The following is a 288,358-nucleotide window of genomic DNA, read 5'->3' as shown; positions in this document are numbered from 1 at the left end:
TCTGGTGACAGGGCTCTGAACTGACCCTTCTGCAGTAGTAGGAGGTGGTCCAACTCTATGAGTACTAGTGCAGTCCTTGGCAAAGTGTCTTGTACGTCCATAGTTATAACAGGCTCCAATAGCCTTGTAGCAGATCCCACCATGATTTCTTCCACATGTTTCACATTGGCGGGGAGGGTAGGAACCTCTGGTACTCTGCTGACCAGATAAGGGAGGCTTCTGCCCTGAATATCTTCCTTTACCAGATTTCTTGCCACCTCTGCTGTGTCCCCCATAGTTCTTCCTCTTTCCAGTAGGACCACTGAAACTCTATTCTACAGATTTTCCCTCTTTCTCTGTCTTCTCTGATCTCTTTTTCTCAGGAGCAGCTTCAGACTCAATTCTTTCTAACTCTAGAGCTTGAGAAATAAGTTCAGAGAAGTTAGTGTGTTTGAAGCCGACTACTTGTAATCTGATACTGGGCTTCAAGCCGGTTTCAAACCTCTTGTATCTCTCCCTGCTGGTAGAAATTAAACTCACTGCATAATGGCTCAGGCAGGAAAATTCTCTTTCATACTCAGCCACTGATCTGTTCCCCTGTTTCAGACTTAGGAATTCTTGTAACTTCTGGTCTACATAAGCATCAGGGACATATTTCTGTCTGAATTCCCTGAGAAAGTCATTCCATGTTAGCACTGCAGTTCTACTGCATCGTGGGGAATGGTTTTCCACCAGTCATAAGCATCCCCCTGTAGCAAAGATACAGAGTATTTGAATCTGAGCTCCTCTGTGCAATGCAGTTTCTTGAATACCCTATCCATCCTTTCTAACCACTGTTCAGCCTCTAGAGGATCTACTGTCCCCTTGAACTCTGTAGCCCCATACTTCATCAATTTATCATACTGCCTAGTAGGAGATTGTGGTTGTACCACTGGTGTCTGTATTGGGACTTGAGTAGGCACATTACCAGCCATTTGTTGGAACATTGCAGCCATCTCTTTGAGCGAGCGAGCAGAAAGCTGCAGATGCAGGGTAGTCTTCTTGAACCACTGACATTGTGTAGGCCTGGGGCATCCCCTTGTACCTCAGCCTCAATGGATTGATCGACTGAACGATCACCCTCTTCCATAGTCAATACGAGGATTTTAGATCTCCTGAACCAATCACACAAGGAGATTTCCTCCCGTTAGTGCATATTTATAATGTAATGTACTGTATGTATCAAACAATGATATTGAACAGTTGTACTATGAAGAAAGAATATTCAAATAACAGGTGAAAACGGAATTTAAAAACTTTGCTCTGATACCACTAAAACATGTCACACCCTACCCGTCTGTAAGGCATAACATGATCCCGTAGTATATCTAATGAATTACCAACTCCGTCTACTGATAACCCATTAAATACACTACAAGGGATTTTAAAAACTTTTCTTACTTCTTTTACAGTGGTGAGCACTATTTACAGGCGTTAAAAATTTTTGTGAACTGAAGTGATAGAACTAACACATTTGAATTATTTGGAATTTCTGTAAAAATTTTGGCAGAGTGCCATCTGTATTTTGGATAAAACAGTTCTTTAGAAAACCTGTAAAAAGCACTTCAATATTTTTCCAAATCTCAACTTCAACATATTTCTCAACATAACATATTTATCAACTCAAATCCACAGTGATTTTTCAAAGACTGAGATAAAAGAAATATAATATAATTTTTACAAGTCAAAATAACTCATAATTATTTTACAACTTCAATGTACAATTTTAATTTACAACTGCTCAAAACCAAAAACAATATGTACATACAGTGGTCATACATTACAGTACAAAATGCAAAATGTTAGTATACTCATTATACCCGATAATCTCTCGATGGAGGTACTAGCAGCCTAGTCTGCTGCTCTGTCTGTCTGTCTACCTGCGACAGCAATAAAAAGCTATCGCTGAGACAATGTCTCAGTGGTGCACAACATTAACCAAATACAATTTAAATCACAATTCATAAATCATATAAATAGTGGATACTTAAAACCATAGTTAATTTCAAGACAATAATTGTCAACAAGAATTTAAACTCCATTTCTCAATATTACAATAATTTCAATAAGTCAGATCATGGTTGAATTCAAAAGACAATATATGTCGATAAGAGTTTAAATTCATTTCACAATCTCATAATACAAATCAATAAATCACACACAGCTTAATCATGTTCCAAAGTTCAATTCGTCCCAAAAGCCGATGGCTAATGAGGTATTCAATTCGTCCCAAAAGTCAATGACTAATGAGGAATAACATAGCTAGCTAGCAAAAATATGAGTACTCATTCTATTCGTCCTCAACAGGCACATACCTCAACACTTCAGCCAGAGAGGGAATTCAATTCGTCCCACTAGACAAGCTAGTGAGGAATACAATCAATATACATGATAGCTGTGGTTTCAAACCATTTCCAATGCTTTTCAATCAATAAGTATCCATCAATATCATTCAAACAATTTTTCATAGTTTCAAACCATTTACAATGCTTTTCAAGCAATAAATATTCATTCAAACACATTTCCACAATTTAAAACAATAAAATACAAATAGTCATAATTCATTTCAATTGAAAAATTCAAAAGAAATAGCTGTTGTGCACAAACCTCTGATAATTGTCTCCTGGTCTGGACTCAGTGTTTCCTTCTCTTTTCTTGAGTCTTTGGTAACAGAGAAACACAATTTGAAGTGTTTCAGTACTAAATTAAATTGTCTCTAACAATAATGTTCGATAAGTAATTCACTGGAAGCTATTATTTGCTTAATCACCTAATATACCGACCCTCGATGCGTTCTAGGTAAATTAGGTTTTAGTGTCACTAATATGTCACATTCGATAGTGTTTTAGGGTTGGTACACGTTACCAATTTCATTTCCTTGTTTGGTGCATTTTATTGCAACCTGCTGGATTCCGGTATACTAGTTTGACCTAGCCGGACGACCTAGTTCCCTCAGTTTTCGAGTTTCGGTCAAAACTACAAACTTGTAGATCTATGTCTTATTGCATGCGGGGCAAAATTTCAGGTCATTCTGAGTTATGTAGACAAAGTTATGGTCATTTTACTATTGCTGGTCAAATGGCATCAAATTAGGTCATTTTAGGTCAACTTTGGTCAACTTTGGTTCGGCCAGTTTTTGGATCCGAAATTGTGCAAGTTGTTTGACTTGCTTATGGTCATTTCTGGGCTTTTGTGTCTTCATGAGACTTGTAGGTATGGGTCTTAACTATTCATGGTTAATATTTCAGGTCAATTGGACCTGTTTTGAGTGAGTTATGGCCTAAACACTAACTGCTGCCCAATTGGTCAATTTTCAGGTCTCAATTGTACTTAATCCGAATTGGTCATTTTTCATGCTACCTTGCAAGCAGAATTTTGGTATGCTTTCTCAATGAAAGTTGGCACATTTTGTGCCTAGTCTCACCTCCAATTGGTCTCATACCAATTGGGGTTACACATTTAAAGTTATGGGCTAAAATGTAGGATGTCCTTAATTACATTGCTTATACATGTATCAATTACACATTTGCCTTGCTACAAGTCCACCTCTCAACCCCATTCTGTTTTGGTACATTACCAAAACCATATACCACTTCACTTTAAAGTCACTTTGGGCAGATTACAAACATCCTCAATACACCAAATAAAACTCCAATTCATAAAGTCCAAATAAAACAATACATACACATGGACATTTCTAATTCTTACACATACTTTACACAACCAATTTACATACACACTCATCAATCCTCAATGTCACAATTCTGCCCATATCTTCATGAACACATACATTTATCAAAGAAGCCTCAAGGCTGCCGAATTGTTCCACAATGCCAAAGTTTCATATACTTCCCTGAACTTCAATTTCAAATGCATAATCACCATTACATATGGAAATAACTTATTAGGACATCAATTCACCCTATTCAACATGAATTCTCATCAAACATATGTAAGAATATTTCATTAACCATACAACTCCATGGCTGTCCAAAAATTGATATATCAAGAACTCCTCAAAACTTAAAATTTCCTTCACAAAGCAAACACCCATATAATGTATACAAACTTTAATAAAGCAATATTCAAAAATACAAACTTACCTTTGGTTGGGACTTGTTAAACCTTGATTAAACTTCTTGATTTTAGTATCAAACTCTTCCTTGTGATGTGGGGATAAAACTTAATGAAGAAACCTAAGTGATTGGAGGTGAAATGAGGAGGTTAAGGGAGCTTCATGCAAAACGGCAATGGAGGATGTCACCTCTCCCATTTCAGCATGGATGAAGAACTTGTAGGAACGGAAGCGTGAAAAACACAAGTTTATACCATTGAATTCAAAAATTTTCACCTAGGGTCACATGCACCATGCAAGATTTATTTTTATCTATTTGATTTCAATGATAAACAACATATTAAAACTCTTTTAATATGTTTTTGGATCTGTATTTGCCATTTAAGATTTTAAAATTAATCAGATTAATTTTAGAACCCTAGATTAAATCAAGAACGATTACACTAACCCCTTGATGTGCTGCAGCGAGTCTGCGCCTTTGAGATTCGTCTTCAGGACACCAGATGTTGTCCCTCTAGTTTGTCCACACCAAGAACACCTATGGCAGCCCTTGAACAGCTTCTAAAGCCTTTTCTATTAATTAGAAATTCAAGTTCTGCCTTTTAAGAGATTAGAGATGTAAACAGGACACTAGAAACAATTTCTAGTGTTCTTAATTCAAGAGATTGATGGCTAATCTCTTTGAATTGATGAGAGATGAAGAGAAATAGCTGGAGAGGCTCAAAGTGGCGTGACATATGAGAGGAGAGGCTGCTGGTTATGTTTTCTTTTCATAACCACACTTAAATAGCTAGGTTAACACATTAAACCCTAGCCACATGTCACCTTTTGATTAGCTCTAGGTTTAAGTGACCCAATCACATTGTGCCAAGTGTCAAACCTATATTTAATCTTGATTTTAATCATCTTACATGATTTAAAAATATTTGGCAAGCTTATGTGTTATGCCATGTGTCACCATCTCATGGTGCCACGTGTCACACTGTGAAATGACCAAAATGCCCCTGTGTCTTAATTTTGAGTTCTTAACCCAAAATAATTATTTTCTTCTTCTAATTAATTTATATCAAATATAAATTAATTAATTAATCTCTATTAATTAATTTCTCATCAATTAAATTCATATTTAAACACTTTAAATATAAATTTAATTTATACTACACATCCAATAATCTAGATTTGGTTTCAAGTCATGCTAGGGACTTTGCAATTTAATTGCAAACCAAATCTATTTAATTAATCAATTAAACTCTTTAATTAATTAATTAAATCATATTTAAATAGGTGATAACTTGTGTATGTGTGTGACTTACTAGGCTCATCACTAATTGGCAATGAGACATGATATCAACTCTTAATATCATCGAACTCTTTCTTACCATAAATGATTTCTCTAAATCATTTTATGAACCTCATAGACCATGGTTAACACCTAGCATAGCATGCCATGGCCACCCAATTAGTAATAAGGTTTACCTTAAATGAACCTATAATCATATGTTACCATGCACTAGAATCTCTCATTACAAAATCCCAACTCAATTGGAGTCATGGTTTATGTCAAACTCTATTTGCTATGAATATTATGTTCTCTTTTAATTCCAGTTCTTGATTAAAAGATTTTCTCATCGAAACTCTTTTACGAATAAATCTATCTGTCTGGCAGAACTTGAAACATCAAGAACAATTAAATGAACATAGGATTTTATCTCTATTTACTTAGAGAGCAGATTCCATCTTGATCAACACCTACCTCCATATATAACTAGCAGGAGCCAACACATGCCCATATACCCATACATAGTACAAGTATGAAAGCGATATCAAACTCAAACTACCTATATACAAGATAAGCTGTGCTATCTCGTGTCTAAAGATTATATGCATCGATATGATTTATGACAAAACATTGACAAGAGTAAACTCCATGTGCTTGTCATAAGTGTCACCGGTTGACCTACTTATCATTTATAAGTGCCTATCATGTTTGTTATATGGCATGAGACTCACCATTCCATCTTATTTATATCTCATATAAATAACTTGGGAACAAACATGAATACAATCTTTCTGGATAAGTCATGTCCTTATTATGAAGTATCCTCGATTGTGAACCTATTTATGATACTTTGTGCTAGAAATATTGTCACTCATATTCTTAACAACTTAAGAATAATATTTCTAACAAAATATCAATGGACCTTTTCTATTACACATAAATATATTATGTAAACGGAAAAGTGGAAATGCCTTATTAATAAAAATATGTACAAGATACATACTAAATGATATGCTCTAGGGCATACTACTAACAATCTCCCACTAGCACTAGAGCCATTCATTACAATATCTTAGACCCATCTTCTCAAGATGTCGATCTAACTGAACTTGTGACAAAAGCTTAGTGAATGGATCAGCAGGATTTTTCAGCTGATGTTATTTTTCTGCATGGCTATATTGCCTTGCCCAACTATATCTCACGATAATATGGTAGTGCCTTTCTATGTGTTTGGATTTTGGTTGAGACCTTGGTTCCTTAGCTTTGTATGATGCTCCATTATTGTCACGATGTAGTGGAGCTGGCGACTCAATGGAAGGAACTCTGTAAGTTCATCACGAACTTCTTTATCCAAAGCGACTTCCTTTGCGACATCGATGCGACAATATACTCGACCTCTGTAGTGGAATCTGCGATCGTGCTCTGTTGGAACTCTTCCAACCGATCGCACCTCCATTACAAATGAACACATATCCAGAGGTAGACTTTCTATCATCGATATCGATTGGAAATCGAATCGTATAACCATCCAATTGCAAGTCTCCACCTCCATAAATCAAGAATAAATCCTTAGTTCTTCTCAAGTACTTAAGGATATTCTTGTGACTATCGATGTTCCAAACTGGATTGGATTGATACCGCTAGTCAAACTAACGACATATGCGATATCCGGCCTAGTACACAATATTGCATACATTAAACTTCCAATAGCCAGCATATGGAATCTGGCCATCTTATCTCTTTCTTGGTGTCTTTGGAGACATCTCTTTAGAAAGATGGATACCATGTCTCACTTGGTAACAATCCTCTCTTGGAATCAAGCATGTTAAACCTCTTTAACACCTTTTCCAAGTATAGACTTTGGGATAAACCAATTATTCTTTCGCTCTATCTCTATAGATGCGAATCCCAAGAATATAGGTTGCCTCCCTAAGTCTTTCATGGAGAATGTATTTGACAACCATACCTTTATAGTCGTCAACATACCGTGTCATTACCTATCAACGATGTCATCCACATATAAGACAAGGAAAGTGATAGCTTGTCACTAACCTTCTTATATACACATGGCTCATCCTCATTTTTGATAAAACCAAAGGATTTAATGGCTTCATCAAAACGGATGTTCCAACTCCTCGAAGCTTGTTTCAACCCATAAATGGATCGCTTTAGCTTGCATACCTTGGAACCATCTTGGGATTCAAATCCCCTAGGTTGTTCCATGAAAATGTTTTCTTCAATGTATCCATTGAGAAAAGCTGTTTTAACATCCATCTGCCAAATCTTATAATCATAGTATGCAGCTATTGCTAATAAAATCCTAATTGATTTAAGCATGGCAACAGGCGAGAAAGTCTCCTCATAGTCTATTCCTTGCCTTTGGCGAAACCCTTTCGCTACTAGCCTTGCCTTATAGGTCTCTACCTTTCCATCAGAACCAATTTTCTTCTTGAAAACCCATTTGTTCCCTATAGGTACAATACCTTCAGGTGGGTCAACAAGATCCCAAACTTGATTCTTATACATGGAATCAATCTCGGATTTCATAGCATCAATCCATTTTGAAGAGTCTATATCTGATATAGCTTCTTCATAGGTAAGTAGATCATCTCCATGATCTACTTCTTCATGAGTAGACAACTCTTGTTCTTCTTCATGAAGAAAACCATATCTCACCGTGGGTGAGATACCTGGTTGTTATAAGAGGAAGAGCTGTATATGTTTCATCATTGGGTATAGGTTGACTAGATGGATCTATATCCATCTGATCTGTTGGTTGGTCAGAATTCTCCAATTCTAACTCTATTTGCCTTCCTTTGCCTCCTTCTTGAACAAACTTTTGTTCAAGAAATGTGGCATCTCTACTTATCACAACCTTTTGTGAAGTAGGCAAATAAAAATAATATCCAAAACTATCTTTTGGATATCCAACAAATCGACCTTTTACGATCCGTCTCCAATTTATCGGTGTTCACTTTTGATATAAGTCGGACAACCCCAAATCTTAACATGCTTAAGACTTGGTTTTCTTCCATGCCAAATCTCATAAGGTGTGGAAGAAACTGATTTTGATGGAATCCTATTCAGAATATACAAAGCTGATTCTAATGCAAATCCCCAAAAGGAGATTGGCATATCAGTATAGCTCATCATACTACGTACCATATCCAATAGGGTACGATTTCTCCTTTCAGATACACCATTCAACTATGGCGTTCCTGGAGGAGTCAGCTGAGAAACAATGCCATGCTCTCTCAAGTATTCATCAAATTCAGTACTCAAATATTCACCTCCACGATCTGATCGAAGAGCTTTAATACTCTTTCCTGTTTGATTTTCTACTTCAGATTTAAATTCTTTGAACTTTTCAAAGGATTCATGTTTGTATTTCATCAAATACAAATACCCAAATCTTGATTTATCATCAGTAAAGGTAATAAAATAATGAAAGCCCCCTCTAACCATTTCTTTAAACGGACCACATACATCACTATGTATTAGCTCCAAAATATTTTCAGCTCTTAGCCCTTGTCCAACAAAGGGTGTTCTAGTCATTTTGCCTTGAAGGCAAGATTCACAAGTTGGAGTAGGCTCAGAGCCCAATGAGGATAGAATCCCCATTTTCTCCAATTTTGCAATCCTATCTTCTGCAACATGAGATAACCTTAAGTGCCAAATATATTTTGAACTTGAGTTGGTTTTCACCATGGCATTGCATTCATTTAGATTACTATACTCTGGCCAGTGGAAACACTTTCTTACTGATAATGGAAACACTTTCCTGTTGGCAATGGAAACACTTTCCTGTTGGCAGTGGAGACACTTTCCTTTGCCTTTATCAGCTTTAATCTTCCTTTTCTGTTTAGCTATTTTCTTGGAAGGACCAGGAATCTGAGATTTCTTTTTCTTATTGCACTTCTTCTTGTTGGACTTTCCAGTAGAAGAAGATGCAATCAAAGCTACCTCTTTTCCTTTATTGCCCGGCATATTCTTTTGGGCAATAACCAGCATGTTGAGTAATTCAGCTAAGGTGCATTCCTGTTTAGTCATATGGAAATTTGTCACAAAATTCCCAAAAGACTCAGGAAGGGATTGAAGGATCAAATCCGTTTGTAGTTGGAAATCCATGTTGAAGTCAAGATGTTCCAACTGCTCAATCAGCCGAATCATCTTGTGGACATGATCCCCAACATTCTGTCCCTCAGACATCCTCATACGGAATAGCTGTCTAGATATCTCATACCTAGCATTCCTGCTGTGCTCACCATACAACTCTGGTAGGTGAAGGAGGATCTCACTCGCACTCTGCATGTTCTCATGTTGCTTCTGTAACTCATTACTAATGGAAGCAAGCATGTAACACTTAGCTCACATATCATGCTCCTTCCACTTGTCCAAAGTTTCATGTTCCTCTTGTGTGGCCTCTGGAGGTAAGGGACCAGGAACATTTGAATCTAGAACATATCCTATATGTTCAAGGTTCAGGACAAGTTTCAAATTTCTTAGCCAATCAGACAGATTAGGTCCTGTCAACCTGTTGTGATCAAGTATGCTTGCAAGGATATTGGATGGTGGTGGTTGTTTTTGTGCTCATTTTTATCAGAAAATTAACTGCAGAAAATAACCAGATTAATTAGTAAATGTATCATGTAATTAACCAAAATGATTATAGTCTTTTAATCAAATTGGTCCTCCCACTAACTTAGCGAATCCTACACTTCCAAAGTAGAAAACGGAAATCCTAGTTGGATGGATTTCTAGTGGGTGATTGAATTCTTATAATTCTATTGATCATCCTCAGGTACATCCATTATTGGAATTACAATAAACTATAAGTGAGCAACTCCTTGCCCATCACATCTCATGTGAGGTTCAATCCTTTACCTAGCCCCTAATGCTCAAAATCTCAGGTACATCCATTATTGACTTATCTTGCATTAGTTAAGTTGATCCCATTGAGCCAGTAATTATGCAAATAATTTTAATGTCCTCAGGTACATCCAATATTGGCCACTAAACCATTTACATATTTACAACATCTCATGCTTAACAATTATTCTTAAGAAAATCTCTTAAATAAATTGCATCTTATGCAACTATTTAAAATTTCTTAAAATAATTGCCCCAATGGAGGGCTTATGTTATAATTACTTTAATTATACCATTTCCAACTTAATCATTTGTTTGGAAGATTTTATGGTCATTCTAATTACTATTAAGGTCTCACTTTGCACATTATCCATTTAGCATGCATATATCATATAATTGCATACATTCCCATACATCTCATGCATTCATGGATAAGCAGTAAATATGGTATGATCATGGACTTTCTAAGGGATTCAATTCTGAGCCACCAAGAATTGAATCAGGGCATTCCTAGGTACATTTCATTCATTCATGTTACAAGAGTTGCTGAAGGAGTACATAATCAACACTTGATATTGAATTCCTCCCACTGGTCCCACCAATGCTCTTGACCTCCTTGAACTTCTTGCAATCCAATATTACATAGTAATCCTTGGCATACCAAGGCGAATTTACAAGAACTTAAATAAATGAAATTACAACCCAAAAATATTACAAACTTAATAATACATGCCCAAAATAAATTAAAATAAATTAATTAATTTACATTCCCAAAGAAACATAAAAGAAATAAATCCAATCACATTGGTCTTTTATAGTCCATGATCATCCATCATGCATATCACTATTTAACAATTAAATAAAACATACATACTTAAATTAAATTGAATATCTCATATTCAACTTAAAAATCCAGATTTGAATATGATTCAAATAAATTTAAAAATTCAGATTTGAATCTCATTCAAACAAATTTAAAAATTCAGATTTGAATCACATTCAAACAACTTCAAAAATTCAGATTTGAATCTCATTGAAACATTTTTTAAAAAATCAGATTTGAATCACATTCAAATATTTTTTAAAAAATCAGATCTGAATTTTATTGAATCAATTTTAAAAAATCAGATTTAAATATGATTCAAACAACTTTAAAAATTCAGATTTGAATCACATTCAAACAACTTTAAAAATTCAGATTTGAATCACATTCAAACAACTTTTAAAATTCAGATTTGAATCACATTCAAACAATTTTTAAAATTCTGATTTGAATCATAATTTAATTGTGTGATTAAAACAACTAATTAAACACTTTAATTAGTCAAAGAATAGGCCTTAGATCATACAACAATTGCAGAATTAAAAGCCAAACCTTGAACCACCCATGGAACCATTGTTGCCGCCACCAATGGTGGCTTCACCATGTGTGCCGCCACACCTCTTGATCCAACCAGCAATGGATCACTTGATCTCATGATCAAACACACAATTAAATTATATAATCAACAATCTAAATGGCAAATATAGTGGCTCTGATACCAATTGTAGGAACGGAAGCGTGAAAAACACAAGTTTATACCATTGAATTCAAAAATTTTCACCTAGGGTCACATGCACCATGCAAGATTTATTTTTATCTATTTGATTTCAATGATAAACAACATATTAAAACTCTTTTAATATGTTTTTGGATCTGTATTTGCCATTTAAGATTTTAAAATTAATCAGATTAATTTTAGAACCCTAGATTAAATCAAGAACGATTACACTAACCCCTTGATGTGCTGCAGCGAGTCTGCGCCTTTGAGATTCGTCTTCAGGACACCAGATGTTGTCCCTCTAGTTTGTCCACACCAAGAACACCTATGGCAGCCCTTGAACAGCTTCTAAAGCCTTTTCTATTAATTAGAAATTCAAGTTCTGCCTTTTAAGAGATTAGAGATGTAAACAGGACACTAGAAACAATTTCTAGTGTTCTTAATTCAAGAGATTGATGGCTAATCTCTTTGAATTGATGAGAGATGAAGAGAAATAGCTGGAGAGGCTCAAAGTGGCGTGACATATGAGAGGAGAGGCTGCTGGTTATGTTTTTCTTTTCATAACCACACTTAAATAGCTAGGTTAACACATTAAACCCTAGCCACATGTCACCTTTTGATTAGCTCTAGGTTTAAGTGACCCAATCACATTGTGCCAAGTGTCAAACCTATATTTAATCTTGATTTTAATCATCTTACATGATTTAAAAATATTTGGCAAGCTTATGTGTTATGCCATGTGTCACCATCTCATGGTGCCACGTGTCACACTGTGAAATGACCAAAATGCCCCTGTGTCTTAATTTTGAGTTCTTAACCCAAAATAATTATTTTCTTCTTCTAATTAATTTATATCAAATATAAATTAATTAATTAATCTCTATTAATTAATTTCTCATCAATTAAATTCATATTTAAACACTTTAAATATAAATTTAATTTATACTACACATCCAATAATCTAGATTTGGTTTCAAGTCATGCTAGGGACTTTGCAATTTAATTGCAACCAAATCTATTTAATTAATCAATTAAACTCTTTAATTAATTAATTAAATCATATTTAAATAGGTGATAACTTGTGTATGTGTGTGACTTACTAGGCTCATCACTAATTGGCAATGAGACATGATATCAACTCTTAATATCATCAGAACTCTTTCTTACCATAAATGATTTCTCTAAATCATTTTATGAACCTCATAGACCATGGTTAACACCTAGCATAGCATGCCATGGCCACCCAATTAGTAATAAGGTTTACCTTAAATGAACCTATAATCATATGTTACCATGCACTAGAATCTCTGTTACAAAAATCCCAACTCAAGCCGGAGTCATGGTTTATGTCAAACTCTATTTGCTATGAATATTATGTTCTCTTTTAATTCCAGTTCTTGATTAAAAGATTTTTCTCATCGAAACTCTTTTCGAATAAATCTATCTGTCTCTGCCAGAACTTGAAACATCAAGAACAATTAAATGAACATAGGATTTTATCTCTATTTACTTAGAGGAACAGATTCCATCTTGATCAACACCTACCTCCATATATAACTAGCAGGAGCCAATACATGCCCATATACCCATACATAGTACAAGTATGAAAGCAGTATCAAACTCAAACTACCTATATACAAGATAAGCTGTGCTATCTCAGTCTAAAGATTATATGCATCGATATGATTTATGACAAAACATTGACAAGAGTAAACTCCATGTGCTTGTCATAAGTGTCACTGATTCGGCCTACTTATCATTTATAAGTGCCTATCATGTTTGTTATATGGCATGAGACTCACCATTCCATCTTATTTATATCTCATATAAATAACTTGGGAACAAACATGAATACAATCTTTCTGGATAAGTCATGTCCTTATTATGAAGTATCCTCGATTGTGAACCTATTTATGATACTTTGTGCTAGAAATATTGTCACTCATATTCTTAACAACTTAAGAATAATATTTCTAACAAAATATCAATGGACCTTTTCTATTACACATAAATATATTATGTAAACGGAAAAGTGGAAATGCCTTTATTAATAAAAATATGTACAAGATACATACTAAATGATATGCTCTAGGGCATACTACTAACAGAACTTAGAGAAAATGAATTTTCAGATTGTATATTAGGTTTACACCTGCCCCTTTTTGTTCTTAATTTATTCAATAGTGGCCCACTCACTGAATTTAATCATATAATATGTTAAATGTGTTATTTACACAATTTTCACTCCACTTTTGGCTATTTACATTAGGTACCACCAAATTAATTTTTCATTTTATTTTCTAAGTGTAATATTATTTATTTTTAATGGAAATTTAGGTCAAAAGACAACTCGGGATGTCAAATGACCATAATGCCCCTATTCGGGTTGCATTCCCGATTTTTCGGTAACACCGGGTTTTGTCTGTTTTTCGATTTCTCACTTTTCTTTGTACTAATTATTTAATTTTTCTTTGACATTTCTAATGATATTTATACTTCAATAGGGGTCTCTTTAAGTCCTAAAAATATTTTCCAGGGTTGCCCGCAGTCCAGGGCTAGTCAACGGTCCACGCCGTGACTTCCCGGTGCGATCACCCATCGCAAGGGTTCTCGGCTAGCTTAACTTGGTTACATTTCTTTGCTACTATTTTTCCTTTCTTTTTCTTGTATTTTCTTTTCTTGTATTTCATTAGTTTATGTCTCCTCACTCATATCGAAGTGTAGTTCTAGGCATCCTAGCTGTCCGGACAACACTGGTCACCGGAACAGTAGAACGCACTATCGAACTTAGGGGTGTTACAGTATGTATGAATTTAGCTTTGTAAAATGGCATTTCCACAAGTATTAAGCATTGTTATGGATTGAATAAATTATGTTTTAGAAAATTGTGATAGAACATGTTTTGAATTGTGATGGTAATTTTCATGGAAAAATAGAAATTTATGATTTGAATTGTGATGAGCATAAAAAAATTATTGGATATTGGAATTGACTTTGAATCGAATTATAGTGAGATAAGAATGATTTTTGCCGTAAGAATGATTTTTGAGATACAACATGGTTTTTGAGACACAGAATGTTTTTGAATGGTAAAGAATTGTGATTTCAATTATGATTTATGTATAATTGATTTTGTTGGAATTACCTAAATGGTTAGTTATGATTTGATAAATTGAATTTCATGATCGAAGTCATTTTGTACAAATGATTCACATTATTGGCAATGAATATTTTGAGTTTTGGAATTTGATGAGTATTCAGATTTCCAAATTATTTACTGTAAATTTTGTCAATATATATTGTACTATGTTTTAAATTATAGTTGTGCACCACTGAGTTCACCACTCAGCGATAGCTTTGTAGGCTATCGCAGGTAAGAAGAGCATAGAGCAGTGAGTAAGTTTCTTTGAAGACACTTTCAGATCAGCTCCAGGTATATTATAGGTATACCCATGTACATAGGTTTTGATGTATGCATGTAATAATATGTATGTAAATTATTTGAGCAGTTATATAAAAACTCTTGTAAAATATTTTGGTATGTAATTAAATGTAAATTATTGTAAATGTAAGTTTGAGATTTCATTTATCTGAATAGTTTTGTAATATTAATTTTGAGTCTTGTAATCAATGAAATGTTTCTTTTATGAGGAGATTGATTTGATTATTGAGATTTGAATTATGAGTGCAAATGAGGTTATTGAAGTTGTATTTGAGAAAACATATTGGGAGCATTTTCTTTTGCAGGATTGAAGAACTGTTTTCTCAAAATACAGCCGGCACTTTGCCGAAATTTTGAAAAAATTTTATAACACCAGATTTTAATCGATGATTTAAATTTCACAAAAATTGTTTTTAAAATCCCTTGCAATATATCTAATGGGTTATCGGTAGACGAAGTATGGTAATTCATTAGGTGTACTATGGGATCATGTTACATCTTACGGGGGAGTAGGGCATGACATTTTCTACTTCAGATTTAAATTCTTTGAACTTTTCAAAGGATTCATGTTTGTATTTCATCAAATACAACTACCCAAACCTTGATTTATCATCAGTAAAAGTGATAAAGTAATGAAAACCAGCTCTAGCCATTTTCTTAAATGGACCATATACATCACTATGTATTAGCTCCAAAATATTTTCAGCTCTTAGTCCTTGTCTAATAAAGGGTGACCTAGTCATTTTGCCTTGAAGGCAAGATTCACAAGTTGGAGTAGGTTCAGAACCCAATGAGGATAAAATCCCCATTTTCTCCAGTTTTGCAATCCTATCTTCTGCAACATGACCTAATCTTAAGTGCCAAAGATATTTTGAACTTGAGTTGATTTTCATCATGGCATTGCATTCTTTTAGATTGCTTGCATTAGATTTGTATTTAACATTATTATCTAAATAATAAAGTACATCAAGTACATAACCTGAACTAACATATTTATTTTCAAAATAAATATTGCAAACATCATTTGTGAACTGAAATTCATAACCATCTCTAGTCAAACTAGATATAGAAATGATGTTCTTAAAAGCATCAGGTACATGCAAAACCTTATTTAAATACAAACATGTCCACACATGTATAAAGATTTAGATCATATGGCTAAAGCTTTAATAATTGAGCCATTGCCAACCCGGAGTCTAATATCTCGTTACTGCAAGCTACTACTACTTACTATACTCTGGGCAGTTCCTATTCTAGTGCCCATCCTTTTGGTAGTGGAAACGCTTTCCCTTACCTTTGTCAGCTTTGATCTTTGTTTTTCTATTTGGCTATCTTCTTGGAAGATCCTGGAACTTGAGGTTTCTTTTTCTTGTTACCCTTTTTCTTGTTGGACTTTCCAGTAGAAGAAAATGCAATCAAAGCTACCTCTTTTCCTTTATTGCCCGACATATTCTTTTGGGCAATAACCAGTATGTTAAGTAAACCAGCCAAGGTGTATTCCTGCTTAGTCATATGAAAATTTATCACAAAATTCCCAAATGACACACGCAGGGACTGAAGGATCAAATATGTCTACAGTTGGAAATCCATGTTAAAGTTAAGATGTTCTAGCTGCTATTATAAACCAAATCATCTTGTGGACATGATCCCCAACATTCTGTCTCTCAGACATCCTCATTCGAAATAGTTGCCTAGATATCTCATACCTAGCATTCCTGCTATGCTCACCATACAACTCTTGTAGGTGAAGGAGGATCTCACTAGCACTTTGCACATTTTCATGCTATTTCTATAACTCATTACTCATAGAAGCAAGCATGTAACACTTGGCTCTCATATCATGCTCCTTCCACTTGTCCAAAGTGTCATGTTCCTCTTGAGTAGCCTCTAGAGGTAAGGGACCAGGAACATTTGAGTCTAGAACATATCCAATACGTTCTAGGTTCAGGATAAGTTTTAAATTTCTTAGTCAATCAAAAAGATTAGGTCCTGTCAACCTATTGTGATCAAGTATGCTCGCAAGAATATTGGATGGTGGTGGTTGTTGTGTGCTCATTATTATCAGAAGAATAACTGCAGAAAATGACTAGATTAATTAGTAAATGTATTATGTAATTAACCAAAATGATTATTGTCTTTTAATCAAATTGGTCCTCACACTAACTTGGCGAATCCTACACTTCCAAAGTAGGAAATGAAAATCCTAGTTGGATGGATTTCTAGTGGGTGATTGAATTCTTATAGTCTTATTGATCATCCTTAGGCACATCCATTATTGGAATTACAATAAACTATAAGTGAGCAGCTCCTTGCCCATCACATCTCATGTGAGGTTCAATCCTTTACCTAGCCCCTAATGCTCAAAATGTTAGGCACATCCATTATTGACTTATCTTGCATTAGTTAAGTTGATCCCATTGAGCCAGTAAACATGCAAATAATTTTAATGTCCTCAGGCACATCCATTATTTGCCACCAAACCATTTACATATTTACAACATCTCATGCTTAATAATTATTCTTAAGAAAATCTCTTAAATTAATTGCATCATATGCAAGTATTTAAAATTTCTTAAAATAATTACCTCAATTTCCAATTAGCATGCAGATATCATATACTTGCAAACATTCTCATACATCTCATGCATACATGGATAAACATATAATATGGTATGATCATGGAATTTCTAAGGGATTCAATTCTGAGCCACCAAGAATTGAATCAGGGCATTCCTATGTAACACCCCTATGTTCGGTAGTGCGTTCTACTGTTCCAGTGACCAGTGTTATCCGGATAGCTAGGATGCCTAGAACTACACTTCAATATGAGTGAGGAGACATAAAATAATGAAATACAAGAAAAGAAAATATAAGAAAAACAAAGGAAAAATAATAGCAAAGAAATGCAATCAAGTTAAGCGAGCCGAGAACCCTAGCGATGGGTGACCGCACCGGGAAGTCACGGCGTGGACCATTGACTAGCCCTGGACCGCGGGGAACCCTGGAAAATATTTTTAGGACTTAAATATACCCCTATGGAAGTATAAATATCATTAGAAATATCAAAGAAAAAAAAATAAATAATTAGTACAAAGAAAAGTGAAAAATCGAAAAACGGACAAAACCCGGTGTTACCGAAAAATCGGGAATGCCACCCGAACAGGGGCATTGTGGTCATTTGACACCCTTAGTTGTCTTTTGACCTAAATGTCCATTAAAAATAAATAATATTACACTTGAAAAATAAAATGAAAAATTAATTTAGGGGTACCTAATGTAAATAGCCAAAAGTGGAGTGTAAATGGAGTAATTATCAATTAAAACATATAATATAGTTTAATTAAGGTGAGTGGACCACTATGGACTAAAATATTCACTAAGTGGGCAGATGTAAACCCACTAAACACTTCATCATCTTCATTTCTTCTCCCATGCCGAAGTGAACTCCATTAAAGCCTCCATAGCCAAAACTTGAGAGAGCTCCTAATCTCCTCCATTCTCACCTCCAACCATCAAAGTTTCTTCACTAATCTTGGTCCCCACCTCACAAGGAAGAAGTAGATACCAGAATCAAGGGAGATTAGTGAAGATTTAATAAGTCCCAACAATAGGTAAGTTTGTATTTTTTATTATTGTTTCATTAAAGTTTGTAAGGATGTTATGGGTGTTTGATTTGTGGAGAGATTTTTGAGGTTTGATGTTTAAATGGGAATGTGTACTTTTGGCAGCCATGGAAACACCTTGAAGACAGTTTATTTTTGCTTGTAAATGGTGAATTAAATGATTGATTAAATGTATATTGTGTAGGAAATTGTTTGGGTGATGTATACTTAGTATATGTAAATGTGAATTGAAATTTGAAGCTTGGAAATTAATGGAATGTAAAGGTACCATTGCGGCAGGTTGTTAACTCTTGAAGAATGCTGGAATTCATGCTTGGTTTATGGTATATTAATGTTGAATTGTGTTGGATGTTAGGGCAGTTTGAGTGTATATATGATGGTGTGAAGTTGGACATGAAAAAAGTGTTTTGGTTAGGTGATTGAATTGTTGTAAATTGAGTTGAAAAATTCTGCACTTTATGGTGTATGTTGAATGTAATTGTAAGCTGCCAAAATGACCTATAATGTATTGTGAATTATGTTTAGGTCATGATACAACCAGAATTGACTTAAATATTGAGTTTGGTAAGTGTTAGGAGTGATCCTTGATGTGTATGAAGGAAATGCAATAAGACAGTTTGTGATTTGGGCCTAGAACTTTAAGTGTGTGGCTCCAATTGGTATGAGACCAATTGGAGGTGAGACTAGACACAAAATGTGCCAACTTTCATGAAGGAAGCATACCAAAATTCTGTTTGCAAGGTAGCTTGAAAAATGACCAAATCCGGATTAAGTATAAATAAGGCCTGAAAATTGACCATTTGGGCAGCAGTTACTGTTTGGCCATAACTCACTCAAAACGGGTCCAATTGACCTGAAATTTTAACCATGAATAGTTAAGACCCATATCTACAAGTCTTATGAAGACACCAAAGCCCAGAAATGACCATAAGCAAGTCAAACAGCTTGCACAAGTTCGGGTCCAAAAACTGGCCGAACCTAAGATGACCTAAAGTGATCAATTTTGGTGCAATTTGACCAGCAATAGTAAAACGACTATAACTTGGTCTACATAACTCAGAATGACCTGAAAGTTTGCCCTGCGTTCCATAAGACATAGATCTACAAGTTTGTAGTTTTGACCGAAACCCGAAATGTAACACCCTAGGCAAATCCCACATCGGCAAAACACAGGAGAGATGCTGGGTTTATAAGTTGGCGGTTCATAATCCCTAGTGACGCGTTTTAAAACCGTGAGGGCTTCAGCTCAGAGCGGACAATATCACTAGTGGGCCGGGCCGTTACATTTGTGGTATCAGAGCTGCTCTGCGTGCAACCTTGAACGATGGTGGGACAAACCTCAGCGAGAACGCTGAATCCCATAAGGGGGGTGAATTGTAACACCCTAGGCAAATCCCACATCGGCAAAACACGGGAAAGATGCTGGGTTTATAAGTTGGCAGTTCGTAATCCCTAGTAACACATTTTAAAACCGTGAGGGCTTCGGCCCAGAGCGGACAATATCACTAGTGGGCCGGGCCATTACATTTGTTTTGTGGTATCAGAGCCGCTCCGCGTGCAACCTTGAGCGATGGTGGGGCAAACCTCAGCGAGGACGCTGAGTCCCATAAGGGGGGTGGATTGTAACACCCTAGGCAAATCCCACATCGGCAAAACAAAGGAGAGATGCTAGGTTTATAAGTTGGTAGTTCGTAATCCCTAGTGACGCGTTTTAAAACCGTTAGGGCTTCAGCCCAGAGCGGACAATATCACTAGTGGGCCGGGCCGTTACATTTGTGGTATCAGAGCTGCTCTGCGTGCAACCTTGAACGATGGTGGGGCAAACCTCAGCGAGGACGCTGAGTCCCATAAGGGGGGTGAATTGTAACACCCTAGGCAAATCCCACATCGGCAAAATAAGGGAGAGATGCTGGGTTTATAAGTTAGTGGTTCGTAACCCCTCTTGACGCTTTTTAAAACCGTGAGGGCTTCGGCCCAGAGCGGACAATATCACTAGTGGGCCGGGCCGTTACTTTTGTTTTGGTTACAAATGTAACGGCTCGGCCCACTAGTGATATTGTTCGCTCTGAGCCGAAGCCCTCACGGTTTTAAAACGCGTCAATAGGGATTACGAACCGCCAACTTATAAACCCAGCATCTCTCCTGTGTTTTGCCGATGTGGGATTTGTCTAGGGTGTTACACGAAAATCGAGGGAACTAGGTCGTCCAGCTAGGTTAAACTAGTATCCCGGAATCCAACAAATTGCAAGAAAATGCAAGATACATGAAAATGAACTTGGTAACATGTACCAACCCTAAAAGACTATCGAATGTGACATATTAGCAACATTAAAACCTAAATTACCTAGAATGCACCGAGGGTCGACGTATTAGGTTGACTAAGCAAATAATAGAATTCAGTGAATTAATTATCAAGTATTATCGTTAGAGACAGTTTAAATGAGTACTGAAACACTTCAAATTGTGTTTCTCAGTTAGGAAAGACTCAGGGAAGGGGAAGGAAACACTGAGTCAGAGCCAAGAGACAGTTATAAGAGGTTTGTGCACAACTAGTTTTTAACTGATTTTGTTTGAATATTACATATGATTAAATGACATATTTTTCTTATGTATTATGTTTAACAAGCATCGGATTTAATTCAATGATTATTGAAAATTGTTATAGTATGTATGAATTTAGCGTTGTGAAATGGTATTTCCACAAGTATTAAGCATTGTTATGGATTGAATAAATTATGTTTTGGAAAATTGTGATAGAACATGTTTTGAATTGTGATAGTAATTTCCATGGAAAATGCAAATTTATGATTTAAATTGTGATGAGCATAAAAATTATTGGATATTGAAATTGAATTTGAATCGAATTATATTGTGATTTATGCTCACTAAAAGGATTGTGATATTGTTTTATATCTCACTATAGATGCTTGACTAGATTATTACCCGTCTCTCTCATTTGTTGAGAAGACAATGGAGTTAGTTGTGTTTTGATTACCATGGTACGTGCAGAGGCTTAGATTTTCCTCTGATTTGAGGTTAGATCTAAGTTTATTTTATCGTTATGGCCCTTGCAGAAGATTCATTATTGTGATGGTACTGTGCACGATGATTCGACCTCCCCGACCATAGGGAGTTAGAATCTGATTCGACCTCCCCGACCATAGGGAGTTAGAATCACATCGAATATGGCCCTTTCGGATTAGTCTTGCATAGTTAGTGAGATAAAGAATGATTTTTGAGATAAAGAATGATTTTTGAGATACAACATGGTTTTTGAGACACTGAATGTTTTTGAATGGTAAAGAATTGTGATTTCAATTATGATTTATGTATAATTGATTTTGTTGGAATTACCTAAATGGTTAGTTATGATTTGATAAATTGAATTTCATGATCAAAGTCATTTTATACAAATGATTCACATTATTGGCAATGAATATTTTTAGTTTTAGAATTTGATGAGTATTCAGATTCCTAAATTATTTACTGTAAATTTTGTCAATGTATATTGTACTATGTTTTAAATTATAGTTGTGCACCACTGAGTTCACCACTCAGCGATAGCTTTGTATGCTGTCGCAAGTAAAAAGAGCATAGAGCAGTGAGTAAGTTTCTTTGAAGACACTTTCAGATCAGCTTCAGGTATATTATAGGTATACCCATGTACATAGGTTTTGATGTATGCATGTAATAATATGTATGTAAATTATTTGAGCAGTTGTATGAAAACTCTTGTAAAATATTTTGGTATGTAATTAAATGTAAATTATTGTAAATGTAAATTTGAGATTTCATTTACTTGAATAGTTTTGTAATATAAATTTTGAGTCTTATAATCAATGAAATATTTCTTCATGATGAGATTGGTTTGAAAATGAATTGATTGTTTATTGAGAATTGAATTGTGAATTGAAATAAAGTTTATTGGAGTTGTATTTGAGAAAACATATTGGGAGCATTTTCTTTTGCAGAATTGAAGAACTGTTTTCTCAAAATACAAACGGCACTTTGCTGAAATTTTGAAAAAATTTTATAACACCAGATTTTAATCGATGATTTAAATTTCAGGAAAATTATTTTAAAATCCCTTGTAGTATATTTAACGGATTATCGGTAGGCGAAGTACGGTAATTCATTAGGTGTAGTACGGGATCATGTTACATCTTACAGGGGAGTAGGGTGTGACATGTTTTGTGGTATTAGAGCAATGCTTTTAAAGTAAATTTTGAACTGTGAATTTGAAATCTTTTTGTCGATAACTACAACTGCTCAAATGTTTAATACATATAGTACATTTACATCATAAATATGAACTAATGGAGAGGAATCTCCTTATGTTGGTTGTATAGGAATAGAAAATCTTGTGAAAAGATATGGAAGAGAAGAATGAGACAATAGAACAATCCGTGATGGCAGAAGTACAAGTTGAGGCCCCAACTCCACAAAGTGTCGAAGGCCCGATTGTACCAATTTTGCCGGTACAAATTACTGCACAAATGGCCCAGTAAATGGCCACTTTCTTCCAACAAATGGCTGATAATCTGTCAGCCCAAGCCCAAGTACAGACCCAACCCCCACAAGGGCAGTGTGAAATAGAGAAGAGGGAGAAATTTACGGGTCAGAGCTCAAGCAGTTATTTGAGGAAGAGAAAAGAATTTGTGGAACCCCGAGCTCAAGGATACGATAGAGGCGGATTATCAGGGCAGAGAACACCAAGATCTAGCCGTCGAACAACCAGAAGTTCCTATTCTGCCCGTTTCTGCCATGTTTGTGGTAAACTACATGGAGGTATTTGTCGAAGGGCCTCTGGAGCCTGCTACAATTGTGGAAAACTTGGACACTTTGCTAAAGACTGTACTAGAGCACCTCGATCTGCTTTCCGAAGTTCATAGACCGTCAGTCAGAGTTGAGATAGAAATAGAGTTGGTACTCCTCACCACTATAACACAGTGAATCAACCCGAATATAGTAGCGCACCAGTCATAGCGTCCACTATGCGCCAAGGGGAAAGAGCAGAAACTTCGGATGTAGCTGCTGGTAAGTTCTTAATTTTTGAAAGAAACAATGAGTTATTATTTGATCCCAGCACTACTTATTTATATGTTAGTGTTAGAATTCTATGTTTTGTTGCTATTCCTTTACAGGGGAATAAATTTTAATACGTTAGTGACTAGTCTTTTACGATCAAAACTACAATAACAAGTATGATTGACATTAATTTTGGAAGAATTGTTAGCTAAAAGTATTTTCTAACATACCATAAATTATAAAGCTAATTAGCAAGCCTACTTAATGTAAGGCAAGAGGACCTAAAAGTAAGTTACAGTAATAGAATTGCTCTAGATGAGGGCAAAGATGACTGTTAGTAATTATTAATGGATATTGTAATCAGAATTGGTTTAGGATATTAGTGGATTCGAGAAAGATAAGATGTTAGAAAACCTAGTCCATGAGGTTATAACGTAGTGACCATGTAATGTTCTCGATGTTTGTATTGTAAGCTGCAAATTATAGTACTGACAAGGGATTATTGTGTAGAGCTACGTGCTTCCTCGTGGTACAATAAATTAAGAATATTTGTAAGTAATCTATAAATTGATACAGTTGCGCCTGAATAGAGTACTATTAAGGGAAATAAATGTGAAAAATTCTAGTAAGAAATTTAAAACTTCAGAACTAGCCTATCAAACGACTACGCTTGTGAGGTAGCTAGAGTCGGTGGCTTAGTTACATTAATGTGAATTACTTGTACCACAGTAATTGCTATAAGCTTAGAGATATCAGTACGACTTATCATCCTCAGACGGATGGACAGTCGAAACAAGTGATTCAGGTAAATTTTGAAACTTATTGAGTTTCTATAAATAATGAAATGAAATGATAATAATAACCTGTAATATGTGATAAGCCCTCAAGAATATACTGAGAACTTGTGTCATTGAATCCGAGGGAGATGGGACAGATACATCCCACTAACAGAATTTATATACATTAATAAGTGTCAAGCTAGCATACAAGTGGCACCCTATGAAACATTGTAAGGGAACAGATAACTATGGATTTTGTGATGAGATTTTCGAGGACACAGAATAGTCATGATGCAGTATAGGTTATAGTTGATAGACTAACCAAGTCTGCTCACTTTTTGCCAGTCCGGATGGACTATAGCCTAGAAAGATTGGCCAGATTGTAAATATATGAAATTATAAAATTGCATGGACTGCCAGTATCGATTGTATCTGACAGAGATCCTAGGTTCACTTCTAGATTCGGGGGTAGTCTTCAGAGAGCCCTAAGAACTAGATTGAACTTCACCACAACATTCCACCCACAGACAGATGGCCAACCTGAAAGGGTTATTCAGATATTGGAGGATATGCTACGAGCTTGTGTGATTGAGTTTGAAGGTAGTTGGGATACACACTTGCCTTTGATTGAGTTTGCTTATAACAGCAGCTACCAATCAAGCATTGGGATGCCTCCATATGAAGCTTTGTATGGCAGAAAGTGCAGAACTCCCTTATGTTGGGATGAAGTAGGTGAAAGGAAGATGATTGGGCCAGAAATTGTTCAGCAGACAGAGGAAAAGATCAGATTGATCAGAGATAGACTCAAGGCTGCATTAGACCGTCAGAAGTCCTATGTTGATCTGAAGAGAAGAGATATTGAATATGTAGTGGGTGATAAAGTATTCCTCAAAGTTTCTCCTTGGAAGAGGATTATGAGATTTGGTAGAAAGGGGAAACTGAGTCCTCGTTTCATCAGACCATATGAGGTTCTGGAAAGAGTGGGTCCCTTGGCATATCGATTGGCATTACCTCCAGAGTTAGCAAGGATACACAATGTCTTCCATGTGTCCATGTTAAGGAGGTATAGATCAGACCCATCTCATGTACTATCAGTTGAAGAGATTGAAGTAAATCCAGACCTCTCATATGAGGAAGAACCCATAGAAATTCTAGCTTATGAGGTGAAGCAGCTGAGGAATAAACAGATACAATTGGTTAAAGTGCTGTGGAACCATCATTCAGGCCAGGAAGCTACTTGGGAACGTGATGAGGATATGAGGAGATAACACCCACAGCTGTTCAGAGACTAATGCCAGGTAAAATTTCGAGATGAAATTTATTTTAGGGGGGGGGGGGGGGAGAATTGTAACACCCCTATGTTCGGTAGTGCGTTCTACTGTTCCAGTGACCAGTGTTTTCCGGACAGCTAGGATGCCTAGAACTACACTTCAATATGAGTGAGGGGACATAAAATAATGAAATACAAGAAAAGAAAATACAAGAAAAACAAAGGAAAAATAATAGCAAAGAAATGCAATCAAGTTAAGCGAGCCGAGAACCCTAGCGATGGGTGACCGCACCGGGAAGTCATGGCGTGGACCGTTGACTAGCTCTGGACCACGGGGAACCCTGGAAAATATTTTTAGGACTTAAATATACCCCTATGGAAGTATAAATATCATTAGAAATATCAAAGAAAAAAAAATTAAATAATTAGTACAAAGAAAAGTGAGAAATCGAAAAACGGACAAAACCGGTGTTACCGAAAAATCGGGAATGCCACCCGAACAGGGGCATTGTGGTCATTTGACACCCCGAGTTGTCTTTTGACCTAAATGTCCATAAAAAATAAATAATATTACACTTGGAAAATAAAATGAAAAATTAATTTAGGGGTACCTAATGTAAATAGCCAAAAGTGGAGTGTAAATGGAGTAATTATCAATTAAAAAATATAATATAGTTTAATTAAGGTGAGTGGACCACTATGGACTAAAATATTCACTAAGTGGGCAGATGTAAACCCCCTAAACACTTCATCATCTTCATTTCTTCTCCCATGCCGAAGTGAACTCCATTAAAGCCTCTATAGCCAAAACTTGAGAGAGCTCCTAATCTCCTCCATTCTCACCTCCAACCATCAAAGTTTCTTCACTAATCTTGGTCCCCACCTCACAAGGAAGAAGTAGATACCAGAATCAAGGGAGATTAGTAAAGATTTAATAAGTCCCAACAATAAGTAAGTTTGTATTTTTTATTATTGTTTCATTAAAGTTTGTAAGGATGTTATGGGTGTTTGATTTGTGGAGAGATTTTTGAGGTTTGATGTTTAAATGGGAATGTGTACTTTTGGCAGCCATGGAAACACCTTGAATACAGTTTATTTTTGCTTGTAAATGGTGAATTAAATGATTGATTAAATGTATATTGTGTAGGAAACTGTTTGGGTGATGTATACTTAGTATATGTAAATGTGAATTGAAATTTGAAGCTTGGAAATTAATGGAATGTAAAGGTACCATTGCGGCAGGTTGTTAACTCTTGAAGAATGCTGGAATTCATGCTTGGTTTATGGTATATTAATGTTGAATTGTGTTGAATGTTAGGGCAGTTTGAGTGTATATATGATGGTGTGAAGTTGGACATGAAAAAAGTGTTTTGGTTAGGTGATTGAATTGTTGTAAATTGAGTTGAAAAATTCTGCACTTTATGGTGTATGTTGAATGTAATTGTAAGCTGCCAAAATGACCTATAATGTATTGTGAATTATGTTTAGGTCATGATACAACCAGAATTGACTTGAATATTGAGTTTGGTAAGTGTTAGGAGTGATCCTTGATGTGTATGAAGGAAATGCAATAAGGCAGTTTGTGATTTGGGCCTAGAACTTTAAGTGTGTGGCTCCAATTGGTATGAGACCAATTGGAGGTGAGACTAGACACAAAATGTGCCAACTTTCATGAAGGAAGCATACCAAAATTCTGTTTGCAAGGTAGCTTGAAAAATGACCAAATCCGGATTAAGTACAAATAAGGCCTGAAAATTGACCATTTGGGCAACAGTTAGTGTTTGGGCCATAACTCACTCAAAAAAGGTCCAATTGACCTGAACTTTTAACCATGAATAGTTAAGACCCATATCTACAAGTCTTATGAAGACATCAAAGCCCAAAAATGACCATAAGCAAGTCAAACAGCTTGCACAAGTTCGGGTCCAAAAACTGGCCAAACCTAAAATGACCTAAAGTGATCAATTTTGGTGCAATTTGACCAGCAATAGTAAAATGACCATAATTGGTCTACATAACTCAGAATGACCTGAAAGTTTGCCCCGCGTTCCATAAGACATAGATCTACAAGTTTGTAGTTTTGACCGAAACCCGAAAACTGAGGGAACTAGGTCGTCCGGCTAGGTCAAACTAGTATCCCGGAATCTAGCAAATTGCAAGAAAATGCAAGATACATGGAAATGAACTTGGTAACATGTACCAACCCTAAAAGACTATCGAATGTGACATATTAGCAACATTAAAACCTAAATTACCTAGAATGCACCGAGGGTCGACGTATTAGGTTGACTGAGCAAATAATAGAATTCAGTGAATTAATTATCAAGTATTATCGTTAGAGACTGTTTAAATGAGTACTGAAACACTTCAAATTGTGTTTCTCAGTTAGGAAAGACTCAGGGAAGGGGAAAGAAACACTGAGTCAGAGCTAAGAGATAGTTATTAGAGGTTTGTGCACAACTAGTTTTTAACTGATTTTGTTTGAATATTACATATGATTAAATGACATATTTTTCTTATGTATTATGTTTAACAAGCATCGGATTTAATTCAATTATTATTGAAAATTGTTATAGTATGTATGAATTTAGCGTTGTGAAATGGTATATCCACAAGTATTAAGCATTGTTATGGATTGAATAAATTATGTTTTGGAAAATTGTGATAGAACATGTTTTGAATTGTGATGGCAATTTTCATGGAAAATGCAAATTTATGATTTAAATTGTGATGAGCATAAAAATTATTGGATATTGGAATTGAATTTGAATCGAATTATGTTGTGATTTATGCTCACTAAAAGGATTGTGATATTGTTTTATATCTCACTATAGATGCTTGACTAGGTTATTATCCGTCTCTCTCATTTGTTGAGAAGACAATGGAGTTAGTTGTGTTTTGATTACCATGGTACGTGCATAGGCTTAGATTTTCCTCTGATTTGAGGTTAGATCTAAGTTTATTTTATCATTATGGCCCTTGCGGAAGATTCATTAATGTGATGGTACTGTGCACGATGATTCGACCTCCCCGACCATAGGGAGTTAGAATCTGATTCGACCTTCCTGACCATAGGGAGTTAAAATCACATCGAATATGGCCCTTTCAGATTAGTCTTGCATAGTTAGTGAGATAAAGAATGATTTTTGAGATAAAGAATGATTTTTGAGATACAACATGGTTTTTGAGACACAGAATGTTTTTGAATGGTAAAGAATTGTGATTTCAATTATGATTTATGTATAATTGATTTTGTTGGAATTACCTAAATGGTTAGTTATGATTTGATAAAATGAATTTCGTGATCAAAGTCATTTTATACAAATGATTCACATTATTGGCAATGAATATTTTTAGTTTTAGAATTTGATGAGTATTCAGATTCCTAAATTATTTACTGTAAATTTTGTCAATGTATATTGTACTATGTTTTAAATTATAGTTGTGCACCACTGAGTTCACCACTCAGCGATAGCTTTGTATGCTGTCGCAGGTAAAAAGAGCATAGAGCAGTGAGTAAGTTTCTTTGAAGATACTTTCAGATCAGCTCAGGTATATTATAGGTATACCCATGTACATAGGTTTTGATGTATGCATGTAATAATATGTATGTAAATTATTTGAGCAGTTATATGAAAACTCTTGTAAAATATTTTGGTATGTAATTAAATGTAAATTATTGTAAATGTAAATTTGAGATTTCATTTACTTGAATAGTTTTGTAATATAAATTTTGAGTCTTATAATCAATGAAATATTTCTTCATGATGAGATTGGTTTGAAAATTAATTGATTGTTTATTGAGAATTGAATTGTGAATTGAAATAAAGTTTATTGGAGTTGTATTTGAGAAAACATATTGGGAGCATTTTCTTTTGCAGGATTGAAGAACTATTTTCTCAAAATACAAACGGCACTTTGCCGAAATTTTTAAAAAATTTTATAACACCAGATTTTAATCGATGATTTAAATTTCAGGAAAATTGTTTTAAAATCCCTTGTAGTATATTTAACGGATTATCGGTAGGCGAAGTATGGTAATTCATTAGGTGTACTACGGGATCATGTTACATCTTACAGGGGAGTAGGGTGTGACATCCTAGGTGCATTTCATTCATTCATATTACAAGAGTTGCTGAAGGAGTACATAATCAACACTTGATCTTGAATTCCTCCCACTGGTCCCACCAATGCTCTTGACCTCCTTTATCTTCTTGCAATCTAATTACATTATAATCCTTGGCATACCAAGGCGAATTTACGAGAACATGGACTTTAAAGTCCTCAAATAAATGAAATTACAACCCAAAATTATTACAACACTTATAATACATGCCACCAAAATAAATTAATTAATTTACAACCCAAAGAAAAATTAAAGAAATAAATCCAATCACATTGGTCTTTTATTGTCCATGATCATCCATCCTGCATATTAAAATTTAACAACAAAATAAAATATACATCCTAAGAAATTAAATTGAATATCTCATATTCAACTAAAAAATTTGGATTTGAATCTCATTCAACCAAATTTAAAAATTTATATTTGAATCTCATTCAAATAAATTTAAAAATTCATATTTGAATCTCATTCAAATAAATTTAAAAATTCATATTTGAATCTCATTCAAAAAAATTTAAAAATTTAAATTTGAATCTCATTCAACCAAATTTAAAAATTCAGATTTGAATGTCATTCAAACAAATTAAATTTAGAAACTTTTTCAAAATTTAATACCTTGAAAACAATTTTCAAAATTTAATTGTGTGATTATAATTCTAATTAAACAATTTAATTAGTTATGGACCTTAAAAATATATAACAATTGTACATTTGAAGTCCAATACCATTCGCACCGTGGAGGCGCTCAGACCATGCACACCATATGAGCACATAATGTAACACCCCTATTTGCATAGCTTGGTACTTTTTACTATTTCGGTGACTGATGTCGGTCCGAATAATTAAGGGGATTAGAACCACATCTAAGACACCTAGATAAGCTATGAATGCAAATAATTATTAATTGCCAAATAGTTAAGTATAAAGAAGAAAAACAAAGCATAAAAAGTTAAATGAGCCGAGAGTCACAGTGATGGGTGACCTTCTCGGGAAGTGACTACGAGGTTAGTCTTAACTCAAATTTCGAATTGAAAAATGTGACACCGTAGTCCTTAGGACTATTGCGAACACAGTGAAAAAGAGAAAATCACATAAAAGAGTTGTTAAGCAGGTCAAATAATTAGGTCAGGGATCCAGAAGAAATATCGAATAACTTGCAAACTGGATTGAACTAGTGAGGGGCAATTTGGTAAATTCACCCCTAGAGCTGACCCCTAATCTAACTGTCCAATAAAATTGGAGAAAAGAAAATTTTGGGATCAAGAATTAAATTAAAGAACTAGTGAAAAAATAAATGCAAAAGAAAAAAAAGAAAAGAAAAAGTTTAGTTACATCATGCTTACATCATTATTGTGACATAAGCATGACACAATAACTATAATTTTTAATTATGGGAATTATGGATAAATATACACAAATTAAAAGCCAAATAAATGGAATTAAAAATAAAAAAAAAATTTAGTCATCTTCAACCTCTTTTAGCCATCCCTCTCTTCTCTCCTTAATTTCCTCCATAGCCATGAAAATTTAAGCTTTCAAAGCTTGAAGCAACCCCATAAATCCCACAATTTTCTTGTATAAATCTTATTGTTGGATCTTGGCAAGCTTATTGAGAACCAAAAAGAAAAAGAATTTAGAAGAATTGGAGCTTTTGGAAAAACTTCAATTGAGGTAAGTTGATCCAACCTTTTCTATAAGTAGAAATGTTTGAATTAGAGTAGAAATGGATGGAATTACATGAAGAAATTTGAAAAATTGAATGAAGTGAACCCATAGAGAAATTTTGGCCAGCCTTAGGTTAGGGTTGAAATGAATGATTTTGATATGTTTGATTGGTTGTTTAGGTTGAATGAAGTATGTAGACATTAGATGTACACTTTGATTGCATTGAATTACACAAATGTGTAACTAGGGTTTTGAGCATGTGAAAAACTTGAAAAAAAATTTGAGAATTGGTCAAATGATGTAGTTGACCTTACTTGAGTTGAGAAATGGTCAATTGTGACCATTTGTGGTATGTATGAATTGTTGGAACCAAGTTTCAATTCGGATAGGTTAGGGTCAGTATATAGGCAGCTTGACCTAGGTCCCTTTCAGGGACCAAAAATGAAAATTTATCAACTCAATTGGTGTGAAGCCAATTGGGAATGAAACTAGACAAAAAATGGACCATTGTTCATTTAGGAATCATGCCCAGAAAGTGACCATAACTTAGTGAACAATTAGGCCAAATCCGGAATTAGGCACACTGACCTGTACAAAAATGACCAAATGAATAATAGTTATTTAAATGACCATAACTTGGTCTAAGAGGTCCAAATAATCTGAATTTTATACCGATAGAAAGTTGAGACATAGCCCTACAACTTTCATGAAGAAAACAAGCTCAAATTTTGACCATAACCTATCTGAAAAACCACCTGTAGTCAACACACCAAAAATTGCCAATGTCCAGTAAATGCCCAGAATTTTGGATAACACCAAATCTAGCCAACCATGTTCAAATGGCCATAACTTGGGCTACAAAACTCCAAATGGAGTGATTCAAAAAGGGAAATAAAGTTAAGACAATAAGGAACAACTTCTATGAAGAAAACTTAGCCAAATTTTAACAGCAACTTGACTAATGGAACAGTACAAAATAGGGCACTAAATCTGAAATTTGGAAATTTCACCTAAGAGACTTAAAATTTGAGGAAACAACCAAAACTAATAAATTAGGTAACCAAAATGTGGTATGTGAGTGAAATTAAAATTTCCATACCTATTAAGCATGAGAAAGTCAACAATTTGACTTGAATAGTGTCATGAATAGTAACATCGAAATAAAAATTTTAAAGAACGTTAGGTTAAGCACATTAAAGCTAGATATAAATAGATTTGAATTTATTTTTAGACTTATGATAAATTATGATACTGAAACACTGTAAAATTGTGTGTTTCAGTTGAAAAGAATATCGGGAAAGAAGTCGAGGCATCGAGTCAAGGCCAAGAGGAGACTCGCATAAGGTTTGTGCACAACATAAATATTCTTTAAAATTCCTTTGAAAAGTGTGTGAAATGAATTGTGAATTACTTATAATGCAAAATGGTGATTGAAATGTATATTGTGCTTTTGACTTAAATTGTTGAAAGTTTAATTGTATGTATTTGAATTTGGCAATAAATGTTTAGTAAATTGCTAAGATAGTTTTGAAACCATAGTGTTATGACCATATATCTGAATGCCTCACTAGCATGACTAGTGGGAGGAATTAGTTTTGAATTTTGATTCCCTCTCTGGCTGAAGTGTTGAGGTGTGTGCCAGTAGAGGAAGAAATTGAATGGGTTCCCATAGTTTGAGCTAGCTAGCCTTGTGATTTCTCATAAGCCTTCGGCTATTGAGATGAGTATTGTTCTAAATGGCATGATATGATTGTGTGTTTTTATGAAATTTGTTTTGAGACTCCCTAAACGAGATTGTTTGGATTAAAAATTTATAAATCATGTTTTGTATCTGTTTTTCATGTTCAGTACCATATTTAAACAAATGTGATTTGAATTATGCATAAACTGTTATTTTAGTATGTTGTGCACCACTGAGTCATAGTACTCAGCGATGGCTATTATTGCTGTTGCAGATAGAGAGACTAGAGGAGCAATAGAGTGAGCTGTTGAGGATCTTGGAGCTACATCCCTGAGATTTGGTCGGGTATAATTTTATACCCTGAATGTAATGTTAATATTTGTGTATGTAATAGTATGTACATGTATAAACTGGTCTTGAGCAGTTGCATAAAGTTTGTAATAATATTATTTTGGATTTTCTAATGTAAATTTTGGGTTAATAAATGTAAATTGATTTTTCTTTAATGAAATATGAATGAAGTTATTTAGTATTATTTTTTATGACAATTGAATTGAAAATTGTTTTGAATTATGGAGTTGGGAGAAATGATGTTGAGTTTGTGGTAGTGGTTGATTTTGATGAAATGAGTTATTGAAAGTGTTTTTACAGGTGTTTGAAGAACTGTTTTTCCCAAATATAGACGGCACTCTGCCAAAATTTTTTCAAAATTTATGTAAAAATAAAAATGGATAAAAATTTTAACTAGTCTTTAAACTTCAAGTAAATGTTTTTAACACCTGCTATAAAAGCTCATCACTTAAAAAAAGTAAGAAAATTGTTTTAAAATTCTTTATAGTGTATTTAATGGGTTATAGGTAGATGGAGCTGGAAATTCATTAGGTATACTACGGGATCATGTTATGCCTTACAGAGGGGTAAGCTGTCACACCCTACTCCTCATAAGATGTAACATGTTCCCGTAGTACACCTAATGAATTACCGTACTTCACCTACCGGTAACCCATTAAATATACTACAAGGGATTTTAAAATAATTTTCTTACTTTTGGAATTGGTGGGTAAAAATTTTTCAAATTTAAAAAAAAAACTTTATTTAAAGTCCAAACATAAATTAAATTCTTAGATATTCAAAATCTCCACAATTTTTACAAAAATTTCAGCAGAGTGCCGTCTATATTTTGAGAAAATAGTTCTTCAAAACCTGAAAATAGAAACACTCCCAATATATTTCTCAATCACAACTCCATTTACAACCACCAAACTTCAACTCAACAGCAATAACAACACTTCAATTTAAAATCCAAATTTCAAATCAAGAATTAATATCTCAAAACATTTCATAATTCATGCACATTACATTTTAAATCATTAATTTATAATCATAAGTTAATTTACAGATGCAAAATCTAAAAAATAATATTATTACAATTTTACCTGTACAACTGCTCAAATTACAGAGATACATATGCATATTATCATATTTACATCAAACTAAACTACCAGGGTATAGACAAATACCCGTACAAAAATTCTTCAATTGTGATCCACTCTAACTGTAGCAGCTCGCTCTGCTCCTATGTCCTTTTCTCTATCTGTGGCAGTAAGTTAAAGCTATCGCTGAGTATATAAATACTCAGTGGTGCACAATAAAGCATAAAATGCATAATATAAAATATTTATGAACAAATCATCATTCAAAAATCTCATAATCGCATTTCACAATTTTTTTCTCAAATCACATTTATAACAAATCATAATTTTTAAAGCTTAATATAGCACAACTTGATCAAACAATTTAACAAACATAGTGTTGCCAAACAATAACACAACTTAGGCCATGACACAAAATTTTTGAACATCTCGTGCGTACATCACGACAAGGCAAACTTACCCCACTAATCGAAATCAATGAGGGAGGTGGCTAGCTAGCTAATGAGTACTCATCCAAACTCACCCCTCAGACTGGAAAGCGAGAGAAGGAGGAAAGTGATCAAATATCAAACTCACCCCACAAGTGGAGGAGGAACATATTAATATTGTCATGCCAAGTGTGAATTAAAAACAATTTAAATCAAGTTATTCAAATATTTTATACAATTCACAAATCATATTTCATTCTAAAATTTCATGTCATTTAGACTTGCCTAGCTCAAGTTATGGCCAAATGAAAAAAATACTGTTCATTTGGTTAGTTTGTACAGGTCAGACTGCAAAAATCCGGATTTGGTCAATTTGTTCACTAGGTTTTGGTCACTTTTTGGGCATGATTCCTAAATGAAAATTGTGTCATTTTGTGTCTATTTTCATTCCCAATTGGTCTCATACCAATTGGACTTGTAAATTTTTAGTTTTGGTCCTTCAAAGGGACCTTGGTCCTCCTGCCTGTAGGTTGCCTATAACCAATCCGAATTCAAGCCTAATTCTAACACTTCCAATATACCTCAATTGGTCACAAATGACCATTTTTCATCACCAACAAAGTCAAACACATCATTTAACAAATTTTCATACTTTTGTCTTCCAAACCCTAGGTGCCCAAAACCCTAATTTGTCTAATAATCACAATTCAAGCAATCTAAATATACAAATCACATATGCAACATCAATTCACCAAGATTTCATGTTTAACCTAACTAAACACCATCAAAACCCTAGGGCTCCATGGCTGCCACATTCTCTCTTCCCTTATTCAAGCATGATTTCCTTTATTTCTAATGCAATTTTATCACATTTAAACTTAAATTCATGAATTCAATAAGAATCTAAACTTGAAGTTGCACTTACCTCAATTTGTAGATTCCCTAGTTCTTCAATTCTCCAAGTTTTCTCTACCTTGTTGCTCCCAAAATGTTTATCTAGGTCTAAGGGTAAGATTTAATGATGAGAATCAAGCGATATCCACGCCAAAGGATTTCATCCAAGGTCCAATTACTAGAGCTAGAGCTAAATCACTTCAGAATTTAATTTGTGAAATCATAAGGAGCAAGGATTATAAGCTGGAATGGCATGAAGAAAATTATAAAGGATTAAATTTGGTGAAAAGTAAGCTTGGAAGTGACCAGGTGTCATATGGAGCATTAGGTTACATGGAATAACCTGTGGACATGCATGCACCAGATCTAACCCATGCACATGCATATGCTGGCACCTTTTTCATGGAATATTCCTTGCTATTATAACCACCTCTCTTTTGGACTTAAATGCCCTTACTTGCTGCTGTATTAAATTTACTTTTTATAAGGAGTTTTTAGTCTTTTGATAGATTAATTTTTGTTTGGACTTAAAGCTCCTTACAGCTGTTACTAAAGTAGGGATATTTTTGTCTTTAGCTTTGAAGCCAAGAGGCTATAAATACAAGTGTAATGAGAGAGTGGAGGACACACTTTGAATATTAATGAAAGATTGTTTCTACTCCATTAGTGAGTGAATTGGCTGTTGCCTTTGTTCTTGTGAAGCTCATTAACTTGCTGAGATTTCTATCTTGCAAGGTTTAATATGCATAATATTCTTGGTTTATTCATTCTCCATATGAATTAGGTCAAGAATCCCATTTCTGATATTTTCTTTAAATTACACAGCAATCTGATTGTGCTAGTTCAAAGAATAAAATTCATACATCTTGATTTGGTGCTTTCCATATTGTTCCTTAATTCTTGAATGTGGGTTTTCAAGTTACCAATTACTTGAAGGTTCACATCATTTAATGTTGGGATTTAGGGGATTTGTGGAAAGGAACCAAAGAGTTCAAGCTTTTGTTCCTTAAAAATGGTGGAAGAAAAATGAGAAAGAGAGAAGAGAGAATTGGGGCGGCACTTAGGAAGAAGAAGACCAAAACAATTTTCTTTTATTTTTTATTTTAATTATTACTTAATACACAATTATCCTCTAATTTTCAATTTGTTTAATTATTAGGTTTATTGCATCATGCATGATGTCATGCATGATGTAATAAGCTTTTTCACTTTTTCTTTTTTTTTTCTTTTCTTTTATTAATTTTTATCTTATGGAAGACCAAAATATCTAATTAATTAAATATATTAACTATTACATTTATGGCACCATGCATGATGTCATGCATGATGTCATCTCCCTTCACTTTTTTATTTTCTCTTTTTTTTTTCATTTATTTTTCTATTAGTTCTCTAATTTAATTCCTGACTTTGAAATTTTCTTTTCTCTGATTTTATTTGACAGTTAGGTCAGGAGTCAGCTCTCGGGGTCAATTGATCAAATTGTCCCTTGCCGGTTCAACCCGGTTTGTAAATAATTTAATATTTCTTCCGGCCCCCCTGACCTAATTATTTGACTGGCTTAACAGTTCTTTTTCATGATTTTCTCTTTTCCACTGTGTTCATAATGGTCCTAAGGACCGCGGCATCACATTTTACTATTTAAAATTTGAGTTTAAATAGACTTCGAAGTCGTTCCTGAGAAGGTCACCTATCGCTGTGACTCTCGGCTCGTTTAACTTCTTATGTTCTGTTCTTCTTATTTATACTTAACTAATTGAAAATTACTAATCATTTGTGTTTATGGCTTATCTAGTTGCCTTAAGTGTGGTTCTAATCCCCTTAATTGTCTGGACCGACTCCGGTCACCAGAACAGTGAAATATACCAGGCTATACAAATAGGGGTGTTACAATTCTCCCCCCTTAAAATAATTTTGTCCTCGAAATTGTGTCCACTATCTGTCCTCAAATAGTCATACGTGTTATTTTCTCATGTTTTTCTCATATTTCTACATAGCTTTATAATCGGAATAATGGTCCCTAGCACTTTAACCAACGCTATTTACTCATCGATTGCTTACCTCGTGTGTCATGTTCCTTATGAGCTTTTGTCATAAGTTAGATTCAAATTCATTTCAATTTTAAAGGTAAGCAAATCTGTGTGCTAGTGTATCCACTCTTTCTAGGACCTCGTGTTATCCTGTGGGTGAGAACTTAGTTTTACTCTTTTCTTATCAAATCTCTTAATCATTTGATGTAACCTTCAGTTTAGTTTAGAATATTTTAGTCTTTTCTTGCTGTTGTTTTAGCAATTATTTTCTTTTGTAGTCTTTTCTTTCTTGGCCATAGGTCCATAACCATTATCTTACCATCTCCATTTATGACCAAGGCCTATGTGCCATTTTGCTCTATCGTGTTTGTTTTGGTTTAACTTATTTATTTCTTGATAAAATAGTTCGGAATATCGTTACGCATCTTAAGTAAATTGCTTGCCTTGGTGGCAATTCTTCATCTAGTAGTTTTCTCATTTCTTACTGTTCTATTTATTTTTATCTATCGATATTCTATAGCTTATTTTGCATTGATGTGTAGTCATTATTTTCTTTTGTACTGAACTATAACCTTTCAATATTCTAACTTTAGAGTTTTAAATCCCAGGTTAAGATTTTCAAACTCCTTTCCAATAAGAAAACTTTATCTTATCATAACTGTACTAAAACAGATACTGTTTGCAACTATTCTTATTCTTGTGTACTATTGGGTAGTACGTAGCTGTACACAATAAATCCCAAGTCGATCTTGTGTCTATGACTTACGGACAAACATAAAAAATATTGCATAGTTACTACGATACATCCCAATAGGACAAACTTCCCTATATCTTATTTCTTTTAAATTCACTAATATCTTGAACTTATTTTGATTATGGTACCCACTGACATCTATCAGCAGTAATACCTTTACCCGCATCTAAGGTAGCTATATTACTATAACTTACTTTTAGGTTCTTTTTCCTTACATAATTAGGCTTACTAATTAACTTTACAAATTCTTGTGTGCTAGCAAATACTTTTCACTAAAAAACTCTTCCAAAATTAATTTTAAAAAGACTAGTCACTAACATATCAAATTTGACTTTTTTTTCTTTATACATATACATATCTCAGTTAAGAATTGAGAAAATACCAGCAACCATACCAGAAGTCTCATCCTTGTCCCTCTGTCGCATAGTGTATACTCTCACTGGAGCATCACCTTGTCCTGGTTGATTCATAGTACTCTGACTTCCAGGTGTACTACCCCTACCTCTGCCTCTGCCTCTACCAACTGTTGGTAAACTCTTTAGGGTGGAAACTTGGGTTGATCCTTCTGCCATGGTAAATGATCCATAACGGCGTGGACTTATGCAATCCTTAGCAAAATGACCAGTCCCTCCACAATTGAAACATGCTCCTATAGCTCTATAACATACTCCACTATGTGGTTTACCACAAGTTTCACAAAGTCGATCCGACAGCGTATTTCTGCGTCTCTGTTGAGTTTGCTGATTGGATTGGGATGATTTCTGTCTAGAAGATATACCTCGACCCGATTCGCGTGAGCTAGATCCTCCAAAATGTTTTCTTTTCCTAGAGTCACTCTCAGTAGCTTGACCAGTAACCTTTTCAGTTTTCTCTTTATCTTGTGTACTCTTTTTCACTGCCCATTCTGATTCTATCCTTTCCAGTTCCAGGGCTTGTGAAATCAATTCAGAAAAATTCTGGTGTCGGAACCCTACCAATTGCATTCTCAAGCTAGGCCTCAACCCAGCCTCAAACCTTTTACACCGTTCTCTAGGGATGGAGACCAAGCTTCCAGCATAATGGCTTAGCCTTGAAAAGTCCCGCTCATACTCTGCTACAGTTCTATCCCCTTGCTTCAAACTTAAAAACTCTTGCAGCTTCATGTCTACATAAGTATCAGGGACCCACTTTTGCCGAAATTCCCTTAAAAAGTCTGCCCATGTGAGGACTGGTGGCTCTACCAGACTGTAGGGGATGGTCTTCCACTACTCATATGCATCCCCTTGTAGAAGTGATACTGAATATTCAAACTTTAACTCTTCAGCACACTATAGTTTTCTGAAAACCCGTTCCATCCTCTCTAACCACTATTCTGCTTCCAGTGGATCCACAGTACCCTTAAACTTGGTGGCCCCAAATTTCATTAATTTCTCATATTATCGAGTCGGAGGCTGTGGTTGTGCTGCAGGTGCTTGTGTCTGTGCTTGAGGTGGCACATTTCCCGCCATTTGTTTAAAGAACGCAGCCATCTGCTGTGCAAACTGAGTAGGAAACTGCGGTGCTTGAGGAGGAGCTGGAGTGGCTGACCCACTCACATTCTAGAGTGCTGGGGGTTCTCCTCGGGCCTCAGCCTCGACAGATTGCTCTACAGAATGATCTCCCTCTTCCATTCCATTTTTCAGAAATTTTCTACTCTCTGATAACAAACACAAGGAGGTTGACCTCCGTTAGTGCATATTTATGATGTAAATATGTCATATATATTAAACATTTGAGCAGTTGTATTTACCGAAAAAATATTTCAAATTCACAATTCAAAATTTATTTTAAAACCTTGCTCTAATACCACTAAACATGTCACACCCTACTCCTCATAAGATGTAATATGTTCCCGTAGTACACCTAATGAATTACCGTACTTCACCTACCGGTAACCCATTAAATATACTACAAGGGATTTTAAAACAATTTTCTTACTTTTGGAATTGGTGGGTAAAATTTTTTCAAATTAAAAAAAAAAACTTTATTTAAAGTCCAAACATAAATTAAATTCTTAGATATTCAAAATCTCTGCAATTTTTACAAAAATTTCGGCAAAGTGCCATCTATATTTTGAGAAAACAGTTCTTCAAAACCTGAAAATAGAAACACTCCCAATATATATCTCAATCACAACTCCATTTGCAATCACCAAACTTCAACTCAATAGCAATAGCAACACTTCAATTTAAAATCCAAATTTCAAATCAAGAATTAATATCTCAAAACATTTCATAATTCATGCACATTACATTTTAAATCATTAATTTACAATCATAAGTTAATTTACAGATGCAAAATCTCAAAAATAATATTATTACAATTTTATCTGTACAACTGCTCAAATTATAGAGATACATATGCATATTATCATATTTACATCAAACTAAACTACCAAGGAATAGACAAATACCCGTACAAAAATTCTTCAATTGTGCTCCTCTCCAACTGTAGCAGCTCGCTCTGCTGCTATGTCCTTTTCTCTATCTGCGACAGTAAGTTAAAGTTATCACTGAGTATATAAATACTCAGTGGTGCACAATAAAGCATAAAATGTATAATATAAAATATTTATGAACAAATCATCATTAAAAAATCTCATAATCGCATTTCATAATTTTTTTCTGAAATCACATTTATAACAAATCATAATTTTCAAAGCTTAATATAGCACAACTTGATCAAACAATTTAATAAAAATAGTGTTGCCAAACAATAACACAACTTAGGCCATTACACAAAATTTTCGAACATGTTATGTGTACATCACGACAAGGCAAACTCACCCCTCAGACTGGAAAGCCAGAGAGGGAGGAAAGTGATCAAATATCAAACTCACCCCACAAGTGGAGGAGGAACATATTAATATTGTCATGCCAAGTGTGAATTAAAAACAATTTAAATCAAGTTATTCAAATATTTTATACAATTCACAAATCATATTTCATTCTAAACTTTTCATTTACAAAGTAGGCAACACAATATTTTTCAAATAATATTTTCAAAGCCATAACAATCAAAATTATTCACAACATTTATTTCAAGAATTGTCAAGTAGAAACAAAGAGTTTTAAGTTTATTGTGCACAAACCTAACGTGAGTCGCCTCTAGGCCTTGACTCAGTCCCTTATACCTTTCGGGTCTTTTTCAGCTGAAACACAAAATTTATAGTGTTTCAGTATCTTATTTCATAATAAATCCAATAATTAATTCATAAATACTTAATTCTAGCCCAAATATGCTTAAACTAATATTCTTGGAAATTTTCATTTTGAAGTTACTATTCATGGTACTATTCAAGTCAATTTGTTGACTTTCTAAGGCTTAATAGGTATGGGAACTTCAACTTCACCCACATACCACATTTTGGTCACTAAATTTGTTGGTTTTAGTTGTTTACTCAAATTCTAAGTCTTTTAGGCAAATTTGCAAATTTTCAGTTTTGGTGTCTTGAGTTGCATTGTTCCATTAGTCATTTTACTGTTAGAATTTGGCAAACCTTCCTTCATAGAAAATGTTCCCTATTGTCTTAAGTTTATTCTCCTTTTTGAATCACTCTAATTAGAGTTTTGTAGCTCAAGTTATAGCCATTTGAACCATGGCTGCCGGATTGGACTTAACCCAGATTTCTAGGCAAATTTTGGTTCTGGCAGTTTTAGGTTACCAACTTTGGGTGGCCAAATAACTTGGTTAATGGCATAATTTGGGTTTGTGTTCTTCATGAAAGTTTTAGGTCTATATCTCATCTGTCCACTGGTAACATTTCAGGTCATTTAGATTTGCCTAGCTCAAGTTATGGCTAGATGAACAAGTACTGGTCATTTCGTCAGTTTGTACAGGTCAGACTACAAAAATCTGGATTTGGTCAATTTGTTCACTAGGTTTTGGTCACTTTTTGGGCATGATTCCTAAATGAAAATTGTGTCATTTTGTGTCTATTTTCATTACCAAATGGTCTCATACCAATTGGACTTGTAAATTTTCAGTTTTGGTCCTTCAAAGCGACCTTGGTCCTACTTCCTGTAGGTTGCCTATAACCAATCCAAATTCAAGCCTAATTCTAAAACTTCCAATATACCTCAATTGGTCACAAATGACCATTTCTCATCACCAACAAAGTCAAACACATCATTTAACAAATTTTCATACTTTTGTCTTCCAAACCCTAGGTGCCCAAAACCATAATTTTTCTAATAATCATAATTCATGCAATCTAAATATGCAAATCACATATACAACATCAATTCACCAAGATTTCATGTTTAACCTAACTAAACACTATCAAAACCCTAGGGCTCCATGGCTGCCACATTCTCTCTTCCCTTATTCAAGCATGATTTCCTTTATTTCTAATGCAATTTTATCACATTTAAACTTAAATTCATGAATTCAATAAGAATCTAAACTTGAAGTTGCACTTACTTCAATTTGTAGATTCCCTAGTTCTTCAATTCTCTAAGTTTTCTCTCCCTTCTTGCTCCCAAAGTGTTTATCTAGGTCTAAGGGTAAGATTTAATGTTGGAATTTAGGGGATTTATGGAAATGAACCAAAGAGTTCAAGCTTTTGTTCCTTAAAAATGGTGGAAGAAAAATAAGAAAGAGAGAAGAGAGAATTGGGGCGGCACTTAGGAAGAAGAAGACTAAAACAATTTTCTTTTATTTGTTATTTTAATTATTAATTAATACACAATTATCCTCTAATTTTCAATTTGTACAATTATTAGGTTTATTGCATCATGCATGATGTCATGCATGATGTAATAAGCTTTTTCACTTTTTCTTTTTTTTTCTTTTCTTTTATGAATTTTTATCTTATGGAAGACCAAAATATCTAATTAATTAAATATATTAACTATTATATTTATGGCATCATGCATGATGTCATCTCTCTTCACTTTTTTATTTTCTCTTTTTTTTTTTCATTTATTTTCCTATTAGTTCTCTAATTTAATTCCTAACTCCAAAATTTTCTTTTCTCTAATTTTATTTGATAGTTAGGTCAGGAGTCAGCTCTCGAGGTCAATTGACCAAATTGCCCTCACCGGTTCAACCCGGTTTGCAAATAATTCAATATTTCTTCTGGCCCCCCTGACCTAATTATTTGACTGGCTTAACAGTTTTTTTTCGTGATTTTCTCTTTTCCACTATGTTCGTAATGGTCCTAAGGAACACGGCGTCATATTTTATGGTTCGAAATTTGAGTTTAAATCGACTTCCCAGTCATTCCTGAGAAGGTCACCCACGTCATCCAAACACAATGGGGTTCTACATTTTCTGCCATACAAAGCTTCATATGGAGGCATCCCAATGCTTGATTGGTAGCTGTTGTTGTAAGCAAACTCAATCAAAGGCAAGTGTGTATCCCAACTACCCTCAAACTCAATCACACAAGCCCGTAGCATGTCCTCCAAGATCTGAATTACCCTCCTCCAAGATCTGAATTACCCTCTCAGACTGGCCATCTGTCTGTGGGTGGAATGCAGTACTGAAGTTCAATCTAGTTCCTAGGGCTCTCTGAAGACTACCCCAGAATCCAGAAGTGAACCTAAGATCTCTGTCTGATACAATGGATACTGGCACTCCATGAAGTCTCACAATCTCATCAATGTACAACCTAGCCAATCTGTCTAAACTGTAGTCCATTCGGACTGGCAGAAAATGAGCAGACTTAGTCAGTCTGTTGACAATGACCCACACTGCATCATGACTCTTCTGTGTCCTCGGAAGTCCCATTACAAAATCCATTGTTATTCTTTCCCATTTCCATTCTGGCACTGGTAGTGGATGTAACAACCCAGTTGGTACTTGATGCTCTGCCTTTACTTGCTGACAAGTTAGGCATTTGGATACAAACTCTGCCACATCTCTTTTTAAACCCATCCACTAGTAATGCTCCTTTAGCCCTCTATACACTTTTGTACCACCAGGGTGCATAGCAAAAGGAGACTCATGTGCTTCCTTCAAAATAATCTGCCTCAAATCAACATCATTAGGAACACACATTCTGCCTTGGTGTAGCAGTAAACCATCATCTCTGATTGAGAACTCTGGTTTCTTGCCCTGCCGGACTTCTTCCCACAGTTTATGATACCTTTCATCATTCTGAGTAGCCATTCTGATCTGATCAATTAACACTGGCTGTACATGCCATGCAACTGCTGTCTGCCCCTCATCATTAATCTCTAAACTGGCATGTAATGATCTCAACTCATGTACCAAAGACAAAGGGGTAACCTGTAGACTTGCCATAGTTTTGCGACTTAGGGCGTCAGCCACAACATTAGCTTTCCCTAGCTGATAGTCTATTAGACAATCATAGTCTTTTATCAACTCTAACCATCTCCTCTGTCTCAAATTCAGCTCTTTCTGGGTACCCAAATACTTCAAACTCTTATGATTTGTATAAATGTAACATTTCTCCCCATACAAATAGTGCCTCTAGATCTTAAGAGCAAACACAATGGTTGCAAGCTCCAAGTCATGTGTCGGATAATTTCTCTCATGCGGTTTTAGCTGGCGTGATGCATAGGCAATAACATTTTGATCTTGCATCAACACACAACCTAACCCATTGTGAGAAGCATCGCTGTAAATTGTATATTCTTTACTCAGTATAGGTAAAGTCAGGATTGGAGCCTCAGTCAAACATCTTTTCAATTCATCAAAACTTTGCTGGCATTTGTCCGTCCACTGAAATTTCACATCCTTTCTAAGTAGCTTGGTCAATGGAGATGCCAACATAGAGAATCCCTTCACAAATCGACGGTAGTATCCAGCTAACCCCAGAAAACTGCGAATCTCTGTGACATTTCTGGGTGGCTTCCAATTAAGGATGACTTCAATCTTGCTAGGATCTACCTTAATACCCTATGCTAATACTATGTGCCCCAAAAAGGATATCTCCTTCAGCTAAAATTCACATTTCGACAATTTGGCGTATAGCTATTTCTCCCTCAAAGTTTGTAGTACAATCCGCAGATGTTTGTCATGCTCTTCTGCATTCCTCGAATAGACCAATATATCATCAATAAATACCACAACAAACTGGTCGAGGTATGGTTTGAAGATAGTGTTCATCAGATCAATAAAAGCAGCCGGAGCATTAGTTAACCCGAATGGCATGACCAAGAACTCATAATGGCCATAGCGGGTTCTGAAGGCAGTTTTAGGTATACTCTGCTCTTGTACTTTTAGCTGATAATAGCCTGATCTCAGGTCAATTTTGGAGAATACAGCTGCACCTCTCAACTGATCAAATAAGTCATCAATGCGGGGCAATGGGTATCTGTTCTTTATTGTCACCTTATTCAACTGCCGATAATCAATGCATAACCGGAGAGTGCCATCCTTCTTCTTAAAAAACAATACTGGCGCTCCCCAAGGTGACACACTAGGGTGGATAAAGCCCTTATCAAGCAGCTCTTGCAACTGCACTTTCAATTCTTTTAGTTCTGCAGGTGCCATTCTGTATGGTGTTATGGAGATTGGGTCCACACCAGGCGTAACATCAATTTCAAACTGCACTTCTCTTTCTGGAGGTAATCCTGGCAATTCTTCAGGAAATACATCCGAAAAGTCACATACAGTAGGAATGTCCCTCAGTGCTAGACTCCCCACTTGGGTGTCTATCACATGTGCCAAGTACTTTTCTAATCATTTTTCTGGCCAGTGCAGTTGAAATGATGTTTGAAGGTAATAACTGTCTCTCCCCATGTATTACTACATCACCATACTGAGGAAGACCAAAAGTGACATCTTCGCCTACCAATCATGGTGTGATGCCTGGCTAACCAATCCATGCCCAAGATAATGTCATAATCTCTGAAGGGCATTTCAATTAAATTAGACAGAAAAGTGTGTCCTTGGATCACCAAAGGACAATCCCTATATAACCTATTTACCCTGACCTCCTGGCCTAATGGACTAGTTACTAGCACATCATAGTCCATTGGTACACACTGAATAGCAGTAGAACACATCACACTAGCACTAACATACGAATGTGTGGAGCCAGGATCAAATAACACATGTACATCTTGGTCAAGGATGGAAAAATTACCAGCTACAACGTCTGATGTTTCAGCTTCTTCCCTCTGACGCATGGTATACACTCTGACTGGTGCGCCACTGGGTACTGGCTGGTTAACAGTGCTTTGACTTCCAGGAGTGTTACCAGGACCCCTACCTCTGCCTCTACCTCTAGCAGCTGGTTGTGATCCTCTAGGTGCAGAAACTTGGGCTGATCCTTCAAATGTAGCAAAAGATCCAGACCGGCATGGACTAGTGCAATCCTTAGTGAAATGTCCGCTCCCTCCACAGTTAAAACATGCACCGGTGGCCTTGAAACAAACCCCACCATGAGTTCTCCCACAAGTTTCACACTGTTGTACTGATAGAGATCCTCAAGAAGCTTGTTGGGTCGGCTGACCAGATCGGGGTGGTCTTTGACCAGAAAATCTACCTTTGCCAGATCTACGGGAGCTGGATCCACCAAACTGTTTCCTCTTTCTAGAGCCACTCTCAGATGCTTGTCCCATAGTCTTTTCAGTGTTCTCTTTTTCTTGTGTACCCTTCTTCACTGCCCCTTCTGATTCTATCCTTTCCAGTTCCAGGGCCTGTGAGATTAATTCAGCAAAATTCTGATGTCGAAAACCCACGACTTGCATTCTCAAATTCGGCCTTAATCCGGACTCAAACCTCTTACATCTGTCTCTGGGGGTGGAGACTAAGCTTCCAGCATAGTGGCTTAGCCTTGAGAAGTCTCTCTCATATTCTGCTATGGTTCTGTCCCCTTGTTTCAAACTCAAGAATTCTTGTAACTTCATATCCATATATGCATCGGGAACCCATTTCTGCCTGAATTCCCTCAGGAAGTCTGTCCATGTCAGCACAGGTGGCTCAACCAGGCTGTGGGGGATGGTCTTCCACCATTCATATGCATCCCCTTGTAACAAGGAAACAGAATACTCGAACTTCATCTCTTCCGTACGCTGCAGTTTTCTGAAAACTCATTCCATTCTTTCCAACCATTGTTCTGCCTCCAGTGGATCCACAGTGCCTTTAAACTCGGTGGCCCCAAATTTCATCAACTTTTCATATTGCCGAGCTGAGGGCTGTGGTTGTGCTACAGGTACTGGCATTTGAGCTTGGGGTGGCACATTACCCACCATTTGCTGGAAGAACACAGCCATCTGCTGTACAAATTGAGTAGGGAACTGCGGTGCTGGAGCAGGAGCTGGAGTGGCTGACCCACTCACGTTCTGGAGTGCTGGGGCTTCCCCTTGAACCTCAGCCTCAACAGATTGTTCTTTGGAATGATCTCCTCCTTCCATTCCGTTTTCCCAAATTTTCTACTTCCTGAGATCAAACACAAGGAGGTTGACCTCCGTTAGTGCATATTCATGATGTAAATACGTCATATGTATCAATTAAAGACACTTGAGCAGTTGTACTTATCAATAAAATATTCATACACATAGTAAAAATTTATTGAAAAACCATGCTCTGATACCACTAAAACATGTCACACCTTATCCCTCTGTAAGGCATAACATGATCCCGTAGAACACTTAATGAACTACCGAACTTCACCTACCGATAACTCATTAAGTACCCTACAAGGGATTTTAAAACAATTTTCTTACATTTTGGAAGTGGTGAGCATTTTAGTGAGAATTAAAAACCATTTATTCAAAGCTTAAAGACTAGTAAAAATTTTTGTCCATTTTAATTTTGCCGCAAATTTTATAAAAATTTTGACAAAGTTCCGTTTGTAATTGGAGAAAACAGTTCTTCAAATACCTGAGAAAAACACTTCCAAAAGTTTTTCACAACTCCCAACCTCCAATAAACTTCAATTCAACTCAATTCAATTCACTTCAAAATAAATCCACAATTAAATCAAAATTTATCATCACAAAATATTTAACAACTCCATTCACAAGGCATAAAATATGAAATTCACATGTAAAATTATTAATTTACAGAAGGAAATCTAAAAATAATATAATTACAATTTATTTACAACTGCTCAACTTACATTGATACATACAACATTACTATATTTACATCAAAATTAACTACAAGGGTATAAAATAATACCCGTACAAAAAGATTGGTGGAGGCCTCAATTCAATAGCAGCTCACTCTGCTGCTTTCTCCTTGCTCTTATCTGCGATAACAAAATAAGCTATCGCTGAGTATAAAATACTCAGTGGTGCACAATAAAAATTTAAAATGCAATACATAAATCGTTCATTAATGAAATACAATTTGAATACTTCTCAATCACATTTCACAAATATCAAAGCTCATAATAACACCATTTAGTCAAATAATCTATTAAACACAGTGTTGCCGAAGTCATATACACTTAAGCCATGACACAAAATTTCCGATCAATGCCGTGTTGTACACCACGACAAAGAAATCTACAACCCCATTAATCGAAATCAATGAGGGAGGTGGCTAGCTAGCTAATGAGTACTCATCTGATCTCAACCTCAACTGGCAAGCCAGAGTGGGAGGAAAATAAACGATCTCAACCCCATAAATGGAGGAGGAATAATATGATACTGTCATGCTAAGTGTGAATACAAAATCAATTCAAAACAATTTATTCAAATAATTTATGAAAAATCTGGTCAATTTTCAAAGTCATATTCACAGTCATAAATGACAACACAATTCATAATTAACTTAAAAAAAATCAAAATTTCAAGAATCATATATTTAAACAAAAATTATTGTGCACAGACCTTATGTGAGTCGCCTTTAAGCCTTGACTCAGTCTCTTCGAGTTTCCAAGTCTTTTTCAGCTGAAACACACAGTTTCATAGTGTTTCAGTACCATAACTTAGCATAAATCCAAAAATAAATTTCACTTCATTTTTACCTAGCTTTAATGTGCTAATTTCGACGTTTTCGAAGTTTTTGTATTTCAGGTTACTATTCACTATACTATTCAAGTCAAATTGTTGACTTTCTAAGGCTTAATAGGTATGGGAACTCCAACTTCACCCACATATCACATTTTGGTCATTAAATTTGTTAGTTTTGGTCATTTTCTCAAAGCTTAAGTCCTTTTGGCAAAATTGTCAAATTTTCAGTTTTGGTGCTCCTAGTTGTACTGTTCTATTGATAATTTTACTGTTGGAATTTGACAAAACTTCCTTCATAGAAAATGTTCCTTAGTATCTTAAGTTTATTATCATTTTTGGATCACCCCAATTGGAGTTTTGTAGCTCAAGTTATGGCCATTTGAACCATAGCTGCCGGATTGGAAACAACCCAGATTTTCTGGGCAAATTTGGTGCTGGCAGTTTTGGGTCACCAACTTGGGGTGGCCAAATGACTTGGTTTCTGGCAGAATTTGGGTTTGTGTTCTTCATGAAAGTTTTAGGGCTATCTCTCATCTAACCACTGGTAAAATTTCAGGTCATTTGGACCTTCCTAGCTCGAGTTATGACCAAATGAACAAATACTGTTCATTTGGTCAGTTTGTACAGTGGCAGACTGCACTTATCCAACTTTGGTCAATTTGTTCACTAGGTTTTGGTAACTCTTTGGGCATGGTTCCTAAATGAAAATTGTGTCATTTTATGTCTATTTTCATCCCCAATTGGTGTCATATGAATTGGACTCGTAAAATTTCATTTCTGGTCCTTCAAAGTTGACTTGGTCATGCTGCCAGCAGCATGACTATACACCCTCCGAATTTAACTTAATTTCCAACCATTCCCACACAACTCATTTGGTCACAATTGACTATTTTTCACTTCACAATAGGTCAAACACATCATTTACTCATTTCTCCAAATTTTTGCCTCAAAACCCTAGGCCTCCAAACCCTAATCACACTTAATTGTTGTATTTAATCACATTTAAGCATTTCAATCTTACTACCATTCTCATACAAGTTTACTAACATATTTAATTCATTCAAAACACATCATACCCTCATACATCCATGGCTGGCCAAAATTTCAGTTTGGTCCTCCTCACATATTTTTATTTCATTTCATTAATTTCTAAGTTCATCTAAGTAACTAATTATGCATTTAAAGAAAAAAAAAAAGAAAGTTAGCATACTAACCTTTCTTAAAACTTCAAATCTCTATCTTTTGTTCTTCTTTCTTCTTTCAATCTTCTTCTTCAGTTGAGATTACAAGCTCTAGTAAGGTTTTTAGGGGAGTTATGAAGGTTGAGTGAAGAAATTTAAGCTTAAGTATAGGCTTAAATGAAGAAACTTTCATGGAGGAATTAGGGAGAGAGTGAGACGGCAAAGGGAGAAAGAAGATGACTATTTGATTTTTTTTCTTTTCTTTTCTTTTATCTATTTTGGCTTATGGAAGACCATAAAAAAAAATCTAATTAATTAATTTATTAATTATACACTTATGGCATCATGCATGATGTCATGCATGATGTCATCACCTTTACTTTTTCATTTCCCCCTTTTTTTTTCTTTTTATTTTTCTATTAGCTCTTTAATTTAATTCTCGATTCCGAAATTTTTTTTTCTCCGATTTTATTTGACGGTTAGGTCAGGAGTCAGCTCTCGGGGTCAATTGACCAAATTGCCCCTCGCTTGTTCATCCCGGTTTGCAAATAATTCCATATTTCTTCCGGCTCCCTGACCTAATTATTTGACTGGCTTAACAGTTCTTTTTCATGATTTTCTCTTTTCCACTGTGTTCATAAGGGTCCTAAGGACCGCGGCGTCATATTTTACGGTTCGAAATTTGAGTTTAAAATGACTTCGCAGTCGTTCCCGAGGAGGTCACCCATCGCTGTGACTCTCGGCTCGTTTAACTTCTTATGTTATGTTTTTCTTATTTATACTTAACTAATTGAACATTACTAATTATTTGTGTTTATGGTTTCTCTAGCTGTCTTAAATATGGTTCTAATCGCCTTAATTGTCTGGACAGACACCGGTAACCGGAACAGTGAAATATACCAAGCTATACAAATAGGGGTGTTACAACTAATTGGCAATGAGATATGATATTAACTCTTAATATCATCAGAACTCTTTCTTACCATAAATGATTTCTCTAAATAATTTAGGCACCTCATAGACCATGGTTAACATCTAGCAGCATAACATGCCATGGACACCCAATCAGTAATAAGGAATACCTTTAAATGAACCTTTAATCATATGTTACCCTGCGCTAGAATCTCTCTGTTACAAAATCCCAATTCAAGCTGGAATCATGATTTATGTCAAACCCCATTTACTATGAATGTTATGTTCTCTTTTAATTCTAGTTCTTGATTAATTAGATTTTTCTTGTCAGAAACTCTTTTCTGACTAAATCTGTCTGTCCTGGCCAGGAACTTAAAACATCAAGAATAATTAAATGAACATAGGAATTTATCCCTATTTACTTATGTCGACACCATATTTTGGCGGGTCACCGAAGTCAATGGGCTATGAAAATGGACCCCCAGCCAACATTCTTTGGTTACAAGTGACTCGATCATGAAATAAACCGATCCCACATCTAGTCGATTGCTTTCCGATCTCTCGTCAAAGGAGATCAAACCAATATCAGGTCTCCATGCCATCCAGTCTCATTTTCGATCTTTTCTTTACAAATATAGTTGAAAGTCATTTAACTAACACTAAGATTGAAGGAACGGAAGCGTGAAAAACACAAGATTATACCATTGAATTCAAAAATTTTCACCTAGGGTCACATGCACCATGCAAGATTTATTTTTATCTATTTGATTTCAATGATAAACAACATATTAAAACTCTTTTAATATGTTTTTGGATCTGTATTTGCCATTTAAGATTTTAAAATTAATCAGTTTAATTTTAGAACCCTAGATTAAATCAAGAACGATTACACTAACCTCTTGATGTGCTGCAGCGTGTCTGCGCCTTTGAGATTCGTCTTCAGGACACCAAATGTTGTCCCTCTAGCTTGTCCACACCAAGAACACCTATGGCAGCCCTTGAACAGCTTCTAAAGCCTTTTCTATTAATTAGAAATTCAAGTTCTGCCTTTTAAGAGATTAGAGATGTAAACAGGACACTAGAAACAATTTCTAGCGTTCTTAATTCAAGAGATTGATGACTAATCTCTTTGAATTGATGAGAGATGAAGAGAAATAGCTGGAGAGGCTCAAAGTGGCGTGACAATTGAGAGGAGAGGCTGCTGGTTGTGTTTTCTTTTCATAACCCCACTTAAATAGCTAGGTTAACACATTAAACCCTAGCCACATGTCACCTTTTGATTAGCTCTAGGTTTAAGTGACCCAATCACATTGTGCCAAGTGTCAAACCTATATTTAATCTTGATTTTAATCATCTTACATGATTAAAAATATTTGGCAAGCTTATGTGTTATGCCATGTGTCACCATCTCATGGTGCCACGTGTCACACTACAAAATGACCAAAATGCCCATGTGTCTTAATTTTGAGTTCTTAACCCAAAATAATTATTTTCTTCTTCTAATTAATTTATATCAAATATAAATTAATTAATTAATCTCTATTAATTAATTTCTCATCAATTAAATTCATATTTAAACACTTTAAATACAAATTTAATTTATACTACACATCCAATAATCTAGATTTGGTTTCAAGTCATGCTAGGGACTTTGCAATTTAATTGCAAACCAAATCTATTTAATTAATTAATTAAACTCTTTAATTAATTAATTAAATCATATTTAAATAGGTGATAACTTGTGTATGTGTGTGACTTACTAGGCTCATCACTAATTGGCAATGAGAAATGATATCAACTCTTAATATCATCAGAACTCTTTCTTACCATAAATGATTTCTCTAAATCATTTTATGAACCTCATAGACCATGGTTAACACCTAGCATAGCATGCCATGGCCACCCAATTAGTAATAAGGTTACCTTAAATGAACCTATAATCATATGTTACCATGCACTGGAATCTCTCTGTTACAAAATCCCAACTCAAGCTGGAGTCATGGTTTATGTCAAACTCCATTTGCTATGAATATTATGTTCTCTTTTAATTCCAGTTCTTGATTAAAAGATTTTTCATCGTAAACTCTTTTACGAATAAATCTATCTGTCTGCCAGAACTTGAAACATCAAGAACAATTAAATGAACATAGGATTTTAACTCTATTTACTTAGAGGAACAGATTCCATCTTGATCAACACCTACCTCCATATATAACTAGGTGAGCCAACACATGCCCATATACCCATACATAGTACAAGTATGAAAGCAGTATCAAACTCAAACTACCTATATACAAGATAACTGTGCTATCTCAGGTCTAAAGATTATATGCACTGATATGATTTATGACAAAACATTGACAAGAGTAAACTCCATGTGCTTGTCATAAGTGTCACTGGTTCGGCCTACTTATCATTTATAAGTGCCTATCATGTTTGTTATATGGCATGAGACTCACCATTCCATCTTATTTATATCTCATATAAATAACTTGGGAACAAACATGAATACAATCTTTCTGGATAAGTCATGTCCTTATTATGAAGTATCCTCGATTGTGAACCTATTTATGATACTTTGTGCTAGAAATATTGTCACTCATATTCTTAACAACTTAAGAATAATATTCTAACAAAATATCAATGGACCTTTTCTATAACACATAAATATATTATGTAAACGGAAAAGTGGAAATGCCTTTTATTAATAAAATTATGTACAAGATACATACTAAATGATATGCTCTAGGGCATATTACTAACAAAGATCGGGTTCCTCACTTATATGTCTTAGACATTCCTTAAAACAAAGTTAAGGTTTCAGTCCGACTTAATGGTGACCCGGTGTTTGGTCCTGGCTTAGGCCGATCTCATGCTTACAATATTTTTTCGACCTCTTATACTTAGATTAATAATCGCTTTTAAGTTTGATGTTCTAATATGTTCAAACAATCAAGCACTCATACAATTTGGATACTTTCTAATCTCATCAAGAGATTGAACAAAAGGGATTTCATTTCATAAAAGTTACAAGTCATTCGGCTGGAGGGTCACCCCCAGCTTGTTCTCCAGGTACATTGTCATTTCGCTCATTCTCTCTCTCTCTCTCTCGGGCTCCTCGTTGCTCTCGTCTTCGGCCTCTGGGGTGAGCTCGTTCATCAGGAGAAGTCATCTTCAGGATACTGTTTCTTCAGCTCGGCCATAAGGTCATTATGGGCATTCACATAAGCCCCGGCTTCCTTCGTAGTGCTCTCTTCTTCCTTGGCTTGAAGCTCTTCATCTTTGGCTTGGAGCTCTTCCTCCTTTGCCCGAAGGTCTTCAGCATAACGACCAAGATTGGCAGACCAACCGGCTCGAGAGTCTTCAAGTTCTCATTCCACTTCAACAATCCTCTCCTCATAACGCTTCATTTGATCCTCCATTCTGGTGATGTACTCGTTAGTAGAGGAGAGCTGAGCTTGTGCAGTAGAGGCGTTTTGGACTGCCTTGAGAATCTCTTTCTTCAAGCCGTGGGCTTTCTCTCTGAGTATATGTTGGTTTGCAATGGCCTCTAAGCCTAAGCTTATTGTCTGAGCTAAGATGTCATCCATGCTCTCCTTTGCCAACCAGTTCTGATCTTCTTGGAAGCAGATGGAAGCTCCCATGACTTTGGCCAAGTTGGGATTCCCCCTTGTAGAGCGATTCCTTTCCAATGACTGGATCAGAAGTTGTGCGCCCCGAGAAAGTGTCCTGACCGTGGGACCAAAAGACTCCCCTTCCACATTGGAAGAGGTCAAAGGAGGAGGGGGAGGTGGAAGCTCGATTTGTTGAGGAGTCGGGGTGATGACCTCTACCTCAGGGATTGGTTGCTCCTGAGATCGGGGAGGAGAGCTCGGCACCTCTACTAATTCACGATGAGGCGTCTGAGCATCGACAGTGGTGGCCCCCTTCATTGCTAAGATTCAAAGACCAGAGATATGGGTAGTACCAGGGCCGAGGTCAGAGAGTTGAAGCTCATATTCTTCATCAGTGATCAGTCGCATCATCCAATACTTCAGTTCGGCCATCACCGCGTCTACGCAAGAGAATTTCTGAGTGGATGCCTGAGACTTTAACTCTTTTACCACGGCGTCTTCGTCCTTTTTTAAGGTGATCTTTTTTGGGATAGGAGCGACCAGGTGTTGCCAACTCCATGGGATGCCCTCAAAGCTGTTCCGAATCTTACTCCTTAAAATGAAGAACTGGTTCTTCCAATTCTTCAATGAAGAAGGGAGATCGGTAAAGAGAGAATAATGGGGCTTAGCTTGGAAGAACCAGAACTCATCATCCTTCCTTCGGGCGAGCCTATGCAGCTTGGCAAAGACTTTGGCCGTGGGTTTTAGTCCCTTAGCTCGGTAGAGGCCCTAGAAGGCTATTAGAGTTTGCCAGGAGTTCGGATGCACTTGGGCTACTGAGACATGGTGGAATTTCAGGACGGCCTTGTAAAATTCGTCCAAGGGAAAGCGGAGCCCGGCCTTCTGTTGCTCTTCATACACCATGATGAGATCGCCCTCATCAAAGAAGTGGTCGGCCCAATGATCGCCATGACATTTGATTAGTTCAAAGGAGTCGATACGCAGGTTGTACTCTTGGTTTATAGATTAGAGGTCGGTTTCTCTCAAGATTGAAGGCAACTCATCAACCGGTAAGTTGTCTCCCCTCAAAGGTGCCCCTCGCCTCAGTCTGGCAGCTAAACCAGTTACTAGAATGAGGGCTGTGCTAGTTGGACCACCCAATCTAATCACGTCACCCTCTTTTAAAGTCCACGAAACGTGGATAGAAGACGGACTCGTAGCTCTCTGACCCTCGGCGCCGCTCATTTTCAAAGAAACCAAAGAAGTTTAACTAAGAAAAGGATCAAAACCCTCACCGAAATGTGATCGGTGCCGGAAGTACTTGAAGAAACGAAAGAATTTTGAAATTACTAGCAAAGTGCTGAAAGTGACATAAGGAAGCAACTGGTTGACCCTCCCCCTATTTATACCCATCTGAGCATTTAATGCTCACGAAGTCCCAAGCGGTGCTTCGGTTAGTGGAATCGACCCGCTTTCCTGACACTCGTGGGAAGGTTCCAGAAACACTATAATAAAATTGAATAAAATGAGATCGGCTAGCTAGGGTTATCGGATTGTGTAAATTTTCAGAGCCGCAGATTGGCTAATGATGATTTAGTTGGAGATCAAATTGGATATGCACATAAGATATCGGAAAAACAACTAATGCAATAATTAAATAATAACCTTCAAATAAAATTTCATTTCATTTCTAAAAGGTTAGATTACATCAGTTGGGCGATCTCAAGAGATCGGAATACATCATTAAGAGAACCTTTAAAGGTCAGATTACATCATTTGGGCGATCTCTAAAGATTGGCACTACATCCTACCTAGTAGTGACCTATGTCAAAGCCTAGTCTTGTGGCTGAATCAAAAGATGTGTTTGATCAGAAAGCCAGCCATAGGCATCGGATAAATGTGCAGCTCAGATAGGGTGACTATGACTCTCATGATGGTGAGTAGAGTCATCGTTGATGTCATCGACTATAACCGAGCTACAGTTGGGATGCCCGATGTGGTGAGGAGCCAAATGAACTTCAAGAGGCGGTCACGGACATTAAGATTGAAATTAGCAGTACTCTTACCCGAGATCAGCCTACCAATTATACTGGTCGACCGATTTGAGATCGGAACGATTGACATTTTTGATCTTGATCGGTAAATTAGTCTGGTTCCTTCACTATCATCAGATATTGTTCTCATGATTCTCCGATCACCGGGATCATAAATTTTCAGTCGAGGAGCAAAGAAAACAATCAGAAAAAGATCAAAAGTAGTCACCATAATCGGAATTATCACCAGAGAAGCTAGAACAGGAGAAAAGAAGAAATGGAAGGAGGAGAAGTGAAGTGTGGAGAAGTTTTCTCACTGGAACATATATATAGGGGCCTGAGCATTTATTGCATACAGAAACTGAAGCGGATGCATCGGTAACTGAAGAATTAATTACTTTGACTAAGGCAGGTCGGATAAAGAGGAAAGTTCTAGAATGGGAGAGATCGGGAAGCAATGAGGGACCCAATATGAGAGAGATCAGAAAAGAAGAGGGTCATAACAAAGAGATCAGAAGGAATAGAGATCGGAAAGCATGAAGAAGATGAGGTAGCTTCCAATAACCCTCTACATAATCAGAGCCAAGGTAGTTAAGACGTTGCAGGTGTGATCAAATCTTCACCGCACGCCTCATTTGCAGAATCGCCTACATTGCTGACAGATGCCAAAAACAGTTATGGCAGTTCTGTACATCACAATCTCCACCGTTGATCATACTTGCAAGGACGAACCCGGAGCCCTTGGATCAAAAGTAGATGACAGGTTCAGCGCCTTTCATTCTCAGCCTTCAGATCCATTTTGTAAGGCAAAATCCTGAGCCGTTGGATTAAGAAGGGAAAGGACGGATATTCTGAATAGCATCCCAGCCATCCATTTTGATTCTCTTTCATTCCCAGACATTGGATCATGTCCTTTGAAATCCAAACCTTCCGTCTCCCCCAGGAGAGATCCTGACCCTTCATTAGAAGCACCCATCCCTCGATAAATACCTGCATGTAATACTGTAGAGGGAGGACACAAAAAAGGTGGTGGTGATTATAGTGGAAAGGCTCTGAAATTTAATTCAGTCTTGCTGTTTTGCTATTCTAAGCTTGCATAAAAATTGAGAAACTTCAGAAACTAGTTTTCTCGAGTATCTCCATTAATAGAGTTTTCGAACCCTAAAATACTTCATTTTCAGTTTGTTCACCACTCTACCATACCATTTCCGTTCAGTCTCATCTTCACCACCCCAACATCAACATATTATTCTCTCAGCTTGATCTCATTCTGACCCGGTTTCCGTTGTTTCGACTCAACTGCATTTTAACCTGGTTTTTGCAATCTCGAAGTAAGCATTGGTCCTTGTATCACTAGCTTTCAACTCTATAATATTTGTGATCTCCGGAGTCAGTTTGATAGCCTCAACCTCACACAGGTAAGTGACTAGACTGTCATTTTGCCGAACGCTCGCGTTTTACTTTCTCTGCTTTTATTCTCTAAATTTTCGTGAAATCCAATTATACTAAAGATCCCACGTAGATCTTTCAGGCCGATAGTTATTCTCTTGAGTTTACTTTTTTCCATTCATCAATTCACGTTATTTATTTGTTCTTAATTTTCATTTCCTTTGAATATAGGTGTTCCGGTTGAGGGTAACTTGTAGGTAATTTAGTAAAATGTTGATAGCGATATCATAACGTGACAGTTTCTTTTGAATAAGTAAAAATAATCAAAGAATGAATAGGGAATCAAGAGAAAAGTTATGAGGTCAGGCTATTACGCGAGTCTAGGAAATAGCATAATAGAGCAGAAATCGAGATAAGACCCTAGACTAGTAACCGAGAGAGATCAGATGTAGCCAGCCAAAGAGTCCGAACAAGGTAGTCATATACGAAATCGGTGAAAAGTTTGGTCTTATATCACGAACACTTTAAGAGGTCGGGGGAGAGTTCTTACCCAATCCTCATTCAAACAAAAATACGGAGATCGGAGGAGAGTTCTTATCCGAGATCCTCCATTTAAAATTTTGAACCGAAGAGGTCAGGGGGAGAGTTCTTACTTGATCTTCATTCAAATAAAAACACGGAGATCGGAAGAGAGTTCTTATACGAGATCCTCCATTTAAAATTTTGAACCGAAGAGGTCAGGGGGAGAGTTCTTACCTGATCCTCATTCAAATAAAAAACGTAGAGATCGGAGGAGAGTTCTTATCCGAGATCCTTTATTAAAACTTTAAGCTGAATACTTTAAGAGGTCGAAGGAGAATTCTTACCCGATCCTCATTCAAAAAAAAAACACGGAGATCGGAGAAGAGTTCTTATCCGAGATCCTTCATTAAAATCTTAAATTGAATACTTTAAGAGGTCAGGGGAGAGTTCTTACCTGATCCTCATTCAAATAAAAACACGGAGATCGGAGGAGAGTTCTTATTCGAGATCCTCTATTTAAAATTTTGAACCGAAGAGGTCGAGGGGAGAGTTCTTACCTGATCCTCATTCAAATAAAAACACGGAGATCGGAGGAGAGTTCTTATCCGTGATCCTCCATTTAAAATTTTGAACCGAAGAGGTCGGGGGGAGAGTTCTTACCTGATCCTCATTCAAATAAAAAATGCAGAGATCGAAGGAGAGTTCTTATCCAAGATCCTTCATCAAATTTTAAACCGAACACCCTAAGAGATCGGGGGAGAGTTCTTACCTGATTCTCGCTTAAATTAAAACAGGGAGATCAAAGTTGAGTTCCTATCCGAAATCTCCCGTTCACAACTCTTAATAAAATATATCTAGAGTTAGGGAGAAGTTCCCCGCCCGAGCTCTCTTAACAAAATTCAAACTAAATGACATGACCCCAATACACAAGACAACCTCACTCAAACGCTTATTCACTAAAGGGCCATCTCACAAACTTGTGTTCCTGGGTAACCAAAAATAAGTGAAATATCAAACATTCCTTTATTTTGCACAAAGGATTAACATCATGTTAGTAGTATGCCCTAGAGCATATCATTTAGTATGTATCTTGTACATATTTTAAATAATAAAAGGCATTTCCACTTTTCCGTTTACATAATATATTTATGTGTAATAGAAAAGGTCCATTGATATTTTGTTAGAAATATTATTCTTAAGTTGTTAAGAATATGAGTGACAATATTTCTAGCACGAAGTATCATAAATAGGTTCACAATCGAGGATACTTCATAATAAGGACATGACTTATCCAGAAAGATTGTATTCATGTTTGTTCCCAAGTTATTTATATGAGATATAAATAAGATGGAATGGTGAGTCTCATGCCATATAACAAACATGATAGGCACTTATAAATGATAAGTAGGCCGAACCAGTGACACTTATGACAAGCACATGGAGTTTACTCTTGTCAATGTTTTGTCATGAATCATATCAGTGCATATAATCTTTAGACCTGAGATAGCACAGTTATCTTGTATATAGGTAGTTTGAGTTTGATACTACTTTCATACTTGTACTATGTATGGGTATATGGGCATGTGTTGGCTCCTACTAGTTATATATGGAGGTAGGTGTTGATCAAGATGGAATCTGTTCCTCTAAGTAAATAGAGATAAAATCCTATGTTCATTTAATTGTTCTTGATGTTTCAAGTTCTGGCAGAGACAGATAGATTTATTGAGAAAGAGTTTACGATGAGAAAAATCTTTTAATCAAGAACTGGAATTAAAAGAGAACATAATATTCATAGCAAATGGAGTTTGACATAAACCATGACTCCAGCTTGAGTTGGGATTTTGTAACAGAGAGATTCTAGTGCATGGTAACATATGATTATAGGTTCATTTAAGGTAAATCTTATTCCTAATTGGGTGGCTATGGCATGCTATGCTAGGTGTTAACCATGGTCTATGAGGTTCATAAAATGATTTAGAGAAATCATTTATGGTAAGAAAGAGTTCTGATGATATTAAGAGTTGATATCATGTCTCATTGCCAATTAGTGATGAGCCTAGTAAGTCACACACATACACAAGTTATCACCTATTTAAATATGATTTAATTAATTAATTAAAGAGTTTAATTGATTAATTAAATAGATTTGGTTTGCAATAAAATTGCAAAGTCCCTAGCATGACTTGAAACCAAATCTAGATTATTGGATGTGTAGTATAAATTAAATTTATATTTAAAGTGTTTAAATATTAATTTAATTGATGAGAAATTAATTAATAGAGATTAATTAATTAATTTATATTTGATATAAATTAATTAGAAGAAGAAAATAATTATTTTGGGTTAAGAACTCAAAATTAAGACACAGGGGCATTTTGGTCATTTCACGATTGTGACACGTGGCACCATGAGATGGTGACACATGGCATAACACATAAGCTTGCCAAATATTTTTAATCATGTAAGATGATTAAAATCAAGATTAAATATAGGTTTGACACTTGGCACAATGTGATTGGGTCACTTAAACCTAGAGCTAATCAAAAGGTGACATGTGGCTAGGGTTTAATGTGTTAACCTAGCTATTTAAGTGGGGTTATGAAAGAAAACACAACCAGCAGCCTCTCCTCTCATATGTCACGCCACTTTGAGCCTCTCCAGCTATTTCTCTTCATCTCTCATCAATTCAAAGAGATTAGCCATCAATCTCTTGAATTAAGAACACTAGAAATTGTTTCTAGTGTCCTGTTTACATCTCTAATCTCTTAAAAGGCAGAACTTGAATTTCTAATTAATAGAAAAGGCTTTAGAAGCTGTTCAAGGGCTGCCATAGGTGTTCTTGGTGTGGACAAGCTAGAGGGACAACATCCGGTGTCACAAGACGAATCTCAAAGCGCAGACACATTGACACATCAAGAGGTTAGTGTAATCGTTCTTGATTTAATCTAGGGTTCTAAAATTAATCTGATTAATTTTAAAATCTTAAATGGCAAATACAGATCCAAAAACATATTAAAAGAGTTTTAATATGTTGTTTATTATTGAAATCAAATAGATAAAAATAAATCTTGCATGGTGCATGTGACCCTAGGTGAAAATTTTTGAATTCAATGGTATAATCTTGTGTTTTTCACGCTTCCGTTCCTTCAATTGGTATCAGAGCCACTATATTTGCCATTTAGATTGTTGATTATATAATTTAATTGTGTGTTTGATCATGAGATCAAGAGATTCATTGCTGGTTGGATCATGAGATGTGGCGTCACACATGGAGAAGCCACCATTGGTGGCGGCAACAATGGTTCCATGGGTGATTCAAGGTTTGGCTTTTAATTCTGCAATTGTTGTATGATCTAAGGCCTATTCTTTGACTAATTAAAGTGTTTAATTAGTTGTTTTAATCACACAATTAAATTATGATTCAAATCAGAATTTTAAAAATGTTTGAATGTGATTCAAATCTGAATTTTAAAAGTTGTTTGAATGAGATTCAAATCTGAATTTTTAAAGTTGTTTGAATCATATTTAAATCTGATTTTTAAAATTGATTCAATAAAATTCAGATCTGATTTTTAAAAAATATTTGAATGTGATTCAAATCTGATTTTTTAAAAAATGTTTGAATGTGATTCAAATCTGAATTTTGAAGTTGTTTGAATGTGATTCAAATCTGAATTTTTAAATTTGTTTGAATGAGATTCAAATCTGAATTTTTAAATTTATTTGAATCATATTCAAATCTGGATTTTTAAGTTGAATATGAGATATTCAATTTAATTTAAGTATGTATGTTTTATTTAATTGTTAAATAGTGATATGCATGATGGATGATCATGGACTATAAAAGACCAATGTGATTGGATTTATTTCTTTTATGTTTCTTTGGGATTGTAAATTAATTAATTTATTTTAATTTATTTTGGGCATGTATTATTAAGTTTGTAATATTTTTGGGTTGTAATTTCATTTATTTAAGTTCTTGTAAATTCGCCTTGGTATGCCAAGGATTACTATGTAATATTGGATTGCAAGAAGTTCAAGGAGGTTAAGAGCATTGGTGGGACCAGTGGGAGAATTCAAGATCAAGTGTTGATTAAGTAATCCTTAAGAAACTCTTGTAAAATGAATGAATGAAATTCAACTAGGAATGCCCTGATTCAATTCTTGGTGGCTCAGAATTGAATCCCTTAGAAAGTCCATAATCATACCATATTTACTGCTTATCCATGAATGCATGAGATGTATGGGAATGTATGCAATTATATGATATATGCATGCTAAATGGATAATGTGCAAAGTGAGACCTTAATAGTAATTAGGATGGCTATAAAATCTTCCAAACAAATGATTAAGTTGGAAATGCTATAATTAAAGTAATTATAACATAAGCCCTCCATTGGGGCAATTATTTTAAGAAATTTTAAATAGTTGCATGAGATGCAATTAATTTAAGAGATTTTCTTAAGAATAATTGTTAAGCATGAGATGTTGTAAATATGTAAATGGTTTGGTGGCAAATATTGGATGTACCTGAGGACATTAAAATTATTTGCATAATTACTGGCTCAATGGGATCAACTTAACTAATGCAAGATAAGTCAATATTGGAAGTACAAGAGATTTTGAGCATTAGGTGCTAGTAAAAGGATTGAACCTCACATGAGATGTGATGGGCAAGGAGTTGCTCACTTATAGTTTATTGTAATTCCAATAATGGATGTACCTGAGGATGATCAATAGAATTATAAGAATTCAATCACCCACTAGAAATCCATCCAACTAGGATTTCCGTTTTCTACTTTGGAAGTGTAGGATTCGCTAAGTTAGTGGGAGGACCAATTTGATTAAAAGACCATAATCATTTTGGTTAATTACATGATACATTTACTAATTAATCTGGTTATTTTCTGCAGTTAATTTTCTGATAAAAATGAGCACAAAACAACCTCCACCATCCAATATCCTTGCAAGCATACTTGATCACAACAGGTTGACAGGACCTAATCTGTCTGATTGGCTAAGAAATTTGAAACTTGTCCTGAACCTTGAACATATAGGATATGTTCTATATTCAAATGTTCTGGTCCCTTACCTCCAGAGGCCACACAAGAGGAACATGATACTTTGGACAAGTGGAAGGAGCATGATATGAGAGCTAAGTGTTACATGCTTGCTTCCATGAGTAATGAGTTCTGATAGCAACATGAGAACATGCAGTGCGAGTGAGATCCTCCTTCACCTACAAGAGTTGTATGGTGAGCACAGCGAGAATGCTAGGTATGAGATATCTAGACAGCTATTCCGTATGAGGATGTATGAGGGCGAGAATGTTGGGGATCATGTCCACAAGATGATTCGGTGATTGAGCGGTTGGAACATCTTGACTTCAACATGGATTTCCAACTACAAACGGATTTGATCCTTGATCCCTTCACGAGTCTTTTGGGAATTTTGTGACAAATTTCCATATGACTAAACAGAATGCACCTTAGTGAATTACTCAACATCTTGGTTATTGCCCAAAAGAATATGCGAGCAATAAAGAAAAAGAGGTAGCTTTGGTTGCATCTTCTTCTGCTGGAAAGTCCAACAAGAAGAAAGGCAATAAGAAAAAGAAACCTCAGATTCCTGGTCCTTCCAAGAAAATAGCTAAACAGAAAAGGAAGACTAAAGCTGATGAAGGCAAAGGAAAGCGTTTCCACTGCCAACAGGAAAGTGTTTCCATTGCCAGTAAGAAAGTGTTTCCACTAGCCAGAGTATAGCAATCTAAATGAATGCAATGCCATGGTGAAAACCAACTCAGGTTCAAAATATATTTGGCACTTAAGTTTATGTCATGTTGCAGAAGATAGGATTGCAAAATTGGAGAAAATGGGGATTCTATCCTCATTGGGCTCTGAGCCTACTCCAACTTGTGAATCTTGCCTTCAGGGCAAAATGACTAGATCACCCTTTGTTGGACAAGGGCTAAGAGCTGAAAATATTTTGGAGCTAATACATAGTGATGTAAGTGGTCCATTTAAAGAAATGGCTAGAGGGGGCTTTCATTATTTTATTACCTTTACTGATGATAAATCAAGGTTTGGGTATTTGTATTTGATGAAATACAAACATGAATCCTTTGAAAAGTTTAAGGAATTTAAATCTGAAGTAGAAAATCAAACAGGAAAAAATATTAAAGCTCTTCGATCAGATCGTGGAGGTGAATATTTGAGTACTGAATTTGATGAATACTTGAGAGAGCATGGCATTGTTTCTCGGTGACTCCTCCAGAACGCCACAACCGAATGGTGTATCACGAAGGAGAAATCGTACCCTATTGGATATGGTGCGTAGTATGATGAGCTATCTTGATATGCCAATCTCCTTTTGAGGATTTGCATTAGAATCGACTTTATATATTACGAATAGGATTCCATCAAAATCGGTTTCTTCCACACCTTATGAGATATGGCATGGAAGAAAACCAAGTCTTAAGCATGTTAAGATTTGGGGTTGTCCACTTATATCAAAAGTGAACACTGATAAATTGGAGACCAGATCAGAAAAAGGTCGATTTGTTGGAAAGATAGTTTTGGATATTATTTTTATTTGCCTACTTCACAAAAGGTTGTGATAAGTAGAGATGCCACATTCTTTAACAACAGTTTGTTCAAGAAGGAGGCAAAGGAAGGCAAATAGAGTTAGAAATGGAGAATTCTGACCAACCAGCATCGAGATGGATATAGATCCATCTAGTCAACCTATACCCATTGATGAAACATCTACTTTGTTCCTCGTAGAACAACCAGGGTATCTCACCCACGGTGAGATATGGTTTTCTTCATGAAGAAGAACAAGAGTTGTCTACTCATGAAGAAGTAGATCATGGAGATGATCCACTTACCTATGAAGAAGCTATATCAGATATAGACTCTTCAAAATGGATTGATGCTATGAAATCTGAGATTGATTCCATGTATAAGAATCAAGTTTGGGATCTTGTTGACCCACCTGAAGGTATTGTACCTATAGGGAACAAATGGGTTTTCAAGAAGAAAATTGGTTCTGATGGAAAGGTAGAGACCTATAAGGCAAGGCTAGTAGCGAAAGGGTTTCGCCAAAGGCAAGGAATAGACTATGAGGAGACTTTCTGCTTTGTTGCCATGCTTAAATCAATTAGGATTTTATTAGCAATATTTGCATACTATGATTATGAGATTTGGCGATGGATGTCAAAACACTTTTCTTAATGGATACATTGAAGAAAACATTTTCATGGAACAACCTAGGGGATTTGAATCCCAAGATGGTTCCAAGGTATGCAAGCTAAAGCGATCCATTTATGGGTTGAAACAAGCTTCGAGGAGTTGGAACATCCGTTTTGATGAAGCCATTAAATCCTTTAGTTTTATCAAAAATGAGGATGAGCCATGTGTATATAAGAAGGTTAGTGACAGTGCTATCACTTTCCTTGTCTTATATGTGGATGACATACTGTTGATGGGTAATGATACAGGTATGTTGATGACTATAAAGGTATGGTTGTCAAATACATTCTCCATGAAAGACTTAGGGGAGGCAACCTATATTCTTGGGATTCGCATCTATAGAGATAGAGCGAAAAGAATAATTGGTTTATCCCAAAGTCTATACTTGGAAAAGGTGTTAAAGAGGTTTAACATGCTTGATTCCAAGAGAGGATTGTTACCAGTGAGACATGGTATCCACCTTTCTAAAGAGATGTCTCCAAAGACACCTGAAGAAAGAGATAAGATGGCCAGGATTCCATATGCTTCGGCTATTGGAAGTTTAATGTATGCAATGTTGTGTACTAGGCCGGATATCGCATATCTCGTTAGTTTGACTAGCGGTATCAATCCAATCCAGTTTGGAACCTTTGGATAGTCACAAGAATATTCTTAAGTACTTAAGAAGAACTAAGGATTTATTCTTGATTTATGGAGGTGGAGACTTGCAATTGGATGGTTATCGATTCGATTTCCAATCGATATCGATGATAGAAAGTCTACCTCTGGATATGTGTTCATTTGTAATGGAGGTGCGATCGGTTGGAAGAGTTCCAAGCAGAGCACGCATTGCAGATTCCACTCACGAGGTTTGAGTATATTGTTGCATCGAATCTTTGCAAAAGAAGTTGTTTGGATAAAGAAGTTCGTGACAGAACTTACAGTAGTTCCTTCCATTGAGTCAGTAGTTCCACTACACTGTGACAACAATGGAGCAGTCATGCAGGCTAAGGAACTAAGGTCTCACCCAAAATCCAAACACATAGAAAGGCACTACCATATTATCAGGGATATAGTTGGGCAAGGCGATATAGCCATGCAGAAAATATAACATCGACTAAAAATCCGGTGATCCATTCACTAAGCCTATGTCACGGACTTCGATTAGACCGACATCTTGAGAAGATAGGTCTAAGATATTGTAATGAATGGCTCTAGTGCTAGTGGGAGATTGTTAGTAGTATGCCCTAGAGCATATCATTTAGTATGTATCTTGTACATATTTTAAATAATAAAAGGCATTTCCACTTTTCCGTTTACATAATATATTTATGTGTAATAGAAAAGGTCCATTGATATTTTGTTAGAAATATTATTCTTAAGTTGTTAAGAATATGAGTGACAATATTTCTAGCACGAAGTATCATAAATAGGTTCACAATCGAGGATACTTCATAATAAGGACATGACTTATCCAGAAAGATTGTATTCATGTTTGTTCCCAAGTTATTTATATGAGATATAAATAAGATGGAATGGTGAGTCTCATGCCATATAACAAACATGATAGGCACTTATAAATGATAAGTAGGCCGAACCAGTGACACTTATGACAAGCACATGGAGTTTACTCTTGTCAATGTTTTGTCATAAATCATATCGATGCATATAATCTTTAGACTGAGATAGCACAGTTATCTTGTATATAGGTAGTTTGAGTTTGATCTCGCTTTCATACTTGTACTATGTATGGGTATATGGGCATGTGTTGGCTCCTACTAGTTATATATGGAGGTAGGTGTTGATCAAGATGGAATCATTCCTCTAAGTAAATAGAGATAAAATCCTATGTTCATTTAATTGTTCTTGATGTTTCAAGTTCTGGCCAGACAGATAGATTTATTGAGAAAGAGTTTCGATGAGAAAATCTTTTAATCAAGAACTGGAATTAAAAGAGAACATAATATTCATAGCAAATGGAGTTTGACATAAACCATGACTCCTTGAGTTGGGATTTTGTAATGTAGAGATTCTAGTGCATGGTAACATATGATTATAGGTTCATTTAAGGTAAATCTTATTCCTAATTGGGTGGCTATGGCATGCTATGCTAGGTGTTAACCATGGTCTATGAGGTTCATAAAATGATTTAGAGAAATCATTTATGGTAAGAAAGAGTTCTGATGATATTAAGAGTTGATATCATGTCTCATTGCCAATTAGTGATGAGCCTAGTAAGTCACACACATACACAAGTTATCACCTATTTAAATATGATTTAATTAATTAATTAAAGAGTTTAATTGATTAATTAAATAGATTTGGTTTGCAATAAAATTGCAAAGTCCCTAGCATGACTTGAAACCAAATCTAGATTATTGGATGTGTAGTATAAATTAAATTTATATTTAAAGTGTTTAAATATTAATTTAATTGATGAGAAATTAATTAATAGAGATTAATTAATTAATTTATATTTGATATAAATTAATTAGAAGAAGAAAATAATTATTTTGGGTTAAGAACTCAAAATTAAGACAAAAGGGAATTTAGGTCATTTCATTGTGACACGTGGCACCATGAGATGGTGACACATGGCATAACACATAAGCTTGCCAAATATTTTTAATCATGTAAGATGATTAAAATCAAGATTAAATATAGGTTTGACACTTGGCACAATGTGATTGGGTCACTTAAACCTAGAGCTAATCAAAAGGTGACATGTGGCTAGGGTTTAATGTGTTAACCTAGCTATTTAAGTGGGGTTATGAAAAGAAAACACAACCAGCAGCCTCTCCTCTCATATGTCACGCCACTTTGAGCCTCTCCAGCTATTTCTCTTCATCTCTCATCAATTCAAAGAGATTAGCCATCAATCTCTTGAATTAAGAACACTAGAAATTGTTTCTAGTGTCCTGTTTACATCTCTAATCTCTTAAAAGGCAGAACTTGAATTTCTAATTAATAGAAAAGGCTTTAGAAGCTGTTCAAGGGCTGCCATAGGTGTTCTTGGTGTGGACAAGCTAGAGGGACAACATCTGGTGTCCTGAAGACGAATCTCAAAGGCGCAGACACGCTGCAGCACATCAAGAGGTTAGTGTAATCGTTCTTGATTTAATCTAGGGTTCTAAAATTAATCTGATTAATTTTAAAATCTTAAATGGCAAATACAGATCCAAAAACATATTAAAAGAGTTTTAATATGTTGTTTATTATTGAAATCAAATAGATAAAAATAAATCTTGCATGGTGCATGTGACCCTAGGTGAAAATTTTTGAATTCAATGGTATAATCTTGTGTTTTTCACGCTTCCGTTCCTTCACATCATCACTATCCTAACCCCCTAATTATCCTTTTAATTTATGAAAGAGCATAACATTAAATCTGTTTACCTTCATTGAGGGACAAGGCGGGGTGCCTAACACCTTCCCCGCCCGTATGCGGACCCCAAACCTAGAATCTCTGTTTTCGAAGTGGTTTCTTTTAAATTTATTTTCACAAATGGTTCTCTTTAATTTCCCTCAAAATTAGAGTGGCGACTCCTCACTTTTCCCACTTCAGTAAAGAGCTTTCATCCAGGCGATTGCAAAATACCTTGCGACAGCTTGGCAACTCCACTGGGGAACTTTGGTTTTTACCATCATTTAGAGGTCCAAGAATAGATTTAGTTTTATGCTCATATAAATTGAAATCATAATTAGGGAGGGATTTTAATTTGCAAAATTCAAAAATCTTGATATATTGATTTGTTATTGTCTTGACCATTTTTGCTTGTCTTATTCTCCCACAGGAACTTTCATCAAAAGAATGTAAAAAAAAAAAAAAAAAAAGAAAAACTCCCCCATGAAGGGAAGAGGTAAATGTGTCCCTTCACACACTGAGTACTTACACAATGTCCTCACACACTTCAGCCCCATACCCGAGCTTTCTTACCCTTTAGGGTCATAGGAGGGAGTCATGTAGCGGTACCCGTGGGTTTTACCTTGTTAGTATCCATGAAGGCTTTTGCTCAGATTAAAACTCGTTCCATCTACTATGATACCCATGGAATTCTCCCGTTAGTATCATGGTGATGGAGTGAGGCTTTACTGTTTACAGTAGGGGCAATTTGGGAACTTGTGGCTTTTAGAAAATTAGACGTTGAGCTAAACTATCACAGTAGCTGGAAGCCGTAGCAAACTACCTCATAAGATATAACTATTCAACTAGATAGCACTTACCCGGTACTAGGATTCTCCCTATTTTAGGACAAAAGGGATATACTTGCTCTCACCCTACTCTGTTTGTGTTTTCTTATATTTTTATTTTTGAGGGTAATCTTGGATCATACCGTTGGGAGGATCTACACATTTTCCTACTTTGATAAATGTGTAGGTATCACCCCACCAATAGTATAATTCAAAATTACCTGAATTTATCCTGCTAACAAGTTTTCTCCACAGGCATCACTGAATTAGGATCTGCCAAAGAATAAACATCAATTTTAACATGGCATCCTCGAGTCAGTTGGCGGAAGAAGTTCCTAGACCAGAATAGAATGCTAGACCATGGTCCGGACCGCTTCATAGTTCAATGTCCCCACAAGGTGATATCACTAGGGTAGATGTTGGCATGTTACCTACATTAGAACCAAGCAAGGTCGAGGTCAGAATGACCGGTCTCGAGGGTCTATCTAGTAGTTGGAAGTTACTTCCTGATCACGTCAAGGCAAGGTTCGAGGAAAAATATGGAAAGATTATGACCTTGATGCGGGTCAAAGTCCAAATTCCGGCACTAAAGGCCATGCTGTCAATATGGAATCTCAAGTATGGGGTGTTCTCCTTCAGCGACATTGATTTGATCCCCACTATGGATGAATATCAGGCGCTGCTGGAGATTCCTTACGTGGCATAGAATCAGATCTATCTACACCTTGAGCATAGGCAGACTTGGAAACGGTTCACACATATGTTGGGAATTCCCCCAGAGGAAGCAAAGGTAAGAGAAACTATCAAAGGGAACACACATGTGTGGTATTGGACCTACCTCAAGAAGCAGTTAGACCTGTACATCCGAGATGAACAATGGGAGTAAGCTTTATTAGCACTAGCTTTGGGGATCTATGGCCTGATCTTATTCCCTGGACCTTTGGGAATTATAACCTGCAGTGTCACGAAGATGTTCTGGGCAGTAGAAAAGCAGAAGGCCAACCCAATACCAGCGATCCTTGCAGAAACTCTATTAACTCTTACTTATTATCGACAATAAGGCAGGGGATCTATTAAGTGCTGTTCTCAATTATTATACCTCAGGACCCTCAGTCACATTTTTCCTCTGGAGATAAAGGGGTTAACTTGGTACCCCGACCACCCTCTTATTGAGAAAATGGCCAGATTAGTAATCGGTCCAAAGAATGAGCTGTAGTGGCGAGAGCGAATTCTAAGTTTCAATAGTCACAACTACTGCTGGAGGAAATTATGGACATTAGGTCTGCCAATTTTGTTCAGTATAGGGAGTAGTCATTTGGTGTCTTTGATCGAAAGTGACCGGATACACAAATTACACCCTGGCTTTGGTAATGAGGCAGTTCGGTTCAACCCAATCAGCGCTCAGTGTTGAGAAATACCATCAAGTTCATTTCTATCATGAACTCGGTAGCGAGGAAGAATTGAAAGTATTCTGTAAATCCTGGGAGAACGTCACTATGATGGAAAGATTGCCCAAAGGTCCGAGTGCCACGGAAGATTATCTTAAATGGAGGGCCAGCAGGGATTAAGGACACCTAACTGCCCAGCCAACAGAACTTGAAGGTAGCATCCCTCATTGGAACATTCTTTCAGAAGAAGCTAATGCTCATTTGGTCTGCTCCATGCAAAAATCGGATACTAAGAACCAGTAATTACAAGGACGAATAAGGCAGTTGGAGGACCAATAGCAGATCCTTAAAAGAGATGTAAAAAGGCTCAGGGAAGAGTTAATGATTGAAAAAGCAGAGCTTGAGGAACAAGAAACGCGGTGGGAAAGGGAAAAGATCTCCCTCCAAGCTGCAATAAAAGAGGCAGGAGTTCGGAATGGCAAGCTACAAGAGAAAATGGAATACCAGAAGATACTCATGGAAGAGTATAAACAAGAGGGAAAAAAGAAGAAGCTTGAACTGAAAGAGCAAGCACAGCTTATCAATGATATTTTAAAGGAGTGTGCTAAAGAAAGAAGGGAAAAAGAAAGACAAGCTACTCTCCATCAAGAGATGAGAGAAAATGTTGACCAGTTGGAGAGAATAATAGCACAAGGAAAATAAGAGCTTTTGCCAGAATCTAAATATGCCTTGAAAACATTCAACCCCGCTAGACAAGAAGAAAGACTCTATGAGTATCTCAAAAGATCATTGCATTATAAAAAGTCTCCCTGAGCCTAGGCCAATGTAAAGAATGCTATGTATGAATTATTCGATTAATAAAATCACTTTAGGCCATTGTTTAGCAAAATTGTGAAAGAATAGTATGACTCCCGTAGGAACTATCCTCGCTAGGATTATGCGAAAAGACAAATGGGCCATATGGACAAGTATCATAGACACGCATTCGATCCGGTCATTCACCGTCAGACTATCGAATGATGCCATGATAAAATTGATGCAATTATCCTTCTGCAGATGCCACCGTATCCTTTGTCCAAATTAGGACCTTTTAATTTTTGACGAAATTTGAAATTCATTTAATGATTTTTTTTTTCACACAGGAAATCAACATTGCTTCAAGCAAAGCAAGCCTGACTGAACAAGCAGTTTGACCGAGACGAGTGTACTTAACAAGGTCACGAACAAAGAAGATAATGGAAGATCAGGAGCAAGTCCAAAATCTACAAGGACAAGTTTTCGAGTTAAAAGACCAAGTCTCAGAGCTCATGAAACTAATGAGAGAGATGTCCCAAAATGAGCTTGCGTCAGAACCGAACTTGCCACTACCTCCCCCACCTCCTATAACGGTTGATTCTCACCAAGCTTCAACCTCTTTTACTTTTTAGCCACCTATTCCGGATTCGACAATCACTATCAATCTGACCCCCCTAAATAATGACCTGCCTTTCCCCTATTACCCTGCTGTCTCAAATGCCGAGCCACACCCTTCAATCCCGATCCCTCCAACTCACCCTGCCCCTTATTTCCCAACTGGGGGAATAGCTCATGCAGTAGGAGGAGAGAGCAAAGCAAGAGAAAATGAAAAGCTTTCTGCCCTTGAAGAAAGATTAAGGGCAATAGAGGGCCTGAACATGTATGGTTCAGTTGACGTGTTGTCACTAAGATTGGTGCCAGATGTGGTGGTGCCACCCAAACTCAAAGTCCCAGACTTCGACAAATACCAGAAATTCAGACCCTCGCATCCACCTGGCAACTTACATCGCTAAGATGTCTGCCCTGACAGAAGATGATAGACTCTTGGTCCACTTCTTCCATGAAAGTCTCTCCAGGGCTGTCACACCTTGCCCCTCTGTAAGGCATAACATAATCCCGTAGAATACCTAATGAACTACCGCACTTTACCTACCGATAACTCATTAAGTACCCTACAAGGGATTTTAAAACAATTTTTTTACTTTTTATTTGTGGTGAGCATTTCTAAATAGATATTAAAACATTTAATTAAAGTTGGAAACTAGTTAAAATTTTTGGCCCATTTTATTTTTTCGTAAATTTTATAAAAATTTTGGTAGAGTGCCGTCCGTATTTTGAGAAAATAGTTCTTCAAATACCTGAAAAAAAGCACTTCCAATAATTTTTCTCAACATCTTCTTCAAATTCACAGTCATCTCAATCAATTTCAACACAATTATCCACTTCCAAAATTCAAATCCACCATTTCCAATATCCAACAATCATCAAATACCATTAATGAATTTCATTCAATTCAGAATAAAATACTATCATTCATATTTTATTAATGACAAAGTAATTTATATACATCATTGCAAAAATTTACATTAAAAGAAATTCAAACTAAATTTTATTACAAACTTTATATAAACTTTGTACAAGCTGCTCAAGACCCATTTTTTTTACATATCCATACATTTACGTACATTACATACATCAAAATAAATTTCTACAATCAGGGTATAAAATATACCTGATATAGCTTCAAGCGGATAGCTCCTCTGTCCTCAGCAGCTCAATCTGCTGCTCCTCTAGTCTCTAAATCTGCGACAGCAATAACAGCCATCACTGAGTACTAGGACTCAGTGGTGCACAACATACTAAAATAATCCTTATGCAGAATTTAAATCACATTTATTCAAAAATTGGATCGAACATGAGAATTAAATACAAAATATGAATTATGAGATTTTAATCCAAACAAGTTCATTTCGAAGTGCCAAAACACATTTCATAAAACCCACAGTTATATCATGCCATTCGAAACAAATATAATCTCAATAGCCAGAGGCTAAGGAGAAGTCCCATCACAAGGCTAGCTAGCTCAAATATATGGATATCCATTCAATTTCTTCTTCTACTGGCACACACCTCAACACTTCAGCCAGAGAAGGAATCAAAATGCGAAACTCATTAGCCCCACTAGTCATGCTAGTGAGGTGTTCAAATATGTGGTCATGACACTGTGGTTTCAAAACTTATCTTAACAATTTACTAAACATTGTCATTTCAAATATACACAATAACTTTCAACAATTTAAATCAAAGCATCATAAATAATGTCACAATTCACTATTTCAAATTATTCAAAACAATATGCAGAAAATAATTTATAGAAATTATACGTTGTGCACAAACCTTAAGCGAGTCGCCTCTTAGCCTTGACTCGATTCTTCGGGTTCTCTCCCGGTATTCTTTTTCACTGAAACACACAGTTTCACAGTGTTTCAGTATCATAACTCATCATTAGTCCAAAAATAAATTTACATTCACTTATACCTAGCTCTAATGTGCTATTCTTGACGTTCTTTAATTTTTGTGTTTTGGGTTACTATTCACTACGCTATTCAATTTGTTGACTTTCTAAGGCTTAATAGGTATGGGAATTCCAACTTCACCCACATACCACATTTTGGTCACTAAATTTGTTGGTTTTGGTTGTTTACTCAAATTCTAAGTCTTTTAGGCAAATTTGCAAATTTTCAGTTTTGGTGTCTTAAGTTGCACTATTCCATTGGTCATTTTACTGTTAGAATTTGGCAAAACTTTCTTCATAGAAAATGTTCCCTATTGTCTTAAGTTTATTCTTCTTTTTGAATCACTCTAATTGGAGTTTTTTAGCTCAATTTATAGCCATTTAAACCATGGCTGCCGGATTGGACTTAACCCATGTTTTCTGGGCAAATTTTGGTTCTAGCAGTTTTAGGTCACCAAATTTGGGTAGCCAAATGACTTTGTTAATGTCATAATTTGGGTTTGTGTTCTTCATGAAAGTTTTAGGTCTATATCTCATCTATTTATTTTTCTATTAGTTCTTTAATTTAATTCCCGACTCCGAAATTTTCTTTTCTTCAATTTTATTCGACAGTTAGGTCAGAAGTCATCTCTCGGGATCAATTGACCAGATTGCCCCTTGCCGGTTCAACCCGGTTTGCAAATAATTTAATATTTCTTTTGGCTCCCTAACCTAATTATTTGACTGGCTTAACAATTCTTTTTCGTGGTTTTCTCTTTTCCACTGTGTTCGCAATAGTCCTAAGGACCGCAGCGTCACATTTTACAGTTCGAAATTTGAGTTTAAATTGACTTCGCAATCCTTCCTGTGAAGGTTACCCATCGCTGTGACTCTCGGCTTATTTAACTTCTTATGTTTTGTTTTTCTTATTCATACTTAACTAATTGGCAATTACTAATTATTTGTGTTTATGGCTTCTCTAGTCATCTTACATGTGGTTCTAATCCCCTTAATTGTCTTGACCGGCTCCGATCATCGGAATAGTGAAATATACCAGGCTATGCAAATAGGGGTGTTACAGGGGCAGCCCTGAGATGGTGCATTCAGTGAGATAGGAGTAAGCTGCGCTCCTGAAAAGATTTGGCTGATGCCTTTTTAAAACAGTACAAATTCAACTGTGGCGTCACCCCCACCAGGAGAGACCTCCAAAATCTGGTACAGAGAGAAAGGGAAAAGCTTGAAGGAGTATGCCCTGAGGTGGAGAGAGAAAGCAGCGGAAGTGTGTCCTCCAGTTATTGACAATGAACTCTGCTCTTTGTTTATTGAGACATTAAAGGCTCCATATTTCAATCTGATGATTGGAAACACCTCCAACAGCTTCTCAGACATCATTCAAGCTGGTGAGAGAATTAAAGCTAACCTTAGGTTAGGACGATTGCAGGAGTTGACTGAGAATCCTGCAAAGAAGATTACTAGTTTTGGCAAAAAGAAAGAAGGTGATGTGCACTCCATCACCCAACAAACCCATTCTTTATTCCCTCAAAATAATTTTTGGCCATATTCTCCTGCTCATGGCCCGACAATTGCAAACATTCCACCCCCTTTTCCAAATTATCCTCATCCACGCCCACAGTATCCACCACAAACAGCTTACCAACCCTGACCACCTCCTCAACCTATTCAATCAAGACCACCCCAAAATAATCCTAGACCATAGAGAAATCCTGATCCACCTCTTTCCCTCTCACTCAGCGAAATATACCGATACCTCCCTAGTATAAATCAAATAGTGCCAATCCCCCTTGATCCAATTCAGCCACCATACCCCAGGTGGTATGATGCCAATGCCCGATGCGAGTATCATGGAGGGGCACTCGGGCACTCAACTGACAACTGTGGAGCCCTTCGGGGAAGAGTACAGGCCCTGATTAGAAATGGTTGGCTGAAGATTGAGGGAAACAGTTCTCTCCCCAATGTCACTTCGAACTCCCTGCCCAATCATGATACGGGCAGTGGTGTGAACATGATAGAGCCCGAGAATGGAAAGTCAACTGCAGAGGTAGACCGACTGATTCCTCACTTTGAGGAAATTTTTTTAATGGCAGTAAGGGAAGGCTACCTTTTCCCTCAGATATCAGGGTCACAAAGTGATATGGGATGCCCCTACTATGGAGGAGCAACTGATCATGAGCTGCAAGATTGTGAGGGATTACGGTAAGAGGTCTAGAACTTGCTGGCCCTCAAAATTTTAAGATGCCAAAAAAGGTCGAAGGTAGAGGGCGAAGTGAACACAAACAAATTTGGCCAGAATGCCTCCACCCCTAATCCCATATTAACCTTTTCTGCCCCCAGAACACCAACACCACCACCACCAATAACAATCATCCGAACCCCGCCTCAGCTCCTAGTCACAAACACTCATGCAGTGCCTTGGAACTACAATCTCTAAGTCTTCACTCAGAAAGCATCTAGTAGTACATCAGCTCCTAACCTTGCCTATACTCCACCCATGACACCTCCTAAATTATGCTTCGCTCCCCACGAGCACTTCAGAATGACTTACACCGGACCTTTCGGCAATGCTACTCCCCAACCAAAACCCAAACCTATCACAACCAGCAACTCCTCCCCACTTGAGCAAGAGGTAGAATTTATAACCTGAAGTGAGAGATGTTACGGGAATGACGAGAAGGAAAAGAAAAAGAGGAAAGTAAAAATGGGAAAGCCACAAGAGATCACGGAAGAGGAGGTTGAGAAAGTTGAGAAAGGAGAACCTACTGGATCGAGTGGAGAAGAGGAGCTGTTGCTTCAAATAATGAAGCAAAGTGAATATGATGTTGTCGAGCGAGTGAGGAAGATACCTGCCCGGATTTTGTTGTTGTCATTGATCTTAAGCTCGAAAGTGCATCGCCAAGCCCTATAAAAAATTTTGGATCAGGCATTTGTAAACCCCGATATCACACCTGGGCAATTCGAGAAGATAGTGGGACAAATTCAGGCATCCAGTTTCGTCACTTTCTCAGAAGAGGAGATAGACCTGGCTGGCTTGAAGCACACCAAGGCTTTACACGTGACAGCTAAGTGTAAAGGTTGCATAGTTGCCAAGGTTCTGATCGACAACGGATCTGCCCTTAACATTTTGCCTAATACCACCTTGGTGAGGTTACCTATCGACCGATCAAACATACGCCAAAGTGCCATGGTGGTAAGAGGCTTTGATGGCACAAGGAGGGAGGTACTGGGAGACATCGATTTGCCGCTCCAAATCAGGGCATGCACTTTCGACGTCACATTCCAAGTGATGGACATCGAACTTGCATACACCATGCTGCTAGAGAGACCTTGGATCCATTCAGCAAATGCCGTACCTTCAACCCTGCACCAAAGAATTAAATACATCATAGACGACAGGATCATCACTGTAAAGGGGGAAGAAGCCATGCTAGTCACCAAGTGGCAATCACTTCCTTATGTGGAAACAACTGAAAAGTCCTTAGAAAGTTCTTTCTAGGCTCTAAAATTGCAAGAAACTACCCTGAGGGATGAAGGGGCTATAGCCATGGTGGCAAAGGTAATGTTTAAGAGTGGATACGAGGTAGGCAAGGGATTGGGTGCCACATTATAAGGAATTGTTGAACCCATACCAGCTATTCAGAAGATCGGCCATTTCGGCCTAGGATTTGAGGAAGATGCTCTTATGGATGGGCAATTTTGGAGGAGGAACATGCTTCGGGATCAGAGATTTGACCAAAGAGTCGGGAAAATGAAAGTTGTCCCGAAAATCACAGATGTCTTCACTAAACCAACCATTGAGAATCAGGAGGAAGGTGAAGAATTTCTCGAAGAATCATCTGTTGATGTCATACAACTAGACTCCCTATATAAAGCCCTGATCTCGCTAATTGCTGAGGGACAAGAGCTAAATAATTGGGAAGCAGAAGACCTTCCTGTGCTTAATCCTGAGTAAAGTACATTTTGTTATCTACACTTGATCATTTCGTCCATGGTAATAAGTGTAATGCTGTAAATGGACCCTTTTCTTATGATTTGAATGTTAATGAATTAATAGCGCATTTTGCATCCAATTCTCTTTTTCTTGAAATCTATTCTTTTAATATACTCCACTTTCATTTCTTCAGGACCATTTATCAATTAACACCTAATAATCCAATAGACTCAGCAATTCCTCATGTTAATTTTGAAACTCCCATAACTGCCGTTACTTCAAGTGATTCTGAAGAAGAACTTGCAAAAGAAAGAGGTGAGAGAGATGAACCTTCCCTGGTGCCTTGTGGGGATGAAACGCACACCATAAATATAGGCACAGAAGAAATAAGGGGGGAACTTAAGGTTGTGGGAAGTGGAGAATTAGAAGATATTATCAGTTTGCTCAAAGAATTCTTGGATGTATTTTTATGGAGCTATGATGATATGACCGGTTTAAACCCTCAGATAGTGACACACAAGATTCTCCTAATTTTAGGGACAATTCCCATAAAGCAGAAGTTAAGAAGAATGAGTCCCGACATCCTGCTCAAGGTTAGGGATGAAGTCAAAAAGCAGTATGATGCTGGATTTTTGGAAGTGGTCAAGTACCCTCAGTGGGTAGCTAATGTTGTCCCAGTAATGAAGAAGGACGGGAGAGTCAGGGTGTGTGTTGATTACAGGGATCTCAATAAAGCAAGCTTAAAGGATGATTTCCCTCTTCCACACATAGACGTGCTAGTAGACAATGCTGCAGGATTGGGTAGATGTTCGTGTATTGATGGGGCATCCGGGTACAACCAAATCCCTATGGATGAAGAAGACAAAGAGAAAATCGCTTTTATCACTTAGTGGGGGGGTATTCTGTCATCGGGTCATGCCATTTGGGTTAAAGAATGCTAGGGCTACTTAACAACGCACTATGGTCACGTTATTCCACGATATGATGCACAAAGAAGTGGAGGCGTATGTGGATGATATGATCATCAAATCCAGGGAGGGAGAAAGTCATGTACAAGTGCTGAGGAAAGTATTCGAAAGGCTCAGAAAGTATCAGCTGAAGTTGAACCTAGCCAAATGTGTGTTCAGAGCTAGATCTAGAAAGTTGTTGGGATTCATAGTGAGTGAGAAAGGAATAGAAGTGGATCCAGACAAAGTTCGAGCCATTCAAGAAATGCCATCCCTAAAAACAGAGAGGGAGGTGCGCAGTTTCCTGGGGAAGCTGAACTACATTTCGAGATTTATTTCCAACCTCACTGCTAAAGCTGAGCCCATCTTTAGACTACTCAGAAAGAACAACACCACTCAATGGGATTCAATTTATCAAGTGGCTTTCGAGAAAATTAAGCAGTACCTATCAAACCCATCGATATTGGTTCCTACGGTGGCAGGAAGGCCGTTGATTCTATACATGGCAGTCCAACAGAGTTCGATGGGATGTGTTTTGGGATAGCATGATGATACAGGCTGAAAGGAGAGGGCCATTTATTACCTGAGCAAGAAATTTTATGATTGCGAGTCAAGGTACTCTTTCCTAGAGAAAACTTGTTGTGCGTTGGCCTGGGCGGCGAATCGGCTTAAACACTACATGTTGAATCATAAGACATGGCTCATCTCCCGGATGGATCCCATCAAGTATGTATTTGAAAGCCTATTCATGCCAGGGAGGATAGCCAAATGGTAGGTCATACTCTCTCAATATGATATTGTCTATATGACCAGAAAGGCGATAAAAGGAAGCGTAATTGCTGATCTCCTAGCAGAAAACCCTATCCAAGATTACGAAGCCTTGGATTTTGAATTCCCTGATGAGCATGTTAACGAAGTCGACAGCGAGGAAAAGGAGCCAGCTGATGTATAGGAAATATATTTTGACGGAGCTGTCAATTTGTTTGGTAATGGGATCGGAGCTGTGTTGGTATCTCCTGATGGAAAACACTTTCCGATAGCTATCAAGTTAAGATTTGACTGCACCAACAATGTCATGGAATACGAAGCCTGTGTGATGGGTTTACAGGCTGCCATCGAAATGAAAGTAAGGAAGTTAGAGGTGTATGGAGATTTGGCCTTGATCATTTATCAAGTCAAGGGAGAATGGCAAACTAAGGATCCGGAGCTGATCCCATATCAAAAGTACCTACTAGAATTGATCAAAGGATTCAAAGAAATTTCTTTCACTCACCTTAGTTGGGACAAGAATCAATTCGCAAATGCCTTAGCCACCCTAGCTGTCATGGCTCAAATGGAAGAGGGGCAGACGACTCAGGTATTGCGGATCAAAGCAAGGGGGGAGCCAGCTTATTGTTTCATGACCGAAGAAGAAATTGATGGCAAACCTTGGTACCATGATATTCAGGTCTACGTCAAAACTAAGGAATACCCTCCAGGGGCAAGCAGAAATAAAAGGAGAATGATCAGGAGATTAGCTTTGGGATACTTCCCAGTGGTGAAATTCTATACAAAAGGAGCTCCAATGGCGAATTGTTGAGATGCGTAGATGCAAAAGAAGCAAGGAAGATCCTCTTCGAGACTCATGAGGGGAATTGTGCAACCCATGCTAATGGACATATGATGGCCAAGCAAATCATGAGACGGGGATACTTCTGGACTACTATGGAGAAAGATTGCATCGAGTACTTTCGAAAATGTCATAAATGTCAAATCTATGTGGATCCGATAAACGTTTCGCCTCATCAATTGTTCAATCTTGTCTCACCTTAGCCTTTTGTAATGTGGGGCATCAATGTAATTGGTCCCATTAATCCCAAGGCATCCAATGGGCATAGGTTCATCATGATAGCTATTGACTATTTTTCTAAATGGGTCGAAGCAACATCATATGCCCACATCATGCAGAACACATTCCTCAAATTTCTCTTAAACAACATCATCTGCTGACACGACCTCCTCAACGAAATTGTTACTGACAACGCTAAGAATTCGAATGGTCTGAAGGTCCGAAGTTTATGTGACCAATACAAAATCTGACATCTCAATTCTTCACCATATCGTCCTCAGATGAATGGAGCGGTAGAAGACGTTATCAAAAATCTCAAGAGAATCATTCGGAAAATAACCATCACCTATAGAGATTGGCATGATATGCTTCCATACGCCCTTCATGCATACCGGACCTCCATAAGAACATCAACTGGGGCAACTCCATATTCACTGGTTTATGGAATGGAAACTGTTTTGCCTATTGAAGTAGAAATTCCTTCCCTGAGGATTCTGAAAGAATCAAGAATTGATGAGTCAAAATGGATCCAATCGAGATTGGACCAATTGAATTTGCTGGATGAGAAAAGGCTAGCAGCAGTGTGTCATGGGCAATTATACCAAAGAAGAATGGCTAGGGCATTTAACAAAGGCGTTCACCCGTACGAATTCCAATAAAGAGATCTAGTTCTAAAAAAGATTCTTTCGAGTCAAAATGATGCCCGGGGCAAATGGTCACCAACTTATGAAGGACCCTATGTAGTTAAGAAGGCATTTTCTAGTGGAGCCTTGATTTTGACCAACATGGACGGCGAAGAGTTTCCAAGACTCGTGAATGCCGACGCCGTCAAAAGGTATTATGCCTAAAAAAAAGGTAAGGGTGATAACCCGAAAAGACACCCTGAAAAAAAAAAAAAATCCAGGGGCGAAAACCTGAAATGGCGCCCTTAGAATCAGAAGATGGAGAAATAAGGAAGGGAATATGGGACCAGGAAAGGAAATAAACCACTACGGCATGAATGTTCATCAATAGAGTACTTGAAATAATGGCAGTTAATGGACTTCAAAGTCAACTACAAGGAATCTGTGAGATCCATTCTTGAACCATTTTTCTTTGAAATTGTACCTTTTTCTCTCAAGCCATAATAAAATCATCCTTTCACTTTAATCTATCTTCTTTACACATTCACATTTTAATGCTTACACTCAGATTTATCTTTCTCGTATACTCACATTTTAATACTATCTTTTTTCTACATCTTTATTTTTTGCGCTATTAATCTATTAAAATTTTGTCATAAGATTAGGATTTGGATATTGATAACCTCATGTACTTTGCTATGAGATTTGCAGGAAATGATCAAAGCTCAAAAAAAAAAAAAAAAAAACTAGAGGTAAAAACTTGGAAGGGCACTTCTAGTCAAATATGAAGAGGGGAAGTGAGAACCCGGAAGGGCGCTTTTCGCAAAATAAGAAGAAAGTCAAGAACTGAAAGGGCATCCTGGGAAGTGAGTAAGAAATGGAAAGTGGTAGGTTAAGTCTTGAGACTCATCCTCCATTAATCGTTTATCTTCAGGATCATGTTAAGTACACTTCGACGCGGAAGAACTTCTCGTGTTAGGTTAGGCTTGCTTTTTCAGCATTTTTAATTTTCAAAATTTGAATTTCTGTCATTAACCTCTGGTTCCTTGATCCAAGTTGATTTTAATTTCTTGCATTTAATTCTTGCTATCAACCTTTGGTTCCTTGATCCAAGTTGATTTTAATTTTTAGCATTTTTAATTCTTGCTATCAACCTCTGGTTCCTTGATCCAAGTTGATTTTAATTTTTAGCATTTAAATTTCTTTGCTATCAACCTCTGGTTCCTTGATCCAAGTTGATTTTAATTTTCAGCATTTTTAATTCCTGTCATAAACCTCTGGTTCCTTGATCCAAGTTGATTTTAATTTTCAGCATTTTAAATTTCTGTCATCAACCTCTGGTTCCTTGATCCAAGTTGATTTTAAATTCTTGCATTTAATTCTTGCTATCAACCTCTTGTTCCTTGATCCAAGTTGATTTTAATTTTTAGCATTTTAAATTCCTGTCATCAACCTCTGGTTCCTTGATCCAAGTTGATTTTAATTTTCAGCATTTTAAATTCCTGCTATCAACCTCTGGTTCCTTGATCCAAGTTGATTTTAATTTCTTGCATTTAATTCTTGCTATCAACCTCTGGTTCCTTGATCCAAGTTGATTTTAATTTTCCGCATTTTAAATTTCTGTCATCAACCTCTGGTTCCTTGATCCAAGTTGATTTTAATTTCTTACATTTAATTCTTGCTATTAACCTCTGGTTCCTTGATACAAGTTGATTTTAATTTTCAGCATTTTAAATTCCTGTCATCAACCTCTGATTCCTTGATCCAAGTTGATTTTAATTTTTAGCATTTTAAATTCCTGTCATCAACCTGTGGTTCCTTGATCTAAGTTGATTTTAATTTTCAGCATTTTAAATTCCTGTCATCAACCTCTGGTTCCTTGATCCAAGTTGATTTTAATTTTCAGCATTTTAAATTCCTGGTATCAACCTCTGGTTCCTTGATCCAAGTTGATTTTAATTTTAAATTCCTGTCATCAACCTCTAGTTCCTTGATCCCAGTTGATTTTAATTTTCAGCATTTTAAATTTTTATCATCAACCTTTAGTTCCTTGATCTAAGTTAATTTTAGTTTCCAATTTTAACTTCCGAGAAAAATTTTGATTCTCGACATTTTAATTTTTGATATGCCAATCGCCCAAAATATGGGTCTAAGTCTTTACATAATTCCTATACGGAAAAATTTTATTCCCTTCAATAGAAATTATGTAAAGAGGGGCAGCTATCAACACCATATTTTGGCTGATCACCGAAGTCAATGGGCTTTGAAAATGGACCCCCAGCCGACATTCTTCGGTCACAAGTGACTCGATCATGAAATAAACCGATCCCACATCTAGTCGATTGCTTTTCGATCTCTCGTCAAAGGAGATCAAACCAATATCAGGTCTCCATGCCATCTAGTCTCATTTTCGATCTCTTCTTTACAAATATAGTTGGAAGTCGTTTAACTAACACTAAGATAGGGTTCCTCACTTATATGTCTTAGACATTCCTTAAAACAAAGTTAAGGTTTCAGTCTGACATAATGGTGATTTCGATCTTAAGAATTCAAATGAAGCCTTTCCAATTTTAATGATTTAAAGTTCTACCCGGTGTTTGGTCTCGGCTTAGGCCAATCTCATACTTACAATATTTTTTCGACCTCTTATACTTACATTAATAATTGCTTTTAAGTTTGATATTCTAATATGTTCAAACAGTCAAGCACTCATACAATTTGGATACTTTCCGATCTCATCAAGAGATTGAACAAAAGGGATTTCATTTCATAAAAGTTATAAGTCATTCGGCTGGAGAGTCACCCCCAGCCTGTTCTCTAGGTACATCGTCATTTCGCTCATTCTCTCTCTCTCTTTCTCTCTCTCTCAGGCTCCTCGTCGCTCTCGTCTTTGGCCTCTAGGGCGAGCTCGTTCATCTAGGAGAAGTCCTCTTCAGGATACCATTTCTTCAGTTCAGCCATAAGGTCATTATGGGCATTCACATAAGCCCCGGCTTCCTTCGTAGTGCTCTCCTCTTCCTTAGCTTGAAGCTCTTCAGCCTTGGCTCGGAGCTCTTCCTCCTTCGCTCGAAGGTTTTCAGCATAACGAGCAAGATCGGCAGACCAACCAACTCGAGAGTCTTCAAGTTCTCGTTCCACTTCAACAATCCTCTCCTCAGAATGCTTCATCTGATCCTCCATTCTGGCGATGTACTCGTCAGCAGAAGAGAGCTGAGCTTATGCAGTAGAGGCATTTTGGACCGCCTTGAGAATCTCTTTCTTCAAGCCATGGGCTTTCTCTCTGAGTATATGCTGGTTTGCAATGGCCTCTAAGCCTAAGCTCATTGTCTGAGCTAAGATGTCATCCTTGCTCTCCTCTGCCAACCAGTTCCGATCTTTTTGGAAGCAGATGGAAGCTCCCATAACTTTGGCCAGGTTGGGATTCCCCTTTGTAGATCGATTCCTTTCCAATGACTGGATCAGAAGTTGTGCGCCCCGAGAAAGTGTCCTGACCGTGGGACCGAAAGACTCCCCTTCCACATTGGAAGAGGTCAGAGGAGGAGGGGGAGGTGGAGGATAGATTTATTGAGGAGCCGGGGCGATGATCTCTACCACATGGATCGGTTGCTCCTGAGATCGGGGAGAAGAGCTCGGCACCTTTACTGATTCACGACGAGGTGTCTGAGCATCGGCAGTGGTGTCCCCCTTCATCGCCCTCACTTTTCTGGAGACCTCCTTCTTTCGTTTGCGGCTCTCCTTGGAAGCATCGCTGCCCACCATACCTGCTCAAAGAAGAAGTCAGTGAGTTTGCTAAGATTCAGACACCAGAGATATGGGTAGTACCAAGGCTGAGGTCAGAGAGCTAAAGCTCGTATTCTTCGTCAGTAATTAGCCGTATCATCTAATACTTTAGTTCGACCATCACCGCATCTAAGCAAGAGAATTTCTGAGTGGATGCCTGAGACTTTAACTCTTTTACCAAGGCATTTTTGTCCTTATTTAAGGTGATCTTTTTTGGGATCGGAGTGTAACACCCTCCCCGTAGCAACTCTGTACATTCTACTGTTCCGGTGACCGGTGTCGGTCTGGACAGCTAGAACGTCCGGAAAAATATTTAAACTAAAGTCATGAACCATAATTAACTCAAATATTAGTAAGAAAAATTTAGTAAAAATTTTAGAAATAAAATACAACCAAGTTAAACGAGCCGGTGCCCTAGTGAGGGGTAACTCATAGGGAAGTTGCGGTTCTCGCAACGAGGAGCCCTAGACCCGGGGGAAAAATTATAAAATAATTTTTGGGACTCCAGAGAAGGGTTATTGAGGTTCTCATGGCATTAGAATGCCAAGAAAATACGTAGAAAAATTTTTCAATCGGTACAGACAATTTTGACCCGTTAAGCCAAACGGAGGGCATTTTGGTCATTTCGCCTTCAGAGACGATTTTTGGCCGACTTGTCCAGTTAAGTAAATAATTATTATGGTCTAAAATATGAATAAATATTACTAAAAATTAAAATGAAAATGGGTAGAGAAGAAGAGGAAAGAAAAATGACAATAAATGTCAATTTTGACATCATATGATGTCATCTAAGAGTTTCCCCCCAATCACATTTAACCAACCATTTACTTAACCAATAAAAGAGACAAATGGACCTAAAAATTCTACTTTTCTTCTTCTTCTTCTTCCTCCAAAACGTGACCTCTTCCATAGCTAAGCATATTCAAGCTTTTCAAAGCTTGATTCACCCATTTCTACCCAACAAAATCATAACCTAGCTTCACAAAAAATTAACCTAGCAACTTGAGCAACCTCTAGGCAGCCAAAAGAGGAAGAAAGAAAGGAGTTTGGGTGGCTGGAAATGAAGGAACGGAAGCATGAAAAACACAATATTATACCATTGAATTCAAAAATTTTCACCTAGGGTCACATGCACCATGCAAGATTTATTTTTATCTATTTGATTTCAATGATAAACAACATATTAAAACTCTTTTAATATGTTTTTGGATCTGTATTTGCCATTTAAGATTTTAAAATTAATCAGATTAATTTTAGAACCCTAGATTAAATCAAGAACGATTACACTAACCTCTTGATGTGCTGCAGTGTATGCGCTTTGAGATTCGTCTTGAGGACACGGATGTTGTCCCTCTAGCTTGTCCACACCAAGAACACCTATGGCAGCCCTTGAACAGCTTCTAAAGCCTTTTCTATTAATTAGAAATTCAAGTTCTGCCTTTTAAGAGATTAGAGATGCAAACAGGACACTAGAAACAATTTCTAGTGTTCTTAATTCAAGAGATTGATGGCTAATCTCTTTGAATTGATGAGAGATGAAGAGAAATAGCTGGAGAGGCTCAAAGTGGCGTGACATATGAGAGGAGAGGCTGCTGGTTGTGTTTTCTTTTCATAACCCCACTTAAATAGCTAGGTTAACACATTAAACCCTAGCCACATGTCACCTTTTGATTAGCTCTAGGTTTAAGTGACCCAATCACATTGTGCCAAGTGTCAAACCTATATTTAATCATGATTTTAATCATCTTACATGATTAAAAATATTTGGCAAGCTTATGTGTTATGCCATGTGTCACCATCTCATGGTGCCACGTGTCACACTGCAAAATGACCAAAATGCCTCGTGTCTTAATTTTGAGTTCATAACCCAAAATAATTATTTTCTTCTTCTAATTAATTTATATCAAATATAAATTAATTAATTAATCTCTATTAATTAATTTCTCATTAATTAAATTCATATTTAAACACTTTAAATATAAATTTAATTTATACTACACATCCAATAATCTAGATTTGGTTTCAAGTCATGCTAGGGACTTTGCAATTTTATTGCAAACCAAATCTATTTAATTAATCAATTAAACTCTTTAATTAATTAATTAAATCATATTTAAATAGGTGATAACTTGTGTATGTGTGTGACTTACTAGGCTCATCACTAATTGGCAATGAGACATGATATCAACTCTTAATATCATCGAACTCTTTCTTACCATAAATGATTTCTCTAAATCATTTTATGAACCTCATAGACCATGGTTAACACCTAGCATAGCATGCCATGGCCACCCAATTAGTAATAAGGTTTACCTTAAATGAACCTATAATCATATGTTACCATGCACTAGAATCTCTCTGTTACAAAATCCCAACTCAAGCTGGAGTCATGGTTTATGTCAAACTCCATTTGCTATGAATATTATGTTCTCTTTTAATTCCAGTTCTTGATTAAAAGATTTTTCTCATCGTAAACTCTTTTCGAATAAATCTATCTGTCTGGCCAGAACTTGAAATATCAAGAACAATTAAATGAACATAGGATTTTATCTCTATTTACTTAGAGGAACAGATTCCTTCTTGATCAACACCTACCTCCATATATAACTAGCAGAGCCAACACATGCCCATATACCCATACATAGTACAAGTATGAAAGCAGATCAAACTCAAACTACCTATATACAAGATAACTGTGCTATCTCGTGTCTAAAGATTATATGCATCGATATGATTTATGACAAAACATTGACAAGAGTAAACTCCATGTGCTTGTCATAAGTGTCACCGTTCGGCCTACTTATCATTTATAAGTGCCTATCATGTTTGTTATATGGCATGAGACTCACCATTCAATCTTATTTATATCTCATATAAATAACTTGGGAACAAACATGAATACAATCTTTATTGATAAGTCATGTCATTATTATGAATTATCCTCGATTGTGTACCTATTTATGATACTATGTACTAGAAATATTGTAACTCATATACTTAAAAACTTAAGAATAATATTTCTAACAAAATATCAATGGACCTTTTCTATTACACATAAATATATTATTTAAACGGAAAAGTGGAAATGACTTTATTAATAAAATTATGTACAAGATACATACTAAATGATATGCTCTAGGCATACTACTAACAATCTCCCACTAGCACTAGAGCCATTCATTACAATACCTTAGACCCATCTTCTCAAGATATCGTCTAATCGAGTGCGTGACATAGGCTTAGTGAATGGATCACCGGATTTTCACCGATGCTATTTTCTGCATGGCTACATCGCCGCCCAACTATTTCTCCGATAATGTGGTAGCGCTTTCTATGTGTTTGGATTTCTTGTGAGAACTTGGTTCCTTAGCTCAGTATGATCGCTCCATTGTTGTCACAGTGTAATGGAACTGGCGACTCAATGGAAGGAACTCTTGTAAGTTCTCACGAACTTCTTTATCCAAGCGACTTCCTTTGCAAAGATTCGATGCAAAGAATATACTCACCTCGATAGTGGAATCTGCGATGCGTGCTCGCTTTGGAACTCTTCCAACCGATCGCACCTCCATTACAAATGAACACATATCGGTAGACTTTCTATCATCGATATCCGATTGGAAATCGAATCGATAACCATCCAATTGCAAGTCTCCACCTCCATAAATCAAGAATAAATCCTTAGTTCTTCTCAAGTACTTAAGGATATTCTTGACACTATCGATGTTCCAAACTGGATTGGATTGATACCGCTAGTCAAACTAACAAAGATATGCGATATCCGCCTAGTACACAACATTGCATACATTAAACTTCCAATAGCCAAGCATATGGAATCCTGCCATCTTATCTCTTTCTTGGTGTCTTTGGAGACATCTCTTTAGAAAGGTGGATACCATGTCTCACTGGTAACAATCCTCTCTTGGAATCTAGCATGTTAAACCTCTTTAACACCATTTCAAAGTATAGACTTTGGGATAAACCACATATACTATTCGCTCTATCTCTATAGATGAGAATCACAAGACTATAGGTTGCCTCCCTAAGTCTTTCATGGAGAATGTATTTGACAACCATACCTTTATAGTCGTCAACATACTGTATCATTACCCATCAACAGATGTCATCCACATATAAGACAAGGAAAGTGATAGCACTGTCACTAACCTTCTTATATACACATGGCTCATCCTCATTTTTGATAAAACCAAAAGATTTAATGGCTTCATCAAAACGGATGTTCCAACTCCTCGAAGCTTGTTTCAACCCATAAATGGATCGCTTTAGCTTGCATACCTTGGAACCATCTTGGGATTCAAATCCCTTAGGTTGTTCCATGAAAATGTTTTCTTCAATGTATCCATTAAGAAAAGCTATTTTGACATCCATCTGCCAAATCTCATAATCATAGTATGCAGCTATTGCTAATAAAATCCTAATTGATTTAAGCATGGCAACAAAGTAGAAAGTCTCCTCATAGTCTATTCCTTGCCTTTGGCGAAACCCTTTCGCTACTAGCCTTGCCTTATAGGTCTCTACCTTTCCATCAAAACCAATTTTCTTCTTGAAAACCCATTTGTTCCCTATAGGTACAATACCTTTAGGTGGGTCAACAAGATCCCAAACTTGATTCTTATACATGGAATCAATCTCGAATTTCATAGCATCAATCCATTTTGAAGAGTCTATATCTAATATAGCTTCTTCATAGGTAAGTGGATCATCTCCATGATCTACTTCTTCATGAGTAGACAACTCTTGTTCTTCTTCATGAAGAAAACCATATCTCACTGGCGGGTGAGATACCCAGTTGTTCTACGAGGAACAGCTGTAGATGTTTCATCAATGGGTATAGGTTGACTAGATGGATCTATATCCATCTGATCTGTTGGTTGGTCAGAATTCTCCAATTCTAACTCTATTTGCCTTCCTTTGCCTCCTTCTTGAACAAACTGTTGTTCAAGAAATGTGGCATCTCTACTTATCACAACCTTTTGTGAAGTAGGCACATAAAAATAATATCCAACACTATCTTTTGGATATCCAACAAATCGACCCTTTACGATCCGGTCTCCAATTTATCGGTGTTCACTTTTGATATAAGTGGACAACCCCAAATCTTAACATGCTTAAGACTTGGTTTTCTTCCATGCCATATCTCATAAGGTGTGGAAGAAACTGATTTTGATGGAATCCTATTCAGAATATACAAAGCTGATTCTAATGCAAATCCCCAAAAGGAGATTGGCATATCAAGATAGCTCATCATACTTCGTACCATATCCAATAGGGTACGATTTCTCCTTTAGATACACCATTCAGTTGTGGCGTTCCTGGAGGAGTCAGCTGAGAAGCAATGCCATGCTCTCTCAAGTATTCATCAAATTCAGTACTCAAATATTCACCTCCATGATCTGATCGAAGAGCTTTAATATTTTTTCCTGTTTGATTTACTACTTCAGATTTAAATTCCTTAAACTTTTCAAAGGATTCATGTTTGTATTTCATCAAATACAAATACCCAAACCTTGATTTATCATCAAGAAAGGTAATAAAATAATGAAAGCCCTCTAGCCATTTCTTTAAATGGACCACATACATCACTATGTATTAGCTCCAAAATATTTTCACTTAGCCCTTGTCCAACAAAGGGTGATCTAGTCATTTTGCTCGAAGGCAAGATTCACAAGTTGGAGTAGGCTCAGAGCCCAATGAGGATAGAATCCCCATTTTCTCCAATTTTGCAATCCTATCTTACGCAACATGACCTAACCTTAAGTGCCAAGTATATTTTGAACTTGAGTTGGTTTTCACCATGGCATTGCTTTCAATTAGATTGCTACACTGCCGGTGGAAACACTTTCATCGGGCAATGGAAACACTTTCCTGGCGGTGGAAACACTTTCCTTTGCCTCCATCGACTTTAGTCTTACTTTTCTGTTTAGCTATTTTCTTGAAGGACCAGAATCTGAGGTTTCTTTTCTTATTGCCTTTCTTCTTGTTGGACTTTCCACAGTAAGAAGATGCAACCAAAGCTACCTCTTTTTCTTTATTGCCCGGCATATTCTTTTGGGCAATAACCAAAGATGTTGAGTAATTCAGCTAAGGTGCATTCTGTTTAGTCATATGGAAATTTGTCACAAAATTCCCAAAAGACTCAGAAGGGATGAAGGATCAAATCCGTTTGTAGTTGGAAATCCATGTTGAAGTCAAGATGTTCCAACCGCTCAATCAGCCGAATCATCTTGTGGACATGATCCCCAACATTCTGTCCCTCGACATCCTCATACGGAATAGCCGTCTAGATATCTCATACCTAGCATTCTGTGTGCTCACCATACAACTCTTGTAGGTGAAGGAGGATCTCACTCGCACTCTGCATGTTCTCATGTTGCTTCAGAACTCATTACTCATAGAAGCAAGCATGTAACACTTAGCTCTCATATCATGCTCCTTCCACTTGTCCAAAGTTTCATGTTCCTCTTAAGTGGCCTCTGGAGGTAAGGGACAGAACATTTGAATCTAGAACATATCCTATATGTTCAAGGTTCAAGATAAGTTTCAAATTTCTTAGCCAATCGCATGATTAGGTCCTGTCAACTGTTGTGATCAAGTATGCTTGCAAGGATATTGGATGGTGGTGGTTGTTTTGTGCTCATTTTTATCGAAAATTAATCGCAGAAATGGCCGATTAATTAGTAAATGTATCATGTAATTAACCAAAATGATTATGGTCTTTTAATCAAATTGGTCCTCCCACTAACTTGGCGAATCCTACACTTCCAAAGTAGAAAACGGAAATCCTAGTTGGATGGATTTCTAGTGGGTGATTGAATTCTTATAATTCTATTGATCATCCTCAGGTACATCCATTATTAGAATTACAATAAACTATAAGTGAGCAACTCCTTGCCCATCACATCTCATGTGAGGTTCAATCCTTTACCTAGCCCCTAATGCTCAAAATCTCGTACATCCATTATTGACTTATCTTGCATTAGTTAAGTTGATCCCATTGAGCGATAATTATGCAAATAATTTTAATGTCCTCAGTACATCCAATATTGGCCACCAAACCATTTACATATTTACAACATCTCATGCTTAACAATTATTCTTAAGAAAATCTCTTAAATTAATTGCATCTCATGCAACTATTTAAAATTTCTTAAAATAATTGCCCCAATGGAGGGCTTATGTTATAATTACTTTAATTATAGCATTTCCAACTTAATCATTTGTTTGGAAGATTTTATAGCCATCCTAATTACTATTAAGGTCTCACTTTGCACATTATCCATTTAGCATGCATATATCATATAATTGCATACATTCCCATACATCTCATGCATTCATGGATAAGCGATAAATATGGTATGATCATGGACTTTCTAAGGGATTCAATTCGAGCCACCAAGAATTGAATCGGGCATTCCTAGGTGCATTTCATTCATTCATTTTACAAGAGTTGCTGAAGGAGTACATAATTAACACTTGATATTGAATTCCTCCCACCGGTCCCACCAATGCTCTTGACCTCCTTGAACTTCTTGCAATCCAATATTACATAGTAATCCTTGGCATACCAAGGCGAATTTACAAGAACTTAAATAAATGAAATTACAACCCAAAAATATTACAAACTTAATAATACATGCCCAAAATAAATTAAAATAAATTAATTAATTTACAATCCCAAAGAAACATAAAAGAAATAAATCCAATCACATTGGTCTTTTATAGTCCATGATCATCCATCATGCATATCACTATTTAACAATTAAATAAAACATACATTCTTAAATTAAATTGAATATCTCATATTCAACTTAAAATTCCAGATTTGAATATGATTCAAATAAATTTAAAAATTCAGATTTGAATCTCATTCAAACAAATTTAAAAATTCAGATTTAAATCACATTCAAACAACTTCAAAAATTCAGATTTGAATCACATTCAAACATTTTTTAAAAAATCAGATTTGAATCACATTCAAATATTTTTTAAAAAATCAGATCTGAATTTTATTGAATCAATTTTAAAAAATCAGATTTAAATATGATTCAAACAACTTTAAAAATTCAGATTTGAATCTCATTCAAACAACTTTTAAAATTCAGATTTGAATCACATTCAAACATTTTTTTAAATTCTGATTTGAATCATAATTTAATTGTGTGATTAAAACAACTAATTAAACACTTTAATTAGTCAAAGAATAGGCCTTAGATCATACAACAATTGCAGAATTAAAAGCCAAACCTTGAATTACCCATGGAACCATTGTTGCCGCCACCATTGGTGGCTTCACCATGTGTGACGCCACACCTCTTAATCCAACCAGCAATGAATCAATCATCTTATGATCAAATCACACAATTAAATCATATAATCAACAATCTAAATGGCAAATATAGTGGCTCTGATACAAATTGAAGGAACGGAAGCGTGAAAAACACAATATTATACCATTGAATTCAAAAATTTTCACCTAGGGTCACATGCACCATGCAAGATTTATTTTTATCTATTTGATTTCAATGATAAACAACATATTAAAACTCTTTTAATATGTTTTTGGATCTGTATTTTCCATTTAAGATTTTAAAATTAATCAGATTAATTTTAGAACCCTAGATTAAATCAAGAACGATTACACTAACCTCTTGATGTGCTGCAGCGTGTCTGCGACTTGGAGATTCGTCTTGAGGACACGGATGTTGTCCCTCTAGCTTGTCCACACCAAGAACACCTATGGCAGCCCTTGAACAGCTTCTAAAGCCTTTTCTATTAATTAGAAATTCAAGTTCTGCCTTTTAAGAGATTAGAGATGCAAACAGGACACTAGAAACAATTTCTAGTGTTCTTAATTCAAGAGATTGATGGCTAATCTCTTTGAATTGATGAGAGATGAAGAGAAATAGCTGGAGAGGCTCAAAGTAGCGTGACATATGAGAGGAGAGGCTGCTGGTTGTGTTTTCTTTTCATAACCCCACTTAAATAGCTAGGTTAACACATTAAACCCTAGCCACATGTCACCTTTTGATTAGCTCTAGGTTTAAGTGACCCAATCACATTGTGCCAAGTGTCAAACCTATATTTAATCATGATTTTAATCATCTTACATGATTAAAAATATTTGGCAAGCTTATGTGTTATGCCATGTGTCACCATCTCATGGTGCCACGTGTCACACTGCAAAATGACCAAAATGCCCCTGTGTCTTAATTTTGAGTTCTTAACCCAAAATAATTATTTTCTTCTTCTAATTAATTTATATCAAATATAAATTAATTAATTAATCTCTATTAATTAATTTCTCATTAATTAAATTCATATTTAAACACTTTAAATATAAATTTAATTTATACTACACATCCAATAATCTAGATTTGGTTTCAAGTCATGCTAGGGACTTTGCAATTTTATTGAAAACAAAATCTATTTAATTAATCAATTAAACTCTTTAATTAATTAATTAAATCATATTTAAATAGGTGATAACTTGTGTATGTGTGTGACTTACTAGGCTCATCACTAATTGGCAATGAGACATGATATCAACTCTTAATATCATCAGAACTCTTTCTTACCATAAATGATTTCTCTAAATCATTTTATGAACCTCATAGACCATGGTTAACACCTAGCATAGCATGCCATGGCCACCCAATTAGTAATAAGGTTTACCTTAAATGAACCTATAATCATATGTTACCATGCACTAGAATCTCTCTGTTACAAAATCCCAACTCAAGCCGAGTCATGGTTTATGTCAAACTCCATTTGCTATGAATATTATGTTCTCTTTTAATTCCAGTTCTTGATTAAAAGATTTTTCTCATTAGGAACTCTTTTATGAATAAATCTATCTGTCCTGGCCAGGAACTTGAAACATCAAGAACAATTAAATGAACATAGGATTTTATCTCTATTTACTTAGAGGAACAGATTCCTTCTTGATCAACACCTACCTCCATATATAACTAGCATGAGCCAACACATGCCCATATACCCATACATAGTACAAGTATGAAAGCGATCAAACTCAAACTACCTATATACAAGATAAGCTGCTATCTCGTGTCTAAAGATTATATGCCTTGATATGATTTATGACAAAACATTGACAAGAGTAAACTCCATGTGCTTGTCATAAGTGTCACCGTTCGACCTACTTATCATTTATAAGTGCCTATCATGTTTGTTATATGGCATGAGACTCACCATTCCATCTTATTTATATCTCATATAAATAACTTGGGAACAAACATGAATACAATCTTTCTGGATAAGTCATGTCCTTATTATGAAGTATCCTCGATTGTGAACCTATTTATGATACTTTGTGCTAGAAATATTGTCACTCATATTCTTAACAACTTAAGAATAATATTTCTAACAAAATATCAATGGACCTTTTCTATTACACATAAATATATTATGTAAACGGAAAAGTGGAAATGCCTTTTATTAATAAAATTATGTACAAGATACATACTAAATGATATGCTCTAGGGCATACTACTAACAGGAAATTCTGCCCCATTCAAGGTTAGTGCACTATATACCTAAAACTCTTTAATTTCATGAAATGGAACTTGAATTTAGTAAGAAAATGCAATTTAAATGAACAAAATTCATGTGTATGTGTACATGAGTTTTGGCTGCCCTAAGTAAGGAACAAGATTTAGTGCTTTAATAGACTTGGAGTGCACTAGGGATTATGTTTAAAGTATATAAATATAAGTAAAATGGATTAGTTAGTAAATTCAAGCATGTGGTGAAATGGAGATAGGAATTAGGGTTTTGAGAAGTGACAAATTGGACTTGGCATTTGAATAGATTAAAGAACATTATAATGGTCAATTAGTGACCATTTTAGGTAAGTTAAGCACAATTTGGACTGAAAAATAGAATTGCAAAGTGAAGAGGTAGGCTGCCCTAGGACAGCAGCAGAGGGACTGAAAATTCAGTCCACTTACACTGCCATAACTTGGGCTGTGTTGGTCCAATTGGTGTTTGGCCATTTGGAAATGAAACTAGGCTTGTAATGGCACATTTTTGCTGAAGAAACCATGTCCAAAAGACCAAAGCAAGAGGACCAAAACTTGGCCCCAATCCGGATACCCTGCAAACAGCCCCTGCAGAATGACCAAATGAACAGTAACTGTTCATTTGGCCATAACTCACTGTAGATTTGGTCAATTGACCTGAAATTTTACAGAAACAAGTTAAGACATAGACAAACAACTTTCATGATGAAACCTACCCCAAATTATGACCAGAACCTAACCCAAATGGCAGTCACAGTCACTGTTCAAACCTGCAACTCTGCAGATTTTGATTTGAGCAGCAATGTTTGGATGGCTATAACTCTCTATAGAAAACTCGGATTTAGGCGATTCTTGAACCGATGGAAACCTAAGGCATAGTAGAACATTTCATATGAAGAAAGTTAGACCAAATTATGAACTTAACTTGGTCAAATTACTGACCAAAGTTGGACCAAAATCGCTAAAACCCAAAAGTGCGGCATGAGCGATTGCACGTGAGCAAGAAACTTATTTTGGCCATAACTTGAGCTAAAAAACTCCAAATGGAGTGATTCAAAAAAAGAAATTCAACTAGACAAAATAAGGAACATTTTCTACGAAGGAAGTTTTGTCAAATTCCAAAAGTAGATCGATCAATAGAATAAAGGCAACTTGAGCACCGAACCGAAAATTGGCAATTTTGCCAAAATGACCTAAGCTTTGAGAAAGTGACCAAAACCAACAAGTTTTAAATGCAAAATGTGGTACATTGGGAGTGTTAAAACCAATGCACCTATGTTCTATGCAAAAGTCAACTTTTTGTTGACTATTGAAGTGAATAGTGACATAAAAACTTGAAATTCAAAAATTGAAGAATTCAAAAGTATCAAATGCCCTAGTAGGCCTAATGTGATTGGTTTGGATAGGTTGGCATGCCAATAGGGTTACGATAGCGATCTGCGTATGATGTATGGCTTCATTGCCATTACGTGATGTGATAGCCTATGGCTATACTTGATTATGATGTTTTACTTGGCTTTATGCCTTATTGCTTATATGGCTTATTAGCCATTCTGTTTACACCGGAGACACATTGTGACCGATGGTGTGACGGCGAGTACACGGTACCCGGTGCTAGTTACGTTTATCGATCCGGTCAATTTGTATAGGTTACTTGGGCATGGAAAAGTATAAGCGTAATTGAACGATTGTTAAAGAAAATACGAAAATTAAATATCAGAAATGATTACGATAGAATACAAAGAAACTCAAGATCATGAAGAAAATAAATAAACAAAATGCATGAAGAAGTTAATATCATAAAACGTAATTAGCCCTCGACTAAACATTAAGTTGGTAATTATTCAGTTCTTATGAACACAATGGCTAAGAAATTATGATTTTTATTTGCATATTATTTCTTTCTATTTTATTATTTGCACCACTAAGCTTTATGCTTAGCGCGTCACTTTTGCAACGCGTGAGTGCGAAGATCTTGATCGAGATCCAGTAGACCACAGATTGGATAAGTCCATCCTGCAGTTCTGCATAGTGTCCGTGTCACCTCACAGGCTACAGTGCATTGGTAGGACACTAGGTATCATTTTGGTATTTTGTAATTGATCTTATTTTCTCATGTGTAAATGAACTTATGAAATGTAATTTGATGCTCATGTAAATAATGAGAATTGTGTTTGTAAATGAAAAAGTGAATGTTTATCTGTGATATATATATGATTATCACATGAAATGAATGATTGAGAAATGAATGTGAACTGAAAAATATTGAGATTTTGATAAATGGAGTTGAGATGAATGAATAAGAATATAGGAAGTGTTTTTCACAGGTTCCGAAGAACAATTTTCTCCATTTTTAGCCGATACTCTGCCGGATTTTCTTTAAAATTTTCGGAACCTCAAATAAATTACAATTTCAATAAATGAATTATATTTCACAAATTATTTTCAAAACTATGATAAAAATGAATTAAGATAAAATAGAGTGCTCCGGCACACTGAGTGGCATAACTTGCTCGGCTACACTGTAGTCGGGTAAGGGGTGTCACAATTAGAACTAGCATACCTATTATTTATGAAAAGTCAACATTTTTGCTTGAATAGTATGGTGAATAGTAACTACCAAACATCAACTACAAAGAATTAAACAATTAACTTTGTTAACATACCCTAGTATGCCTCGTATGATTGGTTTGGATAGGTTAGCATGCCAATAGGGTTCCAATAGCAGTACTACATATGGTTTCATGCCATTCTATGATTTATGGCTCTTGTAGCCATTTTGTGATATTATGGCTTTTGGCCATTTTGATACTCTTGATATACTTGGCCTTGTGCCTGGTGATTATTATGGCTTGTTAGCCATTCTGTTGCACACCTGGAAGCACTCTGTGACCGATGGTGTGACGGCCCGAGGTACTTAGTACTCAGTGCCTGTTTACCCATTTATCCAGTCTGGTCAACTAGTATAGGTTACTTGAGCAACTAAAGTAAGTCTAAATAAATTATCATCAAATAATGAGCATAAAAGTACTAAATTAATAATAATATTAATAATTATAAAAAATTTCAGTTTACATGAAATAACAACATAAATTCTGCATATTTATTTATTTTGTTTGTTTCCATTTTATATTGGCACCACTAAACTATATTGCTTAGTGCATCACTGTTTGTCACGCATAGGTACTAGAGACACTGATAGAGAGCCCAGCAGAACTCAGACTGGGTGAGAGTCTAATCTGCCTTGAGTCCCGTGTCACCTCCACTACAGTACATTTTTTGTAGGACCACTAGGCTTCCTTTTATTTTTTGTATTTTGCATTTTGTAATAGATATTAATTTCTGTCTTGTAAACTATAAACTCATGTATTTATAAACTGATGTATTTAGCTATAAATTTTGCTAATAAATAAACTTTGAGAATTTTTTATGAAATTGAGCTTAATTATGATATGAATAAATGTATGAAATTGAGTTTGAAATATTGAGAAATTGTGAACTTGTGTTGATGGTTGTTGGAGTTGATGACATGAATAATATATTAGGAGTGCTTTTAGCAGGTTCCGAAGAACTGTTTTCCTAATTTTTAGTTGGCACTCTGCCGAATTTTCTGTAAAATTTTTGAAATTTCAAATTAATCAAAATTTCAATAAAGGGTATAAATGGCATAACTTCACTCAAAAGCTTTAAAAAAAATTAAAATAGAATTGGAAATTGAAATAAGATAAGATAAGGTGCTCGGGCACACTGTGTGACATGTCTTACTCGACTATACTGTAGACGGGTGAGGGGTGTCACAGTCCAAGTAAGCTATGACCGGCTGGCTAAACTAGATAAGCAGGTAAATTAGCACTGGACACACTTGTGCCGTGGGCTATTATACCATGGGACGCATAATGTCAACCACATATGCAATCAATATAGCTAGCACTGGACACCGTGGTGTCTCGAGCCGTCATACCATGGGACACAAAACGTCAACCACGTATGCAATCAATATGGCTAAAAAGCCATGGTAACACATAATCGGGCATATAAGCCATAAATGTGGGCATAAAGCCATAATAACAGGCATAAAGTCTTATGCAGTACTGCTAAATCAATCCCCTATTGGCATGCCAATCTATCCAATCTGACACACGTGTCTAGGCAATACATGGGCACATTAGTACAATTAAGTGTTAATATGTTTTATTTTTTCATTATATTTTCTATTTATAATTTGCAACATTTTAATTCTATTCTTAGTGGAAACACAACGCCTAATTTCATTTTCACATGATACCTGTACTCATAGATTTCATTTATTTTGAAGTAGTATAACTCTAGTTATAATCAATTGATTAATAACTGTCCAGGGTGCTGAACCCCGTAAGTCTACTAGTTTCAGGATTTTCTATCTTATTTGCCATACAATTCTAAGCACTTAGGCTTAGAATTGATTCTAGGTCCCCAAACTAAAGTTTTAGGCCTTCATATTAGCTTTTCAAATTATTTTGAATCATGTCAATTGAAGTTTTAGAACTCAATTTATGTTCAAATAACCAAAACTAGTTCATTATCTCTATCTAATTCCAAAACCAAACAGATTCTGGAATCCCAACTTTATCCAACCATTTGGACATGTTACAGTCATATTTTAGCCTAAGGTCCTTCATACGAGTTATTCTCTTATGTCTTAGGGTCACTCAGGTTCAAGAATCACAATTTACTAACTACATCTTATATTTAACAATTGCAATGCCTTCTCTAATTTATTATATCATTTCACATATCATTGTGGTTACTATTCACATTACTATTCATGCAAATTTTGACTATTTCACAAATAATAGAAATACAAATTCTAAACACATAATCATACCACGTTTTGGGTTATAAATTTGTTGGCATTAGTTGCCAATTATAATTCAAGTCTTTCTAGAAGTATTTCCAAAATTTCAGTTTTTGTCACCTAAATTTATTATTCTATTGGACCAATCTATAGTGAAATTTTGTCTAACTTTCCTTCATCAAAGTTTTTACTTAATGTCTCTACTTTAATTCCATTTTTGAATCACTCCATTTTGAGTTTTGTACCTCAAGTTATGGCATTTTTACCAAAACTAGCCGAATTAGTCAGTGTCCAGAATTTTTGGGCAATTTTTGTTTTTGGCAGTTTTGATGAGCTAATTTTAGTTAGCAATTTGATTAGGTTATTGTCAGAATTTGGGTTTCTATTATTCATGAAACTTGTTCTATTATGTCTAAGCTTTCCATGGGTTCAAGAATCAGGTCATTTGGACCTATCTATACAAAGTTATGCCTATTGTTCAAATGGTCATTTTTCCAAGTCCAGATTTTAGTTACCCAGATTAAAGTCAATTTTAGGTTACTTTGTGTTAGTTTTCTAGGTAGGCTCTTCATGAAAAATGCATAAAATTATCCTAGGTTTCATCTCCAATTGGCCTCATACCAATTGGAGCAACACAACTCTCTCTATGACTTGAAAACCACACTGGACTCATAGGTCCAAAATTCAGCATGAAAATTCAGCACTCCTAATTTCAATTCCACCCAACTCCCAAGCTTCAATTCACATTCATGGCACTTCTAATAGTCAACAATTGATCTCAACATCATCAATTTTAAGCCATACACAAACTTCTCAAAGTTAGGTCAAAACCCTAACTTCAATTTTTACAATTCATGCATAACACATGCAAATCCATATATAGCTCACATCTACTTGTTAATCAGCACCACTAATCATAATTATATTCATGAATTCATCAAACCCCTATATTTCCCAAGGCTGCCAAATTTTAGGGTTCCCATTTGTTCATGGTTTTCTTTTGATTTCATGAAATTTTTACTTAATTTAGCATGCTTATCATAATTAAAGAAGAAAAGGGTTTGTATAGTGCACTAACCTCACTTGTGCCCAACTTGACCTTGCCTAAACTTCAATTTTTCTTCACTTCTTGGCTACTACTATCTTCCTCTAGGTGTGAGATCAAGTTTTAGTGAAGGTAACTATGGGTTTTAGTGTGAGAAGCTTGGGGAAATCAAGCTTGCTAGATCAAACAATGGTGGAAGCTCTCTCTTCCATGGGTTCAGCCAAAAGAGTGGAGAAGAAGAAGAAGACCTCTTTTATCTTTTAATTATCTTTTTGGTTTCTTATATAAGTGTTTGTCTAATTATTATTGGTTAAAAATTTTAATTATGTCACTTTTACATCATGCTTATGTCATAAAGATTTATTTAACTTACATTTTCTTTATTTTCTTTTCTTTTATCATTTTTAATTAAATTTTTAGTAATATTTATTTATATTTTAGGACATAGATCTCACTTAAATGAATAAGTTGGTCAAAAATCATCTCTGAAGGTGAAATGATCAAAATGCCCTTCGTTATGCTCACCGAATTGAAATTGTCTATATCGATTGACATAAATTTTTCTTGTATTTTTTTGGCATTCTATTGTCATCTAAACCTCAGTAATCCTTCACTTAAGTCCTAATAATTATTTCACAAGGTTCCCTACTGGTCTAGGGTTGCCAATTGTCTTCATAGTCGCTTCCCGTTAGGGTTACCCATCGTCGTAGCTCTAGCTCATTTAACCTCTTTGCATTTCATTTCTTAAATTTTTCCTTAATTTTTCTTGTCATTATTTAGGTTATTTATGACTCCGCACTCTAGTTTAAATATAGTTCCACATATTCTGACCATCCGGACAAACATTAGTCACCGAAACAGTAGAATATACGGATTTCCTAAAATGAGGATGTCAAACTGTGGTTTGAGTAGCTACGAGTATATTATAGATATACCTTTGATAATTTCTTTTTGATGTATTTTGTAACTATATGTATTGTCGACACCATATTTTGGCTGATCCCCAGAATTAATAAACTTTGAAACCGATCCCCAGTACTAAGTCTCCCTTTGACAGCTAACCACATTTTCGATCTCTCTTTGCTAGATAACCACATTTCCGATCTCTCCTCACAAGGAATTGAATCAATACTAAGTCCTCACATCAGTCAAAGCCTTAACGGTCTATTAAATCACTCACCGATCTCTCAAACCCATTGTCGAATCTCCTGACCAGTCAAGTATATTCCTGATCTCTGTTGACAAACGAAATTGAACTGACACTAGATCTTTGTTACCATTTTTGTTGCCGATCTCCCTTTCAAAAGTTTAAGAATAATCAAAGGTTCCGCTCTGGTTTAATGATGATCCCGATCTTAAATGTTCAAGCCAAATTTCTAATTTCAATCAAGTCCCATTTAGCGTTGGTTCCCTACCGATCTCATCCTCATTGTGTTTTCTGATCTCTCACACTTAGGTTAATAATCACTTTCAGTTATTTCAACATACTCAGACAATCAAGTGTTTAAATAATTTAGAAATTTTCCGATCATAACCATTCATCGAATAAAAGAGGTATTCCATTTCATTTCATTTCAAAAATTTGTACAAGTTATTCAGCTGGAGGATCACCCCCAGCCTGATCTACATTTTGTCCGTCTCCCCCCTCACCCTTAGCCTCCTCACTCTCCTCGCCTTCATCCTCGGGAGCCAGGTTGGCCATCCAGGAGAAGTCCTCCTCAGGGTAACGCTTCTTGAGCTCAGCCAGGAGATCTCTGTGGGCATTTACATAAGCGCCGGCCACTCCAGTCACCATCTCTTCCTCTTTCGCCTTGAGCTCCTCAGCAAGGTGAGCAAGTTGAGCAGCTTCATCAGCCCGGAGCACTTGCACATCCTCAAGAGCATGATCCCGCTTAGCCAGAACATGAGCTTGCTCGGCTAGCTTGTCCTCGTAATACTTCGATCACCCCTCAAGTTGAGATATGTAGTCCCGAGCGAATGATAGTTGGGATTGGAGGGAAGCTACTTCATGACCTATCCTCTCGACCTCTTTACCCAGCCGATGCGCCTTCTCCCGGATCATGTGCTGATTCACCAAACACTCAACATTCAAGCTCATAGATCTGGTCAAGATATCATCAAGGCTATCCGAAGACAGCCTATCCCGATCTTCTCGAAGGCAGATAGAGGATGCTAGCACCTTGGCGAAACCAGGATTCTCCCAAACCGTGTGATTTTTCTCCAGTGAATGGACCAAGACCTGGGCACCGCGAGAAAGGGGCCTCACCTGTTGTTGGGAAGGACCCCCTTCGGCGCCCAGAACAACTGGAGGAGGCGGAGGCGGCTCTTCCCTCCGAGGAGGAGATCAGATCACTTCCACCTCGGAGATCGGCGGTCCCGAAGGTTAAGACGAGCCTTCTCGTATTTCCCTGGGCTCGTGACAAGGTGTCTGCATCTCCTCGGCTCGCTTCATCTCCTGTACCTTCCGGGAGATCTCCCTCTTTCGCTTCCGGCTCTCCTTGGAGGCTTCGCCGCTTGCCATACCTGCATAAAGAAGAGGTAAGTGAGATCGCTAAGGTCCTGAGATCTGAGATGTAGAAAATACCGATGCCGAGGTCAGAGAGCTGAAGCCCGCGATCTTTGCCGGTGATCAATTCCATAGTCCAATGGTGCAGCTCGGCAGCCACCGCATCCAGGAAAGAGAACTTCTCTCTGCTCGCCTTCTCTTTCAAATCCATCACCATTGCGCCCTCTTCCCTATTCAGGGCAAGGTGCCTCAGAATTAATGGACCCTGGTGCAGCCAACTGCATGGGAAACCCTCAAAACCGTTTGGGATTTTGCTTCTCAGGATAAAAAAATGGTTCTTCCAATTCTTAAGGGAGGACGGCAGATCGGTAAAAAGCCCGCAGTGGGGTTTCACCTAGAAAAACCAATACTCGTCGTCCTTTCGACGAGTTAACCTATGAAGGTCGGTGAACACCTTGGCAGTAGGACTAATTCCCTTAGCTCGGCACAGGCCACGGAAGCCCACAAGGATCCACCACGAGTTCGGGTGAACTTGGGCGATGCATACTTGGTGAAATTTCAAAACTTCTTTGAAGAAGTCGTCTAAAGGGAATCGCAGCCCAGCTTTTAACTGCTCTTTGTACACCATGATCATGTCATTCCCCTCAAAGAAGTGATCGGCTCGAAGATCGCCGTGACACTTAATGAGTTCAAATAAGTCAGGGTGAATGTTGTATTCTTAGCTGAACGACTGTAGGTCGGTTTCTTTAAAAATGGACGGTAGCTTGTCCATGGGGAGGTTTTCTCTCCCTGAAGAATGTGTTCGTTTCGAAGATGTCGCCTGCCCCTGAATTGGGGCAGAGGCCCTAACAGGTTCAGTCCGAACGCTCGGTCCGACCACCTCTACCTCATCGGATGACCACGAGACCTGAACGGAAGGGGGGCTTGCTGCTCTCTGACCCTCGGCACCGCTCATTTTCAAAGGAAATAAAGAATTTAAACTAAAAGAAAGATCAAAGCCCTTACCGGAGTCTGATCGGCATCGGAAGAACTTGAGAAAACAAGAGAATTTTGAAGTTGTGAGCGAGAGACTGAAAATGACATACGGGAGCAATTGGCTAACCCCACCCCTATTTATACTCGTCCGAGCATTTAATGCTCACGATGTTCCAGGCACTGCATCGGTTAGCGGGACTCGCCAGCTGTTCTGACACATCTCACGAATATTCCAAAATTCCATAAGGAGAGACTGGATAGTTAGGGATCGGCTAATTAAAAACGATGTTTGGAAGTATGGATCGGATAAAGACTATTCAATTGGGAACCAGATCGGACAAACACTTCAGAGATCGGAAGAGGGAAGACCGGTATGAAAGATCAGAGAAAGATCATGTTAAGAAGATAGGAAAGGAAGAGAGAGCAGAAAACAAAAAGAATAAGGTGCCTACCGCCGTCGCCATGATCAGAGCCGAGGTAGTTAAAGCGTTGCAGGTAAAATCTCAACTGCACGCCCCAGAATCGCCCGCATTACTAACAGGTGCCAGAATATGTCATGATAGCGCTGTACCTCCCAATCTCCACCATTGATCCAACTTGTAAGGACGAGCCCAGGGCCCTTGGATCAAAGAAGAAGATGACAAAACCAGCGCCTTTCACTCCTAGCCCTTGGATCGCCCCGGACAAGAGAATTTGGGACCGTCAGATTAGAGGAGGAAAAAGACAAATATTCTGAAGTGGATCTCGGCTGTCTATTCTAATTCTCTTTAATTCTTGAGCTTAGGATTATGTCCTTTGAAATCTTGACCCTCCATCTCTCTCAAGATAGATCCTGACCCTTTAAGGGGAACACCCGGTCCCTATAAATACCTGCATGAAAAACTGTTTAAAGGACGGACAAAAAAGGAGGAAGTTACTATAGCGGAAGAACTCTGAAATTTAATTCAGATCGTTACTCTGCTTTCATAAGAAGAACTTTTGGAACTAGTTTTCTGAAGTGTTTCCTTAAAAGATTTTGAACACTGAAACTCTCCATTTTCAGCTCGTTCATTATCCCGTAGCGTTCACATTTTTCAGTTCCTTGTTATCTTTATTTTCACTTCCATCGCCCATGCTCAATCTCATTTAAACTCGGGTATAATTCTGACTCGTTTGCATTTAGTGAAGCACTCTTTGTTCCAAGGTGAACCTTAGTCTCCCGACTATCAACTTGCAATCTTATTGCGTTTTGTGATTCTCGGTTAGTTCACTAGAATCGACTCCTTACAGGTCAGTATTCATGTTGCCATTTTATTAAGTTTAGTTCTTGTTTTACGCATTTCCATTCTTCTTTCTTTACTTATGTTATTTTCTTTAAGTTCATATCACGCTAGAAAGATACAGAGAAAGGTTGTGCTCTAGTTTATTTCCGTGTCGATACCTTTGTTAATCTTTATTATTTCTGAGCGTAAGTCATCTAGTTCCAAGCAATACATAAGTGGTTGGATGAGATGTGGGTAACGGCAACTTAAGAGTCCTTTTGAAATAATGAAAGGTCTGAATAATAAGCCTGGAAAATGGTAAAGCTGAGTCACTAGAATGACTCAGTAGGTCATAGGGCAAGACGTCATAAGACAGAGTAAAACCAAACCCTGGATAACTAAATGGAATAGATCGACTACCAAAAAATGCTGGTGAGGCGACCGCAAAACACCTTGCGACAGCTTGGCGACTCCACTGGGGATATTTTTCAACTCAACCCCGGTCTAGAGGTCCAAAAGTAGATTTAATTTTTCAATCAAATTATAGTTAGGTGGGCTCACCCGGTAATATTTTATGTGTTAATTTTTGTTTATTCCTACTAACTGTTCCGCTTGTTTTGCTTGTTTTACTCCTCACAGTGCTCTTCGTTTGAAAAAAAAAAAGAAAAAAAAGAAAAATGGGAAAAATAAAATCCCCCTGAATTGGGAAGAGGTAAAGATGTCCCTTCACACACTGAACACTCACACGATGTCCTCACACACTTCAGCCCTATACCCGGGCTTTTTTACCCTTTTAGGAAAGTAGGAGGGGGTCATGTAGCGGTACCCGTGGGTTCTACCCCATTAGTATCCATGAAAGCTTCTGCTCAAATTGAAACTCGTTCTATTCACTGTGATATCCGTGGAATTTTCCCGACAATATCATGGGGATATAATGAGGCTCTACTGTTTACAGTAGGGGCAATTTGGGAACCTGTGGCTCTTAGAAAACTAGATCCTGAGCTAAACTATCACGATAGCTGGAAGCCGTAGTAAGCTACCTTATAAGATAGAACTATCCAATTAGGTAGCACTCATCCGGTATCAGGAGTCTCCCTATCCTAGGATAAAAGGGGCATACTTACTCTTACCCTATTCTGTTTATTCTATTTTGTTCTTATTTTTAAGGGTAATCTTGAATCATATTGTTAAGAAAACCTACACATTTTCCTACTTTGATAAATGTGTAGGTACCACTCTGCCAACAATATAATACAAGATTACCTGAATTTATCCTGCTAACGCGTTTTTCCGCAGGCATCACCAAACCAAAAGTCTATAAAAAAGGATAGGCATCATTTTTATCATGGCATCCTCGAGTCAGTCGGCAGAAGAAGTTCAGAATGCTAAACTTTGGTCCAAATCAGCTCATACTCTAGTACCCCCGCAAAATGATGTTTCCAAGGCACATACTAGCTTACTACCTTCATTGGATCTGAATAAAATTGAGGTCAGAATGAACAGCCTTAAGGGTCTGTCTAATGGTTGGAGGTCGCTTCTCGATCAGGTCAAGGCACGATTTGAGAAGAAGTACGGGAGGATTGCAACCCTAATGCGAGTCAAGGTCCAAATCTCGGCATTAAAGGCCATGTCGCTTGGCCCGAGTCCTAAGTACGGAGTATTCTCTTTCAATGATATTGATACAGTTCCCACTATGGAAGAATATCAGACATTATTAGAGATTCCTTACCTGACGCAAAATTGGATCTACCTTCATCTAGAGCATAGGCAGGCTTGGAAACGATTGGCACATATGATGGGTACTTCCCCAGAAGAAGTAAAGTCAAAAGAAACTGTCAAAGGAAACATGCATGGTTGGTATTGGACACATCTCAAGAAGTGGTTAGATCAATACATCCAAGAGAAACAGTGGGATCGAGCTTGGTGACACTCGCCTTGGGAATCTATGGCACGATTTTATTCCGGGACCATCGGAATCATAACCTACAAAGACGGTGGAAGTATTCAGGCGAGAAAGCGGAGGTCAATCCGACATCGCAATTCTTGCGGAGACCTTATTAACCCTTACCTCATGAGACAACAGGCAAAGGGTCCATTAAGTGTTGTTCTCAATTGTTGTACCTCTGGATTATCGGTCATATGTGTCTGTGGAGACAAAAGGATTGACTTGGTACCTTGACCAGCCTCCCATCGAGAAGATGACCGGTTGGTAATCATCCAAGAATGAATCGCGATGGCGGAACGGATTTTGAGTTTCAAAAGCCATGATTCTCGTTAGAGGAAATCAGGGCGTCGTGCCAATCCGCTTTGATCAAAGACGGAGGTAATCAGTCGGTATCCCTAATCGGAGTGACTGGATACACAAGTACACTCCGGCATTGGTAATGAGGCAGTTTGGCTCAACACAGTCCAGAATTAACATTGGAAAATACCACCAAGGTCATTTCTACCATGAGCTCAAAGATGAGGAAGGGTTGAAAATGGCTCGCAGATCTTGGGAAAACATCTCTCTGATGGAAAGGTCGCCTAAAGGTCCAAGTGCCACACATGATTATCTTGAATGGAGGGCTGACAGGGATCGAGAACACTCAACTGTAGAATTCGAAGACAGCGACCCTCGCCAAAACGTCCTATTAGAAGAAGCTGATAATCGTCTGGCTGACTCAATACAAAAGGCAAATACATAGAACTCACAATTGCAAGAACAAATAAAACAGTTGGAGGACCAACAGCAGAACCTTAAAAGAAAGGTTAGAAGACTCAGGGAAGAGGCAAGGGCCGAAAAGATAGGGTTCGAAGAGCAAGAGGAACGATGGGAAAAGGAAAAAGACTCTCTCCAAGCTGCGGTAAAAGAAGTAGAAATACAAAATAGTAAGCTTCAGGAAAAAATGAAATACCAAGAAATACTCGTTGAAGAGTATGAACAAGAAAACAAAAAGAAGAAGCTCGAATTGAAAGAACAGGCACTACTCATCAACGATATCTTGAAAGAATGTGCTAAGGAAAGGAAGGAGAAAGAAAGACAAGCTGCTCTTTATCAAGAGCTGAAAGAGAATGTTGACCAGCTGGAGAGAACGATAGCACAGGGAAAACAAGAACTATTACCTGAATTCGAGTATGCTCTGAAATCATTCAACCCCGCCAAACAAGAAGAAAGGTTATATGAGTATTTCATAAAATGTCATCTCATTATAAAGAACCTCCCAGTGCCTAGGCTGATGTAAAGAATATGGTGTACAAATTATTCAGTTAATAAAATGATTTTTGGACCATTGTTTAGCAAAATTGTGAATGAATAGTATGACTCCCGTAGGAACTCCCTCCCTAGGGTTATGTGAAAAAATTGAATGCGCTATATGGACAGGTATCATAAATGCGCATTCAATCCAGTCATTCATAGTCAGACTATCGAACGATGCCATGATAAAGTTGATGCAATCATCCTTTCGCAAATTTCATTCGGGCTCACAAATGCCACCGTATCCTTCGTCCGGACAAGGACTTTTAGTTTTTTTTACAAAATTCGAAATTCATTAAAAACCTTTTTTTGACTCCTTACAGAAAATCAACATTGCTTTAAACAAGGCAAGTCTGACCAAGCACACGGTTCAACCCAAGCGAGTGTACTTAACAAGATCTCGAACAAAGAAGATAATGGAAGATCAGGAACAAGTACAGAACTTACAAGGGCAGGTTTCCGAATTGAAGGATCAGGTCTCAGAACTTATGAGACTAATGAGGGAAATGTCCCAGAATAAACCTACTTCAGAACCTAACTTACCACTACCTCCTCCACCTCCTACAACAATGGATCCTCACCAAGCTTCAACTTCTTTTACCTTTCAGTCGCCTATTCCGGACCCGACAATCACTGTCAATCCGGATACCATGAATAATGACCTACCTTACTCTCATTACTCAGTCGTTTCAAACACCGACCCATACCCTTCAATTCTAATCCCTCCAGTTCACTCTACCCCTCATCTCCCAACTGGAGGAGCATTTCATGCAGTGGGAAGAGAAAATAAGACGAGAGAAAATGAGAAACTATTTGCTCTAGAAGAGAGATTGAGAGCGATCGAAGGACTGAATATGTATGGTTCAGTCGACGTGGCATTGCTCAGATTGGTTCCTGATGTGGTGGTGCCGCCCAAGTTCAAAGTCCCTGATTTCGACAAATACACTGGGAATTCAGACCCTCGCATTCACTTGGCCACCTATATCGCCAAGATGTCCGCTTTGACAGATGATGACAGACTGCTAGTCCACTTCTTTCATGAGAGCCTCTCCGGCACCGAGGTGGTGCATTCGGTTGACAGAGCAAAGCGCTCTCTGGAAGGATTTAGCTGATGCCTTCTTAAGACAGTACAAATTTAATTGCGATGTGGCCCCTACAAGGAGGGACCTCCAGAACCTGGTGCAGAAAGACATGGAAAGCTTCAAGGAGTATGCCCAGAGATGGAGAGAAAATGCGGCATAAGTACACCCCCCGGTGACTGACAATGAGCTATGCTCTCTATTCATCGAGACTTTGAAAGCTCCTTACTTCAACTTGATGATTGGAAACACTTCCAACAGCTTCTCCGACATCATTTAGGCCGGTGAAAGAATAGAGGCCAACTTAAGAATGGGACGACTGCAGGAGTTGGCTGAGAACCCTGCAAAGAAGACTGCCAATTTTGGCAAGAAAAAGGAGGGTGATGTGTATTCCATCACCCGGCAGAATAATTACTCCCCACTTCCCCAAAATAACTACCGACCATATCCTTCCCCTCATGGCCAAACCATCGCAAACATTCCGTCTCCTTTCCTAAATTATCCACACTCGCGCCCACAGTATCCCCCACCTACAAATTACCAACCTAGACCACCTCCTTCTCCTGCTCAACCGAGACCACCACAAAACAACCCAAGACCCCCAAGAAACCCTGATCCACCTCTTCCCCTCCCGCTCAGTGAAATATACCGATACCTTGTCAGTATAAACCAGATTGTACCAGTTCCCCTAGATCCAATTCAGCCTCCATATCCCAGGTGGTATGATGTCACTGCCCATTATGAGTATCATGGAGGGGCACAAGGGCATTCAACTGACAACAGCGGAGCACTCAGGGGGAGAGTGCACGCTCTAATCTGGAACGGGTGGCTGAAAATTGAGGGAAATGGTTCCCTTCCCAATGTTACATCAAACCCATTGCCCAACCATAATGCGGGCAATGGTGTAAATATGATAGAGCCTGACGGAGAAAGGTTGACACCGAGGTAGGCAGTGATTCCTCACTTTGAGGAAATTTTTGCCGTAGCAATGAAGGAAGGCTACCTTTGCCCTCGTGTATCGTGGTCGAAAGGATACGGATGTCCTTACCATGGAGGGGTGATCATGAGTCATGGGCCGTGGAGGGATTCAAGCAAGAGGTTGAACTTACTATCCTCAAAGTTACGAGATGCGGACAAGGTCGAAGACGGAAGGGGAGTGAACACAACTAGATACAAAGGAATGCTTCTACCCCTAAACCCAGAATCACCTTCTCACCCCCAGTAGCCTCACTGCCAGTAACCGTTATCCGAACTCCACCTCAGCTCCCTGTCACCAATACTCACGCTGTGCCTTGGAACTATAATTTCCAAGTTTTCACTCAAGGAGCGTCAAGCAGTACATCAGCTCCTAATCTTGCCTTGCCTTCGGCACCACCAAAACCATGTTTTACTCCTCATGAGCATTTTAAAATGACTTATGCCGGACCTACCACAAGATTACTCCCTGTGTTAATCTTGACCCATTGTCGCCACAAAATCCTCCTCGCTTGAGAAAGAGGTCGAGTTCATAACTCAAAGTGGGAGGTGTTACGGGAACGAAGAGAAAGAAAAGAGAAAAGGGAAAGTAAAAATGGGAGAGTCACTGAAGAATACAGAAGAGGAGGTTGAGAAAACGGAGGAAGTAGAACCTGCCGGACATAAAGAAGAGGAAGAACTGCTGCTCCAAATAATGAAACAGAGTGAATACGATGTGGTGGAGCAGTTGAGAAAGACACCTGCCCGAATTTCACTGTTATCGCTGATCCTGAGCTTAGAAGTGCACCGACAAGCCTTGCAGAGAATCCTGGATCAGGCCTTTGTAAACCCCGACATCACTCCGGGGCAGTTTGAGAAGATAATGGGACAAATCCAGACATCCAATTTTGTTACTTTCTCGGAAGACGAGATAGACCTAGCGGGTTTAAGGCACACTAAAGCTCTGCATGTAACAGTGAAATGTAAGGGTTGTATAGTAGCCAAGGTACTTATTAATAATGGATCAGCTCTCAATGTACTGCCTAGTGCTACCTTGGCTAGATTGCCAGTTGACCAATCAGATATACGTCTAAGTGCTATGGTGGTAAGAGCCTTTGACGGTACCAGAAGAGAAGTGTTTAGAGATATTGATTTACTACTCCAAATTGGTGCATGTACCTTCAACGTCACATTCCAGGTGATGAATATTGAACTGGCCTACACTATGTTGCTGGGGAGGCTGTGGATCCATTCTGCGAACGCCGTTCTCTCAACTCTGCACCAGAAGATAAAATACATTATGGACGGCAAAATCATCACTGTAAGAGGAGAAGAAGCCATTTTGGTCACCAAGCCACAATCACTCCCTTATGTGGAAGCGGCTAAGGAGTCGTTGGAAAGCTCCTTCCAGGCCCTTGAGTTACAAGAAACCAGAAATGAAGGGGCTATGGCTATGGTACCCAAGATAATGTCGAGGAGTGGGTACGAAGAAGGCAAAGGCCTAGGCGCCACATTACAGGGAATCGTGGAACCCATACCGGCTATCCAGAAGGTAGGCCGTTGTGGTTTGGGATATGAGGAAGATGCCCTTATGGATGGGCGATTATGGATGAGGAAAATGTTTCGGGATCAAAGATTTAACCAGAAAATGGGAAAAAGGAAGGTAGTCCCGAGAATCGCAGAGATATTCACTAAACCGATCATTGAAAATCCGGCAGATGTGGAAGAATCACCTGATGAACCATCCATTGATGTCGTCCACCTGGATTCCTTGTATGAGGCTCTGGTCTCGCCAATAGCTGAGGGGCAAGAGCTAGACAACTGGACAGCAGAGGACATCCCTGTACTCAATCTCGAGTAAAGTACCTTTGGTTATCTACACTTGATCATTTTGTCCATGGTGGCAAGTGTAACTCTGTAAATGGACCTTTTTCTTATGGCATAAATATTAATGAATTAATAGCGCATTTTAAATCCAATTCTCTCTTTCTTTCCTTTTGAATTCCATCCTTATAATATGTTCTATTTTCATTCATTCAGGACCATTCATCAATTAACACCTAATAATTCAATAGACTCAGAAATTCCTCTGATTAATTTTGAAATCCCCATGACTGCCATTGCTTCAAGTGAATCTGAGGAAGATCTTACAGAAGAAAGAGGTGAAAAGGATGAACCTTCCCTAGTGCCTTGTGGAGACAAAACACGCACCATAAACTTAGGCACTGAAGAGGTAAAAAGGGAACTTAAGATAGTGGAGAGTGAAGAATCGGGAGACATGATCAGTTTGCTTAGAGAATTCCTGGACGTATTTTCCTGGAGCTATGATGATATGGTTGGTTTAGACCCCCAGATAGTGACGCACAAAATTCCCCTTATTCCGGGGACAATCCCTGTGAAGCAGAAACTAAGAAGAATGAATCCTGACACACTGCTCAAAGTTCGGGATGAAGTCAAGAAACAGTATGATCTTTGGGTTCTGGAAGTAGTCAAATATCCCCAATGGATAGCTAACGTTGTCCCGGTAATGAAGAAGGACGGGAGAGTTAGGGTGTGCATTGATTACAGGGATCTTAATAGAGCAAGCTTGAAGGATGATTTCCCTCTCCCCCACGTTGATGTGTTAGTAGACAATGCTGCGGGATTGGGCAGGTGTTCATGCATTGATGGGGCATCTAGGTATAATCAAATCCCAATGGATGAGGAAGACAAAGAGAAAACTATTTTTATCACTCAATGGGGAGTATTTTGCTATCGGGTCATGCCTTTCGGGTTGAAGAATGCCGGTGCTACCTATCAACGCGCTATGGTCACATTATTCCACGATATGATGCATAAAGAAGTAGAGGTGTACGTGGATGATATGATCATCAAATCTAGGGGAGAAGAGAGCCACGTGCAGGTGATGAGGAAAGTATTTGAGAGACTCAAGAAATATCAGTTGAAACTGAACCCTGCCAAATGCATATTCAGAGCTAGGTCAGGGAAATTATTGGGATTCATAGTGAGCGAGAAGGGAATAGAGGTAGATCCAGACAAGGTTCGAGCTATTCAAGAAATGCCATCCCCAAGAACAGAAAGGGAGGTGCGCAGTTTCCTGGGAAAATTGAACTGCATATCAAGGTTTATTTCCGATCTCACTGCTAAGGCTGAGCCTATTTTTAGACTGCTCCGAAAGAACAACACCACTCAATGGGATTCAGTTTATCAAGAGGCTTTTGAGACAATCAAGCAGTATCTGTCAAGCCCACCCCTATTGGTTCCACCTGTGGTGGGGAGGCCTCTGATCCTATATATGGCAGTCCAACAGAACTCGATGGGATGTGTTTTGGGACAACATGATGATACTGGCCGAAAAGAGAGGGCTATTTATTATCTGAGCAAAAAGTTCAATGATTGCGAGTCGAGGTACTCTTTCCTAGAGAAAACTTGCTGCGTTAGCACAGACTGACAAATCGCCTCAAACACTACATGTTGAATCACAAGACATGGCTCATCTCCAGGATGGATCCTATCAAATATGTATTCGAAAGCTCATTCATGCCAGGCAGGATAGCCAAGTGGCAGGTCATACTCTCCCAATATGACATAGTTTATATGACCCGAAAGGCGGTGAAAGGTAGCGTGATCGCCGACCTCCTAGCAGAAAATCCTATCCAGGATTATGAAGCTCTGGATTTGGAGTTCCCTGATGAGCATATTAATGAAGTAGACTGCGAAGAAGAGGGGCCAGCCGATGTATGGGAAATGTATTTCGACGGAGCTGTCAATTTGTCCGGCAATGGAGTTGGAGCCGTATTGATATCCCTAGATGGAAAACACTTTCCGATAGCTGTCAAGTTGAGATTTGACTGCACCAACAACATCGCGGAATACGAAGCTTGTGTGATAGGTCTACAGGCTGCCATCGAAATGAAAATTAGGAAGTTGGAAGTATACGGAGACTCAGCCCTGATTATTTATCAGGTCAAGGGAGAATGGCAAACTAAGGATTTGAAGCTGAGCCCTTATCAGAAATACTTACTGGAGCTGATTAAGAAATTTGAAGAAATCTCTTTCACTCATCTCAGCAGAGACAAGAATCAATTTGCTAATGCCTTAGCTACTCTAGCTGTTATGGCTCAAATCGAAGAAGGGCAGATGACTCAGATATTAAAGATTAAGACAAGGAATGAGCCAGCTTATTGCTTCATGATTGAAGAAGAACCTGATGGTAAACCCTGGTATCATGACATCCTGTTTTACTGCAAAACCAGAGGATTCCCTTCGGGGGCGAGCAAAAACAAAAGGAGGATGATTCGGAGATTAGCATTGGAATACTTCCCCAGTGGAGAAACCCTATACAAGAGGAGCCCCAACGGCGAATTGTTGAGATGTGTGGATGCAAAAGAGGCGAAAAAGATCCTTTTTGAGACTCATGAGGGAAATTGTGCAACCCATGCCAATGGGCACATGATGGCTAAGCAAATCATGCGACGTGGGTATTTTTGGACTACAATGGAAAATGATTGCATCGAGTATTTTCGAAAGTGCCATAAGTGTCAGATTTATGCAGATCCGATAAATGTGCCACCTCACAAGTTGTTCAACCTTGTCTCACCATGGCCCTTTGCAATGTGGGGCATCGATGTGATTGGTCCCATCAACCCTAAGGCATCCAATGGGCACAGGTTTATCCTGGTAGCAATCGACTATTTTTCTAAATGGGTCGAAGCCACGTCATACGCCCATATTACACAGAACACGTTTCTCAAATTCCTCAGAAACAATATCATCTGCCGGCATGGTCTCCCCAATGAAATCGTCACTGACAATGCCAAGAATCTCAATAGTCCAAAGATTCAGAGATTGTGTGGTCAATACAAAATCCGACATCTCAATTCCTCCCTATACCGTCCCCAGATGAATGGAGCGGTGGAAGACACAAACAAAAATCTCAAGAGGATAATCCGGAAAATGACGGTCACATATAGGGATTGGCATGATATGCTTCCCTACGCTCTTCACGCATACCGGACTTCTATAAGAACCTCAACTGGGGCAACTCTATACTCACTGGTTTACGAGATGGAAGCAGTATTACCTATTGAAGTTGAAATTCCTTCCCTAAGGATTCTGAAGGAATCAGGGATTGATGAGTCAGAATGGATCCAGTCAAGGTTGGATCAGTTAAACTTGCTGGATGAGAAAAGATTAACAGCAGCATGTCATGGGCAATTATACCAGAGGAGAATGGCTAGGGCATTTGACAAAAGCGTTCGCCCATGCGAATTTCAACCCGGGGACCTGATTCTGTAGAAAGTGCTGTCGAATCAAAATGATCCCCGGAGCAAATGGTCACCAACCTACGAGGGACCCTATGTGGTTAAAAAGGCATTTTCTGGAGGAGCCTTGATCTTGACCCATATGGATGGTGAAGAATTGCCAAGACCTGTGAATGCTGACACCGTCAAGAGATACTATGCCTAAAAAAAAAAAAAAAAAAAAAAAAAAAAAAACGGTGGGAGTGAAAACCCGAAAGGGCGCTCCTAGCAAAATGTGTGAAAGAAGGCGAAAACCCCAAAGGGGCGCTTTCTGTAAAATGAGTGAAGGATGAAAACCCGAAAGGGCGTCCTGAAAGAGCGACCCTAAAAAAAAAAAAAAAAAAAAAGGGGGCTAGAGGTGAAAACCCGAAAGGGAGTCCCAAGAACTAAAATGGAGAAATAAGGAATGGGGCATGAAACCGAGGATGGAGAAGAAACCGTCACGACATGAGGCTTCAGAGAACTTGAAATAATGGCAGTTAAGGGATTTCAAAGCCAGCCACAAGGAATATGTGAGATCTATCCTTGTACCCTTTTCCTTTGAAACTCTATCTTTGTTTTTATTAAAGCTATAATAAAGTCATACTTCGTTCCCTATGCTTTTATCTTCCCTTTATACTCACTCTTTAACATTATCTTTTTGCAATCTCATTATTTAATACGCTATTAATCTGTTAAAATTTTTTGCCATAAGATTAAGATTTAACAATTGATAACCTCACGTACTTTACTATGAAATTTGCAGGAAATGACCTGGAAGAAAAAAGGGGGGGTAGGAGTGAAAACCCGAAAGGGCGCTCCTAGCAAAATGTGTGAAAGAAGGCGAAAACCCCAAAGGGGCGCTTTCTGTAAAATGAGTGAAGGTTGAAAACCTGAAAGGGCGTATTGAAAGAGCGAGCAAAAAAAAAAAAAAAAAAGGAGAAAACTAGAGGTGAAAACCCGGAAGGGTGCTTCTAGTCATATAGACGAAGGGGAAGTGAAAACCCGCAAGGGCACTTTTCGGGAGAAAGTAAAAAAAAAAAAACAGAAATGGGGCATTTGAAGTAATGAGGCCATAGGTCAAGTCTTACAACTCGTCCTCCATTCATCATTGGCCTTCGGGATTCTGTTAAGTACACTTCATTGGGAAAGAACTTCTTGTGTCCGGATTAGGCTTGCTTTGTAAGTGCAATTTACATTTCCTGTTATCAACCTCTGGTTCCTTGATCTAAGTTGATTTTAACTTCCTGCAATTTACATTTCCTGTTATCAATCTCTTGCTCCTTGATCTAAGTTGATTTTAATTTCCTGCAATTTACATTTCCTGTTATCAACCACTGGTTCCTTGATCTAAGTTGATTTTAATTTCCTGCAATCTACATTTTTTGTTATCAACCTCTGGTTCCTTGATCTAAGTTGATTTTAATTTCCTGCAATTTAAATTTTCTGTTATCAACCTCTGGTTCCTTGATCTAAGTTGATTTTAATTTCCTGCAATTTAAATTTTCTGTTATCAACCTTTGGTTCCTTGATCTAAGTTGATTTTAATTTCCTGCCATTTACATTTCCTGTTATCAACCTCTGGTTCCTTGATCTAAGTTGATTTTAATTTCCTGCAATTTACATTTCCTGTTATCAACCTCTGGTTCCTTGATCTAAGTTGATTTTAATTTCCTGCAATTTACATTTCCTGTTATCAACCTCTGGTTCCTTGATCTAAGTTGATTTTAATTTCCTGCAATTTTAATTTCCTGTTATCAACCTCTGGTTCCTTGATCTAAGTTGATTTTAATTTCCTGCAATTTACATTTCCTGTTATCAACCTCTGGTTCCTTGATCTAAGTTGATTTTAATTTCCTGCAATTTACATTTCTGGTTATCAACCTCTGGTTCCTTGATCTAAGTTGATTTTAATTTCCTGCAATTTACATTTCCTGTTATCAACCTCTGGTTCCTTGATCTAAGTTGATTTTAATTTCCTGCAATTTAAATTTCCTGTTATCAACCTCTGGTTCCTTGATCTAAGTTGATTTTAATTTCCTACAATTTAAATTTCCTGTTATCAACCTCTGGTTCTTTGATCTAAGTTGATTTTAATTTCCTGCAATTTACATTTCCTGTTATCAACCTCTGGTTCCTTGATATAAGTTGATTTTAATTTCCTGCAATTTAAATTTGATTTTAATTTCATGCATTTACATTTCCTGTTATCAACCTCTGGTTCCTTGATCTAAGTTGATTTTAATTTCATGCAATTTACATTTCCTGTTATCAACCTCTGGTTCCTTGATCTAAGTTGATTTTAATTTCCTGCAATTTACATTTCCTGTCATCAACCTCTGGTTCCTTGATCTAAGTTGATTTTAATTTCCTGCAATTTACATTTTCTGTTTTCAACCTCTAGTTCCTTGATCTAAGTTGATTTTAATTTCCTGCAATTTACATTTCCTGTTATCAACCTCTGGTTCCTTGATCTAAGTTGATTTTAATTTCCTGCATTTACATTTCCTGTTATCAACCTCTGGTTCCTTGATCTAAGTTGATTTGAATTTCATGCATTTACATTTCCTGTTATCAACCTCTGGTTCCTTGATCCAAGTTGATTTTAATTTAACTTATGTTGCCGATCTCTAGGTCACTAACTTAGGTATGCTTTAGTTCCCTAACTTCGAACACCTAATCGTCCAAAATATGGGTCTAAATCTTTACATAATTCCTACACAGGAAAATTTTTGCATTTAATAGAAATTATGTAAAGAGGGGCAGCTGTCGACACCATATTTTGGCTGATCCCCAGAATTAATAAACTTTGAAACCGATCCCCAGTACTAAGTCTCCCTTTGACAGCTAACCACATTTTCGATCTCTCTTTGCTAGATAACCACATTTCTGATCTCTCCTCACAAGGAATTGAATCAATACTAAGTCCTCACAACAGTCAAAGCCTTACCGGTCTATTAAATCACTCACCGATCTCTCAAACCCATTGTCGAATCTCCTGACCAGTCAAGTATATTCCTGATCTCTGTTGATAAATGAAATTGAACTGACACTAGATCTTTGTTACAATTTTTGTTGCCGATCTCCCTTTCAAAAGTTTAAGAATAATCAAAGGTTCCGTTCCGGTTTAATGATGATCCCGATCTTAAATGTTCAAGCCAAATTTCTAATTTTAATCAAGTCCTGTTTAGCGTTGGTTCCCTACCGATCTCATGCTCATTGTGTTTTCCGATCTCTCACACTTAGGTTAATAATCACTTTCAGTTATTTCAACATACTCAGACAATCAAGTGTTTAAATAATTTAGAAATTTTCCGATCACAACCATTCATCGAATAAAAGAGGTATTCCATTTCATTTCATTTCAAAAATTTGTACAAGTTATTCAGCTGGAGGATCACCCCCAGCCTGATCTACATTTTGTCCGTCTCCCCCCTCACCCTCAGCCTCCTCACTCTCCTCGCCTTCATCCTCGGGAGCCAAGTTGGCCATCCAGGAGAAGTCCTCCTTAGGGTAACGCTTCTTGAGCTCAGCCAGGAGATCTCTGTGGGCATTTACATAAGCGTCGGCCACTCCAGTCACCATCTCTTCCTCTTTCGCCTTGAGCTCCTCAGCAAGGTGAGCAAGTTGAGCAACTTCATCGGCCCGGAGCGCTTGCACTTCCTCAAGAGTATGATCCCACTCAGCCAGAACATGAGCTTGCTCGGCCAGCTTGTCCTCGTAATACTTCGATCGCCCCTCAAGTTGAGATATGTAGTCCCGAGTGGATGATAGTTGGGATTGGAAGGAAGCTGCTTCATGACCTATCCTCTCGACCTCTTTACCCAGCCGATGCGCCTTCTCCCGGATCATGTGCTAATTCACCAAACACTCAACATTCAAGCTCATAGATCTGGTCAAGATATCATTAAGGCTATCCGGAGACAGCCTATCCCGATCTTTTCGAAGGCAGATAGAGGACGCCAGCACCTTGGCGAAACCAGGATTCTCCCGAACCGTGCGATTTTTCTCCAGTGAATGGACCAAGACCTGGGCACCGCGAGAAAGGGGCCTCACTTGTTGTTGGGAAGGACCCCCTTCCGCGCCCGGAACAACTGGAGGAGGCGGAGGCGGCTCTTCCCTCCGAGGAGGAGATCGGATCACTTCCACCTCGGAGATCGGCGGTCCTGAAGGTTGAGACGAGCCTTCTCGTATTTCCCTGGGCTCGTGACGAGGTGTCTGCATCTCCTCGGCCCGCTTCATCTCCCGTACCTTCCGGGAGATCTCCCTCTTTCGCTTCCGGCTCTCCTTGGAGGCTTTGTCGCTTGCCATACCTACACAAAGAAGAGGTCAGTGAGATTGCTAAGGTCCTGAGATCTGAGATGTAGAAAATACTGATGCCGAGGTCAGAGAGCTAAAGCCCGCGATCTTTGCTGGTGATCAATTCCATAGTCTAATGGTGCAGCTCGGCAGCCACCGCATCTAGGCAAGAGAACTTTTCTCTGCTCGCCTGCTCTTTCAAATCCATCACCATTGTGCACTCTTCCCTCTTCAGGGCAAGGTGCCTCGGAATTAATGGACCCTAGTGCAGCCAACTGCGTGGGAAACCCTCAAAACCGTTTGGGATTTTGCTTCTCAGGATAAAAAAGCGGTTCTTCCAATTCTTAAGGGAGAATGGCAGATCGGTAAAAAGCCCGCAGTGGGGTTTCGCCTGGAAAACCAATACTCGTCGTCCTTTCGACGAGTTAACCTATGAAGGTCGGCGAACACCTTGGTAGTAGGACTAATTCCCTTAGCTCGGCATAGGCCACGGAAGCCCACAAGGATCCGCCACGAGTTCGGGTGAACTTGGGCGATGCATACTTGGTGAAATTTCAAAACTTCTTTGAAGAAGTCGTCTAAAGGGAACCGCAGCCCGGCTTTTAACTGCTCTTCGTACACCATGATCATGTCATTCCCCTCAAAGAAGTGATCGGCTCGAAGATCGCCGTGACACTTAATGAGTTCGAATAAGTCAGGGTGAATGTTGTATTCTTGGCTGAACGACTGTATGTCGGTTTCTTTAAGAATGGACGGTAGCTCGTCCATGGGGAGGTTTTCTCTCCCTGAAGAATGTGTTCGTTTCGAAGATGTCGCCTGCCCTTGAATTGGGGCGGAGGCCCTAACAGGTTCAGTCCGAACGCTCGGTCTGACCACATCTACCTCATCGGATGACCACGAGACCTGAACGGAAGGGGGGCTTGCCGCTCTCTGACCCTCGGCACCGCTCATTTTCAAAGGCAATAAAGAATTTAAACTAAAAGAAAGATCAAAGCCCTTACCGGAGTCTGATCGGCGTCAGAAGAACTTGAGAATTTTAAAGTTGTGAGCGAGAGACTGAAAATGACATATGGGAGCAACTGGCTAACCCCACCCCTATTTATACTCGTCCGAGCATTTAATGCTCACGATGTTCAAGGCACTGCATCGGTTAGCGGGACTCGCCAGCTGTTCTGACACATCTCACGAATATTCCAAAATTCCATAAGGAGGGACCGGATAGTTAGGGATCGGCTAATTAAAAATGATGTTTGGAAGTATGGATCGGATAAAGACTGTTCAGTTGGGAACCAGATCGGACAAACACTTCAGAGATCGGAAGAGGGGAGACCGGTATGAAAGATCGGAGAAGGATCATGTTAAGAAGATCGAAAAGGAAGAGAGAACAGAAAACAAAAAGAATAAGGAGCCTACCGCCGTCGCCATGATCAGAGCCGAGGTAGTTAAAGCGTTGCAGGTAAAATCTCAACCACACGCACCAGAATCGCCGCATTCGACAGTGCGAGAATATGTCATGACAGTGTACCTCCCAATCTCCACCGTTGATCCAACTTGGGGCAGGCCAGGGCCCTTGGATCAAAGAAGAAGACGAAAAAACCAGCGCCTTTCACTCCTAGCCCTTGGATCGCCCCGGACAAGAGAATTTGGGACCGTCAGATTAGAGGAGGAAAAAGACAAATATTCTGAAGTGGATCTCGGCCGTCTATTCTAATTCTCTTTAATTCTTGAGCTTAGGATTATGTCCTTTGAAATCTTGACCCTCCATCTCCCTCAAGATAGATCCTGACCCTTCAAGGGGAACACCCGGTCCCTATAAATACCTGCATGAAAAACTATTTAAAGGACGGACAAAAAAGGAGGAAGTTACTATAGCGGAAGAACTCTGAAATTTAATTCAGATCGTTACTCTGCTTTCATAAGAAGAACTTTTGGAACCAGTTTTCTGAAGTGTTTCCTTAAAAGATTTTGAACACTGAAACTCTCCATTTTCAGCTCGTTCATTATCCCGTAGCGTTCACATTTTTCAGTTCCTTGTTATCTTTATTTTCACTTCCATCACCCATGCTCAATCTCATTTAAACTCGGGTATAATTCTGACTCGATTGCATTTAGTGAAGCACTCTTTGTTCCAAGGCGAACCTTAGTCTCCCGGCTATCAACTTGCAATCTTATTGCGTTTTGTGATTCTCGGTTAGTTCACTAGAATCGACTCCTTACAGGTCAGTATTCATGTTGCCATTTTATGAAGTTTAGTTCTTGTTTTACGCATTTCCATTCTTCTTTCTTTACGTATGTTATTTTCTTTAAGTTCATATCACGCTAGAAAGATACAGAGAAAGGTTGTGCTCTAGTTTATTTCCGTATCGATACCTTTGTTAATCTTTATTATTTCTGAGCGTAAGTCATCTAGTTCCAAGCGATACATAAGTGGTTGGATGAGATGTGGGTAACGGCAACTTAAGAGTCCTTTTGAAATAATGAAAGGTCTGAATAATAAGCCTGGAAAATGGTAAAGCTGAGTCACTAGAATGACTCAGTAGGTCATAGGGCAAGACGTCATAAGACAGAGTAAAACCAAACCCTGGATAACTAAATGGAATAGATCGGCTACCAAAAAATGCTGGTGAGGCGACCGCAAAACACCTTGCGACATGTATGTTTGTACAAATATTAAGCAGTTGTATAAAAAGCTCTGTAATAAAATTTTGAGATTTTGATTATTGTAATATTATTTTGAGATTTTATTTACATATAAATTTTTGTAATATTAATTTTGTTACCTCAATGAATGTAAATATTTAAATTTCTTTCTGAGTCTTGTAAATAATGAAATGAGACGATTTGAGTTGATTGAGTTCCAGTTGAGTATGATATATTTTTGTAAATTGTTTTTCAACAGGTTTGAAGAACTATTTTTACCTAGTTTTAGCCGTAACTACACAGATTTTCTGTAAAATTTTAAAAATGCCTAATTATTTTTAAATAAGTTTATGACACATACTTGAATTGAAAACACTTAAATTAAGTTTTTATCACCACGCCAAACTCTAAAGTGAAATTGTTTTGCCAAAATCCCTTATAGTATATTTAATAGATTATCGATAGGTGAAGTTTGGTAATTTATTAGGTATACTACAGAATCATGCCACATCTTACGGAGGGGTAAGGTATGACATGATTACTTAAAAAAGTATAAGGAGAAGAATGTTCACAATGGAATTGATATTTAGTTTTCTATAGATTATTTTTCATGGCCATGTGTACATCATTCTATTACAATGAAATTGTGAGTTCTTAGAGCAAGTATATGTGCATGGATGTAATTTTCTAATAGTCTCACTAGTCCTAAAATAGGTCTTTTAAACCTATTCAGGCAAAGTCCCAGCATAAACTTAATAAAGAGATGATTTAGGCATTATTTGATTTTAGCCCTATTATAGCCTTAGCCACCCTTGATTAAAATATATATTTTGTAGCCACTTTAAGCCTATATTTTTAATCCTTTAATCCATTCTTTGTTAACCTACATTATTACCTAGCCCTTAGCCCAAACATTTAACTAAGCTTTATGAAAGGGGTTATCTATTAAAGTGAAAGGTACAATAAATTAAAAAAAAATGAGAGGACAAAAAATGGATGAAGAAATAAAATAAAAGTACTAGTTATGGAAATAAATTATGAAAAATTAATCCACCAAAGTGTTCAACGAACGAGTATGGGGGTGGAACCAAAGAGATACAAGTGTAGTAAATCCAAAATTATAAATAAAGTCCCTATTCAATTATCAAGAAGTATGTTAGCACTAGAGTCAATTTGTAAATTTCTTCTCTCCATGAAAAAAAAAATTGATATGCCATGATCATTAATAGCTCCCATACTCTCATACTTTGATAACATTTTATCCTTTTCTTTGATTGTCACATTATTGCCCTTTAACCCCATTACAACCTTATGAAAAAGACATTTTGATCTTTTGAATGTGTGTGCCTCATTAATGGAGATAGGGATAGGAGGTTTGCCCATGGGACTTGGGAAACTAAATTCAATACATTCATATAGAGGTACACTTATTTAAATAAAGCAATTTCCTATAACTAGTGTGCGAACATATGGTTTGGGTTGGTGATTTGCATTTTGCTAAATATTGGGACATATAATGGATGTTTGACTTCTTAGCATTTTAATGAGTTGTTAATATATTAATCTTTTTGAAAATTATCTTTAAAAAGACCAAAATTTCAATTCTTGTTATACCAAAAGGAAAATACCTCTCATATGCATTTAGTTTTTCTTTACTTGAAGGCAATTAAAGGTTTGAGTTTGGGGTTATTTGATATAATCATATCATGTAGGTATTTAGGAAGCATATTTATTGCATTTCATTAGTATTTTATTACTTTTATGTTTATTTTTAGGCATTTTTAGTTATCTTTTAAATTATGTTTTAATTTTATATGATCCTATGGTTTTTAGTTTTATTAGGTGCTTATCAATAGTTCGAGGAGGTATGGAGTTAATTGGAGAAGTGTCAGACAAGAAAATGCATCGTAGAAGGTACTAAAAGACAATGCGGCCCGTGTAAGTGAAGCCAAAAAAAACACGGCCCGTTTTATTGAAGGAGCAGAAGCATAGTGTTTGTTTATTAGAGCATTGAATTTCAAAAATTTTTCTTCTAGGGTTACTGTAACACCCCTATATTCAATAGTGCGTTCTATTATTTCGGTGACCAGTGTCTGTCCGGACAGCTAGAATGCCTAGAACTACATTTAAATGTTAGTGAGGAGACATAAAATAATGAAATACAATAGAGGAAAATACAAGAAAAACAAAGGAAAAATAAGAGCAAAGAAATATGATTAAGTTAAATGAGCTAAAAACCGTAGTGATGGGTGACCGCATCGGGAAGTTGCGGCAAGGACCGTTGACTAGCCCTGGACTGCGGGGAACCCTGGAAAATATTTTTAAGACTTAAATAAACATCTATTGAGGTATAATTTACTTAGAAAATATCAAAGAAAAATTAATTAATTGGTACAAAGAAAAACGAAAAATCCAGAAATTGATAAAAATTGGTGTTACCGAAAAATCGGGAATACAAACCGAATAGGGGCATTTTGATCAATTAACACCCCGAGTTGCCTTTTGACCTAAATTTCAATTAAAAATAAGTGATATTAAACTTTGAAAATGACATGAAAATTAAAAACGTGGTACATAATATAAGTGATGGAAGATTGAGGTATAAAAATGTAAATTGAGAAAGTTTGAATAATAAATATTAAAACTCATTTAGTGCTCAACTAAAGCAGATTTGGGACACCTAGTTAAGCTAAATGGGACAGCAAAAACTCATCTTCAACCTCTAGCCATTAACCAGCCGAATTACTCTCCCAACAAACTCCATTGCTGTCCAAGCTTCAAGCTCCATGCATCCATGATCCAACCATAAAAACCTCAAGTCTTCTTCATTAAAGTTGGAGTATACACCTTGGGCAGCATTTTGGGAGCAAAAAGAAGGAGTTTTGGTGAGGTTTAGCAAGCTTCAAAAAATAGGTAAGTTTCCATTTTCTTCCCTTGCTTAATTAAAACTTGTGTTGAGGTTGTGGGTAGTATTTTGGTTGAAAATTTGAAAGAATTACTTGAGTAATTGTTAGGTGTAACTTTTGGCAGCCATGGAAAGGAAAGGTAAGCATTTTATTCTCACTTGTAATTGATGTTAATTGATGAGAATTAGTGGGGATGAAAGTAAATTGTAAGGTTAGGAATTCAATTTCATGTGTAAGTTGTGAATTAAGCATTAGAATTGGGGTTTGATGAATTATTGAAGGCATTGGTAAACTGCCATTTTTGGGTAGCCTTTAAACTCATGAATTAATGTAAGATATCATGAAACTTATTGATGAATTATGGTGGTGATGATGTAGGGGCAGTATGTATAATTGATGATGGAAGTTATATGTAATGGTTAGGAGTGTTATGTGTATATATTATTTAGAATTGGATATTATGAATTGGAAGTGTAATTGGTGCATTGTCAATTGGTTATATTCTGCCCAAAGTAACAATAATGTAAAGTGATTGATGAATGTGGTAATGTACCAAATCAGAATCGGGTAGAGAAGTGGACTTATAGCAAGGTAAGTGTGCAATTGATAGATGTTTAAGCAATGTATTTAAGGACAGTATGCAAATGAGCTTATAACCCTAGATGTGTGACTCTAATTGGTATGAGGCCAATTGGAGGTGAAACTAGGCATAAAATGTGCCAACTTTCATGTTGGAAGCATACCAAAATTCTATCTGGAAAGTGACACTAAAACTGACCTAATTCGAAACGGCAAACTTGGTAACCCAGAAATTGACCATTTGAACAGTAATCAGTCTTTTGGCCATAACTCACTCAAAACAGGTCCAAATGACCTGAAATTTATATCGTTAGAAAGCTTGGACATGGGGCTACATCTTTGGTGAAGATCACAAGCCCAAAAATGCCAATTACCAAGTCAAAATGATCACCAAATTTGAGTTACAAAAATTAGCAGAATTGACTTTGACCTAAAAATGACCTAAACTTTGCAATGTAATTGCAACTTGACCAACAATAGTAAAATGACAATAACTTGGTCCATAGAACTCCAAATGACATGAAATTAGTCCCAAAATTTCAATAAGACATAGATCTACAATATTGGCAATTTGACCAAAACCCAAAAATTAGAGAAACTAGGTCAATTAACTTGATTAATTTGGCACACTAAATCTAGAATTAGCACATTTGACCATAAAATCCAAAAAATTCAAATAAACATATCTCCCACTAGAAATGTGCAATTTAAATGAGCTTTACCAATCTAGAAAGCTAAGAAAGAGACCTAAAACATTATTTTAGACAACTTCCTCAAATTATAAATGTATAAGGTCAGAATTTAAGGTAAAAACCATTGAACTAATTGAGGACCATGCCAATATAGGACCTTTGAGTCTAAGTTAACAATTTATCTATAAAGAATTCTATAAGACTTGAAAAATGGTAAGAAAAATTTTTCGTTATCCCTAAGACATAGGGCAACAATACTTATGAAGAATGCTAAACCTCAATATGATTACAAATAGTCCAAATAAATTAGTAAAGTCAGAACCGAAAATACCTAAAAGGAAACTAAAATTTAAATTTGACCTAGTTATGGTTAATTGACCATAACTTGAGCTATATACCTCCAAATGGAGTGATTTAAAAAGGAAATTCAAGAAGACACAATGAGAAATAATTTAATGAAGAGAAATCTGTTAAATTTACACTGTAGCTTGGTCCAATAGACAGTAAACATTGGCTATGAAATGTGAAAAATGGCAATAAAATGCAATAAGCTTTAAAATGAAATTGGCAACATACACCAACACTTAGAGACTATAAAATGTGATAAATTGGGAACATTAAAATTCATTCACCTAGTGTGTATTAATGGTCAACATTATAGGTTGACTAATGAAATGAATTGAAGGGAATAGTGCCAAGAAAATTTAGATAATAGATTTTATTGTTAGAAACATTTTAACTGAGTAATGAAACACTTTAAATTGTGTGTTTCAGTTGAAAAGGATATTAAAAAGCATAAGGAACATTGAATCAAGGCCTAGAGCGACTCAAATCAGGTCTGTGCACAATACTTTTTATATTCACTGCTTTTACTAGAAAATTTATTTGGAGAAATGAGTTATGAATAATTTTTTATTGTTTTGGCTTTGGGAATTTTATTTGAAAATTATTGTGTTGCCTACTTTGTAAATGGAAATTTTGAGATAAAATGCGATTTGTGGTTTGTATGAAATATTTAAATATTATGATTCGAAATTGTTTTTGATTCACACTTGGCATGGCAATATCACTATGTTCCTCCTCCATTTATGGGATGAGTATGACTATATTCCTCCCTCTCTTACTTGCCAGTCTAAGATGAGTATGGATGAGTACTCATTATCTAGCTAGCCACCTCCCTCATTGATTTCGATTAGTGGGGTGAGTATGCCTTGTCGTGGTGTACAACACGGCATGTTCGGAAAATTTGTGTCATGACCTAAGTTGTGTTATTGAATGGCAACACTGTATTATTTAATTGTTTGATCAAATTTGTGTTATATAAGCTTTGAAAATTATGACACGAAATTGTGAATTATTTGAATTGTAAATTGTTAATAAAAGTTTTATATACCGCATTTTTAATTGTTATTGTGCACCACTAAGTAAATTTTACTCAGCGATAGCTTTTTCATTACTGTCACAGGTAGACAGACAGATAAAGCAGCAGAGTAGGCTGCTTGTGACTTCGCATTGGGATTTTGTCAGGTATATTGAGTATGCCACTTCCTTGTAATTTTTGTTGTAATATATGTGAACTGTTTGTATATATTGTACTTGGTCTTGAGCAGTTGTAAAATGAAGTTATAAATTATTTTGGCCTGTCAAAATGTTGTATTACAGTTATCTTATTTCAGCTTTCGAAATACTCATTTATTTTGCATTTTATCTTTGGAATTGCTGAAAATGATATTGAATTGAGTTTGAACTGTGTTGAGGATACTGATTTGAGTTGAGCCATATTAGAGTTTGGGATTGAACAAATATATTGGAACTGCTTTTTACAGGTTTTTGAAGAATTATTTTGCTCCAAATACAAACGGCACTCTGCTGAAATTTTTATAGAAATTATTGATACTTCAGATTTGTTATTTAATTTCACTTCAGTTAAAAAAAAAATTTAACACCTGTCAAAAGTGATCACCTTTGTAAAAAGAAATAAGAAAAGGTTTAAAATCCCTTATAGTGCATTTAATGGGTTATCAGTAGACGAAGTTTGGTAATTCATTAGGTATACTATGGGATCATGTTATGCCTTACGGAGGGGTAAGGTGTGACATGTTTTAGTGGTATCATAGCAAGTTTTTAAATTCTGTTTTGACCTGTAATTTGAATATTTTTTCTTCATAGTACAACTGCTCAATGTCATGGTTTGATACATACAGTACATTACATTATAAATATGCACTAATGAGAGGAAATCTCCTTATGCTATTTGTTCAGTAAATATAATACCCTCTAATTGACTATGGAAGAAGGGGATCGTTCAGTCGATCAATCAGTAGAGGCTGAGGTACAAGGAGAAGCCCCAGCCCTTCAAAATGTGAGTGGATCAGCTGCACCAACCCCTATCAATGTCGCAGTTTCCTACTCAATTTGCTCAGCAGATGGGTGCGATGTTCCAACAGATAGCTGGTAACATACCCACTCAAGCCCCATTGCAAACACTAGTAGTATAACCATAGCCTTTAGCTAGGCAGTATGACAAGCTGATTAAGTATGGGGCTATTGAGTTCAAGGGGATAGTGGATCCGCTAAAGGCAGAATAATGGTTGGAAAGGATGGAAAGAGTTTTTAAGAAGCTACACTGCACTGATGAGCTGAAGTTTGAATATTCAGTCTCACTTCTGTAAGAGGATGCATATGATTGGTGAAAAACCATTCCCCATAGTTTGGTGAAACCCCCAATGCTGACATGGGATGACTTTCTTAGAGAGTTCAGACAAAAATATGTCCTAGATGCTTATGTGGACCAGAAGCTACAGGAGTTCTTAAGCTTGAAGCAAGGGGACAGAACAGTGGCAGAATATGAGAGAAACTTCTCTCGATTGAGTCATTATGTAGGAAGCCTGCTTACCACTCCTAGAGACAGATGTAAACGTTTTGAGGCCGGATTAAGGCCTAGTCTAAGAATGCAAGTTGTGGGGTTCTGACACTAGAATTTCTTAGAGCTAATATCGCAAGCCCTGGAACTAGAAAGAATTGAAAATAAAGAAACAGTTAAAAAGGGTACAGAAGAAAAAGAGAAAATTAGAAAGACTACTGATCAAGTTCCTGATAGTGGGTTAGGAAAGAGAGAGCACTTTGGAGGATCTAGCTCACGCGAATAGGGTAGAGATAGATCTTTTGGATAGAAAGCACCCAGATCGGATTAGCAAACTCAGTAAAAACCCAGAAATACGCTATCAGATCGACTTTATGAAACTTGTGGTAAACCACATAGTGGGGTATGTTATAGAGCCATAGGAGCATGTTTTAATTCTAGAGAGATTGGTTATTTTGCTAAAGATTATATAAATCCATGCCGTTCTAGAACATTTACTACACCAGAGGGATCAGCCCAAGTTTCTAGCCCAAAGAGTTCACCATCAGTTAGTAGAGGCAGAGGTAGAGGTAGGGGTAGTACACCTGGAAGTCAGAGTACTGTGAATCAGCCAGAACAAGGTGATGCTCTAGCTAGAGTATACACTATGTGGCAGAGGAAAGAGGCTGAGACTTCTGACATTGTTGCTGGTACTTTCTCAATTTTAACTAAGATATATATATGTATTGTTTGACCCGGGGTCTGCATACTTTTATGTTAGTGCCACCATTGTTTGCCTTCCTGTTGTCCCTCGTATAAAAATAAATTTTGATATGTTAGTGACTAGTCTTTTTGGAATTAGTTTTGGAAGAGTTTGTTAGCGAAAGACATTTCCTAGAATACGATAAATTATTGAAAATCAATAGATAAAGGAGTTGTGGAAGTAAAAATTTGAACAGTTGGTTCGGATATAACAAAGAAATGTTATGAACATGAGTAAGATTGTTGCCTAGAATGGTCAGAGGACCAATGATTAGATAAATAATTCTAGCATGACCTCAATGGTCATTGAATAAGGAAACATGAACCGAAATATTAGGCAGAATGATAGTAAGAAAATATTGGTATTATACAAATAAATTAAATGTTGTATTAGATTGTTAAAAGTCTTATACAAATTCAAATGAAAGAAGATTATACGATCATATAGAAAGGAGAAAATAAACGTATGACTATTGTAAGACAACTATTGGGTAAAATTTCGCAGATGAAATTTATTTAAGGGGGGGAGAATTGTAACACCTCTATATTTGGTAGTGCGTTCTGTCGTTCCGATGACCAGTGTCTGTCCAGACAGCTAGAATGCCTGGAACTATACTTAAATATTAGTGAGGAGACATAAAACAATGAAATACAATAGAGAAAAATATAAGAAAAATAAAGAAAAAAATAAGAGCAATGAAATGTGATTAAGTTAAATGTAACATCCTCATTTTCGTAGTCCGTACATTCTACTGTTCCAATGGCTAATGTCTGCCCCGGAAAGTCGAAATGTCTAGAACTACACTTCGGTGATAATGAAGAAACATATAATGATGAAATAAATAAGAAGAAAATGCAAGAAAAATCAAAGACAAATGAAAGAGAAAAAATGAAGCTAAGTTAAACGAGCCGACACCGCAGTGATGGGTGACCGCACTGGGAAGGCCGTTGCCGACACCAGGACCACGGGGAACCCTCTGAATTTAATTCTGGGATGCAAGTAAAGGTCTATTGAAATATAATTGACATTAGAATTATTAAAGAAAAATTAATAAATTAGTACAAAGAAAAATGAAAAATCGAGAAACAGACAAAAATCAGTGTTACTGAAAAATCAGGAATATAACCCGAAGTGGGGTATTTTGGTCATTTGACACCTAGAGTTGCCTTTTGACCTAAATTTCCATTAAAAATAAATGATATTGCACTTAGGAAATGTCATGAAAAATTAAATTATGATACATTATAAGAATAGTGAAAGAAATGGGGGATAAAATCTAATTTATGAAACATTGAATAATTAACATTAAAATCCAAGTTAGTGCTCCACTAACTCTTAATTTGGGACACTTAAATATTCCTTTGGGACAGCAGATCCATCATCTTCCACCTTGAGAAATAACCAGCAAAGAGAAATGAAGTTCACCATGGAAATCACCATGGATGCCCCACATGCAACCTCCATGGGTGCATGATCAAGCCATCATTTCTACTTAGTTCCTCTATTAAAGCTTGCATACACACCTTGGGCAGTATGTTGGAAGCAAAAAGAAGAGGATTTGATGAAGTTTTGGTGAAGCTCAAAAAAGGTTAGTGCTAGTTTTTCATCCCTTGTTTCATTAAAGTTTGTATTAAGGTTGAGATGAGTTGGATGGTGAAGAAATTTGAAGGATTCGATGAGTTATTGATATATTCAATTTTGGACAGCCATGAAAGTTTATTGTAGTTGAGTTTTTCTTACCTCTAATGGATGGAAATTAAGGTTGATTAACTTAAATGAAAGTGGAAGTAAGTTAATATCCAATGATGTGCATGTTAGTGCTTGAATTAAGGGTTTGAATATGGGTATTGATGCTTTGGCAAACTGCCATGTTTGGTAGCCTATTAAATCATGAATTTGAGTGTGAATATGTAGTTTATTAATGAAATATGCTAGTATTAAATTGTGGGTAGTATGTGTAAGTGATATTGAAGTATGATTATGTTGAAGTGTATGTGTAATATTAACATTGAGATATGTTGAATTTTGGTGGAAGTGAATGTTGAACTTAATGGTGAATTGTGTGCATTGAGCACTTGAATATCCTGCCTAAAATTGTTGCTGGAATTGTGTACAATATATATATGGAAGTGTTATTGATTGAATATTGAAGTAATGAGGAGGAGAAGGAATATCAAATTGGAAGTGTATGTGCTTTGTGCAGGTTGTATATTGAAGGCAGTACTTAAATTAAGCCATAAGTGCCAAATTGTGAACCCAATTGGTATGAGGCCAATGGAGGGTGAAACTAGACACCAAATAGGCCAACTTTCATGTAGAAATATTGCCAAAATTCTGCCTAAAAACTAACCTTAAAAATGACTAAATCCGGAATAGAAACCTTGCAACCCAGATTTTTGACCATATGAACAGTAATCCTTTGGATGACCATAACTCACTCAAAACAGGTCCAATTGACCTGAAATTTTTACCATGGTTATTTTAGACATAGATCTACAATTCTTATGAAGACACCAAAGCCCAGAAATTGCCAGAACCAAGTCAAATGGCTTACACAAGTTCGCGTACAAAAACTGCCAAACCAAAAGTGACCTAAAATTGACCAAATTTTGCACTAAAGGTGCAATCTATCTAACATTGGTAAATTGACCATATCTTGGTCTACACAACTCAGAATAACCTAAAATTTTGCCTGTGTGCAATAAGACATAGACCTACAAGTTTGTAGTTTGGACTGAAACCCAAAAACTAAGGGAACTAGGTCGTCCGGCTAGGTCAAAATAGTACACCGAAATCTGGTAAATTGCAATAAAATGCAATATACTTGGAAATGAAATTGGTAACATATACCAACACTAAAGGGCTATAAAATGTGACATATTGGTAACATTACAATTGACTCACGTAGAGTGCATCAAGGGTCAACATTATAGGTTGACTAATGAAATGAATTAAAGGGAATAGTACCAAGAGAAATAGGACTTTAAGCTAGACAAATCTAGCACACAAAAAAATTGAGAAAGTGACCAAATTTTGCAGCAAAGGTACAATCTGTCCAGCTTTAGTAAATTGACCATAACTTGGTCTATACAACTCGGAATAACTTGAAATTTTACCCCGACTGCAATAAGACATAGAGCTACAATTTTGCTTCTTTGACCAGAAGCTAAAAACCAAGGGAAATAGGACTTTAAGCTAGACCAATCTAGCACACTAAAATTGCAAATTGGTAATTACATAAAATGATGCTTGAAGTGATTTGTCAATGAATGCCAACTTGTGAAAATGGTAAATTGCATTATATTGACAACATATTGAATTGTAAATTGTGACGTGTTGATGCTAGAATCAACCTATCCATGATGCATAAAAAGGTCAATAATTTTATTGACCAGTGAAAGGCATAAAGATGTATAAATCCTATGAATAAAAAAAAAATTAAATATGTAACATTGTAATATGCCCTAATTTGCCTAGTTGACTAGTTTGGATAGGTTGGCATGCCAATAGGATTCTGACAGCTGTTCTATAAATGACTTTATTTCATACTGTGTTTTATGGCTTTTTATGCCATACTATGATTTTAATAGCCTATGGCTATACAGATTGTGTTACTATACTCGGCTTCATGCCTGATTGATTATATGGCTTTTTAGCCACACTGTTTGCACACTGGGAGATACTTTGTGACCGATGGTGTGACGGCCCGAGGTACTAGGTACCCAGTGCTAGTATATCCGTTTATCCAGTCTGGTCAGTGTATAGGCTACATGGGCAATCAATTAAAACATTATTCAATTCAGGAAGCTAAGTTAAGTTAAGTATAATGAAATTTCAGTGCAATTAAATTAATTATTGAATAAATGAGTAAAAGAGATTAGCAAAAGAAACATAACAAAAATATAAATTACAGAACAGTAGAGACTTGAAATACAATACAGTTAGAATAATTTGTATACTAGATAGTATTATAGAAAAGTTATAAACTAAGCACTTCCAAAGAGGAACAAACTAGTACATAAGGTCATTGATACTAGAAGTACCATACCAAATTAAATTGATTCTTGAGTATTCGAATTATGATTTATTTCTTTTTTTATTTGTATATATTATTTCTTGTTATACTATTGCACCACTAAGCAGAGATGCTTAGCGCGATGGAATTGCTTCCTCGCGCAAGTACTGAAGGTAAAACCAGTAGACTGTCGACTAAGATTTTTAGAGTCCAGATCTGCAGAAGTGTCAGAAGAGTTCAAAATTGTCACCTCCTCAGCAATGCATGTAGATAGGGCTCATAATTATACATTTTATGTATTTTGTTCATTCTAAGTATATTGTAATTTCATTTGTATATCCTGTACTTGACAAATTTATGTACTTAATTGAAAAATTATATAAGTTAATAAAATGTAAGAATTCTGATGTCTGAATTGATTGTCTAATCATAATGATTCTGAATGAGATTGAGTTTAAGAAATTTTGAGAAACTGATGAGATATTATTGAGATAAATTGAGCTATGAATTTGAATATGTTGTGAATTGTCTTTGGTAAGTTCAGAAGAACTGTTAGTCCAAACTATAGTTGGCACTCTGCTGGATTATCATTAAAATTTTTTTGAAATTTCCAAATTAGTTAGATTTTGATAAAGTAAAAATAGCCTAAACCTTAAATAAAGTTTTTGAATAAATAAATCAAGAACTGTAATGAAATCAGATAAGATCAGGTGCTCCGGCACTCTGTGTAACACGCCTTGCTCGGCTACACTGTAGACGGGTGAGGGGTGTTGCATTAAACGAGCTAAAACCAGTAGCAATGGGTGACCACATCGGGAAGTTGCGGCGAGGACCGTTGACTAGCCCTGGACCATGGGGAACCCTGAAAAATATTTTTAAGACTTAAATAAACATCTATTGAGGTATAATTGACTTAAAAAATGTCAAAGAAAAATTAATTAATTAGTACAAAGAAAAATAAAAAATAGAGAAATCGATAAAAATCGATATTACCGAAAAACTAGGAATAAAAGCCAAATAGGGGCATTTTGGTCAATTGATACCCTGAGTTGCCTTTTGACCTAAATGTGCATTAAAAATAAGTGATATTAAATGTTGAAAATGACACGAAAATTAAAAATGTGGTACATAATATAACTGATGGAAGATTGAGGTATAAAAATATAAATTGAGAAAGTTTGAATAATAAATATTAAAACTTATTTAGTGCTCCACTAAGGCAGATTTGGGACACCTAGTTAAGCTAAATGGGACAACAAAAACTCATCTTCAACCCCTAGCCATTAACCAGCCGAATTACTCTCCCAAAGAACTCCATTGCCATCCAAGCTTCAAGCTCCATGCATCCATGATCCAACCATAAAAACCTCAAGTCTTTTTAATTAAAGTTGGAGTATACACCTTAGGCAGCATTTTGGGAGCAAAAAGAAGGAGCTTTGGTGAGGTTTAGCAAGTTTCAAAAAGTAGGTAAGTGTCCATTTTCTTCCCTTGCTTAATTAAAACTTGTGTTGAGGTTGTGGATAGTATTTTGGTTGAAAATTTGAAAGAATTACTTGAGTGTAACTTTCGGCAGCCATGGAAAGGAAAGGTGAGCAGATTATTCTCACTTGTAATTGATGAGAATTAGTGGGGATTAAAGCAAATTGTAAGGTTAGGAATTCAATTTCATGTGTAAGTTATGAATTAAGCTTTAGAATTGGGGTTTGAAGAATTATTGAAGGCATTGGTAAACTGCCATTTTTGGACAGCCTTTAAACTCATAAATTTATGTAAGATATCATGAAACTTATTGATGTATTCTGGTGGTTATAATGTAGGGGCAGTATGTATAATTGATAATGGAAGTTATATGTAATGGTTAGGAGTGTTATGTGTATATATTGTTTAGAATTAGATATTATGAATTTGAAGTGCCATTAGTACATTGTCAATTGGTTATATTCTGCCCAAAGTGACTATAATGTAAAGTGATTAATGAATGCGGTAATGTACCAAATCAGAATTGGGTAGAGAAGTGGACTTATAGCAAGATAAATGTGCAATTGATAGATGTTTAAGTAATGTATTTAAGGACAGTATGCAAATGAGCCTATAACCCTAAATGTATGATTCCAATTGGTATGAGGCCAACTGAAGGTGAAACTAGGCACAAAATGTGCCAACTTTCATGTTGGAAGTATACCAAAATTCAGTTCGAAAAGTGACACTAAAACTGACCTAATCTGGAATTGCAAACTTGGTAACCCAGAATTGACCATTTGAATAATAGTCAGTCTTTTGGCCATAACTCACTCAAAAATAGGTCCAAATGACCTGAAATTTATACCGTTGGAAAGCTTAGACATAGGGCTACAACTTTGGTGAAGACCACCAAGCCCAGAAATGCCAATTACCAAGTCAAAATGATCGCCAAATTTGGGTTACAAAAATTGGCCGAATTGACATTGACCTAAAAATGACCTAAACTTTACAATATAAATGCAACTTGACCAGTAATAGTAAAATTGTCACACCCTACCCCTCTGTAAGGCATAACATGATCCCGTAGTATACCTAATGAATTATCAACTCCGTCTACTGATAATCCATTAAATACACTACAAGGGATTTTAAAAACTTTTCTTACTTCTTTTACAGTGGTGAGCACTATTTACAGGTGTTAAAAACTTTTGTGAACTGAAGTGAACCAGCTAACTCATTTGGAGTATTTGGAATTTCTGTAAAAATTTTGGCGGAGTGCCATCTGTATTTTGGATAAAACAGTTCTTCAGAAAACCTGTGAAAATCACTTCAATAAATTTCCAAATGTCAACTTCAACATTTTTCTCAACCCAACACAGTTCTCAAGTCAAATTCACAGTAATTTTTCAAGGACTGAGATAGAGAAAATATAATACAATTTTTACAAGTCAAAATATCTCATAATTTGCTTTACAACTCCAATGTACAATTTTAATTTACAACTGCTCAAAACCAACAACAATATGTACATACAGTGAACATACATTACATTACAAAATACAAAATATTGGTATACTCATTATACCCGGTAGTCTCTGGCTGGAGATACTAGCAGCCTAATCTGCTGTCCTGTCGGTCTATCTACCTGCGACAGCAATAAAAAGCTATCGCTGAGACAATGTCTCAGTGGTGCACAACATTAACCAAATACAATTTAAATCACAATTCATAAATCATATAAATAGTGGATACTTAAAACCATAGTTAATTTCAAGACAATAATTGTCAACTAGAATTTAAACTCCATTTCTCAATATTACAATAAATTTCAGTAAGTCAGATCATGGTTGAATTCAAAAGACAGTATATGTCCATAAGAGTTTAAATTCATTTCACAATCTCACAATAAATCTCAATAATCAGAACACAGTTAAATTCGAAAGACAGTAAATGTCAATAAGAATTTAACTTCATTTCACAAATTATCAAATCGCATAACAACACAATTTAGTCGAATAAGTTAAGAATACAGTGTTGCCAATTCATTCACAACTTAAGCCATGACACAAATTTCCGATCAATGCCGCGTTGTACACCACGACAAAGCAATCACAACCCTACTAATCGAAATCAATGAGGAAGGGAACTAGCTATATAATGAGTACTCATCCGATCACCTCAACTGGTAAACCAGAGAGGGAAAAATAAACGATCACGACTCCATAAATGGAGAAGGAAATAAACGATCACAACTCCATAAATGGAGAAGGAATGATATGATACTGTCATGCTAAGTGTGAACACAAAATCAATTCCAAACATTTTATTCAAATGATTCGTGAGAATCCAATAAATTTCTCAAGTCATAATTTCATTCACAAAATGGCAACACAATTCATAATTAACTTCAATTTTCACAAATCACACTAAACCAATTTTTCCACAATTTCAAACCATTTACAATGCTTTTTAAGCAATGAGTATCCATCAATATCATTCAAACAATTTCTCACAGTTTCAAATCATTTACAATGCTTTTCAAGCAATAAATATCTATTCAAACACATTTCCACAATTTAAAACAATAATGTACAAATAGTCAATATTTATTTCAATTGAAAAATTCAAAAGAAATAGTTGTTGTGCACAAACCTCTGATAATTGTCTCCTGGTCTAGACTCAGTGTTTCCTTCCCTTTTCCTGAGTCTTTGGTAACTGAGAAATACAATTTGAAGTATTTCAGTACTAAATTAAACTGTCTCTAACGATAATGTTCGATAAGTAATTCACTGAAGGCTATTATTTGCTCAACTACCTAATATACCGACCCTCGATGCGTTTTAGGTCAATTAGGTTTTAGTGTCAATAATATGTCACATTCGATAGGATTTTAGGGTTGGTACGTTTTACCAAACTCATTTCCTTGTTTAGTGCATTTTCTTGCAATTTGCTGGGTTCCAGGATACTAGTTTGACCTAACCGGACGACCTAGTTCCCTCAGTTTTCGGGTTTCGGTCAAAACTACAAACTTGTAGATCTATGTCTTATTGCACGCGGGGCAAAATTTTAGGTCAATCCGAGTTAAGTAGACCAAGTTATGGTCATTATACTATTGCTGGTCAAATGGTATCAAATTAGGTCAATTCTAGGTCAATTTGGTCAACTCTGGTTCGGCCAGTTTTTGGACCCGAACTTGTGCAAGTTGTTTGACTTGCTTATGGTAATTTCTGGGCTTTTCTGTCTTCATAAGACTTGTAGGTATGGGTCTTAACTATTCATGGTTAAAATTTCAGGTCAATTGGACCTGTTTTGAGTGAGTTATGGCCTAAACACTCACTGCTGCCCAATTGGTCATTTTTCAGGTCCTAATTGTACCTAATCCGAATTGGTCATTTTCTTAGGTCACCTTGCAAGTAGAATTTTGGTATCTTTTCTCAATGAAAGTTGGCACATTTTGTGCCTAGTTCCACCTCCAATTGGTCTCATACCAATTGAGGTTACACATTTAAACTTATTGGCTAAAATGTACACTGCCCTTAGTTATCTTGCTTAAACACACATCAATCACACACTTACCTTGCAAATATGTTTACTTCCCTACCAAATCTGTTTTGGTACATTACCAAAAACATATTCTACTTTACATTAACATTACTTTGGGCAGCTTACAATTATCCTCAACACACCAAATATAATTCTAATTTCCAAAGTCCAAATACAATTACACATACACATAAACATTACTAGTTTTTACATACACTTTACACAACAATTTCATATACATATCCATCTATCCTTAATGCCACAATTCTGCCCATATCTTCATGAACACATACACTTATCCAAGAGTTCCAAGGCTGCTGGAAATCTTCCTCAATACCCAAGTGTCCTACAATTCATCAATTTCCATTCCAAGTGCAAAATTACCATATACATGTGAAATAATTCACTAGGATATTAAATCACCATGATCAACATCATTTCTCATCAAATATATGTATAAAAAATTATTAAATACATGACTCCATGGCTGTCAAAAATGGACATTTCAATAACTCTTCAAACTTGCAAATTTTCTTCATAAATCCAACACCCATAACATGTACACAAGGTTTAACAAAGCAAAGTTCAAAAATGTAAACTTACCTTATGGTTGGAACTTGCCAAACCTTGATTAAACTTCTCAAATTTGGTATCAAACTCTTCCTTGTGATGTGTAGACCATTTTTCATGAAGGAACCTAAGTGAATGGAGTTGAAATGAAGGGGTTGATGGAGCTTGCATGAAAATGGAAATGGAGGTTTTCTCTCCTCCTTCAATTCGGCTTGGATGATAAATGAAGAAGATGAAGTTGCTGCTGGATATAGTGGACTTACATCAGCCTTGTTTTGTGTTTAATTTATTCCATTAGTGGCCCACTCACTCCATTTAATCATATAAAAAGCCTAAATGTGTTATTTACACATTTTTCACTCCATTTTTGGTTATTTGTATTAGGTACCCCCAATTTAATTTTTAATTTTATTTTCTAAGTGTAATATTATTTATTTTTAATGGACATTTAGGTCAAAAGACAATTCGGGATGTCAAATGACCATACTGCCCCTGTTCGGGTTGCATTCCCGATTTTTCGGTAATACCGAGTTTTGTCTATTTTTCGATTTCTCACTTTTCTTTGTACTAATTATTTAATTTTTCTTTGATCTTCCTAATGATATTTATTCTTCAATAAGGGTCTATTTAGGTCCAAAAAATGTTTTCCAGGTTTCCCCACAGTCTAGGGCTAGTCAACAGTCCACGCCGTGACTTCCCGGTGCGGTCACCCATCGCTAGGATTCCCGGCTCGCTTAACTTGATCACATTTCTTTGCTTTATTTTTCCTTTGTTTTTCTTGTATTTTCTTTTCTTGTATTTCATTATTTTATGTCTTCTCACTCATATCGAAGTGTAGTTCTAGGCATCCTAGCTGTCCGGACAACACTGGTCACCGATGATGAGAACGCACTCTAGAACTTAGGGGTGTTACAATTCTCCCCCCCTTAAATAAATTTCGTCCACGAAATTTTACCCAATAGCCATCTTACAATAGTCATACGTTTATTTTCTCCTTTCTATATGATCGTATAATCTTTTTTTTCCTTCGAATTTGAACAAGACTTTTAATAATCTAATACAATGTTTAATTTGTTTGGATAACACCAATCTCCTCTTACTATTATGCTGTCTAATATTTTGGTTCACGTTGCTTCTTGAATGACCCTTGAGGTCATGTTAGAATCATTCATCAGTCATTTGTCCTTTGACCATTCTAATCCATAGTCTTCTTCACATTCGTAATATTTCTTTGTTATATATGAATCAACTGTTCAAATTTCTACTTCCATAACTCTTTTTATCTGTCAATATTTTATAACTTACTTTCTTTTGTACCGAACTATAACCTTTCGATATTCTAACTTTTGAGTTTTAGATCCCTAAGTAGGATTTTCAAACTTATTTCTAACAATTAAATTCTATCATGGTATAACTTTACAAAAACAGATGCCGTTGGCAACTATCCTCATCTAGGTGTACTATCAGATAGTACGTAGCTCTACACAATAATCTCAAGTTAGTACTGTAATTCGCAGTTTTTGTAATTCATTTTATTTTCTAAGTGTAATATTATTTATTTTTAATGGAAATTTAGGTCAAAAGACAATTCGGGATGTCAAATGACCATAATGCCCCTGTTCGGGTTGCATTCCCGATTTTTCGGTAATACCGAGTTTTGTCTGTTTTTCGATTTCTCACTTTTCTTTGTACTAATTATTTAATTTTTCTTTGATCTTCCTAATGATATTTATTCTCCAATAAGGGTCTATTTAGGTCCAAAAAATGTTTTCCAGGGTTCCCCGCAGTCCAGGGCTAGTCAACGGTCCATGTAACACCCCTCACCCGACTACAGTGTAGCCGAGTAAAGTGTGCTACATTCGGTGCCGGAGCACCCTATCTTATCTTACTTTATTCCTTTCATAATTTGATCTCATTATATTTTAATATTAATTTTTTTTTTACGGAGAAACCAGCGGAGTTTCCCCTATTTTATTACCAGTTGACGTGTTTTACTATTTACCTGTTTGAAAGTTTCAACAATATTTTCAGAATAAAGTCTTATCCATGCTAATCATAATTATCTCATCAATCATTCTCATAATTTTCTCATATTTCAAATCTCATTCATACATTTCAATTTCATAATCATTTCCATGCATACTCAATTCGTATGTAAATATTCTCAAATTACATAAGCAAAATTTTCAAATTTCCTTAATTTACTTAATTTACAAAATAATTACAAAATTTCATAATTTACATGATATACAAATTAATTACAATTTGCTAATTTATATTACAATATAAGAAATAATTAACATACACAAAATACATGATATGCTTAATGTGAGCCATATCTACATGCATTGCTGAGGAGGTGACAACCTTTGACACTCTGCAGATCTGAACTCTTAAAATTTCCAGTCAAACGTCCAGTGGGTTCTAGCTTCAGTACCTGCGCGAGGAAACAATTCCATCGCGCTAAGCATTGCTGCTTAGTGGTGCAATAATATAACAAGGAAATAATATACAAATAAAGATAGACATAAAACATAATTCAAATAATCAAGATTTATTTATACTTCACATGCGGTTTCTAAAATTTAATGTGTTATATCCTAATTTAGTCTTCTTTGAAAGTGTTTATTTACCAATGTACAGTAATAATGTACAAAGAAAAATGATTTGAAAATAATAAATTTATGCTTATATTGTTATATAAGCACATTTGCAATATTTATTTATGTTATAATTTTCTTTGCTAATCTTTTAGCATTTTCTCTATACTTGCTAGGTTGTTTTAGATTATCTCATAATAAGTAAATTTTAATAACGGTCCAGTTCATTTTGATTCTTTCTAATAAATAACTATTCTAATTTATTTTAGGTCATCTCACTCATTTATTTTATTTGATTTCTAATATTTTAAATTGCTAATATTCTTAACTTATCTCAATAAATACACTGCCCAAGTAACCTACGACAGGCTGACTAAACTGGATAACGGGTCGTTGGCACTGGACACCGCGGTGCCTCGGGCCGTCATACCATGGGACGCAGAACGTCAACCACGTATGCAGTCAGTATGGCTAAAAAGCCATGATAACACATAATCGGGCATAAAAGCCATGAATACAGGCATAAAGCCATGAATGTGGGCATAAAGCCATGAATACGGGCATAAAGCCATGAATACAGGCATAAAGCCTTTCGCAGTACTGCTAAAACAATACCCTATTGGCATGCCAAACTATCCAATCTGACACACATGTCTAGGCAATACAAGGGCACATAATATCATTAAATATTAATATATTGTGTTTTATGAGTTTATTATTTCATGATAAATTTCAATTATAATTCATACATTCATTTGATCATTTATATGATCACAATTCACATCAATTATCCTTTTATACCATTGTACTCAAAATGCTTCTCCTCTTTACAATAATGAGAACTAATGTCTCATTCATGCATTAATATAATTCCTTTATTCATTCATTATGTTATTCATATTAATCACAATTCTAAACAATGGTTTACATGTGCCATTGTATTCAAAACATTTTTGCTTTTCTCATTTATACATTCAAGAATCTACTTATGTAATTTCAAATTTTATATTTCCAGTTGAGTTATTAATATTTTATGAATTCCATTTGTGATGGGTATATAAGCCATAACTATCTATTCACATCAGTTAGGTGACTATTTTTTCATGTTTCAAGTAATCCATAAACATTTCATGGATTTTAAATTTATGGCCTTAATTTCTTTTTAACAATTTTGACTAGGATGCATAGTCTACATTTGTCATACAATTTTAAGCATTTAAGCTTAGAATTGGTTCTAGGTCTTCATCTTAATTTACTAATCATTTTGATTACTATTCCCTTACTAGTCAACCAAAATGTTGACTTTTTCATACTTAATGGATATATTAATTCTAATTACACCAAGATCCCACATTTTGAGTTTTATCTTCGCTAGTACTAATTGTCAATTGCAATTTAAAGTTCCCTAGATGCATTTCTAAATTTTCATACCTTAATTTGTTCTACCAATCTAGTTATTGTACTTTGTGTCTTTGTATTACTATTCATATTACTATTCACTCAAATTGTTGACTTTTTAATACATAATAAATTTATTGAATCTAAGTTCTCAAAGATACCACATTTTGCATTTCAAATTTGTTGGTATTGGTTGCCAATACCATTTCCAAGCTTATTGGATACTTTTGAATTCTTCAAGTTTTGGTATCACTATTCACCTCATTGGTCAACAAAAATGTTGACTTTTGGATAGAAAATAGGTACATGGGTTTTGGCACTCCCAATATGCCACATTTTTCATTTAAAACTTGTTAGAATTGATCACCAAATCCATTTCCAAACTTAGCACTAAAGGGCAGAATTTTCAATTTTTGTACCATAAGTTTACTGTTCTATTAGGGACTGTTACAGTGGAAATTTGAGGAAATGGTAAACATGAAAGTTGTTCCTTATTTTGTCTAGTTGAATTTCCTTTTTTGAATCACTCCATTTGGAGTTTTTTAGCTCCAGATATGGTCCGAAAACCACAGCTGGCCGGATTTCCAAAACTGCAGAGTTACCATATCTACAGTAACATGAATAGTGACTGTGATTGCATTTTTGAATTGGTTCTGGCCATAAGTTAGGGTAGGTTTCTTCATGAAAGTTGTTTGTCTATGTCTTAACTTATTGCTGTAAAAATTTCAGGTCAATTTACCATTTCTACAGTGAGTTATGGCTTACTGTTCATTTGGTCATTTCTGCAGGTGCTGTTGCAGGGTATCCGGATTGGAGCCAACTTTTGGTCCACTTGCTTTGGTCTTTTGGGCATGGTTTCTTCAGAAAAAATGTGCCATTATAAGTCTAGTTTCATGTCCAATTGGCCAAACTCCAATTGGACCAACACAGCCAATGATATGGCAGTCCAAACAGGCTGGACTCACAGCCTCATTTCTGCTGTCTTTGGGCAGCCTTCCCATTTCACTTTGCCATGCATTAGCTCACTTCAAATTATGATTAAATTGCCTTAAATGGTCACTAATTGACCATTAGAATGTCCATTAATCATTTCATAAGCCAAGTCCACATTTTACTCCCAAAACCCTAGCTCAAATTCATGGTTCACACAACACACACCAATTAAACATACTAATCACACTTCTCATCATAATCAAGCAAGTTATCCATTTTATTTACAATAAAACACTTCAAATCCTACTCCTACACAAGCTGGCTGGATTCTTAGTCTAACATATATCCATCAATTTCATCATTTATCATGTAATTCTAGTATAACTCACTTTATTTTCATCATTATAAGAGGAAGAAGTAAGAATTTAGCACTAACCTTAGGAGGGCAGAATTTTCCCTTGTAAATTCCTCACTTTCTTTTGTTTTCTTGGCTGCCAAACACCTTCCCAAGAGGTAAGGATAATTTTTAATGAAGAGACTTAAGGTTTAGTGGTGAGAATTCAAGATTTGGAAGAGAGAAAATGAAATGAATTTTAATGGAGGAAGAAAAGGTTCACGTCTAAAATTGGGAAGAAGAAGAAAGCTGCATTTTTCATTCATTTTCTGCCTATTTTATTGATTTTAAATGGGTTATAGCCATGTGTCAACACTTGAGTGGGTGAAGGCACACTAATGACATCATGTGATGTCATAAATTCCCATTTAATTCATTTTTTTTTCTTTTCTTTTCTACTCATTTTCAATTCAATTTTTAGTGATATTTATTCACATTTTATGTCATAATAATTATTTACTTAACTGGACAAGTCGGCCAAAAATCACCTCTGAAGGCGAAATGACCAAAATGCCCTCCGTTTGGCTTAACGGGTTAAAATTGTCTGTACCGATTGAAAAATTTTTCTAAATATTTTCTTGGCATTCTAATGCCATAGGAATCTCAATGACCCTTCTCTGGAGTCCCAAAAATTATTTTATGAATTTTTCTCCTGGTCTAGGGCTCCTCGTTGCTAGAACCGCAACTTCCCTCTGAGTTACCCCTCGCTAGGGCACCGGCTCGTTTGACTTGGTTGTATTTTATTTCTAAAATTTTTACTAAATTTTTCTTATTAATATTTGAGTTAATTATGATTCCTGACTTTAGTTTAAATATTTTTCCAGAAGGTCTAGCTGTCCGGACCGACACTGGTCACCGGAACAGTAGACTGTGCGGAATTGCTACCGGGAGGATGTTACAGTCCATGCCGTGACTTCTCGGTGCGGTCACCCATCGCTAGGATTCCCGGCTCGCTTAACTTGATCACATTTCTTTGCTTTATTTTTCCTTTGTTTTTCTTGTATTTTCTTTTCTTGTATTTCATTATTTTATGTCTTCTCACTCATATCGAAGTGTAGTTTTAGGCATCCTAGCTGTCCGGACAACACTGGTCACCGGAACAGTAGAACGCACTACCGAACTTAGGGGTGTTACAAAAATTATCATAACTTGGCCCATAGAACTCTAAATGACATGAAATTAGTCCCAAAATTTCAATAAGAGATAGATCTACAATATTGGTAATTTGGCCAAAACCCAAAAATTAAGGGAACTAGGTCAATTAACTTGATTAATTTGGCACACTAAATCTGAAATTAGCATATTTGACCATAAAATCTAGAAAATTCAAATAAGCTTATCTCTCACTAAAATTGTCCAATTTAAATGAGCCATATCAATCTAGAAAGCTAAGAAAGAGACCTAAAACATTGTTTTAGACAATTTCCTCAAATTATAAGTGTATAAGGTCATAATTTAAGGTCAAAACCATTGACCTAATTGAGGACTATGCCAATATAGGACCTTTGAGTCCAAGTTAACAATTTGTCTATAAAGAATTCTATAAGACTTGAAAAAGCAAAATTTCTTGTTGTCCCTAAGAGATAGGGCAACAATACTTATGAAGAATACTATATCTCAATATGATTACAAATAGTCCAAATAAATTAGTAAAATTAGAACTGAAAATGCCTAAAAAGGAAACTAAAATTTAGATTTGACCTAGTTATGGTTAATTGACCATAACTTGAGCTATACAACTCCAAATGGAGTGATTCAAAAATGAAATTAAAGAAGACACAATGAGAAACAATTTAATGAAGAGGAATATATTAAATTTTAACTGTAGCTTAGTCCAATAAACAGTAAACATTAGCCATAAAATCTAAAAAAAGGGCAATAAAATGCAATAAGCTTTAAAATAAAATTGGTAACATATACCAACACTCAGAGACTATAAAATGTAACAATTATGAACATTAAAATTGATTTACCTAGTATGTATTAATGATCAATAGTATAGGTTGACTAATGAAATGAAATGAATTGAAAAGGATATTGAAAATGTGACAAAAAGTTAGAAACAAAATCTCAAATTTGTTCCCAAACCCTAACTCTACCATTTCAATTCTCCATATACATATAATGGCATCTAATTTATGTTTAATGGCAGCCATGTACAACTATAACTCAATCTAATCAATGAAACCCTAATGTATCCTAAGGCTGCCAAAATTGGTGGAATTTATTCATGCAAAACTTGTTTCAATTCTCTTAATTTCACCCTCATTTCATACTCCACATGATACATATCCAGAGTTTTAAGGATGAATTAACTAACCTTTTTGAAACCAAACTTTAGCTTATTATTCTTCAAGATTTCTCCTAGAACCATAATAATCATAATTAATTATAACTTAACTTTCCCAAATTAAATATCCAATAAAAATTCAACAACATTTCCCCTTAAATTGGACTAAACTCCTATCATAAATCACAATCCACAAACCATTAATACCCAATGTGGTAGCTTGTGCATTCAAATTTATATGTAATGATCTAACCGTCAGATAAATCCCAAATTTTAACCATATATTCAAGGAATCCCTATACAATATCAGTAAAAATTTTAGTATCAAATCATCTCTATATCATGAGATATCAAAATATTTATTCAACCTTTCAAAATCTGAATTTTTGCAGAAATCAGTCTTACTCATACAGCTCATGCAAAACAATTTATATCTCATAAACCACAAGTCTAAAATTCACCAAATTTTAACACAACAGCCTCAACATCCCTAATATCATTTGTACAAAATTTCATAATTTTATAAGCATCCTAACTATTTATTTGTCTCAAATTTTAGTAGCCAAAATTTAGAATTTAACCTGCAGATAGCCTGTGTTCAATAATATATTTCTCCAAATCCAACAGTTGAAAAATCAACAAATTTTAACCATAACTTCTACACATATATACCTTAAACATATCCAAAAATCAACTGTACAATTTGAGCCAAACTCACTTGGACGGAAGAGAAACATGATGCCTTGCTGAACTCCTGTTTATGCTACTGTTCATCTCCTTCTCCTTCTTCCTTTCTTTCTTTCTTTCTTTTCCTTTTCTCTCTCTTTCTCTCTTGATTCGGCTGATTGGGGAAGATGAAATAGATATCTTTTTTTTTATCTCATTTTTGCTTCATTTTTATCCCTTTTATTTATTTTGTCAAATGGTGATTGGGTGGGAGTGCTTAGTGACATAAGCATGAGGTCAAAATTGCAATTTTAATTAATTTTCTTTTCTACTCAATTTCAATTTATTTTTTAGCAATATTTATTTATATTTTATGTCATAATAATTATTTACTTAACTAAATAAGTTGGCCAAAAATAATCTCTGAAGACGAAATGACTAAAATGCCCTCCATTTGGCTTATTGAGCTAAAATCGTCTGTACCAATCAAAAAAATTTTCTAAGCCTTTTCTTAACATTCTAATGCCATAGAAACCTCAATGACTCTTCTCTGGAGTCTCAAAAATTATTTCATGAATTTTCTCTTGGGTTTAGGGCTCTTAGCTGCGAAGACCACAACTTCACACTGGGTTACCCATCACTAGAGCATCAGCTCATTTAACTTAGTTGTATTTTATTTCTAAAATTTTTCATAAATTTTTCTTATTATTGTTTAAGTTATTTATGACTCCTCACTCTAGTCTAAATATTTTTCCAGATGTTCTAGCTGTCCGGACCGACACCGGTCACCGGAACAGTAGAATGTACGGAATTGCTACAGTGAGGGTGTTACAGAAAAGCATAAGGAACATTGAGTCAAGGCCTAGAGGTGACTCAAATCAGGTCTGTGCACAATACTTTTTGTATTCACTGCTTTTAATAGAAAATTTATTTGGAGAAATGAGCTATGAATAATTTTTTATTGTTTTGGCTTTGGGAATTTTATTTGGAAATTATTGTGTTGCCTACTTTGTAAATGGAAATTTTGAGATAAAATACAATTTTATGGTTTGTATGAAATATTTAAATATTGTGATTCGAAATTATTTTTGATTCACACTTGGCATGGCAATATCACTATGTTCCTCCTCCATTTATGGGGTGAGTATGATTATATTCCTCCCTCTTTGACTTACCAACCTGAGGTGAGTATGGATGAGTACTCATTATCTAGCTAGCCACCTCCCTCCTTGTTTTTGATTAGTGGGGTGAGTATACATTGTTGTGGTGTACAACACGACATGTTCGAAAAATTTGTGTCATAACCTAAGTTGTGTTATTGATTGGCAACACTGTGTTATTCAATTGTTTGATCAAATTTGTGTTATATGAGCTTTGAAAATTGTAACATGAAATTATGAATTATTTGAATTGCAAATTGCCAATAAAAGTTTTATATACCGCATTTTAAATTGTTATTGTACATCACTGAGTAAATTTTACTCAGCGATAGCTTTTTCATTGCTGTCGCAGGTGGACAGCCAGATAAAGCAACAGAGTAAGCTGCTTGTGACTTCAAATTGGGATTTTGCCAGGTATATTGAGTATACCACTTCCTTGTAATTTTTGTTGTAATGTATGTGAACTGTATGTATATGTTGTACTTGGTCTTGAGCAGTTGTAAAATAAAGCTATAAATTATTTTGGCCTGTCAAAATATTGTATTACAATTCTCTTATTTCAGCTTTCGAAATACTCATTTATTGTGCGCTTTATCTTTGGAATTGCTGAAAATGATATTGAATTGAGTTTGAACTGGAGGACACTGATTTGAGTTGAGCCATATTGGAGTTTGGGATTGAACAAATATATTGGAAGTGCTTTTTACAGGTTTTTGAAGAACTGTTTTGCTCCAAATATAGATGGCACTCTGCTGAAATTTTTACAGAAATTATTGATACTTCAAATTTGTTATTTGATTTCACTTTAGTTAAAAAAAAAAAAATTAACACCTGTCAAAAGTGCTCACCACTGTAAAAAGAAAAAAGAAAAGGTTTAAAATCCCTTGTGGTGTATTTAATGGGTTATCAGTAGACAAAGTTTGGTAATTCATTAGGTATACTACGGGATCATGTTATGCCTTACGGAGGGGTAAGGTGTGACAGTTACATGCATCATACCACATCTCTTATGTGCCTAACTAATTTCAATGCTCAATTGTATATTAAAACACTTTTAATATGTATTAGGATCTATATTTTCCATTCAAGATTGTGAATTAACAAATTAATTCATTTAAACCCTAGTTTAAAAGAGAAGATAGAGCACTAACCTCTTTGATGCACTGTGGATGTGATTGGCACGTTTAGGAAGCACCTAGGACCCCAAGTGTTGTCCCTCTAACTTGTCCACACCAAGATCACCAATGGGCAGCCCCCAATTTGTTTCTCAAGCCTTTGCCAGCCAATTATAAATTGGGTTCTTACCTTTAGAGAGGTTGTATGTGTGTATAGGACACTAGAAATAATTTCTAGCAATTTTAATTCAAAGGAATTTGGGCAATTCTCTTTGAATTATTGAGAAAAGAAGAAGAGGAGAGGGAGAGCTATGTGTGCCGCCACCTTTAAGAGAGAATAAGAGTGAGTGTTTCTACTTTTCTTTTCCCTTTAATAATTAGGTCATCGCTTAAACCCTTTGCCACATATCATCACCACATTGCATCTTAATTTTAATTGACTTAATCACATTAAGCCAAGTGTTAAAGCTAGACTTAATCTTGACTTTGATCAACTTGCATGATAAGAAAACAAATTGCAAACTTATATGATGCCATGTGTCACCATCTCATGGTGCCACATGTCACCCTGTGAAATGACCAAATTACCCTTATGTTGTAATTTTGAGTTCTCAACCCAAAATCATTATTTCTCCTCTTCTAGTCAATTTATATCAAATATAAATTAATTAATTAAACTCCATTAATTAATTTCTCATAATTAAATTCATATTTAAACACTTTAAATATAAATTTAACTTACATTATACATCCAATAACCTAGATTTGGTTTCGAGTCATGCTAGGGACTTTGCAATCTTATTGTAAACCAAACCTATTTAATTAATTAATTAAATTCTTTAATTAATCAATTAAATCACATTTTACGTGGTGATTATCTTTTGTATGTGTGTGACTTACTAGGCTCATCGCTAATTGGCAATGAGATATGATATTAACTCTTAATATCATCAGAACTCTTTCTTACTATAAATGATTTCTCTAAATCATTTTAGGCATCTCATAGACCATGGTTGACACCTAGCATAGTGTGCCATGGCCACCTAATTAGTAACAAGGAATACCTTAAATGAACCTATAATCATATTTTACCATGCACTAGAATCTCTCTGTTACAAAATCCCAATTCGAGCTGGCATTATAGTTTATGTCAAACCCCATTTACTATGAACAATATGTTCTCTTTTAATTCCAATTCTTGATTAATTAGATTTTCTTGTAAGAAACTCTTTTCTGACAAAATTTGTTTTTCCTAGCCTGGAACTTGAAACGTCAAGAACAATTAAATAATCATAGGACTTTATCCCTATCTACTTAAGGTAACAGATTCCATCTTGTTCAATACCTACCTTTATTATATAACTAGTAGGAGCCAACACATGCCCATATACCCATACACAGTATAAGTATGAAAGCAATATCAAGCTCAAACCACCTATATACAAGATAACTGTATTATCTCAGGTCTAAAGATTATATGCACTAATATGATATATGACAATGCATTGACAAGAGAAAACTCTATATGCTTGTCATATGCGTCACTGGTTCGGCCTACTTATCATGTATAAGTGCCTATCATGTTTGTCATTTGGCATGAGACTCACCATTCCATCTTATTTATATCTCATATAAATACCTTAGGAACAAACATGAATACAATCTTTCTTGATAAGTCATGTCCTGTGTGAAGTATCATCGATTGTGAACCAATTTATGATACTTTATGCTAGAAATACTGTCACTCATATTCTTAACAACTTAAGAATAGAATTTTTAACAAAATATCAATGGACCTTTTTTATTACACATAAATATATTACGTAAATAGAAAAGTGAAATTGCCATTTATTAATAAAATATGTATAAGATACATACTAAATGATACGCTCTAGGGCATACTATTAACGATCTCCCACTAGCACTAGAGCCATTCATTGCAACATCTTAAACCCATCTTGTCAAGATATCGGTCTAACTGAGCTTGTGACAAAGGCTTCGTGAATGGATCAGCTGGATTTTCAGCTGATGCTATTTTCTGCATGGCTACATCGCCTCACCCAACTATTTCTCTGATAATGTGGTAGCACCTTTCTATGTGTTTAGATTTCTAGTGAGACCAAGGTTCCTTAGCCTGTATGACCACTCCTTGTTGTCACAGTAGAGTGGAACTGCTGACTCAATGGAAGGAACTACTGTAAGTTTTGTCATGAACTTCTTTATCCAAACAGCTTCTTTTGCAGCATCTGATGCAGGAATATACTTAGCCTCTATAGTGGAATCAGCAGTCGTACTCTATTTGGAACTCTTCCAACTGACTACACCTCCATTACAAATGAACACAAACCCAGAGGTAGACTTTCTATCATCGATATCTGATTGGAAATCAGAATCAGTATAACCATCCGATTGCAAGTCACCACCTCCATAAATCAAGAATAAATCCCTAGTTCTTCTCAAGTACTTAAGGATATTCTTAATAGCTATCTAGTGTTCCAAGCCTGGATTGGATTGAAACCTGCTAGTCAAACTAACAGCATGTGCGATATTCGAAATGTACACATCATTGCATACATCAAACTTCTAAGAGCCGAAGCATATGGAATCCTGGCAATTTTATCTCTTTCTACAGGTGTCTTTGGAGACATCTCTTTAGAAAGGTGGATACCATGTCTCACTGACAATAATCCTCTCTTGGAATCAAGTATGTTAAACCTCTTTAACACCTTTTCCAAGTATAGACTTTGGGATAAATCAATTATTCTTTTTGCTCTATCTCTATAGATGCAAATTCCAAGAATATAGGTTGCCTCTCCTAAGTCTTTCATAGAGAATGTGTTTGACAACCATACCTTTATAGCTATTAACATACCTATGTCATTACCTATCAATAGAATGTCATCCACATATAAGACAAGGAAAGTGATAGCACTATCACTAACCTTCTTATATACACATGGCTCATTCATATTTTTGATAAAACCAAATAACTTAATGGCTTCATCAAAACGGATGTTCTAACTCCTCAAAGCTTGTTTCCACCCATAAATGGATCGCTTTAGCTTGCATACCTTGGAACCATCTTGGAATTCAAAACCCCAAGTTTGTTCCATCAAAATGTTTTCTTCAATATATCTATTGAGAAAAGCTGTTTTGACAACCATCTACCAAATCTCATAATCATAGTATGCAGTTATTGCTAATAGAATCCTAATTAATTTAAGCATGGTAACAAGTGAGAAAGTCTCCTCATAGTCAATTCCTTGCCTTTGGTGAAACCCTTTTTCTACTAGCCTTGCTTTATAAGTCTCTATCTTTCCATCAGAACCAATTTTCTTCTTGAAGACCCATTTATTCCCTATAGGTATAATACCTTCAAGTGGGTCAACAAGGTCCCAAACTTGATTCTTATACATGGAATCAATTTTAGATTTCATAGCTTCAATCCATTTTGAAGAGTCTATATCTGATATAGCTTCTTCATAAGTAAGTGGATCATCTCGATTATCTACTTCTTTACGAGTAAACAACTCTTGTTCATCTTCATAAAGAAAACCATATCTCACTGGTGGGTGAGATACCCTAGTTGATCTGCGAGAAATTACTATAGATGTTTCATCAATAGGTGTAGGTTGATTAGATGGATCTATATCCATTTGATCTATTGGTTGGTCAGAATTCTCCAATTCTAACTCTATTTGCCTTCCTTTGCCTCCTTCTTGAATAAACTGTTGTTCAAGAAATATGGCATCTCTGCTTACCACAACCTTTTGTGATGTAGGCAAATAAAAATAATATTCAAAACTTTCTTTTGGATATCCAATAAATCGATCCTTTCCAGATTTGGTTTTCAATTTATCAGTGTTCAGTTTTTTTTTATAAGCTGGACAACCTCAAATCTTAACTTGCTTAATACTTGGTTTTCTTCTATGCTCTATCTCATAAGGTGTGGAAGAAACTAATTTTGATGGAATCCTATTCAAAATATGCAAAGCTGATTCTAATGCAAATCTCCAAAAGGAGATTGGCGTATCAGTCTAGCTCATCATACTACGTACCATATCTAATAGGGTACGATTTCTCCTTTCAGATACACCATTCAGCTGTGGCATTCCTGGAGGAGTTAGCTGGGAAACAATGCCATGCTCTTTCAAGTATTCATCAAATTCAGCACTTAAGTATTCACCTCCATGATCTGATCGAAGAGTTTTAATACTTTTTCCTGTTTAATTTTCAACTTCAGATTTAAATTCTTTGAACTTTTCAAAGGATTCATGTTTGTATTTCATCAAATACAAATACCCAAACCTTGATTTATCATCAATAAAGGTGTTTGCTAGTTTTACAACCACCGCAAGTGCACGGATCACTAACAAGTAATAAAGTGATGAGTAAAGTATCATTCCAACGAGGAATTTGATTAGTAAATACCAATCTACATAGTAATTTTGACTGTTTAGGCTATCGAACAATGAAGGAATGAAAGTTGTCTATTTTAAACACTAAAATGATAAACTTAAAATGAAGTAATCAATTTTGGAATAATTATGGAATTAAGATTTCACACTTGAATCTTGTTATGGATGTTATCTTGTCTATTTACTAGATTAAGAATCGTTTGCCTTGATGGAAATTAGTCCTAGGGTGTATTCTAATTAACTTAAACCCAACTTTCGTGGCGATCAAATTAATTAAAATCCTTTAAGGTCTTTGACTAATTTTGAAATTCCACAAAGGTATCAGCCTATGTCTAGGTCATAATTCCTAGGTTCAAGATCTTGATTTTCTAATATTAATCTTTACCTTTCAGTCCTTCCATTAATATCTACAATCAATACTAAGAGGGTACTGGCACATAACATGCATTAAGATCACAAGAAATTAAATCAAGGAACAAATCTCAAATCTAATAAATAAAACTTAATGTTTAACCATAACAATGATTACAAGCATTACTCTCCTAATTCCAGAATATGAAAACTACTCACTCATGAGTTCAACAAACATCATGATAAAAAGGTAAAGACAGTAAAAAGAAATCATATAGAAGAAATAAAATAATAAAAATCCGTTTAAGGAGATGGGATGAAGGAGCCAAAGAGAGTTTACAGCTTTGATCTTGTGGAACTTCAGCTGGAAAACTCCTCTTGATACTTATATTCTTCTCTTCAAGATGACTGGAGAGAGTGAACAATGCGAGTCTCTTTAAAACTCCTAAAAAGTGTTGTCAAAGGATCCTCTCCCCCCCCCCCACTGGATGTTTTCTCTTTCTATTTATAATAGTTGTTCTAGGGTTAGGTCATTTTGAGTCCCAAAAGCTTTAGGAGTCTGATTTGAATGTGTAAACAAGTGCAGGAATTCGGATTTGAAAATTGGCTGCCGCATGGTACACGGCCCGTGTGTCACTACACAGCCCAAGGCCATGTAACTTATTGGAGTGGAATTGCGGAGTCTTGCTTTGGCACAGAGACTTACATGGGTCTTTGTTGGCTACACGAGCCTAGTTACACGGGTCGTGTACTTTTGTTCTCAGGAAGTTCTTCAAGCTTGTGCCAAGCAGAGACTTACACGGGTCCTTGCAGATTATACGAGTCTAATTACACGACCCGTGTACTTTTATTTCTCCATTGGCTCTCTGGCTTTCGTCTTGTAGAAGGTTACACGAGTCTGTGGCTTTGCTTACACGGCCAATGTACTTTGTATCAGCAGAAATTTTGAGTCTTTTAACCTCTCGAAGCTTCCCTTTTGCACTCCTATACTCTAGGCTTCACCCAAATACCTCAAATGATGTAAAAACATGGAATTAAGGGTTTGACAATAGAAATTACAAAAACTAATGAAATCAACTACTATGCATGAGATTACTTACCTAAATGCTATGAGATAGTATATAATTGTGCTTAAAAATATCTATACAATTTAAGTGTATCAAATCCCCCCAAACTTAAACTTTTGCTTGTCCTCAAGCAAAACAAAACTCTGTTTTAAAATACATTTCAGGGGATAACTTAGGAATATAACCAATAATTTAATAAGCACAAAATTGAACTCCTCCAACCTTCATACCAATTACCCTCTTTCAAGGCATAAGGGTTCTAATAGCTGCCTGTTTAGAACTTCACCTCCTTTTTGGTGCTTCAACTAATTATTCCTCTTTGCAAGGCTATTAATAAGTCAGAAATAATCTATTTTATTAGGATAGATTTGAGAAACACTTACTCCCCCAACTTTGCCTCTATTGTGGATAATTATGATGAAGTAACTCAATTCCAACTCCATAGGCATATCTCAATTTCCTATCTCCACTAATGTAGCAAACACTTTTCAAAAGATCAAAATGTCTTTAAAATGGTTGTAATGGGGCTAAAGGGATAATGACTTGGTTGCCAATGAAAGGTTTATAGGGAATGCAAATATGAGGATAGCATGTAGGCATAAAATATCAAGTATGCTAAGTTTATTCTACTGATTTTGTATAGAGAGGAAGGGCTTTTGGTTTTTTTTATAGTGCTAAGCATACTTCCATATTTTGTGTTTGGATAATATTTTATATGTACCTGATGCATTTAAGAACATCATTTCTATATCTAGTTTGACCATAAATGGCTATGAATTTCAGTTCACAGATGATGTTTGTAATATTTATTTTGGAAATAAATATGTTGGTTCGGGTTATATGAATGATGGTCTTTATTATTTGGATAATAATGACAAACACAAAATGAATGCAAGTGATCTAAATGAATGCAATGCCATGGTGAAAATCAACTCAAGTTCAAAATATATTTGACACTTAAGGTTAGGTCATATTACAGAAGACAGGATTACAAAACTGGAGAAAATAGGGATTTTATCCTCATTGGGTTCTAAACCTACTCCAACTTGTGAATCTTGCCTTCAGGGCAAAATGACTAGATAACCCTTTGTAGGACAAGGGCTAAGAGTTGAAAATATTTTGGAGCTAATACATAGTGATGTATGTGGTCCATTTAAAGAAATAGCTAGAGGTCCCTTTCATTACTTTATTACCTTTACTGATGATAAATCAAGGTTTGGGTATTTGTATTTCATGAAATACAAACATGAATCCTTTGAAAAGTTTAAAGAAATTAAATCTGAAGTAGAAAATCAAACAGGAAAGAGTATTAACGCTCTTCGATCAGATCATGGAGGTGAATACTGAATTTGATAAATACTTGAGAGAGAATGATATTGTTTCCCAGCTAACTCTTCCAGGAACACCACAGTTGAATGGTGTATCTGAAAGGAGAAATCGTACCCTATTGGATATGGTACGTAGTATGATGAGCTATACTGATATGCCAATCTCCTTTTGGGGATTTGCATTAGAATAAGCTTTGTATATTATGAATAAGATTTCAACAAAATCAGTATCTTCCACACCTTATGAGATATGGCATGAAAGAAAATCAAGTCTTAAGCATGTTAAGATTTGGGGTTGTCCAGCTTATATCAAAAAGCTGAACACTGATAAATTGGAAACCAGATCAGAAAAGGGTCGATTTGTTGGATATCCAAAAGATAGTTTTGAATATTATTTTTATTTGCCTACATCACAAAAGGTTATGGTAAGTAGAGATGCCACATTTTTTGAACAACAGTTTGTTCAAGAAGGAGGCAAAGGAAGGCAAATAGAGTTAGAATTGGAGAATTCTGACCAACCAACAGATCAGATGAATATAGATCCATCTAGTCAACCTACATCTATTGATGAAACATTTACAGCTGTTCCTGGTAGAACAACCAGGGTATCTCACCCACCAGTGAGATATGGTTTCCTTCATGAAAAAGAACAAGAGTTGTCTATTCATGAAGAAGTAGATCATGTAGATGATCCATTTACCTATGAAGAAGCTATATCAGATATAGACTCTTCAAAATAGATTGATGCTATGAAATCCGAGATTGATTCTATGTATAAGAATCAAGTTTGGGATCTTTGTTGACCCACCTAAAGCTATTGTCCCTATAGGGAAGAAATGGGTTTTCAAGAAGAAAATTGGTTCTGATGGAAAGGTAGAGACCTATATGAAGGAGTGGAAGCGTGAAAAACACAAGTTTATACCATTGAATTCAAAAATTTTCACCTAAGGTCACATGCATCATGCAAGATTTATTTTTATCTATTTGATTTTATTAATAAACAACATATTAAAACACTTTTAATATGTTTTTGGATCTATATTTGCCATTTAAGATTTTAAAATTAATCAGATTAATTTTAGAACCCTAGATTAAATCAAGAACAAATACACTAACCTCCTGATAAACTGCAGTGTATTTGTGCTTTTCAGATGCGTCTGCAGGACACCAGATGTTATCTCTCTAGCTTGCCCACACCAAGAACACCTATGGCAGCCCTTGAACAGCTTCTAAAACTTTTTCTATTATTTAGAAAATTAAGTTCTGCCTTTTAAGAGATTAAAGATATAAACAGGACACTATAAATAATTTCTAGTATTTTTAATTCAAGAGATTATTTGCTAATCTCTTGGAATTGGAGAGAGAAGAAGATGAAGAGAAGGGGAAGCCTCTTGGGTGGCGACACCAAGGTTATTTGATGCTGGTTGTATTTTTTTTTTTTTTCTCTTTATAACAACACTTATATAGCTAGGTTAACACATTAAACCCTTACCACATGTCACCCTCTGATTGGTTCTAGGTTTAATTGACCCAATCACATTGTGCCAAGTGTCAAACCTATATTTAATCTTAATTTTAATCATCTTATATGATTAGAAGACATTTGGCAAGCTTATGTGTAATGCCATATGTCACCATCTCATGGTGCCACATGTCACCCTATGAAATGACCAAAATGCCCCTGTGCCTTAATTTTGAGTTCTCAACCCAAAATAATTATTTCTCTTCTTCTAATCAATTTATATCAAATATAAATTAATTAATTAATCTTTATTAATTAATTTCTCATAAATTAAATTCATATTTAAACACTTTAAATATAAATTTAACTTATACTATACATCCAATAATCTAGATTTGGTTTCAAGTCATGCTAGGGACTTTGCAATCTACTTACAAACCAAACCTATTTAATTAATCAATTAAACTCTTTAATTAATTAAATAAATCATATTTAATTAGATATTAACTTGTGTATATGTGTGACTTACTAGGCTCATCACTAATTGGCAATGAGATATGATATCAACTCTTAATATCATCAGAACTCTTTCTTACTATAAATGATTTCTCTAAATCATTTTATGCACCTCATAGACCATGGTTAACACCTAGCATAGCATGCCATGGCTATCCAATTAATAATAAGGTTTACCTTAAATGAACCTATAATCATATGTTACCATGAACTATAATCTCTCTGTTACAAAATCCCAACTCAAGCTGGAGTCATGGTTTATGTTAAACCCCATTTGCTATGAATATTATGTTCTCTTTTAATTCGAGTTCTTGATTAAAAGATTTTCTCATCATAAACTCTTTTCTAAATAAATCTATCTGTCCTGGCCAGTAACTTGAAACATCAAGAATAATTAAATGAACATAGAATTTTATCTCTATTTACTTAGAGGAACAGATTTCATCTTGATCAACACCTACCTCCATATGTAACCAGTAGGAGCCAAAACATGCCCATATACCCATACACAGTACAAGTATGAAAGCAGTATCAAACTCAAACCACCTATATACAAGATAACTGTGCTATCTCAGGTCTAAAGATTATATGCACTGATATAATTTATGACAATGCATTGACAATAGTAAACTCCATGTGCTTGTCATAAGTGTCACTGGTTCAGCCTACTTATCATTTATAAGTGCCTATCATGTTTGTCATATAGCATGAGACTCACCATTCCATCTTATTTATATCTCATATAAATAACTTGGGAACAAACATGAATACAAACTTTTCTGGATGAGTTATGACCTTATTATGAAGTATCCTCGATTTTGAACCTATTTATGATACTTTGTACTAGAAATACTATCACTCATATTCTTAACAACTTGAGAATAGAATTTCTAACAAAATATCAATGGACCTTTTCTATTACACATAAATATATTATGTAAACAGAAAAGTGAAAATTCCTTTTATTAATAAAAGTATGTACAAGATACATACTAAATGATATGCTCCAGGGCATACTACTAACAATCTCCCACTAGCACTAGAGCCATTAATTGCAATATCTTAGACCCATCTTCTCAAGCTGTCGGTCTAGCTAAGTCTGTGACATAGGCTTAGTGAATGGATCAGCTGGATTTTCAGCTGATGCTATTTTCTGTATGGTTACATCACCTCGCCCAACTATTTCTCTGATAATATGGTAGTGCCTTTCTATGTGTTTGGATTTCTGGTGAAACCTGGGTTCCTTAGCCTGTATGACTGCTCCATTGTTGTCACAGTGTAGTGGAACTGTTGACTCAATGGAAGGAACTACTGCAAGTTCTGTCATGAACTTCTTTATCCAAACAGCTTCCTTTGTAGCATCTGATGCAGCAATATACTCAGCCTCTCTAGTGGAATCTACAGTCGTGCTCTGTTTGAAACTTTTCCAACTGACTGCACCTCCATTACAAATGAACACATACCCAGAGGTAGACTTTCTATCATCGATATCTTATTGGAAATCAGAATTAGTATAACCGTCCAATTGCAAGTCTCCACTTCCATATATCAAGAATAAATCCTTAGTTCTTCTCAAGTACTTAAGGATATTCTTGACAGCTATCCAGTGTTCCAAACCTGGATTAGATTGATACCTGCTAGTCAAACTAACAGCATATATGATATCTGGCCTAGTACACAATATTGCATACATTAAACTTCCAATAGCCGAAGCATATGGAATCCTGGCCATCTTATCTCTTTCTTCAAGTGTCTTCGGAGACATCTCTTTAGAAAGGTGGATACCATGTCTCACTAGTAGCAATCCTCCCTTAGAATCAAGCATGTTAAACCTCTTTAACATGATTTCCAAGTATAGACTTTGGGATAAACCAATTATTCTTTTTGCTCTATCTCTATAGACGCGAATCCTAAGAATATAGGTTGCCACGCCTAAGTCTTCCATGGAGATTGTATTTGATAACCATACCTTTACAGTTGTTAACATACCTGTGTCATTATCCATTAACAGTATATCATCCATATATAAGACAAGGAAAGTGATAGCACTGTCACTAACCTTCTTATATACACATGGCTCATCCTCATTTTTTATAAAACCAAATGATTTAATGGCTTCATCAAAACGGATGTTCCAACTCCTCAAAGCTTGCTTCAACCCATAAATGGATCGCTTTAGCTTGCATACCTTGGAACCATCTTGAGATTCAAAACCCCTAAGTTGTTCCATAAAAATGTTTTCTTCAATGTATACATTGAGAAAAGCTATTTTGACATCCATATGCCAAATCTCATAATCATAGTATGCAGCTATTGCTAATAGAATCCTAATTGATTTAAGCATGGCAACAGGCAAGAAAGTCTCCTCATTATCGATTCCTTGCCTTTGGCGAAACCCTTTCACTACTAGCCTTGCCCTATAGGTCTTTACCTTTCCATCAGAACCAATTTTCTTCTTGAAAACCCATTTGTTCCCTGCAGGTACAATACCTTCAGGTGGGTCAACAAGATCCCAAACTTGATTCTTATACATGGAATCAATTTCAGATTTCATAGCATCAATCCATTTTGAAGAGTCTATATTTGACATAGCTTCTTCATAGGTAAGTGGATCATCTCCATGATCTACTTCTTCATGAGTAGACAACTCTTGTTCTTCTTCATGAAAGTAAAACCATATCTCACTGGTGGGTAAGATACCCTGGTTGTTCTACGAGAAACAGCTGTAGATGTCTCATCAATGGGTGTAGGTTGACTAGATGGATCTATATCCATCTGATCTATTGGTTAGTCAGAATTCTCCAATTCCAACTCTATTTGCCTTCCTTTGCCTCCTTCTTGAATAAACTGTCGTTCAAGAAATGTGGCATCTCTACTTATCACAACCTTTTGTGAAGTAGGCAAATAAAAATAATATCCAAAACTATCTTTTGGATATCCAACAAATCTACCTTTTTCTGATCTGGTTTCCAATTTATCAGTGTTCAGCTTTTTGACATAAGCTGGACAACCCCAAATCTTAACATGCTTAAGACTTGGTTTTCTTCCATGCCATATCTCATAAGGTGTGGAAGAAATTGATTTTGATGGAATCCTATTCAGAATATATAAAACTGATTCTAATGCAAATCCCCAAAAGAAGATTGGCATATCAGTATAGCTCATCATACTATGTACCATATCCAATAGGGTATGATTTCTCCTTTCAGATACACCATTCAACTGTGGCGTTCCTAGAGGAGTCAGCTGGGAAACAATGCCGTGCTCTCTCAAGTATTCATCAAATTCAGTACTCAAATATTCACCTCCACGATCTGATCGAAGAGCTTTAATACTCTTTCCTGTTTGATTTTCTACTTCAGATTAAATTCTTTGAACTTTTCAAAGGATTCATGTTTGTATTTCATCAAATACAAATACCCAAACCTTGATTTATCATCAGTAAAGGTAATAAAATAACGAAAACCGCCTCTAGCCATTTCCTTAAATGGACCACATACATCACTATGTATTAGCCCCAAAATATTTTCAGCTCTTAGTCCTTGTCCAACAAAGGGTGATCTAGTCATTTTGCCCTGAAGGCAAAATTCACAAGTTGGAGTAGGCTAAGAGCCCAATGATGATAGAATCCCCATTTTCTCCAATTTTGCAATCCTATCTTCTGCAACATGACATAACCTTAAGTGCCAAATATATTTTGAACTTAAGTTGGTTTTCATCGTGGCATTGCATTCTTTTAGATTGATATACTCTGGGCAGTGGAAACACTTTCCTTTGCCTCCATCAGCTTTAGTCTTCCCTTTCTGTTTAGCTATTTTCTTAGAAAGACCAGGAATCTGAGATTTCTTTTTCTTATTGCCCTTCTTCTTATTGGACTTTCCAGTAGAAGAAGATGCAATCAAAGCTACCTCTTTTCCTTTATTGTTCGGTATATTCTTTTAGGCAATAACCAGTATGTTGAGTAAACAAACTAAGGTGCATTCCTATTTAGTCATATGCAAATTTGTCACAAAATTCCCAAAAGACTCAGGAAGGGACTAAAGGATCAAATTTGTCTATAGTTGGAAATTCATGTTGAAATCAAGATGTTCCAACTGCTCAATCAGCCGAATCATCTTATGGACATGATCCCTAACATTTTGTCCCTCAGACATCCTCATGCGGAACAGCTACCTAGATATCTCATACCTAGTATTCTTGCTATGCCCACCATACAACTCTTGTAGGTGAAGGAGGATCTCACTCGCACTCTACATATTCTCATGCTGCTTCTGTAACTCATTACTCATGGAAGTAGCATGTAACACTTAGCTCTCATATCATGCTCCTTCCACTTGTCCAAAGTTTCATGTTCCTCTTGAGTGGCCTCTCGAGGTAAGGGACCAGGAACATTTGAATCTAGAACATATCCTATATGTTTAAGGTTCAGGACAAGTTTTAAATTTCTTAGCCAATCAGACATATTAGGTCCTGTCAACCTATTGCGATCAAGTATGCTTGCAAGGATATTGGATGGTGGTGGTTGTTCTGTGCTCATTATTATCAGAAAACTAACTATAGAAAATAACCAGATTAAGTAGTAAATGTATCATGTAATTAACCAAAATAATTATGGTTTTTTAATCAAATTGGTCCTCCCACTTACTTAGTGAATCCTAAACTTCCAAAGTAGAAAATGGAAATCCTAGTTGGATGGATTTTTAGTGGGTTATTGAATTCTTATAATTCTATTAATCATCCTTAGGTACATCCATTATTGGAATTATAATAAACTATAAGTGAGCAACTCCTTGTCCATCACATCTCATGTGAGGTTCAATCCTTTACCTAGCCCCTAATGCTCCAAATCTCAGGTAAATCCATTATTGACTTATCTTGCATTAGTTAAGTTGATCCCATTGAGCCAGTAATTATGCAAATAATTTTAATGTCCTCAGGTACATCCAATATTGGCCACCAAACCATTTACATATTTACAACATCTCATGCTTAACAATTATTCTTAAGAAAATCTCTTAAATTAATTGCATCATATGCAACTATTTAAAATTTCTTAAAATAATTGCCCCAATAGAGGACCCATGTTATAATTACTTTAATTATAGCATTTCCAACTTAATCATTTGTTTAGAAGATTTTATGGTCATCCTAATTACTATTAAGGTCTCACTTTGCACATTATCCATTTAGCATGCATATATCATATAATTGCATACATTCCCATACATCTCATCCATTCATGGATAAATAGTAAATATGGTATGATCATGGACTTTCTATGGGATTCAATTCTGAGCCACCAAGAATTGAATCAGGACATTCCTAGGTACATTTCATTCATTCATTTTACAAGAGTTGCTAAAGGAGTACATAATCAACACTTGATCTTGAATTCCTCCCACTGGTACTACCAATGCTCTTGACCTCCTTGAACTTCTTGCAATCTAATATTACATAGTAATCATTGGCATACCAAGGCGAATTTACAAGAACTTAAATAAATGAAATTACAACCCAAAAATTATTACAAACTTAATAATACATGCCCAAAAATAAATTAAAATAAATTAATTAATTTACAATCCGAAAGAAACATAAAAGAAATAAATCCAATCACATTGATCTTTTATAGTCCATGATCATCCATCAAGCATATCACTATTTAACAATTAAATAAAACATACATACTTAAATTAAATTGAATATCTCATATTCAACTTAAAAATTCAGATTTGAATATGAGTCAAATAAATTTAAAAATTCATATTTGAATCTCATTCAAACAAATTTAAAAATTCAGATTTGAATCACATTCAAACAACCTTAAAAATTCAGTTTTGAATCACATTCCAACAATTTTTAAAAAATCAGATTTGAATCACATTCAAACAATTTTTAAAAATTCAGATCTTAATATTATTCAAACAACTTTAAAAAATCAAATTTAAATATGATTCAAGCAACCTTAAAAATTCAAATTTGAATCACATTCAAACAACTTTTAAAATTCAGATTTGAATCACATTCAAACACGTTTAAAAATTCTGATTTGAATCATAATTTAATTGTGTGATTAAAATTCTAATAAAACAATTTAATTAGACATAAGATGAGCTTTTAGATCATACAACAATTGTAAATTAAAAAGCCAATCCTTGAGCCACCCATGGAAGCCAAAATTGGCGCACCAAAGATGGTGTTATTCAAGCACGCTGCCACACATCCGTTGCAACCAGCAATGGATAAATCATCTAATGATTAAAACACACAATTAAATCATATAATCAGCAATCTAAATGGCAAATATAGTCGCTCTGATACCAATTGAAGGAGCGAAAGCGTGAAAAACACAAGTTTATACCATTGAATTCAAAAATTTTCACCTAGGGTCACATGCATCATGCAAGATTTATTTTTATCTATTTGATTTCAATGATAAACAACATATTAAAACACTTTTAATATGTTTTTCGATCTGTATTTGCCATTTAAGGTTTTAAAATTAATCAGATTAATTTTAGAACCCTAGATTAAATCAAGAACAAATATACTAATATCTTGATGCACTGCAGTGTATTTGTGCCTTTCAGATGCGTCTTCAGGACACCAGATGTTGTCCCTCTAGCTTGACCACACAGGAACACCTATGGTAGCCCTTGAACAGCTTTTAAAGCTTTTTCGATTATTTAGGAAATGAAATTCTGCCTTTTAAGAGATTAAAGATATAAACAGGACACTAGAAACAATTTCTAGTATTTTTAATTCAAGAGATTGTTTGCTAATCTCTTGGAATTGGTGAGAGAAGAAGATGAAGAGAAGGGGAAACCTCTTGCGTGGAGGCACCAAGGTTATTTGCTACTGGTTGTATTTTTTTTTTCTCTTCATAACAACACTTATATAGCTAGGTTAACACGTTAAACCCTTGCCACATGTCACCCTCTGATTGGTTCTAGGTTTAATTGACCCAATCACATTATGCCAAGTGTCAAACCTATATTTAATCTTAATTTTAATCATCTTAAATGATTAGAAGACATTTGGCAAGCTTATGTGTAATGCCATATGTCACCATCTCATGGTGCCACATGTCACCCTTTGAAATGACCAAAATGCCCTTGTGTCTTAATTTTGAGTTCTCAACCCAAAATAATTATTTCTCTTCTTCTAATCAATTTATATCAAATATAAATTAATTAATTAATCTTTATTAATTAATTTCTCATTAATTAAATTCATATTCAAACACTTTAAATATAAATTTAACTTATACTGTACATCCAATAATCTAGATTTGGTTTCAAGTCATGCTAGGGACTTTGCAATCTAATTACAAACCAAACCTATTTAATTAATCAATTAAACTCTTTAATTAATTAATTAAATCATATTTAATTAGGTGATAACTTGTGTATGTGTGTGACTTACTAGGCTTATCACTAATTGGCAATGAGATATGACATCAACTCTTGATATCATCAGAACTGTATCTTACCATAAATGATTTCTCTAAATCATTTTATGCACCTCATAGACCATGGTTAACACCTAGCATAGTATGCCATGGCTACCCAATTAGTAATAAGGTTTACCTTAAATGAACCTATAATCATATGTTACCATGCACTAGAATCTCTCTGTTACAAAATCCCAACTCAAGCTGGAGTCATGGTTTATGTCAAACCCCATTTGCTATGAATATTATGTTCTCTTTTAATTCCAGTTCTTGATTAAAAGATTTTCTCATCATAAACTCTTTTCTGAATAAATCTATCTGTCCTGGCCAGGAACTTGAAACATCAAGAATAATTAAATGAACATAGGATTTTATCTCTATTTACTTAGAGGAATAGATTCCATCTTGATCAACACCTACCTCCGTATTTAACTAGTAGGAGCCAACACATGCCCATATACCCATACATAGTACAAGTATGAAAGCAGTATCAAACTCAAACCACCTATATGCAAGATAACTGTGCTATCTCAGGTCTAAAGATTATATGCACTGATATGATTTATGACAATGCATTGACAATAGTAAACTCCATGGGCTTGTCATAAGTGCTACTGGTTCGGCCTACTTATCATTTATAAGTGCCTATCATGTTTGTCATATGGCATGAGACTCAGCATTCCATCTTATTTATATCTCATATAAATAACTTGGAAACAAACATGAATACAATCTTTCTGGATAAGTCATGTCCTTATTATGAAGTATCCTCAATTGTGAACCTATTTATGATACTTTGAACTGGAAATACTGTCACTCATATTCTTAACAACTTAAGAATAGAATTTCTAACAAAATATCAATGGACCCTTTCTATTACACAAAAATATATTATGTAAACGAAAAAGTGGAAATGCCTTTTATTAATAAAAATATGTACAAGATACATACTAAATGATATGCTCTAGGGCATACTACTAACACTATGAAGCAAGGCTAGTAGTGAAAGGGTTTCTCTAAAGGCAAGGAATTGACTATGAGGAGACTTTCTCGCATGTGGCCATGCTTAAATCAATTAAGATTCTATTAGCAATAGCTGCATACTATGATTATGAGATTTGGCAAATGGATGTCAAAACAGCTTTTCTCAATGGATACATTAAAGAAAATATTTTCATGAAACAACCTATCTTGGTTCCAAAGTATGCAAGCTAAAGCGAACCATTTATGGGTTGAAGCAAGCTTCGAGGAGTTGGAACATCCGTTTTTATGAAGCCATTAGGTCTTTTGGTTTTATCAAAAATGAGGATGAGCCATGTGTATATAAGAAGGTTAGTGACAGTGCTATCACTTTCCTTGTCTTATATGTGGACGATATTCTGTTGATGGGTAATGATGTTAGTAGTATGCCCTAGATCATATCATTTAGTATGTATCTTGTACATATTTTATTAATAAAAGGCATTTCCACTTTTCCATTTACATAAGATATTTATGTGTAATAGAAAAGGTCCATTGATATTTTGTTAGAAATATTATTCTTAAGTTGTTAAGAATATGAGTGACAATATTTCTAGTACAAAATATCATAAATAGGTTCACAATCGAGGATACTTCATAATAAGGACATGACTTATCCAGAAAGATTGTATTCATGTTTGTTCCCAAGTTATTTATATGAGATATAAATAAGATGGAATGGTGAGTCTCATGCCATATAACAAACATGATAGGCACTTATAAATGATAAGTAGGTCAACGATGACACTTATGACAAGCACATGGAGTTTACTCTTGTCAATGTTTTGTCATAAATCATATCGATGCATATAATCTTTAGACTGAGATAGCACAGCTTATCTTGTATATAGGTAGTTTGAGTTTGATCTTGCTTTCATACTTGTACTGTGTATGGTATATGGGCATGTGTTGGCTCTACTAGTTATATATGGAGGTAGGTGTTGATCAAGATGGAATCTGTTCTCTAAGTAAATAGAGATAAAATCCTATGTTCATTTAATCGTTCTTGATGTTTCAAGTTTCGGCCAGACGTATAGATTTATTCGTAAAAGAGTTTCGATGAGAAAATCTTTTAATCAAGAACTTGAATTAATAGATAACATTATATTCACAGAGAATGGAGTTTGACATAAACCATGACTCCAGCTTGAGTTGGGATTTTGTAACAAAGAGATTCTAGTGCATGGTAACATATGATTATAGGTTCATATAAGGTAAACCTTATTACTAATTGGGTGGCCATGGCATGCTATGCTAAGTGTTAACCATGGTCTATGAGGTTCATAAAATGATTTAGAGAAATCATTTATGGTAAGAAAGAGTTCTGATGATATTAAGAGTTGATATCATGTCTCATTGCCAATTAGTGATGAGCCTAGTAAGTCACACACATACACAAGTTATCACCTAATTAAATATGATTTAATTAATTAATTAAAGAGTTTAATTGATTAATTAAATAGGTTTGGTTTGCAATTAGTTTACAAAGTCCCTAGCATGACTTGAAACCAAATCTAGATTATTGGATGTATAATATAAGTTAAATTTATATTTAAAGTGTTTAAATATGAATTTAATTAATGAGAAATTAATTAATAGAGATTAATTAATTAATTAATTTATTTTTGATATAAATTAATTAGAAGAAGAAAAATAATTATTTTGGGTTGAGAACTCAAAATTAAGACACAGGGGCATTTTGGTCATTTTGCAGTGTGACATGTGCCACCATACATAAGCTTGCCAAATGTTTTTTAATCATGTAAGATGATTAAAATCAATATTAAATATAGGTTTGACACTTGGCACAATGTGATTGGGTCACTTAAACCTAAAGCTAATCAAAGGGTGACATGTGGCAAGGGTTTAATGTGTTAACCTAGCTATTTAAGTGTTGTTATGAGAAAATAAAACGCAACCAGCAGCCACACTCCTTGGTCACGCCATTTTGCAGCCCTCCCTCTATTCTTCTTCATCTCTCATCAATTCAAAGAGATTAGCCATCAATCTCTTGAATTAAGAACACTGGAAATTGTTTCTAGTGTCCTGTTTACATCTCTAATCTCTTAAAAGGCAGAACTTGAATTTCTAATTAATAGAAAAGGCTTTAGAAGCTGTTCAAGGGCTACCATAGGTGTTCTTGGTGTGGACAAGCTAGAGGGACAACATCCGTGTCTCAAGACGAATCTCAAAGGCAGACACGCGAGTGCATCAAGAGGTTAGTGTAATCGTTCTTGATTTAATATAGGGTTCTAAAATTAATCTGATTAATTTTAAAATCTTAAATGGCAAATACAGATCCAAAAACATATTAAAAGAGTTTTAATATGTTGTTTATCATTGAAATCAAATAGATAAAAATAAATCTTGCATGATGCATGTGACCCTAGGTGAAAATTTTTGAATTCAATGGTATAAACTTGTGTTTTTCACGCTTCCGTTCCTTCAATTAATGACACAAGTATGTTGACAACTGTAAAGGTATGGTTGTCAAATACATTATAACACGCCTATTTGCATAGCCTGCTATATTTCACTGTTTCGGTGACCGGTGTCGGTCCAGATAATTAAGGGGATTAGGACCATACTTAAGACAACTAGAGAAGCCATAAACACAAATAATTAGTAATGTTCAATTAGTTAAGTATAAACAAGAAAAATAGAACATAAGAAGTTAAACGAGCCGAGAGTCACAACAATGGGTGACTTTCTCGGGAAGGACTGCGAAGTCATTTTAAACTCAAATTTCGAACCGTAAAATGTGACGCCGTGGTCCTTAAGACCATTACAAACACAGTGGAAAAGAGAAAATCATAAAAAAGAACTGTTAAGCCAGTCAAATAATTAGGTCAGGGAGCTGGAGAAAATATTGAATTATTTGTAAACCGGGTAGAACCGGTGAGGGGCAATTTGGTCAATTGACCCCGAAAGCTGACTCCTGGCCTAATTGTCAAATAAAATTAGAGAAAAGAAAATTTTAGAGTCGGGAATTAAATTAAAGCAGCATGGAAAAATAAAAAGAAGAAAAGAAAAGAAAAGAAAAGAAAAAGCTAGTTACATCACTTTATGACATCAAAATGATGTCAAAATTAATTATTTTAATTCTCACAATTTTTGACCGATTCAAATACATAAAACAAGACTTAAAATACATAAAAACAAAAAAAATATCACCCTTCTCCTACCTCAAAGAAATCGACAGCCATAGCCATCCCAAACTCCACCATTGACTCCTCCATGAAAGCTTGAATACAAGCTTTTAAACACCCATTTGACCCTACCTTACCCCAAATCCTCCCATAAAAACTTGTTTTAGTTACTTGAGAAGAAGCTTGGTCACCAAAGAAAGAAGAAAGGAGGAGAAATAAGAAGAGGAAAAGACACCTAACAAGGTTAGTGATTTAAGATGCAAGATTAGTTTACTTATTGTGTTTTTAGCTTGAATTACTTGTAAATAAACTTAAAATGAAATGAAACAAATTATTGAGGGACTAAGTTGAAATTTGGCCAGCATGAAGGGGAGGGTGATTTTCATGATTTGAAGGGTTTGAATGGGTATAGGAACTTTAATTAGTTGAATGGTTAGGATTAAAGACTTTGGAAGTAGCTAAATGCATGAGTTTGTGAATTAGGGTTTTGAACATTAGGGTTTAGAGACCAAGAATGTGAGGAAGTGGTAAATGATGTCTTTGACCTAATGTGAAGTGAGAAATGGTCATTTGTGACCAAATGAAGTGTGTTGGAATGGTGGGAGTTAAGGCCACAATCGGATGGAGAATGCAACATGACCGAATTTCTTTTGAGGACCAGAAATGAAATTTTACAAGTCCAATTGGTATGGGACCAATTGGGGATGAAAATAGACACTAAATGACACAATTTTTATTTAGGAAGTATGCCCAAAAAGTGACCAAAACCTAGTGAACAAATTGACTAAACTTGGAAAATCTCAGTCTGCCCTTATACAAACTGACCAAACGAATAGTGTTTGTTCCTTTGGTCATAACTTGAGCTAGGCAAGCCAAAATGACCTAAAATTTTACCAGTGGACAGTTTAGATATAGACCTAAAACTTTTATGAATAACAAAAACCCAAATTATGCCATTAACCAAGTCTTTTGGCCACCCAAAGTTGGTGACCTAAAACTGCCAGAACCAAAATTTGCCCAGAAAACTGGGTTGAGTCTAATCCGGCAGCCATAGTTCAAATGGCTATAACTTGAGCTACAAAACTCCAATTGGAGTGATTCAAAAAGGAGAATAAACTTAAGACAATAGGGAAAATTTTCTATGCGTGAAGTTTTGCCAAATTCTAACAAAAAAGTGGCCAATGGAACAGTGCAACCTTAGACTTCAAAACTGAAAATTATCAAATTCACCTAAAAGACTTAGAATTTGAATAAACAACCAAAACCAACAAATTTAATGACCAAAATGCGGTATGTGGGTGAAGTTAGAATTTCCATACCTATTAACCCTTAGAAATTCAACAATTTGACTTGAATAGTATAGTGAATAGTAACCCCGAAACACAAAATTTCAAGAACGTCGAGTTTAGCACGTTTGAGCTTGGTATAAGTGAAGTTAAATTTATTTTTTGATTTATGCTAAGTTATGGTACTGAAACACTATAAAATTGTATGTTTCAATTGAAATGAATACCTAGAAAGAACCTGAGGAAACGAGTCAAGGCCAAGAGGCGACTCGCTTGAGGTTTGTGCACAACATCACTATGCTTTAAAACTCATGGATAAAGTGAATGAACTATGTATTTTACTTTTGCTTTGAATTGTCGAAAGTTTAATTATGACATTATTTTTGATGTTTTGATTTAAATTTTGAAAGTTATTGTGTATATTTGAAATAGCAATGTTTAGCAAATTGTTAAGATAAGTTTTGAAACCACAGTGTCATGACCATATATTTGAACACCTCACTAGCATGACTAGTGGGGGTAATTAGTTTTGAATTTTGATTCCTTCTCTGGAGAATTGTTTAGGTGTGCCAGTAGAAGAGGATGTGAATGGATATCCATATATTTGAGCTAGTTAGCCTTGTGATGTGATTCTCCTTAGCCTCTGGCTATTGAGATTATATTTGTTTCGAATGGCATGATCTAACTGTGGGTTTTGTGAAATGTTTTTTGGCACTTTGAAATGAAATTATTTAGATCAAAATCTCATAATTCATGTTTAATATTTAATTCTCATGTTTAGTTCAATTTTTGATTAAATGTGATTTAAATTCTGCATAAAGACTATTTTAGTATGTTGTGCACCACTGAGTCCTAGTACTCAGCGATAGCTGTTATTGCTGTCGCAAATTTGGAGACTAGAGGAGCAGCAAAGTGAGCTGCTGATGATTATCGAGAGACTCATCCTGAAGTTACATCGTGTATATTTTATACCCTGATTGTAGAAATTTATTTTGATATATGTAATGTGCATAAATGTATGGACCTATAAATTTGATCTTGAGCAGTTTGTACAAAGTTTGTATAAAGTTATAATAAAATTTAGTTTGGATTTTTCTAATGTAGATTTTAGTATGATGTATATATAGATTGTTTGTCTTTAATGAATGGAAATGTTTTATTTTAATTTGAATGAGATTGATAGATATTATTTTAATGATTGTTGAATTTTGAGACTTGAGAAATTGTTTGAGATTGATTGTGAAATTGAAGTAGTGGTTGAGAAAATTATTGGAAGTGCTTTTTTTCAGGTATTTGAAGAACTGTTTTCTCAAAATACAAATGGAATTCTACCAAAATTTTTATAAAATTTGCGGAAAAACAAAATGGACCAAAAATTTTAACTAGTTTTAAACTTTAATTAAATGTTTTAATACCTATTAGAAAATGCTCACCACTTATCAAAAGTAAGAAAATTGTTTTAAAATCCCTTGTAGGGTACTTAATGAGTTATCGGTAGGTGAAGTTCGGTAGTTTGTTAGGTGTTCTACGGGATCATGTTATGCCTTACAGAGGGGTAAGGTGTGACATGTTTTAGTGGTATCAGAGCAAAATTTTTGAAGTATGTTTTAACTTGTGAATTTGTCTTTCCTTGTTAAGTACAACTGTTCAATGTCCATATTGGTTGAAGCTGAGGCACAAGGGGAAGCCCTAGCTTTACAGAAAGTCAGTGGATCAGTAGCACCAGCCCCACAGATGCTGCAGTTTCCTACATAGTTTGTACAACAGATGGTTGCGATGTTTCAACAAATGGCTGGGGGTATGCCAACTCAAGCTCCACCCCAAACACTTGTGGCACAACCACAGCCTCCAGCCAGATAGTATGATAAGTTATTGAAGTATGGGGCTACTGAATTTAAGGGTACAGTGGACCATTTAGAGGCAGAACAATGGCTTGAAAGGATGGATAGAGTATTTGAGAAGCTGCATTGTCAAGATGAACTAAAGTTTGAATACTCTGTGTCTCTACTGCAAGGGGATGCGTATGATTGGTGGAAAACCATCCCCAACAGCCTGGCTGAACTTCCAGTACTGACCTGGGATGACTTCATTAGAGAGTTCAGACAGAAATACATCCCAGACGCATATGTGGATCAGAAGTTACAAGAGTTTCCGAGTCTAAAACAAGGCAACAGAACAGTGGCAGAGTATGAGAGGGAGTTCTCCCGCTTAAGTCATTATGCTGGGAGTCTCCTTTCCACCAGTAAGGCAAGGTGCAAGAAATTTGAGACTGGTTTGAAGCCCAGTTTGAGGATGCAAGTAGTGGGATTCAGACACAGCAGTTTTTCAGAACTTATGTCTCAAGCACTCGAGTTAGAAAGGATTGAATCAGAAGCGACCCCAATAAAAGAAAAATCAGAAAAAGTTGAAAGATCAAAGAAAGACAAAGGGGAAAAATCAGTTGAACAGAGTTCTGGTGGGACTTCTGGGAAGAAGAAGAAATTTAGTGGACCTAGCAGGGGTCGAGGTGGAAGATTTGGTAGGGGCAGATTTTTCGAACAGGGACCCCCTAGGTCTGGTCAGCAGTCGAGCAAGGGTTCACATTCTGCCCACCCCTGTGAGACTTGTGGCAAGATTCATGGGGAGGAATGTTATTAGGCCACTGGAGCCTGTTTTAACTGTGGAGGCAAGGGCCATATAGCTAAAGACTGCACTAGTGCTCCGAGATATGGTCCAGCTCCTACTACTGTCGAGGGATCTATTCAAAGTCCTGCTCCCAGAGGTTCACAATCAGTTGGCAGAGGAAGAGGCAGAGGTAAATGCACTGCTTCAGGTAGTCAGGGTACGGTTGGTCAGTCAGCACAAGGAAGTGTTTCAGTCAGGGTTTATTCAATGAGACAGTGACAAGAGGTTGAGACTTTTGATGTTGTAGCTGGTACATTTTCTATCTCTGATCAAGAAGTATTTGTGTTGTTTGATCCCGGTTCAACCCATTCATATGTTAGTGCTAGCATAGTCAGTTCACTTGCTGTTCCATGTGTGCAAATGGGTTTTGAAGTGCTAGTAACTAGTCTGTTAGGACAAGAGGTCCAGGTCAACAGAATCTATAAAGACTGTCCTTTGGTGATCCAAGGACATGTTTTCCTATCAGATTTGATTAAAATGCCCTTCAGAGATTATGATATTATCTTGGGCATGGATTAGTTAGCCATGTATCACGCCATGATTGACTGTAGACTAAAGACAGTCACTTTTGGTCTCCCTCAGTATGGTGATGTGGTAATACACGGGGAGAGGCATTCACTGCCATAAAACATCATTTCGGCTGCACTAGCTAGAAGGATGATCAGAAAGAGGTGTGAAGCTACTTGGCACATGTGATAGACACCCAAGTGGGGAGTTCAGCACTAAGGGATATCCCTACGGTATGTGACTTTTCGGATGTGTTTCCTGATGAATTGCCAGGATTACCTCCAGAAAGAGAGGTGCAGTTTGAGATTGATGTTATGCCTGGTGTGGACCCAATCTCCATAACGCCATATGGAATGGCACCTGCAGAACTGAAAGAGTTGAAAGTGTAGTTGCAAGAGTTGCTTTACAAGGGCTTTGTCCGCCCTAGTGTGTCACCGTGGGGAGCGCCAGTGTTGTTTGTTAAGAAGAAGGATGGCACTCTCCGCTTGTGTATTGATTATCGGCAGTTGAATAAGGTGACAATAAAGAACAGATATCCATTGCCCCGCATTGATGACTTGTTTGATCAGTTAAGGGGTGCAGCTGTGTTCTCCAAAATTGACCTGAGATCAGGTTATTATCAGCTGAAAGTACATGAGGAGAGTATTCCTAAAACTGCCTTCAGAACCCGCTATGGCCATTATGAGTTCTTGGTCATGCCATTCGGGTTAATTAATACTCCGGCTGCTTTTATGGATCTGATGAACACTATCTTTAGACCATACCTCGACCAGTTTGTTGTGGTTTTCATAGATGATATATTGGTCTATTTGAGGAATGCAGAAGAGCATGATAGACATCTACGGATTGTACTGCAAACTTTGAGGGAGAAACAGCTATATGCCAAATTGTCGAACTGTGAATTTTGGCTGAAGGAAATTTCTTTCTTGGGCCATGTAGTATCAGAAGAGGGTATCAAGGTAGATCAAAGTAAGATTGAAGCTGTCCTTAATTGGAGGCCACCCATAAATGTCACAAAAATTTGCAGTTTTCTGGGTTTAGCTGGATACTACCGTCGATTTGTGAAGGGATTCTCCATGTTGGCATCTCCATTGACCAAGCTGCTTAGGAAAGATGTGAAATTTCAGTAGACGGACAAATGCCAGCAGAGTTTTGATGAATTGAAGAAATGTTTGACTGAAGCTCCAGTCCTGACTTTACCTACTCCGGGTAAAGAATACATAGTTTATAGTGATGCTTCTCACAATGGGTTAGGCTGTGTATTGATGCAAGACCGAAATGTCATTGCCTATGCATCATGCCAGCTAAAACTGCATGAGAGGAATTATCCGACACATGATTTGGAGCTTGCAGCTATTGTGTTTGCTCTTAAGATCTGGAGACACTATTTGTATGGGGAAAAGTGTTACATCTACACAGTTCATAAGAGTTTGAAGTATTTGGGCACTCAGAAGGAGTTGAATTTAAGACAGAAGAGATGGTTAGAATTAATAAAAGACTATGATTGTCTGATAGACTATCAGCCAAGGAAAGCTAATGTTGTGGCTGATGCCTTGAGTCACAAGACTATGGCAAGTCTACGGGTTACTCCTTTGTCTATGGTACATGAGTTGAGGTCATTACATGCCAGCTTAGAGATTAATAATGATGGGCAGACAGCAGTTGCATGGCATGTACAGCTAGTGTTGATTGATCAGATTAGAATGGCTGCTTAGAATGATCAGAAGTATCAGAGACTGTTAGAAGAAGTCCAGTAGGGCAAGAAACCAGAATTCTCAATAAGAGATGATGGTCTACTGTTACACCAGGGCAGAATGTGTGTTCCTAATGATGTTGATTTGAGGCAGATCATTTTGAAGGAAGCACATGAGTCTCCTTTTGCCATGCACCCTGGTGGCACAAAAATGTATAGAGGGCTAAAGGAGCATTACTGGTGGATGGGTATGAAAAGAGATGTGGCAGAGTTTGTTTCTAAATGCCTAACTTGTCAGCAAGTGAAGGCAAAGCATCAAGTACCCGCTGGATTGTTACATCCACTACCAGTACTGGAATGGAAATGGGAGAGAATAATGATGGGACTTCCGAGGACACAGAAAAGTCATGATGCAGTATGGGTCATTATTGACAGACTAACCAAGTCTGCTCATTTTCTGCCAGTCCAGATGGACTATAATTTAGAAAGATTGGCCAAGTTACACATTGATGAGATTGTGAGACTGCATGGAGTGCCAATGTCCATCATATCAGACAGAGATCCTAAGTTCACTTCTAGATTCTGGGGTAGTCTTCAGAGAGCCCTAGGAACTAGATTGAACTTCAGTACTGCATTCCGCCCATAGACAGATGGCCAATCTGAGAGGGTAATTCAGATCTTGGAGGATATGCTACGGGCTTGTGTGATTGAATTTGAGGGTAGTTGGGATACACACTTGCCTTTGATTGAGTCTGCTTACAACAACAGCTACCAGTCAAGCATTGGGATGCCTCCATATGAAGCTTTGTATAGCAGAAAATGTAGAACCCCGTTGTATTGGGATGACGTGAGTGAAAGAAAGATGATTGGACCCGAAATTGTTCAGCAAACTGAAGAGAAGATCAGGGTAATCAGAGATCGACTTAAGACTGCATCAGACCGTCAGAAGTCCTACATTGATATGAAGATAAGAGATATTGAGTATACAGTGGGTGAGAAAGTATTCCTCAAGGCTTCTCCTTGGAAGAGAATTATGAGATTCGGCAGAAAGGGAAAACTGAGTCCTCGTTTCATTGGGCCATATGAGGTTCTAGAAAGAGTGGGTCATTTGGCATATCGTTTGGCACTACCTCCAGAGTTGGAGAAGATACATAATGTCTTCCATGTGTCTATGTTGAGGAGGTATCGATCAGACCCATCTCATGTACTACCAGTGAAAGAAATTGAAGTGAATCCAGACCTCACATATGAAGAAGAACCCATAGAGATTCTGGCTTATGAGGTGAAGCAGCTACGGAACAAGCAGATACCGTTGGTAAAAGTGCTGTGGAACCATCATTCCAGCCAAGAAGCTGGGAACGAGAGGAGGACATGAGGAGACAACACCCACAGCTATTCAGAGATTGATACCAGGTAAAATTTCGATACGAAATTTATTTTAAGGGGGGGGGGGGGAGAATTGTAACACTCCTATTTGCATAGCCTGGTATATTTCGCTGTTCCGGTGACTGGTGTCGGTCCGGACAATTAAGGGGATTAGGACCATACTTAAGACAACTAGAGAAGCCATAAACACAAATAATTAGTAATGTTCAATTAGTTAAGTATAAACAAGAAAAACAGAACATAAGAAGTTAAACGAGCCGAGAGTCACAGCGATGGGTGACCGCCTCAGGAAGGACTACAAAGTCATTTTAAACTCAAATTTCAAACCGTAAAATGTGACGCCACGGTCCTTAAGACCATTACAAACACAGTGGAAAAGAGAAAATCACGAAAAAGAACTGTTAAGCCTGTCAAATAATTAGGTCAGGGAGCTAGAGGAAATATTAAATTATTTGCAAACTAGGTTGAACCGGTGAGGGGCAATTTGGTCAATTAACCCCGAAAGCTAACTGTTGACCTAATTGTCAAATAAATCAGAGAAAAGAAAATTTTAGAGTCAGGAATTAAATTAAAGCAGCATGGAAAAATAAATAGAAAAAAAGAAAAGAAAAGAAAAGAAAAAGCTAGTTACATCACTTTATGACATCAAAATGATGTCAAAATTAATTATTTTAATTCTCACAATTTTTGACCCATTCAAATACATAAAACAAGACTTAAAATACATAAAAACAAAAAAAAAATATCACCCTTCTCCTACCTCAAAGAAATTGGCAGCCATAGCGATCCCAAACTCCACCATTGACTCCTCCATGAAAGCTTGAATACAAGCTTTTAAACACCCATTTAACCCTACCTTACCCCAAATCCTCCCATAAAAACTTGTTTCGTTACTTGAGAAGAAGCTTAGTCACTAAAGAAAGAAGAAAGGAGGATAAATAAGAAGAGGAAAAGACACCTAACAAGGTTAGTGATTTAAGATGCAAGATTAGTTTACTTGTTGTGTTTTTAGCTTGAATTACTTGTAAATAAACTTAAAATGAAATGAAACAAATTGTTGAGGAACTAAGTTGAAATTTGGCCATCATGAAGGGGAGGGTGATTTGCGTAATTTGAAGGGTTTGAATGGGTATAGGAACTTTAATTAGTTGAATGGTTAGGATTAAAGACTTTGGAAGTAGCTAAATGCATGAGTTTGTGAATTAGGGTTTTGAACATTAGGGTTTAGAGACCAAGAATGTGAGGAAGTGGTAAATGATGTCTTTGACCTAAATTGATGTGAGAAATGGTCACTTGTGACCAAATGAAGTGTGTTGGAATGGTGGGAGTTAAGGCCACATTCGAATGGAGTATGGTCATGCTACTGGAAGCATGACCAAATTTTCTTTGAGGGACCAAAAATGAAATTTTACAAGTCCAATTGGTATGGGACCAATTGGGGATGAAAATAGACACTAAATGACACAATTTTCATTTAGGAAGCATGCCCAAAAAGTGACCAAAACCTAGTGAACAAATTAACCAAACTTGGAAAATCTCAGTCTGCCCCTGTACAAATTGACCAAATGAACAATATTTGTTCATTTGCTCATAACTTGAAATTTTACCAGTGGACAGTTTAGATATAGATCTAAAACTTTCATGAAGAACACAAACCCAAATTATGCCATTAACCAAGTCATTTGGCCACCCAAAGTTGGTGACCTAAAACTGCCAGAACCAAAATTTGCCCAGAAAACTGGGTTGAGTCTAATCCGGCAGCCATAGTTCAAATGGCTATAACTTGAGCTAAAAAAATCCAATTGGAGTGATTCAAAAAAGAGAATAAACTTAAGATAATAAGGAATATTTTCTATGAAGGAAGTTTTGCCAAATTCTAACAGAAAGGTGACCAATGGAACAGTGCAACCTTAAACTCCAAAACTAAAAATTATCAAATTTACCTAAAAGACTTAGAATTTGAATAAACAACCAAAACCAACAAATTTAGTAACCAAAATGTGGTATGTGGGTGAAGTTAGAATTCCTATACTTATTAAGCCTTAGAAAGTAAAAAATTTGACTTGAATAGTATAGTGAATAGTAATCCCGAAACACAAAATTTCAAGAACGTCGAGTTTAGCACGTTAGGGCTAGGTATAAGTGAAGTTAAGTTTATTTTTGGATTTATGCTAAGTTATGGTACTGAAACACTGTAAAATTATGTGTTTCAGTTGAAAAGAATACCGAGAAAGAACCCGAGGAACTGAGTCATGGTCAAGAGGCGACTCACTTGAGGTTTGTGCACAACATCACTATGCTTTAAAATTCATGGACAAAGTGAATGAAATATGTAGTTTACTTTTGCTTTGAATTGTTGAAAGTTTAATTGTGGCATTATTTATGATGTTTTGATTTAAATTGTGAAAGTTATTGTGTATATTTGAAATAGCAATGTTTAGCAAATTGTTAAGATAAGTTTTGAAACCACAGTGTCATGACCATATATTTGAACACCTCACTAGCATGACTAGTGGGGGTAATTAGTTTCGAATTTTGATTCCTTTTCTGGAGAAGTGTTGAGGTGTGCCAGTAGAAGAGGATGTGAATGGATATCTATATATTTGAGCTAGGTAGCCTTATTATGTGATTCTCCTTAGCCTCTGGCTATTGAGATTATATTTTTTTCGAATGGCATGATCTAACTATAGGTTTTATGAAATGTGTTTTGGCACCTTGAAATGAAATTGTTTAGATCAAAATCTCATAATTTATGTTTTATATTTAATTCTCATGTTTGGTTCAATTTTTGATTAAATGTAATTTAAATTCTGCATAAAGACTATTTTAGTATGTTGTGCACCACTGAGTCCTAGTACTCAGCGATAGCTGTTATTGCTGTCGCAGATTTAGAGACTAGAGAAGCAGCAGAGTGAGCTGCTGAGGATTATCGAGCGACTCATCCTGAAGTTATATCGGGTATATTTTATACCCTGATTGTGGAAATTTATTTTGATATATGTAATGTACATAAATGTATGGACATGTAAATTCGATCTTGAGCAGTTTGTATAAAGTTGTAATAAAATTTAGTTTGGATTCTCCTAATGTAGATTTTAGTATGATGTATATATAGATTGTTTGTCTTTAATGAATGAAAATGTTTTATTTTAATTTGAATGAGATTGATAGATATTATTTTAATAATTGTTGAATTTTGAGACTTCAGAAATTGTTTGAGATTGATTGTGAAATTGAAGTAGTGGTTAAGAAAATTATTGAAAGTGTTTTTTTTTTCAGGTATATGAAGAATTATTTTCTCAAAATACAGACGGAATTCTACCAAAATTTGTATAAAATTTGCGCAAAAATAAAATGGACTAAAAATTTTAACTAGTTTTCGACTTTAATTAAATGTTTTAATACCTATTAGAAAATGCTCACCACTTATCAAAAATAAGAAAATTGTTTTAAAATCCCTTGTAGGGTACTTATTGAGTTATCGGTAGGTGAAGTTCGCTACTTCGTTAGGTATTCTAAGGGATCATGTTATGCCTTACAGAGGGGTAAGGTGTGACATACATTCTCCATGAAAGACTTTGGGGAGGCAACATATATTCTTGGGATTCGCATCTATAGAGATAGAGCGAAAAAAATAATTGGTTTATCCCAAAGTCTATACTTGGAAAAGGTGTTAAAAAGGCCGGATATCACATATGTTGTTAGTTTGACTAGCAGGTATCAATCCAATCCAGGTTTGGAACATTGGATAGCTGTCAAGAATATCCTTAAGTACTTGAGATGAACTAAGGATTTATTCTTGATATATGAAAGTGGTGACTTGCAATTGGATGGTTATACTGATTCTGATTTCCAATCAAATATCAATGATAGAAAGTCTACCTCTGGATATGTGTTCATTTGTAATGGAGGTGCAGTCAGTTGGAAGAGTTCGAAACAGAGTACAACTACAGATTCCACTACTGAGGCTGAGTATATTGTTGCATCAGATGCTGTAAAGGAAGCTGTTTGAATAAAGAAGTTCATGACAGAACTTATAGTAGTTCCTTCCATTGAGTCAGTAGTTCCACTTCACTGTGACAACAATGGAGCAGTCATACAGGCTAAGGAACCCTGGTCTCACTAGAAATCCAAACACATTGAAAGGTGCTACCACATTATCAGATAAATAGTTGGGCAAAGCGATGTAGCCATGCAGAAAATAGCATCAGTTGAAAATCCAACTAATCCATTCACTAAGCCTATGTCACAAACTCAGCTAGATCGACATCTTGAGAAGATGGGTATAAGATATTATAATGAATGGCTCTAGTGCTAGTGGGAGATTGTTAGTAGTATACCCTAGAGCATATCATTTAGTATGTATCTTGTACATGTTTTATTAATAAAATGCATTTTCACTTTTCCATTTACATAATATATTTTATGTGTAATAGAAAAGGTCCATTGATATTTTGTTAGAAATTCTATTCTTAAGTTGTTAAGAATATGAGTGACAGTATTTCTAGTACAAAGTATCATAAATAGGTTCACAATCGAGGATACTTCATAATAAGGACATGACTTATCCGGAAAGATTGTATTCATGTTTGTTCCCAAGTTATTTATATGAGATGTAAGTAAGATAGAATGGTGAGTTTCATGCCATATAAAAAACATGATAGGCACTTATACATGATAAGTAGGTCGAACCAGTGACACTTATGACAAGTACATGGAATTTACTCTTATCAATGCATTGTCAGAAGGTGACATGTGGTAAGGGTTTTAAGTGGTGACCTAGCTATATAAGGGAAAGGATGAAATAACAAAATACAATCTGCTCATTCATCCAAAGGTGCCGCCAACCTTGCCTTGCTTTCCCTCTCATCTTCTTCATCTCTCATTAATTCAAAGAGAATAGCCAACAATATGTTGAATTAAAAATATTAGAAATCGTTTTAAGTGTCCTGATTGGAAAAGCTTTAGAAGCTGTTCAAGGGGCTGCCATTGGTGATCTTGGTGTGGACAAGCTAGAGGGACAACATCTGGTGTCCTAGGCGCATCCCAAAGGTGCCAAACACACTGTAGTGCATCAAAAAGGTTAGTACACTTGTTCTTGATCTAATCTAGGGTTCTAATGAATTAATCTATTAATTCTAAAATCTTAAATGGCAAATGTAGATCCAAAAATATATTAAAAGAGTTTCAATATGCTGTTTATCATTGAAATCAAATAGATAAAAATGAATCTTGCATGATGCATGTGACCCTAGATGAAAAATTTTTGAATTCAATGATCTAAACTTGTGTTTTTCATGTTTCTGCTCATTCACAGAAATGCCTTAAACCAATTCAAATTGTTGGCCCAAGCTAGGTAACAAAACTTCCCAGAACCATATCGCCCAGAAATTTCTAGAAATAGGCTTACTTGACCAGTTTTGGCAAAGAGGTCATAACGTGGCCTACAGAAATCCAAATGCAATAAATCCAATGGAAAAATGTCCATAAGAAATCAATCTACAATATTGGTATTTTGACCGAAACACATAAATCAAGGGAACTAGGTCAATTGGCTAGATCAAAATAGTATGCAGATTATGGAAATTGCCTAAGTGACCATTTGACTCCAGAATAGTCTTTTAGTTATATCTCTCACTAAGAAACTCCAATTGAGATGAGCCATATTATTCTGGAAACCTAAGAAATAGAGATCAAACTTTGTTTTAGATACTTTCCTCAAATTATAAATGTAAGAATTCCAAAAGTTGAGTCAAAGCTACTGACCTGAACCAGGATCCTGTTGGCATAGGGTACTTGAGTCTAGGCTAGTGATATGGCTATAAGTAATTCTACAAAAATTGAAAAATTGCAATCTAAAATTCTGAGTGACCATATGACATAGGGCAACAAACTCTATGGAGAATACTAATCCTAAAAGTGACTATAACATGTCCAATTAAATTGGTAAATTGTACCTCCAAAATCTACCTATTTAAGGATCCACAATTAAAAAATGAACCTATTATGGTTAATTGACCATAACTTGAATTCCAGAAATCTAAATGACATAATTCAAAAAGGGAAAATGAAGACAAGACATAGAGGAACAACTTCCATGAAGGAAGTATGGCCAAACAGTGGCCATAAAGTGATCAAATTGATAAGAAAAGTTAAGACATTAAAACTGAACCTAAAGAAAGGTTCATAAGACAACTTATCTTATAGTAAGGTTTTAACCCTAATATATTGCTAAAGACTAAATTACATGAAATAGGTACGTAGGACCGACTTTCCCAGTACAAAGTGACATGAAATTTCTAATGAGTAATTAACAATGCTTAATTACCCAAGGTAAACTTAGGCTTATGTATAAAGTTTGGATCGATTGGTATACTAATTAGGGATTACAGATAGCAGTACTGCCTACATGAATAATCATTGATCCATAAAATATGTCTGATATGATTGTTCTATAGGCTATATGCCTACTCGTTGGCTTTCCATCGCATAGGTACTAGAGATCAAACATAGCCACAGCAGCAGCCGCAGTAGTAGTGCCCTGATAGAGATTTGATTAGATCTGATAGTGTCTGCTAGTTACCTCAGCATTATTTATTTTAATAGGGCCCATGTTATTAGATTTTGCATTTTGTTTATTATATATAAGTAAATGATGTAAATCTTTTTGAGATATGTAATTCAATTTTGATATTATAAATAAATTGTAAGTTATTGTAGATGAATTTAATATGAATGAATGAATGAAAAATATATTTTCTTGAAATTGTACAAGTAGAAATGATATGATATGACATGATGTATATGTAAATATGAGATAGATATGAAATTATTTTTAATAGGTGAATAGTGGAACCCTCCGGATGTTAATAAAATAGAGGAGGCTCTGCCCAGGTACCTACAGAAATAATTTGTGATAAAAAAAAAATTTACCCCATTTTTTCTATGAAGTATAAAATTAACAATGGATAGGACAAGATAAGATAGGGTGCTCCGGCATCAAATGTAGCACACTTTGTCACACCCTACCCCTTCGTAAGGCATAACATGATCCCGTAGTATACCTAATGAATTACCAACTTCGTCTCCTGATAACCCATTAAATACACTACCAGGGATTTTAAATCTTTTCTTACTTATTTTTACAGTGGTGAGCACTATTTACAGGTGTTAAAAATTTTTTTGAACTGAAGTGAAACAGCTAACACATTTGAATAATTAACAATTTCTACAAAAATTTTGGTAGAGTGCCCTCTGTATTTTGAATAAAACAATTCTTCAAAAACCTGTAAAAAAAAACACTTCAAATATTTGGTTCAACCCCCACACTCCAATATTCAATCAACACAATAAGTTTCTCAATAATTGTCAACTCAAATCCACAATAATTTTCTAATGTTTTCAAAAGTTGAGATAAAAGAAATATATCATAATATTTACAAACCAAAATAATTTACAAATTTAGTTTATAACTTTAATGTACAATTTTAATTTACAACTGCTCAAAACCAAGAACAATATATACATACAGTGAACATACATTACAATACAAAATGCAAAATACAGTATACTCAATATACCCGATGATCTCTCAGTGTAGTACTAGCAGCCTAGTCTACTGCCCTGTCAGTTTGTCTACCTGCGATAGCAATGAAAAGCTATCGCTGAGCCAATGTCTCAGTGGTACACAACATTAACAAAATACAACTTTAAATTAAAAATCATAAGTCATATAAATAATCGATACTTAAAACCATAGTTAAATTCAAAGACAGTGAATGTCAATAAGAATTTAAACTCCATTTCACAATATCACAATAAATATCAATAAATCATACACACACAGCTTAATCATGTTGCCAAAGTTCAATTCATCCCAAAAGCCAATGGCTAGTGAGGAATTCAATTCATCTCAAAAGCTGATGGTTAGTGAGGAATAACATAGCTTGCTAGCAATAATATGAGTACTCATTCTATTCATCCTCAACAGGTACACACCTCAACACTTCAGCTAGAGAGGGAATTCAATTCATCCCACTAGACAAGCTAGCAAGGAATTCAATCAATATACATGATAGCTGTGGTTTTAAACCATTTACAATGCTTTTCAATCAATAAGTATCCATCAAATATCATTCAAATAATTTTTCATAATTTAAAACAATGATATACAAAATAGTCATAATTTATTTCAATTGAAAATTCAAAAGAAATAACTGTTGTGCAAAAACCTCTGATAACTGTCTCTTGGCCTTGACTCAGTGTTTCCTTCCCCTTCCCTGAGTCTTTGCTAACTGAAACACATAATTTGAAGTGTTTCAGTACTCATTTAAACCGTCTCTAACAATAAGGCTTAATACTTAATTTATTGAATTCTATTATTTCCTTTGTCAACCTAAGATGTTGACCCTCGATGCAGTCTAGGTGAATTAGGTTTTAATGTCACCAATATGTCACATTTGTAGCCTTTTAGTATTGGTACATGTTATCAAATTCACTTTTAAGTATATTGCATTTTATTGCAATTTGCTAGATTCCGGTATACTAATTTAACCTAGCCAGATGACCTAGTTCCCTCATTTTTCGGGTTTCGGTCTAAACTACAAACTTGTAGATCTATGTCTTATTGCACATGGGGCAAAATTTCAGGTCATTCTGAGTTGTGTAGACCAAGCTATGTTCAATCTACCAATGCTAGACAGAATGTACCAAAATGGTGGCTTTACGTCATTTTTAGGTCACTTTTGGTTCGGCTAGTTTTTGGACTTGAACTTGTGCAAGCTATTTGGCTTGGTTCTGTCCATTTCTGGGTTTTGGTGCCTCCATAAGAATTATAGATATATGTCTCAACTATTCATGGTAAAAATTTTAGGTCGATTGGACCTATTTTGAGTGAGTTATGGCAAAAAAACTAACTACTACCCAAATGGTCAATTTTCAGGTTTTCAAAGCACTAATCCGGATTCGGTCATTTTTTAAGTCACCTTCTAGGCAGAATTTTGGTAAGCTTCCTTCACAAAAGTTGGCACATTTTGTGCCTAGTTTCACCTCCAATTGGTCTCATACCAATTGGAGCCTCACACTTAAGGTTCTAAGCTAAAACATACACTGCCCTATTGCACATTATTCGTCCTTTACCAATTACACATCCTATGCTTATGAAGTCACTCTTCCATGCCAAATTCTGGTTTGTACCACAACATTAACACATTTAGCAACTCATTTTTGGTCATTTTGGCAGCTTATAACCATTCTCAATGTGCACACTATAAGCCAGAATTTTCCAAGTCCAATTACAATAATTAAACACATGAATGCACCTCATTTACATGTCCAAATTCAAACCTTAATACACAAATACATGCTGCCATCCTAACAACATAATTCAATAATATAATTCAACACATTTTGATCTTCTTCATAAGGCTTCCACAAGTTTATACATACCCATCAATTTCCACTTTCACTTTTCAAGCTTACAATTCAAACCTTACACATGGAATTCAACTTCAATACAATTAAACATTTAATCATCATCCAAACCACTATTTACATACAAGAAAAAGTTGTTCATGGTGATTCCTCATGGCTACCGAAATGTACCCCTCCATTAATTTATCAAACATAAAAAATTCCTCCACAAAACAACTACCCACAACAACCATTCAAAGTTTAATGAAGTAAGATTTGAAAACACTCACTTACCACTTTTGAAGCTTGATCAAAACCTCATTAAAACTTAATTTTCTTGCTGGCTATCTACTGCCCAAGTTGTGTAGAACAACTTTAGGGAAAAAATCAAGTGGAAAAGGTGCTCACTTCATGCTTGAATTGAGGTTAGGAAGCTTTGGCCATGGTTGGCCGTCCATGGAGGTTTTGAGAGTTTTTTTTTTTTTTTCAATTCGGCAAGGTGAGTGAGGTTGAAGAAGATGAGTGATCTACTATCCACAATATGTTTAATAGTCCACTTTAGTGGAGTTAGTGGAGCACTAATAGAATTAAAAGCATTTTTTATGTTAAACTTCCATAATTTAGTTTTTATCCCCCATTTCTTTCACTATTCTTATAATGTATCATAATTAAATTTTTCATGACATTTATAAATTGTAATATCATTTATTTTTAATGGAAATTTAGGTCAAAAGACAACTTGGGGTGTCAAATGACAACAATGCCCCTGTTGGGGTTGCATTCCTGATTTTTCGGTAACACCGAGTTTTGTCTTTTTCTCGATTTCTTATTTTTCTTTGTACTAATTAATTAATTTTCTTTGATATTTCTAATGATATTTATGCTTCAATAAGTCTTTAATTATGTCTTAAAAATATTTTTCAGGGTTCCCCGCGGTCCAGGGCTAGTCAATGGTCCATGCCACAACTTCTCGGTGCGGTCACCCATCGCTAGGGTTCTCGGCTCGTTTAACTTGGTTACATTTCATTGCTATTATTTTTCCTTTGTTTTTCTCGTATTTTCTTTTCTTGTATTTCATTATTTTATGTCTCCTCACCAATATTTAAGTGTAGTTTTAGGCATCCTAGCTGTCTGGACAGACATTGGTCACTGGAACAGTAGAACGCACTACCGAACATAGGGGTGTTATAATTCTCCCCCCCCCTTAAAATAAATTTCGTCTCGAAATTTTACCTGGCATTAGTCTCTGAACAACTGTGGGTGCTGTCTCCTCATATTCTCTTCACATTCCCAAGTAGCTTTCTAGCCTGAATGATGGTTCCACAGCACTTTAACTAGGTGTATCTGTTTATTCCTCAACTGCTTCACCTCATATGCCAGAATTTCTATGGGTTCTTCATTATATGAGAGGTCTGGATTTACCTCAATCTCTTCAACTGATAGTACATGAGATGGGTAAGATCTATACCTCCTTAACATGGACACATGGAAGACACTGTGTATCTTTTCTGGCTCTGGAGGTAATGCTAGTCGATATGCCAAAGGAACCACTCTTTCTAGAACCTCATATGGTCCAATGAAACGAGGACTCAGTTTCCCCTTTCTGCCAAATCTCATAATCCTTTTCCAAGGAGAAACTTTGAGGAATACCTTATCACCCACTGCATATTCAATGTCTCTTCTCTTCATATCAACATAGGACTTCTGACGGTCTGATGCAGCCTTGAGTCTATCTCTGATCAATCTGATCTTTTCCTCTGTCTGCTGAACAATTTCTGGCCCAATCATCTTTATTTCACCTACTTCATCCCAATATAGGGGAGTTCTGCACTTTCTGCCATATAAAGCTTCATATGGAGGCATCCCAATGCTTGATTGGTAGCTGTTGTTATAAGCAAACTCAATCAAAGGCAAGTATATATCCCAACTACCTTCAAACTCAATCACACAAGCCCGTAGCATATCCTCCAATATCTGAATTACCCTCTCAAACTGGCCATCTGTCTGTGGTTAGAATGTTGTGCTGAAGTTCAATCTAGTTCCCAGGGCTCTCTGAAGACTACCCTATAATCTAAAAGTGAACCTAGGATCTCTGTCAGATACAATTGATACTGGCACTCCATGTAGTCTTATAAACTCATTTATGTACAATCTGGCCAATCTCTCCAAGCTATAGACTATCTGGACTAGCAAAAAGGGAGTAGACTTGGTTAGTCTATCAATTATAACCCATACTGCATCATGAATATTCTGTGTCCTCGGAAGTCCCATCACAAAATCCATAGTTATCCATTCCCATTTCCACTATGGTACTGGCAATGGATATAGCAAACCAGCTAGAACTTGATGTTCTGCCTTTACTTGTTGACAAGTTAGGCATTTGGAAACAAATTTAGCTATATCCCTCTTCATATCCATCTACCAGTAATGTTCTTTCAGCCCTCTGTACATTTTAGTTCCACCAGGGTGCATAACAAAAGGAGACTCATGTGCTTCCTTCATAATGATCTGTTTCAATTCCACATCATTAGGAATGCACATTCTGTCCTGATGTAGTAGTAAACCATCATCTCTCACAGAGAATTCAGGTTTCTTGCCCTGCTGCGCTTCTTTCAGTAGCTTCTGATATCCATTCTGATCTGATCAATCAACACTGGCTATACATGCCATGCAACTACTGTCTGTCCCTCATCATCAATCTCCAAATTGGCATACTGTGCTTTCAATTCATATACCATGGACAAAGGAGAAACTCTGAGACTTGCCATAGTCTTGCGACTTAAGGCGTCAGCCACCACATTTGCTTTCCCTGGTTGATAGTCTATTAAGCAATCATAATCTTTAATCAGTTCTAACCATTTCCTCTGCCTCAAGTTCAATTCCTTCTGGGTGCCTAAGTACTTCAAGCTCTTGTGATCTATGTAAACGTAGCATTTCTCCCCATACAAATAGTGTCTCCAGATCTTCAGAGCAAAAACAATAGCTGCTAGCTCTAAATCATGTGTTGGGTAGTTCCTCTCATGCGGTTTCAACTGGTGTGATGCATAAGCAATGACATTTTGATCTTGCATCAGTACACAACCTAACCCATTGTGAGAAACATCACTATAAACTGTGTATTCTTTACTTGGGGTAGGTAAAGTAAGGACTGGAGCTTCAGTCAAACACCTCTTCAGCTTATCAAAACTCTGCTGACATTTATCTGTCCACTGAAATTTTACATCTTTCAGAAGCAGCTTGGTCAGTGGAGAAGTTAACATAGAAAACCCTTTCACAAACCGGCGGTAATATCTAGCTAAACCCAGAAAACTGTGAATTTTTATGATATTCGTGGGCGACTTCCAATTAAAGATAGCTTCTACCTTGCTGGAATCTACCTTGATCCCTTCAGCCGACACAACATGTCCCAATAAGGAGATTTCTTTAAGCCAAAATTCACATTTCTACAATTTGGCGTATAACTGTTTCTGCCTTAAAGTCTGCAGTACAATCCGTAGATGTTTGTCATGCTCCTCTGCATTACTTGAATATATCAAAATATCATCAATAAACACCACCACAAATTGGTCGAGATATGATCTGAAGATAGTGTTTATCAGATCCATAAAAGCAGCTGGAGCATTTGTTAACCCGAATGGCATTACTAGAAACTCATAGTGGCCATACCGAGTTCTGAAAGCGGTTTTTTTGGAATACTCTACTCTTGCACTGTCAACTGACAATAACCAGATCGCAAATCAATTTTGGGGAATACAGCTGCACCCTTCAACTGATCAAACAGATCATCAATGCGAGATAATACCTTTAAATATGTATTGATAGACCCTAACTATATTCATCCCTATATATGCATTGTACCTCCTGTTGAAAGAGGATACTAATAGATGGGTTAGAAGATGACATATTTGTCACCAACCCCTTAGGCTATAAGGTGATGGTAGATTATCAACCAAAAAGGATCGTATTAAAGATAATGGATGGAAATAAGAAAGAGACTGTATATGAGATGAAAGAGGATGAGTGCATAACTGATTGAGAATAAGTATAGGAAAAATATGATCTATTGGGATATACCGTGGTAACTATGCAATGTTCTCGATGTTTGTGCTGTAAGCTACAGATTACAGTACTGACTTGAGACTATTACATAGAGCTATGTATTTTCGATAGTAAATTAAGATGAGGATAAGATTGTGGAGCTAGGTTTAGTAAGACAGACTAAAGAGAAAGTGAAGTATTATAACACGAAAAAGTGGAGAGACAAGGAGATAGCAGTTCATCGATTATTTACAGTGGGAAATTTTTGAAGACGAAATTTTTATTTAGAGGGGAAGAATTGTAACGCCCTCACCATAGGTAGTCTGTACATTCTACCATTCTGACAACTAACGTCTATTCAGATAGTCAGAATATCTAGAACTACACTCAAACTAGGGTGAGGAGACATAAATTGATGAAATAAAGATCAAGAAAAATTAAGGAAAAATAAAAAAAAATGAAATGTAACTAGGTTAAAGGAGCCGGAACCATGGCGATGGGTGACCGTACCCAGAAGTCACTGCATAGACAATTGATGACCCCAAACCTCCGAGGAACCCTAGGAAATAATTTTCGAGAAGAAATTAAGGGTTTACTAAGGTACAAATGACATTAAAAATGTCAAAGAAAAATTTAGTTAATTGGTACAGGTAAAAATAAAAATGAAATAGACAATATAAAATTAAAGGAACCGTCGGATTAGGGATTTAGTCGGTATTATCGAAAAAGATTGATTATAACTCGAAGAGGGGCATTTTGGTCATTTGGCACCTAGAGTTCACTTTTGACCAAAATGTCCATTAAAATGAGCGATATCAAAAATTTTGAAAATCCCATGAAAAATATAAAACTATAGATAATGTAATTAAAGGAATATAAAAGGGAATTATTACAAATATTAAAACTTTAATTATTATAATAATTAAAAAAACTTTAGTGGAGTATATAAAGGCATAAGATGACAAATTTTAATCCACTCAAGTCATCTTCTTCATTTCATCTCATCCATGGCCGAATCCTTCTCTCCTTTCCTCAATGAATTCTTTTATGCAAGCTTTAAATCCCCTCCATTTTTAACATAAAACCACAGGTTCACTTCATAAAAATTAGTCCCCATACCTTGGGAAGTCTATAAGCAGTAAAGGAAAAGAGAAATCTTGAAGTTTTCACAAAATTGAGAAGTAGCCATTAAAGGTTAGTGCTTATATTCTCTTCCTTTCTTTATTGCATATTGAATTGAGGTTAAAGTGAAGTGAATTTTGTAGGAAATCAAAGGAAATGATAAGTTATGAGAATTGTTGAAGTTTAGTAGCCTTAGTCCCCTTCAGAGTTTGATGAATTCCTAATTATAATGATGATTGGTAATGTTAATTGATACACTTAAATGCATTGGAAGTGATATTACATGTGATATGCATAAATTGGGGAAACTTGAATTAGGGTTTGATCATAAGTTAGGGTTTTGTGAATATGCCTGAAATTGAGATGAATTGATGATGTTTAGAAGTGCCATGAATGCCAATTTGTAGTTTGGGAGTTGGAGGAATGAAATTGGAAGTGTAAATTTCTTTGCAGGTTGAGAATTATTGAATCCAGTATGTGTTTTGAGCCATAACCAAAATTGCGTTGCTCCAATTGAAATGAGGCCAATTGGAGATGAAGCTAGACCTAAAATACTTCGTTTTTCATGAAGAAATCACCTCCAAATTCTATCCAGAACTTGACTAAATTATCGTCCCAATCCGGATGACCAAATGATGAACACAGAAAATTAACCAATGAATAGTACACATTCCTTTGGCTATAACTCCCACTAGACAGGTCCAAATCACATGAAATTTATACCATTAGAAAGCTTAGATATAGTACTACAACTTTCATGTAGATCACAGAGCCCAAAAATGCCTTGAACCAATTCAGATTGTTGGCCCAAGTTAGGTAACAAAACTGCCTATAACCATATTGCCCAGAAATTGCTAGAAATAGGCTTACTTGACCAGTTTTGGCAAAGATGACATAACTTGGCCTACAAAAATCCAAATGTAATAAAATTAGTGGAAAAATTTCCATAAGAAATCAATCTACAATATTGGTGTTTTGACCAAAACCCAGAAATCAAGGAAACTAGGTCAATTGGCTAGATCAAAATAGTATACAAATTCTGGAAATTGCCTAAGTGACCATTTGACTCCAGAATAGTCTTTTAGTTATATCTCTCACTAGGAAACTCCAATTGGGATGATCCATATGGTTTTTGAAACTTGAGAAATATAGCTCCAACTTTTTTTAGACACTTTCCTCAAATTGTAAATGTAAGAATCCCAATGGTTGAGTTAAATCTACTGACCTGAACTAGGATCTTGTTGGCACAGGGTACTTGAGTCCAGGCCAGTGATTTGGATATAAGTAATTCTACAAAACTTGAAAAATTGCAATCTAAAATTTTGAGTGACCATATGACATAGGGCAACAAAATATATGAAGAATACTAAGCTTAAAAGTGACTACAACAGTCCAATTAAATTGGTAAAATGTAACTCCAAAATCTGCCTATTTGAGGATCCAGAATTAGGAAATGAACCAGTTATGGTTAATTGACCATAACTTGAATTCTAGAAATCTAAATGACATAATTCAAAAAGGTAAAACAAAGATAAGACATAGAGGAACAACTTCCGTAAAGGAAGTATGGCCAAACAGTGGCCACAAAGACATTAAATTGATAAGTAAAGTTAAGACATTAAAACTAAACCTATAGAAAGGTTCATAAGACAACTTATCTTATAATAAGGTTTTAACCCTAATATATTGCTAAAGACTGAATTAAATAAAATAGGTATGTGGGGCCTACTTTCCCACTACAAAGTGATATGAAATTTCTAATGATTAATTAATAATGCTTAATTGCCCAAGGTAAACCTAGGCTTATGTATATAGTTTGGATCGATTGGTATATCAATTAAGGATTACAGATAGCAGTACTACCTACATGAATAATCATTGATCGACAAAATATGTCTGATATGATTTTTCTATAGGCTATATGCCTGCCCATTGGCCATTGAGCCTAATTTCATTTCTGGCTTTGAAAGCCTGCCTGCTGGCCTTGTGCCTAACATGACAGTTGTATATAGGCTAAACATATGGTTGTCTAACCAGTATACTCCTGTGTATCTAGTCTTTATAGTCTGTTATAGGTTACTTGGGTACTGATATGATTTTAAAGAGACTGAAAATGAAATAAATGCACAGATAAGATCCTGATAAATAAATTGATCACAAAGTCAAATAAATATGTAAATACTTAGAATTTATGAAATTAGCCTAGAATTATTGTTTTAAATTATTCACTTGTTTTTCTTTTAAAGTCATGCAACACTAAGCAATTCGCTTGCCACGTTGGTTTTCTATCATGTAAGTACTGGATATCAGACACAGCCACAGCAGCAACCATAGCAGTAGTACCCTGACAGAGATTTGATCAGATTTGATAGTGTCTGCTAGTCACCTCAGCAGTATTTATTTTAGTAGGGCCCATGTTATTAGATTTTGCATTTTGTTTATTGTATATAAGTAAATGATGTAAATCTTTTTGAGATATGTGTTAGTAGTATGCCTTAAAGCATATCATTTAGTATGTATCTTGTACATGTTTTTATTAAGAAAAGGCATTTTCACTTTTCCGTTTACATAATATATTTATATGTAATAGAAAAGGTCCATTAATATTTTGTTAGAAATTCTATTCTTAAGTTATTAAGAATATGAGTGATAGTATTTCTCGTACAAAGTATCATAAATAGGTTCACAATCGAGGATATTTCACAATAAGGACATGACTTATCTAGACAGATTGTATTCATGTTTGTTCCCAAGTTATTTATATGAGATGTAAGTAAGATGAAATGGTGAGTCTCATGCCATATAACAAACATGATAGGCACTTATACATGATAAGTAAGTCGAACCAGTGAGACTTATGATAAGCACATAGAGTTTACTCTTGTCAATTCATTATCATATCAGTGTATATAATCTTTAAACCTGAGATAGCACAGTTATCTTGTATATAGGTGGTTTGAGTTTCATACTGCTTTCATACTTGTACTGCGTATGGGTATATGGGCATGTGTTGGCTCCTACTAGTTATATATGGAGGTAGGTGTTGATCAAGATGGAATCTGTTCCTCTAAGTAAATAGGGATAAAATCCTATGTTCATTTAATTGTTCTTGATGTTTCAAGTTCCTAGCTAGGACAGATAGATTTATTCAGAAAAAAGTTTCTGATGAGAAAATCTTTTTAATCAAGCACTGGAATTAAAAGAACACATAATATTCATAGCAAATGGGGTTTGGCATAAACCATGACTCCAGCTCTAATTGGGATTTTATATTAGAGAGATTCTAATGTATGGTAACATATGATTATAGGTTCAATTAAGGTAAACCTTAATACTAATTGGGTGGCCATGGCATGCTATGCTAGGTATTAACCATGGTCTATGAGGTGCATAAAATGATTTAGAGAAATCATTTATGGTAAAAAAAAGTTATGATGATATCAAGAGTTGATATCATGTCTCATTGCTAATTAGTGATGAGCCTAGTAAGTCACACACATACATAAGTAATCACCAAATTTAATATGATTTAATTAATTAATTAAAGAATTTAATTGATTAATTAAATAGGTTTGGTTTGCAATTAGATTGCAAAGTCCCTAGCATGGCTTGAAACCAAATATAGGTTATTGGATGTATAGTATAAGTTAAATTTATATTTAAAGTGTTTAAATATGAATTTAATTATGAGAAATTAATTTATAGAGATTAATTAATTAATTCATACTTGATATAAATTTATTAGAGGAAGAGAAATAATTATTTTGGATTGAGAACTCAAAATTAAGACACAGGGGTATTTTGGTCATTTCACAGGGTGACATATGGCACCATGAGATGGTGACACGTGGCACTACACATAAGCTTATCAAATGTCTTTTAATCATGTAAGATGATTAAAATTAAGATTAAATATAGGTTTGAGACTTGGCACAATGTGATTAGGTCAATTAAACCTAGAGCCAATTAGAAGGTGACATGTGGCAAGGGTTTTATATGATGACCTAGCTATATAAGTATAAGGATGAAAGAACAAATTACACAAGCTGCTCATTCTCTTGGTGCTGCCACCTAAAGAACACTCTTCCTTCTCTTCTTCTTCATCTCTCATCAATTCAAAGAGATTAGCAAACAATATCTTGAATTAAAAATACTAGAAATTATTTATAGTGTCCTGTTTACATGTGTAATCTCTCAAAAGGCAAAACTTGATTTTCTAATTCATAGAAAAGTTTTAGAAGCTGTTCAAGGGCTGTCATAGATGATCTTAGTATGGACAAGCTAGAGGGACAACATCTGGTGTCCTAAGACACATCCCAAAGGTGCCAATCACACTGCAGTGCATCAAAAGGTTAATACACTTGTTCTTGATTTAATCTAGGGTTCTAATGAATTAACCTGATTAATTCTAAATTCTTAAATGGCAAATCTATATCCAAAACATATTAAGAGAGTTTTAATATGTTGTTTATCATTGAAATCAAATAGATAAAAATGAATCTTACATGATGCATGTGATCCTAGGTGAAAAATTTTTGAATTCAATGATATAAACTTGTGTTTTTCATGCTTCCGCTCCTTCAATTGGTATCAGAGCCACTATATTTGCCATTTAGATTATTGATTATATGATTTAATTGTGTGGTTTGATCATGAGATGATAGATCCATTGCTGATTAGGCCAACAAAGGTGGCGGCTTAATGAACTACACCACCATGCGCATGGTTTGATTCATTCAACCATGCGCATGGCTGTTTGGGTATATTTGTGGGCTTTGTTCCAAGGCCCATAATTAGGCCCATGACTAATTAAAGTGTTTAATTAGGTGTTTTAATCACACAATTAAATTTTGATTCAAATTTGAATTTAAAAAATTGTTTGAAAGTGATTCAAATATGAATTTTTAAAGTTGTTTGAATGTGATTCAAATATGAATTTTTAAAGTTGTTTAAATCATATTCAAATTTGAATTTTTAAAGTTGTTTGAATGTGATTCAAATCTGAATTTTAAAAGTTGTTTGAATATGATTCAAATCTGAATTTTTTAAAGTTGTTTGAATATGATTCAAATCTGAATTTTTAAATTTATTTGATGTGATTCAAATCTGAATTTTAAATTTGTTTAAATCATATTCAAATCTGGATTTTTAAGTTGAATATGAGATATTCAATTTAATTTAAGTATGTGTGTTATATTTAATTGTTAAATAGAGATATGCATGATGGATGATCATGGACTATAAAAGACTAATGTGATTGGATTTATTTCTTTTATGTTTTCTTTGGGTTATAAATTAATTAATTTATTTTAATTTATTTTTAGGCATGTATTATTAAGGTTGTAATAATTTTGAGTTGTAATTTTATTTATTTAGTTCTTGTAAATTCGCCTTGTTATGCCAAAGATTACTATATAATTGGATTGCAAGAAGATCAAGGAGGTCAAGAGAATTGGTGGGACCAGTGGGAGGAATTTAAGATCAAGTGTTGATTACGTACTCCTTCAGCAACTCTTGTAAAATGAATGAATGAAATGCATCTAAGAATGCCCTGATTCAATTCTTGGTGGCTCAGAATTGAATCTCTTAGAAAGTCCATGATCATACCATATTTATTATTATCCACGAATGCATGAGATGTATGGGAATGTATGCAATTATATGATATATGCAGGCTAATTGGATAATGTGTAAAGTGAGACCATAATAGTAATTAGGACGACCACAAAATCTTCCAAACAAATGATTAAGTTGGATATGCTATAATTAAAGTAATTAAAGCATGGGCCCTCCATTGGGGCAATTATTTTAAGAAATTTTAAAGAGTTGCATATGATGTAATTAATTTAAGAGATTTTCTTAAGAATAATTATTAAGCATGAGATGTTGTAAATATGTAAATAGTTTGGTGGCTAATAATGGATGTGCCTAAGGACATTAAAATTATTTGCACGTTTACTGGCTCAATGGGAGCAGCTTAACTAGTGTAAGATAAGTCAATAATGGATGTGCCTGAGATTTTGAGCATTAGGGGCTAGGTAAAGGATTGAATCTCACATGAGATGTGATGGGCAAGGAGTTGCTCACTTATAATTTATTGTTATTCCAATAATGGATGTGCCTGAGGATAATCAATAGGATTATAAGAATTCAATCACACACTAGAAATCCATCCAACTAGGATTTCCGTTTTCCACTTTGGAAGTGTAAGATTTGCTAAGTTAGTGGGAGGACAAATTTGATTAAAAGACCATAATCATTTTGGTTTATTACATGATATATTTACTAATTAAACTGGTTATTTTCTGCAATTAATTTTTTGATAATAATGAGCACAGAACAACCACCACCATCCAATATTCTTGCAAGCATACTTGATCGCAATAGGTTGATAGGACCTAATCTATCTTATTGGCTAAGAAATTTGAAACTTGTCCTGAACCTTGAACATATAAGATATGTTCTAGGCTCAAATGTTCCTGGTCCCTTACCTCTAGAGGCCACTCAAGAGGAATATGAAACTTTGGACAAGTGAAAGGAGCATAATATGAGAGCTAAGTGTTACATGCTTGCTTTCATGAGTAATGAGTTACAATAGCAGCATGAGAACATTCAGAGTACGAGTGAGATCCTCCTTCACCTATAAGAGTTGTATAGTGAGCATAGCAGGAATGCTAGGTATGAGATATCTAGACAGCTATTCTGCATGAGGATGTCTAAGGGACAGAATGTTGGGGATCATGTCCACAAGATGATTCGGCTGATTGAGCAGCTGGAACATCTTGACTTTAACATGGATTTCCAACTGCAAACGGATTTGATCCTTTAGTCACTTCCTGAGTCTTTTGAGAATTTTGTGACAAATTTCTATATGACTAAGCAGGAATGCACCTTGGCTAGTTTGGTCAGCGTGCTGGTTATTTCCCAAAAGAATATGTCGAGCAATAAAGGAAAAGAGGTAGCTTTGATTGCATCTTCTTCTACTGGAAAGTCCAACAAGAAGAAGGGCAATAAGAAATAGAAACCTCAGATTCCTGGTCCTTCCAAGAAAATAGCTAAACAGAAAGGAAAGCCTAAAGCTAATGGAGGCAAAGGAAAGTGTTTCCACTGCTAGTAGGATGGGCACTGGAAAGGAAACTGCCCAGAGTATAGCAATATAAAAGAATGCAATGCCATGATGAAAATCAACTCAAGTTCAAAATATATTTGGCACTTAAGATTAGGCCATTTTGTAGAAGATAGGATTGCAAAGCTGGAGAAAATGAGGATTTTATCTTCATTAGGTTTTGGACCTATTCCAACTTGTGAATTCTGCCTTCAAGGCAAAATGACTATATCACCCTTTGTTGGACAAGGGCTAAAAGCTGAAAAATATTTTGTAGCAAATACATAGTGATGTATGTGGTCTATTTAAAGAAATGGCTAGAGGTAGTTTTCATTATTTTATTACCTTTACTAATGACAAATCAAGGTTTGGGTATTTGTATTTGATGAAATACAAACATGAATCCTTTGAAAAGTTCAAAGAATTTAAATCTGAAGTAGAAAATCAAACAGGAAAGAGTATTAAAGCTCTTCGATCAGATCGTGGAGGTGAATACTTGAGTATTGAATTTGATGAATACTTGAGAGAGCACGGCATTATTTCTCAGCTGACTCCTCCAGAAACACCACAGCTGAATGGTGTATCTGAAAGGAGAAATCGTACCCTATTGGATATGGTACGTAGTATGATGAGCTATACTGATATGGCAATCTCCTTTTGGGGATTTGCATTAGAATCAGCTTTGCATATTGTGAATAGGATTCCATCAAAATTAGTATCTTCCACACCTTATGAGATATGGCATGGAAGAAAACCAAGTTTTAAGCATGTTAAGATTTGGGGTTGTTCAGCTTATATCAAAAAGCTGAACACTGATAAATTGGAAACCAGATCATAAAAGGGTCTATTTGTTGGATATCCAAAAGATAGTTTTGGATATTATTTTTATTTACCTACATCACAAAAGGTTGTGATAAGTAGAGATGCCACATTTCTTGAACAACAATTTGTTCAAGAAGGAGGCAAAGGAAGGCAAATAGAGTTAGAATTCGAGAATTCTGACCAACCAACAGATCATATGGATACAGATCCATATAGTCAATCTACACCTATTAATGAAACATCTACAGCTGTTCCTCATAGAACAATCAGGGTATCTCACCCATCAGTGAGATATGGTTTCCTTTATGAAGAAGAACAAGAGTTGTCTACTCATAAAGAAGTTGATCGTGGAAATGATCCACTTACCTATGAAGAAGTTATATCATATATAGACTCTTCAAAATGGATTGATGTTATGAAATCCGAGATTGATTCCATGTATAAGAATCAAGTTTGGGATCTTGTTGACCCTCCTAAAGGTATTGTACCTATAGGGAGCAAATGGGTTTTCAAGAAGAAAATTGGTTATGATGGAAAGGTAGAGACTTATAAGGCAAGGCTGGTAGCGAAAGGGTTTCGCCAAAGGCAAGGAATCGATTATGAGGAGACTTTCTCGCCTATTGCCATGCTTAAATCAATTAGGATTCTATTAGCATAAGCTGCATACTATGATTATGAGATTTGGCAGATGGATGCCAAAATAGCTTTTCTCAATGGATACATTGAAGAAAACATTTTCATGGAACAACCTAGGGGTTTCGAATCCCAAGATGGTTTCAAAGTATGCAAGCTAAAGCGATCCATTTATGGGTTGGAACAAGCTTCGAGGAGTTGGAACATCCATTTTGATGAAGCCATTAAGTTATTTGGTTTTTATCAAAAATGAGGATGAGCCATGTGTATATAAGAAGGTTAGTGACAATGCTATCACTTTCCTTGTTTTATATGTGGATGATATTTTGTTGATGGGTAATGACACAGGTATGTTGACAACTGTAAAGGTATAGTTGTCAAATACATTCTCCATGAAAGACTTAGGGGAGGCAACCTATATTCTTGGGATTCGTATCTATAGAGATAGAGCGAAAAGAATAATTGGTTTATCCCAAAGTCTATACTTGGAAAAGGTGTTAAAGAGGTTTAACATGCTTGATTCCAAGAGAGGATTGTTACCAGTGAGACATGATATCCACCTTTCTAGAGAGATGTCTCCAAAGACACCTAAAGAAAGAGATAAAATGGCCAGGATTCCATATGCTTCAGCTATTGGAAGTTTGATGTATGCAATATTGTGTACTAGGCCAGATATTGCATATGCTGTTAGTTTGACTAGCAGGCACCAATCCAATCTAGGTTTGGAACACTGGATAGCTGCCAAGAATATCCTTAAGTACTTGAGAAGAACTAAGGATTTATTCTTGATATATGGAGGTGGAGACTTGCAATTGGATGGTTATACTGAATCTGATTTTCAGTCAGATATCGATGATTGAAAGTCTACCTCTGGATATGTGTTCATTTGTAATGGAGGTGCAGTCAGTTGGAAGAGTTCCAAATAAAGTACGACTGCAGATTTCACTATCGAGGCTGAGTATATTGCTGCAAAGGAAGTTGTTTAGATAAAGAAGTTTGTGATAGAACTTGCAGCAGTTCCTTCCATTGAGTCAGCAGTTCCACTTCACTGTGACAATAATGGAGCAGTCATACAAGCTAAGGAACCCCGGTCTCACCAGAAATCAAAACACATAGAAAGGCGCTACCACATTATCAGAGAAATAGTTGGACGAGGTGATGTAGCCATGCAGAAAATAGCATTAGTTGAAAATCCAGCTGATCCATTCACTAAGCCTATGTCACAGACTCAGTTAGGCTGACATCTTGAGAAGATGGGTCTAAGATATTGTAATGAATGGCTCTAGTGCTAGTGGGAGATTGTTAGTAGTATGCCATAGAGCATATCATTTAGTATGTATTTTTTACATATTTTTATTCATAAAAGGCATTTTCACTTTTTTGTTTACATAATATATTTATGTGCAATAGAAAAGGTCCATTGATATTTTGTTAGAAATTCTATTCTTAAGTTGTTAAGAATATGAGTGACAGTATTTCTAGTGCAAAGTATCATAAATAGGTTCACAATCGAGGATACTTCATAATAAGGACATGACTTATCCGGAAAGATTATATTCATGTTTGTTCCCAAGTTATTTATATGAGATGTAAGTAAGATAGAATGGTGAGTCTCATGCCATATAAAAAACATGATAGGCACTTATACATGATAAGTAGGTCGAACCAGTGACACTTATGACAAGTACATGGAGTTTACTCTTGTCAATGCATTGTCATAAATCATATCAGTGCATATAATCTTTAGACCTGAGATATCATAGTTATCTTGTATATAGGTGGTTTGAGTTTGATACTGCTTTCATACTTGTACTGTGTATGGGCATATGGGCATGTGTTGGCTCCTACTAGTTATATATGGAGGTAGGTGTTGATCAAGATGGAATCTGTTCCTCTAAGTAAATAATGATAAAATCCTATGTTCATTTAATAATTCTTGATGTACCAAGTTCTTGGCCAGGACAAATACATTTATTCAGAAAAGTGTTTCTAATGAGAAAATCTTTTTAATCAAGAATTGGAATTAAAAGAGAACATAATATTCATAGCAAATGTGGTTTGACATAAACCATGACTCCAGCTCTATTTGGGGTTTTATAACAGAGAGATTCTAGTTTATGGTAATATATGATTATAGGTTCATTTAAGGTAAACCATATTACTGATTGGGTGGCCATGGAATGCTATGCTAGGTGTTAACCATGGTCTATGAGGTGTATAAAATGATTTAGAGAAATCATTTATGGTAAAAAAGAGTTCTGATGATATTAAGAGTTGATATAATGTCTCATTGTCAATTAGTGATGAGCCTAGTAAGTCACACACATACACAAGTAATCGCCAAATTAAATATGATTTAATTAATTAATTAATTAAAGAGTTTAATTGATTAATTAAATAGGTTTGGTTTGCAATTTGATTACAAAGTTCCTAGCATGGCTTTAAACCAAATCTAGGTTATTGGATGTATAGTATAAGTTAAATTTATATTTAAAGTGTTTAAATATGAATTTAATTATGAGAAATTAATTAATAGAGATTAATTAATTAATTTATATTTGATATAAATTGATTAAAAGAAGAGAAATAATTATTTTGTGTTGAGAACTCAAAATTAAGACACAGGGGTAGTTTGGTCATTTCACAGGGTAACACGTGGCACCATTAGATGGTGACACGTGGCACTACACATAAGCTTGCCAAATGTCTTCTAATCATGTGAGATGATTAAAATTAAGATTAAATATAGGTTTGACTGTGATACCCCTCACCCGACTACAGTGTAGCAGCGCAAGGCATATCACATTCGGTGCCGGAGCATCCTATCATATCTTTATTCTTTTAATATTTTTTTTTTCTCGTTACAATTTAATATCAATTATTTTTCTAAGGAGAAACCAGCGAAGTTTTCCCTGTTTTTATTACCATTTGGCATATTTTACTATTGACCTGCTTGAAATTTTCAATAATAATTTTCAATAATAATCTCATCCATACTCGTATCATCATTTCAAAAATCATTATGTAATTCAAATCTATACTCATTTGTACAAATTCATTCATGCTCCATTCTTATAGCAAAATTCTCAAATTTGCATTAATTTACATGATATACAAATTAATTATAATTTGCTAATTTACATTACAATATAAAAAATAAATAATATACACATAAAACATGATATGCTTAATGTGAGCCCTATCTACATGCATTGCTGAGGAGGAGACAACCTTTGACACTTTGCAGACTGGACTGCAAAAATCCTAGTAATTTGTCCATTGGGTTTTATCTTTAGTACCTACGCGAAGGAAACAATTCCATCGCGCTAAGCATTGTTGCTTAGTGGTGCAATAATATAACAAGAAAATAATATACAAATAAAGATACAAACAAAACATAATTAGGATAATTAAGATTTATTTATACTTCACATGCGGTTTCTAAAATTTAATATGTTTTATCCTAATTTAGTCTTCTTTGGATGTGTTTATTTCGCCAATGTACAGTAATAATGTACATAGAAAAATGATCTAAAAATAATAAATTTATGCTTATATTATTATGTAAGTCACATTTGCAATATTTATGTATGTTATAATTTTCTTTGCTAATTTTTTAGCATTTTCTCAATACTTTCTAAGTTGTCTCAGATTATTTCATAATAAGTAAATTTTAATATCGGTCTAGTTCATTTCGATTCTTTCTAACAAATAACTATTCTAATTTTTTTTAGGTCATCTTACTCATTTATTTAATGTATAATATTTTTAATTATTAATATTCTTAATTATTTCAATAAATTTCACTGCCCAAGTAACCTATGATAAGCTGACTAAACTGGATAACGGGTCGTTGGCACTGGATACCGCAGTGCCTCGGGCCGTCATACCATGGGACGCGGAACGTCAACCAAGTATGCAGTCAGTATGGCTAAAAAGCCATGATAACACATAATCGAGCATAAAACCCATGAGTGCGGGTGTAAAGCCATGAGTGCAGGCGTAAAGCCATTAATATAGGTATAAAGCCTTTTGCAGTATTGCTAAAACAATACCCTATTGGCATGCTAATCTATTCAATTTGAAACACGTGTCTAGGAAATACATGGGCACATAGTACCATTAAGAGTTTATATATTTCATCATTTCATTATATTTTTCGTTTATATTTTTATAGCATTCTAATTTTGTTTGTAATGGAAACATAATTTCTAAATTCACATTTCTAGGTAATTTATGCATTCATCGTAATATTTATACTAATTACAATTCACATTCAAAACATCTTTCCTTTCTCTCTTGATGGGAACTTAAATCCCAAATGACACTTTTATCACATTTATTCATTCAACAATCTATTCATGTAAAGTACATTTCATACTTCAAGTTGTATTGCTAATATATTATCAACTCCATTGGTGTTGGAAGTATAAGTCTCAACAATCCATACAGGTTAATTTCATTTCCTATTCAAGTGGTATCGCTCATGTTTTATTAGACCTACTAGAAATGGGAATATAAATCTTAATTATATATTCACATAACTTAAATGTTCGTTAAGTCATTTAGGTAAATTACTATTTTTATTTCAAGTAATCCATGAACATTTCATGGATTCCAAATTTCATACCTTAATTTCCTCTACCAATTTAGTTCTTATCCTTTGTGTCTTTGTACTACTATTCACATTACTATTCACTCAAATTGTTGACTTTTTAATACATAATAAATTTATTGAACCTAAGTTCTCCAAGATACCACATTTTACATTTTATTTTTGTTGGTATTAATTTCTAATACCATTTCAAAGCATATCTTATGTTATTCAAAATTTTCATATTTCATACCCTAGGTTTACTATTCCATTGGTCATTTGTACAGTAGGAATTTGATAAAATTATCTTCATGAAAGTTGTTTCTTATTGTGTCTAGTTACATTTATTTTTTTGAATCACTCCATTTGGAGTTTTGTAGCTCAAGTTATGGTCATTTTACCATAACTAGCTGGATTGACCTGTACCCAGAATTTTCTGGGCAATTTGGTTCTGCCAGATTTGGTGGCCTAAGTTTGGTTAGAAATTTGACTAGGTTATGGTTAGAAGTTGGATTTTTATTCTCCATAAAAGTTGTAGGGCTATGTCTCAGATTTCTACTAGTAAAATTTCAGATCAATTGAACTTTTCTACACTGAGTTATGACCATTTGAACAAATACTGTTCATTTAGTCATTTTCCAGGGATAGCATGTTGGTCACCCGGATTGGGGAAGTTTTTAGGTTATCATAAGTTGGTTTTCTGGGCATGGTTTCTTCACCAAAAATGTGTCATTATGTCCTAAGTTTAATTTCCATTTGGTCTCACACCAATTGGTGTAACCTAACTCTACTTATGGTCACATATAGGTACTGGACTCAAAGTCCAGAAAATCCTGCATTAACATAACACTTTCAATACCCCCCATTCCACACTACTACCAACTTCAATCACATTCAACACACTTCAAATACTCCATAATTAATCTCAACACATCAATTTATCAACATAACATCAAATTACCAATTTAGCAAAAGCTAAATCAATTTGGTGCAACTTCAAAATCCAAAGGAATTGATAGCACTAACTTTGTTCCTTAGCTTCACTCAACTTCAATTCAACCTTCTAATCAATCAAAAACTTGAAGCTCCTTCTTGGTCCACCTTGGCTGAAATTCCTCTTGCCCTAAACTCGTAATTTCTTTTGGTTTTCTTGAGTGCTTTCTACTAATTAGGCTTTAGTTTAGGGTGTGCTATAATTTTTCCAAGAAAAAATTTGGTTGAGACTTAAGGATTCAAGCTTTGGATTTTGGGTTTCAATGGAGAATTTTAGAGAAGAAGGGAATAAGGCAAGTGGACAGGAAGAAGAAGGGAAAAAGATGCAGAATTTTGTTCAATAATTAACTTATATAATAATTAAATATTTAATGGCAATATGGTAAATAAGTAGAATGGCAAATTTGAAATTATTTTGAAGTTTATAATCATTATAATTTGACTTTTCAATAATTATTTTTAATTTTCATAATTTCAATTAATTAAATTAATTTAGCTTCATTAAATTAATAATCATCATTTTTGGTCAATATTGGACCCTCAAATTTAATTGACCAAATTTTACTCTTACCAAGTTATCGGTTTATCTTTCTTTCTTCTTTCTTTTACTCATTTTTAATTTATTTTTCATCAATATTTATCCACATTTTATGTCATAATAATTATTTACTTAATTGGACAAGTCGGTCAAAAATCATCTCCAAAGACGAAATGACCAAAATGCCCTCCGTTTGGCTTATTGAGCCAAAATCATCTGTACCGATTGAAAAATTTTTCTAAACCTTTTCTTGGCATTCTAATGCCATAGACACCTTAATGACTCTTCTCTGGAGTCTCAAAAATTATTTAATTAATTTTCTCACGGGTCTGGGGTTGGTAACTGTCTTTACCGATACTTCCATGTACGGTCACCCATCGCTAGGGCACCGACTCATTTAACTTAGTTGTATTTTATTTCTAGAATTTTTTTCTAAATTTTTATTATTATTATTTGAGTTAATTATGGCTCCTCACTTTGGTCTAAAATATTTTTCTAGACATTCTAGCTGTTCGAACCAACACCTCTCACCGAAATAGTAGAATGTACGGAGTTGCTATAGGGATGGTGTTACATTGACACTTGGCACAATGTGATTGGGTGGGTCAATTAAACCTAGAGCCAATCAGAAGACATGTGGCAAGGGTTTTAAGTGATGACCTAGCTATGTAAGTGTAAGGATGAAAGAACAAATTACATAAGCTGCTCATTCTCTTGGTACTGCCACCTAAAGAACACTCTCCCTTCTCTTCTTCTTCATCTCTCATCAAGTCAAAGAGATTAGCAAACAATCTCTTGAATTAAAAATACTAAAAATTGTTTCTAGTGTCCTGTTTACATCTGTAATCTCTCAAAAGGCAAAACTTGATTTTCTAATTCATAGGAAAAGCTTTAGAAGCTGTTCAAGGGCTGCCATAGGTGATCTTAGTGTGGACAAGCTAGAGGGACAACATCTGGTATCCTAAGACGCATCCCAAAAATGCCAAACACACTGCAGTGCATCAAAAGGTTAGTGCACTTGTTCTTCATCTAATCTAGGGTTCTAATGAAATAATCTGATTAATTCTAAAATCTTAAATGGTAAATCTAGATCCAAAACATATTAAAAGAGTTTTAATATGCTGTTTATCATTGAAATTAAATAGATAAAAATGAATCTTGCATGATGCATGTGACCCTAGGTGAAAAATTTTTGAATTTAATGACATAAACTTGTATTTTTCATGCATCCGCTCCTTCAATATGTAATTTGTAACACCCCTATGTTCGGTAGTGCGTTCTACTGTTCCAGTGACCAGTGTTGTCCGGACAGCTAGGATGCCTAGAACTACACTTAGATATGAATAGGGAGACATAAAATAATGAAATACAAGAAAAGAAAATACAAGAAAAACAAAGGAAAAATAATAGCAAAGAAATGTAACCAAGTTAAGCGAGCCGAGAACCTTAGCGATGGGTGACCGCACCGAGAAGTCACGGCGTGGACCGTTGGCTAGCCCTGGACCGCGAGGAACCCTGGAAAATATTTGTAGGACTTAAATATACCCCTATGGAAGTATAAATATCATTAGAAATATCAAAGAAAAATTAAATAATTATTACAAAGAAAAGTGAGAAATCGAAAAACGGACAAAACCCGGTGTTACCGAAAAATCAGGAATGTAACCCGAACAGGGGCATTGTGGTCATTCGACACCCTGAGTTGTCTTTTGACCTAAATGTCCATTAAAAATAAATAATAGTACACTTGGAAAATATAATAAAAAATTAATTTAGTGGTACCTAATGTAAATAGCAAAAATGGAGTGTAAATGAAGTAATTATCAATTGAAACATATAATATAGTTTAATTAAGGTGAGTGGACCACTATGGATTAAATTAAACACTAAATGGGCAGGTGTAAATCCACTAACAATCTGTAAACTCATCTTCAACCTTCATTCTTCTCCCATGCCGAAATGAAGCCTGAGAAACCTTCCATGGCCGCCCAAATGCTTGGTTCATCACACCCATTTTCAAGCTAGATTTTGTTTACTTGTCTTCATTAATTTTGATCCTCACACCATGGGCAGTAGATAGGCAGCAAGAAAGGAAAGTTTTTGTGGAGTTTTGAAGAATTTCCAAAGTGGTAAGTTGGTGTTTTTGATTATTGTTTAATTAAAGTTTGTAAGGATGTTATGGGTGTTTGAATTATGGATAGATTTTTGAGGTTTGATGTTTAAAGGGGGAAGTGTACTTTTGGCAGCCATGGAAACACCTTGAAGACAGTTTATTTTTGCTTGTAAATGGTGGATTAAAGGATTGATTAAATGTTTATGTGTGTAAGAAATTATTAAGGTGATGTATGCTTAGTATATGTGAATGTGTATTGAAATTTGAATGCTTGGAAATTATGGGAATGTAATGCATGAATCGGCAGCCTAGTTGGGTGAACCATAAGGATGTTATTTCATGTTTGGATTATGGAATATTAATGTTGAATTGTTGTCACACCCTACCCTTCTGTAAGGCGTAACATGATCCCATAGTATACCTAATGAATTACCAACTCCATCTACTGATAACCCAAAACTTTTCTTACTTCTTTTACAGTGGTGAGCACTATTTATAGGTGTTAAAAAAAACTTTTTGAACTGAAGTGAAACAGCTAACTCATTTGGACTATTAGTAATTTCTGTAAAAATTTTGGCAGAGTGCCATCTGTATTTTGGATAAAATAATTCTTCAGAAAACCTGTAAAAAAAGCACTTCAATATATTTCCAAATCTCAACTCCAACATATTTCTTGACACAACATATTTATCAACTCAAATCCACAGTAATTTTTCAAAGACTGAGATACAAGAAATATAATACAATTTTTACAAGTCAAAATAACTCATAATTTACTTTACAACTTCAATGTACAATTTTAATTTACAACTGCTCAAACCAAGAACAAAATATACATACAGTGAATACACATTACAGTACAAAATGCAAAATGTGGTCTACTCATTATACCCGATAATCTCTCGCTGGATGTACTAGCAGCCTAGTCTGCTGCCCTGTCCGTCTGTGTACCTGCGACAGCAATGAAAAGCTATCGCTGAGACAATGTCTCAGTGGTGCACAACATTAACCAAATACAACTTTAAATTACAAATCACAAGTTATATAAATAGTGGATACTTAAAACCATAGTTAAATTCAAGACAATAAATGTCAACAAGAATTTAAACTCCATTTCTCAATATGAAAATAATTTCAATAAATCAAATCATGATTAAATTCAAAAGACAGTGAATGTCAATAAGAATTTAACTCCATTTCACAATCTCATAATACATATCAATAAATCACACACAGCTTAATCATATTACAAAGTTCAATTCGTCCCAAAAGCCGATGGCTAATGAGGTATTCAATTCGTCCCAAAAGTCGATGACTAATGAGGAATAACATAGCTAGCTAGCAAAAATATGAGTACTCATCCAATTCATCCTCAATAGGCACACACCTCAACACTTCAGCCAGAGAGGGAATTCAATTCGTCCCACTAGACAAGCTAGCGAGGAATACAATCAATATACATGATAGTTGTGGTTTCAAATCATTTTCAATGCTTTTCAATCAATAAGTATCCATCAATATCATTCAAACAATTTTTCACAGTTTCAAACCATTTACAATATTGATGGGTACTTATTGATTGAAAAGCATTGTAAATGGTTTGAAACTATGAAAAATTGTTTGAATGATATTGATGGATACTTATTGATTGAAAAGCATTGGAAATGATTTGAAACCATAGCTATCATGTATATCGATTGTATTCCTCGCTAGCTTGTCTAGTGGGACGAATTGAATTCCCTCTCTGGCTGAAGTGTTGAGGTGTGTGCCTGTTGAGGACGAATAGAATGAGTACTCATATTTTTGCTAGCTAGCTATGTTATTCCTCATTAGTCATCGACTTTTGGGATGAATTGAATACCTCATTAGCCATCGGCTTTTGGGACGAATTGAACTTTGGAACATGATTAAGTTGTGTGTGATTTATTGATATGTATTGTGAGATTGTGAAATGAATTTAAACTCTTATTGACATTCACTGTCTTTTGAAGTTAACTATGTTTTGATCTTTGAGATTTATTGTGATATTGTGTTAAATTCCTTATGACATTAATTGTCTTGAATTTAACTATGATTTTACGTATCCATCATTTATATGGTTTATGAATTGTGATTTAAAGTTGTATTTGGTTAATGTTGTGCACCACTGAGACATTGTCTCAGTGATAGCTTTTCATTACTGTCGCAGGAAAACAGACGGACAGAGCAGCAGACTAGGCTGCTAGAGCATTCAGCGAGAGATCATCGGGTATATTGAGTATACCTCATTTTGCGTTTTGTACTATAATGTATGTTCACTGTATGTATATTTTATTCTTGGTTGTGAGCAGTTGTAAATTAAAATTGTACATTGAAGTTGTAAAGTAAATTATGAGATAATTTGGCTTGTAAAATTTGTACTGTATTTCTTTATCTCAGCCTTGAAAAATTATTGTGGATTGAGTTGAAAAACAAATTGTGTTGAATTTTGTTGGAGTTTGAGATTGAGGAAAATATTGAAGTGGTTTTTTACAGGTTTCCTGAAGAACTGTTTTATCCAAAATACAGATGGCACTTTGCCAAAATTTTTACAGAAATTCCTAATAATTCAAATGTGTTAGTTCTATCACTTCAGTTCAAAAAGTTTTTAACACCTATAAATAGTGCTCACCACTGTAAAAAAAAAATAAAAGAAAAAAAAAGAAGTAAGAAAAGTTTTAAAATCCCTTGTAGTGTATTTAATGGGTTATCAGTAGACGAAGTTGGTAATTCATTAGATATAGTACGGGATCATGTTATGCCTTACAGAGGGGTAGGGTGTGACATAATTCAATTTTGATATTGTAAATAAATTGTAAATTATTGTAGATGAATTTCATATGAATGAATGAATGAAAAATATATTTTCTTGAAATTGTACAAGTAGAAATGATATGATATGACATGATGTATATGTAAATATGAGATAAATATGAAATTATTTTTAATAGGTGAATAGTGAAACCCGCCAGATACTAATAAAATAGAGGAGGCTCTGCCTGGGTATCTACATAAATGATTTGTGATAAAAAAAAAATTTGCCACATGTTTTTTATGAAGTATAAAATTAACAATGGACATGACAAGATAAGATAGGGTGCTCCGGCACTAAATGTGGTACCCTTTACTCGGCTACACTGTAGACGGGTAAGGGGTATCACAGAATTTAATTAGTAAGTACCAAACTACACAATAATTTTAACTGTCTAGGCTACCGAATAAAATGGGAAAGAATCTGATCTATTTTGAATGCTAAAGACTAGAAGAGTAATGAACTAAAAGTGAAACAATGGATTTGAAATAGTTTCAGAATTAAGATTTCACTCTTTAGCCTTATTATGAGTTTAATCTTGTCTATTAATTGGATTAAGGATTGTTACATTGATGGAAATTAATCCTGAGATATCTTGGGTCCTCTCTCAAGGTAGCTAAAGTATGTTTCGAATAGAGCTAAACCCTACTTTCGTTGGTGATTAGTCCTAATAAAACCCTTTAAGATTTATGATTAATTATAGAACTCCATAAAGGTCATCAGCCTATCTCTAGGTCAGATTTCCCAGGTTCAAATCCTAATTTTTTGATACTAATTTTCACCTTTCAGTTCTTCGATTAATATCTTAGATCATAACTAGGTGGGTACCAACACATAGCATGCATTAAGAATACAAGAAATTGAATCAAAGAGCAAATCTCAATTCTAATAAATAAAACTCAATATTTATCCATAATAATGATTACAAGCGTTACTCTCATAATTATAGAATAAAAAAACTACTCACTCATGGTGAGTTTAACAGACATAATAAAAATGAAATAAAAGTACATAAACACAGCTTAAAGAAACAGAACAAAAGAACCGAAGGGAATCTACAGCTTTGAACTTGTGGAACTTCGGCTGAGCACTCCTCCTTGGTGATAATTCCTTGTTCTTCAAGATGACTTGGAGAGAATGATGAAAATGTATGAAAATGCGTATCTAAAGATTTTCGATCTTTAGTCCCCCCTTCTCTGCTTTCTGCGGCTTCTATTTATATTGAATGTCTAGGGTTAGGTTTTTAGAGTCCCAAAAACATTAGAAGTCTCTTTTCTCTGTAAAAACTGGAGCTGGAACCCTAATCAGGAAACTGGCTATTGGCTGATACACAGCCCTTGTGTCAGTACACAGCCTAGGGCCATGTAACTTACTAAAGCTTTGAATGTTACATCTTGTGTCGGGGCAGAAACTTACACGGGCCTCAGCTAGTTATATGGGTCCAATTACATGGCCCATGTACTGTTGTTCTTTCAAGAATTTTTCAAGCTTTGCCAAGCAACAAGTTACATGGGTCAGTGGTGTATTTACATGACCCATGTACTATGTATCAGCAACAATCTTCTTTCTTTGAGTTCTTCCAAGCATCCTTCTTTACTCTTATGCTTTGGAACCTCCTCTAAACATCTGAAAATATGAAGAAAACATAAAAGTTAGTGCAGAGTGATTAAATTTATAAATGTTGATGAATTTGGAGATTATGCATGAGATTACCTATCAAAATGCCATGGAATGTTATAAAAATGTGCTTTAAAATATCTATATAATATAAGTGTATCAAATACCTCCAAACATAGACTTTTTCTTGTCCTTAAGCAAATCAAAACCTTTTTAGAACACATTTTAAGGGATAACTTAGAAACACAACCATAAATTCAATATGCATATAATTAAACTCCTTCAATCCTTCATACCAATTACCTTCTTTCAAGGCATAAGGGTTTCAATAGCTGCCTGTTTAAAGCTTCACCCCTTTTCATGGTGTTTCAACTAATTGCTCCTCTAATGCAAGGCTATTAAGTCACAAATAACCTGTTTTATTAGGATAGACTTAAGAAACACTAACTCCCCTCAAATTTGCCTATGTTATGGAAATTACTGAGTTTGATTTAATTCCAACTCCATAGGCACATCTCAATTTCCTATCTACATTAGGAATGCAAATATGAGGATAGCCTTTCATGCACAAAGTTCTAAGTATACCAAGTTTACTTTGTCGATTTTGCATGGGGAATAAGGGTTCTTTATAGTGCCAAGCATACTGTCATGATATTTATTTTGGGACTTTTTTTTATGTCCCTTTTGTCTTCTCCCCCAAACTCATTGCTTTTGTTGGCTTGGAAAGACAAAATTTTCCTGATTTTAATTGCATACTTGCACTCTTCTTGGTTTTAACATCTTCTCTTCATGTTTTCTTTTACACTTGATATACCTATCGTTCATACACTAAACTTCCTCAAAAGAGTGAGGTGAGTGTTTAGGCTAAGGGCTAGGTAAATATTTATGAGGAAACAAGGAAAATTATACAGGTAAAAATATAGGCTCAAGTTGACTACAAGGGGTATATAATTTAATTAGAGATGGCTAAGGCTTAGTGAGGCTATATCAAAGAATGCCTTAATCATCTCTTTATCGGGCATATGCTAAGATCTCACCTTGATAGGTCCAAGAGACATGTTCTAAAGCTAGTGAGGCATTTTTAGGTTTGTTTTTATTTAAAAAATTTTCTCCTAACTTTGCAAGTTTAATGTGACAAATTAATAGCTATGAAAGGGATTAACTAGTCTAGCTCCACTAAGGTGATTAAGTCTTTCACAAACAACAAATTAAATCGTTTTTGCCTATCCAGATACATTCATTCCTCAATTCCTTGGAGTCCACTTATTAACTTATTAGTATTCGTGGTTATAATTCTAAGTTAAAAATTATTTCAAAAAGTTAAAATTTTACAAAATTTTCTAGAATTTTGATACATAAGTATAATATGGATATAATTAAGCAATGTAATGAAATGTGATGAATGTAGTGCATGAGATGTATCTGTACCCCCAAACTCAAATATAACATTATCCTCAATGGCAACATAATATGCAAAATTAAGATGTAGCAAAAAAATTATGCAAAAGCATATTATGTATTAAAAATTGAAAGTTTGGACAAAGAGTAAGTAATAGAGACCTATAAGCATAGTTTAGGACTAAGGCATATAAATTTTACATGAAAGAACCCCTAAAGTCCTAACTTTAGAAAGTCTCTGATGGTGATGAGGGTCCCTCTCTGTCTAGTCTCTCCATTATCATATCAAGCTTGTTGTGGGCTTCCTGGAGGCTATCTTCGAGTGCTTGCATCCTATTTTTTAGGGTGCTCTCCATACACTGAAGGTATGCAAGATGGGTTCTATCAGTGGTGGCATGTAGGGAAGCATTCAAGTGGGGGACTCATGGTGGAGTGGCTTTTGGGCTTCCTCCCATGCCTGTGAAGGTTCACCAAGTCTTCCCGTGCTTTTTCCCTCCCAAGGATGACGTTCGCTTTAGCATTGACAAGGAAACTTGTGTTTCCAACCTTCTTACATATCCCCATGGATATGCAGATGGTCTTGTCAATTTTGGAGATGCCAAGGATGAAGCGCAGCCTGTGATGCCCCCGGACGAATCTGAAATACAGTGCAATAGCTGTGATGAGATCACTAAGCACTATATGCCCTATCGGCTAGTGAGATAGGCGACAAAGGTGGTTGTACAAGAAGAATCCAGTGTTGCAACACTGCCTGGTGACCATACAACATAGGAAGAATAGCTCATTGGCGTTCACCATGCCTAAATTGTCACCACGGCCCGTGATTATGTGGGCGGTGAGCCTGTGCATATACCGTAAAGTGGGGCTGGTGATACCAGAGGATTTGGACTTACTGGAGTTATAGATGTTGGTGTTCGGTGCTATGGGGTGCCAGAAGTCCACGCTATTGTAGATCATTATATTTTGTGGGATCTCCTAGAACTCGATGCTGTCAAAGTCGAACACCGCATTGAACTCGTCCATGTTCATCACTCAATGAATGCCAAGTAATTGAAATTTGATCCTCCACCTATCTTCTCTATCAGTGGGCCATAGGGTGGCCTTGAAGCTCCCAAGGAACTCCAGTGTGGTGTCCTGGTAGGCGAGAAATTGGAGTTGGGAGAATCTAGTCCACCTAATGCTGTCGAGTGGCCCATCAACCTCCTTGCGTAGGCTAAGTTATTCCAATAACTTGAAATCCATGTACTTGGTGGAGATAATCCTCCTGTTGTTAAGTTATGCACATAAGTCTCGGTGGGTGTAATCACGGAATGGCCAGGCGATGGAGAACTCAGGTTGTGCTGGCTATGGAGGTTATGGTTAAGGTGCAGGTTGTGGTTGGGGTATGGGTTGTGGTTGGGGTTGAGGTGGTGGAGGTGGGGCTTGCCTTGTTCTTAGGCACTAGGGTGATGGCTGAGGAGGTGATGGTGAGGAATCTCCTCCTTGCATAGATGAAGAGCCTACTCTCCTTGTAGGGCATTTTGAAGGTGCCATTGGAGCTTTTGAGAGGAGGAAAGGTTAGGGTTTTGTGAGGAAAGAGGAGATTTGGGAGGTTTTTAAAGAGAAAGAGTCATGGAGAGGAAGAGTCTTTAAGTGGGAGGAGGTGAGAGGGGAATTTAAAGGGTTGTTTTGACCCATCGTTTCGAGCATTTTTGCGCCCCAGGTATCGTGTCTGCGACATTATACATGGGGCATGTATCACTACATTGCTCCTGGTCTGAGGACCCATGTAATTTCCTATATAGAATTTCCCCTTTTTGCTAGATTACACGGTCCATGTAAATATGTTTGGGGACTCATGTAACTTTCTGTTTGCAAGTCACTTTGACACTTAAGTTACACGGCCCATGTAAATTTATTAGGGGGCCCGTGTAACTCTCTGTCTTCTTACTACTTGCTCTTTAGCTGCTCCTCTTTTAGCTCTTCCACCTTGAAAGCTTGAGCTAAGGGTAGGGGTGGATTGGTTGTTAAAGACTATGCATAAGCTATAATTTTTGTGTCCTCATTATCTGCTGTGTGGCTATGCACTATGCATGCTTCAAGAGGATCTTTAGGATGTGCTTTATAAAATGCTTCTTTAGCTATCTTATCAACTATATCAACCTTTAAGCATTCATCAGGCTCAAGTTTGTGCTTCATTGTTCTAAACAAGTTGAATTCCACTTCTTCATCTCCTACCTTGAAAGTTAACCGCCCATTCTTAACATCTATGATAGCTCCGATGGTTGCCAAGAAAGGTCTTCCCAGAATGATAGGAATTTAGACGTCTTCCTCTATTTCCAAAACAACAAAATCAACTGGGATGAAGAACTTTCCCACCTTAATAGGGATGTTATTTAGGATGCCCACAGGGTACTTTACAGACCGATCAACCAATTGTAGTGAAATTGTTGTGGGTTTAAGCTCTCCTACATCTAGCTTCTTACATATTGACAAAGGCATTAGACTTACACTTGCACCTAGGTCACAGAGTGCCTTGTTTATAATCATGTTGCCAATAAGACAAGGTATGGAAAAGCTTCTTGGATCCTTCAGCTTTAGTAGTAGCTTGTTTTGCAGTATAGCGCTGCATTCCTCTGTAAGAGCAACAGTCTCATAGTCTTCTAGCTTTCTTTTCTTTGAAAGAATCTCTTTAAGGAAATTGGTGTAGGATGGCATCTGAGACAGTGCTTTTGTAAAGGGAATGCTGATTTAGAGTTTCTGCAAAACTTCTAAAAACTTTTCAAACTGCTTATCCAATTTAGCCTTCTGGAATCTCTGGGGAAAAGGTAGAGGAGATTGATATGGCTCTAGTAGCTCCTTCTTCTTCTTGATTTCCTCCTCCTGCTCCTTTTTAGCTTCTTCTTCTTTCTCCTCTGTTTGGTTTTTAGGTTCATTAAGGGTTTGTTCAGTTGATTTTCCCTCTAATGGTTGTTTTTCTAATGTTCTACCACTCCTCAAGGTAACTGCCTTATAGTGCTCTTTGGGGTTTATTTCTGGTTGACTTAGCAATTTACTAGCAGCCTTGCTTAAAGAACTTGCCTGCTGGGTAATTTGGTTTTCAAGCATCTTATTGTGGGTGGCTTATTAGTCCATTCTGTAAGCTAATTGCTTTATCATTTCATTTTGCTATTGTTGTGTTGCTATGAAGCTCTCTATCATGGATTCCATAGTCAACTTTGGTTTAGGCTATTGAGGTTAAGGAGTGGTTGTGGCTGTGCAAAATTTTGTCCTCTATTCTGAAATCCTGGGGGTGCTGGTAGTCTGTACCCTTGCTACTTATTCATGGGCTGATTCTGCAAGTTGGACCATGAGAAGTTAAGGTGGTTTCTCCATCCAAGGTTATAGGTATTTACGTATGGATTGTTGAGCTGCCTCTAGTTGAAGTTTCCTCCGTTATTCACATAGTTCAGTTGTTCCATAGAGGGTTCATTGCAATTATTGCATTCTAAAGTCATAAACCCTCCTCCACAGTTGTTGCAGTATTAATTGTTCATCCCTATAGCATTGGCTTGCATTCTATCAAGTCTTTTTGGGAGCTGGTCAAACTGAGCATTTATCATGCTTGGGGCATCCACTTTCAGGATCCCTATTATTCTTCTTGTGTTTCCCCTTTCATTTGACCACTCGTAGTTGTGGTAAGCGACCCTCTCCAGAAGTTCAAGTGCTTGTGCTACTGTTTTCTCCATTAGGTAACCTTCTGCAGTTGAATCTACTATGCTCCTTGTAAGGGCAGTAGCCCATTATAGAAATTCTGAACTAGGAGCCAATCTTCTATGCCATGGTGTGAATATTACCTCTGTAGGTCTTTATATCTCTCCCATGCATCATAGAGTGATTTACCTGAAGGAGCGAAAGCATGAAAATTGTTAGATTAGAACATTGAATTCAAAAATTTTTCTTCTAGGGTCTCATGCATCATGCAATATTCATTATATACCTAATTGATTTCAATGTTCAATTATATATTAAAACACTTTTAATATGTATTAGGTTCAACATTTACCATTTAAGATTTTTGAATTAACAAATTAATTCATTAGAACCCTAGATTAAAAGAATAACATGTGCACTAACCTTTTGATGCACTACAGATGTGATTGGTACCTTTGGGAAGCACTTAGGACTCCAAATGTTGTCCCTCTAGTTTGTCCACACCAAGATCATCAATGGCAGCCCCTTGAACAGCTTCTCAAGCCTTGCCAACCAATTAAAAATTAGGGATTAGCTTTTAGAGAGGTTGTAGATGTATATAGGACACTAGAAACAATTTCTAGCAATTTTAATTCAAGAGAATATGGGAAATTCTCGTTGAATTGATGAGAGAAAAAGAAGAAGAGAGGAGAACATAAGGGTGGCAGCACCTTGAAGAAAATAAGAAGAGAGTGGCTGATTTTTTTTTTTTTTTTCATAACATCAGATTATATAATTACGTCATCACTTAAAACCCTTGTCACATGTCAACACCTGATTGTATCTTAATTTTAAGTGACCTAATCACATTAAGCTAAGTGTCAAAGCTAGACTTAATCTTGACTTTGATCATCTTGCATGATAGGAAGACAAATGACAGACCATGATGCCATGTGTCACCACCTCATGGTGCCACATGTCATCCTGTGAAATGACCAATTACCTTTGTGTTGTAATTTTGAGTTCTCAACCCAAAATAATTATTTCTCATCTTCTAATCAATTTATATCAAATATAAATTAATTAATTAATCTTTATTAATTAATTTCTCATAATTAAATTCATATTTAAACACTTTAAATATAAATTTAACTTATACTATACATCCAATAATCTAGATTTGGTTTCAAGCCATGCTAGAGACTTCACAATCTTATTGAAAACCAAACCTATTTAATTAATCAATTAAACTCTTTAATTAATCAATTAAATCACATTTAACTTGGTGATTACTTGTGTATGTGTGTGACTCACTAGGCTCATTACTAATTGGTAATGAGATATGATACTAACTTTTAATATCATCAGAGCTCTTTCTTACCACAAATGATTTCTTTACATCATTTTAGGCACCTCATAGATGTAACACCCTCCCGGTAGCAATTTCGTACATTCTACTATTCCGGTGACCGGTGTCGGTCCGGACAGCTAGAACGTCCGGAACAATATTTAAACTAAAGGGAGGAACCAAAATTAACTCAAATATTAATAAGAAAAATTTAGTAAAAATTTTAGAAATAAAATACAACCAAGTTAAACGAGCCGGTGCCCTAGCGAGGGGTAACCCAGAGGGAAGTTGCGGTTCTCGCAACTAGGAGCCCTAGACCCGGGGGAAAATTATAAAATAATTTTTGGGATTCCATAGAAGGGTCATTGAGGTTCCTATGGTATTAGAATGCCAAGAAAATACCTAGAAAAATTTTCTAATCGGTACAGACAATTTTGACCCGTTAAGCCAAACAGAGGGCATTTTGGTCATTTTGCCTTCAGAGGTGATTTTTGGGCGACTTGTCCAGTTGAGTAAATAATTAATATGACATAAAATATGAATAAACATTACTAGAAATTAAATTGGAAATGAGTAGTGGAGGAAAGAAAAGAAAAATACAATATATGCAATTTGTGACATCATTGTGATGTCATTTAAAATTGTCCACCAATCACAATTAAGCAACCATTTGACTAACTAATAAAAGAGACTAAATGAAGACCAAAATAACCAAAAATACAGCAGCCATCTCCCTCCCCAAAAGCCAGCCGAAACATGCCCTAGACAACCTCCATTGATTTCAATCAAAGCTTCAATTCTCTCCTCTTTTCACTATAATTCCTCCTACTCCTTTCACAAAAATTTATCCTTGCACCTTGCATAACCTTTTGGCAGCCAAGAAGAAGAAGGAAAGTGAAGTTAAGCTTGGGAAAAATTCTGCCACTTAAAGGTTAGTGCATCTATATCCCTAAAACTCATTAATTTCATGATTAGGGACTTGAATTTACTAAGAAATTATAATTCAAATGGACAAAAACTCATGTGTATGTGTACATGAATTTTGGCAGCCCTAAGGAAGGAATGACTTTGATTGTTTTAATGGACTTAGAGTGGACTTAAGAAGATGTTTAAGGTATATATATATATGTATAGTGAATGAGTTAGTAATTAAGGTATATTGTGAAAACTTATAATGAAAACTAGGGTTTTGAGAAGTGAAAATTTGACTTGGCTTAGGAAATTGTTAGAGAACATTTTAATGGTCAATTAGTGACCATTTTAGGTAAGTTGACCACAATTTGGACTGAAAAAGAGCATGGCAAAGTGAATGTGTAGGCTGCCTAGGGACAGCAGCAGAGTGGCTGAGATTCCAGCCCACTTGGACAGCCATATATCTGGCTGTGTAGGTCCAATTGGTGTTTGGCCAATTGGACATGAAACTAGGCTTATAATGGCACATTTTTTCTGAAGAAACCATGCCCAAAAGACCAAAGCAAGTGGACCAAAAGTTGGCCCCAATCCGGATACCCTGCAACAGCACCTGCAGAAATGACCAAATGAACAGTAACTGTTCATTTGGCCATAACTCACTGTAGATATGGTCAATTGACCTGAAATTTTTACAGCAACAAGTTAAGACATAGAAAAACAACTTTCATGAAGAAACCTACCCCAAATTATGACCAGAACCTAACCCAAATGGCAGTCACAGTCACTGTTCATGGTACTGTAGATTTGGTAACTCTGCAGTTTTGGTAATCCGGCCAGCTGTGGTTTTTGGACCATATCTGGAGCTACAAAACTCCAAATGGAGTGATTCAAAAAAGGAAATTCAACTAGACAAAATAAGGAACAACTTTCATGTTTTCCATTTCTTCAAATTCCCACTGTAACAGTGCTTAATGGAACAGTAAACTTAGGCTTCAAAAACTGAAATTTCTGCCCTCTTAGTTTTAAGTTAGAAATGGTAATGGTGACCAATTCCAACAAGTTTTAAATGTAAAATGTGGTATGTTGGGAGTGCCAAAACCAATGTACCTAATTTCTACCTAAAAGTCAACATTTTAGTTGATCAAAGAGGTGAATAGTGACACCAAAACTTAAAATTCAAAGATTGGAGAATTTTAAAGTATCAAATGCCCTAGTATACCTAACAAGATTGGTTTGGATAGTTTGGCATGCCAATAGGGTTCAGTTAGCAGTACTGCACATGGCAATATGCCATTCCGTGATTTTATGGCTTTTAGCCATTCTGACCTTGCATTGAGATTTGGCCTTGTGCCTGATGTATTTACAGCTTGTTAGCTGTTCTGTTGCACACCGGGAGATGCATATGTGACCGATGGGTGACGGCCCGAGGTACTAGATACCTGAAGGAACGGAAGCGTGAAAAACACAAGATTATACCATTGAATTCAAAAATTTTCACCTAGGGTCACATGCACCATGCAAGATTTATTTTTATCTATTTAATTTCAATGATAAACAACATATTAAAACTCTTTTAATATGTTTTTGGATCTGTATTTGCCATTTAAGATTTTAAAATTAATCAGATTAATTTTAGAACCCTAGATTAAATCAAGAACGATTACACTAACCTCTTGATGTCTGCAGTGTCTGCGCCTTTGAGATTCGTCTTGAGGACACGGATGTTGTCCCTCTAGCTTGTCCACACCAAGAACACCTATGGCAGCCCTTGAACAGCTTCTAAAGCCTTTTCTATTAATTAGAAATTCAAGTTACGCCTTTTAAGAGATTAGAGATGCAAGCAGGACACTAGAAACAATTTCTAGTGTTCTTAATTCAAGAGATTGATGGCTAATCTCTTTGAATTGATGAGAGATGAAGAGAAATAGCTGGAGAGGCTCAAAGTGGCGTGACATATGAGAGGAGAGGCTGCTGGTTGTGTTTTCTTTTCATAACCCCACTTAAATAGCTAGGTTAACACATTAAACCCTAGCCACATGTCACCTTTTGATTAGCTCTAGGTTTAAGTGACCCAATCACATTGTGCCAAGTGTCAAACCTATATTTAATCTTGATTTTAATCATCTTACATGATTAAAATATTTGGCAAGCTTATGTGTTATGCCATGTGTCACCATCTCATGGTGCCACGTGTCACACTGCAAAATGACCAAAATTCCCTGTGTCTTAATTTTGAGTTCTCAACCCAAAATAATTATTTTCTTCTTCTAATTAATTTATATCAAATATAAATTAATTAATTAATCTCTATTAATTAATTTCTCATCAATTAAATTCATATTTAAACACTTTAAATATAAATTTAATTTATACTACACATCCAATAATCTAGATTTGGTTTCAAGTCATGCTAGGGACTTTGCAATTTTATTGCAAACCAAATCTATTTAATTAATCAATTAAACTCTTTAATTAATTAATTAAATCATATTTAAATAGGTGATAACTTGTGTATGTGTGTGACTTACTAGGCTCATCACTAATTGGCAATGAGACATGATATCAACTCTTAATATCATCAGAACTCTTTCTTACCATAAATGATTTCTCTAAATCATTTTATGAACCTCATAGACCATGGTTAACACCTAGCATAGCATGCCATGGCCACCCAATTAGTAATAAGATTTACCTTAAATGAACCTATAATCATATGTTACCATGCACTAGAATCTCTACATTACAAAATCCCAACTCAAGCCGAGTCATGGTTTATGTCAAACTCCATTTGCTATGAATATTATGTTCTCTTTTAATTCCAGTTCTTGATTAAAAGATTTTTCTCATCAGAAACTCTTTTCTGAATAAATCTATCTGTCCTGGCCAAGAACCTGAAACATCAAGAACAATTAAATGAACATAGGATTTTATCTCTATTTACTTAGAGGCAGATTCCATCTTGATCAACACCTACCTCCATATATAACTAGCAGGAGCCAACACATGCCCATATACCCATACATAGTACAAGTATGAAAGCAGTATCAAACTCAAACTACCTATATACAAGATAACTGTGCTATCTCAGGTCTAAAGATTATATGCACTGATATGATTTATGACAAAACATTGACAAGAGTAAACTCCATGTGCTTGTCATAAGTGTCACTGGTTCGGCCTACTTATCATTTATAAGTGCCTATCATGTTTGTTATATGGCATGAGACTCACCATTCCATCTTATTTATATCTCATATAAATAACTTGGGAACAAACATGAATACAATCTTTCTGGATAAGTCATGTCCTTATTATGAAGTATCCTCGATTGTGAACCTATTTATGATACTTTGTGCTAGAAATATTGTCACTCATATTCTTAACAACTTAAGAATAATATTTCTAACAAAATATCAATGGACCTTTTCTATTACACATAAATATATTATGTAAACGGAAAAGTGGAAATGCCTTTTATTATTAAAAATATGTACAAGATACATACTAAATGATATGCTCTAGGGCATACTACTAACAATCTCCCAATAGCACTGTAGCCATTCATTACAGCATCTTAGACCCATCTTTTCAAGATGTCAGTCTAACTGGGTGAGTACATCCTGCAGTTCTGCACAGTGTCCGTGTCACCTCAACTTCTACAGTGCATTGATAGGACACTAGGTGTCATTTTGATATTTTGTAGCTAATTTTTACTTCCTCATATGTATTTGAACTTATGTAATGTATTTTGATGTTCATGTAAATAATGAAAGTTATGGTTATGAATGCAAAATTTGAGCATTTATTTATTGTTTGTATATGAGTATTATGAGAAATGAATGTTTGAGAAATGAAAAAGTTGCTGAGAATCATATTGAGATGATTGAATACAATTATTGGAAGTGTTTTTCACAGGTTCCGAAGAACTGTTTTCTCCATTTTTAACCGGTACTCTGCTGGATTTTCTTTAAAATTTTCGGAACCTCAAATAAATTTCAATTTCAATAAATGACTTAAATGAACTATATTTCACAAGTTATATTCAAAACTATGATAAAAATTAATTAAGGTATATTAGAGTGTGCCGGTACACCGTGTGACATTGCTTACTCGGGTATACTGTACACGGGTAAGGGGTGTCACAATAGACCATGGTTAACACCTAGCATAGTATGCCGTAGCTGCCTAATTAGTAATAAGTAATACCTTAAATGAACCTATAATCATATGTTACCATGCACTAGAATCTCTCTGTTACAAAATCCCAATTCGAGCTGGAGTCACGGTTTATGTTAAACCCTTTTTGCTATGAATATTATGTTCTCTTTTAATTCCAATTCTTAATTAATTAGATTTTCTTATCAAAAACTCTTTTCTGACTAAATCTGTCTATCCTGGCCAGGAACTTGAAACATCAAGAACAATTAAATTAACATAGGATTTTATCCCTATTTACTTAGGGTAATAGATTCCATCTTGATCAACACCTACCTCCATATATAACTAGTAGGAGCCAACACATGCCCATATACCCATACACAGTACGAGTATGAAAGCAGTATCAAACTCAAACCGCCTATATACAACATAACTGTGTTATCTCAGGTTTAAAGATTATATGCACTTATATGATATATGACAATGCATTGACAAGAGTAAACTCCATGTGCTTGTCATATGCATCACTGGTTCGGCCTACTTATCATGTATAAGTGCCTATCATATTTGTTATATGGCATGAGACTCACAATTCCATCTTATTTATATCTCATATAAATGCCTTGGAAACAAACATGATTACAATATTTTTGGATAAGTCATGTCCTTATTGTTAAGTATCCTCGATTGTGAACCAATTTATGATACTTTGTGCTACAAATACTGTCACTCATATTCTTAAAAACTTAAGAATAGAATTTCTAAAAAAATATCAATGGACCTTTTCTATTACACATAAATACATTATGTAAACAAAAAAATGAAATTGCCTTTAATTAATAAAATGTGTACAAGATACATACTAAATGATATGTGAAGGAACGGAAGCGTGAAAAACACAAGATTATACCATTGAATTCAAAAATTTTCACCTAGGGTCACATGCACCATGCAAGATTTATTTTTATCTATTTAATTTCAATGATAAACAACATATTAAAACTCTTTTAATATGTTTTTGGATCTGTATTTGCCATTTAAGATTTTAAAATTAATCAGATTAATTTTAGAACCCTAGATTAAATCAAGAACGATTACACTAACCTCTTGATGTGCTGCAGCGTGTCTGCGCCTTTGAGATTCGTCTTCAGGACACCAGATGTTGTCCCTCTAGCTTGTCCACACCAAGAACACCTATGGCAGCCCTTGAACAGCTTCTAAAGCCTTTTCTATTAATTAGAAATTCAAGTTCTGCCTTTTAAGAGATTAGAGATGTAAACAGGACACTAGAAACAATTTCTAGTGTTCTTAATTCAAGAGATTGATGGCTAATCTCTTTGAATTGATGAGAGATGAAGAAGAATGGCTGGAGAGGCTCAAAGTGGCGTGACAATTGAGAGGAGAGGCTGCTGGTTATGTTTTCTTTTCATAACCACACTTAAATAGCTAGGTTAACACATTAAACCCTAGCCACATGTCACCTTTTGATTAGCTCTAGGTTTAAGTGACCCAATCACATTGTGCCAAGTGTCAAACCTATATTTAATCTTGATTTTAATCATCTTACATGATTAAAAATATTTGGCAAGCTTATGTGTTATGCCATGTGTCACCATCTCATGGTGCCACGTGTCACAATCGTGAAATGACCAAAATGCCCCTGTGTCTTAATTTTGAGTTCTTAACCCAAAATAATTATATTCTTCTTCTAATTAATTTATATCAAATATAAATTAATTAATTAATCTCTATTAATTAATTTCTCATCAATTAAATTCATATTTAAACACTTTAAATATAAATTTAATTTATACTACACATCCAATAATCTAGATTTGGTTTCAAGTCATGCTAGGGACTTTGCAATTTTATTGCAAACCAAATCTATTTAATTAATCAATTAAACTCTTTAATTAATTAATTAAATCATATTTAAATAGGTGATAACTTGTGTATGTGTGTGACTTACTAGGCTCATCACTAATTGGCAATGAGACATGATATCAACTCTTAATATCATCGAACTCTTTCTTACCATAAATGATTTCTCTAAATCATTTTATGAACCTCATAGACCATGGTTAACACCTAGCATAGCATGCCATGGCCACCCAATTAGTAATAAGGTTTACCTTAAATGAACCTATAATCATATGTTACCATGCACTAGAATCTCTACATTACAAAATCCCAACTCAAGTTTGAGTCATGGTTTATGTCAAACTCCATTTGCTATGAATATTATGTTCTCTTTTAATTCCAGTTCTTGATTAAAAGATTTTCTCATCGAAACTCTTTTACGAATAAATCTATCTGTCCTGGCCAGGAACTTGAAACATCAAGAACAATTAAATGAACATAGGATTTTAACTCTATTTACTTAGAGGAACAGATTCCATCTTGATCAACACCTACCTCCATCTATAACTAGTAGGAGCCAACAAATGCCCATATACCCATACAGTACAAGTATGAAAGCGATATCAAACTCAAACTACCTATATACAAGATAAGCTGTGCTATCTCAGTCTAAAGATTATATGCCTTGATATGATTTATGACAAAACATTGACAAGAGTAAACTCCATGTGCTTGTCATAAGTGTCACTAGTTGACCTACTTATCATTTATAAGTGCCTATCATGTTTGTTATATGGCATGAGACTCACCATTCCATCTTATTTATATCTCATATAAATAACTTGGGAACAAACATGAATACAATCTTTCTGGATAAGTCATGTCCTTATTATGAAGTATCCTCGATTGTGAACCTATTTATGATACTTTGTGCTAGAAATATTGTCACTCATATTCTTAACAACTTAAGAATAATATTTCTAACAAAATATCAATGGACCTTTTCTATTACACATAAATATATTATGTAAACGGAAAAGTGGAAATGCCTTTTATTAATAAAATATATACAAGATACATACTAAATGATATGCTCTAGGGCATACTACTAACAATCTCCCACTAGCACTAGAGCCATTCATTACAATACCTTAGACCCATCTTCTCAAGATGTCGGTCTAGCGAGATTATGACAAAGGCTTAGTGAATGGATCACTGGTTTTTAGGCGATGTTATATTTTCTGCATGGCTATATCGCCTTGCCCAACTATATCCCCGATAATATGGTAGTGCCTTTCTATGTGTTTGGATTTTGGGTGAGACCTTAGTTCCTTAGCTTTGCATGATGCTCCATTGTTGTCACGGTGTAGTGGAGCTGGCGACTTAATGGAAGGAACTACTATAAGTTACATTCACGAACTTCTTTATCCAAACGACTTCCTTTGCGGCATCGATGCGACAATATACTCGACCTCGATGAGTGGAATCTGCGATGCGTGCTCTGTTTGGAACTCTTCCAACCGATCGCACCTCCATTACAAATGAACACATATCCAGAGGTAGACTTTCTATCATCGATATCTGATTGGAAATCAGAATCAGTATAACCATCCAATTGCAAGTCTCCACCTCCATAAATCAAGAATAAATCCTTAGTTCTTCTCAAGTACTTAAGAATATTCTTGTGACTATCGATGTTCCAAACCTGGATTGGATTGATACCTGCTAGTCAAACTAACAGCATATGCGATATTCGGCCTAGTACACAACATTGCATACATTAAACTTCCAATAGCCGAAGCATATGGAATCCTGGCCATCTTATCTCTTTCTTCAGATGTCTTTGGAGACATCTCTTTAGAAAGATGGATACCATGTCTCACTGGTAACAATCCTCTCTTGGAATCAAGCATGTTAAACCTCTTTAACACCTTTTCCAAGTATAGACTTTGGAATAAACCAATTATTCTTTTCGCTCTATCTCTATAGATGCGAATCCCAAGAATATAGGTTGCCTCCCCTAAGTCTTTCATGGAGAATGTATTTGACAACTATACCTTTATAGTCGTCAACATACCTGTATCATTACCCATCAACGATTATGTCATCCACATATAAGACAAGAAAAGTGATAGCTTGTCACTAACCTTCTTATATACACATGGCTCATCCTCATTTTTGATAAAACTAAAGGATTTAATGGCTTCATCAAAACGGATGTTCCAACTCCTCGAAGCTTGTTTCAACCCATAAATGGATCGCTTTAGCTTGCATACCTTGGAACCATCTTGGGATTCAAATCCCCTAGGTTGTTCCATGAAAATGTTTTCTTCAATGTATCCATTAAGAAAAGTTTGTTTTGACATCCATCCGCCAAATCTCATAATCATAGTATGCATTTATTGCTAATAAAATCCTAATTAATTTAAGCATGGCAACAAAGTAGAAAGTCTCCTCATAATCTATTCCTTGCCTTTGGCGAAACCCTTCGCTACTAGCCTTGCCTTATAGGTCTCTACCTTTCCATCGAACCAATTTTCTTCTTGAAAACCCATTTGTTCCCTATAGGTACAATACCTTTAGGTGGGTCAACAAGATCCCAAACTTGATTCTTATACATGGAATCAATCTCGGATTTCATAGCATCAATCCATTTTGAAGAGTCTATATCCGATATAGCTTCTTCATAGGTAAGTGGATCATCCCCATGATCTACTTCTTCATGAGTAGACAACTCTTGTTCTTCTTCATGAAGAAAACCATATCTCACCGGTGGGTGAGATACCACAGTTGTTCTACGAGGAACAGTTGTAGATGTTTCATCAATGGGTATAGGTTGACTAGATGGATCTATATCCATCGATGCATTGGTTGGTCGAATTCTCCAATTCTAACTCTATTTGCCTTCCTTTGCCTCCTTCTTGAACAAACATTGTTCAAGAAATGTGGCATCTCTACTTATCACAACCTTTTGTGAAGTAGGCAAATAAAAATAATATCCAAAACTATCTTTTGGATATCCAACAAATCGACCTTTTACGATCTGGTCTCCAATTTATCGATTTTGACTTTTGATATAAGTGGACAACCCCAAATCTTAACATGCTTAAGACTTGGTTTTCTTCCATGCCATATCTCATAAGGTGTGGAAGAAAGCGATTTTGATGGAATCCTATTCAGAATATATAAAGTCGATTCTAATGCAAATCCCCAAAGGAGATTGGCATATCAAGATAGCTCATCATACTACGTACCATATCCAATAGGTACGATTTCTCCTTCAGATATACCATTCATTTGTGGCGTTCTGGAGGAGTCGGTGAGAAACAATGCCATGCTCTCTCAAGTATTCATCAAATTCAGTACTCAAATATTCACCTCCACGATCTGATCGAAGAGCTTTAATACTCTTTCCTGTTTGATTTTCTACTTCAGATTTAAATTCTTTGAACTTTTCAAAGGATTCATGTTTGTATTTTATCAAATACAAATACCCAAACCTTGATTTATCATCAAGAAAGGTAATAAAATAATGAAAGCCCAATCTAGCCATTTCTTTAAACGGACCACATACATCACTATGTATTAGTTCCAAAATATTTTCAGCTCTTAGCCCTTGTCCAACAAAGGGTGATCTAGTCATTTTGCCTTGAAGGCAAGATTCACAAGTTGGAGTAGGCTCAGAACCCAATGAGGATAAAATCCCCATTTTCTCCAATTTTGTAATCCTATCTTCTATAACATGACATAACCTTAAGTGCCAAATATATTTTGAACTTGAGTTGGTTTTCACCATGGCATTGCATTCATTTAGATTGCTATACTCTGGCTAGTGGAAACACTTTCTTACTGGCAATGGAAACACTTTCCTGTTAGCAATGGAAACACTTTCCTTTGCCTTTTTCAGCTTTAGTCTTCCTTTTCTGTTTAGCTATTTTCTTGGAAGGACCAGGAATCTGAAGTTTCTTTTTCTTATTGCCCTTCTTCTTGTTGGACTTTCCAGCAGAAGAAGATGCAACCAAAGCTACCTCTTTTCCTTTATTGCCTGGCATATTCTTTTGGGCAATAACCAGCATGTTGAGTAATTCAGCTAAAGTGCATTCCTGTTTAGTCATATGGAAATTCGTTACAAAATTCCCAAAAGACTAAGGAAGGGACTGAAGGATTAAATCCGTTTGTAGTTGGAAATCCATGTTGAAGTTAAGATGTTCCAACTGCTCAATCAGCCGAATCATCTTGTGGACATGATCCCCAACATTACATCCCTCGGACATCCTCATACGGAATAAGCTGTTTAGATATCTCATACCTAGCATTCTCTTTGTGCTCACCATACAACTCTTGTAGGTGAAGGAGGATCTCACTAGCACTCTGCATGTTCTCATGTTGCTTCTGTAACTCATTACTCATGGAAGCAAGCATGTAACACTTAGCTCTCATATCATGCTCCTTCCACTTGTCCAAAGTATCATGTTCCTCTTGTGTGGCCTCTGGAGGTAAGGGACCAGGAACATTTGAATATAGAACATATCCTATATGTTCAAGGTTCAGGACAAGTTTCAAATTTCTTAGCCAATCGCATGATTAGGTCCTGTCAACCTGTTGTGATCAAGTATGCTTGCAAGGATATTGGATGGTGGTGGTTGTTTTGTGCTCATATTTATCAGAAAATTAACTACAGAAAATAACCAGATTAATTAGTAAATGTATCATGTAATTAACCAAAATGATTATGGTCTTTTAATCAAATTGGTCCTCCCACTAACTTAGCGAATCCTACACTTCCAAAGTAGAAAACGGAAATCCTAGTTGGATGGATTTCTAGTGGGTGATTGAATTCTTATAATTCTATTGATCATCCTCAGGTACATCCATTATTGGAATTACAATAAACTATAAGTGAGCAACTCCTTGCCCATCACATCTCATGTGAGGTTCAATCCTTTTACTAGCCCCTAATGCTCAAAATCTCAGGTACATCCAATATTGACTTATCTTGCATTAGTTAAGTTGATCCCATTGAGCCAGTAATTATGCAAATAATTTTAATGTCCTCAGGTACATCCAATATTGGCCACCAAACCATTTACATATTTACAACATCTCATGCTTAACAATTATTCTTAAGAAAATCTCTTAAATTAATTGCATCTCATGCAACTATTTAAAATTTCTTAAAATAATTGCCCCAATGGAGGGCTTATGTTATAATTACTTTAATTATAGTATTTCCAACTTAATCATTTGTTTGGAAGATTTTATAGCCATCCTAATTACTATTAAGGTCTCACTTTGCACATTATCCATTTAGCATGCATATATCATATAATTGCATACATTCCCATACATCTCATGCATTCATGGATAAGCAGTAAATATGGTATGATCATGGACTTTCTAAGGGATTCAATTCTGAGCCACCAAGAATTGAATCAGGGCATTCCTAGGTGCATTTCATTCATTCATTTTACAAGAGTTGCTGAAGGAGTACATAATCAACACTTGATATTGAATTCCTCCCCTTTGGTCCCACCAATGCTCTTGACCTCCTTGAACTTCTTGCAATCCAATATTACATAGTAATCCTTGGCATACCAAGGCGAATTTACAAGAACTTAAATAAATGAAATTACAACCCAAAAATATTATAAACTTAATAATACATGCCCAAAATAAATTAAAATAAATTAATTTACAATCCCAAAGAAACATAAAAGAAATAAATCCAATCACATTGGTCTTTTATAGTCCATGATCATCCATCATGCATATCACTATTTAACAATTAAATAAAACATACATACTTATATTAAATTGAATATCTCATATTCAACTTAAAAATCAGATTTGAATATGATTCAAATAAATTTAAAAATTCAGATTTGAATCTCATTCAAACAAATTTAAAAATTCAGATTTGAATCACATTCAAACAACTTCAAAAATTCAGATTTGAATCACATTCAAATATTTTTTAAAAAATCAGATTTGAATCACATTCAAATATTTTTTAAAAAATCAGATCTGAATTTTATTGAATCAATTTTAAAAAATCAGATTTAAATATGATTCAAACAACTTTAAAAATTCAGATTTGAATCACATTCAAACAACTTTTAAAATTCAGATTTGAATCACATTCAAACATTTTTTTTAAAATTCTGATTTGAATCATAATTTAATTGTGTGATTAAAACAACTAATTAAACACTTTAATTAGTCAAAGAATAGGCCTTAGATCATACAACAATTGCAGAATTAAAAGCCAAACCTTGAATCACCCATGGAACCATTGTTGCCGCCACCATTGGTGGCTTCACCATGTGTGACGCCACACCTCTTAATCCAACCAGCAATGAATCAATAATCTTATGATCAAATCACACAATTAAATCATATAATCAACAATCTAAATAGCAAATATAGTGGCTCTGATACCAATTGAAGGAACGGAAGCGTGAAAAACACAAGATTATACCATTGAATTCAAAAATTTTCACCTAGGGTCACATGCACCATGCAAGATTTATTTTTATCGATTTAATTTTAATGATAAACAACATATTAAAACTCTTTTAATATGTTTTTGGATCTGTATTTGCCATTTAAGATTTTAAAATTAATCAGATTAATTTTAGAACCCTAGATTAAATCAAGAACGATTACACTAACCTCTTGATGTCTTTGCAGTGTCTGCGCTTTGAGATTCGTCTTCAGGACACCAGATGTTGTCCCTCTAGCTTGTCCACACCAAGAACACCTATGGCAGCCCTTGAACAGCTTCTAAAGCCTTTTCTATTAATTAGAAATTCAAGTTCTGCCTTTTAAGAGATTAGAGATGTAAACAGGACACTAGAATCAATTTCTAGTGTTCTTAATTCAAGAGATTGATGGCTAATCTCTTTGAATTGATGAGAGATGAAGAAGAATGGCTGGAGAGGCTCAAAGTGGCGTGACAATTGAGAGGAGAGGCTGCTGGTTATGTTTTCTTTTCATAACCACACTTAAATAGCTAGGTTAACACATTAAACCCTAGCCACATGTCACCTTTTGATTAGCTCTAGGTTTAAGTGACCCAATCACATTGTGCCAAGTGTCAAACCTATATTTAATCTTGATTTTAATCATCTTACATGATTAAAAATATTTGGCAAGCTTATGTGTTATGCCATGTGTCACCATCTCATGGTGCCACGTGTCACACTGTGAAATGACCAAAATGCCCCTGTGTCTTAATTTTGAGTTCTTAACCCAAAATAATTATATTCTTCTTCTAATTAATTTATATCAAATATAAATTAATTAATTAATCTCTATTAATTAATTTCTCATCAATTAAATTCATATTTAAACACTTTAAATATAAATTTAATTTATACTACACATCCAATAATCTAGATTTGGTTTCAAGTCATGCTAGGGACTTTGCAATTTTATTGCAAACCAAATCTATTTAATTAATCAATTAAACTCTTTAATTAATTAATTAAATCATATTTAAATAGGTGATAACTTGTGTATGTGTGTGACTTACTAGGCTCATCACTAATTGGCAATGAGACATGATATCAACTCTTAATATCATCAGAACTCTTTCTTACCATAAATGATTTCTCTAAATCATTTTATGAACCTCATAGACCATGGTTAACACCTAGCATAGCATGCCATGGCCACCCAATTAGTAATAAGGTTTACCTTAAATGAACCTATAATCATATGTTACCATGCACTAGAATCTCTCTGTTACAAAATCCCAACTCAAGCCGAGTCATGGTTTATGTCAAACTCCATTTGCTATGAATATTATGTTCTCTTTAATTCCAGTTCTTGATTAAAAGATTTTTCTCATCAGAAACTCTTTTCTGAATAAATCTATCTGTCCTGGCCAGGAACTTGAAACATCAAGAACAATTAAATGAACATAGGATTTTAACTCTATTTACTTAGAGGAACAGATTCCATCTTGATCAACACCTACCTCCATATATAACTAGTAGGAGCCAACAGATGCCCATATACCCATACACAAGACAAGTATGAAAGCAGATCAAACTCAAACTACCTATATACAAGATAATGTGCTATCTCGTGTCTAAAGATTATATGCACTCGATATGATTTATGACAAAACATTGACAAGAGTAAACTCCATGTGCTTGTCATAAGTGTCACTGGTTCGGCCTACTTATCATTTATAAGTGCCTATCATGTTTGTTATATGGCATGAGACTCACCATTCCATCTTATTTATATCTCATATAAATAACTTGGGAACAAACATGAATACAATCTTTCCGATAAGTCATGTCCTTATTATGAAGTATCCTCGATTGTGAACCTATTTATGATACTTTGTGCTAGAAATATTGTCACTCATATTCTTAACAACTTAAGAATAATATTTCTAACAAAATATCAATGGACCTTTTCTATTACACATAAATATATTATGTAAACGGAAAAGTGGAAATGCCTTTTATTAATAAAATATATACAAGATACATACTAAATGATATGCTCTAGGGCATACTACTAACAATCTCCCACTAGCACTAGAGCCATTCATTACAATACCTTAGACCCATCTTCTCAAGATGTCAGTCTAACTGAGATTATGACAAAGGCTTAGTGAATGGATCAACTGGTTTTTTAGCTGATGTTATATTTTCTGCATGGCTATATCGCCTTGCCCAACTATATCCCTGATAATATGGTAGTGCCTTTCTATGTGTTTGATTTTGGGTGAGACCTTAGTTCCTTAGCTCGCATGATCGCTCCATTGTTGTCACAGGTAGTGGAACCGCTGACTTAATGGAAGGAACTACTATAAGTTCTCATACGAACTTCTTTATCCAAAGCGACTTCCTTTGCAAGATCTCGATGCAAAGAATATACTCACCTCGTGAGTGGAATCTGCAATGCGTGCTCGCTTGGAACTCTTCCAACCGATCGCACCTCCATTACAAATGAACACATATCCGAGGTAGACTTTCTATCATCGATATCCGATTGGAAATCGAATCGGATAACCATCCAATTGCAAGTCTCCACCTCCATAAATCAAGAATAAATCCTTAGTTCTTCTCAAGTACTTAAGAATATTCTTGACAGCTATCCAGTGTTCCAAACCTGGATTGGATTGATACCTGCTAGTCAAACTAATAAAGATATGCGATATTCGGCCTAGTACACAACATTGCATACATTAAACTTCCAATAGCCGAAGCATATGGAATCCTGGCCATCTTATCTCTTTCTTCAGATGTCTTTGGAGACATCTCTTTAGAAAGATGGATACCATGTCTCACTGGTAACAATCCTCTCTTGGAATCAAGCATGTTAAACCTCTTTAACACCTTTTCCAAGTATAGACTTTGGGATAAACTAATTATTCCTTTCGTTTTATCTCTATAGATGCGAATTCCAAGAATATAGGTTGCCTCTTCTAAGTCTTTCATGGAGAATCTATTTGAAAACCATACCTTTACAGCTATCAACATACCTATGTCATTACTTATCAACAGAATATCATTCACATATAAGACAAGGAAAGTGATAACACTATCACTAACCTTCTTATATACACATGGTTCATCCACATTTTTTATAAAACCAAATGACTTAATGGCTTCATCAAAATGGATGTTCCAACTCCTTGAAGCTTGTTTCAACCCATAAATGGATCGCTTTAGCTTGCATGCCTTGAAACCATCTTGGGATTCAAAACCCCTAGGTTATTTCATGAAAATGTTTTCTTCAATGTATCCATTGAGAAAAGCTGTTTTGACATTCATCTGCAAAATCTCATAATCATAGTATGTAGCTATTGCTAATAGAATCCTAGTTGATTTAAGGATGGCAACAGGCAAAAAAGTCTCCTCATAGTCGATTCCTTGCCTTTGGCGAAACCCTTTTGCTACTAGCTTTGCTTTATAGGTCTCTGCCTTTCCATCAGAATCAATTTTCTTCTTGAAAACCCATTTATTCCCTATAGGTACAATACCTTCTGGTGGGTCAATAAGATCCCAAACTTGATTCTTATACACAGAATCAATTTCGGATTTCATAGCTTCAATCCATTTTGAAGAGTCTATATCTGATATAGCTTCTTCATAGGTAAATGGATCATCTCTATGATCTACTTCTTTATGAGTAAACAACTCTTGTTCATGTTCATGAAGAAAGCCATATCTCACTAGTGGGTGAGATATCCTGGTTGATCTGCGAGGAATTACTGTAGATGTTTCATCAATAGGTGTAGGTTAACTAGATGGATCTATATCCATCTGATCTGTTGGTTGGTCAGAATTCTCCAATTCTAACTCTATTTGCCTTCCTTTGCCTCCTTCTTGAATAAACTGTTGTTAAAGAAATGTGACATTTCTGCTTACCACAACCTTTTTGTGATGTAGGTAATTAAAAATAATATCCCAAACTCTCTTTTGGATATCCAATAAATTGAACCTTTTCTGATTTGGTTTCCAATTTATCAGTGTTTAGCTTTTGATATAAGCTGGACAACCCCAAATCTTAACATGCTTAAGAATTGATTTTCTTCCATGCCATATCTCATAAGGTGTGGAAGAAACTGATTTTGATGGAATCCTATTCAGAATATGCTGAGCTGATTCTAATGTAAATGCCCAAAAGGAGATTAGCATATCAATATAGCTCATCATACTACATACCATATCTAATAGGGTATGATTTCTCCTTTCAGATACACCATTCAGCTGTGGCATTCCTGCAGGAGTCAGCTAGGAAACAATGGCATGCTCTTTCAAGTATTCATTAAATTCAATACTTAAGTATTCACCTCCACGATCTGATGGAAGAGTTTTAATACTTTTTCCTGTTTGATGTTCTACTTCGTATTTAAATTCTTTAAACTTTTCAAAGGATTCATGTTTGTATTTCATCAAATACAAATACCCAAACCTTGATTTATCATCAGTAAAGGTAATAAAGTAATGAAAACTGCCTTTAGCCATTTCTTTAAATGGACCACATACATCACTATGTATTAGCTCCAAAATATTTTCAGCTCTTAGTCCTTGTTCAACAAAGGGTGATCTAGTCATTTTACCCTGAAGACAGGATTCACAAGTTGGAGTAGGTCCAAAACCCAATGAGGATAAAATCCCCATTTTCTCCAGCTTTGTAATCCTATCTTCTGCAACATGACCTAATCTTAAGTGTCAAATATATTTTGAACTTGAGTTCATTTTCACCATGGCATTGCATTCTTTTAGATTGCGTGCATTAGATTTGTATTTAACGTTATTATCTAAATAATAAAGTCCATCATGCATATAACCTGAACCAACATATTTATTTCCAAAATAAATATTGCAAACATCATATATGAACTAAAATTCATAACCATCTCTAGTCAAACTAGATATAAAAATGATGTTCTTAAAAGCATTAGGTACATGGAAAACCTTATTTAAATACAAAACATGTCCACACAAGTATAAAGATTTAGATCCTATGGCTAAAGCTTCAACAGTTGAGCCATTGTCAACCCAGAGTCTAATATCTCATTACTGTAAGCTGCTACTACTTGCTATACTCTAAGCAGTTCCTATTCCAATGCCCATCCTTTTGGCAGTGGAAACACTTTCCTTTGCTTTTGTCAGCTTTGATCTTTGTTTTTCCATTTGGCTATCTACTTAGAAGATCCTGGAACTTGAGATTTCTTTTTCTTGTTGCCGTTGTTCTTGTTGGACTTTCCAACAGAAGAAGATGCAATCAAAGCTACCTCTTTTCCTTTATTGCCCAGCATATTCTTTTGGGCAATAACTAGCATGTTAAGTAGACCAGACAAGGTGTATTCCTAATTAGTAATATGGAAATTTGTCATAAAATTTCCAAATGACTCAGGTAGGGACTGAAGGATCCAATCCGTTTGCAGTTAGAAATTCATGTTCAAGTCAAGATGTTCCAGCTGCTCAATAAGCCGAATCATCTTGTGAACTTGATGCCTAACATTTTGTCCCTCACACATCCTCATTCGAAATAGCTGCCTAGATATCTCATACCTAGCATTCCTACTATGCTCACCATACAACTCTTATAGGTTGGAGGATCTCACTTGCACTCTGCATGTTCTCATGCTGCTTCTGGAACTCATTACTCATAGAAACAAGTATGTAACACTTGGCTCTCATATCATGCTCCTTCCACTTGTCCAAAGTTTCATATTCCTCTTGAGTGGCCTCTAGAGGTAAGGGACCGGGATCATTTGAGTCTAAAACATATCCAATACATTCTAGGTTTAGGATAAGTTTTAAATTTCGTAGCCAATCAGAAAGATTAGGTCTTATCAACCTATTGTGATCAAGTATGCTTGCAAGGATATTGGATGGTGGTGGTTGTTGAGTGCTCATTATTATCAGAAGAATAACTGCATAAAATAACTAGATTAATTAGCAAATGTATCATGTATTTAACCAAAATGATTATGGTCTTTTAATCAAATTGGTCCTCCCACTAACTTAGCGAATCTTACACTTCCAAAGTAGAAAACGGAAATCCTAATTGAATGGATTTCTAGTGGGTGATTGAATTCTTATAGTCTTATTGATCATCCTCAGGCACATCCATTATTGGAATTACAATAAACTGTAAGTGAGCAACTCCTTGTGCATCACATCTCATGTGAGGTTCAATCATTTACCTAGCCCCTAATGCTCAAAATCTCAGGCACATCCATTATTGACTTATCTTGCATTAGATAAGTTGATCCCATTGAGCCAGTAAAAATGCAAATAATTTTAACGTCCTCAGGCACATCCATTATTGGCCACCAAACTATTTATATATTTACAACATCTCATGCTTAACAATTATTCTTAAGAAAATCTCTTAAATTAGTTGCATCATATGCAAGTTATTTAAAATTTCTTAAAATAATTGCCTCAATGGAGGGCCTATGATATAATTACCTTTAATTATACCATTTCCAACTTAATCATTTGTTTGGAAGATTTTGTGGTCGGCTTAATTACTATTATGATCTCACTTTGCACATTATCTAATTAGCATGCATATATCATATACTTGCATACATTCCCATACATCTCATGCATTCATGGATAAACATATAAATATGGTATGATCATGGACTTTCTAAGGGATTCAATTCTGAGCCACCAAGAATTGAATCAGGGCATTTCTAAGTGCATTTCATTCATTCATATTATAAGAGTTGCTGAAGGAGTACATAATCATCACTTGATCTTGAATTCCTCCCACTGGTCCCACCAATGCTCTTGACCTCCTTGATCTTCTTGCAATCTCTTACATTGTAATCCTTGGCATGCCAAGGCGAATTTACAAGAACATGGACCTTAAAGTCCTCAAATAAATGAAATTACAACCCAAAAGTATTACAACCTTTATAATACATGCCACCAAAATAAAATTAATTATTTACAACCCAAAGAAAAAAAAAGAAATAAATCCAATCACATTGGTCTTTTATTATCCATGATCATCCATCATACATATCACCATTTAACAATTAAATAAAACATACATACTAAGATTAAATTGAATGTCTCATATTCAACTAACAAATCCAGATTTGAATCTCATTCAAACAAATTTAAAAATTCAGATTTGAATCACATTCAAATAAATTTAAAAATTTAGATTTGAATCACATTAAAACAAATTTAAAAGTTCAAATTTGAATCATATTCAAACAAATTTAAAATTCAGATTTGAATCACATTCAGACAAATTTAATTGTGTGATTATAATTCCTAATTAAACAATTTAATTAGTCATAGGCATAATTATGGGCATCAAAGCATACAACAATTGCACAATTGAAGTCTAATACAATGCGCACCATAGTGGTGCTCAAACCATGTGCACTAAGGTGCACAACCAAGCATGCCGCCACACTCTTTGAAGCAACCAACAATGAATCAATCAAATTTTGATTAAATCACACAATTAAATCTCATCTTGAACAATCTAAATAGAAAATATAGTGGCTTTGATACCAATTGAAGGAGCAGAAGCATGAAAATTGTTAGATTAGAACATTGAATTCAAAAATTTTCTTCTAGGGTCTCATGCATCATGCAATATTCATTATATACCTAATTGATTTGTTCAATTGCATATTAAAACACTTTTAATATGTACTAGGATCTACATTTTCCATTTAAGATTTTTGAATTAACAAATTAACTCATTAGAACCATAGATTAAAAGAATAACATGTGCACTAACCTTTTGATGCACTAATGATGTGATTGGTACCTTTGGGAAGCACCTAGGACCCCAAATGTTGTCCCTCTAGTTTGTCCACACCAAGATCACCAATGGCAGCCCCTTGAACAACTTCTCAAGCCTTGCCAACCAATTAGAAATTAGGGATTAGCCTTTAGAGAGGTTGTAGATGTATATAGGACACTAGAAATAATTTCTAGCAATTTTAATTCAAGAAAATATGGGCAATTCTATTTGAATTGATGAGAGAAAAAGAAGAAGAGAGGAGAGCATAAGGGTAGCGGCACCTTGAAGAAAATAAGAAGAGAGTGGCTGATTTTTTTTTTCCTCATAACATCACATTATATAATTAGGTCATCACATAAAACCCTTATCACATGTCATCACCTGATTGCATTTTAATTTTAATTGACCTAATCACATTAAGCCAAGTGTCAAATCTAGACTTAATCTTGATTTTGATCATCTTGTATGGTAGAAAGACAAATAACAAACCATGAATCAATTACCCTGTGAAATGACCAAATTACCCTGTGAAATGACCAAATTACCCTTGTGTTGTAATTTTGAGTTTTCAACCCAAAATAATTATTTCTCCTCTTCTTAACAATTTATATCAAATATAAATTAATTAATTAATCTCTATTAATTAATTTTTCATAATTAAATTCATATTTAAACACTTTAAATATAAATTTAACTTATAATATACATCCAATAACCTAGATTTGGTTTCAAGCTGTCACACCCTACCCCTCCTTAAGGCATAACATGATCCCGTAGTATACCTAATGAATTGCCAACTTCGTCTACTGATAATCCATTAAATACACTACAAGGGATTTTAAACCTGTTCTTACTTCTTTACAAAGTAGTGAGCACTATTTACAGGTGTTAAAAAAAAATTTAACTGAAATGAAACCAGATAACACATTTGAAGTAATAATAATTTCTGTAAAAATTTTGGCCGAGTGCCATCTATATTTTGAATAAAACAGTTCTTTAAAAACCTGTAAAAAGCACATCCAATATTTTTCTCAATCCCAAACTCCAATATCCAATCAACACAATAAGTTTCTCAACATTTGCCAACTCAAATCCATAATAATTTTCTAGTGTTTTTAAAAGCTGAGTTAAAAGAAATATATCCCAATATTTACAAGCCAAAATAATTTACAAATTTAGTTTATAACTTTAATGTACAATTTTAATTTACAACTGCTCAAAACCAAAAACAATATATACATATAGTGAACATACATTACAATACAAAATGCAAAGTATGGTATACTCAATATACCCGATGAACTCTCAATGTAGCACTAGCAGCCTAGTCTGCTGCCCTGTCAGTCTGTCTACCTGCGACAGCAATGAAAAGCTATCGCTGAGCCAATATCTCAGTGGTGCACAACATTAACAAAATACAACTTTAAATCATAAATCATAAGTCATATAAATAGTGGATACTTAAAATCATAGTTAAAATCAAAGACAGTGAATGTTACAAAGAATTTAAACTCCATTTCACAATATCGCAATAAATATCAATAAATCATACACAAATCATACACAGAGCTTAATCATGTTGTCAAAGTCCAATTCGTCTCAAAAGTCGATGGCTAGTGAGGAATAACATAGCTAGCTAGCAATAATATGAGTACTCATTCTATTCGTCCTCAACAGGCACACACCTCAACACTTCAGCCAGAGAGGGAATTCAAAGTCAATTCATCCCACTAGACAAGCTAATGAGGAATTTAATCAATATACATGATAGGTGTGGTTTCAAACCATTTACAATGTTTTTCAAGTAATAAGTATCCATCAAATATCATTCAAACAAATTTTCACAATTTAAACAATAATAGACAAATTGTCATAATTCATTTCAATTGAAAAATTCAAAAGAAATAACTGTTGTGCACAAACATCTGAAGTGTAGCCTCTTGGCCCTGACTCAGTGTTTCCTTCCCTTTTCCTGAGTCTTTGCTAACTGAAACACACAATTTGAAATGTTTCAGTACTCATTTAAACTGTCTCTAACAATAAGGCTTAATAATTAATTTATTGAATTCTATTATTTTCCGTAGTCAACCTAAAATGTTGACCCTTGATGCACTCTAGGTGAATTAGGTTTAATGTTACCAATATGTCACATTTTATAGCCCTTTAATGTTGGTATATGTTACCAATTTCATTTCAAAGTGTATTGTATTTTATTGTAATTTATCAGATTTCAGTGTATTATTTTGACCTAGCCGGATGACCTAGTTTCCTCGGTTTTCGGGTTTCGGTCTAAACTACAAACTTGTAGGTCTATGTCTTATTACACGCAGAGCAAAATTTCATGTCATTCTGATTTGTGTAGACCAAGTTATGGTCAATTTACCAATTCTGGACAGAATGCACTAAAATGGTATGTTTAGGTCATTTTTAGGTCACTTTTGGTTCGGTTAGTTTTGGTACCTGAACTTGTGCAAGCTATTTGGCTTGGTTCTAGCCATTTCTGGGCTTTGGTGTCTTCATAAGAATTGTAGATATATGTCTAAAATATTCATGGAAAAATTTTAGGTCAATTGGACCCATTTTGAGCAAGTTATGGTCAAAAAACTAACTACTGCCCAAATGGTCAATTTTCAGGCTTTCAAGTCATTAATTCAAATTTGGTCATTTTTTAAGTCATCTTCTAGGCAGAATTTAGGTAAGCTTCCTTCATAAAAGTTGGCACATTTTGTGCCTAGTTCCACCTCCAATTGGTCTCATACCAATTGGAGTCACACACTTAAGTTTCTAAGCTAAAACATACACTGCCCTACTACACAGTTCTCATCACTTACCAATTACATATTCAACACTTACCAAATTACTTCCTTCATGCTAATTCTGGTTTGTACCTTACCGTTAACACATTTAACAACACATTTTGGTCATTTTGGACAGCTTGTAACCATTCTCAATATATACACTATAACACAGAATTTTCCAAAGTCCATTTACACCATTTAACCACATGAACATACCCCATTTACATACCCAATTCCAAACCATTATACACATATACATGCTGCCATCAATAACAACATAATTCAATAAACCAACCCATGAAATAACACATTTTAAACTACACTTTAAAGTTGCCGATTTGCACATCTTCCTCAAATAGCTTCCAAGCTTCCAAAACCAAGTGCACTATCACACATACACTTAGTATACATTGTCTAAATCATTCCTATACACATAAACATTTACATCAACATCTTAAACAACCATTTACAAGTGAAAACAAGCTACAAATAGTGAGTTTCCATGGCTGCCAAAATGGTGTATCACCATTTAATCATCAACATCAAAAATTCTTCCATAAATCAACTACCCACAACCTTGGTTACACTTTTAATAAAACAATGTCGACACCATATTTTGGCCGATCCCCGGAATCAATAAACCTTGAAACCGATCCCCAGCACTAAATCTTCCTTTGCTAGCCAACTACATTTCCAACCTCTCTTTGCCATATTACTGATCTCTCTTCACAGAGAATTGAGTCAACGCTAAGCCTTACCGGACTCTCAATCATTCACCGATCTCTCAAGCCAATTGTTAAATATCCTGACCAGTTAACTACATTCCCGATCACTCTTGTCAGACGAAATTGAACTAACACTAGAACCTTGCCGCCAATATTTATGATCCACCCCTATTTATACTAGTCTGAGCATTTAATGCTCACAAGGTTCCAGGCAGTGCATCGGTTAACGAGATTCCCCAGCTGTTCTGACACGTCTCTCGAACATTCCAAGGAGATCGATTAAATGGAGATCGGCATAATAAGTTGAATATTTTGAATGAAGGATTAGTGAAGAGTCGTTTTGTTAGGAACCAGATCGGACAAATATATCAGAGATCAGAAAATAATCAATAAGATAATAATTGGAGAAACAAGATTTTTATTTGCAAAAGATTGAACTACATCATTTGGGCGATCTCTAGAGATCTAATTACATTGAAGGATTACATCATTTGGGCGATCTCTAGAGACCGGTGGAACATCCTATCTAAAGAGTCCCAGGTTTATAACTGATCCCAAGGGTGTCACCGACGGGAGCTTAATCCGCTGTCGGAACACCCAATGTGGAAGGAAACCGCTGTCGGAACACTCAATGTGGTGAGAAGCCGAATGAACTTGAGGAAGCAACCGCCAAGGGTCAGCGGAGCATCAGCAATTTGCTAGGCCAAAATCAGTTTGTCGATCATGCCAGTTGAACAACTCGGGATCGGCACTGTCGAGGTCCGCAATCCAGATCGGTCAATTAACCCAGTCCTCTCACCATCATCAGACAAGGTTATGCGATCACCGGGGTCGTAAATTTTCAGTCGAGGAATAAGGAAGTCCATCGGAGAGGGATCAAAAACTACAATCATGGCTTAACGATCACGGAGCAAATAGAATCGAAAAGAAAGAAGGAAGAGAGGAAAATCGGATGAAGGAAATGTCTCTGCGTCGGGGTATATATAGGGAAAACGGGCATTTATTCTTTGAAGCGAAAAGCGGTTAATGCTTGGGAATCGAGAAATTAATGCTTTGACTAGACCCGACCTGAGAAAGGGAAAGATCGGAATAATAGATAGGAAGATGGGAGACCAACATGAAAGATCGGAAAAAGCATGTAAAGAGATCGAGAAGAGGGAAGATCGGAAGGCAAAAGAATAAGACAAATCCCAATAACCATCGTCGAATCGAGCCGAGGTAGTTAAAGCGTTGCGAGCAGATCTCCACCGACGCCTAAGAATCGCCTTAATCTTGGCGGTGCTAGGGTATGTCATGACAGTCCTGTACTTCCCAATCTCCACCGTTGATCTCACTTGTAAGGACAAACCCGGAACCCTTGGATCAAGAGAGAAGACGACAAGATCAGCATCTTTCACTCTTAGCCCTCAGATCATTCCAGACGAAAAGATTTGGGACCGTCAGATTGAAAGAAGAAAAGGACAAATATTCTGAAGAGTGATCTCAGCCATTCATTTTGATTCTCTTTAATTCCTGAACATCCGATCATGTCCTTCGAAATCTTGACCCTTCATCTCCCTCAAAATAAATCCTGACCCTTCATGGGGAGCACCCGATTCCTATAAATACCTGCATGAAAAACTGTTCAAGGGACGGGCAAAAAAAGAGAGGTAGTTATTATAGCGGAAGAACTCTTAAACTCAATTCAGTTTGTTACTCTGCTACTTTGAAGTTTTGATTAGAAAGACTTTTGAAACTAGTTTTCTGAAGTGTTTTCTTGAAAAGGATTTTGAATACTGAAACTCTACATTTTCAGTTTGTTCATTATCTGGTCACACTCTCACTTTCAGCCCTTTATCATCTCTGTCTTCATTCCCGCTATCCAAGCTCAAATTCATTTCACTCGGTTTTATCTTAATCTGATTGCATTTTAGCTAAGCACCCTTCATTTCACAACGAACATCAGCCCTCAAGCTAATCAGTCTGCTGTCTTATTACTATTTGTCACCCCGTAGTTATTTCAATAGATTTGGCTCCTTACAGGTAAGAGCTCATATTGCTGTTTTATCAAGTATTTACGTTTACTTTCCGCATTTTCTTTGTTCTTTTTATGTATGTGATTTTCTCCAAGTTTATTTAGTGCCAAAGAACCTTAAAGAATGTTACTCTCGAGTTTATTTCTTTAGTGATCAGTCTATCATTTTATTAACCTTCGTCGTTTCTGAATGCAAATTTTCTAGTTCCTAGTAACGTGTAAGTGGTTGGGTAAAAACGTAGGTAACTGCAACTTAAAGGTCTTTTTTTTAAGAGAAAGAGCCTGAATAACACGTCAGGAAAATAGCCACAATATTAGGCTGACGTAAACGGCAATTCGGCAAGATGCCATAAAGTGGGATAAAACCAAAGTAAACGAAACAGAATAGATCGGACATTAATAGATACTGGTAAAGTGACCTTAGGGGAGGTCAACAAAATTCAGTCCAGCTTTTCTTATTTAGTCACAAAATATCAATTAGAAGCCTTACCCCCCCCCCCCCCCCCAACACCTTAGAACGTCAGAATCTTTAGCTTTAGGACCTTATGACATGTAGCTGAAATTAAAATTTGGGAGATCGGAAAGATCCCATTAAGGTTCCTGTTAATTTAAAAAGAGATCGGAAAAGGGTTCTTATCCGATTCTCAACTGAAAACTTTAATTAAATAGAGATCGGAGGAGAGTTCTTATCCGGTCTCAAATCAAAATTTTAAATAAATACTTAATAGAGATCGGAGGAGAGTTCTTATCCGGTCTCAACTCAAAATTTAAAATAAATATTTAATAGAGATCGGAAGAGAGTCCTTATCCGGTCTCAACTCAAAATTTAAAATAAATACTTAATAGAGATCGAAAGAGAGTTCTTATCCGGTCTCAATTCAAAATTTTAATAAATATTAAACCGAGATCGGAGGAGAGTTCTTATCCGGTCTCAACTCCAAATCTTAATAAACATTAAATAGAAATTGGAGGAAAATTTTACCGATCCCTGAGCTAAAATTTTAATGAATACTTAAAAGAGATCGGAGGAGGGTTTTTATCCGATTCTCAATCCTAAATTTTAAATACCCCAAGAGACATCGGAGGAGAGTTCTTATCCGATTCTCACACCAAATCTTAACCTGTACGCAAGATAATCCCAAAACCAAAAATGATTCGCGACGTCAATTCACTAAGGTTGTCTCATTTACTTATGTATCTGGGTGATCCAAATTTAGTGAAAAATCAAATGCTCCTTTAGTCAAAAGGATCAACATGTCCATTCAAGCCCTCCTAACTAATGCAAAATTAAATCTACTTACCCTTATTAAGGGACGAGGTGGGGTGCCTAACACCTTCCCCACCCGTTTACGGACCCCGAACCTAGAATCTCTGCCTTGAAGTGGTTTCATTTCAATTTATTTTCACAAATAGTTTTCTTTAGTTTCCCTTAAAACTAAGGTGGCGACTCCTCACTCTTTCCCACTTCGGTGAGTGATCGTCCAGGCGACCGCAAAATCCCTTGCGACAGCTTGGCGACTCCACTGGGGACGGTTCATTTGACTTAACCCTGGTCTAGAGGTCTAAAAGTAGATTTATTTTTCCAATCAAATTATAGTTAGGTGGGCTCACCCGTCGATGGTTTACGTGTTAATTTTTGTTTATTCCTACTAACTGTTTTGCTTCTTTTGCTTGTTTTATCCCCTTACAGCGCTCTTCGTTTCGAAAAAGAAAAGGAAAAAAAGGGAAGAATAAAATCCCCCTAAATTGGGAAGAGGTAAAGGTGTCCCTTCACACACTGAACACTCACACGATGTCCTCACACACTTTGGCCCTATAGCCGGGCTTTCTTACCCTTTTAGGAAAGTAGGAGGGAGTCATGTAGCGGTACCCGTGGGTTCTACCCCGTTAGTATCCGTGAAGGCTTCTGCTCAAATTGAAACTTGTTCTATCCACTGTGATACTCGTGGAATTTTCCCGATAATATCATGGTTATAGAATGGGGCCCTACTGTTTACGGTAGGGGCAATTTGGGAACCTGTGGCTTTTAGAAAATTAGACCTTGAGCTAAACTATCACAATAGCTGAAAGCCGTAGTAAGCTACCTTATAAGATAGAACTATCCAATTAGGTAGCACTCATCCGGTATCAGGAGTCTCCCTATGCTAGGACAAAAGGGGCATACTTACTCTTACCCTGTGCTGCTTTAATTTCTTTTTGTTCGTTTTTGTGAGGGTAATCTTGAATTCTACTTAAATACCTACACATTTTCCTACTTTGATAAATGTGTATGTGTCACCCTGCCAACAGTATGATTCAAAATTACCCAAATTTATCTTGCTAACGAGTTTTTCCGTCGGCATCACCAATCCAAGAGTCTGTGAAAAGGATAAGGCATCATTTTTATCATGGCATCCTCGAGTCAGTTGGCAGAAGAAGTTCTTAGACCATAACAGAATGCTAAACCATTATTGAACCTATGAGGCAGTTCGGGTCATGATTCAGCAAAATTATGAATGAATAGTATAACTCCCATAGGAACCCCCTCGCTAGGGTTATGCGAAAAATTGGATATGCCATATGGACAGGTATCATAAGACGCGCATTCAATCCTATCGTTCACAGTCAGACTATTGAATGATGCCATGATAAAATTAATGCAATCATCCTTCAGCAGATTTCATTTTGGCTCCCAAATGCCACTGTATCCTTTGTCCGAACCAGGACCTTTACTTTTTTTACGAAATTCAAAATTCACTAAAAGCTTTTATTTATTTCCCTCACAGAAAATCAAACATTGCTTCAAACAAGGCAAGTCTGACCAAGCACACGGTTCAGCCCAAGCGAGTGTACTTAACAAGATCCCGAACAAAGAAGATAATGGAAGATCAGGAACAAGTACAGAACCTACAAGGACAGGTTTCCGAATTGAAGGATCAGGTCTCAGAACTTATGATACTAATGAGGGAGATGTCCCAAAATAAATCCACTTCAGGACCTAACCTATCATTACCTCCCCCACCACCTACAACAATGGATCCTCACCAAGCTTCAACCTCTTTCACCTTTCAGTCACCTATCCCGGACCTGACAATCACTGTCAATCCGGCCACCATAAATAATGACCCATCTTTCCCCTATTATCCAGCTGTTTCTAATCCCGAACCATACACTTCAGCCCTAGTCCCTCCAGTCCACTCCACCCCTCATCTCCCAACCGGAGGAGCATTTCACGCAGTAGGAGCAGAACATAAGACCAAGGAAAATGAAAAACTATCTGCTCTAGAGGAAAGATTAAGAGCAATAGAGGGGCCAAACATGTATGGTTCAGTCGATGTGGCGTCACTGAGATTGGTGCCAGATGTGGTGGTGTCGCCAAAGTTCAAAATCCCGGACTTCGACAAATATACCGGGAACTCAGACCCCCGCATTCACCTGGCCACCTACATTGCCAAAATGTCATCCCTAACAGAGGATGATCGACTCCTAGTCCACTTCTTCCACAAGAGTCTCTCTGGGGCAGCCCTGAGATGGTGCATTCAGTTGGACAGGAGCAAATTGCGCTCTTGGAAGGATTTGGCTGACGCTTTCCTAAAACAATACAAGTTCAACTGCGACGTGGCCCTCACAAGGAGAGATCTCCAAAATTTGGTGCAGAGGGACAGGGAAAGCTTCAAAGAATATGCTCAGAGATGGATGGAGAAAGCAGCGGAGATATACCCTCCAATTATTGACAATGAGCTTTGCTCTCTCTTTATTGAGACCTTGAAAGCTCCTTATTTCTATTTGATGATCGGGAACACCTCCAACAACTTTGCTAACATTATACGGACTGGGGAGAGAATTGAGGCAAATTTGAGACTAGGGGAGGTTACAGGAAGCGGTAAGAGAAAGTTCAGTGAAAAGTACGATAAATTCTGAGAAGAAAATGGAAGGGGAGGTGCACAATGTGATGTAACAAGCCTATCAACCATGCCCCCCCACAAAACACCTACCGTTCTCGATTTCCTTCCCAAAACCTAATGGTAGCCGATTTTCCACCACAATTTCTTCTTATCCCAACCACAATAGGTCCCATAACCAATTGCTTACACTTCTCAAACAAATTAGTTCATCTAAATCACCCACTCCCCAATCCCGACCCACCACTGCCTATGCCTTAAGCGAGATTTATTGCTACCTTTTGAGCATAAACCAGATAGCCCCCATACCACTTGACCTTTTACAATCCCCATATCCAATGAGGGGTGATCCAAATGCTCATTGTGAATACTATAGGGGGGGGGGTGCAATTGGTCACTCAACATACAATTGTGGAGCTTTCAAAGGTAAGGTACAGTCCCTTATCAGAAATGGGTGGTTGGAGATGGAAAGTGAAAGTGCAATTCCTAATGTTGAAATTAATCCATTGCCTAACCACGAAACTGGTAAAAGAGGCAATGTGCACATAATAGAATGCATAAGGGATGCATTGGAACCAGAAATGCTGATTGTGCAAATAAAAGGAAATCAAGAGCTTGATACTTGGGGGGCAAAGGATATCCTTATACTTTTCTCTGAGTAATGAATATTTGGTTACCAACACTTGACCACTTTGTCCATGGTGTCAAGTGGATTGTGAATGGACCTTCTCTCATGATTAAGTATTAGTAAGTTAATAGCGCATTTTTCCAAATTTTCATTACTTCTTTTGTTTAGCCTTTTCTTTGCTTAATAAAACCATTTAATTCTCCTCTTGTAACCGCCCCATTTCCATTTTCTTCAAGAATAATAATCAACCAATACATAATGATTCAATCAACTATGATATTCATGAAGTTAACTTTGAAGGACTAATAATTGCCCTGAATACTAGTGATTCTGATGAAGGGGAACTATGCCACGCAAGCTAACAAACACATGATGGCTAAGAAAATCTTACGACGGAGATACTATTAGATTACTTTGGAAGGAGAAACTGTATTGAATATGTTTGAAAATGTCACAAGTGCTGTACATATGCTGGCTGGAAAAACGTCCCATGATCGATTGCAATGTGGGGCATCAATGTCATTGGAAGCCTCCGGGGTGATTCATCTTAATTCATCACCTTATCGGCCCCAAATGAACAAAGCCAAGGAAACTGTAAACAAGAATCTCAAATGAATGATCGAAAAGATGACTGATTAGGGCAACTCCATATTCGTTAGTATATGGCATGGAAGCAGTTTTGCCAATAAAGATGGAAATTCCTTCCCTGTGAATCTTAATGGAGAACAGAGCTAGATGAAATCGTATAGGTCAAAACAAGATTCGAAATCTACTATGGATGGTTATACCAAAGAAGAAAGGCCAGGGCGCTTGAATAAGAATGAACAATCTCGGGAGCTCCAACCAAGAGATCTTATATCGAAGGAAAATACTACAAAATGTGGGACTTGAACCTAAAAAAAAAAAAAAAAAATGTAGGAGTGAAAACCCGAAAGGGCGCTCCTAGTAAAATGAGGGAAAGAGGGTGAGAACCCGAGAGGGCGCCTTCTGTAAAATGAGTGAAGGATGAAAACCCGAAAGGGCATCCTGAAAAAGTGATCTCTAAAAAAAAAAAAAAAAAAAAAAAAAAAATCATAGGGGTGAAAATCTGTAAGGGCGCTCCTAGTAAAACAAGGGAAAGAGGGTGAAAACCCGAGAGGGTTGCAAAATGAGTGAAGGATGAAAACTATCGGGATTGAAAACCTCACAGGATGCGCCTAGCAATATGAAGCCTTATTGAGAATGTAAAATGGAGTCAAAAGGTAGCAAGTGACCGTGGCACAAGGATTCTTCTCAGACTATTAGTATTTGGGGCAGTAAAGGGTCTAGAAAAGTTAATAAAGGAATTCGTGAGATTTCTCTTTCTTCCAAATTCATTCTTTGTTATTAAAAACCATATTTTTCTCGTACTCCATTAGCCCATTTACCTTGGAACATGCGCTGTTAACTTGTTAATGCTTTATTATGAGTTAAGAATTTAAACACAGGTAACTTTATATACATTGCATTGAGAATTATAGGGAATGACTAAGCAGCGAACACACAACCTATTGATATGGGAAGTTGGGACTTGGAAAAAAAAAAAAAAAAAAAGGGAGTGAATGAAGGAACGGAAGCGTGAAAAACACAAGATTATACCATTGAATTCAAAAATTTTCACCTAGGGTCACATGCACCATGCAAGATTTATTTTTATCTATTTAATTTCAATGATAAACAACATATTAAAACTCTTTTAATATGTTTTTGGATCTGTATTTGCCATTTAAGATTTTAAAATTAATAAGATTAATTTTAGAACCCTAGATTAAATCAAGAACGATTACACTAACCTCTTGATGTGCTGCAGCGTGTCTGCGCCTTTGAGATTCGTCTTCAGGACACCAGATGTTGTCCCTCTAGCTTGTCCACACCAAGAACACCTATGGCAGCCCTTGAACAGCTTCTAAAGCCTTTTCTATTAATTAGAAATTCAAGTTCTGCCTTTTAAGAGATTAGAGATGTAAACAGGACACTAGAAACAATTTCTAGTGTTCTTAATTCAAGAGATTGATGGCTAATCTCTTTGAATTGATGAGAGATGAAGAGAAATAGCTGGAGAGGCTCAAAGTGGCGTGACATATGAGAGGAGAGGCTGCTGGTTGTGTTTTCTTTTCATAACCCCACTTAAATAGCTAGGTTAACACATTAAACCCTAGCCACACGTCACCTTTTGATTAGCTCTAGGTTTAAGTGACCCAATCACATTGTGCCAAGTGTCAAACCTATATTTAATCTTGATTTTAATCATCTTACATGATTAAAAATATTTGGCAAGCTTATGTGTTATGCCATGTGTCACCATCTCATGGTGCCACGTGTCCCGTACAAAATGACCAAAATGCCCTGTGTCTTAATTTTGAGTTCTTAACCCAAAATAATTATTTTCTTCTTCTAATTAATTTATATCAAATATAAATTAATTAATTAATCTCTATTAATTAATTTCTCATCAATTAAATTCATATTTAAACACTTTAAATACAAATTTAATTTATACTACACATCCAATAATCTAGATTTGGTTTCAAGTCATGCTAGGGACTTTGCAATTTTATTGCAAACCAAATCTATTTAATTAATCAATTAAACTCTTTAATTAATTAATTAAATCATATTTAAATAGGTGATAACTTGTGTATGTGTGTGACTTACTAGGCTCATCACTAATTGGCAATGAGACATGATATCAACTCTTAATATCATCAGAACTCTTTCTTACCATAAATGATTTCTCTAAATCATTTTATGAACCTCATAGACCATGGTTAACACCTAGCATAGCATGCCATGGCCACCCAATTAGTAATAAGATTTACCTTAAATGAACCTATAATCATATGTTACCATGCACTAGAATCTCTCTGTTACAAAATCCCACCTCAATCTTGAGTCATTGTTTATGTCAAACTCAATTTGCTATGAATATTATGTTCTATTTTAATTGCATGTCTTGATTATAAGATTTTCTCATCGAAACTCTTTTACGAATAAATCTATCTGTCTGGCAGGGAACTTGAAACATCAAGAACAATTAAATGAACATAGGATTTTATCTCTATTTACTTAGAGGCAGATTCCTTCTTGATCAACACCTACCTCCATATATAACTAGCAGGAGCCAACACATGCCCATATACCCATACATAGTACAAGTATGAAAGCAGTTATCAAACTCAAACTACCTATATACAAGATAAGCTGTGCTATCTCAGTCTAAAGATTATATGCCTCGATATGATTTATGACAAAACATTGACAAGAGTAAACTCCATGTGCTTGTCATAAGTGTCACTGGTTCGACCTACTTATCATTTATAAGTGCCTATCATGTTTGTTATATGGCATGAGACTCACCATTCCATCTTATTTATATCTCATATAAATAACTTGGGAACAAACATGAATACAATCTTTACGGATAAGTCATGTCCTTATTATGAAGTATCCTCGATTGTGAACCTATTTATGATACTTTGTGCTAGAAATATTGTCACTCATATTCTTAACAACTTAAGAATAATATTTCTAACAAAATATCAATGGACCTTTTCTATTACACATAAATATATTATGTAAGCGGAAAAGTGGAAATGCCTTTTATTATTAAAAATATGTACAAGATACATACTAAATGATATGCTCTAGGGCATACTACTAACAATCTCCCACTAGCACTAGAGCCATTCATTACAATATCTTAGACCTATCTTCTCAAGATGTCGGTCTAGCGAGTCTGTGACATAGGCTTAGTGAATGGATCACTGGATTTTCGGTGATGCTATTTTCTGCATGGCTACATCGCCGCCCAACTATTTCTCCGATAATGTGGTAGCGCCTTTCTATGTGTTTGGATTTACGGTGAGACCTTGGTTCCTTAGCTCAGTATGTTGCTCCATTGTTGTCACGCGATGTAATGGGCTGTTGACTCAATGGAAGGAACTCTGTAAGTTACATCACGAACTTCTTTATCCAACGACTTCCTTTGCGACATCGATGCGACAATATACTCGACCTCGATGAGTGGAATCTGCGATCGTGCTCTGTTTGGAACTCTTCCAATGCGCACCTCCATTACAAATGAACACATATCCAGAGGTAGACTTTCTATCATCGATATCGATTGGAAATCGAATCGGTATAACCATCCAATTGCAAGTCTCCACCTCCATAAATCAAGAATAAATCCTTAGTTCTTCTTAAGTACTTAAGAATATTCTTGTGATTATCGATGTTCCAAACTGGATTGGATTGATACCGCTAGTCAAACTAACGGCATATGCGATATCAGGCCTAGTACACAACATTGCATACATTAAACTTCCAATAGCGAAGCATATGGAATCTGGCCATCATATCTCTTTCTTCAGGTGTCTTTGGAGACATCTCTTTAGAAAGGTGGATACCATGTCTCACTGGTAACAATCCTCTCTTGGAATCAAGCATGTTAAACCTCTTTAAAACCTTTTCCAAGTATAGACTTTGGGATAAACCAATTATTCTTTTAGCTCTATCTCTATAGATGCGAATCCCAAGAATATAGGTTGCCTCCCCTAAGTCTTTCATGGAGAATGTATTTGACAACCATACCTTTATAGTCGTCAACATACCTGTATCATTACCCATCAACAGTATGTCATCCACATATAAGACAAGGAAAGTGATAGCATTGTCACTAACCTTCTTATATACACATGGCTCATCCTCATTTTTGATAAAACCAAAAGATTTAATGGCTTCATCAAAACGGATGTTCCAACTCCTCGAAGCTTGTTTCAACCCATAAATGGATCGCTTTAGCTTGCATACCTTGGAACCATCTTGGGATTCAAATCCCTTAGGTTGTTCCATGAAAATGTTTTCTTCAATGTATCCATTGAGAAAGGCTGTTTTGACATCCATCTGCCAAATCTCATAATCATAGTATGCAGCTATTGCTAATAAAATCCTAATTGATTTAAGCATGGCAACAGGCGAGAAAGTCTCCTCATAGTCTATTCCTTGCCTTTGGCGAAACCCTTTCGCTACTAGCCTTGCCTTATAGGTCTCTACCTTTCCATCAGAACCAATTTTCTTCTTGAAAACCCATTTGTTCCCTATAGGTACAATACCTTCAGGTGGGTCAACAAGATCCCAAACTTGATTCTTATACATGGAATCAATCTCGGATTTCATAGCATCAATCCATTTTGAAGAGTCTATATCTGATATAGCTTCTTCATAGGTAAGTGGATCATCTCCATGATCTACTTCTTCATGAGTAGACAACTCTTGTTCTTCTTCATGAAGAAAACCATATCTCCCTGGTGGGTGAGATACCCTGGTTGTTCTACGAGGAACATCTGTAGATGTTTCATCAATGGGTATAGGTTGACTAGATGGATCTATATCCATCTGATCTGTTGGTTGGTCAGAATTCTCCAATTCTAACTCTATTTGCCTTCCTTTGCCTCCTTCTTGAACAAACTGTTGTTCAAGAAATGTGGCATCTCTACTTATCACAACCTTTTGTGAAGTAGGCAAATAAAAATAATATCCAAAACTATCTTTTGGATATCCAACAAATCGACCTTTTTCTGATCTGGTCTCCAATTTATCAGTGTTGACTTTTGATATAATTTGGACAACCCCAAATCTGAACATGCTTAAGACTTGGTTTTCGTCCATGCCATATCTCAGAAGGTGTGGAAGAAACTGATTTTGATGGAATCCTATTCAGAATATATTAAGCTGATTCTAATGCAAATCCCCACACGGATATTGGCATATCAGTATAGCTCATCATACTACGTACCATATCCAATAGGGTACGATTTCTCCTTCAGATACACCATTCAGCTGTGGCGTTCTGGAGGAGTCGGCTGAGAAACAATGCCATGCTCTCTCAAGTATTCATCAAATTCGATTACTCAAATATTCACCTCCACGATCGATCGAAGAGCTTTAATATTTTTCTGTTTGATTTTCTACTTCAGATTTAAATTCTTTGAACTTTTCAAAGGATTCATGTTTGTATTTCATCAAATACAAATACCCAAACCTTGATTTATCAGCCGTAAAGGTAATAAAATAATGAAAGCCCCCTCTAGCCATTGCTTTAAGCGGACCACATACATCACTATGTATTAGTTCCAAAATATTTTCACTCTTAGCCCTTGTCCAACAAAGGGTGATCTAGTCATTTTGCCTTGAAGGCAAGATTCACAAGTTGGAGTAGGCTCGAGCCCAATGAGGATAGAATCCCCATTTTCTCCAATTTTGCAATCCTATCTTTTGCAACATGACATAACCTTAAGTGCCAAATATATTTTGAACTTGAGTTGGTTTACACCATGGCATTGTATTCTTTTAGATCACTTGCATTCATTTTGTGTTTGTCATTATTATCCAAATAATAAAGACCATCATTCATATAACCCGAACCAACATATTTATTTCCAAAATAAATATTGCAAACATCATCTGGGAACTGAAATTCATAGCCATTTCTAGTCAAACTAGATATAGAAATGATGTTCTTAAAAGCATCAGTACATATAAAATATTATCCAAACACAAAACATGTCCAAACATGTAAAAGATTTAGATCCTATGGCTAAAGCTTCAACGGTTGAGCCATTGCCAATCAGGACTCTAATATCTTGAGAATGCAAGTCGCACTCTTGTTTGCTAGTTCTGCATATCTTTAGAAATGTGAGAAGCGCACGATATCTAAAACCCAAGTAGATGAACTATAAGTATCATCGAGAATCTAAATAACAAGATATGGACATACCTTAGAAGGTGTATCCTTCTTGTCCTTGGAGAAGCAAGATACTGCAGGCGGTTCCTTTTCAGTGCCCATCCTTTTGGCGGTGGAAACACTTTCCTTTGCCTTCATCGACTTTAGTCTTCCTTTTCTGTTTAGCTATTTTCTTGGAAGGACCAGAATCGAGGTTTCTTTTTCTTATTGCCTTTCTTCTTGTTGGACTTTCCAGTGAAGAAGATGCAACAAAGCTACCTCTTTTCCTTTATTGCACAGCATATTCTTTTGGGCAATAACCAGCATGTTGAGTAATTCAGCTAAGGTGCATTCTGTTTAGTCATATGGAAATTTGTCACAAAATTCCCAAAAGACTCGGGAAGGGACTAAAGGATCAAATACGTTTGTAGTTGGAAATCCATGTTGAAGTCACGATGTTCTAACTGCTCAATCAGCCAAATCATCTTGTGGACATGATCCCCAACATTACATCCCTCGGACATCCTCATACGGAATAAGCTGTTTAGATATCTCATACCTAGCATTCCTGCTTTGCTCACCATACAACTCTTGTAGGTGAAGTAGTATCTCACTAGCACTCTGAATGTTCTCATGTTGCTTATGTAACTCATTACTCATGGAATCAAGAATTTAACACTTATCTCTCATATCATGCTCCTTCCACTTGTACAAAGTATCAAGTACATCTTGTGTGGCCTCTGGAGGAAAGGGACCAGTAAAATTTGAATATATAACATATACTATATGTTCAATGTTCAGACAAGTTTCAAATTTCTTAGCCAATCGCAGTTAGGTCCTGTCAACTGTTGTGATCAAGTATGCTTGCAAGGATATTGGATGGTGGTGGTTGTTTTGTGCTCATTTTTATCGAGAAAATTAAGCTGAGAAAATAACCAGATTAATTAGTAAATGTATCATGTAATTAACCAAAATGATTATGGTCTTTTAATCAAATTGGTCCTCCCACTAACTTAGCGAATCCTACACTTCCAAAGTAGAAAACGGAAATCCTAGTTGGATGGATTTCTAGTGGGTGATTGAATTCTTATAATTCTATTGATCATCCTCAGGTACATCCATTATTGGAATTACAATAAACTATAAGTGAGCAACTCCTTGCCCATCACATCTCATGTGAGGTTCAATCCTTTTACTAGCCCCTAATGCTCAAAATCTCAGGTACATCCAATATTGACTTATCTTGCATTAGTTAAGTTGATCCCATTGAGCGATAATTATGCAAATAATTTTAATGTCCTCAGGTACATCCAATATTGGCCACCAAACCATTTACATATTTACAACATCTCATGCTTAACAATTATTCTTAAGAAAATCTCTTAAATTAATTGCATCTCATGCAACTATTTAAAATTTCTTAAAATAATTGCCCCAATGGAGGGCTTATGTTATAATTACTTTAATTATAGCATTTCCAACTTAATTATTTGTTTGGAAGATTTTATAGCCATCCTAATTACTATTAAGGTCTCACTTTGCACATTATCCATTTAGCATGCATATATCATATAATTGCATACATTCCCATACATCTCATGCATTCATGGATAAGCAGTAAATATGGTATGATCATGGACTTTCTACGGGATTCAATTGAGCCACCAAGAATTGAATCAGGGCATTCCTAGGTGCATTTCATTCATTCATTTTACAAGAGTTGCTGAAGGAGTACATAATCAACACTTGATATTGAATTCCTCCCACTGGTCCCACCAATGCTCTTGACCTCCTTGAACTTCTTGCAATCCAATATTACATAGTAATCCTTGGCATACCAAGGCGAATTTACAAGAACTCAAATAAATGAAATTACAACCCAAAAATATTACAAACTTAATAATACATGCCCAAAATAAATTAAAATAAATTAATTAATTTACAATCCCAAAGAAACATAAAAGAAATAAATCCAATCACATTGGTCTTTTATAGTCCATGATCATCCATCATGCATATCACTATTTAACAATTAAATAAAACATACATACTTAAATTAAATTGAATATCTCATATTCAACTTAAAATTCCAGATTTGAATATGATTCAAATAAATTTAAAAATTCAGATTTGAATCTCATTCAAACAAATTTAAAAATTCAGATTTGAATCACATTCAAACAACTTCAAAAATTCAGATTTGAATCACATTCAAACATTTTTTAAAAAATCAGATTTGAATCACATTCAAATATTTTTTAAAAAATCAGATCTGAATTTTATTGAATCAATTTTAAAAAATCAGATTTAAATATGATTCAAACAACTTTAAAAATTCAGATTTGAATCTCATTCAAACAACTTTTAAAATTCAGATTTGAATCACATTCAAACATTTTTTAAAATTCTGATTTGAATCATAATTTAATTGTGTGATTAAAACAACTAATTAAACACTTTAATTAGTCAAAGAATAGGCCTTAGATCATACAACAATTGCAGAATTAAAAGCCAAACCTTGAATCACCCATGGAACCATTGTTGCCGCCACCAATGGTGGCTTCTCCATGTGTGACGCCACATCTCACGATCCAACCAGCAATGAATCTCTTGATCTCATGATCAAACACACAATTAAATTATATAATCAACAATCTAAATGGCAAATATAGTGGCTCTGATACCAATTGAAGGAACAGGCGTGAAAAACACAAGATTATACCATTGAATTCAAAAATTTTCACCTAGGGTCACATGCACCATGCAAGATTTATTTTTATCTATTTAATTTCAATGATAAACAACATATTAAAACTCTTTTAATATGTTTTTGGATCTGTATTTGCCATTTAAGATTTTAAAATTAATCAGATTAATTTTAGAACCCTAGATTAAATCAAGAACGATTACACTAACCTCTTGATGTCTTTGCGTGTCTGCGCTTCGAGATTCGTCTTGAGGACACGGATGTTGTCCCTCTAGCTTGTCCACACCAAGAACACCTATGGCAGCCCTTGAACAGCTTCTAAAGCCTTTTCTATTAATTAGAAATTCAAGTTCTGCCTTTTAAGAGATTAGAGATGTAAACAGGACACTAGAAACAATTTCTAGTGTTCTTAATTCAAGAGATTGATGGCTAATCTCTTTGAATTGATGAGAGATGAAGAGAAATAGCTGGAGAGGCTCAAAGTGGCGTGACATATGAGAGGAGAGGCTGCTGGTTGTGTTTTCTTTTCATAACCCCACTTAAATAGCTAGGTTAACACATTAAACCCTAGCCACATGTCACCTTTTGATTAGCTCTAGGTTTAAGTGACCCAATCACATTGTGCCAAGTGTCAAACCTATATTTAATCTTGATTTTAATCATCTTACATGATTAAAATATTTGGCAAGCTTATGTGTTATGCCATGTGTCACCATCTCATGGTGCCACGTGTCACACTGCAAAATGACCAAAATGCCCTCGTGTCTTAATTTTGAGTTCTTAACCCAAAATAATTATTTTCTTCTTCTAATTAATTTATATCAAATATAAATTAATTAATTAATCTCTATTAATTAATTTCTCATCAATTAAATTCATATTTAAACACTTTAAATATAAATTTAATTTATACTACATCCAATAATCTAGATTTGGTTTCAAGTCATGCTAGGGACTTTGCAATTTTATTGCAAACCAAATCTATTTAATTAATCAATTAAACTCTTTAATTAATTAATTAAATCATATTTAAATAGGTGATAACTTGTGTATGTGTGTGACTTACTAGGCTCATCACTAATTGGCAATGAGACATGATATCAACTCTTAATATCATCGAACTCTTTCTTACCATAAATGATTTCTCTAAATCATTTTATGAACCTCATAGACCATGGTTAACACCTAGCATAGCATGCCATGGCCACCCAATTAGTAATAAGATTTACCTTAAATGAACCTATAATCATATGTTACCATGCACTAGAATCTCTCTGTTACAAAATCCCAACTCAATCTGTAGTCATGGTTTATGTCAAACTCCATTTGCTATGAATATTATGTTCTCTTTTAATTCCAGTTCTTGATTAAAAGATTTTTATCATCGAAACTCTTTTGAATAAATCTATCTGTCCTGGCCAGGAACTTGAAACATCAAGAACAATTAAATGAACATAGGATTTTATCTCTATTTACTTAGAGGAACAGATTCCTTCTTGATCAACACCTACCTCCATATATAACTAGCAGGAGCCAACACATGCCCATATACCCATACATAGTACAAGTATGAAAGCGATATCAAACTCAAACTACCTATATACAAGATAACTGTGCTATCTCATGTATAAAGATTATATGCACTGATATGATTTATGACAAAACATTGACAAGAGTAAACTCCATGTGCTTGTCATAAGTGTCACTGGTTCGGCCTACTTATCATTTATAAGTGCCTATCATGTTTGTTATATGGCATGAGACTCACCATTCCATCTTATTTATATCTCATATAAATAACTTGGGAACAAACATGAATACAATCTTTCTGGATAAGTCATGTCCTTATTATAAAGTATCCTCGATTGTGAACCTATTTATGATACTTTGTGCTAGAAATATTGTCACTCATATTCTTAACAACTTAAGAATAATATTTCTAACAAAATATCAATGGACCTTTTCTATTACACATAAATATATTATGTAAACGGAAAAGTGGAAATGCCTTTTATTATTAAAAATATGTACAAGATACATACTAAATGATATGCTCTAGGGCATACTACTAACAGTGAAAACTCGAAAGGGCACTCCTAGCAAAATGTGTGATTGAGGGTGAAAACCCGAGAGGGCGCCTTCTGCAAAATGAGTGAAGGATGAAAACCCGAAAGGGCATCCTGAAAAAGTGAGTTATCCAAAAAAAAAAGAAAAAAAAAAAAAAAACTAGAGGTGAAAACCTGGAAGGGCGCTTCTAGTAAAATGGACAAAGGGAAAGTGAAAACTCGCAAGGGCGCTTTTCGCAAAATAAGAAGAAAGTCAAGGGGCATCCAAAGAAATGAGGTCGTAGGCCAAGTCTTGTAACTTGTCCTCCATTAATCATCGGCTTTCGGAATCCTGTTAAGTACACTTCATCGGGGGAGAACTTCTTTTGTCGAGATTAGGCTTGCTTTGTAAGTTGATTTTAATTTCATGCATTTACATTTCCTGTTATCAACCTCTGGTTCCTTGATCTAAGTTGATTTTAATTTCCTGCAATTTAAATTTCCTGTTATCAACCTCTGGTTCCTTGATCTAAGTTGATTTTAATTTCCTGCAATTTAAATTTCCTGTTATCAACCTCTGATTCCTTGATCTAAGTTGATTTTAATTTCCTAAAATTTAAATTTCCTATTATCAACCTCTGGTTCCTTGATCTAAGTTGATTTTAATTTCATGCATTTAAATTTCCTGTTATCAACCTCTGGTTCCTTGATCTAAGTTGATTTTAATTTCCCGCAATTTAAATTTCCTGTTATCAACCTCTGGTTCCTTGATCTAAGTTGATTTTAATTTCCCGCAATTTAAATTTCCTATTATCAACCTCTGGTTCCTTGATCTAAGTTGATTTTAATTTCCCGCAATTTAAATTTCCTGTTATCAACCTCTGGTTCCTTGATCTAAGTTGATTTTAATTTCCTGCAATTTAAATTTCCTGTTATCAACCTCTGGTTCCTTGATCTAAGTTGATTTTAATTTCCTGCAATTTAAATTTCCTGTTATCAACCTCTGGTTCCTTGATCTAAGTTGATTTTAATTTCCGCAATTTAAATTTCCTGTTATCAACCTCTGGTTCCTTGATCTAAGTTGATTTTAATTTCCTGCAATTTAAATTTCCTGTTATCAACCTCTGGTTCCTTGATCTAAGTTGATTTTAATTTCCTACAATTTAAATTTCCTGTTGTCAACCTCTGGTTCCTTGATCTAAGTTGATTTTAATTTCCTGCAATTTAAATTTCCTGTTATCAACCTCTGGTTCCTTGATCTAAGTTGATTTTAGTTTCCTGCATTTACATTTCCTGCTATCAACCTCTGGTCCCTTGATCCAAGTTGATTTTAATTTAACTTCTGATACTGATCCCTAGGTCTCTGACTTAGGTATGCTTTAGTTTTGGACACCTAATCGTCCAAAATACGGGTCTAAATCTTTACATAATTCCTACACGGGAAATTTTTCCCCTTAATAGAAATTATGTAAAGAGGTGCAGCTGTCGACACCATATTTTGGCCGATCCCCGGAATCAATAAACCTTGAAACCGATCCCCAGCACTAAATCTTCCTTTGCCAGCCAACTACATTTCCAACCTCTCTTTTCCATATTACCGATCTCTCTTCACAGAGAATTGAGTCAACGCTAAGCCTTACCGGACTCTCAATCATTCACCGATCTCTCAAGCCAATTGTCAAATATCCTGACCAGTTAACTACATTCCCGATCACTCTTGTCAGACGAAATTGAACTAACACTAGAACCTTGCCGCCAATATTTATGATCCACCCCTATTTATACTAGTCCGAGCATTTAATGCTCACGAGGTTCCAGGCAGTGCATCGGTTAACGAGATTCCCCAGCTGTTTTGACACGTCTCTCGAACATTCCAAGGAGATCGGTTAAATGGAGATCGGCATAATAAGTTGAATATTTTGAATGAAGGATTAGTTAAGAGTCGTTTTGTTAGGAACCAGATCGGACAAATATATCAAAGATCGGAAAATAATCAAGAAGATAATAATTGGAGAAACAAGATTTTTATTTCCAAAAGATTGAACTATATCATTTGGGCGATCTCTAGAGATCTGATTACATTGAAGGATTACATCATTTGGGCGATCTCTAGAGACTGGTGGAACATCCTATCTAAAGAGTCCCAGGTTTATAACTGATCCCAAGGGTGTCGCCGACGGGAGCTTAATCCACTGTCGGAACACCCAATGTGGAAGGAAACCGCTGTCGGAACACTCAATGTGGTGAGAAGCCGAATGAACTTGAGGAAGCAACCGCCAAGGGTCAGCGGAGCATCAGCAATTTGCTCGGCCAAAATCAGTTTGTCGATCATGCCAGTTGAACAACTCGGGATCGGCACGGTCGAGGTCCGCAATCCAGATCGGTCAATTAACCCAATCCTCTCACCATCATCAGACAAGGTTATGCGATCACCGGGGTCGTAAATTTTCAGTCGAGGAATAAGGAAGTCCATCGGAGAGGGATCAAAAACTACAATCATGGCTGGAACGACCGTCGGAGCAGCTAGAACTGGAAAAGAAAGAAGGAAGAGAGGAAAATCAGATGAAGGAAATGTCTCTGTCGTCAGGGGTATATATAGGGGAAAACGGGCATTTATTGCTGAGCAGAAAACGAAGCGAACACTTCGGGAATCAAGGGGAAATTAATGCTTTGACCAGACCGGACCTGAGAAAGGGAAAGATCGGAATAATAGATCGGAAGATGGGAGACCAACATGAAAGATCGGAAAAGAGCATGTAAAAGAGATCAGAAAGAGGGAAGATCGAAAGGCAAAAAGAATAACACAAATCCCAATAACCGTCGTCACAATCAGAGCTGAGGTAGTTAAAGCGTTGCAAACGAGATCTCCACCGCATGCCTAAGAATCGCCCGCAATGCTGACAGGTGCCAGGGTATGTCATGACAGTCCTGTACATCCCAATCTCCACCGTTGATCTCACTTGTAAGGACAAACCCGGAACCCTTGGATCAAGAGAGAAGACGACAAGATCAGCGTCTTTCGCTCTTAGCCCTCAGATCGTTCCGGACGAGAAGATTTGGGACCGTCAGATTGAAAGAAGAAAAGGACAAATATTCTGAAGAGTGATCTTAGCCATTCATTTTGATTCTCTTTAATTCCTGAACATCCGATCATGTCCTTCGAAATCTTGACCCTCCATCTCCCTCAAAATAAATCCTGACCCTTCATGGGGAGCACCCGATTCCTATAAATACCTGCATGAAAAACTGTTCAAGGGACGAGCAAAAAAAGAAAGGTAGTTATTATAGCGGAAGAACTCTGAAACTCAATTCAGTTTGTTACTCTGCTACTTTGAAGTTTTGATTAGAAAGACTTTTGAAACTAGTTTTCTGAAGTGTTTTCTTGAAAAGGATTTTGAATACTGAAACTCTACATTTTCAGTTTGTTCATTATCTGGTCACACTCTCACTTTCAGCCCTTTATCATCTCTGTCTTCATTCCCGTTATCCAAGCTCAATTTCATTTCACTCGGTTTTATCTTAATCTGATTGCATTTTAGCTAAGCACCCTTCATTTCACAACGAACATCAGCCCTCAAGCTAATCAGTCCGCTGTCTTATTACTATTTGTCACCCCGTAGTTATTTCAATAGATTTGGCTCCTTACAGGTAAGAGCTCATATTGCTGTTTTATCAAGTATTTACGTTTACTTTCCGCATTTTCTTTGTTCTTTTTATGTATGTGATTTTCTCCAAGTTTATTTAGTGCCAAAGAACCTTAAAGAATGTTACTCTCGAGTTTATTTCTTTAGTGATCAGTCTATCATTTTATTAACCTTCGTCGTTTCTGAATGCAAATTTTCTAGTTCCTAGTAGTGTGTAAGTGGTTGGGTAAAAACGTAGGTAACTGCAACTTAAAGGTCTTTTTTTTAAGAGAGAGAGCCTGAATAACACGTCAGGAAAATAGCCACAATATTAGGCTGACGTAAACGGCAATTCGGCAAGATGCCATAAAGTGGGATAAAACCAAAGTAAACGAAACAGAATAGATCGGACATTAATAGATACTGGAGGAAAATTTTAATAAACATTAAATAGAAATTGGAGGAAAATTTTACCGATCCTTGAGCTAAAATTTTAATGAATACTTAAAAGAGATCGGAGGAGGGTTTTTATCCGATTCTCAATCCTAAATTTTAAATACCCCAAGAGACATCGGAGGAGAGTTCTTATCCGATTCTCACACCAAATCTTAACCTATACGCAAGATAATCCCAAAACCAAAAATGATTCGCGACGTCAATTCACTAAGGTTGTCTCATTTACTTATGTATCTGGGTGATCCAAATTTAGTGAAAAATCAAATGCTCCTTTAGTTAAAAGGATCAACATGTCCATTCAAGCCCTCCTAACTAATGCAAAATTAAATCTACTTACCCTTATTAAGGGACGAGGTGGGGTGCCTAACACCTTCCCCACCCGTTTACGGACCCCGAACCTAGAATCTCTGCCTTGAAGTGGTTTCATTTCAATTTATTTTCACAAATGGTTTTCTTTAGTTTCCCTTAAAACTAAGGTGGCGACTCCTCACTCTTTCCCACTTCGGTGAGTGATCGTCCAGGCGACCGCAAAATCCCTTGCGAAAAACAAGAATTGAAAACACTCACTTACCACTTTTGAAGCTTGATCAAAACCTCAGTAAACTTCTTAAAATTGCTATCAAACTTTTCCTTGTAAGGTGAGGAGCAAAGTTAATGAATGAACATAGTGGAAAAAGTGGCTAGAACATGCTTGCATGGAGCTCTCACCATGGACGGCTATGGAGTTTTCTCTCAATGTTGATTTCGGCTGGATGTCCCAAGGTTGAAGATGACATAATTTTCTGTCTAAAGGCTGATTACAAGTCCACTTAGGTAATGTTAGTGGAGCACTAAGGTGAGTTTATATTTTGTTTAATCCAAAGTTTCTCATTTCCAACATTTTTCTCATATCTTTTACTATTTAGATTATGTACCACTATTTTAATTTTTCATGACATTTTCAAAGTGTAATATCATTTATTTTTAATGGACATTTAGGTCAAAAGGAAACTCGGGATGTCAATTGACCACAATGCCCCTATTCGGGTTACATTCCCGATTTTTCTGTAATACCAAGTTTTGTCGTTTTCTCGATTTCTCGTTTTTCTTTGTACTAATTAATTAATTTTTTTTGATATTTCTAATTATACTTCAATAGATGTTTATTTAAGTCTTAAAAATATTTTCCAGGGTTCTTTGTTGTCCAGAGCTAGTCAACGGTCCACGCCACAACTTCCCGATGCGGTCACCCATCGCTATAGTTTCCGCTCGTTTAACTTGGTTACATTTCATTGCGACTATATTTTCTTTATTTTTCTTGTATTTTCTTTTCTTGTATTTAATTATTTTAGGTCTCCTCACTAATATTTAAGTGTAGTTCTAGGCATCCTAGCTGTCCGGACAGATACTGGTCACCGAAACAGTAGAATGCACTACCGAACATAGGGATGTTACAATTCTCCCCCCCTTAAAATAAATTTTTTTCGAAATTTTACCTGGCATTAGTCTCTGAATAGCTGTGGGTGCTGTCTCCTCATGTCCTCTTCACGTTCCCAAGTAGCTTCCTAGCGTTAATGATGGTTCCACAGCACTTTAACTAGGTATATCTATTTATTCCTCAGCTGCTTCACCTCATATGCCAGAATTTCTATGGGTTCTTCATCATATGAGATGTCTGGATTTACCTCAATCTCTTCAACTGATAGTACATGAGATGGGTCTGATCTGTACCTCCTTAACATGGACACATGGAAGACGCTGTGCATCCTTTCTAGCTCTAGAGGTAATGCCAACCGATATGCCAAAGGACTCACTCTTTCCAGAATCTCATATGGTCTGATGAAACAAGGACTCAGTTTCCCTTTCTGCCAAATCTCATAATCCTCTTTCAAGGACAAGCTTTAAGTAATACCTTATCACCCACTGCATATTCAATGTGTCACACCCTACTCCCCCGTAAGATGTAACATGATCCCGTAATACACCTAATGAATTACCTTACTTCGCCTACCGATAACCCATTAAATATACTACAAGGGATTTTAAAACTTTTTCGTGAAATTTAAATCATCAATTAAAATATGGTGTTATAAAATTATTTTCAAAAATTCGGCAGAGTGCCGGCTGTATTTTGAGAAAATAGTTCTTTAAACCTGAAAAAGAAAACACTCCCAATATGTTTTCTCAAATACAACTCCAAGAAACTTCATTTCATCTCAATAATCAATCATTTCATTTTTAAACCAACCTCATCATAAAAAAAACATTTCATTGATTACAAGGCTCAAGAATTAATATTACAAAACTATTCAGGTAAATGAAACCTCAAATTTACATTTATAATAATTTACATTTAATTACATACTAAAATATTTTACAAGAGCTTTTATACAACTGTTCAAATAATTTACATACATATTATTATATGCATACATCAAAACCTGTGTACATGGGTATACCTATGATAAACCTAGAGCTGATCTGAATGTGTCTTCAAAGAAGCTTACTCAACTATGCTATGCTCTTTTCACCTGCGACAGCATACAAAGATATCACTGAGTGGTGAACTCAGTGGTGCACAACTATAATTTAAAACATAGTACAATATACATTGACAAAATCTACAGCAAATAATTTGGAAATCTGAATACTCATCAAATTCCAAAACTCAAAATATTCATTGCCACTAATATAAATCATTTGTATAAAATGACTTTGATCACGAAATTCAATTTATCAAATCATAACTAACCATTTAAGGTAATTCCAACAATTTATTGGAAATAAAGATTGATTCCAACAAAATCAATTACACATAAATCATAATTGAAATCACAATTCTTTATTATTCAAAAACCATTCTTTATCTCAAAAGCCATTCTTTATCTCAAAAACCATTCTTTATTTCACAAATTATGCAAGACTAATCCGAAAGGGCCATTTTCGGGGTGATTCTAACTCCCTATGGTTGGGGAGGTCGAATCATCTTGCACAGTACACACCACAATAATGAATCTTCCGAAAGGGCCATAACAAATAAGAACTTAGATCTAACCTCTAATAAGAGGAGAATCTAAGCCTGTGCACGTACCATGGTAATCAAAACATAACTAACTCCATTGTCTTCTCAACAAATGAGAGAGACGGGTAATAACCTAGTCAAGCATCTATAGTGAGATATAAAACAATATCACCATCCTTTCAGTGAGCATAAATCACAATACAATTCGATTCAAAGTCAATTCCAATATCTAATAATTTTTATGCTCATCACAATTCAAATCATAAATTTGCATTTTTCCATGCAAATTGCCCATCACAATTCAAAACATGTTCTATCCCAATTTTCTAAAACATAATTTATTCAATTGACAACAATGCTTAATACTTATGGAAATCCCATTTCACAAAGCTAAATTCATACATACTATAACAATTTCAATAATCATTGAATTAAATCCAATGCTTGTTAAACATAATACATAAGAAAAATATGTCATTTAATCATATGAAATATTCATAACAAAATCAGTTAAAAACTAGTTGTGCACAAACCTCTAATAAATGTCTCTTGGTCCTGACTTAGTGTTTCCTTCCCCTCCCTAGAGTCTTTGCTAACTGAAACACACAATTTGAAGTGTTTCAGTACTCATTTAAACTGTCTCTAACAATAAGGCTTAATAATTAATTTATTGAATTCTATTATTTTCCTTAGTCAACCTAAAATGTTGACCCTCGATGCACTCTAGATGAATTAGGTTTAATGTTATCAATATGTCACATTTTATAACCTTTTAGTGTTGGTACTTGTTACCAAATTCACTTTCAAGTATATTGCATTTTATTGTAATTTATCGGATTTCAGTGTAATATTTTGACCTAGCCGGACGACCTAGTTCCCTTGATTTTCATGTAACACTCCTATTTGTATAGCCTGGTATATTTCATTGTTTCGGTGATCGATGTTGGTCAGGATAATTAAGGGGATTACAACCACATATAAGACAACTAGATAAGCCCTGAACACAAATAATTAGTAATTGTCAATTAGTTAAGTATAAATAAGAAAAACAGAACATAAGAAGTTAAATGAGCCGAGAGTCACAGCGATGGGTGACTTTCTCATGAAGGACTGTGAGGTCAATTTAAACTTAAATTTTGAACCATAAAATGTGACGCTACGGTCCTTAGGACTATTGCGAACACAGTGGAAAAGAGAAAATAACGAAAAAAGAATTTTTAAGCAGGTCAAATAATTAGGTCAGAGATCCGGAAGAAATATCAAATAACTTACAAACTGAATCAAACCGACGAGGGGCAATTCGGTCAATTCACCCTTAGAGGTGATTCCTGACTTATAAAACAGTTAAGAAATGATGTTCTACTGATAACAGCAATTCGATAGGAACTAGTTGGCCAGGTATTCTTTAGGAAAAGCACAATTTTATTGTGCGAACCATAAGGATTAGATTAGAATTAAAGCAAAACTTTTGAATAGCATGGGAAAAAGGAGAGTTTGGTAGACTCCCTTCTTAAGATTGAAGAATTGTTTATGGTTTAAAAAAAAAAGGGTAATGATCGCAAACCAGTAGAAAATAAGCTATAGGATATCGGTAGATAAGTGAAAATATAGAGTTAAAAATTTGAATAGTGGGTGCAAATGTAATAAAGAAACGTTATGAATATTAGTTAAAGTGTTGACTAGAATGGTTAGAGGACCAAATCAAAGTAATATTGAAGTATAGTGGATTTATTAGGGATGACAATAGGTGTTAAATTATAACTCGACAGTCAAGTTAAGGAAGAAGATAATATTGAGGAATAAAATAATTAAAGTTAAGTTGTGAAATGAAAAAAGAAACAAATAGAATAGTAAAAAATGAGAAAAACACTAGATGAGGAATTGCCACAAAGGAAAACAACTTACTTAAAACGTGTAACGACAACCCAAACTATTTTATCAAGAAAGAACTAAGTTAAACAAAATCAAACAAGATAGTGCAAAATGGCACATAGGCCTTGGTCATAAATGGAGATGGTAAGATAATGGTTATGGACCTATGGCTAAGAAAGAGATAAGCAGTTCATATATAACCAACAAGGTCATTTATAAAAAAAAACTACAAAGGAAAATAATTGCTAAAACAACAGCAAGAAAAGACTAAAATATTCTAAACTAAACTGAAGGTTGCATCAAATGATCAAGAGATTTGATAAGAAAAGAGTAAAACTAAGTTTTTAACCATAGGATCATACGAGGTCCTAGAAAGAGTGGATCCACTAGTATATATATTTGCTTACCTCTAAAATTGAAATGAATTTGAATCTAACTTATCACAGAAGCTCATAAGAAACTTGGCACACGAGGTGAGCAGTCGATGAGTAAATAGTATTGGTTAAAGTGCTACAGACCATTATTCTAATTATGAAGCTACATAGAAATATGAGAAAAACATGAGAAAACAATACATATGACTATTTGAGGACAGATAGTGGACACAATTTCGAGGATAAAATTTATTTTAAGGGAGGGAGAATTGTAACACCCCTATTTGTATAGCCTAGTATATTTCACTGTTTCGGTGTCCGGGGTCGGTTTGGATAATTAAGGGGATTAGAACCACATCTAAGACAACTAGATAAGCCCTAAACACAAATAATTAGTAATTGTCAATTCGTTAAGTATAAATAAGAAAAACAGAACATAAGAAGTTAAATGAGCCGAGAGTCATAGCGATGGGTGACCTTCTTGGGAAGGACTGCGACGTCGATTTAAACTCAAATTTCGAACCATAAAATGTGACGCTGCAGTCCTTAGGACTATTACAAACACAGTGGAAAAGAGAAAATCATGAAAAAGAATTTTTAATCAGGTCAAATAATTAGGTCAGAGATCCAAAAGAAATATCAAATAACTTACAAACCGAATCAGACCGGTGAGGGGCAATTTGGTCAATTCACCCCTAGAGGTGATTCCTAACTTAACTATCCAATAAAATAGGAGAAATGAAAATTTCAGAATAGCAAATTAAATTAAAGAACCATTGAAAAATAAAGGAAAAAGAAAAAAGAAAAGAAATTTGCCTTATGACATAATGTGTGTGGCATCTCACATGACCTCATAATTAAATTCTAATTACTTGAAATTTTGACTAAATCAAAAAGAAGGATAATTATACATAAAAACAAAATTAAACAGCTAATTTTCTATCATCTTCTCCATGTTTGCCGTGGCACTCACCTCTCTCATTTCTCTCCCTAAGTTCCTCCATGAGAACTTAAATTTAAGCTTTCAAAACCCTAAATTTCACCATAAATTTCCTAGTTCCTCAAGTTAAACCTTGATTTTGAGTATTGAAAAGAAGTGTAGAAGAAATAAATTAGTGAAAAATTGGAGAATTAAGAAGATTGGAAAGCTCAAGTGAGGTAAGAATCTAAATTGAAATTTTTAGTTTAAAACATATGTTTTGAGTTAATTTAACTTAGATTTTAACTTAAATTCAAAAGAAAACTAGTATGAGAGACCAAATAGAAATTTCAGCCAGCTAGGATTAGGGTTTGAAATGAATGAGTTTGATAGTTTTGAATGATTATTTGAGATGAATTAAGTGTATAGATGTTGATTATGTACTTTAAATTCATTAATTGAATGAATTGTGTAAGTTAGGGTTCTTGGCACTTAGAGTTTAGGAGAAAAATTGTAGAAATGGTCAATGAATGTAAATGACCTTATTTGAGTTGAGAAATGGTCAATTGTGACCATTTGTGGTGTGTATGAATTGTTGGAAACAAGTTTAAATTTGGATTGGAGATGGAATTTGCAGGCAGCTTGACCTAGGTCCCTTTCAGGGACCAAAACTGAAAATTTACCAACCCAATTGGTGTGAGGCTGATTGGGAATGAAACTAGACACAAAATGTCACATTTTTCATTTAGGAATCATGCCCAAAAAGTGACCATAGCATAGTGAACAAATTGGCCAAATCCGGATTAGGCAATCTGATGTGTACAAAAATGACCAAATGAACAGTGTTTGTTCATTTGGCCATAACGTGGGCTAGGCAGGTCTAAATGACCTGAAATTTTACCAGTTGAAAACTGAGATATAGACCTAAAATGTTCATGAAGAACACAAACCCAAATTATGCCCTTAACCAAGTCATTTAGTCACCCAAATTTGGTGACCTAAAACTGCCAGAACCCAGAATTTGCCTAGAAAATCTAGGTTAGACCAATCTGGCAGCCATGATTCAAATGGCTATAACTTGAGCTAAAAAACTCCAATTGGAGTGATTCAAAAAGGAGAATAAATTTAATACAATAAGGAACAATTTCTATAAAGAAAACTTAGCCAAATTCTAACAGCAACATAACCAATGGAACAGTGCAACATAGGACACCAAAACTGAAAATTTGCAATTTTGCCTAAAAGACTTAAAATTTGAGAAAACAACCAAAACCAACAAATTAGGTAACCAAAATGTGGTATGTGGGTGAAATTAGAATTCCCATACCTATTAAGCATTAGAAAGTCAACAAATTGACTTGAATAGTATCATGAATAGTAACCCCAAAATACAAATTTTAAAGAACATCAAGTTTAGAATATTAAAGCTAGGTATAAGTAGATTTGAATTTATTTTTGGAGTTATGATAAATGGTGATACTGAAACACTGTGAAACTGTGTGTTTTAGTGGAAAAGAATATTGGGAAAGAATCCGAGACATCGAGTCAAGGCCAAGAGGCGACTCGTATAAGGTTTGTGCACAACTAAATATTTTGTTACTTTTCACTTCTAAATTGATTTGAACATGTTTTTTTTATGATTTATAATTTTGTTATGTTGAGGATTTTAATTTGTTGAATGAAATTGTATAAATTAAGTGTAAATTTTCTTATGCATTTAAGGATTTATTGCATGGTTTTAAGGATTGTAAATTTTAAGTTTGATGTGTTGCCTACCTTGAGCATGAATTTATGATGATTCAATGTGTTAATGGTTTGTAAACACTTTGTAAATAGAAATTGTTTTGAATATGATTTGAAACCACAGTTGACATGGTAATATATGTTGTGAATTCTTGTTAGCTTGTCTAGTGAGAAATCTCCTCCACTAGATGGGGTGAGTTCCTTCCTCTCTGGCTTGCCAGTTAGGGAAGAGTTTGAATGAGTACTCATATATACTAGCTAGTCTTTGTTCCTCCCTTTTAGCCTCGATTATTGGGAGAGTTTGAAATGTCATGGTGTACAACATGGCATTTATTTAAATTTCGGGTCATGGGTTCAACTGTGTGAATTGTTGGCAACGCCCTTTAAATTATGCATAGTTTGATAAATTGTGGTTGAAATAAATAATTTGTCAGTGATTCAAAATATTTTTGTATTATTTCAAGATTTAAAAGAAATGTAGATAAATAATTACTATTTGATCAAAATGTTATTCAAATGAATAATTTGCCTAAATGAAAATATTGATTTCTGAATGTTATGAATTTAGAAGAATTTAGAAATTTTAAATTTTTATTTGTTATGAATTGTCAAGCATAACTTGTATTAAGTTTTAAATTATTAGTTTGTGCGCCACTGAGTTCACCACTCAGCGATAGCTTTGTATGCTGTCGCAGGTGAAAGAAAATATAAAGCAGCTGAGCAAGATTACTGAAAGGCACAGTGAGACTATCTTCGGATATATCACAGGTATACCCTTGTACTTTAGACTTTGATATAATTCTGTAATTATATGTATGAAATTTACTTTGAGCAGCTATACCAACTCTTTTGTAATATATTTTTGGATTGTAATTAAATACAAATTATTATAAGGTTATCTTGAGATTTTATGTATTTATAAATTTTTGCACTACTAAATTTTTAATGATCCCATGAATGTAAATATTAATTTTGTTACCTTAATGAGAGGTTTCAATGTTTGATTTAATTTAAATTGTGTATTGAGTTGTTTGTGCTGATTTGTGAAATGATATTGAATAATGGAGTTGTGATTGACAAATATATTGGGAGTGTCTTTATTTTCAGGTTTTGAAGAACTATTTTCTCAAAATATAGATGGCACTCTGCTGAAATTTTTGTAAAAATTACGGAGATTTTAAATATCTAAAAATTTGATTTATGTTTGGACTTTAAATAAAGGTTTTTAATATCTGAATAAAATTTTAACCACCAATAAAAAAAAAATGAATGAACGAAAATTATTTTAAAATCCCTTGTAGTATATTTAATGAGTTATCGGTAGGCGAAGTACGGTAATTCATTAGGTGTACTACGGGAGCATGTTACATCTTATGAGGAGTAGGGTGTGACATTTCTAGTTTCTGTCCAAACTACAAACTTGTAGGTCTATGTCTTATTGCACGCGGGGCAAAATTTCAGGTCATTCTGAGTTGTGTAGAGCAAGATATGGTCAATTTACCAATGCTGGACAAAATGCACTAAAATGGTAGGCTTAGGTCATTTTCACTTCGGCCAGTTTTGGTACCCGAACTTGTGCAAGCTATTTGGCTTGGTTCTGGCCATTTCTGGACTTTGGTGTCTTCATAAGAATTGTAGATATATGTCTAAACTATTCATGGTAAAAATTTCAGGTCATTTGGACTTATTTTGAGTGAGTTATGGTAAAAAAACTAACTACTGCCCAAATGGTCAATTTTCAGGCTTTCAAAGCACTAATCCGGATTTGGTCATTTTTCAAGTCACCTTCTAAGCAGAATTTTGGTAAGCTTCCTTCATAAAAGTTGGCACATTTTGTGCCTAGTTTAACCTCCAATTGGTCCTATACCAATTTGAGTCACACACTTAAGGTTTTAAGCCAAAACACACACTGCCCTGCTACACACTCTTCATCACATACCAAAGGGCACATTCAACACTTACCAAGTTACACATCTATGCCAATTCTGGTTTGTACCATAACATAAACACATTTTACTTCACATTGTTGGTCGTCTTGGCAGCTTGTAACCACACTCAATATGCACATTATAGTACAGAATTTTCCAAGTTCAAATTACAAAAACAATTTAACCACATGACAAGCTCATTTACATGTTCAAACTCAAACCTTTATAGACATATACAAGCTGCCATAACAAGTACCATAATTCAATAATATAATTCCATAAACCAAACCATGAAACAACACATTTTGGTTCACACTTCAAATTGCCAAATTGTACGTCCCTTTCAAGTAACTTCTAAGCTTCCAAAATCAAGTGTACTATCACATACATCTAGTATACATTATCCAATTTATTCCTACACACATAAATACTTATATCAACACTTTAATCTACCATTTACATGCAGGGATAAACTGCCCTTATTAAAGTTCCATGGCTACAAAAAATGTACCTCTCCCTTAACTCATCAAACTTCAAAAATCCTTCCACCATTCAACTACCCATAACATCCATACAAAGTTTAATGAAACAAGCATAAAAAATACATACTTACCACTTTTGAAACTCTTCAAAACCTCACCAAAACTTGATTTTCTTGCTGCCTATCTACTACCCAAGTTGTGTAGAACAACTTTAGTGAAGGAATCAAGTGGAAAAATGGCTTGGATCATGGGAAATGGAAGCTTGGCCATAGATGGCCATGGAGGTTTCTTCCTTCTTGGTTTCTGCTGGCTTTTGGGAGGTTGAAGAAGATGAGCAATCTGTCCAAAATATGCTTATTAAATGTCCACTTTAGGTATTAGTGGAGCACAAAGTGAAGATTGTAATATTTGTTTATTCTAAAGTTTTCATATTCCCACATTAAGCCCCTATCTTTTGCTATTTGAATTAGGTACCACCAATTTAATTTTTCATGACATTTTCCAAGTGTAATGTAACACCCCTATGTTCGGTAGTGCGTTCTACTATTCCGGTGACCAGTGTTGTCCGGACAGCTAGGATGCCTAGAACTACACTTAGATATGAGTGAGGAGACATAAAATAATGAAATACAAGAAAAGAAAATAAAAGAAAAACAAAGGAAAAATAATAGCAATGAAATGTAACCAAGTTAAACGAGCCGAGAACCCTAGCGATGGGTGACCGCACCAGGAAGTTGCAGCGTGGACCGTTGACTAGCCCTGGACCACAAGGAACCCTGAAAAATATTTTTAAGAATAATTAAAGACTTGTTGAAGCATAAATATCATTAGAAATATCAAAGAAAAATTAATTAATTAGTACAAAAAAAATTGAGAAATTGAGAAAATGACAAAACCTGGCGTTACCGAGAAATTGGGAATGTAACCCGAACAGAGGCATTGTGGTCATTTGACACCCCGAGTTGTCTTTTGACCTAAATATCCATTAAAAATACATGATATTGCACTTGGAAAATGTCATGAAAAATTAAATTGGTGGTACATAGTTTAAATAGCAAAAATTGGGAGCTTAATGTGAGAATTTGGGAAATTAATATTAAACTAATATTAAATCTCATTTAGTGCTCCACTCACCTCACCTAAGTGGACCACTACACCTTCATTTGGGCAGAAACTCATCTTCTTCAACCCTCCCAAAAAACCAGCCGAAAGTTCTCTTGAGAAATCCTCCATGGCCGAAGTTGAAGAAGCTTCATGCAAGCATGATCCAAGCCATTTTTCCATTAGCTCCCTTCACTAAAATTGCTCTACACCACTTGAGCAGTAGATAGGCAGCAAGAAGATCAAGTTTAGTCAAGGTTTTGATGAGTTTCCAAAGTGGTAAGTAGGTATTTTTGATGCTTGCCTCATTAAAGTTTGTGTGGATGTTATGGGTAGTTGAATTGTGGAAAGATTTTTGGAGTTTGATGTTTTAAGGGAGATGTATATTTTTAGTAGCCACGGAAACTCCATAAGAATAGTTTATCCTTCTATGTAAATGGTAGATTAAAGTGTTGATGAAGTCTTTATGTGTGTAGGAATAATTGGGTGATGTATACTAAATGTGTATGTGAATATACACTTGACTTTGGAAGCTTGGAAAGCTAATTGAAGAAGATTACAATTCGGCAATGTGAAGTGTGGACCAAAATATGTTGCTTTATGGTTTGGTTTATGGAATATTATTGTTGAATTATGATACTTGTTATGGCAGCATGTATATGTGCATAAGAGTTTGAGTGTGGACATGTAAATGAGCTAGGTTATGTGGCTAAATTGTTTGTAATTTGGACTTGGTAAATTTTGTACTATAAGGTGCATATTGAGTGTGATTATAAGCTGCCAAAATGACTAACAATGTGAAGTAAAATGTGTTTAGGTTATGGTACAAACTAGAATTGACATGGATGTGTAACTTGGTAATGTTAAATGTGTCCTTTGATGAGTGATGAATAATGTGCAATAGGGCAGTGTGTATTTTGGCTTAGAACCTTAAGTGTGTGGCTCCAATTGGTATGAGACCAATTGGAGGTGAAACTAGGCACAAAATGTGCCAACTTTCATGAAGGAAGCTTACCAAAATTCTGCTTGGAAGGTAACTTGAAAAATGACCAAATCCGGATTAGTGCATTTAAGGCCTGAAAATTGACCATTTGGGCAGCAGTTAGTGCTTTGTCCATAACTTGCTCAAAACAGGTCCAATTGACTTGAAATTTTTACCATGAATAGCTAAGACCTATATCTACATTATTATGGAGACGCTAAAGCCCAGAAATGACCATAAGCAAGTCAAATAGCTTGCACAATTTCGGGTCCAAAAAGTGGCCGAACCAAAAGTGACCTAAAACTGACATAAAATGGCCATTTTGATGCATTCTGACCAGCATTGGAAAATTGACCATAACTTGGTCTACATAACTCAGAATGACCTGAAATTTTGCCTCACTTGCAATAAGACATAGATCTACATGTTTGTAGTTTTGACCAAAACCCGAAAACTAAGGGAACTAGGTCATCCGGCTAGGTCAAATTGGTATACCGAAATTCGACAAATTGCAATAAAATGCAATATATGTGAAAATGAATTGGGTAACATGTACCAACCCTAAAAGGCTACAAATATGACATATTGATAACATTAAAACCTAATTCACCTAGACTGCATCAAGGGTCAACATCTTAGGTTGACTAAAGAAATAATAAAATTCAATAAACTAAGTGTTAAGCCTTATTCTTAGAGACAGTTTAAATGAGTACTGAAACACTTCAAATTATGTTTCTTAGTTAGCAAACACTCAGGGAAGGGGAAGGAAATACTGAGTTAGGGCCAAGAGACAATTATCAGAGGTTTGTGAACAACAGTTATTTCTTTTGAAATTTTCAATTGAAATAAATTATGACTATTTGTATATTATTGTTTTAAATTGTGGAAATGTGTTTGAATGGATACTTATTGCTTGAAAAGCATTGTAAATGGTTTGAAACTGTGAAAAATTGTTTGAATGATAATTGATGGATACTTATTGATTGAAAAGCATTGTAAATGGTTTGAAACCACAACTATCATGTATATTGATTGAATTCCTCACTAGCTTGTCTAGTGGGATGAATTGAATTCCCTCTCTGGCTGAAGTGTTGAGGTGTGTGCCTATTGAGGATGAATAAAATGAGTACTCATATTTTTGCTAGCTAGCTATGTTATTCCTCATTAGCCATCGGCTATTGGGACGAATTGAATTCCTCATTAGCCATCGGCTTTTGGGACAAATTGAACTTTGGAACATGATTAAGCTGTGTGTGATTTATTGATATGTATTGTGAGATTGTGAAATGGAGTTTAAATTCTTATTGACATTCACTGTCTTTTGAATTTAACCATGTTTTGATTTATTGAGATTTATTGTGATATTGTGAAATAGAGTTTAAATTCTCTATGACATTCATTGTCTTTGAATTTAACTATCGTTTTAAGTATCCACTATTTATATGACTTATGATTTGTAATTTAAAGTTGTATTTGGTTAATGTTGTGCACCACTGAGACAATAGCTCAGTGACAGCTTTTCATTGCTGTCGCAGGTAGACAGACTGACAGGGCAGCAACTAGGCTGCTAGTGCTTTAGTGAGAGATCATCAGATATATTGAGTATACCATATTCTACATTTTGTATTGTAATGTATGTTCACTGTATGTATATAGTGTTTTTGTGTAACACCCTCCCGGTAGCAACTCCGTACATTCTACTGTTCTGGTGACCGGTGTCGGTCCGGACAGCTAGAACGTCCGAAAAAATATTTAAACTAAAGTGAGGAACCATAATTAACTCAAATATTAATAAGAAAAATTTAGGAAAAATTTTAGAAATAAAATACAACCAAGTTAAACGAGCCGGTGCCCTAGCGATGGGTAAACCAGAGGGAAGTTGCGGTTCTCGCAACTAGGAGCCCTAGACCCGAGAGAAAATTCATAATATAATTTTTGGGACTCCAGAGAAGGGTCATTGAGGTCCCTATGGCATTAGAATGCCAAGAAAATATTTAGAAAAATTTTTCAATCGTTACAGACAATTTTGACCCGTTAAGCCAAACGGAGGGCATTTTGGTCATTTCGCCTTCAGAGGTGATTTTTGGCCGACTTGTCCAGTTGAGTAAATAATTAATATGACATAAAATATGAATAAACATTACTACAAAATTAAATTGAAAACGAGTAGTGATGAAAAGAAAAGAAAATGCAATAAAATGCCAAATATGACATCATTATGATGTCATTTAAAAGCTACAACCAATCACAATTGAACAACCCTTTAACTAACTAATAAAAAGAGATAAACAAGACCAAAAAAAGACCAAAAGCTAGCAGCCATCTCCTTCCTCCCAAACCAGCCGAAATCCATACCTAGCCAAACCTCCATTTTTGGTTTTTAAAAGCTTCAATTTCCATGCTTTCCTCACCTTAAAATCCTAATATCCCTTCACAAAAATTTATCCCCACATCACAAGGCAACTCTAGGGAGCCATAAGAAGTAGGAATTCTAAAGAGAATACAAGTCCAAGAAGTGCCACTTAAAGGTTAGTGCACCTATCTACTTAAAACCCTTATTTTCCATGTTAGGGACTTAAAATCAACATGAATTTGTGAATTAAATGAACCAAATTTGTGTGTATGCCTACCATGAATTTCGGTAGCCCTAAGGAAGGAACAATGATGGAGTGTTTTGATGGACTTAAAGTGGATTAGAGATCATGTTTAAAGCATGGATGCATGTGGTTAGTGAATGAGTTAGTAATTAAGGTATGTTGTGAAAATTTATAATGGAAACTAAGGTTTTGAGAGTAAAATGTGGACTTGGCTTATGAAATTGTTAAAGAACATTCTAATGGTCAATTAGTGACCATTTGAGGAAATTTGACCATACTTTTGGACTGAAATATAGCATGGCAAAGTGAATGAGTATGCTGCCCAGTGAGTGCAGTAGGGTGGCTGTGCTTCCAGCCAACTTGGACTGCCATATCTTTGGCTGTGTTGGTCCAATTGGTGTTTGGCCAATTGGAAATGAAACTAGACTTATAATGGCACATTTTTTCTGAAGAAACCATGCCCAAAAGACCAAAGCAAGAGGACCAAAAGTTGGCCCCAATCCGGGTACCCTGCAAGCCAATTCTGCAGAATGACCAAATGAACAGTCGTTCATTTGGCCATAACTCACTGTAAAAATGGTCAATTGACCTGAAATTTTTACAGAAATAAGTTAAGACATAGACAAACAACTTTCATAGTGAAACCTACCCCAAATTATGACCAGAACCTAACCCAAATGGCAGTCACAGTCACTGTTCATGGTACTGTAGATTTGGTAAATTCTGCAGAATTGAAATCCGGCCAACTGTGGTTTTTGGACCATATTTGGAGCTAAAAAACTCCAAATGGAGTGATTCAAAAAAGGAAATTCAACTAGACAAAATAAGAAACAACTTTCATGTTTGTCATTTCCTCAAATTCCCACGGTAACAGTGCCCAATGGAACAGTAAAGTTGGGCTACAAAAACTGAAAATTTTGCTTCCCTTGGTTTAAACTTAGAAATGGTATTAATGCTTAATGCTAACAAGTTTTGAATGCAAAATGTGGTATGTTGGAAGTGTCAAAACCAATGTACCTATTTTCTATCAAAAAGTCAACATTTTTGTTGACCAATGAGGTGAATAGTGACACCAAAAATTGAAATTCGAAATTTGAAGAATTCAAAAGTATCAAATGCCCTAGTATACCTAACTAGATTGGTTTGGATATTTTAGCATGCCAATAGGGTTCAGTTAGCAGTACTGCACATGGCATTATGCCATTCTGTGATTTTATGACTTTTAGCCATTCTGACCTTGTATTGAGATGTGGCCTCGTGCCTAATATTATTCTGACTTGTTAGCCGCTGTTACATGCCGGAGATACATATGTGACCGATGGTGTGACGGCCCGAGGTACTTGATACTCAGTGCCAGTTTACCCGTTTATCTAGTCCAGTCATCCGGTATAGGTTACTTGGGCAACCAAATGAATGAAAATGGACAAAGTTAAAGAAATAAATGAATATAACAAATACAAAACAAATAAAACATATACATTCAATGCATATTTATTTCTGTTATTTCTTTCTATTTTATTATTTGCACCACTAAGCATTATTGCTTAGCGCGTTGCTTTTGCCACGCGTAGGTTCTGGAGATACTGATCGTGAGCCCAGTAGACCGCAGACTGGGAGAGTCCATCCTGCAGCTCTGCACAGTGTCCGTGTCACCTCAACTTCTACAGTGCATTGGTAGGACACTAGGTGTCATTTTGGTATTTTGTAACTAATTTTTATTTTCTCATATGTAATTGAACTTATGTAATGTATTTTGAGCTTCATGTAAATAATGAAGATTTGTGGTTATGTATGGAAAAATTTGAGTATTTATTCATTGCTTATACATGAGTACCCTGAGAAATGATTGATTGAGAAATGTTGTTGAAAAATATTGAGTTTGTGATGACATTAGAGTTTGAGAAATGATTGAGTATGAATATAGGAAGTGTTTTTCACAGGTTCCGAAGAACTGTTTTTTCCATTTTTAGCCGGTACTCTGCCGGATTTTCTTTAAAATTTTCAGAACCTCAAATAAATTATAATTTCAATAAATGACTTAAATAAATTATATTTCATAAACTATATTCAAAACTATGACAAAAAATTAATTAAGTTAAAATAGAGGGTGCCGATACACCGTGTGACATTGCTTACTCGGATATACTGTACATGGGTAAGGGGTGTCACATTTAGTGGTATCAGAGCACGGTTTAGGCGTTTCTGGGCCTAGATTGAGTCCATATCATGCATTGCATTTGTAAGAGTCGAGGTGACACTAATGCAGATCTGTTTGTCTTTCTTATTTTGAATAGGATATGGACCCTACATCTCAGAGGGCAGTTGAGGAGGAAGTGGAGAGTCATGCTCCACCTGCAACAGCTGAGACTGGGGGTATGGGAGAACCTGCTTCGCCAGCTCAAGCAGAGCTTGCTCAGCCTCCACAGGCCATGTTCCAGCAAATGGCCGAATTTTTCAAACAAATTTTTCAAACAAATGGCCGAATTTTTCAAACAAATGGCTGGGGTAATGCCAGCACCACCACCACCACCAGCTCCACAGCAGAAAATCACACCTGGAAAGGCTAAGAAAGTTTGGAGCAGTGGATTTCTTTGGCAAGAGAGAAGATGATTCTGTTGCAGCCGAAAATTGGTTGAACAGAACAGGCAGAGTTCTAAAACAACTCCACTGCACTCCTGAACAAAACCTAGAGGCTGCCATATCTCTGTTGCAAGATGATGCCTATAAATGGTGGGACACGGTATCCAGTGAAGTGCAGCCAAAAGCTATAACTTGGGACTTCTT

General features: G+C 35.7%; 1 protein-coding gene across 1 annotated transcript; it reads right to left on the bottom strand.

Annotated features, from left to right (window-relative positions):
- Window positions 1-220,784: 220,784 nt before the first annotated feature.
- LOC110668670 (uncharacterized) lies at window positions 220,785-221,468 on the bottom strand. Its single transcript, XM_021829989.2, has 2 exons — window positions 221,076-221,468; window positions 220,785-220,988 (listed from the first exon to the last, which is right to left on the bottom strand). Exons 1-2 carry the CDS (start codon window positions 221,466-221,468, stop codon window positions 220,785-220,787), a joined length of 597 nt encoding a protein of 198 aa, XP_021685681.2.
- Between the last annotated feature and the right edge of the window lie 66,890 nt (window positions 221,469-288,358).

This window comes from Hevea brasiliensis, chromosome 8 (genome assembly GCF_030052815.1).
Source record: "Hevea brasiliensis isolate MT/VB/25A 57/8 chromosome 8, ASM3005281v1, whole genome shotgun sequence".
NCBI classification, from domain to species: Eukaryota; Viridiplantae; Streptophyta; class Magnoliopsida; order Malpighiales; family Euphorbiaceae; genus Hevea; species Hevea brasiliensis.
This window is presented reverse-complemented; position numbering and strand designations above follow the sequence as displayed.

Bases quoted from the DNA above. Each gene is read 5' to 3' on its own strand.
- LOC110668670 (XM_021829989.2), bottom strand. From the start codon at position 221,468: ATGCCATCCTACACCAATTTCCTTAAAGAGATTCTTTCAAAGAAAAGA. The intron at 220,989-221,075 runs GTCTAAATTCCT...TTAACTTTCAAG, and splicing joins TTTTGGAAATAGAGGAAGAC to GTAGGAGATGAAGAAGTGGA.